This window comes from Leptidea sinapis, chromosome 14 (assembly GCF_905404315.1).
Source record: "Leptidea sinapis chromosome 14, ilLepSina1.1, whole genome shotgun sequence".
Lineage (NCBI taxonomy): Eukaryota > Metazoa > Arthropoda > Insecta > Lepidoptera > Pieridae > Leptidea > Leptidea sinapis.
Window position 1 is genome coordinate 9,491,228 of NC_066278.1, and position 288,358 is coordinate 9,779,585.

The 288,358-nt window shown below is 35.2% G+C and overlaps 6 protein-coding genes and 1 pseudogene across 9 annotated transcripts; 2 read left to right on the top strand and 5 right to left on the bottom strand.

Annotated features, from left to right (window-relative positions):
• Nucleotides 1-20,318: 20,318 nt before the first annotated feature.
• LOC126968028 (activating signal cointegrator 1 complex subunit 2 homolog) lies at nt 20,319-36,083 on the bottom strand. Its single transcript, XM_050812812.1, has 3 exons — nt 35,956-36,083; nt 22,965-23,226; nt 20,319-21,359 (listed from the first exon to the last, which is right to left on the bottom strand). Exons 1-3 carry the CDS (start codon nt 35,968-35,970, stop codon nt 20,773-20,775), a joined length of 864 nt encoding a protein of 287 aa, XP_050668769.1. The 5' UTR covers nt 35,971-36,083; the 3' UTR covers nt 20,319-20,772.
• Nucleotides 36,084-63,090: 27,007 nt separating this feature from the next.
• Nucleotides 63,091-77,915, bottom strand: LOC126968006 (protein mothers against dpp). Its single transcript, XM_050812783.1, has 3 exons — nt 77,634-77,915; nt 76,082-76,243; nt 63,091-72,689 (listed from the first exon to the last, which is right to left on the bottom strand). The coding sequence occupies exons 1-3, from the start codon at nt 77,748-77,750 to the stop codon at nt 71,691-71,693; spliced, it is 1,278 nt and encodes a 425-aa protein (XP_050668740.1). The 5' UTR covers nt 77,751-77,915; the 3' UTR covers nt 63,091-71,690.
• Nucleotides 77,916-78,209: 294 nt separating this feature from the next.
• Nucleotides 78,210-84,980, top strand: LOC126967983 (stress-induced-phosphoprotein 1). Its single transcript, XM_050812733.1, has 7 exons — nt 78,210-78,377; nt 78,448-78,906; nt 79,672-80,125; nt 81,954-82,154; nt 82,719-82,915; nt 83,405-83,530; nt 84,053-84,980. The coding sequence occupies exons 1-7, from the start codon at nt 78,369-78,371 to the stop codon at nt 84,230-84,232; spliced, it is 1,626 nt and encodes a 541-aa protein (XP_050668690.1). The 5' UTR covers nt 78,210-78,368; the 3' UTR covers nt 84,233-84,980.
• Nucleotides 84,981-87,200: 2,220 nt separating this feature from the next.
• On the bottom strand, nt 87,201-95,653 carry LOC126967850 (uncharacterized; annotated as a pseudogene).
• On the top strand, nt 93,480-139,512 carry LOC126967994 (protein croquemort-like). 3 transcript variants are annotated; one of them, XR_007730104.1, is made up of 12 exons: nt 93,480-93,822; nt 102,793-102,922; nt 103,655-103,834; nt 107,257-107,382; nt 114,124-114,336; nt 123,703-123,911; nt 124,879-124,987; nt 127,078-127,238; nt 129,317-129,421; nt 130,632-130,779; nt 131,712-138,203; nt 139,161-139,512. XR_007730104.1 is itself a non-coding variant. In XM_050812757.1 (11 exons), exons 2-11 carry the CDS (start codon nt 102,806-102,808, stop codon nt 131,832-131,834), a joined length of 1,491 nt encoding a protein of 496 aa, XP_050668714.1. In that variant the 5' UTR covers nt 93,480-93,822; nt 102,782-102,805; the 3' UTR covers nt 131,835-139,512. The 3 variants fall into 3 exon arrangements, 2 of the variants coding, with proteins under 2 accessions (XP_050668714.1, XP_050668713.1); XM_050812757.1 differs by having other exon boundaries at nt 102,782-102,922; nt 131,712-139,512; XM_050812756.1 differs by having other exon boundaries at nt 131,712-139,512.
• Nucleotides 139,513-141,200: 1,688 nt separating this feature from the next.
• Nucleotides 141,201-210,783, bottom strand: LOC126967993 (protein croquemort-like). Of its 2 annotated transcripts, XM_050812753.1 has the most exons (10): nt 210,596-210,783; nt 180,731-180,910; nt 167,254-167,379; nt 165,509-165,718; nt 162,651-162,859; nt 160,248-160,356; nt 158,940-159,100; nt 157,678-157,782; nt 148,306-148,453; nt 141,201-143,693 (listed from the first exon to the last, which is right to left on the bottom strand). In XM_050812753.1, the coding sequence occupies exons 1-10, from the start codon at nt 210,707-210,709 to the stop codon at nt 143,562-143,564; spliced, it is 1,494 nt and encodes a 497-aa protein (XP_050668710.1). In that variant the 5' UTR covers nt 210,710-210,783; the 3' UTR covers nt 141,201-143,561. The 2 variants fall into 2 exon arrangements, with proteins under 2 accessions (XP_050668710.1, XP_050668711.1); XM_050812754.1 differs by lacking the exons at nt 141,201-143,693; nt 148,306-148,453; nt 157,678-157,782; nt 158,940-159,100; nt 160,248-160,356 and having other exon boundaries at nt 162,702-162,869.
• Nucleotides 210,784-273,557: 62,774 nt separating this feature from the next.
• Nucleotides 273,558-276,277, bottom strand: LOC126967851 (uncharacterized). The gene is made up of 2 exons (XM_050812535.1): nt 276,257-276,277; nt 273,558-274,559 (listed from the first exon to the last, which is right to left on the bottom strand). Exons 1-2 carry the CDS (start codon nt 276,275-276,277, stop codon nt 273,876-273,878), a joined length of 705 nt encoding a protein of 234 aa, XP_050668492.1. The 3' UTR covers nt 273,558-273,875.
• Nucleotides 276,278-288,358: the final 12,081 nt, after the last annotated feature.

Below are 288,358 nucleotides of genomic sequence, written 5' to 3' on the forward strand. Positions count from 1 at the left end.
ATTATTTATTTTACAAGTAACAGAAACATGTACTGTGCGACCTTCTTTCATTCCAAATTTTTACGAGTCAAGGCCACTAGGAAATAGCCTGTAAGTATTCATTAATTTATAAATGTAATGTGTAAAATTATTATAAATTATACTTTTCGTCTGCGCGCGTTACTGAAACAGAGGTTAACAGTTCGCCGCAATTTTATTCCACGTGTTCACAGCTGTCACAATCTATCTAGACGTATATTTCTATTATCTTAGAGACAACCCTTTAAGAACCCAGTGGCATATTTTAAGTTTTAGCGCCATGAAGTTGGACTTGACAACCTTGGAGGTATCTTAGGTTTGCTGTAAGTCAGTATAAGGCTGTGTTTAAAGCTTTACAGAAACAATCATATATTATAAACTCACAGACAATTAGTTTAAATTGTCTGTAAGTATTCATTAATTTATAAATGTAATGTGTAAAATTATTATAAATTATACTTTTCGTCTGCGCGCGTTACTGAAACAGAGGTTAACAGTTCGCCGCAATTTTATTCCACGTGTTCACAGCTGTCACAATCTATCTAGACGTATATTTCTATTATCTTAGAGACAACCCTTTAAGAACCCAGTGGCATATTTTAAGTTTTAGCGCCATGAAGTTGGACTTGACAACCTTGGAGGTATCTTAGGTTTGCTGTAAGTCAGTATAAGGCTGTGTTTAAAGCTTTACAGAAACAATCATATATTATAAACTCACAGACAATTAGTTTAAATTGTCTGTAAGTATTCATTAATTTATAAATGTAATGTGTAAAATTATTATAAATTATACTTTTCGTCTGCGCGCGTTACTGAAACAGAGGTAAACAGTTCGCCGCAATTTTATTCCACGTGTTCACAGCTGTCACAATCTATCTAGACGTATATTTCTATTATCTTAGAGACAACCCTTTAAGAACCCAGTGGCATATTTTAAGTTTTAGCGCCATGAAGTTGGACTTGACAACCTTGGAGGTATCTTAGGTTTGCTGTAAGTCAGTATAAGGCTGTGTTTAAAGCTTTACAGAAACAATCATATATTATAAACTCACAGACAATTAGTTTAAATTGTCTGTAAGTATTCATTAATTTATAAATGTAATGTGTAAAATTATTATAAATTATACTTTTCGTCTGCGCGCGTTACTGAAACAGAGGTAAACAGTTCGCCGCAATTTTATTCCACGTGTTCACAGCTGTCACAATCTATCTAGACGTATATTTCTATTATCTTAGAGACAACCCTTTAAGAACCCAGTGGCATATTTTAAGTTTTAGCGCCATGAAGTTGGACTTGACAACCTTGGAGGTATCTTAGATTTGCTGTAAGTCAGTATAAGGCTGTGTTTAAAGCTTTACAGAAACAATCATATATTATAAACTCACAGACAATTAGTTTAAATTGTCTGTAGTGTAAACTATAATTTCAAAATATGTCAAAAATATTGTCGTCCGCATAGCCGTGCTTAACGTGACTACGTTAATATAATTTTAATATTACGCAAAGTGGTTAATCGGGTCTTGTGTTTGGGGTGAGACTTTAACAATTTAAAAAAAAATATATTTAGTTTGAAACATTGAGATCCTGCAAAGGTTTCAGTCAAAGATGCTAAGAATGATAGTTAACGCACCGCACAAACCACAGATTGCATCATGACCTTAACATGAAAACAGTTAAGCAAGAAATAACGGACAAAATGAAAGCCTATAATACAAGAATTTCGCACCATCCAAATGTACTTGCAAGGCACCTCCTGAGTGTTACCATAACAAGAAGGTTAAAAGGAAAAACCCACAGGATCTTGTACTGTAGCTTGATGAAGCGGACTTGTCAATGGACGAGTATCGCACAAGCCCGATATATATAAATTGTTGAATGTCTTCCTAGACAGATTGCAATATATTATATCAATGTCAAAGTCAAATAAACTTTATACGACTAGGCATAAACTAAGCGCTTTTGAATCTAGAGCTCGTGAGAATAAAAAACAAAACACCCACGCTTTTCAATCAAATAAAGTATTTCACAGTGGCTGTAATATACATAATTACTTTGTAAGCTGCTGCATCTAATATATGGTTAGTTAAAAGCATTTTAAATATCAAATATTTCATGAAAAATAATTAAGAATAAACTGTATAAATTATCGTATATTTCATACATCAACTAATGCTTGATAAATCTCTAATTATGATCATTAAAGTTAATCAAATGTCTGCAATTGTAACAGTGTTAGAAGCGTTAATTGTATTCTATGTTAACCTTACGTAAATATAATTATTCATATAACGTTCGCAATAATGTGTTACACTTGTCGATTGTTCAATATTGTTGATAGTGATCTCCGTATTACGTACGACACAGTGTCTACAGGGGGTAAGGTCAGGTGCATACAATTAATTTACATTTCACTCTTGTTAATAGAAAGTCAAACAAAGTAAATGTCTGTCAAAACAGTATACAAAGAAGCGTAATTGGAGTTAAAAGAGATAAAGTAAAATTGAAAGATATAAAAGTATGACTTAATTCAAAGACGCAAAATCAATACGCAGAACACTGAAATGACGATGGATAAGACACATGTTAAGAGAAAAACAAAAAGAAATTGACAAAAATAATAACAGTCTGGTCTCCAAGCGATGGCGACAAACTAAACGTTGGGAAGATGAAGTGAAAAGAGTCGCTGGGCCTAAATGGATACAAATAGCTTAGGACAGAGAGGGGTGGAAAACTTTAAACGAAGCCTTTATCGAAAGACAAGCTGTTTAATTTCACATATAATTTAGATTTAAGTTTTTATTTCATAGAAAGATGAAGCAAATAAATGGACGGCGTTGAATACTTACCATCAAATGACATTGTCTACATGGTCTTGAAAAAACACGTGATTTATTCGTGATTTGGGCAATTTTCTACGAGATAAAAAGTTTTCTTTTCAGGAGGCAATACAAAATGCTTTCACACAGATTGTCGAATCTTGATCACCACAGTTCTATCGCAAAGGCATAAATGACCTTCCAATTAGCAGCAGCAATGTATAGAATATAGATAATTATGGTACCACGATTAATTACTTATTATTTAGACTAAATAAATATGTTAAATTTCATTTTATCAGCACAAATCGGGAATTTTTATTATATTTATTTTCCAAGGATGACCTGTTTGAAATGTGGCAGGCTTCTTGCGTGACACCAGAACCACCCCACCATCTCCTCCCGTGGGTGTCGTAAAAGACGACTAAAGGATACAAAGAATGGGAGGGACAAAGGATGGGCAGCACCATACTTCCAAGAGAACGTCCCCATCTACTGGCATCTCTTATGGTAATACCCTCCTAAAATGTTGTTGTGGAGATCTTTCGGGGAGGCCTTTGTGCGGCAGTGTACATGTTCATCATAAGAGGCTCCTTTGCACAGGTTACCTTCTGCTACGTAGTGACGACAGCGGTGCTTATTCCTACCGTTAAGCAGTACTATGCAAATATTATCATGTTTCAGTTTCAAGGGCACTGTGGCTAGCGATATACTGGCTTGATGAGACTTAACATCTTATGTTTCAAAGTGACTCGTGAAACTGTGTCGCCGAGTGGAACTGCAATGTAACAGGCAGTACCACTCACCGTGAGATTAACGCATTAATCAACACACCTTCTCATATTTTTTTTGTGCCTGCTAATATAATCAACTAACACATGTTTGTAAATCTTATAATAAAATAATGCTTCACTTCAACAAACCCTGTTATCCTCTTAACATAATATGACATTTCATGTTTTATATTATGTATTTTATCTATATATATAAGGCATTAATTTTCTCAAAATTTATTCTATAGAATAGATATATATTAGAATAGATATTATTCTATATATAGATAATAGATAGAATATAATTTATATATATAGAAGTGACATTTTTTTATGACAATAAGGGACGAGACGAGTAGGACGGTTCAGCTGATGGTAATTGATACGCCCTGCCCATTACAATGCAGTGCCGCTCAGGATTATTTAAGGACCCTTAAATTCTGAGCGGCAACAATTACGCTCGTCACCTTGAGACATAAGATGTAAAGTCTCATTTGCCCAGTAATTACACTAGCTACGGCGCCGGCGCCAATGTGGAACCCATAATCTCGCTGGCATCTTGTGCAAAGGAGACTCCCACTGGCTAACTCTTTTTGATAAAATATACAATACTGTACTGTCATTGTAATTTTATTACTATAAAATAATCATAATCTAGTCATCTTTTAATAAAACATTTTTTAATAAAACATTTAAATTTATTGGGACTTTATTGTAACTACTAAGCCGATCGTAATATTACTTATACCAAAAGATAAAGAGTGTTTCGAAGGTATAGTTTAGTATATGATATGTAGGTGATTACTTATCTGGAACCTTTATTTTTAGACTTAGAAATATATATATATTCGCAGTACTATATATATAATATTAATAAAAATAATTCAGTCAATGACATTTCATTACATATGACAATTCATTCAATGAGCAGGGCGTATTTTAATTTATATAAAAACATTGCCGGTACTTGCTTGGGGTCTATGAAATGCATTTTAATGGTATTTACAAACTTATCATTAGATAAGTATCATATATGTAAGAAATAACGCACTCGGAATAGTTTTAATTCAGCATTGGGAATCAACCTAAGTGATTTTTGAAGAGGTCTTTGAATCGAGGACATGCTTGCTGTCTTCCGTGGCTTTTTTTTTATGGAATAGGAGGACAAATGAACGTACGGGTCACCTGGTGTTAAGTGATCACCGCCGCCCACACTCTCCTGCAACACCAGAGGAATCACAAGAGCGTTCCCGGCCTTTAAGGAAGGTGTACGCGCTTACGTGTACGGCTTATAATGCAAATTAAAAATAATTCCGCTATATTTATAAAATTAATCAATTAAGTTATAATTTGTAATCAATAACATTTTCGAGTAAATAAAACATGACGTTTTATAATAAATATATTCGATAATAGAATATATTCGATCAATAAGTGATTCGTTCAATAACTGATTTTGAATCCTATTTTGAATAAAAATATTTGAATTTGAATTAGATCGCGATTTTGCAGGTAGGAATTGTGATTATTATTTTGTAAAATAATAAAATTTCTCGAAACTATAATAATATTACTTTGTATTTTTTTATGGAATAGGAGGACAAACGAGCGTACGGGTCGCCTGGTGTTAAGTGATCACCGCCGCCCATATTCTCTTGCAGCACCAGAGGAATCACAAGAGCGTTGCCGGCCTTTAAGGAAGATGTACGCGCTTTTTTTGAAGGTACCCATGTCGTATCGTCCCGGAAATACCGCACAAGGAAGCTTATTCTACAGCTTCGTAGTACGAGGAAGAAAGCTCCTTGAAAACCGCTCTGTGGAGGACCGCCACACATCCAGATGGTGGGGATGATATCCTAACTTGTGGCGTGTCGTGCGAAGGTGGAATTTGTACAAATGTAAATGAACAAATTCACTAGGTATCTGTCAATTTGAAAGACTCTTTCGTTGAGCACTATCGATAAGTTGCGTTCGGTCTGTAATAATAAATTTAAAGAGTTTCCCTGGAAATAATATTTTCAACACAAACCTTGAAAATGCAATACAAATTAATCTCAACACACAGGCTGGTGTAAGCCTACGACCTCGGGTTTCAAACTAAAGGAGGCTTTACAATCGCAATAATATCGCGCGGTAACCTTTTGCAGTTTATGTCAAATATTTAATAGCTCTCATATTTTGTTCACTGTGTACTTATTGTTATCCATTAATCATAATATTTAAATCATTTTATTTTATTTTCAAATGCAATTACAATTTATTCCATATTTATAATTTTATTGAACTTTATTGCTGCATCATTTATATCAGCGCTTGGTATTAAAGCAACTTATCACGGGGAAATTGTTCCCATACCTAAAATATGGCGAGAGAAGAGATTACTAGTCGTCTATGCATTATGCTCGTCAACATGAATTGTGTGTGCTTATATTGCCCTATATTTTTGAATAACTCGAGCAATTCAAATTATCTTTTGGTATTTCTCTCGCATCACTGCATATATTAGCCCTGAAGCTGTAGCTTTTAATCCCCTTATTCATAAAGGTCCGCTAACTTAAAACAGCTGCTGTTATTTTTCATTCTGACTTAGATCAATAGAAGAAGACAGAGTGAGAATTAGCAATGCTTTAAGTTAGCAGACTATTATGAATAAGGGGGCCTGTGTTTAAAACAGTAGCAACAAGTTTCTGCCCTCTTTTTTACATTAATGCTGAACTTTTCCGAAGTGGTAGTAAATATTAAAAATTAAATATTTTTAGCTTGACATTCATAGGTATCATTTATTATGTGAGACAAAATGAACAATTAAGTTCCAAAGAAAAAGCAAGTAAATATATGTTATTCTGTGGTTTTCAAAAATGTAATATCGAATGATTTTTGTAAAGTTCTACGAGTTGGGGATGGTATTGGTACCAACGTTATCTTTAACTAGTTAATTTTTATTTCGTATTGTAATACAAGTTTGAAAACTGTGGCAATACGTGATGAGTGTGAAGGGTTCTTTAAGCCACAATCTGCAACCGCTCTGGGATGCAGATTTTGTTACTCGAAAACTCAATATTGTGGTATTGAGAGCGCGACTTGTTACAATTTATCTGGTAAATGATCCACTTGGATCAAATTACTTCGTCTAGATCAATATGTGGACGGCTTAATCTCCTAGCGTTAACACTAATATTTTACAGAACTGTATCTTGACTTATAAATAAAGAAAGTGTCGATTCATTTATGAAATGAGGATAATAATAATTTACCAGTGAGAGGCTCCTATGCACAGGATGCCGTTTAGATTATGGGTACTAAAACGGCGCCTTTTTAAGCATTATTGTGTTTCGGTCTGAAGGGCGCCGTAGATATTGAAATTACTGTATAAATGAGTCTTCACATTCAATGAAATCACCTTATGTCGCAGTTGTGGTGCCGCTCAGAATTTTTGGGTTTTTCAAGAATCTAGAGTGGCACTCCATTGTAATGGGCAAGGCGTATAAATTTCTATCAGCTGAAAGTCCTGCTCGTTTCATCCCTTATTTTAATAAAAAAAATATTACACGTTTGTATTGTAAACTTTCTAGGATCAAGTTTTAAAAGCAAACATCGCCCAACAAAATACTTGCTTACTCGACATAACCTCATAGGCATTTATCCTCCAACTCTGTAAGTACAAGTTCTGAATTTATGTGCAGCCTTACTATATGAAGAAACTGCTTCTCTGGCATTATTGATAGCTCGAAATGAAAGCTCATTTAATGCACGACATAAATTTCAATATAATTCACTTAACCTTGTGCTATCTCTTGAAGCAACATCATTGTTTATGGTCGTGACGTCTCGTTAGCACGTCGCACCCGGATGTGACATTTGAGCCGGGCGTAGGTTTGCTCGAATGAAAAACTTTTTAGCAGCTACGTCACTTCCTCAATTTAATTATTGAGACTTAAATGCATTTTTCTATTCAAATATTCCAAAATTAACGAAAATAAGGATATATATCATTGGGGGATATAAAATCAATATTACTTTATTCATCAAAGAAATCCTGATATTTTAGGGAAGGGAACGACCCACCCAATGAAATACATAAAGACTTATGTTGATGTAGTAACTGAGGATCTACAAACATCGTATTTATAGATAATGATTGAAAATATGTTATTTTTTGTTAAAATTTTCTGAATCTAAATCTGAATAAGAATATATGACATGCAATCGAGTAAATAGGGTAAACCACTCTTTAATCGATTAACAGTTATTGACATTTTAAAATTTTAATCTTTATACTAATTATTAACGTAGAGTCGGTTTTCTCCTTTGCTTATACTGCGAAGTCTATTGAACCCAATCGGAATGGTACTTATACCATAAGATGCAGCGTATTTTGGAGATGGTAAGTAAGTATTTGATATTAGGTATTACTGTAATACCTCACTTTAAGCGAGGGATACGTTCCGGAAAAAAATCGACTTCACCGAAATTCGCGTATATCGAGGTTTATTATTAAATTCAACATTTAATGAAAAAAATAACTAAATTTCCTAATTATTTTTTACGGAAAAATACATCTATTGTCTTTTGGGTAGCGTTTCTTTTACGGTCTCTTTTATTTTACAACACTATTTTTCATGTTTGACAAACGGTCAAGACACGGTCATCAGTATTGTCTATACTCTGCAATATGTCCAAACCTGCATAAATTTTTAAAAGAGCATTTTGTATTACCCCTGAAGTTAAAACTCTCTCTTCTACTTGTTCTTCCTTATCGTACATGGGATTATTCTGTACTTCAATCAGATCTTCATTGCTGAGGGGATCCTCGTGGGTTGCTGTGATTTGAAATTCGCGTTGTAGAACATATCCGAAACCTATATTTTTTGACTTAGAAGTACCTATATACTCGCAATACATATAATTATTCAACTAATGACGTTTCATTACATGGAGCACACTAAAAGTTTTGCACTTCTAGCTGATCGGAACTATTTGAATTTCGAAAGTTATATTTGCGTTGTTGTCGCGAAACGTTGCAACCTTCTTAGTAATAAAAACAAAACAATTGGCGGGAAATCATTCGTCATTTGTTTTTTATCACCCATCAAAGTTCTACATACGCAATGAAAATGGAAACGTTAGTACAATAATGATTGAATTATTTTTCTCAGCTACGGGTCCCATCTGCACAATTCCACTTGAAGATCAAAAGAGTGTTAATGCCGAGCGGTATTCTACCATTTGTTGACCCAGGGTGTTAAAAAAAGTTCGCGAAAGACGATCAAACCACACACTGCCAACAAAACAAAGTCATTTTTACCTTCCGTAAAAGTACAACTCGTCACCCATCCTGCACATAGCCCCGACCTTGCACCCTGTGATTTCTGTATTTCCCCCAAAATCAAAGATTTGATGAGAGGTTTCAATTTTACCAATTCCGAAGAGGCAGTGATAGCGTTTAATCAGCACGTAGAAAACATGCCTTCAGATCTGTGGTCCTCCTGTTTTAAAAAATGGTTTGATCGCATGCAAAAATGTTTAAAATGTACAGGAGAATATTTTGAAAAGCAATAAACACAAATTTTAGTGTGACCTACGTACAAATGACAACCCATATAGTGAGCGGGCGCGGGGTACTTTATTTATGTGGCAAAACAACGTTTTGTCGGTCAGCACTTGTATGGCAATATATGGAATCCCTTAGAGGCGAGGGTCTTAGTTTCTCAAAAGTAACTACATTTACTTGTTAAAAGATGCTGCAATTAGACCCACCAGGTGGATCGACGAAATAATTGCCTTTGAATGAGTCCTCTGGACCCGATCAACAAACGGCAAAATAGTGTGGAAGAAAAAGGGTGAGGTCTTCGCCCAGCAGTAGAATGGAATATAACTAGAAATTAAACAAGACAAACAGTTTTGTTTAATTAAAAGTAGCTTAACGCTTATATAAACAAATAAAAATATTAGGTTAAACATGGCAGATTAGTCAATTTTGAAACCGGTTCTAAATTTTCAGTCCAGTCCAAGACCTGCAATGAACTTAGAACAAATTAAACAATTGAAAATTACTTAAAAAAAAAACTTTTGACAATAATAAGTGTCATTTTCTTGACCTACATGATTTTTTTTATGAAAATAAGGGACGAAACGAGCAGGGCGTTCAGCTGATGGTAGTTGATACGCCCTGCCCATTACATTGCAGTGCAACTCAGGATTATTTTGAGAGGCACTACATTCTGCGCTGGGCACCTTGAGACATAAGATGTTCAGACTTATTTTCCCAGTAATTTATCTAGCTACGGCGCCCTTCAGACCGATACACAGTAATGTTTACACATTGCTGCTTCAAGGCAGAAATAGGTTCTGTTGTGGTACCCATAATCTAGCCGGCATGCGGTGCAAATAAGCCTCCCGCTGGTAAATATAATTAAGTGATAAATATAATGAAGTGATTTTCATTTGATTTGATTACTTTAAAATGATCACTTAATAAATCGTAGTTAATTATTAGCACAGACTGCTACAAAGTGAATGAACAAGTCACCGAATTCCTTAACAAAAATGTTATTAATATATGTACAATAATATGAAGTAAGTTGTAGCAAGAAATGCAGGGCGTGGTACCTAGACACAAACCGAACGTACTTGAAGCTTTTATGTTTAGTATTCCTATACTGGAGGTCTACCACTTACTTTTAATGACCTTAACTAAGAAATATGTCTAATTTCGTTTCATATGAGTTATTTTTTGTCATGGCATTAAATATGACTGGTTTCAACTGACATAAAAAAAAAACCTAAAGAAATCAATTTCGAGAAAATAAATGCCTTTTAATGGTTTCGTGATTTTCCCAAGGTTACTAGAGAGGTAGGTCATTGGTGACCTACAGATCATTAACAAGCTCGTTGTCTTTCACATTTTTCTCATATTTCGATGCCAAATTATCTTTATAGAATCTTAGTTTCATTAGCAAAGTTGAAGTTACACCCGCAGTCAACCGCTGCCTGGGATACATATCAGCTTAAACATAAGCATCGTTATCAAAACTGAAATATGCTGATTTTTCTTCATAATTAACCCAATCAGATTTAAGTTTTACCAAAATTTATGGACGACGTGGGACTCGAGCAAAACATACCAAGATTTACGATCGATGCGTCGCTCGGAGGGTTGGTTCAGTTGTACTAATTGGAAAGCACTCCTCATTATCAGTGAACAATAAGTGCTGTTATATAAACCAATCATAATGCCAGTTTGGCCTTATGTTATGTTATGGTAAATAGTAGTATGTTTAAGTTTTTTCTATTTTCTGGTGTAATATATTATTTGTAATGTAATTTTTGATTGTATGATTAGTTTTAGTTTGATTTGTTTGTTGTATGCTGTGTTTGTTATTCTTGTTTGTTTGTACCTGTAATGATAGTTGCTATGTGTGTGATAAATAAATAAATATAAAAATGTTATTCAACTTTTGGGTTGTACCAAACATACGAATATAAAAATTATACAACGCTTACAGAAAGGTGCTCCGAGGTTATTGTAAATGCCCCTTCGTATATAATAAACGACGACCTTCATCGTGACCTTAAGGTGGATTAAGCCGTAAAAAATATTCAAAAATATGAAAAAGCTCAGGAGCTAAGACTTCACTATCATGTGAAGACCGAGGAAATCCAGCTCCTTGACAACACAAACCTAGTGAGAAGAAACAACAGAACTAAACCTTTCGAGTTAGTGTAGTGAAAAGCTAGAGCAATATAGTGCAGAGAATAGTTAAACTAACATGTACTAAGTGTAAAGAACACAAGAACATAGTGCCTTCCCCTTAATAGAGACAATAAGAATGGTGTTAATGGACACTAATTTACTCTACTTAGAAAATTACAGTTTCAGTTGTAGTGCCGCTCAGAAATATTGGGGTTTTTCAAGAATCCTGAGCGGTACTTTATTGTATCAATCACCATCATCTGAACGTCCTGCTCATCTCGTCCCTAATTTTCATAAAAAAAAAAAAGAATAAGTTATTATTGCATATTTAAGGCTAGATTGTAATTAAAATGATTAAGCTTAGGTTATTATCAGTAAAAACATTCTAGTTAAGGCTTAAAGATGTGTACATGATAGAGATATTAATAATTTTATGGCCAGGAATGTACGACTCTTGTCTAATTAGGAATATCGTTCACTACACGTTAGTGATCTGCATAACATGATCCGTGCCTGTACTCGTTCTCCTTGCGATTATTCTTGACATTTTATTAGATCTTGTTTGTCAGCTCAGCGTCATGTGGAACCAGGAAACGATGTAAGCTTCGGGGCTTTCGTATTAGCCAGTAAATATTTTATTTTCATTTTATCATTTATTTGCTTTTTCCTTTCCAATCCTTGCCCGCATGCTGTGGCGTACGAATAATATTAATTTAATAGTAACAAGATGTCAAAGAAATATGAGAATGCACACAATGTCAGTAAATTGGTATCAAAATAATGGATATTGGTAGATATAATGCCAAATGAAAACAATAATTACATTAGGTAAATGATATTTAATAATGTCTATTGAGTGAAGCATCTGAAAAAAAATATTCTATAGAATAGTATGGTAATCTCATAAGGATCATTAGTTTTGTGATATTGGGTGGTAGATTGTAAAATATTCTCGGTGCCATTTCAAGAACTCTATTGTACATCGAAGCTATGTTGCTACCTTAGATAATTTATACGTCTAGATAGTCTCATTTAGATTTAAAAGTAATCTATCCTTGCTTCTCAAATTTTATATGGATTTCAGATGTTCTAACAAATGTATAAGTACAAGAAATGCTACACCATATTGGTAAAACCAGTATAAAAAAGCAAGTATCTAATATTATTTACGCTCTCGTGAATTTCTCCATTATTTATTAACAGTGTATGTAGATTATGATATTGAAGCACCTAGTTATGGGCGTTGTCTAAAAATATCCCTGGTAACTTCAGCTGTCCCTGTACATGAGGAATTCTCCCTGGCCCATATGACTAAGGGAAAGGCCAATCTTCTTGGTGTTCTTTGCTTCAAATTTAACTGTTAACAATCTTATGTCTCAAGCTAACGAGCGCAATTGTAGTGGCGCTCGGAATTTTTAGTTTTTACAAGAATCCTGAGCAGCACTGCATTGTAATAGGCAGGGCGTATCAAATACCATCTGCTGAAGGTCCTACGCGTCTCCTCCCTTATTTTCATTAAAAAGCCCTTTGCGAAATAAAAGCCCTGTGCCCTGTGCCAGGCCTGTCTCACTCCCCGTGTAGGTATCGAAATCGCAGATACGCACGGTGGCTACGCCAGCGTGACTATCCGGTTGTCTCACGAGCGAGCAGTAACGCACTTGCGAGCTTTGTTCGTGCACTTTGCCGATCCGACCGATGTTATAAAAATGGAGAAACTGTATATATTTATGTAGGTATATAGGAGTCCTTATTTCTTTAATTGATTTTGCGAAATGAGCCTTCTGTACTTGTACTGTTTACATATTCTTTGCCTTTGCTGAATTTGATGCTAACGCGGTTATTGCGAAACTCTTACCTGAAGAGCGTAGTCCAAGACATTGAGCCAGCTAACTAGAGGTCTATTGCTATAATACCCTGCTCTCAAAAATCATGCGAAGCTTTATAAACAGCAAAATCTTGCTAAATCTAGAGCGTCACCAGTTTATATATATCCTTGAGGTTTCATACTAATAATACTGACACTTTTACACAACTTAACTTGCCCTAAACTTGGCACGGGCCTCAGTACGGACTGTGGGTACAAGACAACGATATATTTAATACAATATACCTACTCAAACATTTTTATGAATATAGGGGACGAGACGAGCCGGACAATCAGCTGATGGTATTTGATACGCCCTGCCCATAAAAATGTAGTGCCGCTCAATATTATTGAAAAACCCGAAAATTCTGAGCGGTACTACTACTGCACTCGTCACCTTGAGACATAAGATGTTAAGTCTCATTTTCCCAGTAATTTCACTAGCTACGGCGCCCTTCAAACTGACTTCAGACTTACACATTACTGCTTTACGGCAGAAATGGGCGCCGTTGTGGTACCCAGTGCAAAGGAGCCTCCCACTGGTAATACATATAAATATCCAAGAGTTGGAAACAAACATCTGGCGGCCTTTCTATAAATATGAAAAAAGAAATAATAGAATAGAATAATTTTATTAAAATATAATATATATTGTACTTCACTACTGTAATAATCTCATTTTGCAATAACAAGGCTTTCACATACAGGAAATAAAAGTACAGAGGCGTGAAGCTTACATAACAGATATTTATAATTCGCAACCCTCACTCGTTGCACGCGTGACCCGCCGTTGCTTGTGTTCATTGAATAATTTAAATACAGCAACACATACCCATATCTTGTCAATGTGTGCATAAGCGAGTGGTTTCATCACTGACCTTTACTATATACCACTGGACTGGCTGCTATCAAAGTACTTTTGTGCCTGTTTAATTTTCGCCATTTTGGCGCTGTTCGCCATGTAGCGAGAGTCTGCGGTACTAAAACTAGTGATGACAACCTTAGCAAACGTCGATAGAAGGTGGCAAAATATTTAGAAAAAAATATTGTGTACTTTATAACGTTGATTCACGAAGTCTTAATAACACGGAAAACGAACGGAATTGATTCAAAATGTAAAAATACTTCAGAGTATTGTACGTTCCTGCGCAGCCATTTGTATTATACGTCAAAATAAGTTCTCTGGACGCTCGCGAGTGGCGCTACAGATAGGCACAAAAAAAAATCCGTCAAACATATGGAACAGCCTGTCCAGTGGAATTTATACAGGTCAGTGGGTTTCATATATAAATTACTATGGAGCTAATGCCAAGCGTAATTATTTACAACTTTCCAATCAAAATTGGTTACAGTAACATTAGATTCGCTTACCTTTTCTATCTTGTATCTCCGTTACAAATGTTCATCTCTCTCGCACACTTTGTTAGTCTGTCGCCTAGTATATTGTAAAAATCGAAATTCCGCCCCCCAAAGGATCATTAGAATTTTTGGATTGGAAACAGGGGCATCCTATTGTATTGAAGAAAATTTTAACAAAAAAACAACAATAGATATAATATGCACTAAAAAGTATAAAAATAATTATGTATTTTTATAAAATCTAATTTTTTTTTTTATGGAATAGGAAGACAAACGAGCGTACGGGTCACCTGGTGTTAAGTGATCACCGCCGCCCACATTCTCTTGCAACACCAGAGGAATCACAAGAGCGTTGCCGGCCTTTAAGGAAGGTGTACGTGCTTTTTTTGAAGGTACCCATGTCGTATCGTCCCGGAAACACCGCACAAGGAAGCTCATTCCACAGCTTTGTAGTACGAGGGAGAAAGCTTCTTGAAAACCGCACTGTGGAGGACCGCCACACATCCAGATGGTGGGGATGATATCCTAACTTGTGGCGTGTCGTGCGATGGTGAAATTCGGCGGCAGGAATCAGGTTAAACAGCTCTTTGGAACACTCCCCGTGATAAATGCGGTAGAAGACACACAATGAAGCGACGTCTCTACGCAACGCCAAGTGATCCAGCCGTTCACAGAGCACTGAGTCCCCGACAATTCGAGCTGCTCTACGTTGCACGCGGTCAAATGGATCGAGCAGATACTGGGGTGCACCAGACCAGAGATGACAGCAATACTCCATGTGTGGCCGGACCTGCGCTTTGTATAGCGCTAGAATGTGGGCCGGCTTGAAGTATTGCCGTGCTCTATTGATGACGCCCAGCTTCTTCGAAGCCAATTTGGCTTTGCCCTTCAGATGGCCACGGAATTGGTAATCGCTCGAGATTTCGAGACCCAGTATTCCGATACCAGGCGCGGCTTTAAGAGAAGTGTTCTCGAAGAGCGGTGATACGACAAATGGGGTTTTTTTAGTGGTAAACGCGCAAACTTGAGTCTTCTGGGGGTTAAATTGGACAAGGTTCAATTTACCCCATTCCGCGACCTTCTCGAGAGAGGACTCGATAGAAGACACAAGTTTCTCCCGGCACTGGTCGACGATTTGCCGAGAGAGACCTGCATGGCCCGTGTATACGGCATCACCAGTGCTGTCATCTGCATAGCAATGCATGTTGGAGGTGTCCAACATATCATTGATATGCAGAAGAAACAGCGTAGGAGATAGCACACAGCCTTGGGGCACTCCAGCATTCACGGGCTTTGGGTTCGAGAAATATCCGTCGACAACGACCTGTATGCTACGCCCAGTGAGGAAGCTGGAGGTCCACTTGCACAAGCTCTCGGGAAGCCCAAATGATGGAAGTTTTGAGAGGAGCGCCTTGTGCCATACACGATCAAAGGCCTTCGCTATATCCAGGCTAACTGCCAGGCCTTCCCCCTTGCTTTCAATAGCCGCCGCCCATCTATGTGTTAGGTATACCAGAAGATCACCTGCCGACCGTCCATGGCGCAAGCCGTACTGTCGGTCGTTGATCAACTGGTGATCCTCTAGGTATACTAAAAGCTGGTTAATTATGCTCTCCACGATTTTGGAGAGCAGGGAGGTGATAGCAATAGGCCTGTAGTTCGCCGGATCCGAACTGTCTCCTTTTTTTTGGATCGGATGGACAAGGGCTGATTTCCATGAGTCAGGGACTACGCCTTTGGAATAAGAGTGCCGGAATAAACGCGTTAGCACCGGCGTCAACTCAGGGGCACACGTTCTAAGCACGATTGGAGAAATGCCATCCGGCCCGCTCGACTTCCTGACGTCCAACGAAAACAGAGCTCGCCTAACAGTTTTCTGTCTGAACTGTACTTCAGCCATAGAGCTCTGACACCGCGGGATGATCGGCGGTGTTTTTCCGTTGTCGTCAAGAGTCGAGTTGGAGGCGAAAAGAGCGCACAGGAGCTCGGCTTTCTCTTTTGCCGTATGGGCCAGGGTGTCATTCCTCATGTGCAACGGTGGCATGGACGGCTGGTTGAAGTTACCAAGAACAGCTTTCGACAACGACCAGAACTTGCGTGTTCCGGTCGGGTAACTGGAAAGCTGCTCGCCGATTTTGACGACGTGCTTAGACTTCGCACGGGCGATTTGCCGCTTAAAAAATCTGGAGGCACGGTTATATTTACTCTTAAGAACTTTGCAGTTCGGATCCTTTGTGCCCAGCGCCGCAACCCAAGTTCGATACGCCTGTTTTTTGCAGTCAGATGCTGCTTTAACTGACGCATCGAACCAGGGCTGTGATCTGCCACCAATCGGTACTACAGAGCTTGGTATAAAAATATCCATGCCCTGCAGTATCACATCGCCTACTGCAATGGCGCAGGCACTAGGATCATCCGAAGGGAAACAAACCTTGCCCCAAGGGTGGGATGCAAAAAAGGAACGCATCCTATCCCAATCTGCTGACTTGTAGTGCCAAACGCGGCGGGTCGCTGGTGGTCTGCGACGTTGGCGTCGGATAGGCACCACACTCCTGACCAGGCAATGGTCGGACGTTCCGAGAGGGGCGTCGACAAAGACCTGGTAACCATCGGGATGTGTAGTCAGCAGAAGATCTAATAAGGACGGCATGTGGCTATCCACATCCGGGAGCCGCGTTGGTGACTCAACCAATTGGGACAGACCATACGCCAATGCAAAATTATGCACAGATCGCCCTGCGTAGTCTGTGGTACGTGATCCAAGCCATTCGGCATTATGCCCGTTGAAATCACCCAAGACCACGATTTCAGCGGAGGGGATCTGTGCAAGCACGACGTCAATTGCCGCTTGAACGCAGCCCATGAGATGATCGGTTTCTGCGTTACCACTATGGGACCTGTAGACACACGCATAGATACGGACGCGGTCGTCTAAATCTACGCGGAGCCAGAGAGTAGACAGGTCCCTGCCCTCAAAATTGCCGAGACGGCGACAGCAGATATCCTCCCTAACGTACACACATACCCCGGCATGAGGCAAAAAGTTGTGCTCAATTTTGTACCCGGGTAACGTTAAATATGACGTATCGCTAGGTCGAGATATCTGCGTCTCCGTAAGGAAACACAAGGCCGGCTGTGCCGTCTCAAGGTGGTGGTGGACGGCGATTAAATTGGAGTGAATTCTCCTGATATTGCAAAAGTCCACGTTGAGCGTGGAGCGGGGTGCCGTGGTGTTACTGCCTCGTTTGTCCTCGGTCATGCGCGGTTCTGTGCCCACCCCAGAATACGAAGGGCGGCCTGAGCGAGAGTGCTCGGGCCGCCCTTCGTATTCTGGGGTGAGGGATTCTCCGGCTCTGGTAGAGCCGGTACCCTCCTGGGGTAATAACTTTTTACGGACCGCTCTCATAATTTGTGGGGGGGGGGGGAAGGGATGGCCTCCGGTCCTCGACACTAACCTATTCGAAACATAGCGGCACTAGGCCGCTACTTCACGCCAGTATTCTATGCGAGTGTGGTAATTAACCCGGACGAGTCTGGCCCGATTGTGCTGACGTCATAAGACGGCAGCGTGACTCTCCCACTTCTAAAAAGCCCTTAGTCGCCTCTTACGACACCCATGGGCCTGGGACTCCCCTATTCTTTTTACGCCCCGGGGAAAGTACAGGGAATAGGGTTAATCTAGTTCTAGTTATGATTATTGTAATATTTGGAATCGATGTCCTTCCGCCGCGACTCGCTCTCGCCTCTCGCCTCTCGCCTCCTCACATCTCAAGCAAATCTCACCTATAACTATGTATGTAGTTACAAACCTATCTTGGATGACACCGACTCCAAAAATGACAATAATCGTAACTAGAATTAGATTAATTCATTAGATTATATAATAAGGTAGATTAGAATTCTGTATGTTACTATTTTTCTAACTACGATTGGACTTCACTGAAAAGTTTACCATTGCAGGGCGCGATCGATAAATTTTACTCCATATTGTACCCATATCAAAATTTGTACCTCATAAAATTGTTTCGTACACTTACAAAATATATCCTATGTGGTACACTAAGGCTCTCCTAAATGTAATAAAAGAAAAAGCAAAAAAAAAATCTTTATCATCTATGGAAAAACACAACAATCTGAACGACTATGCTTCCTTTTCTAAATTACGTGGGCATGTTATAAAAAAGTTATTATGCAGAGTATAAAAGGAACTCTGACGACAAAATAAAATGTACACCTAAATAATTCTGGACTTGTATTAAATCCAGAAGAAATAATCAATCTGCTTATCCTGGCGATATGCTTCATAAAAACGGACTAGTTGTCATCGGATCGGTGTCCTTCGGCCGCAACCTGTTCTCGCCTCTCGCCACCTCACGATTCAAGCACATCTCACCTATAACTATGTATGTAGTAACAAACCAATCTTGGATGAAACCGACTCCAAAAATTACAATAATCGTAACTAGAATAAGATTAATAATTTAGATTGTATAAAAATAGGCAATTATTTTTATACTTTTTAGTGCACATTATATCTATTGTTTTGGAATAGTGTTTTTGAAGGCGGTTGTTTTTTTGTTAATTTTTTTTATGATTTTTAGTGAATTTGCAATACAATACTAACAACTACTAACAATTTGTCTAAATATGTGTAAATATACAAAATTTTTCAATGCAGCAATGAACGTAAGTACTTTGCAATTTGATTACAGACAGTCTTCCGTTACTTTGTCATGGATTCCGTTATCAGAACCTAACCAAACACCCACCAAACTATCTTTGAAGTATATGCTTTCCAATAAAAAAAGAATCATCGAAATCGGTTGGCGCGATATTGAGTTATTCGTAAATTTATTATCCACTTTGCTATACGTATGTATAGCAAAATTTAAGACTTTTATGGTTTTCTCATGGATTCCACTGTCAGATCTAGACCAATTTACAATGGGACCATTCGGAAAGCACCAGCTTTCAAATAAAAAAGGATTATCAAAATCGGTTCACACAGTCGAAAACACCCTTCACACATATTCGAGGGAAGGAGGCGACCCGTCACACGACGCTGATTGTTCTGATCTGGTGGATGTTCCATCTGGAGTTCCACTAGGGTCAATTCTAGGAACTTTATTATATTTATCCTACTTATTAGATTGGGGACTTTTACCGGTTTGCTCATATTGAATACCCATACTGACGAAATAGAGAACATTCAATGAAAATTTGTATCGTTATTAGAAAATCGCCTTCGGTATTATGGTTCTAGTTATGGGGAATCCTATGCCTTAATAAATTAATGCAGTTAAAAGATCGGAGAATTTTACTCGATATGTTATTTCTACAAGACGACAAAATTGACTGCCCCGAACTAACATCTTTAACCATGCAACTTAGACTTTTTAATGTCCCAATTGCTCATTCTATCTTTGCTTAGAATAAGGTGGTTTGCCGTAAACTTGGTAGCTACAATAAAACATTTTTACCAACAGAATAATTCATTCATACCAAAAAATTCTTTCAAAAAGCAAGTAATTCAAAACATTTTGTAATTAAGTAGTTGATACACATTCACATATACAAGCATACACCTTCGCATTAGAGCGGAAAATGTTGTACCTTAAATAGTGTGAACCTAATTGCAGTCAGTCGTCGCGTCGCTTAGTAGTTTTGTAATAAGTTTACTTTTCGTGTTCTGTTGGTTAAATAAAAAAAAATAGACTCTGAATTTCGGCTTTGACTTTACTTCACATTGTATATTATGTTTTGTTAGGGAAGGGTTTTAATAAAATACTCGTAATATATTTGTATATCAAAAAACGAATTAATGTATTTATATTTTAATATCATAGATCAGTTACATATTATTTAGATCGAATTTGCTGTTTTGACAATTGACAACATTTGAAATTCACTGTAAAACTGTAGTTTAGCATAATTTAGGGAGTACTTCCACATTTATTTCATTTATAATAATAAAAGAAAACATAAATATAGCCATATTGATAAACAAAATAACTTAAAGCTTCTTATTCCGATAATTACAATAAGCTTTCGTCCTTTTTGACTAGTACTAATAATAAAAAAAGTATAAAAATTACTACCAACTGTAGCATAGTCTTAACACTTCATAATGGAAACAAAACAAATGCCATCACTCACTATGAAGTGAATAACTTTATTCTTACTTGAACTACTTGTATGTTAACCATTTGATTTGCTTTGGAACGTACTTACAAAAATAAATCTATAAATTAACCAGTGAAATTGATTGAATATGATCCGGTGCTGGGGTCAAAGTTTTGCGCGGGATGTCCAGAGAAGGGGTTGAAATTTTGGTTTTGGTAGTTCTGCTGTTGATAGCTTTGTTGTTGATAGTTTTGTTGAGGTTGTTGTGTGTACCCCTGGTACGAAAACTGTGGCTGTTGGTGATAAACTTGGCTCTGTGGGAACTGTTGAGGAGATTGGCTGAAACCGCTGTTTTGTTGTGAGAATAAGTTTGAACGAGGTGATTGGAATTGGTAGCTTGTTTGTGGTTGTGATTGGAAGTTTTGTGATTGGAATGATTGTAATTCTGGTTGTGAGTCGTAAACCTGTGGTTGTGTGTATGTTTGTTGGCGTTGTTGTTGGCGAGGCTGTACAGTTTGTTGGTATTGAGGTTCCTGTGGAACTGCTTTCTGGAATTGTCTGAAAGCTGGTCGGGGCTGAGCTCGGCTGTTGTATTTTGGGTCTTCGTATATCTTCGGGTCCTCTCTATACTGCCCGTCGTCTTGTTGACCATCTGCCAGCGCGTTGGAAGGCTGTTCGTTCAGGGTTGGTGGAGGGACCTGGATTCCTGAACCTGAAATTATAGATTACGTATTTTAGAAATATTAAAATAGAGACCGAATATCATAAGAGTAAGGAAAATTAAAATTTAATGGAAAAACATGTGTACGTTCTCTTATCCAGCGAGCAAACGAAGTTAGTTTAGCTCGCAATATATCTGGTACGAAGCTTCTTGCTTACGCTACGGAAAATTTTATTGAGTTCAGGAACAGGTTTCAACCAGAGTTTACATAAACATAAAAATCGTTATAAAAATTAAAAATTCAAAAAGAAGTAAGACTGTTCGTAAAATTGGAAATGTCTGCTAACGCTGGATTTATGTAAAGATAATAGGCATCACCCCAAGAGACAACAGTAATTCACCATCAAACAATTTTTGAATTTTTGCTTTTATCAAACTAAATCTGAAATAACTATTACATTACAATTACATACTATTACATTCATCCAATAACAGACATCCAATTACCTATTATTATTATAACCAAACCACGACACTGTAGTAGTTGAGTACATGGAGCTCTCGTTAGAACGATAACATAATTAGTATACATTACGCAGTTATTTCAATCTTAAGGTAATGACCCAGTTGTAACGCTTACAAAAGAAAATAGTTTCATTCAGTGTCGGCTGCTTTATATCAGAATAAAATTAATTAATAACATATGTGATGTGACATAGCCCAAATGATTGCGAAACTGAAGTGGCAGTGGGCAGGGCACACAGCTGGATGGACAGATGGTCGTTGTGGTAATTAAGTCCTCGAATGAATACCGGAAGGCGCAGTGTTGGTAGGCCCCCCACAAAAGGAACAATGATCTAGTCAAGATCGCCGGAATACGTCGTGGAAGTCTCTGGGGGTCTTCCGGCTGATGATGATGATGATATGCGTGCAGCCTTGCAATTGCTCATGGATGGAAAAAATACTTAAGGAAATAGCAACAACACCTAACGAGTTGCCAGAGCGTTATCAAAGTTTTTCGTAAGCATAAACAACTAAATTTCTGTAGTTTTACTACTTATTTTAGTAAATATAGTAATAAATGAAGAGCCTGTTTTTCCCTTCGGTTGTACTGCGATGTATCTAGGCAAAGGGCCTACCCCATTTGTGTCCCTTGAGGATATTGCGCCTCTTAAAGGTATGCCTGAAGGATGTGATTTATATACAAATATGAACACTGATTATGCAAGGGAACATTTTTACCACACGAAGGGGGTACAATAGATCTACAGATTTAAGTGCTTATTTCCCCAAAAGTAATAATAATAATATATTATTTTTTTATAAAAATAAGGGACGGGACGAGCAGGACGTTCAACTGATGATAATTGATACACCCTGCCCATTACAATGCAGTGCCGCTCAGGATTCTTTAAAAACCTAAAAATTCTGAGCGGCACTACAGTTGCACTCGTCACCTTGAGACGTAAAATGTTCAGGCTCATTTGCCCAGTAATTTCACTAGCTACGGCGCCCTTAAGACAGAAACACAGTAACATTTATACATTACTGCTTCACGGCAGAAGTAGGCGCCGCTGTGGTAACTATAATCTAGCCGGCATCCGGTGCAAAGGAGCCTCCCACACCAGTGGGATGGATTTACCAAATTAGTTATACCTTCAGGCTCAAATCCCCTCGCGCTGCTGGCTCCGTAGGATATCTCCCTGAGATTCCCGGTGTCGTCCACGTAGCCGTATTTCCCGGCCACGTCACCGTTCGGGTACTTGGTCTCTATTTTGAAAGAGCCGTCGGCGGCTTCATAGCCGTAGCTGTAGGAGCCGTCGTCGTTCTGTTTGTTGATCTGCTTGAGAATCGGAACTGGTGTGGTGGTCGGCTGCTGTGAGCTCACACAGACCCACACTGCAGCGATCACAACACTCTGAAATTAATGACAATGTGTTGAGTCCACGAAGTTATGTACGAAGTTGATCGTTATGGGATTTATTGATTTGAAATATTCTGAGCACAAACTTATATAACTAAATACAATCAAACATCAAAAATGCTATTTAAATAAGCCACAAAAAACTCTACTAAACTAGATGATATCTGTTATATATACCCTGGTAATTCTGTTCAAGGGAGAGTAATAATAATAACCTCAATTAGATCTTGCATAATTACTAATTAATTTGAAGGATTATATTTTAATTATGTCAGCCGACAACTGTCGTGGTGGAGACACATATTATTAATTTTAATATATTTTCAAACCAGGATTTCCAATCTCCTGTTGAACGTAAGGAACTCTAACTTCGATTTGAAAAGATATAACTATGACCTGAGAAGATCAGCCGCAAGAAACAGGATTGTCTTTGTTTTTGATATTAAATTGCACTACAATAAATTTATTCATTCCATAGTCTGGGAGCGATCGGTCCACTCCCAAGGTGTGGTATCATTAACATAGTTATTTATGATTTAGTTAACTTTATAACGTAAACGTTTCTGTATCATTCATTTGAATTTCATTATGTGTCTTAACGAAAAATCTTTCAAAGTAAAAGTAAAATAAACTTTGATTCAATTAGGCTTAAACTAAGCCCTTTTGAATCTGTAATTTGAATTACTGACTCTACTTTATGTTCAAAAAATGTAGAGCTCGTGAGAAGAACATACAATTAACTCAACGGCGACTCTTTTCAATCAAATAGAGTATTTTACAATGGCTGTAATACACAAACCAAATAAGTTTGTAAGATGCTGCATCCAATATATGAATTGTGTTTAAAAAATATAAATTATTTCATAAAAAGTAATAAGTAAAACTGTATTAATATAAATTGTCGTATATTGGATGCATCAACCTTTAGAGCTTGAACTCATTGTTTGTTTCATTTTTTCTTATTCTCTTATACTTATCTCGATAAATAAAGTCATTTGTGGATGATGATTTTATTTAATTTCGAAATGTTTATAAAACTGTTAGAATATATTTGTCTGTTTACATATGAGAACTAAGAAGAGCTGCACTAAATGGCACACAGTGTCCCAATTCGCAAGCGCAATACATTCATAGAGTTTCATGGAAAAGAAAACAAATGGGGTTGCAAATCGAGTGAATTTATTAATTCAGTTAGTTACACCAAAAACAAGATGTTACGAAAATATAAATTTATGTAGCATTTACATTTATGATACTTTTAAACTTATCATCAAGGTATTCTTCATCGTTCCCATAATATTAAATACTTCTACAACTATTATATATTAATACTGTTAACAAATTGTATGTTCTGTAATACAAATTACTTGATACATTAATATTCCATTTATCGCTACCACGTTCATTTATGAAGTAAAACTATACCAAGTCCAACACGCGTGCCTGTGGCATTCCGCCTCTGAATGGTAAGCTAGTTCTAAATTACAATAACTGATTGAAAAAATCCAATTTAAACTATGGAACGCGTCGGATTCGCTTCAAAGTCTACGGTCTTCAATATCACCGATGTCTTGAGATCATTTAGCAAATCGGAGGTTAAATAAAGACTTTAGTCTTTTATTTAGTATTAAATTGAAATTGTTACAGGTAAGGAATTACAGTCTTTGTTTCGGCGGGTAAATGAGGTAGCGTTGTTGTGTAAATACACGCCTAAAATCATTTCGTAAACATTCACATACATAATGTAAGGTAAATGCGAGCTACTTAAATAATACGCTCGAGGCATTTCCTCTGTAACATTCCTCTACCAGTTATTCTTCGACACTGGTTGTGACATTACAAGCGTTGAAGGTCAACTTCATACTTCGTACTTGGTGGACACTGCATTGCCACAGCATACAAATAAGTAGTTTATTATTGAAGCAACGGTTTCATGTTTAATAACACAGAATAAGTGAAAAATATGCCACGATTATATAAGCGGTTACGTTAGGTTATGAAATTAAATTTAATCATTTTAACAAGAATTCTTCTGAAGAAATTCTAAAACGAATTCTATGACGTTTACGTTTAATTGTAACATTGTCCTAAATAGAATTACTTAATGTCCGATGTTACTTACTCGTATGAAATTTAATCAACTATCTACAAATAGATATTATTCGTAAACATAATTTGCTAATGAGTTTTGAGGTTTAGTTTTAACCACGAGTTTAACAGAGCATATTGTCTTCTAGCTCGTGAAGTAGATTTTTTAAGCGTCAAAGATTATAAAATTTTTAATATTTTCATGTAATTTAGTATGTTCATACCGGACATAAAACCTTTGTTAGTTTTGTTCTCCTACATAGTATTCTTAGAATGAACATAATATTATATTATGAATCCTATAAGTATCCTTCCTACTACGAATAACTGCTACTAGTTCAGACTGTTTTGTCTAACCTGTGGTAACACTTTGTGCTCTTATAGCCATAATAAATTACTTTACATTAAAAGTAATCAATGTAAGGTTGCAAATATTGTATTTTACATGAATTATTTTTGGATAAAATATAGTACAAATACAACTATGCCATTCACTATGATATCTTATGAAATCGAAGGACAATACATAGTTTTTTATGTAATGAAACTGGCACAGAAAACTATGTTATTATTTATCCAAATAGGAACATATTGTTTATATACTCCGAAAATGGAAAGAAAAAATAACCTAGACATATAGTAAGAAAAATTTTAATGATATGTTTTAAAACACTGAAAATAAATCGACGCTTTTATAGACAAACGAGGGTAAACGTTACTTGATCAAAATGACGTACCCATGTCATACCTATTGGTCCATAAACACAGCGTGTATAAACAAAGTTGATGAGGATGGTATGTAAGGTTAACACAACCACTTTCAAGTAAGCTACAGCACATATTTCATTTTCTCTATTGAATACGAGGAAGAGATTTCAGATTAAATCCACATTCCAATTCATTAATTAAAGCACAACATTCCCGAAATGCTACTGAATATTAAAATGTATTACTTTATTATTTTATTAATATCTATTTTGACATAAATGAATGAATTATTTTTAATTAAAATTTATCTGGTATAAAAACAAGCCTAAAGTTCGTTTAAAGTATATTTAATTTATCGATAGCTACTCGCCCTTGCTTTGCTTCAGTAATTAATATATACATATAGTTCAACAACTTCTATAGAATTAAAAAACCAGAAACCTAAAAAGGAAACGGGGGGACAATACAGAAGATGGTCAGACGAACTTAGGACGATAGCAGGCAAGATAGTGGAAGAAGTTGGAAGAGGCCTTTGTCAACAGACAAACAGATAGTGATAGATAATTAGTTAAGGTTAGTATGTAAGTATATATGTAAATTCTACTATCTGAATAAAGGCTATATTATTATTATTAAATATAGAATTAATAAAAATTTGATCATCATCATCAGCCGGAACACGTCCGCTGCTGTACAACGGCCTCCCCCAAAGATTTCCACAGCGATGGATCCTGCGCTGCCCTCATCCAACGTATTCCAGCGATCTTGACCAGATCGTCGGTCCATCTTGTGAGGGTATACCAACACTGCGTCTTCCGGTACGTGGTCACCATTCGAGGACTTTACTGCCCCAACGGCGATCTGTCCGTCGAACTATGTGCCCTGCCCACTGCCACTTCAGTTTCACAATCATTTGGGCTATGTCGATGACTTTGGATCTCCTACGGATCTCCTGATTTCTGATTCGATCTAACAGGGAACCTCCGAACATAGCCCTCTCCATTGCCCTCTGAGCGACGAAAAGCTTTTTCATAAGGCCCATACTTAGCGACCAACTTCGTCTTCAGACACTGTGGTATTTGGGACAAGAAGATTTTGCGGAGTTTCCCGAACGCTGCCCGATCCGAGTTGGAATAATTTGATACGAGATGATAATAGAAAGATCAAATGACAAAGTATTCTTATTTTAATTAAAACAAAAGTAAATTAGATAATTAAGTCTGGATTGAAGCAATTGTGAAAATATGTACCTTCAACAGAAAGGTACATTTGCATAACCATGAACCTATATGTAGCAAAGTTTGGTGTTGCGTAATTAAAAGTTCCTCGCGACAGAAATGAAGTGTGATATTGAATAATCTATTTGTAACAATTAATCTATCCTAATTTAAGGTATAAAATTAGTAGTAATAAATGAAACGGAAATTGTATAGTGAATGTTGTGGCCTTGATCAGGCGGAGCGATAAATCTGTGGATAGTTCAGTTTGGAACTTGTAATTACGGAAATGACTCGGTAATATTAGTCATGTCGTCATTTAATTATTAATGATATTACACACGAGACAATTAAGTCAAGGTTTCATTTTATCATTTCATTTATCTTTATTGGTCGTCTAAATGTGTTTTTTGTAAACATGCTATAGGTAATTGGAGTCTTTTAATTTCAGATTTATTTACAGTCCACGACACTCACAATTTTTTTGTTTTTGTGTTTATTTGTTTATTTGTTTTACCAACATCGACATAAGTACTTGAAGAAGGCCAAAATCACAGACTCGAAAAAATCTTGGCGCCTCTTGCATTTCTCCATTCAATAAAATTACCAAAGCCTTTGATATATTTCTCTCCGGATTTTGCAGGTGATAGATTATCCAACACATTTCTTGCATCACTTCTAATACTTTCAGGAGTTATTTCTATTCTTTTTAAAAACAAGAAAATGAATTTTTAATTGGTTACAGAATTTTCGAAATGGGTAGTTCTGTAGATTCAGAGATTACCTAGTTGTGATATTACATATACATATGTTATGTGGTAAAGTATTACATATTATACACTTGACCTGTGGGGCCCAGAGGCTTGGAGAATGTACAAAGTACTATCTACGCGCCTCAAAAGTGCTAAACTGGAAATCCAAGCGCTGTCAACGGATCAGCCTATCCAACGCGGAAATGCTGCCAGTACACTTCCCCGTAACGAGAGTTTTAATTTAATGTCACCATAGAATTATAAATACATTTATCTACACCCATGCTTTAAATCCTCTATTAAAGATTCTGAAACAGTTAGCTTATTGCCAACATTAAAACACCCAATGTTCTAATAACCATTACATCATCCAAATGAGTGATGTAATGTTGTACTGAATTTCATAAAGACACTCCTATTTTTTTTAGATCCCTTCATGCGCAAAGAGATTCAACAGACAGCCACATTCTTATTGCTCGATGCGTGGTATCTGTATGAATTTCAAAAAAAGAACATTTTCGTTTACTCGCGTTCCACAATACCAGAACGTCGCGAGCCGAAAAAAAAGTAGGTTATTCAAAGCCCCGCCATTTTTCTTCGATATTTCATTGTTTTGTTTACAAAAAATGAGCGATTCATTTATTTTAATTATTGCACAAAACATACAAAATGTAAATTACTACTAAAATAAATAATTGATACATTAATACTTAGTTTATTTGTATATAATCATATGAATGATATAATATAATATAGTATATATATATGATATGAATGATATTAGGTTACTACTAGGACTGGTGTTTTAATGTTATCAGTAAGCTAACTGTTCCAGAACTTCTTTTAGAGGATTCATTTTCTGGGTGTAAAGTAAAGTAAAGTCTTGTATGCATCTGTTGATAAGGGGTATTAAAACACTCATGTGATACCACATTCGTGTTTTAATACCCCTTATTACTCAACAGTTGCATAAATAACTATTATATTATTTGTTTTGTTAAATAAATAATTAATTAGAAAACTTACCTCTTAAAGGTTTTTATAACATAATAGTTTCAATGATTTAATTTTGTTGCTACAGATGTTAAGTAAATATTGAATGACAGTAATTTATTAAAATATAACCAAAATATTAAGGAAATGACATGCAAATTGTATACAATAAGTCTTATTAATATCACAGTATGTATGTTGGGGTGTCTGTGACGTGGGCAGAGTTAAAAATACAATGTTGACATTTAAATCCCTTTGTCTGAGTAACCTTGAAAGAAGCGATAAGGATTACGAAGTTTGTTTGTCCTATAAACCGAAAGAAGGATTTTATTGCAATTTAGTATATTAAAAAATGATTAACATATTCCTGTTTTCATGTTTTTTGTTTTGAGCTGATGGAGATATTATAATCTATACTAGAATATTATAAAGTTTAGTTTGTGAGCTTGTGGGTAATCTTTAAATGTACTCATCCCATTTTGAAAATTCTGTAACCAATAAAAAGTTACATTATTTGTTAGTGTCAAAGGCTATATATTAGTCTGAAATGAAAAGACTTTTTCGTAGTAGTCGAATTTGAAAAGTACATACATACATACAATCACGCCTCTTTCCCGTAGGGGTAGGCAGAGACCACTTATTTCCACTTGCTACGATCCTTACATACTTGTTTCGCTTCGTCCACTTTCATTATTCCTTTCATACATGCTCTCCGGTTTAGGGTAGGTACTCTTGACCTGGTCTTTTTTTGAAATTTTGACATTTGAAAAGTAAGTCGGTGAAAACCCGGCAAACGAAAATGGTTCTTACTAGTATATTTATAGCTAGTATATATATATATAATGTAAATCCTATAAAAAGCGAAAATTCACCTTTCGTGACACGTATTTCTGTTAGTTTTGTCGCATCCCGTGTTTGATATCATTATACCACTTTATACTATACTATAAATGAGTAAAAAGAGTATTAGTTCAATTTAGTAGGATGTTTCATCTACCAAAAACAAAAAAAAAATGTTTACAAAAAATCATCCAACTTTAAAAAAAACTATTCTAATACAATAGATATAATATGCACTCAAAAGTAAAAAAAAATATTGCGTTTTTTTATAGATCAAATCAATCTAAATAATTAATCTAATTCTAGTGACAATTATTGTTATTATTGGGATCGGTTTCCTCCCCCCACGGCCTCGCCCTCGCCCTCATTTACAACTATTGTTATATATTTACCTTGGCTGACACCGACTCTAAAAATAACAATAATTGTAACTAGAATTAGATTTATTAATTCTCAGTCCAAGTCGAAAGTTCTGAGGTAACAAATATAAAAAAATAATACCGACGTATTGTGAACCTCTTCTTTTTTTAAAGTCAGTTAAAAAGTGAAAATAATCTCGATATAATTCAGACGTGAACAGAAAAGTACACAAATAAAACTGAAAGCAAAATTTCATGAACGATGCGGGACCCCAATATTTTCATATGAGGAAATTAACTTGAGTCGAGACCCGCATTGTTCATAAAATTTTGTTTTCAGTTTTATTTGTGTAATTAATCCCAGAAGTGAAGGTTATCACATTAAAACAACAAATTGTTGACAATAACGATGATCGAAATATTAGAGGTGCATATTATATTAAATGTCAAATACACGAACTATGATTTATGACGTGTGGGCAGACGGATGTTTTAGTCGTTAATATGTCGTGAGAAACAATTTTAATTGAAAATGTCAAATATTTTAACAAGAAACAGCAAAAAGTTGATTACGATTTTGTTAATAATAGTTTATTTAACTTTCGTGGCTATGTTACCTGTTTATAATTTGAATTTATTCTATACTAGCTGACCCGACAGACGTTGTTCTGTATGTAATAAATAAAATAATGTTTTTTTATAAATTTGTCAATAATATATCATAAAATCAAGAATTGCTTCGTAAAAATACACCCTGTTGTTGTAATAAAATTGTTTCACAGCATAACTGTCAAACCGTTGCGTCAATTAATTCGACGGGGTACGCATCAAAGGAAAAACAAATTTGTTGTTTTTATTTAATTCCGAGCATTTTCTTATTTATTCACCTTTTAAACCTTCCCTGTACTTCCACAAATAATTCAAGACCAAAATTAGCCAAATCGGTCCAGCCGTTCTCGAGTTTTAGCGAGACTAACGAACAGCAATTCATTTTTATATATATAGATTACATGAATTTATTCGATAATCACTATAGAGTCATGCCGTTCATTCTAGTTAATAATCTAGGATACGTACGAAGCCTTAAAGTCAAATCACCTTTAAAAATATGATTATAGTCACACCAGTCCCTGGAACTAGTTCATGATAATTGATACATTCATGTATGTGTGCGGTAGAATGTCTAGTACTGCGGTAGCACCTCGGGAACTTGATATGGTTGAATACCCGGAAGACCTTGTACATGGTGGTAAAAGTAAAAAGAAAAAAATCGTGTGCGCTCGGGACGCCCGTCAGGAGTGATAACTTAAATTAAACTAAGTTGAACAAATTAATATTGAAATTATTTAATTTGAGAAAATCTTAGGCTATTATTTGAATTTTATGTATATTAAGATGATAATGTAAGAAAATATTATATATTAATACAATATTTTATTGATTATAAAATATATTATATTACTTACATTATCAGTAGTAGCAGTATTTGTGTATGCACATTATTAGTATCATTATTTATACCTATAAAAGTAACAATTGGTTAAAGTTAACACCTCCCAGGCGAGCAACGCCCCTGTGATTCCTCTGGTTGTGCAAGAGAATGTGGGCGAATTGACACGTTCGCTCATTTTTCCCCGTTTTTCATAAAAAAAAGTGAGAGAGGAGAAGGGGAAGCCAGTCAGACTGGCACCGTAACGCGTTACGTTACGAAGCCGTGTTTTCCCTTCCATAAGATGTTATTGCTTTTAAAAATGACACTCATAAGTATCATTCCTTGACTTAGATGAATAAAATGATTTTGATTTGATTTGATCACAAGTGTGAATAGGGTTGCGGTCTGTATATGAAGCAGATGAAATTGAATGAATAAGACATCATGGACAGGGCGGAGTAAGAAAAAAAACAGAAGGAAAACGACCTTTGTGAACTTCGGAATAACGTTTTTAAAAGCGAAATAATGCATCTTCAACACAATATGACTAGATAGATAATAAATATTTTTTTATTGAATAGAAGAAACACACGATGCGGATCCCATAATAGTAAGTAATGACCACCGTCATTGGAGGGTGGTGATTACTTACGTGAACATTGAGGCCAAAGAAATGACACTTATTAATACCAAAAGTTATATTCTTACCACCACTCCCAAAAAGGTTGATTTTTAATGAGAAGAAGTGGCAATGAGTTTCTCATTTCTCACTTTCACTTCACTTTCTCACTCTTTTAAATCTACAATTACAGCTTCATCTCTTTACAAATTATTTTAATTACAATATATGTAACGTGATGTTAAAATACTTAAACATCAGATACTCAATGCCTTAGTGCAAGTAAAGTAAGCACGAGTAAGTCAAAAAATAAATGGAAACACAAGAGATATTGAGTCCAGTAGATGAATCAATCCACACACACTGTAGACAAATAAAGTTAGCGAGCATTTTGTTGACGATTATAAATATATGTATAAATTAGTCCGTAGCTATTATGTTATGTATAGACAGATATATAGGTAGCAGTCGTTTCGCAAGAAAAGAGCACAACATTTCTATTACATTCTTATTTAGATGTCTGTGGACTGTAGTCATGAACGACATATAAATTCATATCACGTTGTATTGGTAGAAGTTGCAATGATCGCAATTACATTATCATTCTCTAAACAAAAGTTTAGGCAACGCCCGTCCCATTTCGATCGTAATAGTGTTGCTTACGAATTTAAATTTTATTCAAGGTCGCGTTTGCGGAACTGACTAATGTAAATATACCACGCCGAATCTAGTGCAAACTGTAGCAAGGTGTGCTATTATAGCATAAATATTTTCAAATTTAAATCAAACGCTTTTTAAAGGATTCAAACAAGTGTAATTGTAACTGTGTTTTTGAGTTAGTTGCAAAAAAGTTACATTTCTATTTTTACATTACTTTTGCGTAAAAGTTACATTTTATTATTAATGATATATTCGCGAGCGTAAATCAAACAAAATACTATTTTATTTTATTTTATTTGGAAAACTTACAGTGTTACAATAACATAATTACTAAATAATAGTGTGAACATTTTACACCATTTAATAGTTTTCGCATATTGTTTCTAATAACACATAGCGTAATATAGGTACATCTTTAATCTTTTTTTTTTCTTATACAAGTATTATATATAATATGTTAATAATTACATAGGTATAGATAGATATTTTCATCCTATACCTAAAATTTTATAGTTTGAATCGTAATTTTATGAAGTATGATGGAGTCGGACGAGTAAAAAAAGGAGTAATAGTGTCAAGATATTTGCACATATACAGCTAAAATAGACACATGTTGACGCTTTCGCCTAGAATGATCACCTACAAAAGGTTTACTTATGGCTGGAGGTATAAATGTATACGAGTTAACATGCAGTAAAAATACAACCCAACTTCATACGCGTTGAACTCTTTTGTACTGGCTTTATGTTATATTCTCACTGACTATTATATTATATTCTTTTATATCTTACCGTGATATTTATTTGAAAAAATTACAATTACAATAATATATTAGTTATTTTATATCCCGTATTTATAGATTTGATATCACGATAGCCTTATTAAATGGTTATTCAATGTCAGTGAACTTTATATCGCTACAGAACTCAATATTTAACAATAATTTTATACTTTTTAAATACCTAATGGTTGTTTAAAACAACCGCATCACAAGTATTTTTAATAGGCTTGATTTATTCCTATGTAATGTGCTTACTTAATTATTTACATAGTTCTTAATTATTTTACTAAGGAAAATTTTGTATTGTCAGCGTTTGTTGAAAAATGTCCATTGTTCAAGTAAATCTAGTAGTAGTAATATTACGTGAAAATCATAAAAAAAATTCATTACACACTGAACTTTGAACTGAAAAAGTATAGTTATCAATAAAACGTAAAGAATATTGAGACTTGTTATATATTTTTATACAGTTTGTATTTACTTACTAACTCTTGTGTTTATACTTATTAATTACATTTACTTTTTTGAATTACTCGTGTAAGCCATTGAATATTTGATATTTCATTATTTTTGTTGCATCACTTTACATCACATAATATATTGTAATTGAAATGATCTGTAAGAAAATGTAGCTGTGTGTTGATTTAAAAGAGTAGTACTGAGTTTCTTGCCACTTCTTCTTATTAAAGCTCAACTTTTTCCGAAGTGGTAATAAATGTCAAAAGTAAACTTTTGGCATAATATATAATAGTCATTTAGACAACCTTGACCTACATGAATAAAGTGATTTTGATTTGATTTCATTTGATATGTTTGATATAGATAATATAAGCCTACCAACAAGAACTAATTTTAACGACAGCGTCAAAAATGATTCCTTCTGAATGTATTTTGGGAATGCACGCGAGATTTGAACAGATATGTGGCGAAGTTATGGTAAGCTATCATTGCAACAACCAAAATTAGTTCTATAATAATTTAGCCCAACTTTAGTAGAAAAAAAAGAAAAAACTTGCTGTCAAAGTAATACAGCGTGGGTTTAGAAGTGTTTGGAATGTCAATAACCAATAAATAGCATGAAATCAATCGCAACATTTCCTAGTACGCCTAGATTCAAGTGCGTTCATAATTAGGTCGGTTGCATAACGAGCCGCCTACCAAGAATTCCGCGCCTTACCCTGTTTATGTACCACCATTGCTAGATTGGTTCAATATATTGTATTATAATGATGCAATCTCTGTTATTTTTGAATAAGATTGTTAAAAGTTAAGTCTAGAATATCAGCGATACACCAAGGCAAAGACACCGAGGAGCCGAACTTATACTAATTTGATACATTCAGTTTAGTCATTGGCCACATAAAGTGAACGAAAGCTAGCGAGAGATCTTCCTTACTAATAGAGTACTAATGCTTTGGCATGCATATATACAAAAATTATATCAAATCGACCTTTAGTTTAAAAGATAAAAATCCAGCACTATGGTTAAGGTTATTATGGTAAGTGTTAGTCGAAGTGGTCATATCGTCTTTTATATGTGTGAAAAGTTTAATTTTAATTGGGCTGATGGTTCTCGAGTTTTATGTGAATATACATATATACTTATATTCTATTTTATATATATAGACTAGCTGACCCGACAGACGTTGTTCTGTACATAATAAATAAAACACTGTTTTTTTATGAATTTGTCAATAATATTTCATAATATCAGTAATTGTTTCGTAAAATATGCTCTCTGTTGTTATAATGAAATTTTTTTACAGCAGAACTGTCAAACCATGCGTCAATTAATTCTGCCTTGGAAAATATATGTACATAATAAATATTGGAAATAAAAATAATTTTGGGTCCCAAATCAAAATAAAAACTATACTTTCTCTCTTTTACTGGGATCAGGACACTGGATTTATATATACATGCGTACATGTACTTATGACGTTAAATATCTACGAAATCATCGCTAGATTTTTTTAAATAAGAGATTGAAATTAAATTAGAAAATTTTCTACTCCATAGGTATACGAGTATCATTTACTCTGATACAAATAATTATTTAATTAATTGTTCAACGTTTAATAACTACTTTCATTGTTGTAATCAACAATATATTTAAGAATAAATAATTATTAAATATCTATTCAACTATATCAGATCGGTAAAAATTAAATCTTCACAGCTTTTCAATCAAAAGCACCACTTTTTTAATTAAATTTAATTTGTAAACAACATAATAATTAAATGTAAAATCAACAAAATGAAACAACAACTAACCTTCAAAACAAACATGGTGGACTCTGCAATATAAACTCAACTGTCAGTTTTCCCGCCAAGCTCTGTGGTGTCCACTCACACACTCGCGGGTCGATCTGTGTAACTGGTATTTATAACGTCGTAACCGCAATGCCTGCCTCATATTGTTATGCCGCGGAGCCCTTGCTTTTGTAACTGACTGACTCGGTAATGTCACACCAAAACTAATATGACGTGACATTATTTTTTTTGTCAGTTTACGTTGGAATCTGTACATTTCACTGAAAATATTACGAGTTAGATTCTTTGATACCTTATGCTTTAGCCTTTGAGTGGATGAATTTTAAATAAAAATATTACTATCACGTGTGCAATAATTTGATATCGCAGCACCTTTTAATAAAAAAGTATTATATTAAGTGAAATAAGCAATTTTGTTATTCTATTATATCATAATTAATATTCCATCATAAAGGATGGGCTGTAAGTTTCTTATCAGTTCTTCTCCCCATGTCAAAGGACCTTTGCGAAGTGATGAAACTTCATTTGCAAGTGTTGTTCGAATATATCTTGTTATGATCACACTCTATGGTAAATAAATATATTTTTGCAAAATAAATTTGTGAGCACGATTATTGAACGATGCGGGACTCGAACCTTTCGCGGCGCGAGCGCTCTTCCACTGAGCCAACCGTTCGAGTGACGTAAAGTTCATAAATCTTGATGTCTTGTCTAACTCTCAGGTTGTGGCTTCATCTACAACATCTACTTTACAGTTGATAACCTGCTCAACCCCAATATTTGCATATTAGGAAATTGACTTGAGATGTCGTTCCTTGAAATCTAAACAATTTTGTTATTTTTTAAGTGGTATCTCTCACTTCTAAGATTAATAATTATATAAGTTAAATTTGTATACTAATATTTTTGGACGATGCGGTACTCGAATTATGCGACATGCGGACGGTTGGCTTAGTTGGTAGAGCGCTGGGACAGAAACCCGAGAGGCGCGTATTCAAAATCAAATTCAAATATTTTTATTCAAAATAGGATTTAAAATCACTTATTGAACGTCAAAAACTACCACCCATTCAAAAGAGACTGCCTCAGACCTGAGAAGAATGGGCGCAAGAAACTCAGCGGGCTTTTTAAATATAAAATATGGATTACAATGTGATATCGTACAATAAACATTTATAATTAAAGAGCCTGAGGGTGTTTGCTTTATTCCCAGTCCGTGGTGTCATTAAGAAAATCGTTTATGCTATAGTAACCTTTCCCACATAAACGTTTTTTAACAATTCAATTCAATTAAATTAAATTTCATAACACATTTGTTTTGTACATTTTCTGGGATCATATTGTAGAAGCATATACTTCGCCCAACAAAAAACTTACTAACTCGACCCAACCGAGTAGTAGGCATAACAAGTTTATGTTTGTTCCTCGTGTTAACATTATGAATGTCACAGTTTTTAGAAAATTCCTCAATGTGCTTATGAACATACAGAACATTATCAAAAATGTATTGAGAAGCAACAGTCAAATTGTTTATTTCTTTAAATTTTTCTCTCAATGATTCTTTAGGACCTAGGTTATAAATCGCGCGAATAGCCCTCTTCTGCAGCACAAAGATGGTATTAATATCGGCCGCACTGTCCCATAAAATAACTAAAGTAAACTAGTCGCGCCGTATCTATATCAGTTAACCGTCTAATTTTCTTAACCGCATATGCTGCAGTATCGTCCGCAACTGCATTTATCACGGTGCGGTGTTTTCGGGACAATACGACATGGGTACCTTCAAAAAAAGCACGTACACCTTCCTTAAAGGCCGGCAAAGATCTTGTGATTCCTCTAGTGTTGCAAGAGAATGTGGGCGGCGGTGATCACTTAACAACAGGTGACCCGTACGCTCGTTTGTCCTCCTTTCCATAAAAAAAAAGTGTCGTGTCGAATTTTGTTTAAGGTTGTTTCGTTATTTTTTTACTTTATGTCAAGCCCAAAATGTATATATTATCGTTTACGAAGTCAAGTGTAGTGTTTAATTATGCATATATAGTTAAAACAAAGAAAAGAGGAAGCTCTTCATACAGGTAAGTGCATGTGACGCGGTAAGGCATCGGGGAAGTGAATACTTATGGTATGTGTAGTATAGCCTTTGGTGTGTTTACAGACTGGTCTAGATGTCCTGCAAGGCTAAAAAACCGGTTTAATAGGAGCTCTGTAAGGAACGCGCTGTGTTGATTAATGTTTATTCATATAGGCTTAATGAACATAATAAGGGAATGATTTTCTGTTCTCTGATGATTCTTGTTCAATTTTTAAGAACTTTTATCAAATCAAAACAAAATCACTTTAAAAGGCCATAAAAAGGCATTTATTTTCTCAAAATTGATTCTTTTAGAATTCTTTTTGATGTCATTTCAAACAAATGGCGCTCTGAGAGAGAAGAAGCGGCGCAAGAAACTCTTTATGCATCAAGGTCAAAGTAATGGTTGTGAATGTCAAAAATTTTTTCTTTAAGTATACCAGCTAACACGACTTCGGAAAAAATTCAGATTTAATTAGGAAAAATGCCAAGAAACTCTTTGCCACTCTTTTTTCCACAGATTAATCGTTTTACAATGTATCTTAATTAAAATAAAGTGAATTTGGATTCAATTATCTCTTCATTGCACGTTGTTACATTGTTTGTTTCTGATTCTCCTGATTACTGCATCGCAGATCGGTGCAAAGATGAGTGTAATCTCTACTCAGTGGTATTAGTTGGACCTGCGCTCTATAAAACTCTAGGCTGTCACCCAATGTGAAGCACTGTCTAGCTCTACTGATCACCTTTTTGTAGTCGTTTCGAAGGCTGTATGACGAGAGGGAAAGTGACAAAGGTTTTTTCTTACAGTCGTTCCTTGGCCCATTGCCACTTCTGCCGCTGCCTTTCAGCCAAAGGTGGTCATGGATACGCTGTCTCACCAATAACCTATACAACACCCGATGGATTAATGTCTCAGGCTGTTGACAGTAGAATGAAGCGATTCCTGCACTGTCAGCCAAACTGACACGTTGACTTATTAGCCTAAATATACATGACATCCGAATCATGATCGGCATGATCACAGATCACTAAACAAGCACCTATTTACAATCGGTGTAACGGATAGTCTTAAGTGCAGGACTGTCTAGCCGAGGATTAAACGGTCACTCATGTAATCCTGGAATGTGCTGGGGTGGGCAACCGACGGGCAAAAACTTTAGTAAATACAAGGGCACTCCAGGAAGTCTGTGAACACCCCAGGGGTGTTCTGAACTTCTGGAAGGAGCTGGGCTGGTTGGAATGATTGGCCAACATATATATAAAATTGAAAACTGTGAAGCAAGAAATAGAGCCATTCAGTAGAGAATGCCAGAGTAGACTCAGCAGACACAGAAACGAACTTGCTACTCAACTTCAGAGTCCTGGGAGCTTTAAATTCTCAAGGCTGGAACTCCACAGGAGTCAGGGACTTGCAGCTAGATAAGTCGATAATGAGCGAGAGATTTATCAGATTTATCACGGACAGTGTATGGGAAAATTCTCTGAGCTGATACTTGTCTTAAACCTAATGACCATCCATATGGATGTATGGCAGTTCACCGTGTAGTATTGAACGTATATTTCTAGATTTCCGATACGCTTATTCATTCTACTAATCCCATAATCCTTCACCAGTAAACAGGATATCGGCTTTTTTAATCGAAGAGGAGGATAAACGAGCGTACTTGGTGTTAATTGATCACCGCCGCCCACACAGAGATATCACAGGAGTGCTGTCGGCCTTTACGGAAGGAAGAGGCTAGATGGATCAACCAGATCGCTTTTTCTAGACGAGCAGGAGTGTCTTTAGTGTGCATGATACATCCTACACTCGCGATACGTCAGTCACTTTATATTAGTGTGCGTGCGTTGCTTAAAATAGAGGTAAACAGCTCGCCGCTATTTTTTTGACGTATTCTGAGCTATCACAGTCTATCTAGACGTATAAAGTAAATGAGCAAGCATGACTGTGTATCGGTTTGATGGTGGGCGTAGCTAGTGACAATACTGGGTGAATAAGATTCAATTCATTTAAAGTGACAAAGTGAGTGAAATTTTGGGTTCAATCCTTAGCGGTTTGTAACGGACAGCGCGTATCACTTACTATGAAGCGAACGTCTTGCTTGTAATGTCACTTTTTCTCATAAAATAAGCATCTAAAACACGCTAAACTGTGTAATTACAAAAAAGCTAAATATGTGTTGAATACTTGTTTTAAAAAGTTCTATTACAAATCTGTGTCTTACTGTTGTTTAGCATTCAAAATTCTTTAGACATTCCTTATATTTAAACACGAGTCGAAGCTTGTCTAAGGTGTGTCTAACGGATAGATCATAATATTGTTATGGAATTGGATTTTGAATATATGATGACAGATAGTTGATAGCTGACAAAAATGGCGTCCTGTCCTTAACTTGTTCCTATACCACTTCAGCTTATGTTGTGGTTAACGATGTTTTAGATAAACACAAGCTAAACACTGTTTTGTATTAGAAAAATATGAACTCCATTTTAGATGTTGTTATTGTTAGGTCACTGTCTAACAAAACACGAGTTTAAGCCATGTTTAAATATTTTTTTTATGTAATAACGTAAAACTTTATATTTTGCAGAATTAGAGGAAGTGCTATTTAAGTTGTGTAAACGTTGTTGAAATAAAGGAAACCGCGTAACCTTTACATTCCACTAATCTTCATAGTAAGTAGTACTTGATTGACGATGTTTGCAGGAAATATAAAAATTAATTCATTTTAAATTATAAGTATTTTAAATAACGAGAGTGGTTATTTGGATTTGAATTATTACCGGATATGTCTGATACACTGATAGAAAATAAATCCTCCAGATTTTGTTGATTTTTTAAAAGCGGAACATGTCAGTGTTTCTTTGTTACATACATAATCACGCCTTTTTCCCGTAGGGGTAGGCAGAGACCACTTCTTTCCACTTGCTACGATCCTTACATACTTGTGTCCACTTTCATTATTCCTTTCATACATCCTCTTCGGTTTAGGGTACTCTTGACCTTGCCTTTTTCCAAGACGTCCCTGATTTGATCTTGAAACGTCCGCCTAGGTCGTCCCCTTCTAACACTTTCATTCACACTGGCCTTATACACTTTCTTCGTCAATCGTTCTTCATTCATTCTCTCGACATGTCCAAACCATCTCTTTGTTTCTTTGTTAAACTTATTATTACTTTTATGAGAAAATGTGACGAAACGTTTACCAGATTGTAAGTAAGACGCTCTGCATCTATATACTTTAGTACTTACATAGTTATACTATTGATTGAACATATAATTTGGAGAGTCATCGAAATTACGCTCGTCACATAGAGACACATGATGTTAAGTCTCATTTGCCCAGTAATTTCACTAGCTACGGCGCCCGTCTGACCGAAATGTGATAATGCACATTATGGCTTCACCGCAGAAAAAGGGACCTCTGGGGTACGTAATTTCGATAAAAATTGAATCGTGAACTACTTTAATGTCATTTTTCTGCTGCCATAATAAACAAGTCTTTTTTTGTTTTTATGAAAATAAGGGACCAGACGAGCAGGACGTACAGCAGATAGATATTGATACGCCCTGCCCTTTACAATGCAGTGCCGCTCAGGATTATGGAACAACACAAAAATTCCGAGCGGCACTACAACTGCGGTCATCTCCTTCTGACATAAGATGTCAAGAATGTTTACATATAACTGCTTCACGGCAGAAATATACCCAAAAATCGAGTCGACATCCTGTGCAAAGGAGCCTCCTACTAGTGTCGATATTCGCTTGAATATATTATATTTCCTCAGTAACTGTAATCATTTTATTAAACACAGTCCATAAATTGTCATACAATATTTTTCGTACAATTATAAACCATATAACTGTTTTTATTTTTTTAAAAGAATTATCAATAAAGTTGGTCATCAAATACGGGCTGCACTCCGGGAGTGCCGGCAGAAGTGAAAACTTGAACATTAAAGTTGTAGGCACATTTTTTAATATTTTGGAATGGTTAGGGAATAATTTCGGACGAATTGCTTTATTTATTAGTATAAAAGCACTAACAATTATGTGTTTAAATACAATATTCATTTATTGCACTTTCGCAAACAATAATGACAATTTATATTATACTCGAATGGTTGGCTCAGTTGGTTAGAGAACCGGCACGAACGCCGGAGGTCGTAGGTTCGAATCCCGCATCGTTCATAAAATTTTGTTTTTCAAATTTTATTTGTGTATTAATCTCAAAAGTGAGGGTTATCACTTTAAAAACATAACATATTGTTTAGATTTACAAGAGCGACATCTCAAGTCAATTTCCTAATATGCAAATATTGGGGTTGAGCAGGTTATCAACTGTAAAGTAGATCCTGTAGATCAATCCACAACCTGAGAGTTGAACAAAGCAAACAAGATTTTATAACGATATGTTACTGGAACGGTTGGCGCAGTTGGTTAGAGCACCGGCACGGAACGCCAGAGGTCGTGGGTTTGAGTCTCGCATCGTTCATAAAATTTTATACATAATATTAACATAATAAATACGCTGTAAATTTAACGGATAAAACAAAAGTAGAAAAAATAAAAGTTCCTGTTATTACTCAATTGAATAAATAATATTTGTCCCAACTATTTCTGAACTACCTTAAACGACTTTTTGGGAAAAATAAACATATTAAGTATTGGTGTTTATATCCGCCATTGCTATTTTGTTATATTATGTTGTAAATGTTATTTCCTTGGCTGAAAGATTGAGTTGAACAACGCCGTCTCAATTAAAAACCTAAATGTTTTTACGATAAACTCATCATAGATTGTATTCCTCCATCAAATGATATCTTTTAAAGAACCATTATAAACAGTTACTATTCTTTCAACTCTATCAATGACTGAATTATTTTGCAAAAGAGCAAATATTAACAGTAGTACGGAAGTCGTATTCGAAAATGCCAACTGTACCTGGTTACTGTCAAAAATAAAACAAATAAATATATAAAAAAAAACCACACTATTAGTGATCGTTGTACCTAATTAAAACTTAATAAATAATAAAGTCTATTTCTGTATTTGTGGATTGTGCAAATAATTGGGAATAATTTACGTTTTGCATTGAACAATATAACTTTATATCCCATACATTTCGATAAAAATTAATATATTCCGTGAATAGTTAACACTAAACCTTTAAAACACACCACATTTTAATGGACCGAAAAACCGGGTATAAATGCCCAAACCTTTAATCAACCACTTAAAAATACTAAATTGTTTATTTGGCTGGATTTGAATCAATTACGGGAAATAAAAAGGATTTTTATCTTGTGTATATTCGTAATGCATGAAAAGTAGTTTTAGTAAAATTGTAAAAAAAAATATTTGTGTAGAGTAATTGTGTACTTACATAGCCGAGTACTTCTAAAGAAAGCACTCACAAATCGATAGTTGATAACTCGTCACCGATCGTGTAAATCGAGACGTACATCTGAGTTCAATTTATTCTGTATCTATCATAAAGGATGTTCCGAAGGGTTGATTGTTCCGATTCCTACGGCTGATGTTAGTCCACAACTGCAAACACTGAATTTTACCTTCCCATTGAAGCCAATCGACAATCAAGTCATCTCCGATCGGCTTGCTTGGCGTAGAGTAGTAGAAGTGTGGACTCTCTACATCTTCTACCACACCTTACACGGGGCATGTTCATATACCAGTGGGAGGCTCCTTTGCACAGGATGCCGGCTAGATTATGGGTACCACAACGGCACCTATTTCTGCCGTGAAGCAGTAAATATCTGTTTCGGTCTGAAGGGCGAGTAGTAGGGATTCGCCGGTTCTGGCTCACAGTAGTGGGGATTCGCCGGTTCTGCCTCCCCGGTTCTGGCTCACTTGTTCGTGATGCCTACTAAAAAAAAAAAAAAAGTTTGGTGTCAAACTGGGGGTTTTGATGTATTTCCGAGCGATTGCGCTGATCCGTTTTTCGATATCTCTTATAGTTACAAAGTTAGCTTTTTAAGTTAAACAGATCCATACTCATTACTAATCATTGGTAATTAACCTAATTATTGGTGAGCGACTCAATGTCGATTCTTTGAAAGTGATAGGTGTAATTAGTAAATTACCTCTCACATTCGTTACAAGGATTAAAACGACAGTTTTGTGCTGTGTTTATTATTAAGTTAACAGATAATATAAATAAAGTATATAATAAAACATCGTTGCAGATTGTATCATTTTAAAAATATTTGATGAAATCATTCAAACTCTTCTTATTAAACTTAAAGTATAGATACATTAAACAGTACTCGCATCACATGCTGCGGTAAATAAATTCTTTACTCTTGTAGTATTGTGGATATACATTCTGCAATTGCTTTGTAAAAACCTCAGCTGGAATCCCTGACTTGGATGATCATATGAATTGAAGTATTTTCCAATACCCTGCTCACCAATGTGTATTGCAACCTAGTGAGAGCCTGGCTTATTTTCACTATCTACATTGTTGACAATATAACAGGGCGTTACAACGTATATCGACAATCGGTTTGCTGCGTAAACATTATTTTGAATACTGAGATCAATTTTCTTCAAATAATTCTGTATCTCGATTGTATTCATATTACCGTAGAATAATGTATTTAAAAGTTATTGGATTACAACTTACAATAAAACAAAACATCATTTTAAGTACATATTTAATTTCAATATTATAATGCAATATAGTAGTAAGTTTAACTAAAACTATTACACACCCTTACAAACGATCAAACATAAACATAACTGCGGTAATCTACTGAAATATTATGATTTTTACCAATTTTATTGTACAACTTGAGTTAAGTGATAAAGCTCTTTGTCATTTTCTTAATGTAACAAATTTTGAGATAAATAAAATACACTTTAGTTTCTGTGATTATTTCCTTTCGCGAATATATCAATAATTCGACCATCAGATTTCCTCATCGGGTCATTAATTATTTTTAGTATTAGTTTAAGATTTTTCTTTCGCCAAACATATTATAGAGATCAGGTAGTTATATCTTGAAACTAATTGACATGGTTGAGATTGTATAAAGGTTGCATTTCATCAAAGCATCAGGTGATTTAGATACAATTTGTGTCACTGACATCATTCAAAAATATTATAAAATTATTTACGAAAACTGATTTTCCACACCCACACACAGTGCACCCTCTACTACAAAAAGGTTTCATATAATATAATGAGACAATTTATTGTTAAACTACCATTTATTGATTATATTTAAATAGGACTATTTATAAGTAAAACAATATACAGTACCTACATCATAACTTACTCCACAAGTTATATATCTAAATAAAAGATGTATCTACTCACATTCTTTTAAAAAAAAAATTCAAACTTAAAACTTATATAACATTTATTTTATTTTATGATGACTCCAAGCTAAGGTATCAATATAATTTGCTTAGATATACAGTTTGGTATGACAAACTAGATTTATTTATTCGTTGAGTGAAAATATTATGCTTTATTGACTTAAGTCTATGCATTGAACAATATTCATTCTTATTTTTAAATAGGCATTATTCATTTTCATATACTTACTTAGTAACACTTATAAAATTTGGAGTTGCAATTTCCCGCAACATCTTCCGCATATATTTAGATCTAAGTCCTAGGAATTCATTAAATATGTTAACTTTGTTCCATCTTTAAAATAGCCTAACTTCTTATTATTGAGTTTTAGATAACAAAATATTTGTTCTGCATTGTCAGATGTTTCGAAACGCAAATGTAAATCATTTTTATAACTCTTTAAAAATTTATATATTAAAGTATAAGTATCAGTGTACAATAATTTTAATATATTTTGAAACTTATTTAACATATAGTTATAGTAAAAGTCATCGTATTAGAGTTTTAGAAATATCCAATATACCTGCAATATACCAAATAAATATGTTTATTGAGGAACAATTTAGTCTTTTGTAATTGAACTGCAACCAATTTTCATTTTAAAATAGATAAACTTTGGAATTCTATCTTGGCAATGAAATCATACAGTGCAATTTTACATTTACTCTTTTTTTCAATATTTTCCGTTGTTATTTATATATTTGAGGTATTCATTAATTTATAAAAATCTTTTCGAAATCAGATGTAGGTAGCTTGTTTATGCATGTTTGTATTTAAATCTATGTAATTTTGTAGCCATGCGCTTTGTTTGAATTTTAAAATAATATGATTTTTTTATAATGAGACGATTTATTGTTAAACTACCATTTATTGATTATATTTAAATATAAAAAATTATAAATAAAACAATATACAGTCCCTACATCATAACTTACTCCACAAGTTATATATCTAATCCATTCTTTTCAAAAAAATAATTTAACCTTAAAAGTTATATAATTTTTATCTTATTTTATGATGACTCCAAGCTAAGGTATCAATATAATTTGCTTAGATATACAGTTTGGTATGACAAACTAGATTTATTTATTCGTTGAGTGAAAATATTATGCTTTATTGAGTTAAATCTAAGCATTGAACAATATTCATTCTTATTTTCAAATAGGCATATCTTATAATTTTCCATTTTCATATACTTACTTAGTAACACTTTTATGAAATTTGAATGCGTATTTTCCCACAATATCTAATACATACGTTTAGATCTAAGTCCTAGGAATTCATTAATAAAAACTTTGTTTTCATCTTTATAATTATCGTACCGTACTTCTTTTTATTGACTTTTGGGTTGTAAATCAGGTTTTATATCTGTGTAAAATTTTATATATTAAACTATCAGTATCAGTGTATAATAATTTTAATTACTAGTGAAAGTCATCGCATTAGAGTTTTAGAAATTTTCAATAAGTATATAAAATCCCAACTAAATATGTTTATTGAAGAACAATTTAGTTTTTCGTAGTAGAACTGCAACCAAATTTTCATTTTAAAATAGATAAACTATGGAATTCTATCTTGGCAATTAAATCATACAGTGCAATTTTACATTTACTCTTTTTTCAATATTTTCCATTGTTCTTTATACATTGAGTTATTTATTAATTTATAAAAATCTTTTCGAAATCAGATGTAGGTAGCTTGTTAATGCATGTTTGTATTTAAATCTATGTAATATTTTAACCATGAGCTTTGTTTGAATTTTAAAATTCTATGAATATTTTGTTTTTTCTGTGTGTGTGTGTGTGTGTGTGAGACATTGCTTTAAATTTCTGAAGTAAATAACATATGTATTTTTATTACGAAGGTTTGGAACAAATTTTATGCTTTTTGTATCATCAATAATTACATTTTTTATTCTCGGGGCATAAGGATAGGTCAGAATGTAAATCATGCAGTTCAATTGAATATTCTTGGTCTACTTCCAAAATAAAACCAAATTCAAAATCATCCGGAACATCAAAATTTGTACGGACATCTACCCATTCAAAACCTTCTGTAGGAAGGAATGGAGATACAGCCCATCCATAACGGTTATTAGCATCAAAATAAGTTAAAAAGGACGTTTTTCTTTGTCCTGTTCTTATTTGCCAGAAATATTCACAAGTAAAGTCGTTACAAATTTAAGAGTAGGCACATGTTTCGTCTTGAGAGATATGCAAATATTTCAGTGGTTTCGTTTTATAATATTGTAACCTATACTTATTTGTTTAAATTCGCTTTTTCATAACGATTCCTACATTAAGATATACAATCTCAAATACCCGATCCAATAAAAGCTATTTGTTAAAAGCCCTAAAGTAATTCTAATTTAATTTTTGTGGATTTTAAGATAGCACCCCAACTTAACCCAGGTGTATAATAATGTGCTGGATCTAGACCATATTATGTCTGTAAACATAGAGCTCGGAAATTTTCAAATACATATTTTGTTTAAAGTGAAACATTGATTTTAAGATATAAATCTGAATTATCTAACTTATAATCTTCATCGGAAATATGTGTGTCGGTAAATGTATTGTAAAATCTATCACGATCATGGAGTGCTGAAAGTTTTAAGCAATCTTGTGGTGTTATAATATCATATCGATAAATTATTTTTTTCTAAGGCGTAAAAAAATATTATTATTTGGAAAATTTAGTCTTAAATTTTGAAATTGTTCTTCCTTCAAATATTTGACAAGTTTGTCTAAACTGAATGAAAAAAATTTAATCGAATCAACATGTCAGTTGAATTTTACGGTTATTTAATTTTATAGTTTTTGTGAATGCCTTGTATTTTTCTTACGTTTGTGGAATAATATCAATTACTTTTTCAATAAAATTTAATGCATGAACAACGGAAAAGATATTATTCAAATCATCTTACAAGTAACATCTGTAAAAATAACGTAATCCAATTATATATTACTTTAAAAAACGTCACAGTTAATGAATCAGCTTTTTGTAATAGAATAATTTCAATTAAATTAAGAGTAAGTAAATAGATTACTTATTGTAAGATGAAAGTCAGTATTTAAGAAATCAAAGGTAATTAAAAAAAAAATCATCTCATCCAGGTAGGTATACCAATCTAGATGAGATTAAAGATTAAAGGTATACCAAGCTAAAACTTATCTGAAAACCAAATCCTTGAAGTGATTCGTATGTTTGTAATTGGTAAGATTTACTTACTAATTTAATTGAAATTATTCTATTACAAAAAGCTGATTCATTAACTGTGACGTTTTTTAAAGTAATATATAATTGGATTACGTTATTTTTACAGATGTTACTTGTAAGATGATTTGAATAATATCTTTTCCGTTGTTCATGCATTAAATTTTATTGAAAAAGTAATTGATATTATTCCACAAACGTAAGAAAAATACAAGGCATTCACAAAAACTATAAAATTAAATAACCGTAAAATTCAACTGACATGTTGATTCGATTAAATTTTTTTCATTCAGTTTAGACAAACTTGTCAAATATTTGAAGGAAGAACAATTTCAAAATTTAAGACTAAATTTTCCAAATAATAATATTTTTTTACGCCTTAGAAAAAAATAATTTATCGATATGATATTATAACACCACAAGATTGCTTAAAACTTTCAGCACTCCATGATCGTGATAGATTTTACAATACATTTACCGACACACATATTTCCGATGAAGATTATAAGTTAGATAATTCAGATTTATATCTTAAAATCAATGTTTCACTTTAAACAAAATATGTATTTGAAAATTTCCGAGCTCTATGTTTACAGACATAATATGGTCTAGATCCAGCACATTATTATACACCTGGGTTAAGTTGGGGTGCTATCTTAAAATCCACAAAAATTAAATTAGAATTACTTTAGGGCTTTTAACAAATAGCTTTTATTGGATCGGGTATTTGAGATTGTATATCTTAATGTAGGAATCGTTATGAAAAAGCGAATTTAAACAAATAAGTATAGGTTACAATATTATAAAACGAAACCACTGAAATATTTGCATGTCTCTCAAGACGAAACATGTGCCTACTCTTAAATTTGTAACGACTTTACTTGTGAATATTTCTGGCAAATAAGAACAGGACAAAGAAAAACGTCGTTTATAACTTATTTTGATGCTAATAACCGTTATGGATGGGCTGTATCTCCATTCCTTCCTACAGAAGGTTTTGAATGGGTAGATGTCCGTACAAATTTTGATGTTCCGGATGATTTTGAATTTGGTTTTATTTTGGAAGTAGACCAAGAATATTCAATTGAACTGCATGATTTACATTCTGACCTATCCTTATGCCCCGAGAATAAAAAATGTAATTATTGATGATACAAAAAGCATAAAATTTGTTCCAAACCTTCGTAATAAAAATACATATGTTATTTACTTCAGAAATTTAAAGCAATGTCTCACACACACACACACACACACACACACACACACACACACACACACAGAAAAAACAAAATATTCATAGAATTTTAAAATTCAAACAAAGCTCATGGTTAAAATATTACATAGATTTAAATACAAACATGCATTAACAAGCTACCTACATCTGATTTCGAAAAGATTTTTATAAATTAATAAATAACTCAATGTATAAAGAACAATGGAAAATATTGAAAAAAGAGTAAATGTAAAATTGCACTGTATGATTTAATTGCCAAGATAGAATTCCATAGTTTATCTATTTTAAAATGAAAATTTGGTTGCAGTTCTATTACGAAAAACTAAATTGTTCTTCAATAAACATATTTAGTTGGGATTTTATATACTTATTGAAAATTTCTAAAACTCTAATGCGATGACTTTCACTAGTAATTAAAATTATTATACACTGATACTGATAGTTTAATATATAAAATTTTACACAGATATAAAACCTGATTTACAACCCAAAAGTCAATAAAAAGAAGTACGGTACGATAATTATAAAGATGAAAACAAAGTTTTTATTAATGAATTCCTAGGACTTAGATCTAAACGTATGTATTAGATGTTGTGGGAAAATACGCATTCAAATTTCATAAAAGTGTTACTAAGTAAGTATATGAAAATGGAAAATTATAAGATATGCCTATTTGAAAATAAGAATGAATATTGTTCAATGCTTAGATTTAACTCAATAAAGCATAATATTTTCACTCAACGAATAAATAAATCTAGTTTGTCATACCAAACTGTATATCTAAGCAAATTATATTGATACCTTAGCTTGGAGTCATCATAAAATAAGATAAAAATTATATAACTTTTAAGGTTAAATTATTTTTTTGAAAAGAATGGATTAGATATATAACTTGTGGAGTAAGTTATGATGTAGGGACTGTATATTGTTTTATTTATAATTTTTTATATTTAAATATAATCAATAAATGGTAGTTTAACAATAAATCGTCTCATTATAAAAAAATCATATTATTTTAAAATTCAAACAAAGCGCATGGCTACAAAATTACATAGATTTAAATACAAACATGCATAAACAAGCTACCTACATCTGATTTCGAAAAGATTTTTATAAATTAATGAATACCTCAAATATATAAATAACAACGGAAAATATTGAAAAAAAGAGTAAATGTAAAATTGCACTGTATGATTTCATTGCCAAGATAGAATTCCAAAGTTTATCTATTTTAAAATGAAAATTGGTTGCAGTTCAATTACAAAAGATTAAATTGTTCCTCAATAAACATATTTATTTGGTATATTGCAGGTATATTGGATATTTCTAAAACTCTAATACGATGACTTTTACTATAACTATATGTTAAATAAGTTTCAAAATATATTAAAATTATTGTACACTGATACTTATACTTTAATATATAAATTTTTAAAGAGTTATAAAAATGATTTACATTTGCGTTTCGAAACATCTGACAATGCAGAACAAATATTTTGTTATCTAAAACTCAATAATAAGAAGTTAGGCTATTTTAAAGATGGAACAAAGTTAACATATTTAATGAATTCCTAGGACTTAGATCTAAATATATGCGGAAGATGTTGCGGGAAATTGCAACTCCAAATTTTATAAGTGTTACTAAGTAAGTATATGAAAATGAATAATGCCTATTTAAAAATAAGAATGAATATTGTTCAATGCATAGACTTAAGTCAATAAAGCATAATATTTTCACTCAACGAATAAATAAATCTAGTTTGTCATACCAAACTGTATATCTAAGCAAATTATATTGATACCTTAGCTTGGAGTCATCATAAAATAAAATAAATGTTATATAAGTTTTAAGTTTGAATTTTTTTTTGAAAAGAATGTGAGTAGATACATCTTTTATTTAGATATATATCTTGTGGAGTAAGTTATGATGTAGGTACTGTATATTGTTTTACTTATAAATAGTCCTATTTAAATATAATCAATAAATGGTAGTTTAACAATAAATTGTCTCATTATATTATATGAAACCTCTTTGTAGCAGAGGGTGCACTGTGTGTGGGTGTGGAAAATCAGTTTTCGTAAATAATTTTATAATATTTTTGAATGATGTCAGTGACACAAATTGTATCTAAATCACCTGATGCTTTGATGAAATGCAACCTTTATACAATCTCAACCATGTCAATTAGTTTCAAGATATAACTACCTGATCTCTATAATATGTTTGGCGAAAGAAAAATCTTAAACTAATACTAAAAATAATTAATGACCCGATGAGGAAATCTGATGGTCGAATTATTGATATATTCGCGAAAGGAAATAATCCCAGAAACTAAAGTGTATTTTATTTATCTCAAAATTTGTTACATTAAGAAAATGACAAAGAGCTTTATCACTTAACTCAAGTTGTACAATAAAATTGGTAAAAATCATAATATTTCAGTAGATTACCGCAGTTATGTTTATGTTTGATCGTTTGTAAGGGTGTGTAATAGTTTTAGTTAAACTTACTACTATATTGCATTATAATATTGAAATTAAATATGTACTTAAAATGATGTTTTGTTTTATTGTAAGTTGTAATCCAATAACTTTTAAATACATTATTCTACGGTAATATGAATACAATCGAGATACAGAATTATTTGAAGAAAATTGATCTCAGTATTCAAAATAATGTTTACGCAGCAAACCGATTGTCGATATACGTTGTAACGCCCTGTTATATTGTCAACAATGTAGATAGTGAAAATAAGCCAGGCTCTCACTAGGTTGCAATACACATTGGTGAGCAGGGTATTGGACAATACTTCAATTCATATGATCATCCAAGTCAGGGATTCCAGCTGAGGTTTTTACAAAGCAATTGCAGAATGTATATCCACAATACTACAAGAGTAAAGAATTTATTTACCGCAGCATGTGATGCGAGTACTGTTTAATGTATCTATACTTTAAGTTTAATAAGAAGAGTTTGAATGATTTCATCAAATATTTTTAAAATGATACAATCTGCAACGATGTTTTATTATATACTTTATTTATATTATCTGTTTACTTAATAATAAACACAGCACAAAACTGTCGTTTTAATCGTTGTAACGAATGTGAGAGGTAATTTACTAATTACATCTATCACTTTCAAAGAATCGACATTGAGTCGCTCACCAATAATTAGGTTAATTACCAATGATTAGTAATGAGTATGGATCTGTTTAACTTAAAAAGCTAACTTTGTAACTATAAGAGATATCGAAAAACGGATCAGCGCAATCGCTCGGAAATACATCAAAACCCCCAGTTTGACACCAAACTTTTTGTTTTTTTTTTAATAGGCATCACGAACAAGTGAGCCAGAACCGGGGAGGCAGAACCGGCGAATCCCCACTACTGTGAGCCAGAACCGGCGAATCCCTACTACTAGGGCGCCGCTAGTGAAATTACTGGGCAAATGAGACAAGCGCAATTGTAGTGCCTCTCAGAATTTTTGGGCTTTTCATGAATCCTGACCGGCACTACATTGTAATCAATTACCATCAGCTGAACGTCCTGCTCATCTCGTCCCTTATTTTCATAAAAAAAAATAAACAAGATTTACACTTGCAGCCCAATTTCTCCACCGGATATCACTTCGAAATTTGAAAAATCACCCAAATCACGTAGGTACTGGATTTCCACAGTAGCAGTTTCGCAAGTATCTTTAGCATCTTACAGTCACTTTTTGGAATTATTCCCATAGTTATCTGACATTGCATGAGAGCTTGAGGTGCATCAAAAAAACCGCATGCAACCTCCTACCACCTCCACGATATAACGGGAGCTAAATGAGTAAGTAAAGTTTATGAATTATCCTAAATCGGTTTGAGATGCAGCATCGTAAATGTGGAGACATTTTAATAAGTAAATCAGAAATTCGTTCACTATCACCACTTCTCTCAAATCAAATCAAATCATCTTTATTTGCAAGATAAGGTAATAATAAGATGTTGTTGGCTTATAATTAACAGATGCTCTTATCCTAACCCATAAGGCATGCAAACTTATAGTGGAATACATAGTCTCGGTCAAATAGATCGGATTACTGGGAATTCTTTCTCTGCTTCATTGAACTGATAATAAATACCAATATAAATTATAAATTGCCAACTGCAGGTGTCCCGCAAGATAATTTGTACTATTCTATAAAAAAATAATTTAGAAGCATCATTAGCTTACAACATATACTAATGTAAGAGCAATCAATTTATTAAATTTCTGCAATCTTGATGGACTCGGTATTATTTGAAATTATGTGTGAAGATTGAAATCCATTTGCTATTGATTATGTATTAGAAGTGCACATTGTGCATTGTGCAGAATTCTTCGATTCAATGTATTTAGAATCACAGCGTGAACTCGTGGAGCGATTATTTTAATTATGGTGAGAAAACAATGTTCTGCTGAGAACTTTTATGCGTGGATCATTTACAGATTGATGTTTTTTTAATGAAAATAAGAAATGGGACGAGCTGGACGTTCAGCTGATGGTAATTGATACGCCCTGCCCATTACAATGAAGTGCCGCTCAGGATTCTTGTAAGACCCCTAAAATTTCTGAACGGCACTGTGAACTGCGCTCGTCACCTTGAGACATTAGATGTTAGTCTCATTTGCCCAGTAATTGCACTAGCTATGGCGCCCTACAGACCGAAACACAGTAATGCTTACACATAACTTTAAAAAATTATATACAATTTAAGAAAGAGTACTATATTTCTTTTAGTAGTTCGTATTTTACCAGCAAAGATGAAAATATGTATGTAACTAACTAATGCAAGTTCCTAAAATGTATCGTTCGTTATTTTCGGACATGCTATTACGTAAATAAGTAAATGATTTAATAACATTGCTTCCACGTAATAGAAGCAGTGCCACTATAATTGCATATCGACAAACGCATTTAGAATTATTTATTGCGATGTGTCATGGCCGCCATCGCTGTTTGACAGTTGGCGCGCGCTAAATCGATCGCTTTTCTCTTTTGAATTCGTAAACACTTGCGCAAAGGTCGTAACTTCTGCAGTCACGCAAAATAAATATCTACTCATACGACCTTTAATGCTGGAATGATATTTGTTAGAAGATTGAAATCAACGATCGTTCGTCCATTTTAAAATTGCTTTCAAGAATAGGAATATATTTATTTACCATAGGGAGTGCTAACAGCATAACATATTGCAACAACACTTGGTAAACGTGATGAAGTACCTATTTAAATTCAAATATTTTTATTTAAATTAGGATGTCATGTCACTTATTGAAAGTCAAAAACTACCACCCATTCCAAAAAGTATGCCTCAGACCTGAGAAGAACGGGCGCAACAAACTCAGCGGACTTCTTTTTATTCATAAAAATATGGTTCCAAAGTAATATCGTACAATTAAACTTATTATTTAATAGCCTGAGGGCGGTCGCTCCATTCCCAATCTGTGGTATCATTAAGAAAGTCATTCATGTTATAGTAACCTTTACCACACAAATGTATTTAACAATTCTTTTGAATTTCGTAATATATTTGTTTTGAACATTTTCTGGGATCTTGTTGTAAAAGCTTATACATCGCCCCACAAAAGGCTTAGTAACTCGGCTTAGCCGAGTAGTAGGCATCATAAGTTTAAGTTTATTCCTGGTGCTAACATTATGGTTATGACAGTTTCTAGCAAGTTCACTTATGTGCCTATGTACATACATAACATTATGTTTTTTTTTTAATTTGTTTAATTTTTACTCTCAATGATTCTTTAGAACCTAGGTTATACATAGCGCGAATAGCCCTCTTCTGCAGCACAATAATCCGTCCGGATAATATTCCTGCTATTATGCTCCAACAATGCAGCGCCATCATTAACCAAGTAACCTTAATAATGGATCTGTCTTTTGCAATGGGAAGACTCCCAACAGACTGGAAAGAAGCAGTGGTTACGCCTATTTTCAAAAAAGGCAATAAGTTAAATGCTGAAAACTACAGACCAATCAGCTTGACGTGCATATTGTGTAAAGCTATGGAGAAAATCATAGTTGACAGCTTAAGAGAATTCATAACAAGAGAAAATATAATTATTCGAGAACAACATGGTTTTACACAGAAGCGATCAACTGTCACTAACCTTCTCAGCTGTCTTAGACAGTGGATATTAAATTGGGACAAACGTCAACCAACTGATATTATCTATCTGGATTACGAGAAAGCGTTTGACAGAGTTCCAATTAATCGGCTACTTCATAAATTAGAACACCTTGGCATACGTGGTAAACTGCTAGTCTGGATTAGTGACTTCCTAAATGATCGAAAATTTCGCGTGAGGGTTGGGAATGAAATGTCAAGTAATCGTCCTGTTCGCAGCGGTGTACCACAAGGCTCTGTACTGGGACCAATATTATTCACATTATTCTTAACTGAATTGCAAAATGTTATAAGTCTCCCATTTTCATTATTCGCGGATGACACCAAGTTCTTTGGGAACCCTATACATCAACAAAATTTAAAAGCTATTGAACACTGGACAAAGGAATGGTTACTTTCACTGAATGTCAACAAAACCACTGTTCTACATATTGGAAAAAATAATCCCCGAGTATCATATTGGTTAGACAATAAGCAACTAAAAGCGGTTGATACACAAAAAGACCTAGGAGTGATCTTAAGCAATGATCTCAAATGGGAAGCACACATTGTGGCTACTGTGAAGAAAGCCAACTCAATCCTGTACCTAATCAGAAAAGCATTCTTCAACATCACCAAGAAAACATTTCTAAAAATCTATAAAACTTATATCAGACCATTACTGGAGTATTCATTTCAGGTCTGGAATCCATATTTTGTTAAGGATATAGAATTGTTGGAAAGGGTACAGAGGCGAGCCACTAAGTTGCCTAGGGAACTGAAAAATCTTACATATGAACAAAGACTTACACAGCTTGGACTTAGCACCCTCAAAAGCAGACGAGAAAGAGGCGATCTAATTGAAACATACAAAATACTAAATAATTATTAAAATGTCCCAAATTTTGAGAGCATGTTTCCAAGGAAGAGCAATCCTAGACTAAGGGGACATGATATGAAGCTAGAATATCAATTAGCATCATCAAATCCATTGAAACACTTTCTGACCAACAGAGTCGTTCATATATGGAATAGGTTGCCCAAGGATGTGGTTAAATCAAAATCTGTTAATCAGTTTAAGAATAGACTGGACAAACATTTGGATAGATAGGGCAAATGATATAGACGCATCAGCGAAAGCTGCTTAGTCTATTATAAATAATAATAATAATAATAACAAAGATTGTATTAATATCGGCAACTTTGCCACATAGTAATATACCATAGGACATAATAATGTAGAAATAACTAAAGTAAAATAGTTGTGCCAGTTAATTGTATGTCATGTATGTATCTATGTCAGTTAATTGCCTATCTTTTTAAACGCGTATGCTCCAGAACTAATTCTGTTCGCCTTAAATCCTTCAGTATATATTAAACATTGCAATTTGGAATCCTGTGTTAAGACAAGAAATATAGCAGATTCCACCGGTTTTATCACCAGTGCAACTGCGTCTACATTTTTGGCATTTGGTACGGTAAATTTTATATATTTCGTTTTCTTGTTATTTAACATTAGGGTATTAACTTATTAGAGCTAAACCAGTACACGATGTCAGATAGAATATCTTTACTTCGTCATACATAACTTGTTTTATTTATACTTCAGTGAAGTGTCGTCCGCAAACAATATACCTTATGTTTTTTTTCTATAAGATTAGGAAGATCATTTATATAGATAAGGAAGAGAAACGGTCCAAGAATAGATCCTTGTGGTACCCCATACTGATAGGATTCCTGAATTCAATTGTTTAGATATGAAATCACCAGTGGGAGGCTCCTTTGCACCGGATGCCGGGGATAGATTATGGGTACTACAACGGCGCCTATTTCTGCCGTGAAGCATTACTCTTTCGGTCTCAAAAGCGCCGTAGCTAGTGAAATTACTGGGCAAATGGGACTTGACATTTTATGTCTCAAGGTGACGAGCGCAGTTGTAGTGCCGCTCAGAATTTTTCAATAATCCGAAGCGGCACTGCATTGTAATGGGCAGGGCGTATCAATTACCATCAGCTGAACGTCCTGCTCGTCTTGTCCCTAATTTTCATAAAAAAATGAAATCAGAAGATCGAGCGCAGTCCTTTTATGCCATAGTGACATAGCAACCTGACCAGTGTGGAATGTCGAACACAATCAAAAGCCTATATTCATATGTATGTTTCGAGAAGTTCAAAACTCACTCTTACCAACAAAGGCCAATTTCTAATAGAGCAAATACTTACCTTACCAAAACATGTTACTACAAAAATTGTGTACTTTTGTCGCGATTTTTTATTATTGTATTATGGGGCATAAGTGAGTGCCAATTTATCTAAATGCTATAGGGGAAAGTGGGGAAAATACGAACACCTAAGGGAAAACTTAAATAAAACAGCGGATTTTTTTTATTTTTTTAAATTAAAAAGTTTACTTATCTGTCTAACTAATTTACTAATAATACATACTACTCTTTTAATCTTCTTATTTGAAGGTGTCTTTACTACATTTCAGCCATTTAATTTGGGTTCCCTTTTTTGGCATATTTTCCGTTTTCTTTTTAATTTCTTCTGCTTTCGCTCTTTTCCTGTTGTCCTTTTCCTCTAACGAATCTTTTATAGGTGTGCTTGTAAGAATAGTTGATTTTTTCGCCCTCATTATGTGTTTTGATATTTTTGGAGGAATAATAGGCAATTCAACGATTTCTAACAGGGAAACAGGACCTATAGCTTCCGAAGCTTGGACATCGTGGTCTTCATCACAGTGATTTTGAGATGCTGCGGTTACATCAACATGATTGTAAGCATCAGGAGGTGAATTGACAGAACCTCTGTTGGAAGCCCAGTCAATAATCTTCGACATGATGTACTTGAGCTTCGGCAGCTATTTCGCCATGATTTTGAGCGTAAGGAGTTTGTTGAACATCAATTCTTTGGTTATCTGAAGGCTGGGTATTCATACGAATGTTTTTTCTAGAATTTAATGCATTTTATGATATAATCGACTAGTTGCGTTTCCTGGTCGTCTGTAATTAAAGGTTTTCGTCCAGACCTTGGTTGTTTGAATACTTCTTTCTTTAGGTAGTCAAAAATAGTGATTTTTGGGACATTTTAGGTTTCTGCTGCTTCGCCGACGGTGAGTTTTTTTGGTTTTAACACAATTTACGTAAGCGTAACGTCTTTAGCCTTTTTGAGATCTTCTAAACTGTAGTTCAGTACGGTATTTCTTATGTAAGTACGAAACATACAGATGTTATTTATAATAATAATAATAAAAAAATAGAATCGAGAGCTAACAAACGGGAGTAGGGTAATGCCGAATGATCGAAAATGCCCGACATGGAGTGTTCTTCTTTACCCCGCGGGATGGAAAATAATAAAATGTCAAATCAAATAAGGTTATTTTTTAAGTCTCTTTTTTCAACTACGTCATTGTCATTTAGTTGATTAATATGTGATTATTCCATAATTAATATTGTTAGAAATAAAGAAACACCAATTTGAAGTAGCCAAAAAATTACATCTAAAACATACAAAATATTAACGGCCTATATAGCCGAGTGGTTAGCGACCCTACCTGCTAAGCTTGAGGTCCCGGGTTCGAATCCCGGGTGCAAACATTTATATTATGATGAATATGGATGTTTTATTCTGAGTCATGGATGTTTATATATGTTTAATTATATCGTATTAAATATAATGTTGTCTTGTAACCCATAGGCTATGCTAATTTGGGGCAGGATAATTTGTGTACAAGTTTGTCAATATTATTGATAAATGCATACCTTGATACGTACGTGCGTTCGCGTATCCCGTGTTGTTGACTGGCACTAGTAGTGGCGTGATCTTCGGTTAGTCAACAACTGCTGAGGATGCCTCGTCTAGAGGCGAAACATGTGTCTATAGATAATAAAGCAGTCATTTGGTCTGGGGTTGACTGATTATTCTATGGAGGACGCCTACTACCCGTAACTTTAGCCCGTGCGTGCATGCGGGCGGTTCTATATTAAGTAGACTAACAATCGTTATGTTGAAATTTATATAAGTAAGGTACTTAAATTGTGTAAAATTTATTTATTTAGTGTATGAGAATTTATACATCCAGTGGTTTTATTCATGACAATTTAATTTTTCACTTAAGTTGAAACGTTTTTATTAAACGATTGTAATAAAAATATTTGTAAATTGATGTAGCTGCAAAATACTGCTTTACAAAAGTGACAATGAATTTTTTGCCACTTCTTCTCATTAAAGTTCAACTTTTCTGAAGTGATGGTAAATCGTAACATTTTTTTTATTTGAAAAGGTTCCCTAATAGTTTCACATTGTTTTTGAAGCCTTTCTAAGCAGTATGTGAAGGTAGGACATTAAGCTCTTCTTTCATTCGTTAACTAAGGACCATGATCCATATTAGTAGAGTCCAGGGCAGGCAGTTACTGACTCATGTTATCTATTGTGATGTGAGCGTCCATCGATCTACTCAGCAACCATAAGGTCGGTTCACATCCACTTTCTTTAACAAGTTGGATGGGTGGTAAAATGAATATAAAAAACAAGAAACTGTTCTATACTTATTGTTTAAGGTGATTGGGGGTAAGATAAAAAAAATACAATAACGCCGAATATCAAGGAATTCTTTTAATGCTGGCAATATCGTTGTGGACACCATTTGTTCCTGCCCTGCCCTGCAACCTGTGTCAGTAGCTAAGTGAGAGCGCACGTGTGTTTTTTATGTTTCTGGACGGACACATTTCCCGCGTAAAATTGAGTTTTTTAATCTTACCCCGCTTGCTGTATCTCCTTACATAGGCAAGTAACAAACATTTTGTTTCGATATTTGTAATTAGATTTGAAATGTAATATGCTCTTTAATGTGATTATTAGTATATTTCACGTATTTTAAGATTTATGGTGCCTTTCAAACTTTCCACTGCAAAATTTAACAGGGTAAGATGATAATATAAAACTTTCCATCTTAGCCCGTTTACGAAACTCCTACAAGAAGTCAGAGGTTCTCAATCTGAAATACACGATATCCCTTTCAAAACATCGTATCAAAAACTTTTATCATGGAATCAGTACATAATTCTATACTCTCTTCTGTTAAAACGCTTGTTGGTTTCAAAAAAAGTCAGACGTTCTACTCGTATACTTAAGTGCAATACTTACACGATGACAAAATGTATAATACAAAGCTAATTTTTTAAGCAGATGAAAAAATTCTACGTTGAGGTGTCTAGAATTGTGTACCTACTGAATCCATGGTTAACGTTTTCATTTTGAAGTTCTTAAATTTATATGTTCTATTCTAATCATCGTAAAATCGGCGGACAGATGGCCGTTGGGGCAGTAAGGTCCTCCAATGGCGACCACGTACCGGAAGGCGTAGTGTTGGCGACATAACGTTGGTGTGAAGCTACCTAAAAAAGTATTCTCTAACTTATTTGCAGAAGTATGTAATAATACAAAATCTGAAAGTATAATCAACGGCTTTATAAAAACTGGAATATGTCCTTTCCTTCAGATATAATTTCAGTCGATAAGTATGATCCATGAGCTTACAAGCGCTGGATAGAAAAGCATAAAATGGAAAACGTATTACAGCCTCCACAACCTGTTCTTCAGGCAGATGATATCTCTATGTATGTATGGAAATGTGACGATAATTTTTTTAATAATGTTTTGTTGTGTTCTGTTTCGTGGTTTATTTTATAAAATAGAATACGAGTGCGCTACGTGGTCCTAAATAAAAACGTGTTTTATTTATCGACCCGACTAAGGCTTTACCAGTCATGAACATGATTATTAATTTTTTTTAATAACATGTTGAGAACCCCTGACTGCCAACCGTTTCAACGGGGTAAGATCGATATATTTTTTTTGATAAATTACTTTTTCTTGCAGTTAGATTGCGAATTTTGAATGTAACTGATTGTCAAACTATTTAGGTTATCAGAGCATTAGGTTTATTGATCACCACATATACATAATGACCTTCAAAACGATTTTAGTCACTATTTCAATCTTACCCCTTCGGCATTTCATCTTTCCCCTACATATTTTTTTTCTTAAGACCAACTTTATTAACGTTTTTTTCATAAAATAGTTTCAATAAGATTTCTGTCACCATTAAAGAAACAAGTTGACTATACTTTTTTACCCAAAACATCCTTTTATACATTTGACTTGAATCCCTTTGTTGCACAACAGTTTCAAATCAACACTGTTTATCTGATCAAAAATCATTTTCGACTTACTCCCAGTCACCTTACTAAGTTTGTACACCCATAAGATTTATTCTATGCGTATGGAAGTTTGAGGAAATCTCACGATATGGTATTTGACCGTACTCTGTTCAGAATAGATGTCTGTACACTACAGACCGTATCAAAAATTGGATGAATCTTACAAGATTATACATAGCAACTTGCAACGATGTTTCATTAGCAAATATTTGGATTAAAATCAATATTAAAGTTGATTTATTTACCGTCCGATCACGATACTCTAAATACAGTGACGTCACTGTTCAGCCTACATAAAATAAGTAGGTAATGAAGGAGCTGGAACATTAACGAGATTAGGAATACGTTATTGAGTGTTCAGTAAAAATATGATCTGTTTTTCCCAAGGTCATCACACACTATGTAATACATTTATAGTATAAATTTTATACCCACCGTACCATTTAAGAAATGATTTCATTGTTCTTGTAAATTGCCAAAAAATATATGTAATTGACACTGTGACCTAGCGTTTTCAAGGGAAAACTAATTTTAGTATAAAATCTTAAAATATACTATAGTCACTAACCCCCTTATTCATAATAGTCTGCTAACTTAAAGCAATGCTAATTCTCACTCTGTCTTCTTCTATTGACCTAAGTCAGAATGAGAAAAAACACTCCTTAGCGGCTGTTTAAAGTTAGCGGACCATTATGAATATGGGGGTAAACATATAATCCCAGGAAACCTACAGCCCAAAACTACAAGTTGTTAGCCGTGTTCGCGCTTTTTTAAATCATCATGTAGAATTAAGTTGAAAAATAAAACGAATGACGTATGAGGCAATGGAATTAGGGTTAACCTGAAATATAAGCAGTAAAAGATACTAAATAAAGAGAATTTTATGTATGTACTACACGGAGAGAAATATCGTAATAATTACATTAACAATGGCATCTTGACTTACTATATAGCACACGCCCTGTTACGACTGCGAATTTTACATATGGCAACACCGCATACATCGCATTTACACATACACCCATAACGCTAATTTATTACCAATTCCATATAAACTTTTGAGTTCAATGTGCAACAAGTGATAATTTTGTGAGTACAGTGATACTTGGTCTAGTTAAAAACATTGTCTCAAGACCACAATTGTATTATAAACAGTCAATACTTAAAGTAAAAGAGACATCAAAGACACAAGTCATTGAATATACTTCTCATTGATGTCGATTTATTCCTATTTTATGTCATTATCAGAAGGACAATAAAATAAATCAATTTAATCCATTTCCTTATTGACAATAATATATTTTAATAGCCGATTAACTTACTCCAAACTTCATACAGATCATTGGTGCTTCATTTTTATGAGAAATATAGGCAATGACAATTCAATATGGCAACACAATAGATGACGGGTTCATGGACTTATATAAACTGAATATCATCGAATAAAATCTGTATCCAAAATTTACGAACGATGCGTGACTCGAACCAGCGCCTTTCCGGTTCTGTGCGAGCGCTCTTAACAACTAAATCTTGTTATGTCTTGTTCAACTCTCTTTCTTTACAGTCGATAACCTGCTCAAGCTCAATAATTCCATATTAGGAAATTGACTTGAGATGTCACTCGTTTGCATGATTAGTCCTAGAAGCGGATATCACTTTAAAAAAATTTGTTTAGATTTGATTATCAACGGGTTTACTTCAGAAAATATAAAATTAAATCTCTTATTTATCTCGAAATTCCAGCCAAAACACATAATCAAGCGAGTTTAATACACTTGTATTTTAATTGAAATCCCCATCCCCATTGGTACCCCAAATACAAATGAAGAATGCTTGCGAAATACCTTGAAACTTTGTCACAAAGTCTATATTTATGTATATAAATACACTTTATTTTCAAATTTCATTTCAAAATACCAATTAGTTTATATTTTACACACATCTAAAGTTCACATAAATATTTATTTTCAGTGCGGGCACGCAGTCGTTGTATGACGTCACAGGTCAACACTCACTCCTTTATTTCCTTATTTTTAATGGTTGTGATTTTACATTTCGGCACCTAACATGACTTTCTTATAATTAAATTAAACATTTCAATTAATATTTGCGTAATCTCCTAACCCGTACCGGAGCGCGCAAAGTACTGCGCTAGTGTTGACCTGTGACGTCACACGTTGCGAGCAGCGGTCGGTCGAAACTCGCGCCATGCGCATATGTTTATAATTCGATATCTTGAAAAATAATTTAAGTATCGATATAATTTTTACACACATTTTTTATATTTTCTGTAGAGAATACGAAAAGCTAAAAATCAAACTAAGTGAACATTCCTCATTAGCTATAAAAACAAACACGAACATATTTATTCCTTATTTACAATTTCACTACATGTGTAACAATAGTCAGAACACAAACCCTGTTTATACAATTATGGTTGACTGTCCAGAATATTTTTTTTTAACATTACTCACATTCAAAATCAACCATTTGGTGGTACTTCATCATATTGTGTAAGTGGTATTTCTATTTTTACTAAAATATGTATACCGTGAACATTTTAAAATGATTCTTCAAAAACTAAGTCAGTCAAGTCAGCAATAAAGATTAAAAGACAATGCATTTATCTTATTCTCATTTATATAGTTTCTCTTATTGGTAAGTCGATCCCAAATGTTAAATGAATAAAAACAAAAAAAAACTTACTGTATTACAATATACACAATTATATAAAATACATTTTAATACATATAGTGGCTTATACATATTGTTACCATAGTAAATATGTGTTCTCTATGTATATCGTACATATTATATACTTTTTAGGTATCCTACCTAAAATATTGCCCTGGGAATTTGATTTCAAATAAAAACTATAAAATGGTCATCAAACAATCCGTCGATTGCATTTAATATTTTGAATATAACAGAAATTTAAATTTGTCTTAAAATGAGTGTATATTATTTATTACTACGAGATACAAAACGGAAAATATATAATGTTCATTCCATAGACTTAAAATATACTAGCATTAGACAAAGTGTACAAGTGAAAATAAGGGACGAGACGATCAAGACATTCAGCTGATGGTAACTGAAACGCCTTGCCCTCGAGTGCCGCTCAGAATTCTTGAAAAACAAAATTCTGAGCGGCACAATTGCGCTCGTCACCTTGAGACGTAAGATGTTAACACTCTTATTCATAATAGTCTGCTAACTTAAAGCATTGCTAATTCTCACTCTGTCTTCTTCTATTGACCTAAGTCAGAATGAGAAAAAACACTCCTTAGCGGCTGTTTAAAGTTAGTGGACCATTATGAATAAGGGGGTAAGTCTCATTTGCCCAGTAATTTTTAACGGCGCCCTTCAGACCGAAACACAGTAATGTTTACACATTACTGCTTCACGGCAGAAATAGCCGCCGTTGTGGTACCCATAATTTAGCCGGCATCCTGTGCAAAGGAGCCTCCCGCTGGTAAATTACTGGATATTATATCTCCGTTAGAGATACGGCAAGGTATCAAAGGAAAGCGAATCTATTGTTATTGTAACAGATTTTGACTGACAAGTCGTAATCAGTCAGCCGTGCTTGGAATATTAAACTACTAAACTAGCTAACACACACATTGACAAATCAAAATTGGTCACAAATTATAGGGCTGTCAGGTTGTCTAGTATATTTCTAAGTCTATGGTTCATTCGATTATAGACAAAAATATGGCATTTATTACGTCATAATTAGTTTAAATTTTCATTCAATTTATTTTTACAATTTATTCGTGTACATAACATTATTTTTCCAATTAAAATATTTTCACGTCGACAAACAAAATCGGTTAGTCATTAGAAGGAATATATAAGATACCAAAAAAATTTTTTGAGCCGACTTAAGTCAAGTGACAGTCGAGAGATTTTGACAGCCCGAGTATATAATATTAATTTAATAATGTCTGTTTTATCCTGCTAAGTATAAATGTAGTTATTTAATTGTTCTAAGTAGGCTTGCACATGGACGGTACACAACACAATATAGGCACATATAATACAATATAATTTGCTTATTTCTATATTAAACTATTTCTTACAAGGTATGCAGTTTTTTAAGTCAATTCATCAATGAATTTGTATAATATTTTATCTACACCCATGCTTTAAATCCTCTATTAAAGATACTGAAACAGTTAGCTTATTGCCAAATTAAAACACCCAATGGTAACCATTACATCATCCAAACGAGTGATGTTTTACTGAATTTCATAACAACACTCCTATTTTTTTTTCAATCCCTTCATGCTCAAAGAGTTTTAACAGACAGCCACATTTTTATTGCTCGATGCGTGGTATCTGTATGAACTTCAAAAAAAGAACATTTTCGTTTACGCGCGTTCCTCACTACCAGTACGTCGCGCGCCGTAAAAATAAAGTAGGTTATTCGAATGCCCGCCATTTTTCATCGATATTTTTATTGTTATGTTTACAAAAAATGAGCGATTCAATTTAAACGTTGCAAAAGAACATAATATCCAAGTGAATTTTAATTATTGCAATATAAAAAATGTAAATTACTACTAAAATAAATAATTCATTAATACTTAGTTTATTTGTACATAATCAGTAATGGATGATTACTACTAGGACTGGCTGTGTTAGCAGTAAGCTAACAGTTTCAGAATCTTTTAGAGGATTCATATTCTGGGTGTAGATAAAGTCTTGTATGCAACTGTTGATAATTAGGTATTAAAACACTCGTGTGATACTATTATCACCTATTATAAATCCACGTTCGTGTTTTAATACCCCAACAGTTGCATAAATAACTATAACAGTTGATGTCGTAAGGTAATCAGTGCCAACATTGAAAAAAAAAATTTTTACTCACTATATCTGAAATAAGTTTACATGCTGTTAGATTATAAACTATAATATCTCGTTAAGATTCATAAAACCCACCCTTTTACAATCTGTTATCTTCTTAATATGTGGTATAATAATAATACAAATGACGACGCCTAAAATAACGCTAAAAATCATTTTCTCAAACTTAATAAATCATTTAACTAAATAAAGCATAATTTGAGAATAATAATAAACAAAATACAAGAGTTTAAAATGTGTAGACTCATCTAAAACGTATAATCTATGGTCAAGGATTGTATTTTTAAAATTTTAATTAAATAACCCAAAGAGTGAATTTCTTTGCAGTAACATAAATTCGTATTGTAATTATTGTTATAAAAATTTGACATACCATTTGAGTCTTTGTAAGGAACTTAAGATGCCTTATACAATATTTTGAGATCAATGCGATTTTATTTGGCAGACCCGATTTGGTTGATATTTTAAAACCAATGCGTAATGATTCTAATTATTATCTATTCGCTTACATACCCTTCAGTTGTGTATTGTTGTCAAAAACAAACTTAATTACTTCGCAATAAATAGCAATTTTTAAGAGACGCTAAGGGCTTAACTAAAAAATATGGTATAAAATTATCTGAGAATAAACCAAGAATATGCAAATTGATCACAAATAGACATATTGCTTATGATTGGTTTATTCGGACGTATAACGTTTCCCGCGTTTATTTGCGAGGCTGCTTGACATTCGAAAAACTTCACAATTATCATTGTGTTGACAGTTTTGTCAGCGATATACTCAACACTTTGGATATTTTTGTTTTCTTCTCAGGTATAACTTTATACCACATTTATTAGTATTAAAAACACAATATAAACTCTAACGTGGCTAAAATTCAAGTCAATTACGTCTAATATTCCTCTAAGAACAATTTTTTTTTAAAGCGGTGCGGTACAATGGTGTCATTTAATGAATACATGGAAAGAGCTACTACTAAGAACTCTACTACTCACCTACGTGTTCTGAACTACTACAGCCCAGCGTAGGACAAATAGGCCTGAAGAAGGTATCGGTGCTATAGCCTCTGAGCTACAGATTACTTACAATCTGTTCCGATACTATAGTTTTTTAGAAATTTTGTAAAATTATGCAAGTCACCGTAACCAGAATCATTCCACACAGTTTTAGTTGTAGAAAATAAACAGCATGGGAAGCAGAATAATAAATTGGAATGGCGGCATCCAGCTAGCCAAGTGAACTTTTCGTAATACTTGGTATTGAAATATCTCATAAAAATTGATTTATTTAGGTGAATTATGAATTTTTATTTTTAACTTAACGTTTTTTAGTGATATTATAAAAAAGTGTTTCAATCATCATTGTCATCATCATAAATTAAAGTAGAACTTCTTATTAGCCTAAGTTTAGACTAGATTGTAACATAAGTGTGGCAACATTATAATTATTACAGTATTATGTTTCATAGAAGAAAGAAAACAAAACTTTTTATGATTACGGTTAAGTATTCGGCCTGTACGTTCATTCGATGACGTCACTGAACCTAGCTCCACGCTGTTTAACGACAGTTAATACGAGCGCTGCACTAAAAGTATCGGGAATGGAATATTTCCACTGTTCCTGTCATATTAAAATCTTTTTAATTGAAAACTCCTTGGTTTTAAAAATCGAATACCATTTATAGAGCAAAGCAATAAATACATTTTTAAATGGTAATGTTGTGTCACTTCCTTGATTCCCGAAATTTTCAGTGCTGCCCTCGTATAAATGTATAATGCACTATATTGTAGGCACTGGTATATTGAAGTCTTTCAACTATATCGTTAAGCGATTACAATTATTACAACGAAAGGTTTGGAAACTAGATACAGCAAAGTATAACATAGATTATTCTTGCAATATAGAAGCATTTCAATGAAAATATAAGTATAGTAGACTTAACACTATTGCAAGAATTGCTTTTATAAAATTAGATACTTTACATCTATATATTCACTTATAAAGTCATAATGTTCTTATAAAGGCTTAAGGGCTCCTTAAAACAAATGTTTAATAAAATTCTGTAGTAAAATATACGAAAAGCCGTGTTAATTAATATTTTCAAAAACTGCCTTCTTTTTGTATGGCAATCAAAATAAAATATATTTATGTACTTCAATTACGTATATCAAATACAAAAAACCGGTCAAATAATGAAACTCATATGAAAATTACAAAAACTCGGTAGCGGTACAGCGCGCATAGACACGATGTTTCTCGATCTATGTAACAATAATTGTAATAGTAGATTTTCTTATATTTTGGATTAGCTTGAGATAAGAGTTTATTGACTCAATGCTTGTTATAAAATATTTAAACCAAACCCACAGCCAATACAACCTAAACACAACACGCTACTGGGGGATATGCTTTAGTACAGAACATCCGGCTCCGGCATTTTACATTTCTCCAGTCCACTGCCAGGAGTCACATGTGAGTAACATGTCCGTGTTACCGTTACCATGCTGTATTGTTCAGTGAAATTATATGGAAAGTGTACTACAACGTCTTGTCTCACGAAAGATGGCATATCATTTCACAGATAAATAACTACCCAAAAATAGTTCAGATATATAACAACCTGCCCTCAGAAATAAGAAATGCCAAAACATAGACTTCGTTTAAAGCGAGCCTCCAAAGGATTATACTCAATAATTATGAAACATTTCAATAACATAAGTGGGTTGTTTTATGTATTATCTATTTGCCTAACATTGAAATGCATTCATTCATTCATGAGAATAAAGTTATTTAATTTTTTCATTAGCACGTGTAAGCTAGTGATGAGACATAATTTAAACATAAAAAAATATATATTGATATTTGAAATTCGTAGGTACAGCAGTCTATTATCCTACTATTGAAGGGGTTGTGTGGACCATATGTAAGTATGTATGTATGTTGACCCCTAATTCTATAGTTTGATTGTGAAAACCGTTCTACCATAATCGATTCGACTCAGTACCGACCCATTCTCCCATCACTAATGAGTTGTCAATGACATTGATGACTTTGACAAGTCTTTGAACAAACGAATGAAAACTAGCCGACCTCCCCCGCACCCCGTCACGTTTAGCTGATTTTGTTTACGTACTACAATTCATGAAAGCGATTTATTTTAGGTTGAATTGACTGTGACCTAACCTAACAATTCTAAACTGAGTCATGTATTGATTTAATGCACTTTACACACTACATTTGATAATCAATTGAGAAATTCTGATGGAATTCCGAGATCGGGATTCTACCGCATTACGCTCCGCCCAAGTTTTTTTTTGAAGTGTAACGACTTGAATCAATTTAACCCTGATATGGTCAAACAAAGCTATTGCTGAACATGGATTAGATGACTTTGTTCTGTCTAAAAGTAGCGACTATTAATGTCAGATGTGCGCAATGTGTGATCAAGTAAAATAATTTTCTTTCTTTCTTTCAATGCAAACAGATATGGCCACCAACAGAGGTGAGCGGGCGGAGGTTATTGATTGCTCATAAACCTACCAAAATCGGAAATTGTTCTAGATCTTTCATATACACCAAAATCGAAAGTGCCGAACGGCACACTACTCCCTTATCAAGTACTGACTCTAATTTTATACACGTAAAATAATACGCATTGACAGCCCGCTGCGCACGCGCCAATATCGCGCCGATCTATGGCATGGGGCACTTGCTGATTACGGAAGATTAATGAGACTTTCAAATTAAAGTGTAGATTAATAATAGACCTATATTCTTAATGTGGCATCAAACACCGTTCAGTCTTTATTAATATAAGGTTGATGTAAACTATCCATATGACAACACTGTGAAAGATTCATTCTTACATTTCCGATTATAAGTTACAATTAACACACTTCGTGCCCCAACTTTGATTTTTTTTTTAAATTTATTTACGGCTTTGGAGACAAGTCCTAGTCAATTGAACGTTGTGTACACAACTAATCTACAGACTATCATACCATGTTACCATATTACATCATGTGCGTTTGCGTTGTGTGCATTTTTACAAGCTGGCAACACTAGATAGTGAACCTCTTGGCAAAAAATTAAATAAATACAACCAGTGATCTGTTGTGTTACCCAATTATTATCAAAAGGCAAATTTCGATGCTCTTAATACAAATGACTCAAAATCCCGACACTTACCACCAAACACTTATTTACAATCATAATATCTTTATGTCATAGAAAATTACGAGTATAATTAATATAATTATCCTTAAAATATGTCTTTATATATTATAGATACAAATATACTAAAGCACGTCAAACGTTTTCAAAACACTTGGACACATTATTTGAGCTAATATTAAATTTAATTACGGCTTTTGTTAAGAGATGTCACTGTATACTAAAATATGCGATTAAACAAAGATGCAATGTGGATAAGAATTATAAAAAAAAAAGTTATTTTTAAACTTAACGAATCATGATTCTGTGTTCTATGGCACTATGTTTAAAAAACACTGTATTCGTAAAAATTAAATGCAGACAATAAAAATTATTGAGATTGAAAGGCGTTAACAGAAATTTTGGTATTATCAGTTAGGACACGGATGATATGGCATTGTGTGGAGATCCCATTTGTGTCAGAACCTTATCAAGCCACTGCAGCGGCCCGTGTAAGTGTATCTCGATCCAACACGGCGTCGACGTCACGTCTTGCCTGTGGTACTCCGCGCCCCAACCCTTGACAAAAGACATTCGAATCGTGCACATCTTCGTCAACTCATACACAGCCTCAAACCCATGGTTGACACTCTGAGAAAGCAGCTGTGCAAACTCCCTATTATTAAATATCTTCAGCGAACAACCTGGGGGTATTTTACACACTGTCGAAGGATGAAAGCCGTGGTGATGATTACAATTCCTACTCTGCACAAATATAGCTGCATCGGAGAGACATTCGGCGTACACCTCACCCCCCACATAATACAAATGCACTCCCTTCCCTATATGACGCCTAGTATTCTCTATCGTAGAGTTCCGGTTCACATTACTGAGTTGACCGAGACAAAATCGATCGCTATTATTTGATGGATCAGTAAAACCGTCCACTACCACTGAATGCGAGTTGCAGTGGAATACTTCACCGACCCTGCAGTTTAATTCGTAATACGCCACTGATGCCCAATATAAGGGCTCTTGATATGAAACCGGTGCCACTTCCCCGGGAGGCTCCGTGTCGTCAGACGGGGGAGAGTACGCAGGGGGAGGGGTGTCTGGCAGTTCTGAAGTTGCCGACGGGGGGAAACCGGACCCCGAATAAGAAACATTATGTGGCATAGAAGGTTCAGTAGTCCTTTGAAAGGGAAGCAAGGAATGTCCAGGGGCGAACTCTGAATGTCTCGGAACTAAAACGGGGGGTAACACGGGGCTCTCGACACGTTTATAATGATAAGGGTTTATGCAAACTTCTTTCTGCTTCGCGCTAAAGGGATATTGGCATATCTCGAGCGGCTTCAGCTCGTGGTGGCTTTGCAAGTCCGGCCAACGCCACACTCTGCAGTAGATCACGTGTGGGAGACCTTTCCGATGAGATACCTGAAATAGTTTAAATTACTATTATTATTTAGCAGTGACGAAGATAACGCCATAAGTCCAATCAAATTGTATTTAACTAAGCATATTGTTGTTTTGTTAATATAACTGAAACCGCATGACCTATTATTTCTATTTTAATGGCGGCGATTTTAATTACATTTGTTACGGCGGAAACAGAAGTACAAACCTTAACGAAATTTCAACTAAGTATAATTGGGGTTAGATAAGATAGAGCCCGCTGATATACAGATGGACGAACATTAGTCTCAGTTATAATAGGGTTCCGTTGGCTAATAAAAATTGGAAAAGTGGCGATGATCACCTAACAATGTCCAACAGTACCGTACGCTCGATTTGAAGACAACTTCCATAAAAAGGGACAGTCTGAACAGTTCCGTAATAAAGAAATAACAGGAGCAAACTTTTCAGTTAAATGATATAATCTACCTTATTTAAGAAGAGGTTAAACCATAGACTAAGAATAAACAAGCGTTTAGATGACCTGAGACCCGAGAATACGTGACCAATTTTGATTCGTCAATTTGTGTGGTAGTTAGCTAGTGGTATGGTATAGGGGCTCCTGTTTCCGCAATTAAACCACTAGCATGGGTCCATTTTGCGTGCAGTAATGGCCAGTTACTCCAACCAGCCCAGCTCCTTCCAGAAGTTCAGAACATTCCTGGGGTGTTCGCAGACTTCCTGGAGCGACCTCGTATTGGTTAAGGTTTTTTCCCGTTGGTTGGCCACCCCCGCACATTCCAGGATTACGTGAGCGACCGTTTCGTCTTCGGCCAGACAGCCTCTGCACTTAGGACTGTCCGTTACGCCGATTGTGAAAAGGTGTTTGTTTAGTGATGTGTGACCCGTTAGGGTGCCCTACTATAAGTCTACGTGTCAGCTTGGGCGACAGTGCAGGTATCGCCTCCTTCGACTGTCTACAGCTTGAGACATTCATCCATCGGGTGTTGTGTAGGTCGTTGGTGAGAGAGCGTATCCATCAGCGCATTTGGCTGAAGGGCAGTGGCAGAAGTGGCAATGGACCAGTCACTAGATTTGCCGATGCCCGCCTTGCAAGCTCATCCGCTGCATCATTAGTTAGCTAGTGATTTTATATTCAAAATTAAAGTTCTACTAGAGAAATCTTCGCTGTATCTTCGTTAGACTTATTCTTATCTGTCGAACTCTTTCTTTGTCTATACGCTAGTATATTCTAAGTCTATGAATTAAACGTAACAATGGCTGTGCCTTTTGACATCAATAGGTGGCGCTTCTGGTTTTGGTATCAGTATTATCATTGCTGCATGCTCTGGAGATGTGGTGCTGGAGGATAATAAGTCCAAAAATTTAGCTTAGTTAGTAGGCTTTTTTAATTTGTTGCAATATTGAAGAATATATTGAAATAAATTTTTATAGTTTTATATAAGTCCACCAAAATAAAATTTAGCTTCCATTTTTTTTATGGAAAAAGAGGACAAACGAGCGTACCCGGTGTTCAGTGACAAGATGAATGAACGTTTGATGAAGTTTGAGATGAAGAATTGAAGATGAACAGGTGCGTTTCCGGCCTTTAAGGAAGATGTACGCTCTTTTTTGAAGGGTGTATTTATTTATAAATTATTTATTGTTCCAACAGGGTGAGCACCAATACAATTCCTTAATAACTAACATAGATATAATTATTTAAGTGACACACCAATTATGGGTGCAAATCGAGATCAATTAACAAACGAACACAAACAAAGCATAACTTACGTTTTAGCAAGTTAATAACAATATAAATATAATCTCGGAAACAATGAACAAGGAAGCTCATTCCACAGCATTGTAGTAGTATGTGAAAGAAAGCTCCTTGAAAACCATAGGACCACCACAAATCCAGATGGTGGGGATGATATAATCCTGAGCGGCACTGCATTGTAATGAGCAGGGCGTATCAATTACTATGAGCTGAAAAGCCAGCACTTGCGCCCATCCAGATACAAAACCCTGATAAATTTGAACTGGAATTGCAAAATCGCTTCAAAGCCCTCGGTGACTGTGTGGGACGAGTTTAATTAACAGCTTTGTGGCAGCTGTTCGAACGGATGGGTCTAAGTTCTTCAAGGCCAGCCGTTCAAAAAGAACCGTAAAAATCTCAAACTCTACTCTCAAATTGATGGATGTAAGACGCCAAATGACCCTTCAGTCCCCGGACTATGCTTCCCAGTATAGCCAGCTAAATAGACAAATCTCCAAGTCATTGACTCGAGATATAAGCCGATAATACAGATAGTGTGAAGCCGGCCATGAGCGTAACAAAGTCTCCAAATTATTCGCATGAGATTTGTTAGAGCCAACTAACGAAGCTGAAGACCGGTGACGGCAGGGTCGCTTCGTCTAAAGGCGAAAAAAGGGAAGTCGAGAATTACTACGGGCAGTTAACACGACCGCACCTGTTACCAATAAGGCTGAAGACCCAAGAGCCGAATTTACCCGACAACTATAACGAAGATATTCCAAAGGTCAAGACGCCTGTGCGAGATTAGTATGGCCCTAAAACAGCTTAAAAACAACAAGATGATGGGTATACAGCCGAGCTTCTGAGAGCTGGTGGTACTCCTGTAGTTAAGATCCTCAGAAGCTATTCAATTCCGTCATGCTAGAGGGCAAAATGCCGCAAGCATGGCACAGAAGTATTCAAAAAAGGCGATAAAATGCTTTTGAAGAACTTTAGGCCCATATCATGAGTCATGTATGTAAGCTGTTTATAGGGTTATCACAAATCGTCTCATACGCAGGCTTCACGACTTCCAGCCTCCCGAACAAGCCGGATTCCGAAAAGGCTTTAGCACCATATACCACATACATATACTGCAGCAGGTTATACAGAAGACGGAGGAGTATAACCAGCCACTAAGCTTGGCGTTCGTGGACTATGAGAAAGCCTTTGATTCGATAGAGACCTGGGTGGTGTTAGTCCTTCTCCAGGATCAGATCTCAAAGCCTAACCAACTGCAGTGGCGACACAGACAAAGCAATGCCATTTCACCCAAGTTGTTCACAGCTGTGTTGGAAGATGTCTTTAAACTTCTTTTTTAATATTAAAGAGGTTCTCATCAAATTCAACTTGGATGGGCAGCTTTCGGTAAGCTCTGTATGACAGACGGACAGATGGCTGGTGGGGCAGAAAAGTCCTCAAATGGCGACCGCATACCGCAAGACTGTGTTGGTAGGCCCCAAGATGGGCTGAGTATTTGGTCAAGATTGCCGGAATATGTTGGATGAGGGTAGTGCAGGACCAATCGTCATGGAGATCTTTCAGGGTGGCCTTTGTCCAGCAGTGGATGTCTTCTGGCTGATTATGATGATGATGAAAACCCTCCTTATTATCATAAAAAAGAACTATAGCAAACCTGCAGCCTTCCATCCAATGAGCGTGGTATTGTAACACATTTTGATGGTGTGCCTGGACATGATAAGGCTCGTTCGAGCTCCTCAATGGCACCTTTACGTTTCTTTAATTTCTTTACAAGGCTATCCACTGCTTTCTCTGCCCACTTTTCTTCTTCATCACCCTGGAAGAAAGAAATAAGCATATTAATGATGTAATTCAGTGGTACATTATTTATTTCATGTACATATATTTAATGTGTATTTTTGACACATTGACACAAATTTCACTAGAAGATTGTAATGATATATTGATGAATAAATAATTAAATTTTTTTAACAATTAATGTGTGCTACAATACATGTGTGCTACTTTTTCACACATATTTTACAATATTTACGTAAAAGTTACCTTTTTTTATTATTATTCATACCAGATTATTTGTGATTTACAGGATCATATTTACAGGATTGTGAGTGTGGGTCAGAGAGTTGTTATCATTACTGTGAAATTTAGCGCTGAACAAAGATGATGTGTGTTATGGTGTGGAAGGCATGTCATTCCTTCACAAGTCCCTGTATCTTGACTCAAGCCAAAGGGTGCAGGTCAACAACAAGAGGTAACATATAAGAAGAAAAATCTCTTCCTCATAGTATAGTATGCATTTCGTCAATAAAGAATTTGGTAAATAAAATAAAGTAATAATAATGGCCCTAGTATAATAACCTGTGCTACAATATTATTTATTAATATATTTTAAAATATGATCTACTTTACAAAATGTAGCACTTTTAGTATATTTTCCTCTATTGAGTCTCACTTAGAGCATCTAAATTTTGTCACACACTGATCCAGTTTGCTTTGCATTAATTGGAAAGGATTGGAATTAGTGTGATTGGGCAGTTGCCCTGCAAATGTTATTAATGGTGGCTATAGTTGATTCTACTGCTATATAGGACCACTCAATAGAAAATTACCTCCTAAACATCAAATGGATATCCTAATTTTAATTAAATGCTCAATTTTTTAAGCCGAAGTGGCTTAATAAAGCAAGTGGTGGTCACCCATAATTGTGAGCTCACACTACACTTCAGTATTGATAAGCACAAAACCAAAGAGCAAAGGCATGTTTGTGATCCACACTAGATCCCAATTTCATAGACTGATGACACAATCAATAACAACCACTGGCATTCCACAACTGGTGGTGCTTAAAGTACTAAGTGTTACTTGCAATGTAAGATGTGATGCATGATTTATGACACCAACAGATATAGATGGAGTGATATAAAGCAAGTGGCAACAAGTGATAGCCATTATATAAAAGCTTTACGATATAAACCACTATGGATATGCTAGATTGCAACAGCTACTATTTGAGGTATATGAAATATTAGATATGAAATAAAAATTCATTTCAGTGCAAAGAAGATACAACTTTAAATTTTTTATATGTATTACAGTTTTATTACAATATGTATATTAACCAGGACAAAAGCTTTGAAGGACGTTATTTGAATCTACGTGATAAACACCGCGACTAACTTTCTAAGAGAAAACTAGGTCTACTATACCTGTTTCCAGCCAAGTAATTTCTTCACAGCCGGACTTGTAAATGAAAATAAACTATTCAAGCTCGACATAGGGCCACTGCTAGAAGATTCACCATCATCGGTCTCCATACTGGACATTGATGTAGACTTCGATGAGTCACCAGGAATTACAAGAACACCAAGTGCAAGCGTATACAATTCAAGAATATTTAAAGATTCATTGATTATTACAATTTTATTGGGTTTTACCCACAACGCTTGCCAATTTCACACAAAAATTACAAAATAGAAATTAGCGTGACATTCACTTGGCACTTATCTAAAGTACCTACTAAACTCAGAGAACACAAGATTTCACAGATTACGTACTAGTGTACGGTAGTGTAAGGTTAGTACCTTAAAAAAAAATTAAGAAAAAAAATTAATTAAATATATTACCTACAATAAATTATTTATATTCAATAAATTAGCAAAACATCAAGTATCTAAATAAATATTTCTTAATTTCTTGTATGCTAAAGTGCCAAAGTCCAAAGCCAAACAGAGTGAATAGTAGGAGTTACGAGAAAATTCTGGAATTTCGTATCATTTGACATTTCCAAATTCCTTTGTCATTCTTTTGTCAGTATATGTCCTAAGTGGAGGTAGATTTTGTTAATTTGTTAACGAGATTTCTAGACTTCTTTGAGCGTGACGAAAAATTAAGTTCACAAGGAAAGTATTGCACTCAATTACAACAATTATTACTGTAACATAATGGAACAGGTAAGGCTATTTCCCGATACAAAAATATCTATTCTTTGAAACGGCTTTATTATATTGAAATAATTTTTAGGTTAATCAGTTAAAAGAAAAGGGGAACGCTGCTCTATCCTCTGGAAATTATGATGAAGCTGTCAAATATTACACGCAAGGTATTAACTTAGACCCGAAAAACCACGTTTTATATAGTAATCGTTCGGCAGCATACGCTAATGCCGGTAACTATAGCGCTGCTTTGGAAGATGCAAACAAATGCGTGTCGTTGAACCCTAGTTGGAGCAAAGGATATTCAAGAAAGGGCAGCGCCTTAGCTTTCTTAAGAAACTACGATGAGGCCATAGCAGCATACACAAAGGGTCTGGAATTGGATCCTAGTAATCAACAACTGGCCAATGGGCTAGCAGAGGTGAAAAAGTCGAAAAAACTAAGTGAAGATGTAGACTTGAGGATGGAACAGTTATTTCAGAAATTACGAGCCAACCCAAAGACAAAGGAGTGGCTTAATGACCCTGAATATGTTAAAATGGTCAAAGTAAGTTTGTATTTCCGATTTTAGCCTTCCATTTGCATAATGAATTTTTGGTAATACTACATGTAGATAAGTTATTATTTTAAGTGTTACACTTTATCTCATCTTAATCGATAGGTATAATTGTCTAATTAATTAACTATATAATTTAGTAATAATGGCATATTTTTGATGTTGGAATATATATTCAATCCATTGAGGCAACAACCCATTGCTCATAGATAAGAGGGTCATAAAATTACACTTTTTTATGGAATAGGAGGACAAATGAATGTATGGGTCACCTGGTGTTAAGTGATCACCGCTGCACACATTATCTTGCAATACCAGAGGAATCACAGGAGTGTTGCCGGCCTTTAAGGAAGGTGTACACACCTTTTTTTTAAGGTACCCATGTTGCATCATCCCGGAAACACCACACATTGAAGCTCACTCCATAGCTTTGTGGTACATGGTAGAAAGCTCCTTGAAAACTGCACTGTGGAGGACCTCCACACAAAAGTCTCAGCTTTTTGTTTCAAAATTCCCTATGTAGTGGGTCATTAATTACTATGTCACTACCTACCATCAAGCGGAATTCCACACAGCTTACAGCTGATGTAAAAACAAATACTTAGTGTTTCTGTTTCTGCCTGAATTAGATTAGAGAAATTCATTAATATTTAAATTATGCATTGAAAAATACTGATGTTGCTAAAATTCATTTAAGTACATTGTAATATAATATTGTGTGCCATATTAAAACCACAACTATATCTTTTATAACAGAATTTAGCTGCAGGGACCGATCCTTATGATTCTTTACTGCAAGACATGAAAACTGATTCAAGGCTGGTCACCACTATGGGTGTCATGTTAGACTGTGAATTGCCTATGGATGTGGACCCACCAGCTGAACCCAAACCCACCACAACTCCAAAGAAAGAAGAACCGCCAACACCAAAATATGATGATTTACCTGAAAACCGTAGATTGGCTTTAGAGGAGAAGGATAAGGGAAACGAGTGTTATAAGAAGAAAGACTTTTCAAATGCAATTGTTCATTACAACAAAGCCATTGAACATGATTCAACAGATATCACATTCTACACAAACATTGCAGCAGTGTATTTTGAGCAAAAAGAATATGAGAAGTGCATCAAGGAGTGTGAAAAAGCTATTGAAATAGGAAGAGAGAATAGAGCTGATTACAAATTAATTGCAAAAGCATTCACTAGGATTGGTAAGTTTATCAATATTAGATTTATACACAAATAATATTTGAAAATCATAATTTTATGAACGATGCGGGATTCGATAGAATTTTTGGGTTTTTTGAGAATCCTGAGCGGCACCGCCTTGTAATGGGCATGGTGTATCAATTACCATCAGCTGAATGTCCTACTCGTCTCGTCCCTTATTATCATAAAAAAAAAAGTGAGGGTTATCACTTTAAAAACATAACAAATTAATATTAGATTTTTAAATGAGTATGTAGCAACTTTTTTACTAAGCACAGATATAGATTTTTCAGCAAAAAACCTGCCTACAACCTAGCCAGACATGACCATGTCAATTTCTCATACTACTACTATTGAGTGCTCTTACTCTTTAAATTTTCTTGATGGTATTTTTCTTTTTAAATACAAAAATGTTTAATTTTGTTACATCAAAATTCATTCAATTTAATTTAATTCAATCTATGTTAATTGTGGGCATCAATATTCATGTTAGAAGACTTTGCTCTTCCAGAGCATATTTCAGAGATAGTTGGTACATAATTGTGTTCAATTAGATTTTTTTTGCTTAAATTTGGAACTATGACTATGAGATTTTTATACTGTGGTTTTAATTTAAGAAATGTCTTAAATAGAATGGCTTAGAAATAAAAACATATACTTTTGATTTTATAACAATTGAAGTTGGGATACTCTCACAAACACACACTATGTGCACCTAGCTTTAAATATCTTAAAGTATATTATATTTGGTGTGATTTACTTTTGTGTGAAAGTGCCTTATTAAATTAAGGCATGTATTTAAATAATCCATATAATTTACTAATTTAAAAAAATCTATTTTGATGATTGATCTTTTCATTGCATCATAAAATAAATTAAATTGATCTATATATATTTTTTTATTATAGTACAAATATGTTACCTATAATATAGATTTTAATCATACTGTTTTAAAAAGAAAAATATATGTATTTGACTCTCTTTTTTAGTTATTGGACTTTTGGCTTCTGAAAGTAAAATATGAAAGTAAAAACTTGATGAATCATAAGTTTCTTATTTTGTTTTTGGGATCCACTAGTGAACAATGACTGATTTGTTTGTGGCACTCACCCGCCATTGCCGCAGCACGCTATGCTCGGCGCGTGTGTTGTGATTAACAGTCTAAATTTGTTTTTAGTACTTACCAGTGAACAAGCACTGATATGAGTTAGATAACAATTAGCTAATTACACTACTGTACAACTAAAAAATATTGTTTAATTAATCAGGTTTACTGTCATATTTAAACCAAAAGACCAATAAATAACAAACAGGATCAAATTCTATTCTTCTATTAATAATAATATTATTCTATAACAAATATTAATAGAGTATGTTTAAACATAACTATTATACCACTTTAAATGCAGTTCATTTAATAAATCATTGCAATTATATTCGGTAGATCAACTAATGTATAGGCCGACCGTTTATCTGAGTCCTCGCCTGCGCGGTACAGGGGCGCGGGGGTAAAAAAACGGTTGGCCTATAGACACAATGGGACAGGTGGTAGTTTTTCACTTTCAATAAGTGATATTATATCCTATTTTGAATAAACATATTTAAATTTGAATAATTGTTATACAGATATTTTTAAAACAGATCAAATAGTATTGTCCCTTTAATTAAATTCCACCAAAAAGTTGATCATATTTTATAAAATAATGGCACTTAATAATTAGTATACCCTACCCCTATATTAGTAGTGTATATATTATTGATAAATTTATAAAAAGTTTGTATCAACTGTTACTTTTATAATTTATGTGTGCCTATTGTGATTGGTTGCAGGTAATGCTTATAAAAAACTAGAACAATGGAAGTTAGCAAAGACATACTTTGAAAAGTCAATGTCTGAACACAGAACTCCTGAGATCAAAACGCTTCTGAGTGAGGTTGAGAAGAAGATTGTAGAGGAAGAGAAAAAGGCATATATAGATCCTGTTAAAGCTGAGCAGGAGAAGGAGCTAGGCAATGATTACTTTAAAAAAGGTTTGTTTTCTTTGCAATCAGACCTCTGATTGTAAACTGAGTTTGATAGAGAATTCAATCAGCAATCAATCATTTGGTCAATCAATCAATTAAAACATTTTCTCACATATTATGCTCTAGGCATTATTACTCTATATCTACAACATATGGTTACATAATGTGTATGCTTAGGCCATAGAGTCACCTATTATAATATAAATTGTTTGAGACAAATTATTGTTATAAAAATAGTGGATTTCATAGACAAGACAGAAATTTTCTGGTTACTGTGGGCTTATATCAAAAACTAGGTCGCATAAGGGCTATATTTCACTGGGACACCACGGTGGCACAACCAGACCTGCTACTAACAAAATATAAAAAGCTCTATAGATAGTTACTCACCTGGTGTCGGTTTGGATGCATAACTAATTTGGTGGCGCCACCAGCTGGTACTCTTCATGTCTTTGTTGTCTGTATGGTGTCTAGTCTGGTAGCTGTCAGACACCATGGTGGAGTAACTAGTGGCGAAATATAGCCCTTACTGTCAACTAGCACATTAAAAATAAATGATACATCTTACAGGTGATTACAGCACGGCAATGAAGCACTACACAGAAGCTATAAAACGTAATCCTGATGATCCCAAGCTATACTCTAATAGGGCTGCATGCTACACGAAGTTAGCTGCATTTGACTTAGGGCTCAAGGATTGTGAAGTTTGCTGTAAACTAGACCCCAAGTTCATTAAAGGCTGGATCCGAAAGGGGAAAATTCTTCAGGTACTGTTGCAGTGATCATTTCTTGTAAACAAGATTTATATGTTAGTGAGTTGATGACCACATGTGTCAGCTTAGAAATTTTTATGTGGCTACCTGACAATTTAATTGGGTTTTGTTTAAAATTTAACTAGGTAGGGTTCCATGAAAAAATGTGAATTATCATATTATCAAAAAACAGCCTAATGGTATTCTAACTATGGGACCCATTTTGGGGATTATCTGGAAAAAATTGACAGTCAAACATTTTGTGGTTTCTGGGAAACATTTATATCGAGAGGCGCGAGATTGAGTATAAACTAAGTTTGATATACAAATTTAATTTGTATAATTAATAGCAGAAGTGAGTGATATAGTGAGCTGACTCTTGGCAGAACTGTATGATGCAATAGCTATTTTCTGTGACCTTTTGATTGTGTGGATGTAATACTCTTTAACAATACATATAAATGACCACAGGATCAATACAGCACTATTGTTACATAATTTCAGGGCATGCAACAACATGCTAAGGCTCTGACAGCATATCAAAAGGCGCTAGAACTGGACCCCAGTAATGCTGAGGCAGTAGACGGATATCGTGCATGCTCCACTCAACTCAACTCAAATCCAGAGGAGGTAAATATAAAAAATTTATATTCAATCCCATTTGCCAATTAAAAATCAAATCTTAGGAAGAAATAGTACCTATTCATCATACTAATAATTAAAAATAATTATTGTTCTTTTCTTCCCATTGTGGCTTCTGTGGAAGGGGCACCATAATTCAGCCAATGTCACATTTAAAAGTAGACCACCAAGCTTGAAGTATGTATGCACACAGCATTGATTGGTGTTAACAAATTTACCAGAATTTATGCTAATGATTATCTTATTAAACCTAGAATAAGTATACATCCTGTTAGATTAGATAATATTACTTAAATAAAACAATAATTGTGTTAGTTATAGATTATTATTGTCAACAAAAGAAAGAAAATCTCATGAGACAATTTCTTGGCAGTATGGAGTTTCACTTTTTTTTATTATTCAGAAACTACTGTTGTTTTGATCTTCCTTTGTTTATGTATTCTAAATAAGAAGGTTCCTTCCTTTTTATAAGTCCTGCCAACTTACTATTCACAAAATACCTCTTATCAGGTCCGCAAACGTGCAATGGCAGATCCTGATGTACAGGCCATACTCCGTGATCCAGCAATGCGCTGTATTCTGGACCAGATGCAGCAGGACCCTCATGCACTGCAGGATCACCTCAAGAATCCAGAGATTGCGGCTAAGATTCAGAAGTTGCTGGAATCTGGTTTAATAGCCATACATTAGTTTAGTGATCATTGGGACTGATTTGTTTTTCCTTAGTGCCTGAGAGAAAACTGCAATGAGAAAAAAAATGGTATTACCAGTGCTACATTTTCTACGATTTTAATGCTATCTAGGTAATATATTTTTGAAGCCTAAGTCTTACTTATTTTTTTTTTAACAAGGTATATATCCATAATATTAGCTATATTAACATGAAATATGTTACCCATTTGTATTTGTGTATCTTGTTTATAAAATATTCAATCATCAATTAATTGGTATACTTTTGCCTGTTGGCTTCAACACCAAAAAAAATACATAGAAGAAAATATCATATCAATGAAATATTTACAATATTATTGCCAACAGGATGTTTTACTGACTGGAAAAACTAAAAAAAAGAACAAATAAACAAAGGTAGTAGAAATATTACCTACTCAAACTGTTATTTCTTTGTGTGTAGAGCCAAATAGTTTCAGTTTCTACTTAGTAATAAAATTATATGTTAGTTGAAGCGAATCAGTCCTGTTAGTTTCTAAATAAATATAAACTCCGATTATGTTCAGTTGAATTAATGAATGTTGTCGCCTACATTTATAGTAAAATATATAATAATATTAATCCATTCCAGATTAACTTCACAAGAATGCATTGGCATAATTAAAATGTATTGCATTATATATCTCAAGATATGTATTCAGTTTATATTGGCAAGTGTGAGTGCTGGTAACTGTTTTATAAGTTATTAAATAAATATTATTTTAGCCTCTCTGTGTTTTTTATTTAATTTTTTTTTTATTCTTTTAACTACGTTTTGGTTCCTCAACTAGGTAACTACCCTATCGTTCAAACTTGAGGCTCTAGTGAAATTAGTCTTTAGTGAACTGAAGTATAAATTAAAAAAAAATAGAATTACACCTGCATAAGGATTGTACACAAAACTACGATGCGAATTCGCAGCGCAGAAAATTACGACACGAATTGCTGCGATGCGATTTCGTGCGGCAAGGCGTCTTCCAGGGTGACCATTCCTTCGACGACCGTTAACCGTACTAAACGTATTATGAATTTAAAACTAGGTCGTGACATGGATCGTAAAAAGAAGTGTGCACTTTTATTATTGCTTAGGAGATACAGGAAAAAGAAACAAAGAAGATTTTGGGTTCATCCATTTATTACTATTATGAATCCCGATGGGAACTATTTTCTTCAAAAATATAAAGCTTTGAAAACCGACAAAAAATTTTTTGGAGTATTTTAGAATGAGCATAATATTTTCATTCGAAGAGCTTTTAAGTTTATTATCACCAATGATATTATATACAATAAAGAGGTAGATATCGCACTAGCGCGCGCTAAAAATGTTGCAGACAAATTCAGACAATTGTCGTAATTTCATTTAGTCGGCTAATAGCAGCGAGCTAAGCCGAACGTTTTCGTGGCGTGACAATAATAATCTAAAATGCCAACCTGTGTGTTAAGAAAATGTAAAACTATGTTTGCAAGATATATAAGAGTGAAGGTATTTCATACTATACGAAATTATATAAAAGAACGTCATAATTGTATTTTATCACGATTTTATTTCTTATTTACAAATAAATCTCGAATTATTAACGTGGTGGTTCGAGCAAGATAGAGAATATGATGTCAACTGCAGCGCGACAAAGAAAAATAGTATGTGTCATAAATTAATCAACCAGAAGTGAAATCATAGGCAGAATACATAGCGTTCGTAACCGCTTGATTGCGTAACTTGAGTTTTCTTGTAAGTAAGTGAGCGTCTTTCTTAAATAATATTATGATGATTATAATAAGTTATTCAAAGTCTTATAATAAAGGTGGTATAGAATGAGATTAGTAATAGCAGGCTATTTGATATTTTATTAGTAACTACTTAATCTTGGAATGTATGTAACGTACCAGGAGGTCTACTCGCAAAATCGACAACGACACATTTGGAACAATACGATAATACTCCGAATATACCGCAACTACCCTGTCTGCTGCGGGATGATCGAGGTAGTATATTTTAGGACAATTTAGGAAATGATGTAAAAAAGGCGTTGTTGCAGTGAATGTAATATGAAATTTAATATTTTTTAATAAACAAGTGCGTAGGTATAGCTGAACTATCAAACTACAAAAACAAGTCAAGTTTTAGGGTAGGTAGCGGACGTAGACAGTTAGTGCTATCTGCTTGCGTAGGAGTTTTTTCAGTAACACAGCCCTTTCGGTATATCCCTTGCTAACTGCAGAAGAATCAATGGATCATTTTGTGTTTCTCCCATTATCTTATTGTAATAAACCCTCAACAGAAATACATTCTTAAATAATATAATATACAAGAAATAATAATTGTAAACTTAAACTTTTTGGGAGCCGTCGTTAGTAAAATTGTAAAAATGGAACCCTTATTGTTGATACATTTCGGTTTTGTTTTGATATGTATATATGTTTTTTATTATTTTATGTACCAATAATTTATATCATCATTATGGCACTATATATTGTAATCATTTTTTTTTTTTTTTTTTAAATCAGTAACACCTAATTTACCTAATAGTTTTACTACTTTATAATTTTTATTGCATGAACTCACGAATTAATCTTATTTTCGTTCACGAATTAATTAATCGTAGGCATAAATCACGGTGTACGGTAAATAATCATATCTGGTGAATGATTCTGTGTTTGCAAATACGAAGCAATTAGCAAATTAGACTTATCTCTTTTTCACTTGCGATAATTGCATTTACTATCCCTCTTTGACGTATAATCGTAATGTAGTGTGCTATTGCAATGTTAAATTATTCATGTGTGCGTTGATTATTTACAAACACCGAATGTTGTCTAGGTAACCTATCTATACTTTTAAACATCATTGATTATCACCATATCTTCAGAAACAATCGTACAAGGGGAGAATTCCTGTTATGCCTCTGGAAATGATTGGCCTCACTATCCGGTAAGTAAAGTAAAACAATAATTGTTTACATTAGTTTTTATTGAGAAAAGAGTTTTTAAAATATTACAATCCATAAAATTTACAAAAAATCAAAGTCTTCTTCAGTTGAAAGTGTGCTTAATATGCTTGAGTTAGAAAAATCATTACTGGGTGAATCAATTTGATCTGGTATGTTAGATGACTGTGGACGTATCAGTGGCGTTTGTTGAGATGTCGAAAAATGTTGAGTTTGATAGCCACCCTGGTAGTTGCTATTCGGATAGTAGTAGCCATGAGGTTACAATATCATCTTCAAATTTATTATTAACCATCTTACTTTTTGGTGGCTGCCTTTGGTAACGTGTTTTAGATGTACCTTCTTGATTATCTTGCTCATTTTCTGACTCATTTATACTAGTAGTGGTCTCATTTTGCAATTTTTTCTTAAGAAATTGTAATTGAACAATTACAGTACAGATGGTATTCTTTTATATTTTTGGATCCAGACCCTGACCTACTTGCATCTTTGAGTTTATTTTCATATTTATTAAAGCTATCCTTAATCCCCCTCCATCTTTGTATTACTGAATTACCTGCAAAAAAATAGACAATATTTAATTTATTCATTTATTTATTAATCTTTATTATTCATCAAATACCAATTGTACAGAACAATAGGCGAACTTAACGCTAGAAGCGTTGTCTACCAATTAATTCTATTAAAATAATTTATGTATGTTTATGTCGTTTTAGGTTAGTATTCTTTACTTTTAAAGTTTGTTATATAAATTAATCCTTTTTTTTCTATTTATGTTATAGATTCCTAGCGACCGGAAATGAAATCAGAAATATACATTTAGATTATTATCGAGGAATAACTACAGTTGCTAAGATAATACGAGTAGTTCGTAATGCAATATGGAAATTGTGTTTAAATGCAAACATACCAAAAATAACACAACAGCTGTTTGAAGAAATAGCTGAAAAATCAACGTCGTATTCTGTCATTTTTAAAGTACACGTCTTGTCCACACGCTGTCCCTGAGCGAACTAAAATGGCGTCGAACTAATGTGACGCAACTTCGCAGGAATGCGCGATGCGAATCAATTCGCAAGTTCTTGCGATGCGTAGAGGGAGCTCGCAGATTTTTGCGATGCGACGTCGCATCGCAGTTTTGTGTACAAGCCCTATAGCTACATTCGACCTAAAAATCAAAGATGCTTATATCTATTATGGTGGGATATATTCTAAACAATTTATATTTTTAGTGATAACCTTCACTTCTAGGATTAAGTACACAAATGGAACTGAAAACAAAATTTTATGAACGATGTGGGGCTCGAACCCGCGACCTCTAGCGTTCCATGCCAGCGCTCTTTCCAACTGAGCCAACCGTTCGAGTGACATATAGTTTATAAAATCTTACATGCTTTGTTGAACTATCAGGTTGTGGGTCATCTACAGGATTTACTTTAAAAACTTAACAAATTGCTTAGATTTGCAAGAGCGACATCTCAAGTCAATTTCCTTAATGCAAATATTGGGGTTAAGCAGGTTATCAACTGTAAAGTAGATCCTGTAGATGAAGCCACAACCTGACCGCATACAACCAATAGCGGATCGAATCATCGACGATCAAGTCATCCCCGATAGGCTTGACTCTTTGGCGATACGTAGAGATGTGGGTTCTCTCTGCATCTTCTACCGCATTTATCACGGGGAGTGCTCAGAGGAGCTGTTTGGGTTGATTGCAGCGGCCGAATTCCATCACCGGACCTTACATCAACATGCAAAATACCTCCAGCATCACATTGACGTCTGGTATTCCACAATCGCGCATTTTTCAAGAAATTTCTTGCCATGTACAGTCACTTTGTGGCATCAATTACCTTGCTAAAGCTTGGAATGAGCTTCCTTGTACGGTATTTTCGGGATGATACGACATGGGTACCTTCACAAGAGCGCGTACTTCTTTTTTGAAGGCTGGCAACGCTTCTGTGATTTCTCTGGTGTTGCAAGATTGTCTTGGGTGGTGGTGATCACCTAACACCAGATAACCTGTATGCTCGTTTATCCTCTTCTTTCATAAAAAAAAACAGTTTTTAGTACCTAGATACCAATCTGCAGTAACTAAAACTCTAAAATAATTGTCGTGTAAGACCTGTCCCCCAAAGAACGTCATACACTATAATTTTTCATACGTTTCGACCTCTCTTCACTTTAGTTGGCAACTCGGAAGGATACATCCACTGAGTCTCGTTAGAGTAAATTATATAAGTATTCTTTGCACTAAGCAGACTGTCGTTTGATTGATTCCGCTTCCGCCACCCGTAAGTAAGTCCAATACAGCATTTGAGTCACTTCCTATATTTCTTCAACCATTTCACGACACGACGGCTTTTTTAATGTTCGTGGAGAATTTTATGAACTTAAAATCATAAAATTCTCCGAAAAGACGAAATAATTTAAAAAAATTATTTGTTCAACCAACAAATAATAATTTAAGCTTATTAAAGTAATGTTAAACCAGTTTTAAATATTTCTTTTTGAGTTACTAGGTCTGATTTTAGGAGTTCAATTTTAAGATAAGCTTATTTAAGGATTAAGGCCGTAGGTAGGTTTCGCTACCGTTTACTTTAGGTACAAGCACTCCTCTAATCTACTTAGTCACTGTTTAGGTGTACAGTCACTAGCAAATCTTAGGTATTCCTGGTCGGCCTTCCTTCAGCCTGCCAGTGGGAGAAAAGGTATCCTTTAAGCCGCCGTAGTTACTGTATAGACCATTATTAGAAATTAGCCGAGTTGGGCATGCACTGATGCTTGTAAAGCTGAATGATAACTATAGATAGTTAAGAGAGAATACTAGGCATTCGTAATTTTACTGGGAAGATGTGACAGTAATAGTGAGAAAGCAGATACGTATACAAAATAACTGCTGGCAAGCAAAATCTTATGTCTTCTATCGAGTCCTCTCTTAAGAAGGTCGCGAAATGGGATAAAATGAACTTTGTACAATTTAACCCCTAGAATTTATCACTAAACCAGCATTTGTAGCAACAGTGCTCTTCGGCAACACTTCCCGTAAAGGTTACTAGTACCTGAATACTGGCATTGCGTAGAGACGTCGTTTGTTATTGTCTTCTACCGCATTTATGGCGGGAACTGTTCCGAAGAGCACTGATCTGATTCCTGGCAGCAAATTCCATCTTCGCACAACACGGCACAAATTATGACATTATCTCCACCATCTGGACGCGTAGTGGTCCTTCACCTTGCGGTTTTCAAGAAAGTTTCTTCCACGTATAACCAAGCTGTGGAATGAACTTCCTTGTGCGGTATTTCCAGGACGATACGTAAGCTGTTTATTTAGCATATATGCGTAGAGCATCTTTTTTGGGCATTGTGTGGACTTGCCTCTTGCATGGACTTCTCCGATCTCAGTCCGACTTTACTTATTTTTGTCTTCTTAAACACCCTAGACATTGACAATTCTGAGACAAAAGGCACAGCAGTGTCACTCATTGTGAAGACTATTAACTGAGGTCTGAGGCCAATGACGTTCTATACATATGGACATATCATTCGCAGTCTGTTAACGGAACGGCAAAAGTGTACTTAAAGACAATTAAAGCACACTTTTCTCCCTAGTCGTGTGTCAACTGTGTGTCAATCAACAAGTCTAAGTGTGCTATAAAAAGTGCTTAAATAATACATTAACGGCTCTAAAAAATATGGTGTGACTTATCATCGGTAAGGTTATTTTATTTATATAAGATTGATATGCAAAAAAAGTAAATAATTTAATAAAAAGAATATTTTTTTCATTAAATATGGTACACTTATTGACAAGTCCCCAGACAAGACCCGCTTATCAGAATGGGACAGATGAAAGGACACAGTCAGAAATGAAAACAATAGAGTCGCTCTTTTTAACCGACTTCAAACAAGGAGGAGGTTCTCAATTCATCGGTATGTTTTTTTTATCTTTGCTACCTAAAAACTTTCGACTGGGTGAACTGATTTCGATTATTCTTTATTTATTTGACAGCTGGTGCTTCCCGTGTAGTTGTCTTAAATTTGGTATAAGTATGTGCTCAACAAATTTACAAATAACTCATTATCGCGCCAACCGATAATTCATAATTCTTAATTCTTCTTTCGATAATTATTTTTTTAATTGGAAAGGATTTTTTTTATGGAGTAGGAGGACAAACGAGCGTACGGGTCACCTGGTGTTAAGTGATCACCGCCACCCACATTCTCTTGCAACACCAGAGGAATCACAAGAAAGGTGTACGCACTTTTTTTGAAGGTACCCATGTCGTATCGTCCCGGAAACACCACACAAGGAAGCTCATTCCACAGCTTTGTAGTACGAGGAAGAAAGCTCCTTGAAAACCGCACTCCTTGAGGACCAACACACATCCAGATGGTGGGGATGATATCATAACTTGTGGCGGGTCGTGCGTTCGTGGAATTCGGCGGCAGGAATCACGATAAACAGCTCTTCGGACACTCCCGTGATAAATGCGGTAGAATACACACAATGAAGCGACGTCTCTACGCAACGCCAAGTGATCCAGCCGTTCACAGAGCACTAGGTCCCTGTCAATTCATTTGCACGCGGTCAACTGGTTCGAGCTGATACTGGGGTGCGCCAGACCAGAGATGACAGTTTGGTGATAGTTTGGTTAGGTTTTGCTTATGGGATCCATGACAAAGTAACGGAACTCTTAAATTATTAGGAGTAAATTAACTATACTTGCCCGAATCTATTCAACTACCGTAACGTCATTATGGTCAAGTAATTGTCGTAGTAAAATATGATGATCAATGGAACTCCTTAACAACTTAAAGTAAGGGTGCGATCTGTGGCAGGACTGTCTGTAATAAAATTACAATGCACTTACGTTCATTGCTGCATTGCAAAATTGAGTAGATCTACACAAATTTACGACAAGATATTAGTTAGTGTAGTTCAGATTCACAAAAAATTTAAAAAATAACAAAAAGAACACCGCGACGGGAGGACATAGCTTCAAAAATAACAATAATCGTTACTTTATTTAGATTCATTAATAAGATTTACGAATAGTGTTCTTGAAGTCGTTTGTTTTTTTGTTAATTTTATTTAAAGACCTGATGGACAATGGTTTGCAATATTGTATTTTGTGTAATGTGTACGGCTTTCAAGAATGTGAACACTTACATACTTGTGCTATTCACATGTTATCACGGAAGTATCGTTACCTAGTGATTAGTTTTTCCGTACACGACATAATGAAAGAGAATTGGCGCATGTTGGTAGCAAGAGAGAGATGTGAAGAAAATTACAAACCAAATAAGCATATTTGTATTTCATCACTCATCATCAGTATTTTTGGATTTAACGACATTTAAAATTTGACAAAAGCTGTCATACAAATATATGTTGATGTCCGCTTACACTACATATACCAAAAAGGTGCCCTGGAAAAGATATCTAAGTCTAAAAGACAAATTTAATTTAATTCAAGGAACTTAGCATTTGAATAGCCATAATAACTAATTATTTTACGTAAATAATAATATTTTATCTGAGTATTAGTTTCTCTCATTAAACGTTACCTTAACATATTCAATCCAAATGCCTTTGGAACGTAAAGAAGTAACAAATATAAACACAAGCCATTAAATAAACATAAAAACTTCTCCTTTATAATGTGACTGTGATTTTTGATTAAAAACGTAAAAAACATCAGACTGATAGATATTGATCGGAAAATACGGACAGACTGACGAACGTAAAACATATAGCAACCCTCTTACGTCTGGGATTAAAAAAATACCTAACTGCTACTCCACTGATGTCACTGTCCAAATTGGGTTCTAAATTCAAAATACACAGCTGAAACTGAAATAGTGTTTACATTATGCCTATTGACCAATAATATTTTAAAAAACTGGAGTTAATGCAGAAATGTATAGACATAGTAGTCGAAGGTTATAATGGTGTCATTTGTGGCATGTGCTTTATTTCGGCTTTGATTTGGTATGAGTTGCATTGTCTATATGTATAGAACGTTATTGCTTGATGCCCTTTGTACTATTGTGTTATTTTATTAGCATTTCAAGCTTTTTATGCATCAATAGTGAATAGACATGTAAACCATCTTTAACCTATGTCATAGTGCCACAGATCACTTTTACTCTAACGAGCATAGTGCACAGAAGTTTGAAAGTATTTGACTTTGACGTTGACGTCAGTTTTCTATTTTGACAGATACAAGGTAAACAAACAAATCAAGTAGTAAAAGATAAGTAGGTCGTCAGAGTAATATTCAAATAAATTATATTCCTTCGGTATCGCACAGTGTTAGTCAATTCTTATTAGTAATAATTAAAAATAAGGGAATAAGCCTGATTACTTTTTACTTATTTAGTAATTTAAATTTAGTAGTATTTAATGAATCAAGTGAAGTGAAATTTGTATTTTTAAATATTCGGTGGCGTATTTTATAATTTATAAAACATTTTAAGCTGACTAATCACTGAAGACCAGTACAAATTATATTTTTGTTTTGAATGGACCTATAGAAAATTTCATGTTTCGGATAATCATACCTAGTGGATTAAAATTTATTTGACAGATTGTGGTTTCCAATACAGTATCCAGAGCTTAACGTGAGTACTTTATTTTGTTCAAAATACTTTTATAACATTAGATCATATTATGTACAAACGGTTTTTATGTATCAACAAGGTACATTGAATGCATAGTTTTAGATTAAGTGTTCTGTTGATAGATCATGTTTTTTTACAGAATAGGAGGGTAAATGAGTGTGCAGGTTATTTAACTGATGTTAGGTGATCACAGCTACTTAAGCTCTATTGCAACACTAAGAGTCAGTGGCCTTGCATGGTAGAAGACTTGTAAATAGCAAGTGTGTGTAAATATTAAATGGAAGGAAATTCCTAGAAAACCAAACTAAATTGAAATATATGTGTTACAACAGCGAAAGGTGAACACACTCTCACCTCATTTTAATAATATAACTTGTAACAGTGACTAAAATTGCTTTTTATCCTTAGGTTCGATTAAACACCAGATAAATCATGGACATTGAATAAACAAGTAATACACTGAATTATAAGTAAACCAAGTGTGAGCTAATTTAAAAAAAAATAGCTCTATCATATCTATTCATAACTTTTATTTATTCCAAGAAAGGTAGCCATAACAAATTGTCATAACCAAAATCTGTTTCACTGTCACATATTTTTTTTTCTATGTACTTGAAAATTGTTCGGTTGTACATAACTTCAAACACAAATAAAAAAAAACACCAATCTCCGCAAGGTGTGAGTGGTGTAAATTGAAACGGGGAAAAACCAATATAAAATATTAAACTTACTAAGGAAATAATAACCCCTAAATTCGGGATACAAATTTCTAATGCACACCCATGCCTTTAAAGCTGCTTGCCTATTTTGACAATGTGCAAGGCTATCTTCCCCACCAAATCCCCACTTAAAGTTGTAAGCATTTTCTATTTTAAACTTTATTTTATCTAAACTACAGAAGTCTATTTAAATGGCAATGCAAAAGATGTCAAAGATTTGGCCATACTAAAACATGTGCTTCCAACCTCATTGCTGCATTAAATGTGGTGAAGACCATGCTACATCACAATGCAAAAAAGAAAAAGAGATCCCCGCAACATTTGCTAAATGTCCTGGTTCACACCCTGTTAGTTATAAAGGTTGTGCTAAATACAAACAATACCAAACTGAAATGATAAGTAAACTTCTATTCTATTCTTCCAACTGTGGCTTCTGTGGAAGATATACCACATTTTTGCCAGAATCACGTTAGATTAGACTAACAAGCTTTGAGTATGTGTCTTCTAAGTTTAACGGTAATAATCGGTGTTCAGATTACATAAAGTTTAATTTTCTAATAATATCTGAAACAAATAATATACATGCTTGTCAGGCTACTATTAGAATCTGCACATGGAACACTTGTCTGAAAGAAGACAAGAACTAATAACATACCTAAACTCTAACCACATAGATATAATGCTGATTTCCGAAACAAGATACACTAATAGAAATGACTTACATATTCCAAACTATCAAGTTTATCTAACAAATCATCCATCAGGAAGAACCCATGGGGGAACTGCATTAATTCTCAAACTCAAAAATAATTTTAAGCATTATGAAGTAGAAAAACATGTAAAGGACTTCCTCCACGCTACAACCGTTGTAATAAACACAGAAAACGGCCCATTAACGATATCTGCTGTATACTGTCCTCCAAGACACAACATAAAACATGCGGACTACACGGCTTATTTTAGAACTCTTGGTGCGAGATTCCTGACGGGAGGTGATTGGAACGCTAAGCACACAATTTGGGGAGCGCGTGTAATAAATCCGAGGGGCAGGCAACTATATCGCTCAATGATGGACAATGCCTTACAATTCCATGCGCCACCTCACCCGACATAGTGGCCAACCGACACGTAGAAAATACCGGATATATTGGACTTATTCTTCGCAAAGGGCATAAGTGAAAACTACATCCTCACAGAGAACGATGCCGATCTATCATCTGACCATTCCTCCGTCATATTAACAGTTAGCGACCGCATAATTCTCAGAAAACTCCCCCTAACTTTATCAAATAAAAACACCGATTGGGAAAAGTACAGGGAACACGCGGATAACACAACGAATCTGGAAATACCCTTGAAATCCTTAGGGGATATAGAGAATGCTGTGGAAAGTATTAAGTAGTAGTAGTAACACTATCCAGCAAGCAGCTTGGAATGTAACACCGATGAGAAAGATGACAAAGCACTGTGATAAACAATACCCCATGGTAATTAGAGAAAAAATAAAAACAAGAAGGCATCTAAGAAAAAAATGGCAAATCTCACGGGATCCGGCAGATAAACTCAACTTTAATCGTTGCTGAAGGCAATTGACCCGGTATGATAAAAGAAAGCGACAACGAGACTTTCCAGCAGTATTTAGAAGGCCTTTCGCCAGACTGCAAAACAGATAACTCATTGTGGAAAGCCACTCGAAAATTTAAAAGACCGCCCCTGCAAACAAAATCTCTGAAAAATAACGTCCGTAAATGGGCTAGGAGCGACCAAGAGAAAGCAGATCTATTTGCTGACCACCTAGCCAGAGTTTTTCAGCCAAATCCCAGAACTGAAAATTCAATACTGCACGAGGACATTCAGGCATTCTTGGACTCCTGTTACTGTAACTGTCGCCACCCATCAAAAGTGTCTCGCCGGGGGAAATTAGATATTTCATAAATTGTCTAAAGCCAAACAAATCGCCTGGATATGACTTAATAACTTGTAGACTCTTGAAAGAGCTGCCCCGCAGACCTATTGTGTTGATTCCATATATATTCAACGCGATATTGCGAACAGGGTACTACCCCGGCCAATGGAAAATCGCCCAAATTATTATGATAGCTGCCAATTCTGTCGAAGCTATTCGAAAAATTGCTACTGGTGAGGCTAAAAACCAACCCACAAATAATCCCTAATCACCAGTTTGGATTCCGAGAGCACCATGCCACAATCGAACAAGCTCATAGAACTGTAAATACCATCTTTCGAGCATTGGAAAATAAATGTTATTGCACAGCGGCGTTTCTGGATATCATTCAGGCGTTCGACAAGGTTTGGCACGGTGGACTCCTGTTTAAGCTCAAAAAATACCTGCCTCACAATTTATTTGCATTATTGAAATCCTACCTAACAGGCAGATGCTTTGAAGTAAAAGTCCATGATGCTGTTTCTGCACTGTGCAAGATACAATCCAGAATACAATAAGGATCAGTGCTTGGGCCGACACAGCTATATTAGCAACGCATAGCAACGAAGTCATTGCCAGTCATCATCTACAAGAAAGTCTTGATCTCATGTCAAAATGGTACCAAAAATGGAGAATCAAAGCCAATGCAGAAAAGTCAATACAGGTTACATTCACGTTTAGAAGGTCAACTGTCCGCCTGTAACCCTAAACGGCAAGATCGTCCCACAGACACGAGAAGCGAAATACCTGGGCCTACACTTAGACCGCAGATTGACTTGGCGGAAGCATATTTGGACCAAGAGAATGCAGTTTGACTCTTAAATCAGACAGATGAACTGGCTCCTGGGCAAACAGTCAAGACTTTCCAAGTCCAGCAAACTCTGTGTTTATAAAAGTATACTCAAACCGGTCTTGACGTATTGAGTGCAGCTCTGGGGCACAGCGGCTGAAACAAACAGAAATATAATGGAGCGTTTTCAATCCAAAGTTATCAGAATGATATATAAGATACCTTGGTATATCAGCAATAGACATATGTACCTAGATCGAGGATTCCACTGACACTAAAAGAAGAAATAAAAAATCATCTACAAAGATATTTCGAAAGGATTTCGAATCATCCCAACATATTGGCCTCGGCCCTGATCAACAGCGACTGTGTTCAGTTCACCCGACTAAGGAGACATAGTGTGACTAGCTTGATAACACGTTTTGAATAGAACAACCAACAATTGAGGCACGTGGCCAATGGGTCACTCTCAAGAAAAAAATAAAATCCCAGCGCAAGCAGACAAAAGTGTTGCTCAATGTTGGAAATTACCAACAGATCGCGACAAGTGCCATAAAGAGAGAAGAGAAAAAAAACTTTATCTAGCGCCTAGACCTAGGTAAGTTATGCCTGTTGTTTGCAGTCAGCTGCTGCTTTGACAGATAGATTCGATCAGGACTGTGATCATCTAGCGATTGGTTCTTCAGAGCTTGGTATAAAAATGTTTTTTTTTCCTGTATCATATCCACGTTCAGTAGTACCACATGGTTACTGCACCATAAACAAGTACTGGGATCATCGAAAAGGAAACAAACTCTGCTCCAAATATGGAATACATAGTATCCTAATCTACAGACTTTTCCTACCATACGGCGGGTTGCTAGTATTCTTCGACGCTAGCGTTTCAAGGGTATTAAACAAGGCAATGACCAGACATCGCCTGGAGCAAGATCCAGAAAGAGTGGCATGTGGCTCGCCACTGCGAGCCGCATGGGTTACTCAATGCAAAATAATGGCTCTACTAGTGGTAGGCTCCTTTCTTTTCCTTCCTCGAGCCACAGGATGCCGGCTAGTTTATGGGTACTACAACAGCACATATTTCTGACGTGAACCAATAATGTATAAGAATTACTGTGTTTCGGTCCGAAGGGCGCCATAGCTAATGAAATTGCTGGGCAAACGAGACTTAACATCTTATGTCTGGTGGCGAGCGTAATGGTGGTGCCGCTCAGAATTTTTGGGTTTTTCAAGAATCTTAAGCGGCACTGCATTTTAATGGCAGGGCATATCAATTACCGATGATGGACCGATTGCTCTGGGTGGAAAGCCCTGCAATAACCAAACCAATTGACATTATGGCCGTTAAAGTCATCCAAGACGATTTAACTGGCGCAAGAATAAGGCCCATGAGACGATAAGTTCCTGCGTTACCACAATTATTTAATCGATCTTTGCCATTACATATTCGACTGACATTGTGATTCGTTCGGAAGGACACATTAATATTGTTTTTCCTAAATATTTTAGCTATTTTATCCGATATTGGACCAATATATGTCAAACTACCCACATATTTGGTATTTGATTGTGGTGGGACGGAATAAAGTTCTGAATTAATTAAATGTTTTTGTTTATTTTTAATCAATTTGTTCAATAACTGTTTTGTATAGCCGTTGGACCTTCGGTGGATGATCTTTAAGTTACATATATTTAAGTAGGTATGGAGACCTGTGATGTTACAAAGGTTTAAGGCCGGTGGCTATGGCGTTTATGGCCTTGGTCGTCCTCGCGATAAGCTGGACTGTGTATCTATTCTCACACAGCTGATTAGCAATTTAATGAATGTAATTACTGATTATTTTTCAATCGGAATATAGATTATATAAATCACAGATTAAAATATTGAGCTCTGTTTTAAGTATTTCATATGTAAGTAGATATATTCAAGATTTTATGATTACAAACAGGTAATTACTTAAGTAGGTTATATGTAATCAACTTACTGCTATAAGTACTGCATACTGTACTCATTCAAAATTTGTTACTTAACCATACCACAGATTTAAAATCCTACTAATCCTACTAATATTATAAACGCGAAATCTTTTAAGAATGTTCGCTACTCTTTCACGCACTAATGAATGGATTTTGGTGAAACTTTACAGTAATATAGTTTACACAGATCAGATTTATAAACATATAGTGTGAATTGTCCAAAATATTACGATAAATGTTAAATAAGTAGGAAAAAATTATGCCTTCTGCGAGCTATTCTGGCGTGCGCTGCAAGAACCGTTATTACGTGGTCGCCATTCGAAGACTTTTCTGCCCCAACAGCCATCTGTCTGTCGAACTGTGTGCCCTGCCCACTGCCACTTCAGTTTCGCAATCATTTGGGCTATGTCGGTAACTGTGGTTCTCTTACGGATCTCCTCATTTCTGATTCGATCTCGCAGGGAAACTCCGAGCATAGCCTTCTCCATTGCCCTCTGAGCGACCATTATCTTTCTCATAAGGCCCTTAGTAACACGTACCTATATAATATATATATATATAAAAGAAATGTTTATGTTAAATAGTCCTACAAAAAAGCCCGAGACAGCATATATCTATATTTTATGTGTAAGCCATAATCGCCAAATTTGTTGAGTTATGCTCCTCCCAGACGTGTAAAGCCACGCGCCATGCGTTGCCAAGTGGAATACTTACCAGCTACGTCACTAGCGTTAGGTTACCTACGGTTGTTGCTTGAATCCTCTCCCCGTGAACGCTAGTGTTTCCCAGGGCAGTTTCTTATCTTTGATACTATTTATGTATTATTACGTACGCATATCTATGTGAACGCATAGAACGTGTATTGTTGTCCTGGTGATAGAAATGGAAATGTCGTATATGTCGGCCATACAGTGTTCGCTTTAAAAAAAGCGTTAGAATACTAACGCTTGAATAAGCCACGAGACGAGTTCCTACTCGCACATTTTCGCACTTTCAGGACGCCCTGCCCATAACAATGCAGTGCTGCTCAGGATTCTTGAAAAACCTCAAAAATTCTGAGCGGCACTATAGTTGCGCTCGTCACCTTGAGACATAAGGTGTTATGTCTATTTGCCCAGTAATTTCCCTAGCTACCTACGGCTCCCTTCAGACCGAAACACAATAATGCTTCACGGCAGAAATAGGCGCCGTTGTGGTACCACCATAATATAGCCGGCATCGTGTGCAAAGGAGCCTCCCACTGTTAAAATTAGAAGCTTGTGTTGAGAAAATTAATCCTGGTCAGATTAATTTCCTCACCGCTTTATCACCATTCATAATCAATTTTATTCACCCACCCTTTGTGCCAAATTCGCGATCATCTGCAAAGCTAAAACAAAATTATCTTCAATACATCTTTATCAATTTACGAATACTTTGTGCGTCCTCAAGCACCAGCAAATTATACAATTAATTTTCATTTCTGTTTTCAAGTCACCATGTAGCGATAAAACAGGGACTTATGATACTATATCTCACTATATTATTAGTATTTAATTTATAGCAACCGTGTGATTGATTGTGGTATAAATTAACATCAGTTCACGTTATTCGGATTTAAATCAATTCACATTATTATATTGTGGAATGAAAATTTTTGTTCAATGTCATAAGTCATGAGGATTTGTTGTGTAGAGATAAATAAACAAAGTTAATAAATTAAATCCAATAAATACTAACTGATAAGTAATTATTATTGATATGATTTTGATAATAGTTATCACGGGAAAGGATTGCCCGAACCTATATAGCTACACCAAATATGCACGAGACTCGCTGTGGTTTTTTATGCATTTTTATAAATCAATGTTTGTGATTTAAATTATTGTGAGTATTCCCTATTTTTGTTTCATTGTAAAAGTGAATTATTTTACATGTTTTTTATTGAATAAAAAGTTAAATATTTGCATGCTAGGAATAGTGCTAGCAAAACATATAAGCTCATTATTGGAATATTTTAACACCATTGTGTACTATGTTTTTTTGCAAATAAATATATTATTAGCTTCACCTGTATATATGTTTGTTTGTAACCGACTGATTTGGGCACGATTTTGAGCTATTTTAAGTGGCCAAATTTCGTTCCAACTTCGTAGATTTGCCGAGGACCGATGACAATACATTAATTTGATAAAATTATTCCATTTTTCAATTTGCAAAAATAAACAAAATAAGATTTTTGTTAATTTATATAATTTCATCAATTCCTGCCTTATCGACGGTGATAAGGCAGGAATTGATGTTAATTTTAATATTTCAAAATAAATTTTCTATATTTTAGTTCGGTATTCTAGAAATAACGTGTTTTTTTTTAACTACTATTTATTGATCAAAAAAAACCTGATCAAAGAAATGAAAAGAAACTTTATTAATTTAGATTCTCTCTGTACACTTATGAAATTTAATTTTGATGCCATAGATTCATGAGACTACTAGAGGAGGCCTTGTTCTGAGAAGAACCGGCAAGAAACTTACCAAGTTTTATCATCCCTTTACAGTTTTCACAACATCCTAGCTGGGACCAATACATTTCATGTTGACAATATTACACCAGGTAGTAACATTTCTTTGCATTTTATATGAAGCTGGTTGCTATGAAGTTTTGGGACTTCTCATAGAAGACTTATTGAAAACTTGATATTTACTTTTGCTAGTCCTACATTTCAGGTTATTTTACATACATACAACCATAAAATCACGTCTCTTTCCCGTAGGGGTAGGCAGAGACCACTTCTTTCCACTTGCTACGATCCTTACATACTTTTTTCTCTTCGTCCACTTTCATTATTCCTTTCATACATGCTCTCCGGTTTAGGGTACTCTTGACCTGGCCTTTTTCAAGACGTCCCTGACTTGATCTTGAAACGTCCGCCTAGGTCTACCCCTTCCAACACTTTCATTCACCTGGCCTTATACACTTTCTTCGTCAATCGTTCTTCATTCATTCTCTCGACATGTTCAAACCATCTCAGCATATTATTTCAGCAGGTTATATCAGCCTTAAGGATTCTGAATAGACCGAATCAGGTTGAAATCTGAAGGTTCATGGTCATATGACGGATGCATTACCACCCCCCAGCCAAACTATTTTAAATTTTGCTGAGTGGCTAAATATATATGCACTAGCGATATCGTGATAAAAGAATATTCCCTTTCTATTGTTTTATTCCGGCCCCATTCTCTCAACTGCTTGCTTTTTTCTCATCAGTTGTTGTCAGTAGAAAACCGAATTTGTGGTTCTACCAGGCGGTTACCTACCTAAATGCTTCCAATCCATTCCAATCTCTATGCACAGGATGCCGGCTAGATTTTGGCGCGTTTCACAACGGCGGCTATTTCTGCCGTCAAGCAGTAATGTGTAAACATTACTGTGTTTACCGGCTAGTATTTACGTTTTTTTGTTCCAAAAAGTTTGAACCTCAGTATATCACTATTCATTGAACGCTACTTGTCCTGTAGATAATAAGTTAAATAATTCTACCCTGATATTAGTGTATTTGCAGTTAATTATCCAACATGGTGTCGTCTGCCATGAAGAGTGGTTTGCTGATGGGCTTCGGCTCCGTCGGCGTGGTGGTGGGAGCGGTCATGCTGGTCTATTGGCCCTCCATCTTCTTCGCTCAGCTAAGAAGAGTAAGTAAACAGTATTTACCTCGTTTCTGGAGAGGTCTCAAATATTAAAAGACCCTAGGGGTACCAAATTTTACCAGTAAAGCGCTCCTTTGTACAGGATGCCGGCTAGATAATCGGTGCCACAAGAGCGCCTATTTCTGCTGTAAAGCAGTAATGTGTATAAGAATTATTGTGTTTCGGTCGGAAGGGCGCCGTAGTTAGTGAAATTACTGGACAGTCGAGACATAACATCATATGTCTGAATTTTTCGGTTTTTCAAAAATCCTGAGCGGCACTAAATTGTAAGCAGGGCATATCAGTTACCATTAGCTGAACGTCTTGCTTGTTTCGTTCCTTATTGTTATAAAAAAAAACAGTAAAACAAAAATGTCTAACCTTTAGTACCAGTTAATACTATAAACGACGAAATTGAAATATATTTCCTTGCGGAAAAGCGCACATACCTAATTGTCACATCGTGACGATTCTAGTGATGCTCTTTTGTCCTGCTATTAAAATAAATAATTAATTTTTTATGCACGCATTTTTGGGAGACAATCTACGGCCTACATTCTCCTGGAAAGACTAAAGGAAATACACGAGTGTTACTGACCTTTTGGGATGTTATACGCGCTATTTTTGCAGGTACTCATGTCATATTAGCTTGGAAAAACTTCGCAAGGAAATTAATTCCATACATCCATCGATAGCCTCTCAAATGAGCATACAATAAATAACACTATGCATTCCCAGATGATGATTCTTACGGAGACATCTACTTCATTCGGAATCTGGCGTGAGATCCCGATACCGATGTACCTGGAATGTTACATGTTCAACATTACCAACGTGGAAGAGATCCTCGCGGGGAAGGCGGCCAAGATCTCGGTGCAGGAGGTTGGACCCTACGTCTACAGGGAGACCCACACTAAGGTAACCGACACTTTAATAACCTAGATCCCAACGTGATACCTATATAATAACTACCACCAATTTCAAAATGTTGTGGATAATATTTATAATTCGAGGTACCGAGTTTTCAATATAATATTTTTTTGGCATCAAACAGTCGTGTAGAAAAAATGTTTTTAATCTAATACTTAATAGGTAAGGATCTGTGCCCACAAATTATAATATATTTCACAATTAATGTAATTATTCAGTAAGTATTAGTAAATTTAGAATAACACCACCAAAAAACACATTAATTGTTTTTTGCAAACATATCGTAATTAATGATTTTTCAAAGGTTCTTATATTTAAGCACATTTATTATTTGAAGCAAAATTAGATTTAACTTTTGACGGCGAATAAATTATTAGTTCTACGAACATATTTAGGTTTTTGTTCAGGGGAATGAATTACAAAGTTTATAATTCCATACAGAAATATGAAGCCGAACTGTTGCCGCCTGAAATGACGGGGTAACATTTTATGTCGTCTAATTGAATCAGCATAAGATATACTATCAGAGCCGGTTCTGTACTCGAGAGACATTAAAACACTTTTTGAATTCTCTCAATTCGATTGACGTCACATGTATAATAAAGGTTCCAGAGGACAGAACCGAAGATTAGCAACGAACGAACCAAACTAGAATAAAAAAATGTAGGTGATGCTCTTTTTAAATGGCTTACACCACAAAAGGAAACCCACGGACTTAGCACACGCTTGAGTCTAGACATATGAGATTGTATACGTGACTCATGAGATTGTATTCAAATTTAATTGGGTTTCTTTTTTGTGTGGAACTGGTTATAAAACACTTATGTTTGTTTATATAAAGTTGGTTTAGGGAGCAGTACCTAACTATTGCTGTGATATCACGTTGAAGAGATATACCTACAATCTGATTAATTATTAATAATTTTGTAAAATTTTGCGTCATCTGCATAAACGAGAACGTTGCAGTTACTAATGTAGCTAGTAAGATATATATATAGCAGCATAAGATACATAATAGCTTTAAGGGTAAATGTATACACTTCTATAATAAAGTCCCAGCCACTGTTCAGGCATTATCTATAAATAAATTTAAATGTTTTATAAAAAAATAGCTCTGTCGTAAATCCTATTACTCCACTGCTGAATATCTAAATGATCGGACAGCCTGGGACTAGATTGTGATTATTTTATAGCGATAGAAATGATTGTACAATATTTTATTATTTTTTGAAAAGAGCGCAAAAAAAGAATGCTGGGAGAGTTTCTTGCGCCGCTTCTTCTCTCTCAGAGCGCCATTTGTTTCCGAAGCGGTAGTAGTATCTAGTAGTTATTAGAAATGACATCAAAAAGAATTCTAAAGGAAACAATTTTGAGAAAATAAATGCCTTTTATGCTTTTAGTAATGTCGTTAATGTATATGGTAAATAATAATGGTCCTAAATGGGATCCTTGTGGGGCCCCAGAAGGTACTGATAAAAAGTATGATATTTGACCCCTGGTGGAAACTGCCTGAAAACGTTTATTTATGTAGGACTTGACCCAACGGAATAGGTCGCCTCGCACTCCGGCAGTCCAAAGCTTCTCGAAAAGCCGTAAAATATGTAAGGGTCTTAGATAATGTATACGTCTAGATGACTGTGAACACCTCGAAAAAATTTGCGGCGAACTGTTAGCCTACATTTTCAGCAACGCACATAGCAAAAATAAATACCAAGGAGAAAATAGTTCAGAGCGTTTGAATAAGAAATTTACCACTATTGTTTCCTGTAAAATTTGATAAGTATTCTATCCACCGATAAGGATGCTTAAAGGAAAATTTTAAATTCCAACAAGAGTAGGTAAGGTTGTGAAAACATTTGGACAATTATGGATTTCAGTAAAATAATGCCTAATTCAATAAATGTTCACTCTGATTCCGTGTTGATTCTAGATGCCCCGACTTACGCTTGGCGCGTTTCATATCTATGTCTAACTCCGGTTGCGTTCGAAATATCAACGAGAGATAAAAACGGAAACGATCTGTGTCCCACATAACCACTTGATTAGTTGAATTAATTTACTATAAATAATTGTTGATAGAACTTCAACCACACTCAGCTCTAAAACCGCTCACCTAACTCCTTTGCACAGGATACAGGCTAGATTATGGGTGCCACAACGGCGCTTATTTCTGCCGTGAAGCAGTAATGTTGCGTTTCGGTCTGAAGGGCGCCGTAGCTAGTAAAATTACTGGGCAAATGAGACTTAACATCTTGTCTCAATGTGACGAGGGCAATTATAGTGCCGCTCAGAATTTTTGAGTTTTTCAAGAATCCTGAGCAGCACTGCATTGTAATGGGCAGGGCGTACCAATACTATCAGCTGAACGTCCTGCATGTCTCATCCCTAATTTTCATTAAAAAAATTCTGAACTGTATTCTTGCCCTATTGCTTCCGATCTCATTTTCTCCCTCGTTAAATCTTATGAATTTATGTGGCTGTTCCATTCTTTCGCCGGTTGAATCATATACATTTACCTGTTTATGTCTCTATCGTCTCGCTTTTTCGTTTCATAGAGTTTTAAATCATAACGACTCTAAAGAAGTTTCACTTCAATAATATTTATATATTATCAACTTGATATGTTGGAATTTATAGTTGATAGCAATCGAAATCTGGGCTGCGTCATAAAAAGTTAAGTCGCAGATATTACTATATTAGTAGTATGTACTTACTGAGAATACGATAAGAAGACGCACCTACTAGGAAGTTTTAATAATATTGTGTGTTGATACCATTTGTATTATTTGCTCTATCAGGGGCTGAGGATAATTTTATGATCTACAATTTTTGTCCGAGGTACTTTTATGATAAAACTTACCGTTTTGCTGAAAATCGCGAAACACTCATTTTTTTGACCTTTGACCTTGAATAAAAAAAAATCCATACACGGGAATGATGGGGAACTTTTAAACATTGTTTATAATTATGTTTTGAACAATTTCACTGATTTTCAGCTTTGTCTAAATTGACCGGACTAATGCCTCAGATCGACGTGATATTGTCGCGCGCGCGTTCTGTCAATGCATATTATTTTACGTGTATTTATAGATTGCTTATATTTAGGATGATTTGATTGAATATATCTGAAAGCTATCGAAACAAAGTATAAGAACATGCAAAATAAACCATCTTATAAACAAAATAAGGGTCACAACTTGGTGAGGGAATAGTGTGCCGTACAGCACTTTCGATTTTGGCGTATCTGAAAAATCTAGTACCCTGGGACACTTGCCGATTTCGAAAAGTTTATATTGCACTTGTAGAACAATATTTACATAAAAATAAATGCCTAAAGGAAAAACATTAGTTTCAACACTAACTGCCGAAAAACTTAATTTATACAGTCAATTTTTTTTTTATAATAACAGGTGGACATAGAGTGGAATGACAACAGCACTGTGACGTTTTACAACGAGCGATATTGGTACTACGAGCCCGAGATGTCAAACGGCAGTCTGTCAGACTTGATCACCAGTGTCAACCCCATCGTGGTGGTAAGTGCTACCGTTATATTCCAGGGACAACAGAGTAAGGCATCATTATCTTTCTCCTGAACAGCGATGATTTTTCATCATCACAACTAAATTAAATACAGGAACTGGATCCTCGGTTCCCTTATTGACACATCGATCGCAGTAAATGTACAATATGTATGGTGCGAACTTCCAAAACCACACCCTTGTTGGCGATTGTCACCGTGCAATATTATGAAATAGATTCGAGTATTAAAAAAAAACCTATGTGAGTTGCTTCTGCCCTGTTTTTCAAAGACTGAAGCATTAATTCGCCTTCTAAATATTTTGTTGATTCTGACTTGAAGTAAATGATTGTTAAAACAAATTCTGTATAAAATATTTGAATTTGGAATGGAGGCAGTGGCGTGACGTGCCTTGGCTGGGCCCGTATAAAAATTTGTTTACCCTTATGAAGGGTAAAGATTTCTCATAAAATAAAATAAATGTTTGCTTAAAATAAAAGAAATATTTATTTATCATAATAAATCTTAAACTAAACTAAAATAATAATTACTTTTACTAATATAGCCTCAAATTGTAATTGTACTTACCTTAGAACATAACTGCTTCTTTTGTCCCGAGGTAGGCGTAAACAGCTGCACAGTTCATAATAATAGCTACGATACAACTATTTTTACTATTATGTTCAATAAAAATCTTAAATTTATTTTATTATTTTTCTTACATCTAATGTACACTATATTTAGTATACGTGTGATGTGTTATTTAACTCCTATTTATTTCGATTTAAACATGTTGAAATTTAAATGAAATGAAATTAATGTTTTGTAATGAAGCAAAATGTTTCAACTTATTATCTTTAACAAGAAATACCACCTATTAACTTTAATCGCCGGCTCATCGTCGATGTCATAGTGGATGCATGTGCCTACTTAGTTAAAAATTTTCTTACTTACTTAATATAAATTTAAAACGGTTTTAACTTTGAAAATTATTCATATATTGGATGCAGCAACTACAGCAGTACCTTGCAAACTAATTATGTAGTATGTATTACAGCTATTGTTAAATATTCTGTTGATTGAAATTCAAATTCAAATATTTTTATTCAAAATAGGATGTGACATCACTTATTGAAAGTCAAAAAAACTACCACCCATTCCAAAATGAATGCCTCGGGCCTGAGAAGAACGGGCGCAACAAACTCAGCGGGCTTTTTTTTTTTCATCAAAAAATATGTTTACAGAGTAACTTTGTACAATTAAACTTATTATTTAATAGATGGTGATATATAATATGTCTGATATTTAATAGTCGCAAACAGTACTAACTTATGTTTTTTCTCTATATGATTGGGAAGGTCATTTATATAGATAAGGAAGAGGAGCGGTCAGAGAATAGACCCTTGTGGTACCTCCATACTAAGAGGAGTCCCAGGAGATCTCCTGCCATTCAAGTCAACCTTCTGAATTCTATTGTTTAAGTATGAAATCAGAAGATCAAGTGCAGTTCCTTTTATGCCATAGTGACATAGCTTCAAAAGAGTGGTCATTGAGTTCTCAAGCTCCACTTTATATATATATATAAATAAATAATAATAAAACATTTATTTGGAACAATTTAACAAAGATAATACAAACAAGTAAAAACGATGATTGCTGCAAAAGTATAAACTGCAGCGCAACGCCCTTCCCCGAATACAATAAGGAATGATGTTCCATGCACAAAGATCATATAAATAGTAAACAGAGTACGGTAATTAATAAAAGACATTAAAAAATAGTACAGGACATGTGATTTGAAATATATACATCATTATTATTATATTATGTGTTTAGTTTTGGGTGAAGTGTGTGGGTGAGTGTTAGAGATACGTATATAGTAAGTGAAGTTTGTTACATTTGTGCTGTGTGTGGTTTTCTTAGGTGTGTGAGGGAGTGATGAATATTTTACGCATCCAAAAGTTTCTCTGTATCTTCATAATCAAATGTTTTTAACCAGGAGTCAAGTTTCGCTTTATATTTCCTCTTGGTCAGTGGGTAGATGTTTAAGCTTTTGTTGATTTTGTTATAAATTTTAGAGCTTATGTGTTTGTAATGGCGACTTGCAGCTATGGTTCTACGTAAATCAATGGTACATACCCTATTTGAGCGGCGTGTGGTACAGCATTTAGGGTCAAAGGTAATTTCAGATTGCTTGCGAAGAGCAGTTTGAAATATAAAAAGCTGTCTAACTGAGAGGACCTGGCAAAGGATATACAGATCGGTTGTCGGATATCGGATTGGTTTCCTTGCTAGCACTTTCAGGACTGCTCTCTGCGCACGCTCGACCCTTAGCATGGCTGTTTTACCGGCACCACCCCATACCGTAAGGCAATACCCCAGAACAGACTGGGCAAGCGCAAAGTACACAGTTATTAAACAGCTGAAATCAACTGCGGCTCTGAGCCTTTTAAATATATATATTAGTTTTCTTACACGAGCTACAGTTAAATCAATATGTTGCTTCCATTTCAGATTGCTATCAAGAGTTACTCCAAGATATTTAATAGTAGCAGTGTTTTCTATTTGTTGACAACCACAGTTTCCGTGTCGGTTTGGACAGGTATGCGCACGAATTTCAATCGGTGTAGAAGGCTGACTAGATTTTGTATTACAAAAAGTGATAAATTTAGTTTTATTGACGTTTAGAGTAAGAAGATTTTTGGATAGCCACCTCATAACTGTGGTCAAGGCATACTCAGAGTTGAGGCAAGTATCAGTCCAGTCCTTGCCATGAACAATTAGAGCTGTGTCATCGGCATAAGCTATAATTTTGCAGTTGGGTAAGGATAACTGACACAGCTCATTCGTGTATATAAGAAAAAGTGGGGGACCCAAGACACTGCCCTGGGGGACACCAAAAGTGAGAGTCTCCTGGTTACTCTGGTAACTTTCAAGCTTTGTTATGTGTTTACGACATGTAAGATAACTCCGGAAGAGACTGTGGGCCGTTCCACGAATACCAAGGTGTTCTAGCTTTGAGAGAAGAATGGGAATGGAAACAGTGTCGAAGGCTTTGGATGGGTGTTTTGTATTTATGTTCCTAGTGGTTAATAACCGTATTAGAAAGTTCCAGTACAGCATCTTCGGTGGATTTTCCACTTCTAAATCCATACTGATTATTAGAAAGAAGCTGAAATTTATTTAGGTATTTGGTGAGTCTATGGTTTATCACTTTTTCGAATATCTTTGAGGGGTACTGAACACTGAAATGGGTCTGTAATTAGAGACTTTGTCCTTGTTTCCCGACTTATAGATAGGGTGGATAACTGCAGTTTTGAAAACATCAGGAAAAATTCCTATTGAAAAAGACAGGCTAAAGATGAAAACGAGAATAGGAATAAGAGTGTGCCGAGTCGCCTTCACTATTGCGGGGGATATACTGTCAAATCTAACTGCACAATTTTCTTTAAGGTTAAGGATGATGTTTTCCAGCTCAGCACTATCCACGCTGTGAAGAGCCATTGATTGAGGTGCGGATGTCGTGGGTGTGCCCAGTATCTCAAATTCAGAACGATTCTCGGAGATATATTTATAAAGAACAGACTGTTTGATATTAGCCGCCAAAAGTCCACCCACATTCGCAAAGTAAGTGTTGATATTATTTACAGCCTGCGACGGTTCAGCACTAGAGTTTAGAAGGTCAGAGGCCGTATCTCTGCTTTTGCTTAAGCTTGCTACCCGTTTGATGAGTTTCCATGTAGCTTTTGGACTGTTTTTAGCCTGTTCGAATTCGGAACTTTCATATTGACGCTTCACTTTTTTTAAGAGATTGTTACAGAAGGTTCGATAGCGACAGAAGATTAGTTTGCGTGTCTCTTCTTCAGGGTTTTTTATAAAGTTCCGGTGCAACTTATCCCTGTGACGTATGCACCTCAGCAGGCCAGGAGTAATCCATGGCTTAATGATGCGCTTTCTACTGGGAATTTGAGAAATATGTGAGTGCGATTTGATGACTGAGGACATGATGGAAACAAGAGATTCGGCAGCCTCATTCGGGTTATGACACTGAAAGATTGAGGAAAAATCTGTGCTGTCAATTTGCTGAATATATATATTCAGTAATGAAATGTTAATAGTGCCGATTCAAAAGCACTTAGACTTCTACATGAATAAAGTTGATTCGACTCTGACCTTGAAATTTTTAAATTCAATCTAGAGTTGCATATCCGATATAGATAAAATGCGCATATCATATCAATGCACACTAATTAACCTCTTATGTAATACTACAAATATACCAATCATGTAACCAAGTAACGTTGTCAACCCAACTTCCGTGCGAATAATTTCAAATTGATAATCCGATAAGTAATGACTTTGTTTTTATAGTTATGTATTCAAGTAGCCATTACAAATTTCATATATAGTAGTAAGTAGTTTGCCGGCAGCATTTTTCGTAGAACAATAATACTACTTAATAATAAACTAAATGATACAGTATTAAACCTAATGGTACAGTATTAAACTTATATATTAACATTTGTGAGGCAATTGTAAAATAATAGGTACTTACATCAAAATATTTTTTTTAATGAAAATAAGGGACGAGACCAGCAGGACGTTCAACTGATGGTAATTGATACGGTCTTAGCCTAAGAATATTGAAAAACCCAAAAATTCTGAGCGGCACTACAACTGCGCTCGTCAACTTGAGACATAAGATGTCAAGTCTCATTTGCCCAGTAATTTCACAAGCTTGCTTCAGACCGAAACACAGTAATGCTTACATATTACTGCTTCACGGCAGAAAAAGGCGCTGTTATGGTGGTACCCATAATCTGACCAGCATCCTGTGCAAAGGAGCTTCCCACCGGTAAATGATAATGTACCTGATTAAAACGATTTTAAGGGCACAGTGACAGATGATGTTTTGTAAGAATTAGCTTAAGATGATTTTCCGTGGGAATATCTTTTAACAAATCCTGTGGCATGTCATTTATAACCGTGGGCACTAACCAGCGCCTTTCATTTTTTCCATAATAGTTTACAATTTTCGGGATAACTAACTGAATAGGCATGTTTAATCAGGTCTTTAATTTCTAATGGAACAAGGAAAACAAGTTTTTATTTTATTTAACGCAAGTAAACACATGTGAATAAAATACTCTTTAAATGATTAAACACTCTTAATTGGAAACTGATCTATTACATTGTTTCGAATTAAATTCAAATTGTTATTTAACGGAGGACATACGCCCTCTCGAACATTATGATGCTTGGAGATCTATTTTGTCCTTCGTTTCTATACCATTTTTCTACCGCAATCGCTTCTAGCATCTACAGCATAGACTCTTAGAAATTCTCATAGGATTTCATGTTCTCCTAGATACTGGCTCCGTTAAGAGTGGAGCGCATTTCAATCACTCAGGAAGTGGCAACTTGTTTCATCGTTTTCGCGACGGCATCCAAAATTGGGATTGCCAGTAATTCCGATCGTGTCTGATGTTTGTTTGTGTTTTTTGTTTTCCAGTATTGATTTTGATTGTTTTTGCACCTCAGCCCTTCACCTGATGATTCTAACTGATTTTTTTCGTTGCAGCTTGATATCTACCAGAATGATTCCATTGGAGTTATTATGCTCTTAGCTAGTGAGTCAGCTATTTCATTGTCTTTGACGCCGCTGTGTTTTAATACCCATCCTACGGCAAATCTATTGGATCGATTGGATTACGATTTGTAGTAGCTGATATGTTGGTATATATGGCCAATTATGCCAAGTTGTCCGACAGAAATCGTCTAGAGGATAATGTTTCTTTAAAAGACAGCATCTGTTGTTATCTAGTATTGTGCGTGGGTGGTTTTCACTGTTCATAAAGAAGACCAATTGTTCGTTTGCACCCTCTCATATCAAGATAAAGCAGACAGTCAAAGGTCAGGACATCAGTCCAACAAAACAATAATTTGAGTCTAATTTAATCAAAACAATAATTATTTTACGACAGTAAGGCACGAGACGAACAGGACGTTCAGCTGATGGTTTGATTGATACAGCCTGCCCATTACACTGCAGTGCCGCTCAGGAAATTTGAAAAACTCAAAAATTTTGAGCTTTACTACAAATTGCGCTCGTCACCATAAGACAAAATGTTATGTCTCTTTATCTATTCGTTTGCCCAGTAATTTCACTAGCTACGACCCCTTTCAGACCGAAACACAATAATGCTCACACATTACTGCTTCACGGCAAAAAGGGCCATCTTCATTAATAAAAGACTGGATTAAATCAAAGTCAAGATCATTTTACAGCTCTCCTGTTCTTGGAAAGTGTTTTGACAGCAAAACTTTTGCCCAGCCCTCATATGTCCCCCTGCAGAAATACTTGACCTACAACAATTTGGTTAAAAGAGCTGGCATAGATATTTTTCGGGCAGAGCCCCATGTTTCAAAAAAGAAGTCAATAAAATTATGAATGTACTGCAAGTTGGTTAATCATTGTTCCTAGTTATTATTTTTTTCCTTATGTTTTTCTTGTATATTAAGTAAGAACCTAATTATTATTTTTATATCAGCTTTTTGCTTGTGGCTTTATTTTTTTGATATTTTTCAAAATTGTCTTTAGCCTTAAGTAACACGAAGTAAAAAGTTTGAGTTAATCTAAGAATGTATATTATACCTATTAATCATATCGAGTTAGCCCGTAAGTGGAGTGTACAATATTATAGTTGTATGCACATTGGCTTAAATAAAATAAAAATAAAAACCTGATCTCCAACAGACGATAGGGCACTTCATGCGACACAACCACCCGATCCTCAACATCCCTGTGGACGCGTTCCTCAAGATGTTCCACGAGCACATGTTCGTTACGGCCAACGTGTCCAAGTGGATGTTCGACGGTATCGACGACCCCGTGCTCACCGTCATCAAGACCAGGTTCCCCAAGCTGCCCATCGACATACCCTACGACAAGTTCGGCTGGTTCTATGATGTAAGTTTAATGACATATTCATTAGTAATAATAAGTAACAATGGTGGAGAACTTAAAAATGCAACTATCCAATAACTATTATGACTTTTATAATGCTGATCTATTTTGCGATAGCCTCATAGCTCAAGAAACATTCAGGGGACTAAATACAGTCATTCGATCCCCCAGATCACAGAAACCAAGATAAATCCGAGGCATATATTGTTGGATAAATGGTAGTTTTTCACTAAGTGATATAAAATCCAAAATGGAGTGAAATTTTGAATATGATCGAGCTGTTTTGGAGGAGTAGAATTATAAATGCGTGAGCACTGAAATTTTCAGTATATTTATACAGATTTAATACCATTACTTTGTAAATGCAAATTTTCAACTCGATACGTTTGACTTTTTAAACATCCGTGATTCGATATTAACTTAGGAGCTACATATTTAATGAAGTGAGTAATAAAATAAATAATAAAAATTGCAAAGCAAACGATAAAAAAAAGATGAATATTAAAATCAATAAGCACTACGGCGCAATCAATAGAGCGTACTTAGCTTTGCTCAGAAATTACTTAAGTAAAACTTAGCTGAGTATTAGCTTAGCGTTATCTTCGATTACTATTTTATAGTCAATAAAATATGCTGAGCTCAAGACAAGACAGTCCAATGCAAATACCAAGTTCTCATTTTATCACAATCATCCACGACGACCCATATAGCCTAATGGTTAGTGACCCTGACTACTGAGCTAGAGGTCCCGGGTTCGAAACCCGGTAGATGCAATCATTTGATGAATAATGAAATCATTTATATACGGATGTTTTGTTTGCCAGTCATGGCTGTTTATATGTATTTATGTGTGTATTAGTAAGAATATTGTATTAAATATATCGTTGTCTTGTACCCACAGTACAGGCTATGTTGCTAGTTTGGGGCAAGATAATTTGTGTAAAAGTGTGTCAATATTATTATTACTATTATCTAAGTTTTACGTAAGTAGAGTCTGAGCAAAGTCTATGTTCGTTCTATAGAATCAGACTTAGTAGTTACAATTGCTATTAATAATGTTGATGCAAATGAGAATCAATTGTTGAAACATAACGCTGATGCGTCAACGAGGGCAAACCACAGTTATTATTGTTTATCTAAATGACATGTGGTGATTGAATCAACGGCTCAAAGGTTACAGTGTAGATGACATACCTTTATTAATTTTAGTGTGTGTGTATTGATGGATTTACTCAATCTCTAACTCTAGTTTTTACTTATATACAGCTGACCCGACAGACGCTGTTCTGTCAATAGTAAAAAAATATGGCGGACGGACTGGAGTCTTAGGCTGAGATCTATAGAGCGTACGTAGAATTTGCTCAGACTTTACTTACGTGAAACTAAGTTTAAGCTTAGCGTAAAATACCCTCTTACCGTTGTTGTATATCCAAGAAAATTACCTCCTATGTTTTTTTTTTTTTTTTTTTTATGGAATAGGAGGACAAACGAGCGTACGGGTCACCTGTTGTTAAATGATCACCGCCGCCCATACTCTCTTGCAACACCAGAGGAATCACAGGAGCGTTGCCGGCCTTTAAGGAAAGTGTACGCGCTTTTTTTGAAGGTACCCATGTCGTATCGTCCCGGAAACACCGCACAAGGAAGTTCATTCCACAGCTTTGTAGTACGTGGAAGAAAGCTCCTTGTAAACCGCACTGTGGAGGACCGCCACACATCCAGACGGTGAGGATGATATCCTAACTTGTGGCGTGTCGTGCGAAGGTGGAATTCGGCGGCAGGAATTAGGTAAAACAGCTCTTCGGAACACTCCCCGTGATAAATGCGGTAGAAGACACACAATGAAGCGACGTCTCTACGCAACGCCAAGTGATCCAGCCGTTCACAGAGTACTGGGTCCCCGACAATTCGAGCTGCTCTGCGTTGCTCGCGGTCAAATGGATCGAGCTGATACTGGGGTGCGCCAGACCAGAGATGACAGCAATACTCCATGTGTGGCCGGACCTGCGCTTTGTACAGCGCTAGAATGTGGGCTGGCTTGAAGTATTGCCGTGCTCTATTAATGACGCTGTTGAACATCTTGCCAAATTTCATATGACTCCACTCCATATTCGTCGAAAACGACAAGTTTTGTTGACCCTCCACAAAGCACTACATTCCAACTTACGGCCGTTCCCAATATAATATCTACAGATAGAGATAATTAACTACCTTCTACTGTCAGTAATTAGCTGTCAATAATCTGAAGCTGTCCCAATATACCAGATAAGTCATTCTTATCGCCTTATATTGGGACGCGTTAATTGCAATTTCCATACAAAATTCTATCGCTGGTAAGCTATACGTCGTTCCATTGCCAGACAGCGTGTACGGATAAGGTGAGTTACCGTCGATAAGTTTATTGAGACAGAAAAGTCAACGATTGTTACGATTTTTTATCTCAAGTAAGAGATAGACTGAATATTGGGAACGGCCGTTAGACTCTCCCGCTTTGCTATCTCAGATAAACATAAATACTAGACTAATGGGCCGAAGATCAAAACTTTTTACTCCAGACATTTGTTCAAATAACACCTCGTATTATAAACCCAATCATAAGAATGTGTTGGTCATATAATGAAATAGCCAAATTACACATAGATGTTTTCGATTCCAGATTTTCGTTATTTTTTACTAAACTAAGTGAAATAATTAATTAGATTAGACATTTTGTACTTGATTTGATTTTTAAAGCTGTGCGTCCCTATAGGATTACAATAAGATTTAAATGTAATTTAACTAAAACTTTAGGTTATGAATGATTGTAATCTGTTAGGATTTCCTAAATAAATAAATTTACTTAAGTCTGAGCAAAGTCTGAGTGAGTTTGTAGATCTCAGTCTTAGTATTCATTGGCATCAATAAAACTCTATTTAGTTTATGGATGATTATGAAGAGAACTGATAAGTATAATCTGCATTGTTCTCTTGTCTGTCTAAACTGCCTCTGTGTGATACATACGTTTACAATAACGTATCTCTAGTAACGGATACATTGCTGTCACCGTTTAATGACAAGATCTTATGTATTCACAGTTATGTCCAATATAGTTATAGTCCAATGCTTTATGTCGATAGATATAAACTTGTTATGCCTACTACTCGGTTGGGTCGAGTTAGTAAGTCTTTTGTTGGGCGATGTATATGCTTCTACAATATGATCCCAGAAAATGTACAAAACAAATGTGTTACGAAATTTAAAAGAATTGTTAAAAAACGTTTGTGTGGGAAAGGTTATTATAGCATAAACGATTTTCTTAATGACACCACGGACTGGGATTAAAGCGAACACCCTCAGGCTCTTTAATTATTAATGTTTATTGTACGATATTACATTGTAATCCATATTTTATATAAAAAAAAAAGCCCGCTGAGTTTCTTGCGCCCATTCTTCTCAGGTCTGAGGCGGTCTCTTTTGAATGGGTGGCAGATTTTGACGTTCAATAAGTGATTATAAATCCTATTTTGAATTAAAATATTTGATAGATTTGAATAGGTTATTGAAATGTAAGTAAGCGTAAAAGGATAGATTTGTATTCGTTGTCGTCTTCTCTGTCTGAATCGTTTCTGTGTGATATAAAGCGAGTCGTTTAAATATAAAACTTATGGATGCTAATACTGATAACGACAAGTGACAGTGTTAGAGTGACTAAAGTAAATATTGTGATAAGTAAATGTGAACTCGACTTTAGTATGACTCGTGAGTCATAACGAGGCCACGGCAAACCGCATCCAAAACAATATTTTAATTCAACTGGATTTGTAGTTTGTTTACGTGCGATTGATGATTTATGTAGCACGTACGGATCTCTGCAAATTTCATAACATGCTGATTATTTTTACAACTAGCTGCCCCGACAGACGTTGTTCTGTAGATACTGTTTTATAGGAAACTGTCAATAATATATCATAACATCAAGAATTATTTCGTAAAAATGATCCCTGTTGTTATAATGAAATTGTTTCACAGCAGAACTGTCAAACCGTGCGTCAATAAATACTCTCACAGAAAATATGTCCATACAAAACAAATACTGAAAATAAAAATAATTATGGGTCCCAAATCTAAATAAAAACTATCCTATCTCTCAAGTTGGAAAAAAAAAAAAAAATATATATATATTAAGATTTATATAATACTAGTCGAAAGTAGAAATAGTCACTTTGGATATATATTTTTTTATTTTTTGGGATACTTCCTGCTCTTCCGCTGCTGGCAGCGCTCTTCTATGATACAGAACATATCTCTTGTCATTGTGGACAGTCTCTTTAATAGTATTTCCTTAATCCGAACTTTAATCTCCTATTTCAAAATTATCCCCAAGTAGTCCAAAGTTTCATGGTGTCATCTTCCATTATGACGAACTTCCATACAAACTTCCATCCCCTATCTCAACCCCTCTATTTATTTTTTCGCAATAAAAGAAGATCTAGTCTATCTCTGTACTAAATTTCATCAAAATCGGTTCAGTGGTTTAGCCGTGAAAGCTGTTACGCTTTCACGGCTAAACCACTTACACTAAACAAACTTACATTCACATTTATAATATTAAGTATGGATTTAAATTTGGTTCTGTGTTTCTAGAGGTTTCTCTTAATAAGTGATATTAAGAATTTGAATGGGAGTATTATCCGTATTTCAAAAAGTTCAAAAGAAATGGATTATATTATAAATTTGTGGGCAATTTAGCGATTATTATAGAAATTGTTTTAATCATAATGTTAACATCAGAAACCATCATTAACTACTTGGCTAAGTCGAGTTTTTAAGACTTTTTTTGGGCAATGTTTATGCTTTTACAACATGATCCCAGAAAAAGTACAAAATTCGTTATGAAATTTAAAAGAATCATTAAAAAAGGTTCATGTGGTAAACGTTACTAGAACATAATTTACTTACTTAATGATACCACAGATTGGGGAATGGAGCGACCACCCTTAGGCTATTTTATAATACATTTACTGTACGAAATTATATTGTGACAAATTTTATTTAAAAAAAAAATAAGCCCTCTGAAGTTCTTGCCCCTTTAGTTCTTCTTGAATCTGTGACAAATGGGTGGGTTGGTGGGTGACAAATGTAGGGGATAGTTTTTGACATTTAATAAGTGATTTTAAATCCTATTTACAAAAAAAATGTTTGAATTTGAATGTGAATTCCGTATCGCCAATCTATGATTGCCATTAAATATGCAGACTGGCTAGGCGGGTCCAGCCGAAGGGCGACCGCCTGCAGTTTTTATTATATCCATAAATGTCGCTTGTAGGACCAGCATCTTAATACCAAAATACTTTTAAGAATGTTCACTTTGTTTATCATCGACAAGTACCTACGACTTAAAACAGGTCTACACAGGTTGAGACTGGTTTCAAACTGGAAACTGCACAAATATAATTAACATTTTTCACTGAAACGGCTTGATCCTTTATTAATTTTATTTCGAAGAGGCAAACTGGCAAGTATAAAACTACTGTCCATCAGAAAGTAAAGTAATAAAATATCAGCATACTGTGCCATGCGATGCGACTTATTTAATGAATTTGTTATGTTTTAAAGTGATAACCTTCACTTCTGGGATTAATTATAAAATGATTTATGAATGATGCGGGAATCGAACCCACGACGTCTCGTGGTTTGTGCGAGCGATCTTCCAATTAAACATTGTTCAACTTTAAAAATAGCATTGTTTACATCGTCAATAGTAATTGCACGTCGATGAACTTTAAATAACACTGACATATCATCCACAAACAACTCTTTATCATGTGTGTTCTTAATAGATAGGGTAAATCTTGTTTAACTTTCAGGTTGTGGCTCCATCTACAGGATATACTTTACAGATTATAACCACGGATTTGTAAAAAAAGAAGGTCTCCGCGCTGTGATATTAGCAAGTGAAGCACCTTTATGCTAGTGTGTGTGCGGTTAAGGGGTCTACCAGTGAACAAAATTTTCTCCCTTAGATAATCATATATCCACAAATACTTTTACATTATTGTTTTTACACTTTTTTACAACGCACAACGGCATTTTTAAAATATTTTATTGCGACGCAAACTGATCTGTTACAGACGATGGCAAATCTCATAATGGCGGCCGATCGGCTTGTAGTAGTGTGTGCGTGGGGCTATGTATTTACACGTTTACCGGCTTGTTTTGGTGCCTCACTGTTATGTAAGATGACGCGGAGTCCTAACTTTTTTACTCGTCCGTGATTATAATCAACTGAAATAATTGCATATTAGGTAATTGACTAAGATGTCGCTGTTTCAAATCTTAACAATTTGTTATTTTCAAAGTGATATCCCTCACTTCGGGGAACCCGAGAGGTCGCGGGTTCGAGTACCGCATCGTTCATAAATTTTGGTTACAAATTCAGTTTATATTATATAATTAATCCGTACAAGCATTAAATAAATGGTATTTACTGTGTGGGTTTTAGCCTTCTCGATATATTTTTATGCGACTCTTAGAGTTTTCTGTCGAAGACTTGATATTGTTTAGGTTGTTTTTGATTTTTCTTAATACCCCAGCCGGCGTATTATTTTTGTGCGAGCCAATACAGTTGAGTGAGCATTATTCAACAAGCGAAAGTTGTTGATAATGTTCTATCGTAACCGCTGACGTAACAACCAGCGACGCGGATGCTTCACGCATACCATTATGTACTAATTATTATATTTGCTAAAATGCGCATAACCTGCAGAATACATTTTTTCAATGACGTAGGTAATGTAATTTTAATAGAAGTAATATATATCAATTTGTTGAAGTATTAGATATAAATTAAATAAATTCTGTTGACTGTGTGGCGATTGCGTCCACATTAATTTAGGTTGGCCACTCGGGATTGTTTGGAGTGCCAACCGATCACACAAGAGAGAGGGAGATAGAGATAGACGCCGGATGATCAACTACGAAGGATGCTAGTACAAACTTACAAAACTTTTACCCGCGAGAGTACTAGGCATTAAGTTGACACTATCATCATCATCATCATTCGAACCCACGACCTCCGGCGTTCCGTGCCGGTGCTCTAAACCACTGAGCTAACCGTTCGATTACCGCCTCGTTATAAAACCCTGTTGTGGCTTCATATACAGAATCTACTTTACAGTTGATAACCTGGTCAACCCCAATATTTGCATATTAGGAAATTGACTTGAGATGTCGCTCTTGTATATCTAAACAATTTGTTACGTCTTTAAAGTGATTACCCTCACTTCTAGGATTAATACAGAAATAAAATTTGAAAACAAAATTTTCTATATATATATATATATATATATTTATATTTACTTCTTCTGTGTGGTGATTTACAGAAGTGCAACATACGATAAACAGTACTGCCAATAAACTGTGTAAAGATCGAGTCGCTGATTTTATTTACAAGCTCATTGCATGATTTTAGTGTAATCTTTAACTTAAATGCAAACCTTTAATGTGTCTGGCCACAAATCTATGGATTTTTAGCAACTGTTTCCATGGGAAATTTAGTCACTGGTTGTTGTACAGATCTATTAAGCCATTAGTTGTTTGCGCGTCATTTAGAACAGGTCATGTCTTGTAAAACTTACTTCAGGTCTTATCATCCAGAAATTGACTTCCAGCCAAGCTTGCCGCGCCTATTTCTGCCGTGAAGCAGTAATGTGTAAGCATTACTGTGTTGATGATAAATGAGACTTAACATCTTATGTCTCAATTTGACGAGCGCAATTGTAGTCCCGGTCAGAATTTTTGGGGTTTTACAAGCACTGTGTTGTGATGGGCAGGGCCTATTAATTACCGTCAGCTGAACGTCCTGCTCGTCTCGTCCCTTATTTCATAAAAAAAACACTAATTACTTTAAGACCTTTCTAGCATTGTGATGCGCAAAATTTTCGTTCGCTTGCAGTGTCAAAGTAAATTTATTTCTCAAGCTCAGACCAATTAGACTAAGTACCTAAATAATTATAATAATCACTGGAGTATGCAAATTTGTGTCTTAATATTACAAATTTCATGAGCAGGCACTCATATTAAAATTAATAATTCGTATCGTCTGTACAGTAATCATAAGTTATATATAAAGGTGCAGTTTGCAGGGTAATTATGGTTTTTCTGTGATCATGTTCCAAGGTCGTATGTAGGGTTTGCAGGGTCATTTTTACAACATGGCTGGTAAGACCCTAATTACAATCGAGGCGGTCAATCAAGTCAATTAATTAATAAATTCATATCTACGTGCTCCCCAGTAACAGCTCCTTCCATTTGACCGCATACGAAAAGCAGCTCGAATCATCGATTTGAATAGTCATCTCCGATCGGCTTGATTCTTTGGCGTTGCGTAGAGATTTGTGTTCTCGCTGCATCTTCTACGGATTATCACGGGGACTGCTCAGAAGAGTTGTTCGGGTTAATGCCAGCAGCTGAATTCTGCCATCAGACATTACGTTAAAATGCGGAATATCACCCGTATCATATTGACGTCTGGCATTCTACAACCTCGCCTTTTGCGAGGAATTTCTTGATTCGCACAGCGACTTTGTGCAATCAATTACTGACTACAGTTTTCCCGAACCGATACGCATAGAGCATATTCCCAATTCAAATACCGGATACGCATCTGACATTAAGCCCTAGTTTTGCGGATGTCCATGAGCGGTTGCCTCACCACTATTAAATAATAATTAATTGATTTTTTCAGCGCAATGATTATTCATTTATATGAATAATTTAATGAAGCCTTTATTGCAATTTAATTTATGCTATAACTAAATAATATGCAGATATTGAAAACATATTTGTGCTGCAGAAGAGAGCAATTCGAGCAGTCTATAAAATGCGTTCAAGGGATTCATTGAGAGAAAAGTTTGGTGAAATAAATATTATGACAGTACATTGCCAGTACATATACGAGAACCTCTTATACGCTCATAAAAATATTAGACAATTTAAAAAGAATAGTGATGTACACAGTGTCAATACTCGAAACAAACATAAACTCGCAATTCCATCTACTAGGCTCCGTAAAATTGCTAAAGCTTTTAAAGTGGATTGTGTTATATCTTATAATAAACTCCCGAATGAAATTAAAATTTTACCTATTAAAAAATTTAAATTTAAATTAACATCTAAGGCCTATTATAATGTGAAAGATTATTTGAATGATAAAGATAGTTGGAATTAATGTTCTAAATTTTGTTAATGAATATTGTTATACTCATTTGAATGCTATTGTAACTTTTGTACTTCATCCTGACTTGCACTAAATAACTTATAAAGTTTTACAGTGAATAAAGATTTTTTGACATTGACTTTGACTAACTTATACTAAATGTCTTTTTTCAGCGCAATGGCTCAAAGGAGTTCGACGGCCGGTTTTTAATGAACACAGGCGCGAGCGAATTCTCGAATCTCGGCAACGTCGAGAAATGGAAGTACTCGAATAGGACGCTGTACCGGGATGAGTGCGGAGAGGTCCGGGGCTCCACCGGGGAGTTGTGGGCGCCGGAGCTAGGGCAACAGGAGATCACTATCTTCGCACCGGATATATGCACGTATGTATTCAAGTAGTGGGAGGCTCCTTTGCACAGAAAGCCGGCTAGATTATGGGTACCACAACGGCGCCTTTTTCTGCCGTGAAGCAGTAATGTGGAAGCATTATTGGTAGTTTTCCGCGCATTATCCGCCATAATGCTCAATGTTGAGTGTTCCAACTACAGCAACGCTTCGCACAATCAAGCACTCTCAAAAGTACTGCTTTGGGTTGATGCGTGCAATCGACCAACCTTACCAACTCAGTGGCAGAAAATTAACAAGTGTTTTTTCATTAAGTTGGCATTGATCGAAATTTTATTTATACCTAGTCTTGCCATAAATACTGAAACAAAGAAAAAAAACTATTGCAAATAACATTTATTACTTTTACAGTATGTTAGTTTAATACATAAATATAAAACAATTTAAAATACAAAAAGCTTATTCGAAGTGATCTCCATTGGCTGCAATACAGTCCTTTAAACGTTGAGGCCAGTTATCAATAGAAGCACGCACTCCTTCCATGGGAAAATTCGTCACTGCCAATCGTACGGATTGTTTTAGGGACTCCAAATTATCATGGCGTTTAGAGCAAGCCGTACTCTTTAAAACTAACCGTAAATCATAATCCAGCGGATTAAGATCGGCACTAGATTTTACGGTCATTAATATCTGTAAAGCACCGCATAGCATGTTATGTAACTCTTAATTCAATTATATTAATTGAATTTGTAACCATAATTTATGAACGATGTTGGATTCGAACCCGCGCCCTCTCGAGATCCGTCCGAGCGCTCTTCCAACTGAGCCAACCGTTCGAGTGATGTATGGATCGTTAATATTGGTATGTCTTGTTCAACTCTCAGGCTCCGTCTACAGGATCTACTTTACAGTTGATAACCTGCTCAACCTCAATAATTGCATATTAGGAAATAGACTTAAGATGTCGCACTTTCAAATCTCAATAAATTATCTTAAAAATTACAGATATATGACTCTCGCGAAGAACAGCTCTGTGAGGATAGATGGCATAGACGGGGTGATGTACGTCGCTAACAGGTCCGTCTTCGATAACGGATACAACTACCCTAAAATGGTATAAATTATATTATTATTGTTTATAATTATTTATATTTTTCGATTGTTGCAACATGTCGGGACATTCATAAATCTTCGAATGATAGAAGCGCATACACGACCCCACAGCCCGATAATGATTGTCCAATTTTGATTTTCGAATGAAAAAATGATGAGAGTGAAATTTTAAGATGCGCGCGCATCACTATAACACAAAAGTAATTGGTTGAAGTTGGTTCCTGAAATTTTCTGACGTTTGCGACATTCGTTTTCTTTTTGGTTTCTTCGTCTATTATTAGGATAGGCAAAGGTTTCTAGCCCTTACAGCCGTATTCGTTATTTAATAATTAATTGTCAAAGACATTGTTGCAAGATTTTTACAATATTGTTCATCAAACGTAGAATAGCACGAGGAATAAATAATTTTAAGGATTAAGGAAGCCAAAGAAGACTCACTTTTGAGTCTCGTGCCAGATTTTGGCGAGACAACACGTCCTGAGGATGCCTCGAGTAGAGGCGAAACACGTGTCGAATTGTTTAAAGACAAATATTGGCGGAATTAACACTAAAGAAAACTCAAATCGTTTATATAATTATGGATTTCCGCAAAGTAACGCCTACTTCAATAAATTTTTAAAAGAAGTATAACTTCTTGCGTGCATACATAAGTACACACACTTTTATTTTCTGGATCGAGGAGGAACGATCGTACCGGTCACCGCCGCTTTGCTTTCGATAGCCACTGCCCATCCGTGTGTTAGTCATTTATTTACTTAATAACTTAATACAGGATAAAGTAAAAAAAGCCATTTACAGATTCCTACGAGTAGCTAGTTAATATAAATCATGAACAATGTGAGGAATTACTGTAGAAGGGGTTGGTAATTTAAACGCACTTAGTAAAATTGAAATATCTGTAATTTACACATTCGACTAATAATTATCTGTTGATGGAGAGTTGTTTCACCTGATTCCTGCCGTCGAATTCCACCTTCGACACACGCCACAAGTTAGGATATCATCCCCACCATCTGAATGTGTGGCGGTCTTCCACAGTGCGGTTTTCAAGGAGCTTTTTTCACTGCAAAGCTGTGGAAGGAACTTCTGCTGTGGTTTTGCAAGAGAATGTGGGCGGCAGTGATCACTTAACACCAGGTGACCATAAAAAAAATTATAATAATAACTGACTTAATACAATTTGGGCCGCGTGACCCCTTAGAATTCACAATAAGTAATGCCTACTCGAACTGAGCGCTCTGGCTTATATAGGGCACGACCGTCCACCGTGATGATGCTACCAACTGTTAGTTGGTACTGTTGTAGTGCCAACTACAATATTCATTCACTGTAGTTGGCACTACAACATTCACATTCGAGTTGACATGACTTATTGTAAATTCTAAGGGGTAACGCTGTCCAATTTATAATTAGTGGAAACTGTAAAATACAGATATTTCAATTTTAAGTGCGTTTAAATTACCAACCCTTTCTACTGAATGTGTCCGATTTCAGTCTAGTAGAGACGAAATTATGAATCTTATGGGTTTGAACAGATTTGATACGGGCATCTTTTCAAATATACTTGCCCGTCCTGTATCTAAGGATGTCATAAGCTGGTTTGAATCCATTAGTGTTATTTGTTGAAGACTGTATAACTTGCTTTTCCTTTTATTAACTTAATTTTAAGTTTGTTAAGTTTAGAATTTTGTTTAAGTGTTGATGTACTCAGATTATAATGGAGCTGAAGAATTGATAATAACATAAATGACTTTCTAAATGATACATTGGGAATGGAAGGACCGCCCTCAGACTATTAAATAATATGTTTAATTGTACAATATTACTTTGTAAACATATTTTTTGATAGAAAAAAGTCCGCTTGAGTTTGTTGCGCCCAATCTTATCAAGTCTAAGGCATTCGTTTTGGAATGGTTTTTTGTCTTTCAATAAGTGATGTCACATCCTATTTTGAATAAAAATATTTGTGTTTGAATATTATCGAAAATTTCTTTTTACATATCTTCAATTTTAGCTCATGTACATACATATAAAAGTCCCTAAATAAAAAACCCTTCTACATAAATGTGACGGTGCGGTGATGTGGTACAGGCGTGCTACTGCGACGAGGTGCGAGATCGTGACTGCGTGCCGCCGGGCGCACTCAACGTGTCTGCGTGTCGCCTGGGCGCTCCCGCCTTCGTGTCGCGACCACACTTCCTGTACATGGACCCCCACTACCCCGGCAAGATAGACGGACTGCGACCCACAGAGTAACTATCATTATTACATTACATTACTACAAACATTGTATATAGTCCAGTCACTTTAGCTTAAATTAGGTAAGAATCTCGGAATTCCAGATACCCAGCTGTAAGTCTGTAAATACTTGTATATTGACACCCTAAAAGTTGTCTCAAAACCTACATATGGTAGGGTGTACGCAACTATTTAATTTCAAGGTCAAAGGTCACAAAAATAGCTTTTTTGTAAATATCTCATTTCCTATGGGTTTTTTGCTGTTTGTGTTTATTATCAATATTGTAGAATATAAAATTCTCTACAAATTTTGTTTAAAAATTTTTTTATACGGTTAACCGTTTTCGAGAAAGAGGGCGGAGAGCGCGCGGTCACAGCATCACTTCAGGTCAACCGGTGCCTCCGGTCGAAAACGCGCCATACATAGTTGATGAACTATCGATAAATCAATGATTAGAAATATTTGTCAATTTTTATAATGGCGTTCCGTGCCAGTGCTTCTACCAACTGAGCTAACCGTTCGAGTGACGTATCGTCATAAAATCTTGTATGCTTCGTTCAACTCTCAGGTTGTGGCTTAATCTACAGGATCTACTTTACAGTTGATAACCTGCTCAACCCCAATATTTGTTTATTAGGAAATTGACTTGAGATATCGCTCTTCTAAATCTAAACAATTTGTTATGTTTTTAAAGTGATACCCCTCACTTCTAGAATTAATACACAAACAAAATTTTATGAACGATGCGGGACTCTAACCCACGACCTCTGGTGTTCCGTGCTAGTGCTCTCCCAACTGAACTAACCGTTCGAGTGACGTACTGTCATAAGTATTTAATGAGACTGTGTTATAATACTTGCTCGTGTATAAACGGCTCGAGTCGACTAAGTGCGTGTAAATCAGTCAGAGAAAATTTGAATAATCATTACATAATGGCGTGCCCAGGGTTATATCAGTGTATTTTACCAGTGGGAGTTTCCTTTGCACAGGATGCCGGCTAGATTATGGGTACCAGCAACGTACAACACAACGGCACCTATTTCTGCTGTACAGCAGTAATGTGTAAACATTATTGTGTTTCGTCTGAAGGGCGCCGTAGCTAGTTAAATTACTGAGCAAATGAGACTTAACATCTTATGCTTAAGGTGACGAGCTCAATTATAATGCCGCTCAGAAACCTTAGGTGTTTCAAGAATCCTGAGCGGCACTGCATTGTTATGGGCAGAGCGTATCAATTACCATCAGCTGAACATCCTGCTTGTCTCGTCCTTTTTTTTCATAAATTATAAAAAAATAATAGGGCAAGCCAAGCCAACTATGGAAGTTGTTTAATAATAAAAAAATGTAGCATTAATCTTAATATATATAAATTACGTTTCACGTTGTTTGTCCGCGATGAACTCCTTAACTAATGAACGGATTGTAATGGGGATTAATTACTTCATGGAGTGCAGTTTTGTCCAACTTGAGACAGGATAGTTTTTATTTCGATTTGGAACTCATACTTATTTTTATTTTCAACCTTTTTTTTTATGGACATATTTTCTATGAGAGAATTTAGTGACGCACAGTTTGACAGTTCCGCTGTGAAACAATTTCATTATTACAACAGGGAACATTTTTTACGAAATAATTCTTGATGTTTTGATTATTGGCAAACTGGACTCCTAAACTAATGAACGGATTTTAATGGGATTACTTTATGGAGTGTAGTTTAGTCCAACTTGAGAGATAGGATAGTTTTTATTTCTATTACCCGATTATATATATACCCTATATTAGGGACCCATAATTATTTTTATTTCCAATAATTGTTTTGTATGGACATATTTTCTTCGAGAGAATTTAGTGTGAAACAATTTCATTTTAACAAGAGGGAGCATTTTTTACGAAATATTGCTTGATGTTTTGAAATATTATCGGCAAATTCCTATATAAACAGTGTTTTTTTTATTATTTACAGAACAACGTCTGTCGGGACAGCTAGTGTATATATATAGACTTTATTGTGACAAAGTTTCAAGCGATTTAACATACCCATTAAAATTCTGCATTAGCATTTTAAGTCATTTCATTTTCGTGTTATTTCAGAGATATGAACTTCAGGCTATCTCTGGAGATGTATACCGGCATGCCGCTCAACGTGGCTGCTCAGTTGCAGATCAACCTGCTGGTCAGGCACGTGCCGGCTATGACGTGAGTACACCCTTGGGATGCATCAATAAATAACGTAACACGAATTTTATGATTTTTTGACCCCTCAAACCCCCCCTCAAGACCCCTTTTTCAAAAAACCACATTCTAGAACAGGAAGTGATACAATCTACACTTCGGCTTCTGTCTTTATAATAAAATAAATTAAATGAAAATATATGAAATGGCTTGAATGTAGCGAAGTCTTTAATATATTAACCCTCTTATTCATAATGGTCCGCTAACTTTAAACAGCCGCTAAGGAGTGTTTTTTCTCATTCTGACTTAGGTCAATAGAAGATGACAGAGTGAGAATTAACAATGCTTTAAAAGGCATTTATTTTCACAAAATTGATTCCTTTAGAATTCTTTTTGATGTCATTTCTAATAACTACTAGATACTACTACCGCTTCGGAAACAAATGGCGCTCTGAGAGAGAAGAAGCGGCGCCAGAAACACTCCCAGCATTCTTTTTTGCGCTCTTTTCAATTAAAATATACAATATTGTTCAGTCATTTCTATCGATATAAAATAATCACAATCTAGTCCCAGGCTGTCCGATCATTTAGATATTCAGCAGTGGATTTACGACAGAGCCACTTTTGTTATAAAACATTTAAATTTATTTATAGATAACGCCTGAACAGTGGCTGGAACTTTATTATAGAAGTGTATACGTTTACCCTTAAAGCTATTATGTATCTTATGAAGCCTACTAGAATTTGTTACAAGCAATTCTTCGGGACGGGATTCGAACTCAGTACCTCTATCTTAGTAGCAGAGTCACTAACCCCTGGCTATATTGGTAAAGTAAAGTAAAAACGTATGAATGAAAAAAAAGTATGAATTTATTCAAGACTATACAAAAAATTCTATACATAGTAAAATTAACTAATTAAAAATAGGATGTCATGAAAAGGACATCCACTCAGCATTTTTGGAATTGAAATATGGATCACCATAATTCCAACACTGATTTTTCACATACCAAGTCGACCTGATGACAGAAGACCTATAGTCTTAAAAGTGACCGTCTAAAAAGAGAAGAAACTAAAAAGATTGAATTGTAACGGGAGTCTTAAAAGTTTTTTTTTTATTATATTAAATAGGATTTTTTTTTATAATTGAAGCTTTTTGTGATTATTATTATTTTTATGCCTCCGAACACTTTTGTTTCTCTAATAATAATGATTATTTTTGATCATGTTCCAGTTTGAACAACCGGCTGCCGGATGGTGATACGCTTGTGCCGATGTTCTGGTTCCGGCAGGAGGTGCGGGTCACTGACCGGTACGCACGACTGGCTCGGTTCGCGCTCGGCTTGCGGAGTGGCATGCCCTACGGTTTCTACGTGCTCACGGTGAGTCCCAACCCTAATGACATCGATAGTTTCAGTTCTTTTTAAATGAAAATAAGGGACGAGACGAGCAGGACGTTCATCTGATGGTTAATGATACTTCAGTGCCGCTCAGGATTCTTGAAAACCCCGAAAATTCTGAGCGGCACTACAATTGCGCTCGTTACCTTGAGACATAAGATGTTTAGCCTCATTTTCCCAGTAATTTCACTAGCTACGACGACGTTCGCACCGAAACACAATAATGTTTACACATTACTGTTTCACGGCATAAATAGGCGTCGTTGAGGTACTCATAATCTAGCCGGCATCCTGTGCAAAGGAAGAATGAAACACTAGAAAAATAAAGCCCTTTTTAAGTACAGATACCGCGCGAGTTGAATGCAGTCGGGGCCTGAGGTAAAGACCGGGATCTCCCCCCGCTGTTCGCACACTTCGCCTCGAGTGCCCAGAGTGTAGTGCTGTTCCGTCTATATCAATTATCGTACGCTTACGGTGCTATCGCTATAATACTGAAACTTCTTTATCGACGTTTGAGAGAAATTTTGTAGCAATTTCGTCACGATTTTTAGTTACGCGCCATGTTGTTATTAAAGTTCACGTAGATCAAGACGTAAAGAATGCATGTCTATAATAATTTTTTATCTATAATTTAATACCGAAAACTTCTGTGAAGTAAATAGTAGAAAAATGATATATTATAAAGAAGTTTTACTTCTAAACTGTGCAGAATTTTTGGGTTTTTCAGAATCTTGAGCGGCACTGCATTGTAATGGGTAGGGCGTATCAATTATTATTTCTCTCGTCCCTTATTTTCATAAAAAAAAATTGTTCTCATTGAATCCTAGTGCACTGTCTGGTATTTTATTATTAAATTTGATCTCTACAGATTTATTATAATATTATTAAATTGAAGCTGCTTCTGGTTGTTTCAGGCGATAGGTGTTGTATTAATAATGGCATCCATTTGGATACTGATGAAGAAGCTCCTGAGGTCACCCGAAACCTCGCCCATACTTCAAAACTCATCGCAGGAGAATATTTCCGATGAGAGATAGTAAGGATTATCTGCAAACATTTCATATTAAGCTAAAGCCGACTTTATCCCGACGTTGCATATAACGCAACATAATATACTATTTGATTTATGGTTTTGTTAATATATATACTATAAAAATCGGTAACAGTGAATGTCTAATATTACTGTATGTAATATTTGACTTAAAGTTACTATTTAATAATGTCACATCGACTATAAATACCGTAACGGTAAGAGACCCCGCAAACTGCAGACTTTTGATCGGCCGATAGTTTGGTTGGATTCTTAATCAGTATGAAGATGTATGCGAGTGCGCACATTATAACGATTCGGTATTGGCCGACAATAGAGTTTGATGGGCTACACGATTGCCTTCAAACTGAACCGTCAGCAAACTATCGGCCGACTGTTAAATAAGTGCAGCGCTCTTCTAGGCGCGCACACCATCGATTGTTTAGTCAGCCAGACTCATCAATAGCCGATTTAAAACTAATAGCGAATCGTCCCTAAAACTGTCGGCCGATAGTTGTCTAGTGTGCGCACTCATCACAGAGCCAACTGTTTAGTCGGGCCAGTGTGCGCACTTAACAGCCGAACTCAACCAAACTATCGGCCGATCGAAAGTCTGCATTTTGCGGTGTCTCTAAGAGTTTAAAATACAACCCGGTTACATTATCTCTGGACGTGACGCCGATGACGTCACATCGTCGCTTAAGTACGGTGTGCAAAACAAGCATCACTTGGATATTATTATTAATAAATAAACAACTTCATTTTGCAGTGTTATAGATTGATCTAAAGGTGTTGTGTTGTGATGCTGATTATTATTATAATAATGTTGAAATATCAATTCAAGGATATGGGTTAGATGCAAAAAGTATTTATTTTTCTGCCAGAACTATTGTAGCGACACATAACAACTGACAACGAAAGTCAAAACGTAACAATAACAAAATATCTAGACATTAAGTAATGTTAATGAAACTGCAAACCGTACTAACGAAACAGGACGAGCGCGAGGGGGTGAAAGGCTAACGGGAGGGGGCTTCACGAAGTCCAGAGATAGTGTGGCCGTGTATTAACTGTATTGTAACTTAAAGTTACCATTTAATAAGGACATATTCATGAAGGTATATAAATACTCTTGTGTACTACTAAGTATGAAGTACCAATAAGTATAACACTTATATAAAGAGGTATTAACAGTTAAAATACACACAAATGTGTAATGCTTTTTAATCTTGGACAAATTAACCACTGGACGCGTAACGAGAGCCGTGTTCATCCTTCTTGCAACTTACTGAGCCTAATAGCCTCAGTAAGCAATATGGCGTTGTCAGTATGACGCGAGATCTCGAAGTGACACATTATAACAAAAATGGGCAAAATGCGTTCTTTTCGCGTGTTTTAACAATTTCCACCTAATATGGTACCTATTTTTTGGTATTATAAGTAATTTAATTAATTTGATGGGATTATATTATGTATCACTCACTGACCTTGTATAAATACCATTGGACAGGCTTTTCCATATGTTTGACAGCAAATTTTGCCACAAAGCGCCACTCGCGAGCGTCCAGAGAACTAATTTTGACGTATTAAAACAAATGGCTGGTAAGGAACGAAAAATACTCTGAAGTATTCTTGCAATTCGAATTAATTTCGTTCGTTTTCCGTGTTATTTATTCTTCAAGAATCAACGTTATAAAGTATACATTTTTTTTTGTAAGTAAATAGTTTCCCAGCATCTATCGATGTTGCTGAGGTTGTCATCACTAGTTTTAGTACCGCAGACTCTCGCTACATGGCCAACAGCGCCAAAATGTCGAATATCAAACATCCACAAAAGCACTTTGACAGCCGCCAGTCCAGTGGCATATACATATGTTAGAGGTCAGTGGTATCACTGATTCATTCACTTGTCATTTTTATTTCTTGTATAGCTTGAAGCAATATTGTTATAATCAGAAAAGTACCTTCAACCCGCGAAAATCTGTAGATCGTGATTTCATATGTTCTTCTTCGGTTTATGTCCAGTTGTTAATGAGTCTAAGTTTTTTATCTGTCCATGATATTTTGATTATTAAATGTGATATTATATCTATACTAGTTTATAAGGAATTGTTATTGTTATGTTATCTATTTATATTATCTATTTGCCATTATAGTCAAATATTGAAATCACTAGGAAAATAAATTGTAAATAAGTGACTATTTGTACGGGTACGTATAAATAATATGTATTCGTACATACTACATGTATTCATTTTTTTTTAAATTACGACACGTTATGTCGAATCGGCCCTTATTCACTAGTAGGTAGTAAATTAACACTATAATTTTATGTTTAATCACAACGCATGAGCCGAGCGTAGCGTGCCGCGGCAGGGGCCGGCTAGTGCCAGAACCGAATCGGCCCTTGTTCACTATTAAGTCTCAAAGACAAATTTAAATATTGATAAATTGTTTGTACCCGTACTAATAAACTCAGCCGAAATTAAACAAGAAAAAATAGTATTTTTCAACTGTTAATATTGTATAATTCAAATTGTTTGCATCGATATGTTATGCTACGAAGGTCCACTTGTTTTTGTAAAATACCTATTATTATAAATAGCATGCGACTATATTATACTTCAGTGACTAGGTATCTGTTTAATAAGTAGATATCGGACATCCATTTTATCTTATATTATAGTAAATGAAAAAGTGACTAGACAATATTTTTATTAAATAAATATATTAAATTATTATATAGTTAAATTTATTGATCATGTATATATAAAATGATTGTGTGTTTATATTTTACATACGTTTTGTATTTATTATGTGTTCAACGAAAAGCTAGATAAAATTTATACGTATTAATAATAATAATATTGACACACTTTTTACACAAATTATCTTGCCCCAAGTTAAGCATATATAGCCTGTTTTATGGGTTACAAGACAACGATATATTCAATACAATATACTTACTTAAACATACATAAATACATTTAAACATCCATGACTCGGAAACAAACATCCATATTCATCATATAAATGCTTGCACCTACCGGGATTCGAACCCGGAACCTCTAACTTAGTAGGTAGGATCGCTAACCATTCGGCTATACAGGTCGTCAAATTAAGTATTATAATGTACTTAGATTCCAAGTATATTAAATTTATAAAACCGTTAGATTAACATACACACACATATATACACACACACAGCACACAAAGTTAGATACATAATAATAGTAATATTGACAAACTTTTTACACAAATTATCTTGCCCCAAATTAAGCATATATAGCCTGTGTTATGGGTTGCAAGACATTGATATATTTAATACAATAAACTTACTTAAACATACATAAATACATTTAAACATCCATACATATAAATCAACTTTTATTATGTTATTAATAATAATAATAATAATAAAAATAATAATGACGCACTTTTTATGCCCCAAGTTAAGCATCTATAGCCTGTGTTATTGTGAGTAGTTTTTTTTTCTCTTAGTTTATAATATTTATGTTAAGGTAAACTTGTTTATAATTACATCATATTATGTTTTTGCTATGGAAGAGCGGGGCCTCCAACTACAGGCAACTCATGCATAAAAGGAGACCACAACACTAATATTGTATGTTTTTGTATTTTGTTGTAATAAAAATAAAAAAAACATAACCTATTCGGGCCCATACTATATTGGCACCCATCACAATATTTAGGGTACACTTAAGGATGAAAATCATGTGCTTTGAATAACTTGAAAAAAATTACTGGGCGAATGAGACTTAACATCTTATATCTCAAAGTGACGAGCGCAATTGCAATGCCGCTCAATTGGCAAGGCGTATCACTTCCGTCAGTTGAACGTGTTCCAGTAACTTCAGTACTAGTTCAGGAGAAAGATTTTTTTACATCATAAAACACAACATCGCACCATATTTCTTTCGATTCTAATTAAAATTGTCATTGATGTTGAATAAATAGTGGATATATCACACGTTTCACAACAATAATAGCTGATTTTTATAGACACAAATAAAAGTAAACAAAATATCTGTGCAGCGCTGTCAAGTTTGTTTAGCACACCGGGTGTGCTGACCTTGAAAAAACCGGCACGCATGGCGAAACAAAAAATCTAATCACTCTATCTCATTTCTTTACATAAGACTCGCATAAGTTTTTCTTTTTCTCGTTTGAGTGAGACGGAAGCTATCAATTAGTCTAGTTACTACACTTGGGTCTATGGCCGCGAAATGAAACATCTCCTCTCCTATCCGCTTTGATGGAATCCGGGCCTTAGGATGCTGGTGTCCTATGTAACTTATAAAATACTAGCATATAGATCTCTTGACAGACTGACAATGGGTGACCGATTTTGATTTGTCGGTGTGTGCGTTAGCTAGTTAGCGTATTCCAAGCGTGACAGCTTACGACTTGTCAATTAAAATCGGTTATAGTTTTGTTTACAATGGTGCTTTTTTTAGCCGTGAAACAGTGAAATTACAAATGAGACTTAAAATCTTATGTCTCAAGGTGACGAGCGCAATTGTAGTGCCATTGAGATTTTTTGGGTTTTTCAAGAATCCTGAGCGGCACTGCATTCTAATCGGCTACTACCATCAGCTGAACGTCCTGCTCGTCTCGTCCTTTTTTTACTTTTTGTGCTTTTCTTTTTTGCTGTATCTCCGTTAGAGCTCTTCTCTCCCGCGCGGTGTGTTTGTCTATAAGCTAGTATTTTGTAACTTTATGGTGCTATGTATGTGATATTCGTAGAGATAAAGTGGCAAAAACTGAGTATTGTATTTTGTAAGTGATAGATATTTCGATAACAATTTCACAGAATCAAATTTAAATAAAATACTTTTTAAAAGAACACATACGAGTTCTGTCTTTAATTTTACGTTTGTGCGTACACTTTAATATGTAGATACATTATTTCTTGTTATTTGGGGTTTTCTTTGAGTTTTTCTGACATGCTTCTTCATGCTCCCTTAAATGTCATTGCTTGTGGCGGCGACTTGGAACGGGTCGTTCCCTTCCCTAAAATTTGGTCGAGAAAGGCGATGGCTGGTCCATGCATCATACTGTTGTGACCGGGAGCTACTTGTGGTGGCCTGACATCAGGAACTCTATTCATGTTGTTAATTGTTTATTTACTTTATTAGGGCCAATGAACAGTAATACAATAACATTTAACTGTATCTAATACATATAAACCTTAATTATTAATTGTGAAACCAACTATATTAGCCACAGATAAATTATATGAGAGATATACAGGTCCATCTATATAAACAAAAAATATAATATTTAAGTGCTTAGAAACTAAACGAGAAAACGAAATTAAAGGAGAAAAGAAAAATATCGAAGCATAGTGCAGATTATATAGACTATATAGACTGTGTTAATAAATATTATTGTTTATAACATAAGCATCAGTTTATCGCTTTCATTTACTATTTACTATATTAAATTAAATTAACTTAAAGTTGAATAATTAATTTAAACTTTTAAATCCATAAATGTTCCATGACTTATTCAGTGATTTACGGCCATTCTCAATATTTAGTCTATCTCCGGTTGTGGCCTTTTGGAGATAAAAAAAACGTAACTATCGTTGACTTCTGTCCCAATAAACTTATCGACGGTAATTCATCTTATCCGTACACCCTGTCTGTCAATAGGAGGCCGTATAGCTTACCAGAGATAGAAGTTTTTATAGAAAATACAACAGTGAACTGGCGATAAGAATGACTTATCGGGTATATTCGGACAGCTTCAGGTTAATGACAGCTAATTACCTACTGACAGTAGAATGTAGTAATTCATCTCTATCTGTAGATAGTATATTGGGAACGGCCGTTACAGACCAATATTTTTTTTCTACTAACTTAAATCTTCAATACATTAGCTTTTTTAATTATAAGAGTAGACCTGTGCCTTTAAAACATGAAATAGTACTTTAAGGTGAAGAGTAAGCAGAAAACACGCAAACATGGTGTTTTCAGACAAGTTTTGTGGTGAAAATATAGCATTTCGAGCTATGAACATTACTTAATCCTGTTACACATATCCTTAAGTCTTGTTTGTAGGTTGCTAATGCTTGCTGTTGGTTATAGTTAACACTCCCGAGCCTTTTTGAACTACCACTTTTCTTTGCAGTTAAACAAGTTTTTTGGCATAGCAGGACGCATTTTTTAGTACTACTCTCAGAAAAGTTATTCTTATAGCTTGTACTTTTTTGTGTAGGTACATTTATTCAGATTAGTAGTGAATAACGAGGATTGTAAACAAATAAACTGTTTTCCACGCAAGAACTTTGAAAATATTGGCTTTGTTACATAGATGGCAAGCCGGCAGCCGTGAACTCATATCGCTCAAGGTCGCTAGCATTTAGTGTCGCCTTTATATCTAAAGCCGGGTCCGCTGCGTGTGCCGTGTTTTCGTGTTTGTCAACACAATAACATGTTTAATAAACCGATAAGGGGCGTGTTTAACTGTTTTGTTAAATAAAACATTTTAACATGTTTACCGCGACAAATTGATAACATCACCCGCGTTCGCCTGCGCCCTGCGGGGAGGGAAATTAACGCATATTATGTTAGCGGTCACTGAAAGAAGACCTGTTATTCGTAGATAGCGATAATTCTATTTGGTTTGCTTGTGGAATAAAGAAAATACTTTTATTTTTTATACAACTGATAACAGAAAAAGCGGTATTTTAGAATATTACATTGGTAGATCATAAAAATAAATACAAGCTGTATACACTGTCGGAAATAGCAAACATTTTCCGAATAGCAAAAGAGGAAGACAATTAAAAGTTATTTTCTTAAAATTAAATTAAATTATACTCCTTATTTTTGAAATGAAACAAAAACAGGTGCAGCGGACGGACTGTTTTGCTGACTTGATTTTTTAAGGCGAAGAGTAAGCAGAAAAGACGCAAACATGGTGTTTTTAGACAAGTTTTGTGGTGAAAATATAGCATTTGGGGCTATGAACATTACTTACTGCTGTTACACATAACCTTAAGTCTTATTTGTAGGTTGCTAATGCTTGCTGTTGATTATAGTTAACACTGCCGAGCCTTTTTGAACTACCACTTTTCTTTGAAGTTAAACAAGTTTTTTGGCATGGCGTGACGCATATTTTTGGTACTTCTCTCAGAAAAGTTATTCTTATAGCTTGTACTTTTTTGTGTAGGTTAATTTATGCAGATTAGTAGTGAATAACGAGGATTGTAAGCATATAAACTGTTTTCCACGCAAGAATTTTGAAAATATTGGCTTTGTTACATAGATGGCGGGCCGGCAGCCGTGAACTCATATCGCTCAAGGTCGCTGGCATTTAGTGTCGCCTTAACATGTTTTATTATAAGTTTTTATAAAACAGCGGATTTGGCTTTATAAAAGCAACTTTTTGTGACGTTTTGTCTTTACTTAAAATGTAAGTTGAGTTGAGTTAATGATGCTGATAAATGTCATAGGTGACCATTTAGGTGACGTTTGTAACTCTTTATTTAATAATTAATTTCTTTTGTAGATTTAATAATAAGATAGCAAAAATGTTAATGTTATTGTTATTGTTGAAACGAGACGGTTTTATAAATAACAGTTAGCAGTTAAATTGATTGAATGATATTCATATATAATAAAGTTGTTTTGAAATAAATGTATATTTTTATTGTATCAGTTCTTTTATTTCACATATGAATAGAAGTTTAACAAAAAAAAAAATTATTGAAGTAGGCATTACTTTGCGGAAATACATCATTATACAAATGATTTAAGTTTTTTTTAGTGTTAATTCCGCCAATATTTGTATTTAAACAATTCGACACGTGTTTCGCCTCTACACGCCCAAATTCTGGCACGAGACAACACGTCCAGTCAACCAAATAACTATCTTGGTTGATGGGCTTATAAAACTGCTAATTGAGTTAGAAACATTCCAAATTACTGACTCACGATAAATAAATCAAATATAACATAATAACAAAATATATAATTTATCAGTGCATTATTAAATACTGCATTGGACAAGAATGTTCGAGAATTATTGTCATGTTTATTATTAATTGCATATATATATTATTATAATTTATTGTAAAGTAATATAGAGCGAATCTTAATGTGAATTTGAGAAAGTTTTTCACTGCTACCCTTACAAAGTTAACATAAGTTAACAGCGGCGTGAGACACGCTAGATGCGTGTTTAGCGTTAATCCACGCGCGTTGTTAATGGGACAGGTGGCCATCTTAGAGACGTGTACTGATGTCAGGCATAGTCAAAGAAACAACTGATCAAGAGAATTGTTTAAAAAATATTTTTGAATGTTAATAGTTTTCGCTTATTTATAGGAACTATAAAAGCTCAATATTTGCAAGTTAACTGACTTAGAATAGATTTAATGATTATCACCCTGCAACGAGCTAAAAACAAAAAATGTTAATTCGGTCAAACCTAGGCATGATTTATGCATTTTTAGTTGAAGAATACAAATTGATATTTTTAAATGAAGATTTTAAACCAATCCATTATTTAAAGTTAAATTACAACTGTAGCTCTAAATAAGCAGGGTTCATGATAATTTATTTTTTGGAAACCGATTAGTAGGTATGTCTTAAATCTAAGTATAGTTGTCATGTACTTCCTATTGGACATATGATTCGACAGGTATATCAGGTGATAAAGGAAGACACTTAAAAATTATAGATAATTTTCTGTTCTAAGATAAAGAACGTAATATAACATATAACAATTGCTAAGCCATTTCTCTGATAAAAACATTTTATGCTGTACTTGTATACTCTGGAGAAATTAGATAACGTCTAAAAGAATATTCTGTGACCCTTTATAAAGCATTTAAATGCCTGGACTGTACATATCTTATCCGAAATCTCAATTTTAATGCTATAATTAGTAAATCAATTGATCTAGTTACGTTAAACTTACCTAATAGAAATCTGAAAACAGGAAATTATAATGAAAAATCTTAACGAGCTGTATTGTGAATGAGCGTGCCACAAGGTCCAATTCTAGGACATATCTTGTTCCTTCTTTACATCAACGATTTGCCATTTGTAGCCTCGAAAGATTGTGAGATGACACGTTTCGTCAATTTGACAGACAATCTAAGAAATTAATTATATAGGTAATAATCGTATCCGAGGAAAAACATATCTTAAAGGGGTTTATTTTAAACTTAGGGTTAATGTTAAATTACTTGTCAATTAACGCCAGTAGAACAAAATGCATTCAATTCCCCCCATTAAATGTACAAAAAGTATTAAGAAAATAAATATTTTAATTACAAAAAGCCTTCTTTTTATATTGTATCTAGTAAACTACATTATTTTGAAATAATAAACTGAAGCTGAAATAAAATTTTAATACGTACACAGATTTTAATTTTCTTATATCTAAGAACACATTAGTATTTACAACATAATGTACTTAAAAATAAACATTTGCAACAGTAACACGATATATGTATAAAAACATAATAAATATAAAAATCAAATTTAAAACAAAACCAATTTTAAGCAACATGGAATGACTCAACTACAGCTGTTCTCCCTATTTGATGAACTCCTGAACACATTTGGAGGTAGATGAAGATATATTTGGACATACCTACCTTAGGCACCTCAACAATGCTGCTGCATATTCTGTCTTACAAGGACTTAAAACGAATGCACCATAAAAAGCAAAAAGATAATTTCTTATGAAAACATGCGATATGATAAGCTTATTTTCTTTAAAATAAATCTGTGTTAGAAAACATTTATTTGATCTCAAATTTAATTGAAATTAAGTCAGATATTATAGTGATTAAAAAAGCGCATACACCTTCCTTAAAGGCCGGCAACGCTCCTGTGATTCCTCTGGTCCTGCAAGAGAATGTAGGCGGCGGTGATCACTTAACACCAGATGACATGAAAATTATCCTACTATTATTATAAAGAGGTAAAGTTTGTGACGTTGCAATCTACTGGAATGAGTTTGGAAATTCTGTTTACCATTAGAAATCCACACCATTTATGAGTGTCATAGGATAGTTAGATAGTACGGACATGACCTTCAGAAATAAAAAATGCGACCAAGAAGAAGATTGAGAAGTCATTGTTAGGTAGGTATCTTTTATGACCCCCGCCTTCCTACTAAATATGAATAGGAGTTCTAACAGTACTCAGGTTACTACAAAAAATATTCGATTGATGATATTATATTATTATTTCCTTCAACATTCATTTTAATATTCTACGCTTATTCTAGTAACAAGATTCAGTTGTCGAAGGGAGATTGTTATGTGGCGTAAGAGCGTAAGAAAGTGGCGACCAACGGCTTTTCGATGAGAGAGTCATGCTGCCGATTTATGAGGACAGCAGGAACGGGCCAGGTTCGACCGAATTAGTTGCACAGAAAATCGGCGTGCATAAAGGGCCTCCCCAACAATCCATCCTCGAATTGTCGGGTTCCAGTGCTCTGTAAACGTCTAGATCATTTGGCGTTGAGTAAAGACTTCGCTTCATTGGCATTTTTTACCGTTTTTTTATAGAGAGCGTTTCGAAGAGCTGTTTGACCTGATTCCTTCTGTTATAACACCTTCGCACTACTTAACAAAAAAGTTATATCATCCTCAATATCTGGATGTGTGGCGTTCCTCTACATGTGTGGATTTCTCTGACATAGGACTCTCTCTCTCTCGTTGATCCAGTGCTGATCAATAAAGTGACCCTATTGATATGACGGAGCCATTTTCTGTCGTGAAGCGGTAATGTGTAAGCATTACTGTGTTTCTGTCTGAAGGGCGCTTTAGATCTCTATCTAAGGCGCCCTATATAATTTCTCTAAATTACTGGACAAACGAGACTTAACATCTTATGTCTCAAGGTGACGAGCGCAATTGTGGTGCCGCTCAGGATGGGTGGGGGTGGGTGGGTTTTGTCAAGAATCCTGAGCGGCACTTCATTGTAATCGGCAGGGCGTATCAATTACCATCAGCTGAACCTACTGCTCGTCTCGTCCCTGAATTTCATAAAAAAACACCCAAACACTCGGTTGTCCTCCTCTAACATAAAAAAAGTTATTTCCACTGGATATAGTTGACATTCGCATGTGTCTTTATTGAATATAATTTGTCTTTTGTGTTTTTTGAACTTAACCTACTTACTACTTCGTTATTGATGACAACTTTATCTACAGATATGGTGCCCAAATTAATTCTTAATGCCGATTCAGATATAAATACTCTTATTACATTATTAACCCTAACTGTGTTATTAATAAACGCGGAATAAAGATATTCCAATTTTGAAACTTTGACTTCAACTTACATTTGTCACTACAGAATTACATGACGGAGAAGTGATTTTATACATGGAGTAACTTTACATTTCGTTTTTTAATAAGACAGTGTGAGTTGGATAATAATTATTTACTCTAAATGCCTCCTAAAAATTCTGTTATTGTAATCGTCTAATAGTGGGTTCTAATTAGTATGCAATGAACAATGGCCAAGAGGCTGTGGAGGTTCCGCAGACAGTAGATAAAAGTAAGTACCAGTAGAAAATGCAGGAGTTGTCTTTGACATTAGTCAATTAACCTACTATACATCCCATAATAGGTTATTCGTCTGGATTTACGTCGTGATTTTGGCCTATATTTTAACGTGGCTTATGAAACATACATAGTCTTTATAATCTAGAATCAGTATCTCTCTAGTGAAGGTTCGTTATCTTGGATCTTTCTTCAGAAACGTCTGCGTAACAGCGGGATCGAAGTCTCTAGGTTTTGACTTCGATATCTGACATCGGCTACGTTTCCGACTCCACAAGCCGACTGCCAGCAAAGTGCTTCCAATCACCTGTAATAAATATGAATTATATTTTATGTACAATTGCAATATCTAAGTTCAGAAGATGTTTTATATATATATTTTATGTTATAGATAAACCAGAGTTTGTTTAGCAACAGTAACAATGGTTGCTTAGTTACTTAGCGTGGGCAGATAGTAGGTAACTTTGCTGATATAGTTACGGCCGTTTTCGATAACATATCTATCCTTAGTTTAACTTAGTAGAGGTAGACAAATCTATCCTTTTACGCTTACTTACATTTCAAAAACCTATTGACAGATAGCATTGCACTATAACTATGGATAGATAAGATCTTGTCACTAAACGGTGACAGAAATGTATCCGTAACTATTTTAACTTCATATACGTTATTAAAACGGCCGTAAATAGATAGACGGGCGGTACGATCAATTTATCAGCTAGGTTCAAGATTTTTTAAGGATATATATTTATGCGGATGAAATGCATGATCGTCAGAATTTAAATTTGTTTGAAAAGAGAAGTGACAGTCACACCTTCAACACAAGATACAAATATAAATTGCGTAGGCTCTGTTTATTATCGTCTACAAAAAAAACATTAATTTTTTGCGGGAATGAGTGTCCGCATTTATAATAAAATACCAATATGTAATCAATAATATTTTAATTAAAACGGCTTATTACACTGTAAATGATTATCTGAATGCCCAAAGCGCGTTTTTACGAAACACAAAGACCAATACATACTAAGTAATTTAATTTAGATTTTTTTTTCCAATTTTTGACAAGTACAAGTATAATATGTAAATACCCAAGTGCTGAATAAATATCATTGTTTCATTTATTTCATTGATTTCATAACATTTTCGATAAGAAATCCGTTCATAGTGAGCGTCTTCATCGTGAAATGAGTTACACACACATACTCACGAATTGTTCCCGTCGGGGTAGGCAAAATGCCACTTGCTTCTATCTTTACAAACCTCACGCGCTTCCTCTACATTCATTACTCCTTACATACATACTCGTCGATTGTGGGTTTTTCGGACTTATCCTTTTCCCAAAACGTCCCCAATTTGGTCGACGATTGTTCTACGAGGTCTACCGCGACCGACTTGCCCACACACACGTGCCATACATATTTGATAAGTCATTCTTTCTTCACTCATTCGCCGCACATGTCCAAACCATTTCAGCATTCCTTTCTCAGTCCTTGCCGCAACATCTTCTTTGCGACCAGAGCGCGCTCGTATTACCGCATTCGGAATTATATCAATCAGTCTCACCCCACACATACTACGCAGTGATAGCATCCCAACTTAACGCGGCGGTTAACGACAATTAGCGTGGCGACAAGCACAGTCTGGCCGTTCATAAGAGCATGCAGCGCTCCATTCACACAGTTTCCCGCAGTTACTCTTCCTTTTAATATCGCCTTCATATTTTTCGTCTCTTATAAACATGCTACCCAAATGTAGGAATTCTGTAACTTGTTTTGCCCTTTCATTTTCAATCGTTATATTACATTCAGTCAAACTTTCTTCCTTCTCTAATACCACCACTTGCGTCTTTCTTCTTTCAAACCTCAAATAGCTCTCGTTCAAGTAGTCCATCATTTGTTGCAACTCATTCGCCGATGATGCAAAAATGACTTGATCATCGTCGTACAAGAGGCACCTAACAAACAACCCATATTTAGCCCACATTGCATTTCTCACATAATTAATGCAGTACCCCTTGAATAAGTTGAACAACTAAGGCGAGGCTACACAACCTTGTCTGATACCTTTGGAAATATCAAACCAGCCCGTATAGGCACCATTAATCCAAACACAGGTTCGAGAATCCCTGTACAGAGATTTCAGAGCCTTTATCGGAAATTTGTCCAACCCATAGAAAACCTTCCATAATTCCTTTCTATTCACCCTATTATAAGGCTTTTCCGAGTCTATGAACGCGCAATAACTTTCTGGTTTTTTGTCAGAAATTCCTTCCCATTCCCTCCCGAAATCCCGCTTGCACATCCCATACCCTATAACTAGTCACATTCATTACTCTTTCAATCAATAATCCCGCGATAATTTTGACATTCCTGCTGCGAACAGCATAATATATGATAATTACCGTTACAACTAGAACAATCATTATCATCGTCCAAATACTCAGAAGGCCTACCTCAGCGTGTCATTGGCTAAATTGTAGTGACCCTTCCGCAAAAGCCACAAAAAAGAAAGAATTTAATAGAATAAATTTATTATGTTTGTCTATCTTGATAGCTATACATTTCGGGCTAAAATCTAGTATTCAAATCTAATGGATTTGAAGATAAAATCTAATATTCAAATCTAATAGATTTGAAGATAAAATCTAATATTCAAATCTAATAGATTTGAAGATAAAATCTAATATTCAAATCTAATAGATTTGAAGATAAGCCCGGAATGTTTAGCTTAGACCTTAGATCATTTGAATATGTCTACCGAGACTGTGACTGTAGTGAAAACCACGAACGAGTAAAAAAAGAAGGACTCCGTGTCACCTAACATAACAGTGAAGCACTAAAACAAGCCGGTAAACGTGTAAATACATAGCAACCACGCAAACACTTACACTAATACAAGCTGATCGGCCGCCATTATGAGATTTGCCATCGTCTATGTCAGATCAGTTTGCGTCGCTATAAAATATTTTAAAAATGCCGTCGTGCGTTGTGAAAAAGTGTAAAAACAATACTATAAAAGTATTTGTGGCCATATATGATTATTTGGAGGGAGAAAAAATTGTGTAACTGATATCCCCCGTAACCGCACACACTCTAGCATAAAGGTGCTTCACTTGTAAATATCACGGCGCGGAGTCCTTCTTTTTTTACTCGTCCGTGGTGAAAACATCGAAAATAGTTGAGGTTGTCATGTAACCTCTATTTAGAGCAATGCACGCACACTAACAAAAAGTGACACGCAAATCTCAGTGTAAGACGTAGCTTGTCACGCACACTTAAGTAATGAACCTGGCCTGTTTTCATCGGTTGTCTAGCAGCAAGAGAAGAATCTAATCATTTATTATTAACACAAAGCATAATATACACTTAATACTTAAATTTAAGTACAAACATAAACCCATTCGGGTTTTAACGTGTACCGCAATCATCGCTAGAAGAGCGAAATAAAAATACTAAATACCACAAAACAAATAGGAAGTATTATAATGTAGTGCTTGCGGTCTATATGTTTATTTTTCTTGTCTCATGTTGTTTGTTTCGAACATATTTGTAAATCAAAGAAAAAATCCTGTTACAATCTGACCGATACCGGATCTGACATTTATTTAATCTAACATCATTTGAAATATTTGTTTCTTTACAACCTTTTTACATACATCGTCTTTGATGACTTGTTTTTTGCACGCAGCTGTCCTTAATTATATCTATAGATATGCTACCGGTAATGTGTATAATCCGGCATTCTATACAATATCTAGTTAGTACATTGTAATTAATGTAAAAGATGAGAAAATAATTTAACTGATTTTTAAATGGCTTATCGAGGATATTCTCCGAGAAAAATTAATCAAGTTAATCGATAATCTGTTTGGCCTAAGAAACAATGTTCCAGATAATATAGAGAAAATGTTAGAACTTTAACTTTAAATCTTTAAATGAGACAATTCGGTTGTGTTCCCTCTGATAGAGGGACTGAAGAAAATAACCAGGAAGAGTATAGTCTCAGCCATCAAACTTAATTGGCACAGTTTTTACAATTTAAAAAGTAATTAAAAATAGGTTCAAAATGAAAATCGAAAAAAGCGATTCCTGCACTATCCCCCAAACTGACACGTCGACTTATTAGCCTAAATAGACATGACATCCGAATCATGGTGGGCACCCTAAGAGCGCTTTCGCGCTACGTCCGATCCGAATACGATCCGAACCCGTGAAAATACGGTCCGGCGTAGCCGTATACTACTTCTAACGGTTGACAGAAGCCGGATCTAGTGCATAAACTACCATAGAAAAAGTTCTACGACTACTTTGGACCGTGTCTTCACGGATATAAATCGGATTCCAACGAAGTGCCAAAGCGCTCTAACGGGTCACACATCACTAAACAAGCACCTATTTACTTACAGTCCTAAGTGCAGGGACTGTCTAGCCGAGGCTGAAACGGTCACTCATGTAATCCTGGAATGTGCTGGGGTGGCGACACAACGGGGAAAAACTTTAGTTAATACAAGGTCGCTCGAGGAAGTTTACCCACCAGAACTCTGCACTTTTTCTTCTGAACTTCTGGAAGAAGCTGGACTGGTTGGAATGACTGGCCAACACTGCATGCAAGAATGGACCAAACTTAGTGGTTTAATTGCGGAAATAGGAACGTCTTTACCAATAGCCAATACCAATAGGGTAAAAATTTCATTTAAATCGAGAGTGAAGTGAATACACTTTATATGAAGGTTACAAGGCCCATATATTCTCATTTGATAATAAAATAAATATAATCTAATTTTAAACTGCTCTTCTATTCTCAAAGATTTACTGCCGCATGGTTGCCGATAGCCATATTATAAACGCTAGAAATTCTATTAAATTATTGATCTTTATACAATATTTTTTAAATTACTAATTTTCTTAAATACTTACAATAGAAGCGTAGAAAGCATAGGGAATGTCGAACTTGGCACTCAGCGCGGACTTGGCGAAGTTTACATACTCTTCATTCACCAGAACTTCCTCCCTAAACCAGAACATCGGTACCAGGGTGTCAGGATCAGGCAGCTGGTTGTTTAATCTAAAAATACAGTATTTTATTAGACAATTTCCAATAACCTATATATTATATAAATAATAATAACAATAATAGATTCTTAATTTCGACCACCCAAGTAGTCTAGTCAACCAAGTAGTATTTTCAACCCTCTGGGAAAATTATAAATATTAGTCTTACATTTACGGAGTCGGAAATATTTTTAGGAAATTTCTTCTCTTTTTGAATCTTTTTTAAAATTTGATAAATCTTTATTAGTTTATGAGATATTTGCACAAAACTAAACCCCCTTTTTTTAGTTAATTGTTAAGATGTTTGTAACTTTGCAAGCGGAACTTAATTTTTTTTTAACCATCTAGATCCCATTCTGAATTGAATGACACCTCAATCATAATTTTCAAAGACTGCTGAAAAAAGTTGACCAAAAAGACACTTGGCGTTGACTAGACTAAAGGATCATAATGTGTTAGTAACAAAGTAACTTAAAACCTAGTGTTTGTACAAGATATCTTAAAATCTAAATTTTCCTAGGACAGGACCGACTTGTCAGCACATGTATCATACAGCAGTGGTCCAGGTACTGACAATTGAACTTGTGAGAATACCATTGGGGCTAGCCCGGACCCTACGCAACAGGGATGTACACCGCTTACGCATAGTCGCGTAAGAACAATCCCCGACGCGCTGCAGTATCGTGGCAGCCCCAATAACATTCTGAACGTACTGCTATACTGAACTCGCAGGCTATTGTTCTGCGAATAGTTGACCCATAAACTGCTCGTGTAAAATGAGGCGCAGTAAGCTTTGAAGAGTGTAATCTTAACTGGCACAGTACAGCGAGCAAATTTGCGGATGATCATAGTCCCCCCCCCCCCCCCCCCTAACAGGCAACGCCCTGCGCTCCCTCTCGATAACTGCATCATACTTTAGGTCAAAGGTAACCTTACCTAAGGTAACATGCCCTAGGTATTTATATTGATCCACTCTCTTCAGTGGCGTCCCAGACAATTTGATTGTCCGAATAAGGGATGGGAGTGGTTTCATCGTCGCCTGAAAGACCATGCACTCGCTCTTTTTTATGTAATAGATCAGACCATGACTGCGGGCATAGTTTTCACATATATCCTCAAGCCACTGCACCATGTCATCTGCGTAACTGATGTTATTTAAACAGATTCCGCCAATATGACAACCGACACGTGTCCTGCTGAGATCGCTTATCAGTCCATTGATGTAAAGGTTAAAGAGTTTAGGCGAAGTTAGACCACCCTGCCTCACGCCATATTCAAACCTATACGGTCTAGAAAAGCCTTCCGACCATCGCACGACATTGATCCGGTTCCGATAACAAAATGTGAAGGTTTTTATGAGCTCGTCAGGCATAAAGCACAGCGTTGGAAATTTTATTCCTCAGCAATCGCAATATCCAGACCCCTTTAATATATCGTTGGAAATGTCTTGATGAGATAAGCGGAAAAAAGTTGAGTTTAGGCTTATAAAAAGCTATGCAGTTTTCCTCTATGAGAAATGTTTGAACTAGGGCTTCCAAGACCTCGGAATACCGAAATCCCGCAAAACCGAGATTGGAAGCCATAAAAATAATGAAATAATTGACGTTCATCAGTTAATTTGTTTTAGCTTTTCGAATTTTAAAGTGTTTCTAATAATGTGCGAAATAAAAGTTCCGGAAGAAATTACATATAATTTGGCAGCTCTTTAGTAGTGCTGGTAGAAAACATGTTAAGATATTCCTCCTTATTTGCTCTAGGTTTAATCTAAATTTTGATGCGAAATATTTAAGCTATCCAAGTGGTTGATATCAAAACTTACAAAAAGATAAGAAGATCGCATACAATATGGAATAGTTCCGCATTTCCTACTTATCTACTGATATATTTTGATTCATATTTTTAGCTATCTCTTGATGATATGCTGTTCTGCCATGTAATACACACCCATATTGATTTTTTTTTGCTTGGGATAGTCGACTTAGAATATGCGTAGTGTTATGCAATTATTTTTAGCATGGCTTCAACTGTAACAATTAAATATTTTGTAAAATTCTAGTATTCTGTAAAAATAAAAATTTAATAAATAAAAATTTTTGGAGGACAATTACCGAACGGGTCAAAGCAAAGCACTTGGAGCGCGGACTTCTTCGCTAGTGTTTCGTGCGAGACGCGTGTAGGATGCCGACATAGCATTTACGAACAAACCTCGATCAATATTTTAACATAGTTCATTAGCTTAGGCAACATCATTCGAAATTTATGTACTAGAAGCCAGTTTATTTGTTAAGAAAAAGACTTCCTACTAGACTTCGAGTATTCAAAATTAGAACCATTTTGTACCAAAAAAACTGTCATGTCTAACAAAAGAAATAAGAGAGGATACAGTGTAAAATAGAATTAAATTAAATTATTAACGCTATTAAAAATATTGTTACACTAATCTTATTTCTAATAGTAACTATAATTTTTTGTGATTATTTTTTTACAATATCTCTTAACTTTTTTTTTATTATTGTAATTGTATATTTTAGGGTCTTTAAGGTATGATTTTACGCTGGCCAACTTGAATGTATCAGTTATTGATTTATGTAAGTTTATAATAACAATAATTATAAACGGTAACCACTGGAATATTTGCATGTCTGTCAAGACGAAACATGTGCCTAGTCTTAAATTTATAATAACTTTAGCTGTCAATGTTTCTTGCAAATAAAGACTTTGACTTTGAACAAATCCATATGACAGGCGTATACTTCTGTTACTTTTAAATAAATTGGTCAAGAAAATATATGACCTTAGATAATTTATCCGTCTAGCCTCTAGATAGAGTCCTCTTACTGTTAGACAACCGATAAAACAGGCCAGGAATATAAGTTTGGTGTGCGTGATTACCTACCTCTTACACTCGCGATTTGTATGTCACTTTGTGTTAGAGTGCGTGCATTGCTCAAAAAAGAGCTTAACTTTCAATCTCAATTTTTTCTACCTCTTCACAGCTGTCACAGTCTATCGAAATGATCGAAGATATAAACTAGCAATTGGACTTCTGTTCGAAGGCTAAATAGGCAGATTGTCCGAGCCATAGATTTGTATCAACATAATATATTATTAAAACTCTAAACATATTTATTATTTCGAAAAACAGAAACCTTTCAAATATATAATAGATTGTACTTAAAATATAAAATCAATATCGCATTTCGATTAGAAAAAAAACATTAGGAAATCAATAAATCATCATCAATTTACCGGCATTCCATTGCGTTTGTATTTCGATAAAGGACAATAAGGAAACTATACGATATTTTGATAAGGTGACCGTCACTCAGAGTACAAGTAGATGTATATTGTTAACTGTATCTGCCAGATAATTTACTGATAAGATATTGGGAGGCACATGTGTTGTCGAGGGCTTAAGCATTACCTTAAACTTGAAATTGAAATGTAACTGGCTCAGGAGATCTTAAGTGCTTGCCTTCGGGTTCTTAATGGAATCACTGGTCCAACCGTTCACAGAGCACTGGTCTTTCTTTCGTCTTATTTCTATATCATATATCATCATCATCATTTCAACCGGAAGACGTCTCTCTCGACGATCTCCACGAAGGTCCTGCATTTCCTCATCTGGCTATCATCATATTATATCCCTTACATCATTAAATACGAATCCAAAACTGTCCTGTACATTTCTTTTAAATGACAATGTATTCAAAAAATGTTTAAATTGATATGAAGAAACGTTAAATCTTATCTTTGGAAGAAAGCTATAATACTTCAGATTATTTAGATTTAAAAGGCTATATATGCTTAAAGATGAACTTAGTTTTTCCTAATAATAATAGAAAACCAACCTTATGAAGAAGATTCAAGGAAAAAAGAAGATTAGCAGAATAAACAGTTATATCTCTTCAAACATTATTGTTAAAACAATTGACTTGACATCATAGATTTGTTTTTCACAAAATGGCCTGCTAAAGTAACTATTATATCGTTAATGTTAACGTTTGATGATTCCCCATCTATTTTTTTCCCTCATATCAAATCAATCAGATCAAAATCACTTTATACACGTAGGTCTCGAAAAAGACACTTATGAATGTCAAAAGTTTACTTTTCTTAAAACAATTACCGTAACTTTGTTGGCAAGAAAGTTATTGCCATTTTTTAAATCAACATTTATACATTAATCGCTTTACAAATAATTTCAATTACAATATAGGTAAAGTGATGCAGCAAAAATACTCAAACGTCAAATAGTCAATACCTCATACGAGTAAGTCAAAAAATAAAATTAAAAATAATACAAAACAAATGTTATTGAGTACAGAAGTAGCGTAAATAAATAAGGGTATTTTGTAAGCATTTTATTATTACACGATTTTCTAAAGTTGGTTCTGAGTTGTAATAAAGAAGGAACTTAGTAACATATTATATTACGTGTAGGATACTATGATATTAAAGGTAAGTCGTTATTGTTCGAGATGTGGACGTATCGTAGAATGCTCCGAATAAGTTGGACGGCTAAAGTGTCTAACGCAGAGGTCCTTGTCCTAATGCAGTAAGTGAGAACCATCAAATAGCACATGGAAGACTTAAGCTCGATGGCCTCAATACAGCTTCCCAAGGAGTAGGTCTCAAAATGAACATGGATAAGACGAAGATCATGTCAAATGTCCATGTTGCACCTACTCCCGTAACAATTGGGAACTGTACTCTCGAAATTGTTGGCGAGTACGTCTACCTTGGACAAACGATCCAGTTAGACAAGTCCAAATTCGCGAAAGAGGTCACTCGTCGTGACAGTTAGTGTGTGTTGCCACTGATGCCTTACGGTACGTAGACTTGGTCGCTAACCATGGGCTTTACGAGGAAGCTCATCGTCGCTCAGAGGGCAATGGAGAGGGCTATGCTCAGAGTTTTCCTGCGAATCGGTTGAATCAGAAATGAGGAGATCCGCAGGAGAACCAAAGTTACCGACATAGCCCCAATGAATACGAAACTGAAGTGGCAGTGGGCAGGGCACATACCTCGACGGACAGATGACTGGATGGGCAGAAAATTCCTCGAATGGCGACCACGTACCGGAAAACGCAGTGTTTTTAAGCCTCCTAAAAGATGGACCACCTATCTGGTCAAGATCACTGGAATACGTCGGACGAGAGCAGCGCAGGACCTTTGTCCAGCAGTGGACGTCTTCCGGCTGATGTTGATTATCAAAGAGCGTAAGATCTCGTACCTCGGTCATATACTCCGCAACGATAGGTACCGCCTGCTACAACTTTGATGGGGGAAATTGCTGGGAAAAGAGGAAGAAGAAACAAGTATATTCTCAGAAACATAAGGGAGTGGGCTGGCATCAAGATATTCCAAGTACTATTCCAACATTGACAAGGAGAAGTTTAAAAAACTGACTGCTGTCCTCCAGTAATGGAGACGCACTTGAAGAAGAAGAAAGGTTAGTCTTTGGTCCAATTAAAGTTTATTTATTTTTTTGTTAAGTATAAATGCTTATTTTTGGGTTGCAGTTCACCTGTTATATCAGATTTGAAGAGAAAATTTATTGAACAAGGCGTTATTGTGATTTTTCAATCAATTCGACACATGTTTCGCCTCTACACGAGGCATCCTCAGGAGATGTTGACTCGCTAAATTCTGGCACGAGACTCTCGTGATTTCTAGATTTGAAGTGATCTGGTGATGAAGCCGAAAGGTATGCAAAAATCTCAGTAGGACTATGTATCTCAGCCTTGTTTGGGATCCAACTAAAATGTACAAAATAAAATCTCTTCACAAATACTGACCTTAACATGTTACTTCGTTGAAATAAGGTAACAACAAAAAATAAAAAATAAACTTATTCTTTATAACCTGTTGAAGTTGGTGATAAAGAATATCTAAGACCAATAATTTATCTACAGTTGGCATGACATTATAAAATTTTGTGAAGTGTGTGTGGACTTAAATCAATTTCTACAAATAAATCACTACATATTTTAACAAAGTCCTCCGCCGCGTCTGTCTGTCTGTTCGCGATAAACACAAAAACTGCATCGATTTTCATGTTATTTTCACCAATAGATAGCGTGGTTCTCAAACGATATCCATATTGTTGAAATCATAATTTTGGACAGCGGCCATCTTGGATTTCAAAGATCCCATAGGTTTTCGTATACATTTTTGTAATCAGTATTGATATTTGTTAGATGTATCGGAAAAAAATAAGCCGTCTGGAAGCTTTCAACGAAAACGGTGTCTAAACTCTTCGAGATATAACAAAATAATGTATGGTGGAATTGTCTATCTTATATAGGTCTACAGAAAAGTCGCGATGGTATATGTTTTTCTGTTAAGGATAACATAGTATATATATTTTAATATTTTAAAAAGATTGAGATTGTAGTGTTAAAACAAATTAAATTAAAACAGAGCGTATTTGTAGTGCCGCTCAGAAGTTTTTTCAAGGGGTTTTTCAAGAATCCGCAGCGGCACTGCATTGTATCAATTACCATCAGCTGAACGTCCTGCTCGTCTCGTCCAGTATTTTTATTAAAAAAATAAATAAAGTGGGCGTAATCGAGCCAGTCTCGACCAATGTGTGACGTTGACATCCTACATGTTCTGTTAAATTTTGCTAATAATTGAAACTACAATGCCGGTTTGGGTTGTAAAACTTTGTAAAATTAATTTATAGTTTTACTACTACAAGAAATAAGAAAGACACCGGGATCACAAATCATCAGTTAGTATTTTCTACGCCACTGAATTGTAATGGGTACATTACAATGCAGTGCCGCTCAGGATTCTTGAAAAGCCCAATAATTCTGTGCGGCACTACAATAATTGTGCTCGTCACCTTTTGACATAAGATGTTAAGTCTCATTTGCCCTCTAATTTCACTAGCTACGGCGCCCTTCAGACCGAAACACAGTAATGTTTACACATTACTGCTTCACGGCAGAAATACGCGCCGTTGTACCCATAATCTCAGTGGCATCCTGTGCAGAGGAGCCTCCCACTGGTAAAACTTGGGCGTAGTATTAATTGCCGCACTTTGCGACTACGCCTGCGGTATCTAATTGGAGCGCAGCGGAGACCAATCCTTAATCTAAGGACTAAAGTATATTAAACATTATTAAATTTATAGTCAAAAAAAATTCAATACAATTGGTAATGACCTTGTTGGAGATTTGTGATTTTGAACACACGAGGATCACATAGATATACTTATATAAGTTCTCTGATAGCCTAAAGACCTAAACTATATTTTAAAATATTATAAAACATTTAAACTTGATAACCTCTCAATATCAAATGATAGTGGCGCTATTATTATCACATAATTGCTAAGTGCGGTCTTTTTGATGTTTTTTTTTTCTAAAGGTAGGTAGATTAACAAGTAAAGATGTATGTTTAATGTTTTATAAACATATAATGGGGCGTGAGTGATTGTTGATTATAGCTATCAATGAAGTGTCATTAAATTTGGCTTTGAAGCTCACCGATGTATCCATATTACATAATAACAAGAGAAATAGTAAAAAATTCAATAAATTATAATGACCTCATTTAACAATATCACTAATGTCATCGTGACCAGTACAGCTCACCGCATGGCAATAAAAATTTGTAATAACATACAGAATTATATTAAAAATAAAGAGAGGGCTTCTATATTTAAAAGATGCCTTAAAATCTTTTTCGTAGGATAATGCTATTTAACTATTTATAATATATTATAGAAGTACTTGTATTCTTTGTGAAACCTAATACTTCCTAATGTATTATTTGAATATATAAGTGTTTCAGTGCCCTAGGAAGACGTCAATATTGTCTACTTTTATATTGTACCACTATTTAGTATTAATGTGGCTTGCAATTAAATTTTTTTTAAGGCTTTTAATAAAGTACACAGCGTACATAAGTATTCTGTAAGCACAGACTGTAAGCTGCTTAAATTACATCTAGTCATTCTTATTCATCACGTTATTATCAGTGTTACTAGGATCGTCAAATAAATCGTGATAGGTATGACAGAATACTGGAAGAAAGGTCTCTATGCAGAGATAAGATATCAGGATTGGAGCATTCACAGTGAACTAAATATTATGTGTAACTGTTTTTTGGTACTAAAGGAGCACAAAATCTAAGCTTGTGCGTACTTTACACTTAATGCAAAGGGATATTTTCACTCCAAGCTTTGTAGAACCTAAGTGTAGGCCGTGTAACAATATGTGACAGAACACAGCCTTGCTTTAAAGTTAAAGTAGCAGCTGGCTGCAAATAACAGCCTTATCGAACCTTGGTGTGTTGGACACAAAAGATTCGAACTGCAGAGTTCTCTACAGGAAATACAATCGTGCCTCTAGATATTGTAAGCGGAAAAACGCCCGAACAAAATGCATGCACGTCGTCAAAATTTGCATTCAGCTTCCACGTTACAAGTTGGTTACTTCAGTCAGCCATCCCAAAGCGGCCGTGTATGGACAGTGACACCCTGCTATGTTACAACCGCTGTGTAACTCTGGGTAATTGACGGCACTTCCAAGAGATTTTTCAGTTCTTAAAGAGTTGATACTCTCACGGAGTGATGTCTCGCCACTCTCATATTCTGTTTCAAGAACTTGGGGAATGGGTGTTGCTTAACAATATACATATAGTGGCACTAATTCAACGTATCTTTATGCTGATTTTTTACTTTTAAGAGAAGTGAATTTTCTAGAGTAAATTATATAAAAAACCTTGAAATATATTTGGGAAAAGCCTCTGCGATATCAAAGCCTACTCTTACTATTACTAAATTTATTTTCTACCAGTCTCTTTGCGTTACTGTCTATTGCCTCCGGCTAAATCTTTGATCATGTGGTCAAAATCAAGGTATGTCTGGAGCTATTTTTTCAAAAAGATATTGATTTTAAAATTGACAAGCAAGACCCTAATTCAGCTAGAGGTCTAGGATTACGCTTTAAATGCGGCAGTCTTGAAATAAGCGCACTAGCACTGGTCAACTTTGGGACAAACCCTCGAAAGATGGCGGAAGAAATGCCAATCAAATCCTCGACTTATGAGCGGCCAAATTAAACAAAAAGTACAGTTTATGTTTGAAGTACCTATGAATTCTCATGAATTCTGAGAAAAGCACCGATGAACCTCAAATCGTTTTTTCCAGCGAAAACAATATATGTGTACATTTAAATTCCCATAACAAACTTATTTAAAAGAATTATGTAAAACACTTACGACATGCCCGGTATACGCCTAACAAGAGCATTTGCTTGAAGTTGTGCAGAAATCGACAGTGGCATTCCTGTGTTCATTTCTATCGCCATTTTAAAATTGTGGTTCCTGTGAAAGACATTCATTTATTCCTTATAATTAATTCGACTTAATTTTTAGTACACATATCATTCGCAGCCTTTTAAATAAAACAAAACAAATTTTATAACTATACTAGCTGACCCAGTATACGTTGTATTGCAAAAAAAAATTAAAATTTTTAGGGTATAAAAAATAGATGTTGGCCGATTCTCAGAGCTACTACGTCCACACAAAATTTCATACAAATCTACAGCCATTTCGGAGGAGTTCGGTAACAAACACCGCAACACGAGAATTATTGTATATTATATTTACAATAATATGATAACATCAATTTAAAATTCAACACTTCAGTGTCGAGGCACAGATCCAGTCCAGGCAGAAAATTTGGTTAACATTCTAGTTAATCATCCTCTTCATTATCATCGTCATATGATAATGTTATAATCTAAGATGATCTGTTAGCTGACTGATAAAATACAATAACATAAAAACTCCGCGAAGGGACGTCCAATCAATAGCTGAGAAGATCACCTAAGAAAAATTTGGAGAAGGTTAACTAGAAGAGAGTTTATCACAGGAAAACCAGATCCAAATTTATAATGTCAAACAAAAAAGTAAATCATATTGTATTAAGTCAAACATTATTGAAATTGGTCAGTGAATGATTTATTATTATTTTAAATCTGTCTTTGACTATGCTTATAACCTTCCAGCAAGTGCAAGCAATAAATTGGAAAAGATTCATTGCAATCGGATGATCGGTATGGCAACGAAGTACCTAAATACGAACACATAAAAGTTTTTGTTATTTATGAATATAGTAAAACAAAAAAAAACATCGCTTGAAAGTTTATTTTCCTTAGTGAACTAATGAAATCGGGTAACAAGTATTACCAAACTCCATTGATTAGTAGTGTCTATCATGTTTTGGAAGGTATTGCCATCATTTCTTTTCGAAAGATGCCGCTGCCAATCCTCCGTTCGTTGTATCCCTTAGCCACCTCTTGCGATATCCACGGGAGGAGATGGGTTGGTGCTATTCTGGTGCGACACCACACGTGAAAGCGTGAGGGCAGCGCAGGACCGATCGTTGTGGAGATTTTTGGGGGGCCTTTGTCCAGCATTGGACGTCTTCCGGATGATGATGATGTTTAGTAAAGTAACTGATAAAACACACTCACTCAGTAGGGTTAAGACCTCGTATCTTGTTGGGGTAGTAGGGCTCCAGGCCAAGGAAGTGTGGTCTGGTGACGAAGGCTGGCGCTCCGAACCTGCACGCTGATACATTGAAGGCGCCGGCGGGAGGGCAGTTGTTGTCACGAGGTTCATCGCAGTAGCATGCCTAAGTGATGAAAAAAAAAGGATAGTATGATCGTAATTAACTCTTAGTATTTCTCTCAAATATTTACTGTATGTAACAAGATACCTACACATAGCGCGTGAGTTGAATGCAGTCGGGGTCTGTGATAAAGAGTGGGAGCATCTCCCCCCGCTGCCCGCACGTCTTGCCTCGTATGCCTACAGTGTAGTGCTGTGCCGTAGTCTTCGCGTACCGTGTTATCTCATTAATACTAAAGCTGCGATCCCGTGTATTTTTATTTTATTTCAATAATGACTGTTCCGAGTCTATCAGGTTCCATTAAATATAAATGAGTTTTACATCACCTACATGCACGATACATGGCGAAAAGTGTTTTGGGCATGTGTTGAAGAAAGGCAGAACAAACATTAGAGATTTTATTATCAGGTTAAAATGATGATAAAATAAATAAAATATTTTTTTCATCATTTTAACCTAATGTTAGATGGTAAATATAATATCCGAGGATAGGGTCGAGAAATGAAACTATGAGTGATTTTGTCAATGGTGTTCCCGACTCTTGATATCTCAGAGAGCAATATTTATGTCTCATCGTCATCATTATCATCATCAGCCTGAAGACGTCGACTGCTAGACAAATGCTTCCCCCAAAGATTTCCATGACGATGGGTCCTGCGATGCCGTCATCCACCGTATTCCGGCGATCTTGAACAGATCGGCGGTCCATCTTGTGGGGGTATAATGGGGGTAATACCAACATTACGTCTTCCAGTACGTGGTCGCCATTCGAGGACTTTACTGCCATCTGTCCGTCAAACTATGTGCCCTGCCCACTGCCACTTCTGTTTCGCAATAATTTATGTCTACCTTCATATTAGTTATCAAGTAACCTACTACTAGAGTAAACTTGAAGCATGGTTTTTTATCAAAACACTCATGATTATGGTAATAAATTATAATTAGGTCACAGCACTATGGCAATCCTGAACTCTGCATTCAACTCGCGCGTAATCTGTATTTTAGGAACGAAAAACGAAGAACGAAGAAAATACTACGCGTGTAATAATCAAATAATGTTTTTATAATACGTTTGTCGGTTCATATATGTAGTAAGCTCAAGCTAAAACTTTTTTTTAAATAAAAAATATCTATATTCTATCTCACTCACCATCTCAGGGTACTTATGTCCATTGTCAAACAGAGAATCATTCGCTATAAACTGCTTCCCTTCGAGCCCCATATGTGATACAGTTCCGTTTGCTGTTAGCGTCATATGCCTACAAATATAAGTATATTTACGGTCATAGAACCACAATTCAAAATTCAATAAATGATTACATTTCTGTAACTAAGAAAAGTGATGTTATTTTTATTTAATATGTCGTACTTCTTATCGCTTTTTGTCTGCGTAGAGTAAAACTACTATTATTATTTAATAAGACTTGACAACTTTGATAAATATATTCAAGTATTGTATGCAACTTTGTATCTGAACACACAGTTTTATAGTAGTACCCAAGTCATATCATCCTGGAAACGCACAAGGAAGTCCATTCCATAGTTTTGGTTGAGTGAAAAAAAAGTTCTTTAAAAATCAAGCATGAAGCACCTTCAGTATTATTGGCATAATAATGCATTTGGGGGAATCCTACTTATTATTGGTATACATAAATGTATGGTATATAAAAATAGTATAGGAGATAGGACACAACCTTGGAGAACATCAGAGTTTACGAGCTCTGGGTATGAGGAACAATCAAGAACAACTTGTTTGCTGCAGCCAGTGAGGAAGCTAGTGAACCATTAATAAAAACTTGAGTTACTATTTTTTATGAAAAAGGAGGGAAAACGAGCGTACCGGGCACCTGGTGTTAAATGATCACCGCCGCCCACATTCTCTTGCAACACCAGAGGAATCACAGAAGGAAGGTGTACGCGCTTTTTTTAAAGGTACCCATGTCGTATCGTCCCGATAACACCGCCTAAGGAAGCTCATTCCACAGCTCCTTGAAAACCGCACTGTGGAAGACTCCCACACATCCAGATGGTCGGGATGATATCCTTTTTTTAAGTGTTGTACGGAACAACGGAACACTCCCCGTGATAAATGCGGTAGAAGACACACAAGGAAGCGACGTCTCTACGCAACGCCAAGTGATCCAGCCGTTCACAGAGCACTGGGTCCCGACAATTCGAGCTGCTCTGCGTAGCACGCAGGATCGAGCTGATACTGGGTGCGCCGTACCAGAGATGACAGCAATACTCCATGTACTACTTAAGCTCAAAGTTGAAAGTTGCGAGAGAAGCGCCTTGTTCCATATTTAATCAAACGCTGTCGCTATATCCAGACAAGCTTATTCCCTAAATTTCGATGCTATAGTTTCATACGAAATAGTTCTCACTTACAGCGTGGTATCGTGAAACTAAACCTAAACAACTGTTAACATTGTGTGTTAAAACGATTCCGTTCCGCTTTCTTTCTCAATCAGTTCTACCAATCTACATATTATCACGATCTTATGACGATATGGTATTTCGTGTTATATACATCTTTATTATACAATGTGTCCAAAGCGACTTACTTTGCCGATTTTATGTTTAGACTTCAATAGTCCCTTATTTGACCCAATCGTGGTCTCTTTCTTGCTCCATATAAAAATATTTCCGTATCCGCTCATACACAACGCAACAAAGGAGTTAAATTGTGAATTATCGCTTAGTTGTGCTTGCGTCCGCAAGTAAGGGGTCTATTTGATCAACAATAACTCTTTAACTATTAGACCGAGAGCAGTTATTTGTGTAACAATTTGTCATGCAACTCAAATATTATTATCAAATTAGCTAAAATGTGCTAAAACACTAAAGTTATATTACTACATGCCGGGAGACATTGTATATAATCCTTTATCAATAATGTTACAAGTCGGTGAATAAATATCAGTTAGTCAGCAGTTAGGTTTATCATCACTATCCTATTCTTAGGATCAACCAAGCGACTAACAACCTACTAAATTAGATTGATTTATATAACACTAGTCAGAAAAAAAAACATATAAACCTAAGCGCTTTTGAATCGTCACTATTTCTTAAATTACTGAATATATCTTCGGAAAAAGTAGAGCTCGTGAGAAGAAATTCAACGGCCACTCATTTCTATCGATAGAGTATTTTACAATGGCTTTAATATACAGAAAATAAAGTTGTAAGGTTTTGCATCCAATATATGAATCATTGTATTCCTTTCAATGTATTAATTTTTAAAAAAAGGTTTCGCCCGTTTTTAATAAATAAATATTATAAAAATAAAAAAAACCTTTCCTTTTCCTACGTTGCTACACCCTTGAAGCTTGAGTTATCCCTCCACAGTGGTGGTCATGTAATAAATGACAGGCTCATGAGATACTCCATTATTATCATACTATATAGTATATATATATATATAGTTCTTGTCGCTGTCTGTTACGACATCATAAGACTTTTTTACGAATTATTTAATACTATTATCACTGCTCACTGTCATATAAAGATTATCCATGATAAAATATCAATTTCCAATGAGAAAGGTTCTTACGTGCATATATCAGGCGCAAATATGTGCAACTCTTCCAAACCCCGCTGAGGGGCCCATAGCTCCCCCGTGGATCCTTTAAGCTCTCCACACTTATCTCTGTACAATGTTCTGTTTGTGTGTTGCCATTTCTGCAACTCTCCTAGTTTGAAGAAGTCGTTCTCACCGGTATTTGAGACGAAAACTCCATCAAAATCTGTTGAGCCGTTTCGCTGGAACAAACTATACACTTAATTGGCTAAACTTCTTACTTACTTAACTTTTCGTTAATGTGTATTAATAAAAACAATTAATTAATTATTTTTAATGATTAAAAAACGAGTGGACTGCTTTAATGTTTGTTCTTTTAATAGAAAATGTGTGTCTTCTGAGAGTTGTTTCGTTTTACCTTTCTTTAAAGTTGCAGAGAACTATCAATACAGTAGTTGTTGTTAGAATATAAGATACTTAGATTAAGGATTGGTCTCCGCTGCTCTACAACTAGATACCGCACTACCTAAGAACAATAGCTGTTTTATTGCGGCAACTATTAGATGCTTATGTGTGTGCGTTGCATCTTAACACTCAATGGCATCTTTCAAATTTTGTAACATACGCTTCGTGTTATTTTATATTGAAACTAGCTGTCCCAGCAAACGTTGTATTGCCGATATTAAAATCGCGATACAAAAGTAACTGTTGATCGTAGATGGGTGAAAATTTGAAGTTGTATGTAATTTTTAATGCTGACTCATAATCAAACAAATTAAAAAATAAATAAAATAAAACTTCGTGTGGACCATCCTTAACATTTAGGGAGATGAAAAATAGATGTTGTCCGATTCTAAGACCTATCCAATATGCACTCAAAATTTCATGAGAATCGGTCAAGCCATTTCGGAGGAGTTCAAAGTTTAACACCATGACACACGAATTTTATATATTAAAGATAATATAATACAAAATAATTACTGATGATATGTGATCCCAGCGTGTTTCTTATTTCTTGTACTATTATTTTTACTAAGTTTTACTACGCAACCCGGCAGTTTAATTGCAATTTTTAACAAAGTTTAATAGAACATTTGGCACGTAAGTCACACATTGTTCGGGACTTTAGTTGACGCACTTTCCGACTTCACCTGCGGTATCTAGTTGGAGCGCAGCGGAGACTCATCCTTAATCTAAGGTATAACATTTTAATTGTCATAGCATGCGCAGTAAATAGATCCGTATTAGATAAAAAGAAAAAATTAGGTATATAAATGCAAATAAAATTATATTATAGGATTTGCATTACTAACGTGAATTCACCCGTTCTATCTCAACAATCTGAAAACAGCTCTTTTGAATTTTGGGAATTTTGTCAACAAATACATCCACCGTCTCATAAATATCTCCGCTGTCGGACCGGTGGGACTCCCCGATGCTGGATCGTTGGATACGGCTGCATGCAGTCGAATAGTAATTTACCGTCATCATCGGGAGGTCCACCCGGACCAGCCTGTTATTTTATTTTATTAATTTTCTAAATATGTGATTGAATAAGTAATTACTAACACTATTTTGTAAGTTTGCAAATTGTACTAACAAATATGGATGTAATCTCATGAGTGAATCCGAAATAAATTATTATTATTATTATTATAAATAGCATTGTATGATTAACTAGCCACTATTTGACTAGCTTTTAAAATGGCAATAGAAATATTATAGTCACAAATGAACGTGGGGCCCTATTTAATATTTATGTTTAGTCTGGTCGAACAACATCTACCGTGCGGATGCAGTACCTAGTACTCTTTGAAAAATAATAACAATCACACTTCTTAAACTCATAAAACTTGGAGTTTCTAATAAGGAACTATTAAATATATAGATACCTAGTCTTGCCATAAATACTAAAACAAGGAAAAAAAAATTTTTTCTATTGCAAATAACATTAATTACTTTAACAGAGGAGGTCTCATTTTACCTATTAATAGCCCGGTACACAAACATTTTACTAATACCAAGCGTATAGAGTTTAACAAAATTGCATTTGGCTCCATACCTACTTTGTGTAATGCAATCACAGCGATTCGGTTCCCTTTATCACCCCACTCAATTTTAATATCGCAAAACAATGTATTGGCGCCAAAATGAGAAAACTCAATGAACAATCATATAAAGATGACAGATTCCAAATTCAAATTTAACATTTTGTTTATTTTTAATTGTAACAGTATTTATGGCCAGATTAAGTATATATATTTTCGGCAGATAACAATAATATTATTATAACTTTGCTGTTATTGTGACTATTTAGTCAAGAAATGATCGTATGAAATTATTTTGTACTAATTCGTGATGAAGAGCGCTATCACAATAAGACGTGTCATATACCTATGTGAATTAATCAATGTAAACTACTTTATATAATATATAGTTATTATAACTACATACTTACACGATTGAGGACATATTTAAGTGTAACTCTTGTATGTAAGAAAGAAAGAAAAATCATTTATTAATTAAGGTCAAAATTACACTTATGAATGTTACCATTAATGAGAAGAAATGGCAATAAACTTATTGGCACACTTTTTAATCACTGTTGACAGTTTCAGCATTTTACATTATATTTTATACAATGTATATAAAGTGACGCAAAGACATTACTCAAACGTTTTATCTAACTGGTGTATATTAAAAAAAAAAGAATAGGTTAATCAATAAAATCAATCAATAAAAAACTCTCTAAAGATTAATAACATCAACAATAAAACATTGAAACTTGTAACATATTGATGTACAATTGCATTTGTTTAACTTAAAGGATCCATTTTTCAAATTCAATTGAAGCAGGGTCGCAGATCGCATACATAAAAAGTCGTACTCACTGTGTAAAGCCATCCGAATTTATCGAATGGAATGTTGTAAGGAAGGTTCGGAATCTGGCTCGCAAAGTTCAGCACGGGATCCTCGATGCCATCGAATAGCCAGGACGTCGCGTTGGCTGTCAGGAATATGTTCTTGTGTGACATTCGCATCACCATGTCCACGAACATTCGTAACATTAACCGGTCATGGCGCAGTGCGTATGCTATTGTCTGTATGCGAGAAAAGCGAAAAAAAAAAAAAATAATTATGTTTTATTTAAATGAGCAATATAGTGATTTTTGTAGTTTTTGTTTGTTTATAACTAAATTCCCCATACAATAAAGATTTTATTCTAAAATAATTATCCAGAAATATTCGGTTATCGTGCTAGCTGCTCGAAACACGAAATTAGTTACATTCACATTTTTTTTTTACCATAAAAATACAGTGATTTAAAAAATCCCGCTTCAGTGTTTTAGTACACATAACTAGTTGAAAAAAAAAAATATTTTTTCACATTTATAGGACCTAATTTATGTTTAAATTTTAAAGTTTTAAAAAATATAGAAATTTTTGTTTAATGCCTTATAGGGCCCTCTTAACTTGTTAAGTAATTAGGACTTTAGGTCTCGCCTAACATTTTTCTTCATATTGGACTGTCATTTGCAGCCTTTTCAAGTCTTAGTCTTACAAATCAAGTAGCAAGTTTAAAATCCAAAAATTAGATTGACGATAAAAATATAATGATCTTATTACAGTGCAACATTTAATAAAATCGTGTTCATCACAAATACATGGTATTTAAAAAAACGGGCAGTACAAAAACACTTTTAGATAGTATTAACCATAGACTTAGAATATATTAGCGTATAGACTATCTGACGGCCGAATACCAGTTACGTTTGTCAGTGTGTACGTTAGCTAATGGTATAATATTCAAAATACTTAGAGCCAATGCAAGGCGTCACTGTCCGACTTGTCAGTAAAATCCGGTTACAATAAATATATTTTGCTGTACTTCTTGCATTTTTAATTGCATTCAAGTAACAGCCGTTCAGCTTCTTAAAATATTATCTTCCTAAATTGATAGGTGAGTTCAATCCAACTTTTTAGTTCTTCACTATCGAAAGTCGATCGTGGAACCCGCTTTCAAATTGTGAACACCCATTAATATTCATGATAGTAAGGGACGTTTTTGTGATGTTAATTGATAAAACATGCCCATTACAATGCAGTGCCCCTCAGGATTCTTGAACAAGCCAAAAACTCTGAGCGGCACTACAATTGCGCTTGTCACCTTGAGACATAAGATGTCCTTCAGATCGAATCACAATAATGTTTACACATTACTGATTCACGGCAGAAATAGGCTCCGTTTTGGTACTCATATTCTAGTCGGGATCCTGTGCAAAAGGCCCACTGGTAAACCATTTATTTCGTCAAGCTTACGTCTCGAGTCTCTCGTGAACCTTTGGGAGTCCACCCGGTCCATTTTAGGAACTAATGGTTTATACTTTAGTATATTGTAAATCAATGGTACAAATTATATTTTTTGTTTTGTGATACGTTCATGCTGGAAGTATATGCACTACATGTATAAGTATACCGACGCGCTTTCTCACAGAGAAGGAACCCTGTCAGATTTCCCATGTGACGTCAGAAAGTAAGCAAACGCTACTTTTCTTTCGCTTTTTCGTGTCCGTTCAACACGTGTTCCCTTAAAAGTACTTAAATAAAGATAATAAATATTTATTTGATAAATTACCACAACAATGGGGTTAATGGTTGTCACCATATCTGAGAGGCTGCCGTTGGTCCTCTCTGGTTGATAGTACCACCAGCGCTGGTTCCGGAATGTTACGGTTCCGTTGCTGTTCCACGTTATGTTCACCTGGAGAGAGACGACATGTTAGTTACGTCGCTTTTGCAAACTGGCAACATTAAAAAATAGGAGATTAAGAAATTGCCATTTTGGCGTACTAGCTGCCAATCGCATTTTCGCAACAATTTTAATCCAAATTAAAATAAAACCTATATGGTGCGAGATTTCTATGGAGAGAGTGAAGCTAGGAAATTCTAAGCAATACCCTAAAGTAATTAGGAGAGTGATGGTAATGGTATCCACAATATCTTCCTTAGAGACAGCCATGACTCGTCCAACGATCTTCAACATTATTGCTCCAGGATAGGACATAGACATAACCATAATGTTAAGAATCAAACATAAACTTTACTATAAAAGTGTATAACATTTGCCCTTAAAGCTATAATATATCTTATGAAGCCTACTAGTTACAAACAATCCCATATTTCTTGTATTATAATAATGAGAATCACTATTTAGAACAAAAATGTGAAGATTTTTGTGAACGTATATGGAGGAGCGGAAAAGGCTGCTAACTTTTTTGGAACGCCAGGGCTGATTGAAATAAGATAATAATAATGGAACTAACGGGCTAACGGCCTTACAAATATACTTGGTATAAAGTTATACCGGAGAATAAATCAATATTATGCAAAATGTTGACTATATCGTTGACAACACTGTCAATACAATGATAATTCTGAATTTGTCTATCAAGTAACCTCGCAAATAAACGCATTAAACGTTTGGTATAGGTACGTCCTAATAAACCAACCTGCAAAACGTCTATTTGTAAACATTTTTCATATTCTTGGTTTATTCTCACGTATAACTTATTACCAAGTTTATTTGTAAGGCCTAAGTCTATAAAAAGCCCAGCAATACTAGACTTAACTAAACGGCTGGTAAAGCAAAATAAATGATCCGACATTAAAGTCTATGAATAAAATTATTCTCTCCAGTTCAGAAACTAACGAATCTAGTTTGCAATGCAAAAAACCTCTTGTAATATTTGAGCCACACCCAATAATAAATGAGTGCGCTTGACTTGTTCTGCTGTGCGCTTATAGACAATCATAACTATGAAAAGGCATCGCTTTGAACGTATTAAGTCATAAATATTACCTATTCTCAACTCAGTGACATTTAAAGCAGGAGAATATTTTCAAGACATTCTAAATATATCTAATATCGAAATATATACATACATTCCTTACCAGAAAAAAGAGCTAAGCGTAAAACACTTTACAAACAACATTTATGCAGTCTCTAAAATAAAACTAAGCTTTACAATAAAATAATTTACAAAGTTTTAAAAATACTGTTATTATTAAAAAAGAGTTACAATGGAGTATTTGTTAACATTCAATACAGTATTTTAAAAAATGAAATTAATAACTTCTTAAATCAGATAATTTTATCTTAATTACAAATATTATGACTGATTAAGCAGATGAATAAATAAAATATTGAATGAACAACCGCGTACTCTTTATGTCTCAATAAAGTTATTTCAACCAGAAAGCACCGTTATTCATGCAATTAAAATTATTCACAAATCGACATTTAAGTGTTCGCAGTAGCAAGGCGATTGCCGCTATAAAAGATGCATTTTAAATGTCTACGAGCCCAGAGTCGACTCTGCCCGTACTCTATAAATAATTTTAATGATGCCTCAGTAGGAACTGATGTAAAAACTTCTACCTACACGCTTCACCTGTGCCTATGATACACAGTCATTATATCTAATTATTCTATGAGTGAACCCGTTGCCCACATTGGATATTTATTGATTTATTTCCGGAAAAAGATTTAGATGAAAGCCATGAGATTGTATTGTTTGCAGATGATACTTCGCTTATTTTTAAAGCTAAGCGACGTGCAGGTATTGATGATGACGTGAATAATGCATTCTCAAAGATAGTACGTTGGTTTGAGACGAATAATTTTCACTTAAACGGTAAAAAACAATTTTTTACGGTTCATTAGACCAAACACAGCGGAGGTACAAACTAATGTACTTATAAACGACCAGAGATTAGAACATTAAGGTCATCTTGGGTACCACGGTAGATAAAAAGCTCCAGTGGAGTCCACCCATCTAGCAGATAGAGTCAGCTTTGCTGCATACGCCGTTGGAAAGATTAGAGAGTTGCTACGACTTGATTAGTGTACTTCAGTTATTTTCACAGCATCATGAAGTTCGGTTTTTTACTGTGGGGCTACAACTTACTACACTTACAAGCTGCTGATATTGATATAGTTTTGTATGACACAGGATTTTACCAACATCAGATACAAAAGTACAGCCAAAACTAAATACGTAAAGAATTTATCCCAACCCATTATGTATAAATTTGTGCAGTCAACCTACTTTCACCAAATATTCGTTTTCAATAACTGTAACAGTCTTGTATCACTGCATCATTAAAAATCCAGTTGTTTACTTTTTATATTATCTTACACTTCTTTCTTTTCTGAATTACAATATTGTTAAAATTTAATATTAGTAAAACAGTATTTCTTATTGGATTCTTCTACACAGAAATAACTAAAACACATAAAATATATTCAGAATTGAAAGAAAGATTATAACGACATTAATTATTCAAATATATTTGCTCACGTGCGTGATTTGAATACGAAATACCAGTTTCAATATAATTAAGCCTTGCGTTTCGTCGGATTTCAATCTGTTAAAAGTTATTCTGCCACCATTCTACCTGGCAAACACTAGTGAAGAGCGCTGTCACTTCCATCTCTATCTTTCTGCGCTATTTGCACACAAATCGATATGATATAATCTATATATATATAAATGAATTGCTGTTCCTTAATCTCGCTAAAGATCGAGAACGGCTGGACCGATTGACCGATTTGGCTAATTTTGGTCTTGAATTATTTTTGGAAGTCCAGAGAAGGTTTCAAAGGTGAATAAATATGAAAATGCTCGGAATTAAATAAAAACAATGATTTTGATTTTTCTTTGATGTGTCCCCCGTCGTTCAGAAATAAATTAGAATAGTAGTTTAAAATTAATAACCAATTAGAATTTTAATTAAAAAAAGATTCCTTTTGTTTGTTTTAAGTTTATTTTATACAAAAGTTTAGGTATTTTATTTATCCATTGAGGCAGTACGAAGTCTGCCGGGTCAGCTTGCTTTTCTATATATATAAAAATGAATTACTGTTCGTTAGTCTCGCTAAAACTCGAGAACGGCTGGACTGATTTGACTAATTTTGGCCTTGAATTATTTGTGGAAGTCCAGGGAAGGTTCAAAAGGTGAATAAATATGAAAGTGTTCGGAATTAAATAAAAACAACAATTTTGTTTTCCTTTGATGTGCCCCCGTCGTCCTATATTTGTTTTGTATGGACATATTTTCTATGGGAGAATTTATTGACGCACGGTTTGACAGTTCTGCTGTAAAACCATTTCATTACAACAACAGGGAGCATATTTTACGATATAATTCTTGATGTTATGATATATAATTGACAAATTCACAAAAAACATTATTTTATTTATTACTATCAAATCTTTCCTCTTTATAATATTAGTATAGATATACAGTATACTTACTAAAACATACATAAATACATATAAACATACATAAATACATTTAAACATCCATGACTCGGAAACAAACATCCATATTCATCATATAAATGTTTGCACCTACCGGGATTCGAACCCGGGACCTCTAGCTTAGTAGGTAGGATCGCTGACCACACGGCTATACAGGTCGACATGATTGATGTACTATTTGGTTTTATCTTAAGGTACGCTTTGACGAGCCTTCCAACGGTCCAAATGGCGGGGCTTCATTCCAATATCTGATCATGAATGTTGAAAACGTATGCTTTTTTTACAACAGCGTCCAGGGCGTGGATTTCCAAATGTTTCAAAATCCAGGACGCCACTCCATTTGGAAGTATCAACGTGGCGTGTTTGGAGTGACCATCAATGCGAAAAACGTGCACCACGCCATTTTGACGCACTCTAAACGCATTGTAAATGTGCAAAACTATTTCATTCAGCGTTGCGCCGCCGCAGGATAACGACGTATTGGAAGCGAAGTGTACCAACGTGTAACAAAACATGGATAATGTCAGGCCGCGGTTTGTCCTGTCTCTTATCGATATATATATCGATTACATTGTCCCTAGTTATGGCAGGTCACAAATGAGGATTAATTTATTTAAGACCAAAGATGAAAACACCAATATTGACACAGTCACAAAAAAAATATGGGGTTGCACTCCGGGAGTGCCGGCAGAACTGAAAACTTGAACAAAGAAATACTAGTATAACTATCGCCTTAGGGAGAGTCTAGTGACAAAGCTTAAAACCAAATAATTGAACTGTAAAAATATTTTACAATGGATTCAATCACAATGATTCAACCACTGGTCCAATAGAAATAGCCGAACTATAGTTAGTTAGAAATATAAATCTTTCATCCATTAAAATTTCATCCATGATTTTCGATCAGGCCACGTTTGACGCGAGTTTAATATTTTATATCCATCCCAAGAATAGTGCTCAACGCCGCTATAGAAGTTTTCACTTCAATAAAATACAGATAATGGTACAAGCAAGGGTGATAATCTTGTTGAATCTGGCTCCAAGAATATTATGCGATGGATTGATCGTCGATGAATCCTTTTTAATTGCGTCCATTTGGGTGTATAGTCAGTGCCTTTTTATGAACCTATACTGTCAATTAATGTCACAGATCCAGCGAAATACGTTGCAGATTTCCTGTGCCAACACACTGGAAACAAACATCGCAATGTGATCAACAATCATAGAATCAACGGACATACTCACACACACAAACAACGAAAGCTGTTGGAGTCTTAGTTTGCCGGACTTTTGCGATATAGTACAGCATATTGATGAGCTGGTTATACAAGTGCCTCTTTCAGATGAAAGTTTCCTAGATTGTTTAATGAACGTTAGTCTTGTTATATTATGAATTATAGTCTTGTTTTGTTGATGATTTTAAGATTTCCCTTTCATAATACTTATCAATTAAATGATATTCATAATCAGTCATGTTTGTCATGACTAAGCAATAGTCATGTTCAGAGGATAGGTGAGAGACGATGGCGTACATTAATAAAAAGATCGTGAATGAAAGTATTAGGATATGTTGCCTTGGCAAACAAAACAATACGATTGTAGATGTACTAAGAGTGTGAATTATGTGAAGTAAGTTTATAGACAGTATAATTTACAACCAGATAAAGTATGTACATAAAAGAGATTACTGCTGGGTTTCACCACCTAACTTAGCAATAACAAACATATTAAAGTACCAGTTATGCAAAAAAAGAGCACGGCAATACTTCAAGCCGTGCGGCACATTCTAGCGCTATTCAAGGCGCAGGTCCGGCCACATATGGAGTATTACTGTTATCTGTGGTCTGGCAAATCAGCTCGATCCATTTGCCCAGGTGCAACGCAGAGCAGCTCGAATTGTCGCGAACCCATTGCTTTGTGAGCGGCTGGATTTTGAACGGATGGAACTTGGCGTTGCGTATAGACAAACTTCATTGTGTATCCTTAAATTTGACTTAAAACTTAACTATAATAGCTAATATGAAATGATTTACTCTAAATTAAACCAAAAGAACATACGATGGATAGCAAATTGCTTAATGGTATGTTTAGAGTATTAAATTAGTTGACAAATAAAAACGAATTGCATTAGATTCCAACTACTAATGTGCAACAAACAGAGGTTAAGATAATGCTTGATTAGAAACATCTGGAATTTGTTTATTTGAATGTTTTATCACAATTACCATAGGTAATAAGCAACAGTGGGCCCCACATATTAATAATTTAGCAAATAAATTGAGTTCTGCAGCTTTTGCCGTTACAAAGAAAAGACTTTAGTTGCAATATGTTATGTTCTTGTCACTCCCTATGATAAATTAATATACTTTTACTTCTATTTCTATCACAAGATGTGAAAGTTTGTTAAATCGTTTACCGTGTCGTATCGTGTCACCAGTAATAAGAATTATTGTGAAACCCAAAACATTGTTATTGTTCAACAAAATGAGTTAAATATTCGCATGACAACAGTATAAAACAAGTGAATGTTTTGTTTCTCTATTAAAGCCAACATTCCAAGTATTGGACGCTTCCGGATAAAATATGCCTCAGGCTTGTTAATGATCTATATTCTGCTATAGTAACTGGTAAGAGCTATCAATACTCGTTACTGCAAGGTGCCGTAGGGCTTCTCTTTTTCTATTTGCGAACTATACCATAACATCCTGTTTAAAGTCAAAATTGCACAATATTTCTTCACAAGCAGTTGTACTATCGAAGTCGTGGTTCAATTTGCAATATTGTGCAATCTCTTAACTAGTTGTGTGTATTCACTGCAGTTAATCCGTCTCAGTCGACTGGTCATGCAAGCGCCGGTTTCACCGATCAACTAGTGATTAAATGTAGAAATTAGCTTATTAATATCTTTTATACCGCGGCAAGGGCCAATTACTAGGTACGGCATCAGATCTATTTACATATACTTCAAAAATTCGTAGAACCGGATTGACTAGCAATGTACATGCAACGCTATTCCTGGGGTAAAACATTATTGAATATTGTATGTTTTATATCATAAGCTTCCACTAAGAGAAGATTTATATAAACTTTAACTTAAATGGCAATATGGGAGGGGAATTTCTAAAACGCTTTATTATTTTATCTAAGATAAATGAAACATTAAATTATGTTAAATTTTAACTACCTACTTGTTATAAATAACATTAAAAATTAATAAATATTCAATAATTTTTACGAAGACACTAAAATTAGTTTAATTATTATTGATTATATTTCATTGTTTTACAAGTCGATTCAAATTCAAAGTCAAATAAACGTTATTCTTATTCAATTATGCTATTCAAAAGAACTATCATATATATAACTTTAACTAAGCACTTTTGAATCTTCACTATAAATTTTTCTTTTATATTACTGAATTTACCATATTATGTTCGGAAAAATCTACTTTTCCCACGTGAGAAGAACATACATGAAACTCAACGTCCACAGTTTTCAATAGCGTATTTTGCAATGGCTGTAAAATATATAACAGATTAGTTCCGGCTCAAAAAAATTAAAAAAAATCCGACGGAAGCTCAAAAGACCGATTATTTGTGACGCAGATTGCACACAAGTTTGTGAAACTGTCAAATGTAGGTAGATGTATAAAATAAACTAAATTGTTGACATGTTCGATTAATACACTGTACCTTCACCCGTTCGTGAGTAAAAAGTTATTTTAATTTAATTCAATCTGTTAAAATTATTGGCATGTTGCAAGTATGTTGCTTGAAAAAATTCTGTAACGGCTGCAATTTATAAACATTCAACCGGAATTAATCGTATTTTTGCAGACACAACTGTAGTAAGATTATCTTTATTTAAATATAGTTAAGGCTTATTTGTTAAACAGCTGATGCCAAATTACTAGCATTGACAACCTTATTATATCTGTCAACCCAATAGTTATGACAGAATAAAAATGGTCAACATAATATTTACATTTAAAATGTGGTATTAAATACTTTTTATACATTAAACTGATTGGTGAAAGTGGATTCCTATTTTTACAAATCACAATTTGTCACGATTAAATCCAATAATAAAGACTTATCGAAATAATATTATTAAGTACTACATCTTGGGTACCATTTCTAAGAATAATTCTTCTTTGATTCGTTTTGATAACGTCATTCGATTCTGAATTCGAATGCACGAAATTAAAAAAAAAATTAGCACCCTGTTGAACCGCTATAAATTGTTTCGTTTATGATTGATGCAGTTTGACCTTTAATAAAGTAATTCGAAGAGACCCGACCGTATAATAAGTAAGTTTAACATTTCCCTCAAATTCGATTGAATCCATATAATGATTAACACATTAAGGGTTAAGGTCCTGTTTCCATCAAGTTAACGTAATTTTTTTTTGTGAGTCGCTCATAGCAAACCAGCCATAGAGTAAGAATAGATAAGTGTATATATCGCAGGCAGTTTGTATGATTCCGCTGCTTACAAACGGCGTAGTCAAAATGTAAATGGTCTTGTCACTTTATAAAATGGTACAACATTAGATAGACAATTTAAAAGCCGTTTTTAAAATTGTAGTTTTCAATAAACGCTAAAGTGTCCATGAATTCTGGTTTTCGAAGGACTCAAGCGGAATACTATTTAAAAAAATGATAGCCCTGAGAGTCCAATCAGTCCGTGTAATGCCTCTAACAGAATAGTGTGACATACTATTAAATAATTCATAGAGCCTGACAAAATAATATACATTTATGTCTTTTGTCTTTGTCTAGCAAATATTTTTTTTTATATTATGTCTTCAACGTGTGATGTAAATTTAAAACTTCAAAGAACTTATTCCTCTATTAATTGTACCTACCATTGTTTTTTTTAAAGCTATGATTTAAAGCAACAGTTGTTTAAAGTAGTTTTGGTATGTTAAAAATTACAAAATGCATGTTTATTTTGCATGCATGTTTAGTTTGGCAGGTAATACTTAGTAGTCAAATAAACAAAAATGAGTGATATAACATATTGAAATGGATCATGGATTAAATATTGTTTAGTTAAATAACTAACAGAAGTAGTCGGTAGGAAATCTCATTCTATTCAGAGTGAAACGTGAAAATGAATAAATATTCAAGTATCTCTTATGATTTACCTCGTCACGTGCGTTGTGATTTCCAGTCAAAATTTGGTTTTTGGGGCCTACTTGTGAACAAAGGCCGACTCTTATTTTAAGACTTCATCGTATCTGATTACTGAAATAATGTCTGCTTTGTCCACCCTGTTTTTTTTGATGGTCACCCTACAATTACACTAAAATCTAAAATATAAAGTTTTAAAACGAACGACGCCATTTGTTGCCAAATTATGCGATTTGCCAGCGACATATAGATACATGTAGATGTATATGTATTTATATGTCACTATGGGACGGATTAGATATTTTATAGAGGGTATTAATATAAGATTAAGGATAGCGCAGCGCACTAGAACTGAATACCGCACTACTTAAGAATAAGATTTATTATTACTGCAACTATTAGATGTTTGTGAGCGTGCCATCTTGATACTCAATGGCATTTTTCAAAATTTGTAACATACATGTCGTGTTATTAAACATTGAAATTAAAAAAATACAAAACACTTCCTGATGATATGTGATGCCAGTGTCTTTCATATTTCTCGTAGTATTATTTTTACAATGTTTTACTTCACAACCCGGCATTTAAGTTTCAATAATTAGCAAAATTTAACTGAACATGTGGAACGTCAACGTCACACATCGTTCGAGACTGGGTCGAGTACGCCCACTTGGATGTAGTTTGAGTTGCCGCACTTTGCGACTACGGCTGCGGTGTCTAGCGCTGCGGAGACCAATCCTTTATTTAATGTATTTATTAATCTTGTTATTAGTGACAGACACGAATGCATGTATTTATGAACAGCTGTATTAGTTGTCTGTCCGTAAAGTTCAAATAACAAGTCGGACGGCAGTGCTAAAACAATTAATGTATGCTAATACTATTGTGCAATGCAAATATAATCAAATATTTCTTTTTATCAACGATATTTACATATTGTCTTGTAATAAAATTAATGTATATAGTTTTTTAGTATGACATAAGCAGTCGACATTTAGCGATGCTATCAAACCTCAGAATCTACTTATTTTCAATTAAATCCGTTTTTGAGTAGACAGATATGAGAGGAAAGCCGACAAGAGAATCTGATATGTTAATTGGAATTGATTTATTTTTCATGCTTTTACACTTGAAGTATTTTTTATTTGGGTTGCCATATGGCTACCCAAAAAAAGCTCTTTGAGGTTCCGTAAGCGAAGGATACTCTGGTTAACCTTCGGTTACGGTCCCTATTACTAACATCTTGTGTCCTTCCTTCTATCTGTCAACGAATTTTATCTCATTAACCATAATATTAGAAGTCATAATAGCAAAAGAAAGTTCAAGCCGGCAATTGTAGAAAAATATATAAATTGTATAAAAAGTACTTAGTGCTATAAGTATCTTGTACAAATAGTACGAATTTATTCGTAGGCATAAAAGGCATTTAATTTCTCAAAATTGATTCCATTAGAATTCTTTTCAATGATACTAGATACTACTACCGCTTCGGAAATAAATGGCGCTCTGAGAGAGAAGAAGCGGTGCAAGAAACTCTCTCTTTTTAATGAAATATACCATATTATTATTATTATTCTTGTGTCCAACACATACTTGACCAATACACAGAAAACCACTCCCTACATCGTGCGCAAGATAAGATGCAAAGTAATTTAAATCCAAATTTAAAAATAGCTTTATTTCGTAAAATTTTATTAAAAAGGTTTAAAATCAGTCATTCATGTTTTTTATGACAGTAAGGGAGGAGACGGTATGGTAATTGAAACGCCCTGCCCATTACAATGTAGTGCCGCTCAGGAAGGCTCTTGAAGAACCCAATAATAATAAAATTGTAAGGTGTTGAAATACAGATTAATCTAGTGGATTATGTTGTGCTGGAGGCAAAGTAAAATTGCAACAATGGGTCCCACCACCAAATCCTTTACGCTCTTTAGTTTCTGGGATTGGAAATGATTCTAAGCACTTCTTGGCCGAAATTCAGAGATACATAACAGCTGTATCCAGTTGACATCGTGTTTGTAGTGTTTCTTACCAAACTCCTCCGAAACGGCTGAACCGATTTGTATGAATTTTGTGTGCATAATGGATATGTCTGAAAATCGGCCAACAGCTATTTTTCATACCCCTAAATGATAAGGGTGACCCCTAAATATATTTTTTGCCAATTTGTTTCATTTTTATTTTTTTATGATTCAGCATTGAAAAATACATACATTTTTTTTTAATTTTCGCCCTTTACAACTATTTTTGTATCGCCATTTTATATTATTCTGTTCCATCCACAAATCCGCTATAGGGATGCAAGATGGCAATCGAATACAATAATTGTAGTACGATAATATATTTGGTAGGTCTGAGAATCGGTTGCATCTATATTTTATACCCCATAAGTTTTTTTAAATTACTTTATATGGCAATACTACGTTTGCTGGGTTAGCTGGTAATAATATATAATCAAACTAAATGCAAACTCCTAAAAAAGCAGTTCGCAAAATATAGTAACGTCATCCACGTAAACAAAAATATTCATAAAAATGTACACAAAATGAAAACTACTGAGCCAAACTATGTCAACCAAATAGCGAACATTCCACATCAAACTAAAGAAGAATTACGGAAATCGGATCATAAATCTCAGCGTAATAAAAAATATACCAATCGAATTGAGAATCTCCGCCTTTTCGTGATCGGTTAAAAATGCTGGGTTGGGTAGTATAAGACTTTGAAAAAATAATATGTACTAACTACTAATAAGAAAAACACTGAGATCATATATCGTCATTAAAAATTGTGTATTTTATTAATTACAATGTAAAATAACACGTAGCATATGTTACAAAATTTGAAAGATGCCAATGAGTGTCAAGCACGCGTCCGACTCAAGCGCCGCCAAGTTGTTTACGCGACCAAACGGATACCAGATGAGTAACTCTCTATAGAACTGTATATATTCTGTTGGTAGCGGTGAATGGTTGAGCCGCCAAAATGAGAATTTTACATCTCTTCTATGTCTGATGTTCCATAAACGCGTTTTACAACTTTTGCTACGCGGACCCAGCTCATGAAGTCATCTGCGGTTAGCTGTACTTCCAATACAACTCAGGGACGTTAAATTTAGGATCATACCTTAAAGACCGGCAACTCATTTCTTGACCCCTGGTATGACGGATGTCTTATGTCCTTGGTCGGCTGGCTTATTTAATTTAAGCCATAACGGTAAGACCGCGTTCAAAGCATTTACATTAATTATGTATAACTATGCAATGCAACTTAACTTCGCAAATGCTTAATATGTTAAAATACCTGTCTGAAAACAGCACATACTGTGTACATATACAGCTTCCTTTACTGTTTGACATATATTATGCAAATGGCAACATTGACTTATGTCCAATATAGTATAGTTGTAATATAAAATATATTATAATATATGTATTATTTATACAATACTAACACATGTTTATATATATTAATAAATACTATATGTTCACCAACATTCGAATCTATTTTTTGATGATATTTAAAAATATTTATTCATAGTCTTAATTCTTATAGATTGTCAAGTATTATTAATTGCTCCAAAATTGTCTGCCGAGTGAACTGAGTTGGAATACAAATGAAAATGTAATATTTCAACAAACGAGAATGTCGTTAATTGAACAATCATTTCTCTCATTGCATTGCTATCTATTATCTGATGTACCTTCATTCTTCACAAAGAAAATTAGACATAAATTACTTACAAAACAACATGCCCTGGAGAGAAGTATCTTGAGGCTAAGAAAGGTACATAAAATCCGCAACAAATCCATTAGTAAAAAAAAATCAATCTTACAGAAGCCTTTGAAAATGCACTAACAATGAAATGCTAATGGGCAGGAGATGATTGTGGCTAGGGTCCCAGAGAAAAGATGAACTTTAAAAGCCACAAGATGGCGTTGTCCCTCAGGTAACAGAAACCGAGGTAGACCCAAAATGAGGAGGAATAATGACCTTCTCTCAGTGGCAGGTAAAGACTGGCTGGAGAAACCAAAACATAGCGAGTTTTGAAAGAAGATGGAGGAAGAATATACGCAGATGGGATCAAGATTATAATATAAGGAATAACAGTAGTTTAAGGTTTAATTTTATAAATTACTAACATAGTAAAAATCTGGAATCTATAGTCTTGAATAAACATGTTTATTTTATTTATTTTTATTTTATTTTATTTTACATTTTTCGGAAAACTTACAGCTAGGTTGAAAAATATAAGTTACATCCATAATTACAGAAGGACAATTAAAAGTTTTCACAGATAGAAATCGATATATGATGTAAGAGTTAAGTGGACAACAAATACGAAAATTGTATAAAATGATAAAGAAACAAAAAAAAAATTAACAAAATAACTCAAATTTACAATTACACCTGATTGAAAAAGTTCTCGGTAAGGAGCTGTTTTACCTGCCTAATTGGAGTGGTGAACAAATCCAGGTCTAATAGCTTAGACAAGTCGTTGAAAGACCGGCCAGCCCGCAGTAGATAACTATTTTGTCTATAATTCGTTCTAGCTCCGGGAACATGCAGGCAGCATGGTCTCCGGAGTGAAGCAAACGGAACCTGAAGACCAATGCGCGATTAATATTACCTTATTATTACCAATTATTATTACCTTTTTTCTGATCTCCTGAAAGACGTACGGTCCCATCTCCTGCACGTGGATGGAGACATTCTTGCCCGCCAGGATGTCGTCCACGTTGGTGATGTTGAACAGGAAGCACTCCAGGTACATGGGGATTGGAATGTCCTTCCAGATGCTGAACGATGTTGAAGAGTTTGTCAGAGTCATCATCTGGAAGAGAATACGCCATTAATAATCTATTAATTAGAAATAGTGTGCGGTAATTTATCTTTTTGTAGAAAAACTTCTTTATCCACGTATGAGAGAAATTTTATATCAATGTCATCACGATTTTCGGTTATGCGCCATATTGTTTTTCTATCAAAAAGCTATTTTCAGTAAAGCTACTTAAAGAATCATATATTAGTTTGAAAGTGATAAAAAAGGCTTATTTGCATGTCTATAAAATAGCTATAATTTAACACGGAATTTGACACACCGATATACAGTCTTAAGAAATTATCAATAAAAGCATTGGATAACATTCCTATAAAATAGAGCGTAACTGCATAGATTCCTAGGCAGATATTATAGGTTTGTCGATATTTTAAATATTATATAATATTACTGGGAATTTAATTAATTGAACCTATTATAAGTTTTATTTTAAGATTAAATTGCATTGTATAAAAATACAAACAATATTTTAGATGTAGATATTATGTAAAAAATTTAAGTCGCTTAAACAATGCATACCGCATAATACAAGACTAAAAAGCTACGATTGCTAGTTGTGAGGTAAGACTGGTGTTGAGAAATGTGTTTGCAAAAGAAACACAAATGTATGTAAAGAAACTACTTCGCCAATAATTAACCGTTAGATAATTGTGCTACACAAAACATAGCCAATACAAAGTGTTGAATTGTATTCGCATTAATAAAAATAAAATTTCAATGATAGCAATGAAAGAAATATAAGATATAAGATGAATTTTCAATTAGCAATCTTACAAACCCACTGTGTTTGTTCTTGGATGACCACATAAATAAGATTTAATTATGTTTTTTCAACAAATTGATATTATTGATGAGAACTGGCAATTTATTATCTATCTTAATTGGATCCACGGATACAACTATATAGCTAAAATGAATAAGTGGGTATCTGTGAGATAAAATATGAATTAATTCATATGGAGTCATAATTAATAAGAAATTATTAATTTGCTTAAGATAACTTTATGAAAGAATGCTTAGACACATTCCCAACTAATGGTAAAGAAAATAAAATGATAAGGTATATAATATGTATGTTATAGATTCCGGATTTAACAATTGGACATTAAATCTCAGGGGCACTGAAAAAACATCTACCGAAAAGTGAGCAACATATTACAAGTCAGTCTACACTTGTTTTCCTAATGTTTAAATAAAAGGCATGAAAGGCATTTATTTTCTCAAAATTGATTCCTTTAGAATTCTTTTTGATGTCATTTCTAATAACTACTACCGCTTCGGAAACAAATGGCGCTCTGAGAGAGAAGAAGCGGCGCAAGAAACTCTCCCAGCATTCTGTTCTTGCGCTCTTTTCAATAAAAATATACACTGGCCTTCAAAAGTAAGTATCACACTTTTAAAATTGGGATAACGTTTTAAGTTCACAAGATATACTTTCGAAATAAAAAGGACTCCAAAGAGAATTTAATTTTGTACATAAAACTTTATAGTCGGTAACCTTCTTTTAAGAATTGGCTGAAAAAAAACTTCAAAAACAAAACCATTCCTTTTTCAAAGTGGACGTTTCCGAATTACAATTTTACCATTCGCATTTTTCTTTCTGTTTAAATTTTTTTCAAGATCGATCGAGGGTCTTGTTTTAAAAATTTATGCTTTTTTAGCACATAACATTTATTTATCATGCCTCTTTCGGTTGAAGAATGTGCTAGGATCATGGCTTTTCTGGATCTACGCATCAGTATGCGTCGCACTGCAAGAATGGTGGGTGTGACGGTACGAACGGTCCAAAAGGTAAAGCGAAGGTACGAAGCGACTGAACACCATCTGAGGAGAACTTGTAATGGCAGACCCAGGTGTACCAGTGCCCGAGAAGATCGTTATATTATTTCCACTGTGTTAAGAAATCGCCACCAAAATGCAGTTGAAGTCCAGCAACAGCTACTTCAGACCCAGAGGGACTACATTAGTGACAGTACAGTGAGAAGATTTGCTGAAGCAAATTTGAAATCCCGAAGACCAGCGAGTGGCCCAAAACTCGAGAGACAGCATCGAGTAGCGAGACTGCGATACGCCCGTGAACACATGCAGTGGGATGAAGAAGAATGGTCAAGAATTTTGTTTGCAGATGAGTCTCGATTCTCCCTTTACACTTCTGTACATGTACATGTATGGGCTGTACATGATGGTATGTACGTGTACATGTATGGGCTGGCATATCTTCAGAAGGTTGCACAGAGCTAGTAGCCATAGAAAATGGCACCCTCACTGGGCAAATGAGTATGCAGGGCCGTATTTAGCAAATATGGGTGATGGATCGATGCTGATGCATGATAATGCCCGGCCACACACGGCTCATATCGTACAGGAGTATATTCAGGAGGTCGGTATCAGCGTAATGGCTTGGCCATCAAGAAGTCCTTATCTCAACCCGATTGAACACGCCTGGGATGAGCTTGGGAGGCTAGTCAGAAATCGCAGACCACCACCTACTACCCTCAGGGCACTAAAGCAGGCCCTGGTAGAAGAATGGGAGAATATTCCCCAACATCGGCTCCGAAAGCTAGTGTTCAGTATGCCAAACCGGCTCGAAGCTGTAATTAGAGCTCGAGGAGGCAATACCAGTTATTAAAAATTAAATAACATGTAATACATTTTAGTTGAATTTTTTTACACTAAACTAAAAATGTCTCTTTTGATTGTTTTATCTTTTTTAACTTAAAAATGTTACTAAGGTATAATTTTAGTTTCTAAGAATTAAAGCCTATAAAATTTGCAACAAAACGTTTTTAATCTTAAATCTCAACCTTCTATAGTTAAGAAAAAAAATTAATTTGAAAAGTGTGATACTTACTTTTGCAGGCCAGTGTACAATATTGTACAGTCATTTCAATCGCTATAAAGAAATCATAATCTAGTCCCAGGCTGTCCGATCATTTATATAATCAGCAGTGGAGTAATAGGATTTACGACAGAGCCATTTTTTTATAAAACATTTAAATTTATTTATAGATAATGCCTGAACAGTGGCTGGGACTTTATTATAGAAGTGTATACATTTACCCTTAAAGCTTTCTTATGAAGCCTACTAGAATTAGTTACAAGCAATACCTTATTTGTAGTGTTATAATAATGAAAATCACTATTAAGAGCAAAAAAGTGATGATTTTTGTGAACGTATATTAAATTTTCATAAATTTACTGACAATGAACAGTCATAATATTTATTTCTTTAAATTTTTCTTTGAGAGACTAAGAGAGATATGAGAAAATTAATAGATTTCATAATTTAGAAGACCAGAAAAAAGAAATGCTTGCAAATATTGATTTTTAATTCACCGTGTCAAATATGATGGAAAAACTATCAAATGATGGTGCAGTTTCTGTCTCAGTAAGCCTCAGGCCGAGGGAACAAATTAAAGACATGAATTTTTACGGCGTTGTTGATATGTTGAATGTAGAGATGCAAAGACGTGATATATTTAAAAAAAATACGGGTTGCACTCCGGCAGTTGAGCATTTTGAATATTTTGCATTGGTTAGGGAATAATTAAGTACGAATTACTTTATTTATCAGAATAAAAGTACTAGCATTTATGTGGTAAATAACAATATTCATTTACAGAAAAAATGACAATGCATTTTTTATTTTTTTTTATTTAAAAGTTTATCTTTCAGAAAAATCAACTTTCCTCCATAATTTCAGAACACCAACGAACAACAACAACAGTGTTGACCACACTTGTATTATAATCTTAAGATGTGCATTGTGCATAAACCTCTAAACTGCATATGAGGTCCTGGTACAAGTTGCTAGGATAACACCATGTGTTCAACTACTATGAAAGACATTACCACAGAGTACGAATGGATACTTACGTAGATAACTATCACCGCTATCTAAATTATGTTCTCCGTGTGTCTGTGTAGTAATATTTCGTGCGAATGACGATACTCGCGTCATATATAAGAGAATCTCTTCTTCAATCATGATTGCCTGGTACCAAAACACAGTATAAAATTGTATCATATATTCGTATCGAATATTCGACCAGTACTCGTGTCATGACGCGAGTTTAACAGTTTATACCTATCCTAAGAAAAGTGCTCAAAATTTAACAGACGTTCTCATTTCTGACTAAAAAATCAGGTTCCGATAATATTATGACCCCCAATCAAACATCTGCATACAAGACACATATCTAAACATTAAAGAGATATCAGATGATTCATTTTTGGTACGTTATATGAACGGTGTGTCATAGAACTTATCGTAGTACATATAACTTGGGTGTGGTAAAAACTATAACACTGCGTTGTACAAGTGACAGATTAGGAAACGATGACATTTTATTACACGATAGCGATAATATACTTGGAATATATTAGCGTATAAACGACATGACAGTTAGATAATACGTGACCAATTATTTCGTCAATGTGTGCGTTAGCCAGTGATATTTTTTTGTTATGGAATAGGAGGACAAACGAGCGTACGGGTCACCTGTTGTTAAGTGATCACCGCCGCCCACAATCTCTTGCAACACCAGAGGAATCACAGAAGCGTTGCCGGCCCTTAAGGAAGGTGTACGCGCTTTTTTTGAAGGTACCCATTGATTTAATATTATTCTTGTACTCGCCCCCTTGGGTTGTTTGGTTCTAGACAAAGCTATCCCACCCAAAGTCACGCGTGGCGAGTGTAAGTACCTGCTGTTACATTTGGTTTGGCACTGACTTCAAAACTATCAATAGGTAGCGCATACAAATAATCGTATTTTATTAATATTAAAGGTATAAGATTTGCATAAGAGGTGTATTAAATTAAATCTCTATTAAGTTATTTTATTCATTTGGGTTTTTGAAGTCGGTTTTTTTTCAACGTAGTCTTTTTTTAATTTTTTTGCTTTTTAGTGTCATTAATCAGGTAAACTATAAGATTTCGTTGCTTTTTATTGTCACGTATTATATAGTAATTTTTAAGTAGCTATGGGTAGGCCTATGAAAGGTTCCGCGGACCTTAAACAATATAGATCCCCTATTTCACGTTCTTGTGAGACACTGAAATATCGTGCAGAACGTTAGACAGCTATGAATGACAGGTAACCTAAGACCCACTTATCAGCAATCATCGGGTTAATAATAATATATAATCAAACTAAATGAACACTCCAAAAAAGCAGTACATAAACAATAATAACATCATCCACATAAACCACGTAAAAATGTTCATAAAATGAAAACTACGTAACTAAAGTATGTCAAACTTTTATGGGACCAAATGGCAAACATTATGCACCAAACTAAATAAGAATCACGAATATCAAATCATAAATCTCAGCGTAATCGGTGTACATGCATAAAAAATACCGATCGAATTGAGAACCTCCTCCTTTTTCATGTCGGTAAAAAATACTGAGGAGCTAATGCGAAGCGTGGCTGACTGTTTGCCCTGTCAATCAAAATCGGTCACAGTAACAATAGATTCGCTTTCTTTTCCTATCTTGCTGTATCTCCGTTACAGATGTTCTTCTTTCTCGGACAGTTTGATTGTACGCTCGTATATGCTTCCAAAATCGACAGTGGGACACTAGATTTTTCAGATACACCAAAACCGAAAGTGCCATACGGCACACTACTCCCTCGCCAAGTTCTGGCCCTTATTTTGTTTATAAGATGGTATATTTTGCATGGTCTTATAGCTTGTTTCAATAGCTTTCAGATATTCAATAAAATCATCCTAATTATAAGCAATCTAATGCTACACATAAAATAATACACATTGACATCGCGCCGATCTAAACCGTACCGCGCGCGGATCACAGAGCGCCAATTTGCTTAAGATATTGTTAGTATATTGCTATAATAGGAATTTGGAGAGTTTTGTATCAGGAGTATGTTGTATTTTGTTGCATCACTTTGCATATATCTGATGAATTGATGAATTGAAACGATTTGATAAATTAAATTGAAAATAAAAACTGGTTAAACCATTCTGTTTTGAAAAGAACAACCTTAGAGTTTCTTGTTCGTTCTTCTCTAAGGAACGAGCCTCCAAACGAGCAAGTAATGCAATTTACCTACGAAATAAAAATTTGTTTGTTTGATTGAAATAAGAGTTAGTGACAATAATTGATAGGAAACTGTTTGACAGTTTGGTAATGAAGAGAGAATTCATTAAAATAGATTAAGAGCACAAAATATGTGTAAGACAAATTGTGGAAGGAAATGTTGATAAGGTTTTACCATGTATGTAAGTATGAAAGATTTGGTTCTAGTGGAACAAGCTAGGCAAATTACCAGTGGGTGGCTCCTTTGCATAGGATGCGGGCTATATTAGTGGTACCACAACGGCGCCTTATTCTGCCATGAAGCAGTAATGTGTATGCATTATTGTGTTTAGGTCTGAAGGGCGCCGCAGCTAGTGAAATTACTGGGCAAATGAGACCTAACATCTTGTCTCAAGGTAACGAGCGCAATTTTAGTGCTGCTGAGAATTTTTGGGTTTTTCAAGAATGTTGAGCGGCGCTGCATTGTAATGGCAGGACGTACAAGTTAATCAATTACCATCAGCTAAACGACCGGCTCGTCCCTTATAATCCCTCATAAAAAAAATCATCATAAAAAACCGAGGACAAACAGAACCTGGAAACACCGGTGATCGCAAATTCATTCAGATATTTTAATTTAATTAATATGGAATGTCCATATAGATAAAACATAACACTATCTTAAAATGTCAGTATAACAATGTCAGGTTTTGTCTCCGCCGATAATTGGATTACCAACCAAACTGCCATAAATATTTTTGCATTGCGTAACATATTTTAAAACATTGTAATTAAATTTTAACGTTACCTGATCATTTTACGTTGTTTTTATATTTATATGATGTTCGTTTAGTGCTTACATGTCAGTTGGTTTTATTTTATTTGTTAATTTCATTTATGAATTAATTAACACATAAGTTTTCTCACACTGGTTATGACCAGTTCGATTTGGGAATGCCAACTTAACATTTGGTCAATCAGGATGCCGAGATATTTGGTACAATTCACCTTTTCTATGGAGGGACAATTACAATTCAAATCGTGTGGGTTGGAGCATGAATGGATTCTGATATAGAAGTCTTGAACGGGCTGGTATCTGTCATGTGGAGAGAAACATATATAGTTTGATTTGGATATATTGAGTGTCAATAGATTTTGGTTTAGCCAATTCGAGACTCTTTCAAGGCCCATCTCAGGCTTCCTCTGTGCGGCTTCCCACGAGATACCAGAGAAAACAATGGCAGTGCCGTCAGCATAAGTGAATATACTCGCCCCGTCGATCTGAAGGTTACATAGCTCGTTAATATAGATTAAAAAGAGTGTCGGGCCAAGGACACTACCCTGCGGCACGCCAAATTTCACATTTTCCATTGTGCTGTGGTATAGGTCAACCTTAACTTCCTGTATTCGGTCATTTAGGTAGCTGTCTAGGAGAGAGAGGGCTTTGTCACGAATTCCCAGGCCCTCCAATATTTCCTCCTCTTCTCCTCTTCCTTCCTCCAATATTCTAGGCTATTTGCGCCAGTAAAAAATTTTAATCCTCCTCCGCGGAAACTTCGCTGTTAACAAATTCAGGGGTTTGAAAAATGCCACTTACCTCCCGGAATCTACGATAATAGCGAACAGTATCCGTACAGATGTGGTGAATTTCTTTAATTCTGATGTCCTAGACTGTTAGAGTTTTACCGCGACTTCGTCACATCTCTGTGTTGAAATATTGCATCGAATATTCGGATTTCAGTAAATTTAAAACCAAAACCAATACAAATAAGTAAAAAGTGAAATATCAATACCTAGCTGGGATAATTGGCCTCGAATTAGTACAGACATGACAGCCGGACAGACAGGTAGACACATGAGTGATTCTATAATGATTCCGTTACAATTATATAATAATTCTGCGTGGCGGTCACTTTGGAATTGAAAAAGTATTCCAAATTAGTTTACTACTCCCCGGAGAATCTTGGGAACGATATCTACACTGTTGAAAACTTAGGTTTAGTCTGCATTTTAGATTTTAAATTAACGCAAATTTGTGTTATGTAACCCCGGAGAATCTTGGAAACTATATCCATATCGTTGAAATCATTATTTCGCGCGATGGTCATCAAAGTCATATTTCGCGCGACGGTCATCAAAATTATATTTTTGCGGGATGGTCCCAAATACGTTCTCTGGAAACCTTGGAAACGATATTGTAACACTGATAATTATAATGTTATAAAAGATAGCGCGGTGGACATCTTGGATTTCATCAATAATCCAAAATTTGTTTTACAACATTCCGAGAACCTTGGAAATGTTTCTCTTTCCTGGACTCACTTTGTTTGGCCGTCATTCGTTGTATGTGGGAATTCTTAAAAATATTGAGATAAAAGTATATTTTGTCCTTTTCTGTATCACTGACAGGATATACAGACGCTCCCCTATGCGCTGGACAGACCAGATCAAAGCCTTAACCAATACTCCCCTCAACACATGTGCCAGAGAAGCAATAGCCAGGGATAACTGGCGTAGAATCGTTCGTCGTTCGACGTGACCACGACTGCTCTGTCAAGAGTAATCCGACGAAGAAGAAGACAGGATATGTTAAAACATCAGGATGATTGGGCACATATTAAGAAAAACAACATTATTTACGAGTAACAAAAATTAGTCCATACTCAGATGCCTGACATGACAAGTATGCACAGACAATTTGAATGAACATTTCTTAATTACGATAAATGCCATCTAGCGTTTCAAGTACATTAAACAAACAGGTCAAATAATAAAATATATATTTCTGTTTACTTAGTCTGGCCATAAATACACAATTAAAAATAAACAAAATATTACATTTGAATTTGGAATCTGTCATTTTTATATGATTGTTCATTGAGTTTTCTCATTTTGGCGCCAATACATTGTTTTGCGATATTAAAATGGAGTGGTGATAAAGAGAACCGAATCGCTGTGATTGCATTACACAAAGTGGGTATGGAGCCAAATGCAATTTTAAAACTCTCCATACGCTTGATATTAGTAAAATGTTTGTATATCGGGCTATTAATTATAGGTGCAATGAGACCTAATCTGCTTGTGACAGCAAAAGATCTGGCCGTCCACGTAGTGTTCGTACAAAAAAGGTGGTCGCAGCAGTAAGGGAGAGAATTAGAAGAAATCCTGTCCGAAAAGCAAAAGATTTTATCTAAGGAGATGAAGATAACACGTAGAAGTATGTCGCGTATTTTAAAAGATGACTAAGGATTTTCTAGTCAACTTACCAGTGGAAGGCTCTATTGCACAGGTTGCTGGCTAGAGTATGGCTATCACAAAGGAGCCTTTTTCTGCCGTGAAGCAGTAATGTGTTAACATTAATGTGTTTCGGTCTGAAGGGCGCCGTAGCTAGAGAAATTACTGGGCAAATGAGACTTAACATCTTACGTCTAAAGGTGACGAGCGCGATTGTAGTGCCACTCAAAATTTTTGAGTTTTTCAAGAATCCTGAGTGGACACCGCATTGTAATGGGCAGGGCGTATCAATTACCATCAGTTGAACATCCTGCTCGACACTTACTTTTCCTTATACTAATATTTCCCACTGTCTAGTCAAATGGATTGATTGTTTGATCACAGATAATTTTCGTGGGACCACTAATATTATAATCGTCATTAGAGAATACCAATTTGTTAAGCTCAGCGCTAAATCTGTCGGTCTTACCGAATGCGTCTACTGATGTGTTGATATAGTTATCAAGCATAAATCATCGAAATAATAATTCTACAGGAATGTTATCATGATTCACGCGATTATTATCAGTGTTGTTCATAAGCCCTTAAATATTTTCAGAGCTGACAAACCCAGCACTATCACATTCTAATAAAAACATATTGATAAGATATCGGATAGAAAACTATGAAAAATACAATATCGCGCTCAAATAGTGTAACGGTTTTACTGCGGTCGTAAAAACATTATTATTTTTTAAATTGAACTAAGACATAGTTAGGATTTCTGGGATTCGTTTTCAATATCTGTTTAATATTATTGCGATGTGTTTGTAAACAATGCACAATCAGAAGTTGATAACCTGTGGCTAACTTATATTTAAATAATTAATATTATCTCACAAATATTTATTTTAAGATGTCCCTCACCCTTTACTTATTCAATTAATTAATGTTTAAATAATAATTATCGATGATATTTTTACAGACATAATGTCAACATTGAAACACAAGTATATTATGAGGTATAAATATAAAATATGTATACAATCGAGAAAGCAATATGTAGTCAAAGTAGATGAAATGACAGTTATTGGGAATTGAAGTTTTAAATGGATTTAATGACTTCGAGGCTTCGTCATGCTCTCTTAAGGCAAATAATATAATAATAGCTTAAGGCCTGAATTGACTCTGAACACCGAAAATTACCTCTGGTTTTCACTGTTTTTTTCTCTTAAATAATATTAATATCAGTTCTAAAAAAAATATAATACGTAGAATATTTTGGTAAATATTTTATGGTCATTTCTTTCTAAAACTTAACTTAAAATTTATGTATTTTAGAATTTTTTTAGGTGGGGCATGTCCTAAAAAAGGATGGCAAACACTGATTACCTAAGGATCCAGTCATCGAAAACCCTGCTTTTGTTGTAAAATTTATATTTTACAACTAAACTAACTAACTTAACTTTTATAAGTATATTTTCTTTAAATGCTTAAAATGTTCGCACAGTATCATTGTTTATTTATAGTGTTTCTGAATTGGTTCATCCATTTTACTCAAATTTTTTTTGATGTCTTTTTTTATTTTAAATTTTTTTGTTTAATTAAGTTGCATCGCACGCATTTGTAATATGATGAAGCTTAATATTGATTTAAAAGAGTGTGTTCTGCCACTTCTTCTCATTAAAGATCAACCTTTTCCGAAATGGTGTAAATGGTAAAATTAATAACGTTCATAATTTTTTGCTCCAAATGAATAAGAATAATTTGGATATTTAATTTTCAACATTCCCCTGTCCTTTTCATGAAGCCTAAGATAAGCCTAGGCCTGAATTACACGATCAGGTCGAAGATATACTGAAAAGTGTAGGTAAGTATACCAAGTATGTAGGTACTGAGAACGATGACTTAACCCGAGTGAAAGAAACCAGAGAAGTAAGTATTGACTTACTTCTTAGAAGATGGACATGCATTAGCTGTTGTATTGACAACAGCTAATGCATGTCCATCTTTCTTACCTTCTGGGATAGGCGTGATCTAATGTGAAAATTACTGAAAGCACACGATAATCGCACTTACGCTTATAACTATTACGAAATAGAATAGAATAAAAATATAATTATGTGCTATAGTGAGTGACAATTATATAACATAATGCAACAACACTTGGTAAACGTCATGAAGATACATCAGTTCGTAAAGGGGCTTTAACATGAGGAGAAGAAAAGAAGAATATTGAAGAATTTTCTCAGTTTGAGTCTTAATTTCAAAACTCGTAGTTGGAAATAATTTTAGTGAGTTTAAAATTGCGTTTAAAGTTTTACCTTGTATGTTAACATTGAGCGTAAATAAGTATTAAGTGTGTTCATTATTGATGTCAAATTATGATTAATTACAGAGTTGTTCTCAAATTACGGACACTTATTATTAGTGGACAATTTTACCAATTGAATCTCGTTAAGCTACTGCAACCGAAGGCGGTCAAGTTCAGAGAAGAAATAATAAAACAATATTGAGACAGTTATGAATATGAATTAAAACCTCAATGACAACAAAACACCATTTACAATTAATGTTAACGACGAGAAGTGGATAGCTTTCATTTTATTTTAATATATATATTATATACTACCGTAACTTTCCTCCTAAAAGTAAAGCATTATCGAGAAAAAATACATCCATTTTGCAGAAAGAGTTTAGATAGTCGATGTAAATGGCAAACGGTCTTCGGGTAAACCTGAAGAAATAGGTATCCCGCAGGGTTCTATTATCGGTCCCTTCTTGTTTCTTAACATATATATTAACGATTTACCGGTTGTGGTAGATGATATATATTATATATATAATTATATATATATGTGTTAACGGCCACACCCGATCTCCTAAAATCGGGTTGCAAGACAACGGTATATTGAATACAATATACTTAAACGTACATAAATACATACAAACATCCATGACTCGGAAACAAACATCCATATTCATCATATAAATGCTTGCACCTACCGAGATTCGAACCCGGGACCTCTAGAAAATAGAAATGATTGTTCAAATTCTGAAACACGCCAACAACAACAGCAACGTTCTAACAAACCAGTTGAGCCTAGGCTGAACTAGTTGAGTTGAATGAATGAAATGAATGAAAACTATGAATAAGTTTACTTCAGGAAAAATTGGTGTGGCCTAAGAAAAACTAGTTTGTCCTTAAATCGGGTCTGGCCAGAACCATATTATATATGCCGCAGAGAAATGATAATAACAGAGATTAAGGCAATTCCCTGAGTGATTTGATTAAATCACGCAGTATGTTTAAAGAACAACACGATTTTATCATTTCTCTATACAAATCTAGTGATGTGATTAAATGCTAGGGTTAGTTCCGTGAAATGACTATGAGTGACGTGACTAGAAGAACGTAGGATGTAAATGCGAGAGAAGCGCGCATCATACTTGAGTCATACGTCGACACTGGTGCCCAAACTTTTCATGGGAATAGGGGAGTGGGCGATGGGAAAGAGGATGTCTCCCTCCACCTTCCGATCCAAACCCCCTCCACCTGCGACACAATACTAAATTCTTACCAAATTATGTCTAAGTCTTACCAAATAAACCCTATAAAGACCAAAGAAAATACTTTTTGTCATTTCACGGAACCAAGTCTGGCATTTGGTCAAATCACTAGATTTGTTTCGAGAAATGATAAAACCGTGTTGTTATTTTAACATCCGCGGAGATTTGACCAAGTCACTGTTTTTATCATATCCCTGTGACATATATCCTTATCACAAACATAGATTGTTTGTTGTTTGTGAGTTTTGATATTTGCACCCACAAGGGGATTATGAAGAAGGTTATATCTTCTTTATAGTAAGAGTCTTATTTGTAATAAACTTTAATTTATTAAGTAGCTCGGGGCGGTCTATCATGCCGTTTGCTAATTTAACCAAATAACATAGGCTTGATGCCATGCGCCTATTGCTCAATGGTAAAAGATGTAAATTCTCGCTAATTAATATTTATGATTTTCTTCAGTAACTATTTAAAAATATATATTATATACATTAGCGAATAACTAATTGACACACTTCTACACAAATTAACTACTTGTCATTTATTATATTGTTGTAAATATAAATATAATTTAAAAAGGTATGTACTACACAAATAAAATTTGTAAGCAAAATTTTATGAACGATGCGGGTCTCGAACCCGCCACCTCTCGAACCCGCCACCTCTCGCGTTCCGCGTGGGTGTTCTTACCAACTGAGCCAACAGTTCGAGTGACTTATCGTTGATAAGATCTTGATATGTCTTGTTTCAACTCTCAGGTTGTGGCTTCATCTACAGGATCTACTTTACAGTTGATATCCTGCTCATCTCCAATGTTTACATATTAGGACTTGAGATGTCGCTGTTGCTAATCTAAGCAATTTGTTGTTTGTTATCAAATTTTATTTGTGTAATTAATCCAAGAACTGCGCGTTATCACTTTAAAACATAACGAATTGTTAAGGTATGTACTACTCTGTTAAGAAAGTACGGGTAAAAGATTAATTAAACAGAAAATGTTAGTTATTCATAAAAAAAAAAATCCGCTTTACTTTAACGCGATACGTTTTTGACTAGATGTATTTGGGTTTTTGGGAATTATAAAACTAAAAGGTTTCGTTCTTTTTGTTAATTTATGCGTAATATTAATTAATATTTTTTATTACGATCTAGATTATTAAATGAGATATGGCATAAGAAACACCTTCATTGAATAATTTTTCGTATTTACGAAAATTATAAACAATTTTATCTATGGTGTATGTACCAATATTTTTTTCTAATTGATAGCATAGATACCAGATGCTCGAACAAGTAAGTAATTAGCAACTTAATTTGATAAAGTTTTATAGCAATTACAAGGTAAGTAATAAATAGAAATACAAAAACAGTAATATATTGTTGGCGTGTTTCAGAATTTGAACAATCATTTCTATTTTCTAGAGGTCCCGGGTTCGAGTCCCGGTAGGTGCAAGCATTTATATGATGAATATGGATGTTTGTTTCCGAGTCATGGATGTTTGTATGTATTTATGTATGTTTATTTGTATGTTTATATGTATTTATGTATGTTTAAGTAAGTATATTGTATTAAATTTATCGTTGTCTATCAACCCATAACACAGGCTATATGCCTAATTTGTGGCAAGATAATTTGTGTAAAAAGTGTGTCAATATTATTATTATTATTATTTTGCATCAATTTTAGGACAAATTACACATTACATCAAAAATAATTACACTAATAATTACCGACTAAACCAACCTTCGTCACAGATTCACGGTACAATACTTTAATATAAATAATTATATTTTTGTTATATTATCACCTTTTTAATATTTATACTATTTAACGAATACGTTGAAAATGAAATGAAATGAAAATGACAGGCATTTAATTGTTTAAATGTTTTTTCTTTTTTAAATTCTGTTTTAGTGTTCAATGGGCACTCCGAAAGTTACCCAGGCAAATGCTGAAAGCTGCAGCCAGTAGGTATATTAAGAATATATTAATTATCTATTCAAACAAAACAAATCTTATAAATATATTTACAATACTACGACTACATAAAATTAAAACTATCATTACGTGGAAGCGTACCAAAAATACTGGCAGCATTACCGCGTTGGATAGCAAGACTGATCCGTTGACCGAAATAGCTGCCAGCGCTTGGGTTTCCAGTAGCCTTATTGAGGCGCGAAGATAGTATTTTGAACATTCTCCACGCCTCTGGGCCCCACGGGCCAAGTGTCTCGACACCAAACGGCACAAAGATGTATGACTCACTGAGACCAACATATTTGCGACGCTTGCTGTCTTCGCTTCTTGCAGTCGAAGCAGCAGCCCCAGCACCAACTGACGTAACTTGGACATGAGAAGGAGCCAGAGTGTCGACGCAAGTAGCGTCCCACACCAGCGCCCTTCCCCGTGCCCAAGCCACCAGCGTCATTCCATCAGGACGCTTGCCATCGCAGCGGGTAATACCATTTGGCTCTAAAACAGCTGGTATATTAAGAGCGGCAAATGCCCTGCGGATGACTTCATTAATGCTGGCGTGACTGATACGGCCTGCCGATTTTAGGCAGGTTAACCCGTGGCGTCCAAGAGCATCTACCTGAACGCCACATATATTAATTATATTAATTGTAATTTTATGTATGTGTTATGCAATAAATTCTTCTTATTCTTAATATTGAAGGTTATCGGTACTACTTACGTAACATAACAATGATATTATTAAGATTATTCGGGTGCATTGACTTGCCCGGCTGGCATTGAATTATTGACATGACCCAGGTCCGTTATGCGAAAGGCAAACGTATTATGGCAAGGTTATGATGTTCTGAAGAAATATAAACTGTATAATTACATATTGAAGCCATCAAGTTGTAGAGGTGGAATCCATTGCCTGTGTAAGGATGCTTCTATAATTAAGTCTATCTCAGAGTTTGGCGTCACCTCTGTTACAGGTCAACTTCTCCTCGCGCCTCTTCCTCATTACTGAGGGTCGTGACTCCCCCGCTGTATCAGTTTCTCTCGTACGATTTCCCTCCATCTGCTGCGATCCTTAGCTTCATGATGGGTATTGTGGAAGTTGATGTTCATAGAAGATCGTATTTGGTCTGACCATCTCGTGGGACTGCGTCTTCTGGGACGTTTGCCATCTACCATGTCACCAACAGCTGTTCAAGATTGTGGCCCTCTTGAATCTTGACAGGTCAAATGGCTGCAGCAAATTATCACATGATATATATATTATGTGATATATACATATTGACAGATCATCCACTCCAGATGCAACCTTAATGCTGACCAGGATTCTCAGACGTTTCCTCACGTCTGAGAATCTATCGACCCCAAAGAAAGAGAGAGATGGTGCAGCAAATTTGAATTGGACGGTGCACTGCGTGGATGACTTTCTATCCGGTATATTGCCTTCCAATTTTCCATGGATGTACAGACGTTATATGGAATGGTGGCCCCGCCTTACACGTATTCAATTTGTTGTTAAGACGATAGGACATGTTTAGTTTGGATGTGAAAGAACTTGAGTACCGCACTGTATATGGGCATCCTCTATTCAAAAGGGTGAGGATGGCATTTGTGTAAGACGTTTGGTTTTATGGTGAATTCAGCGAGAGAATCAGGTAAAATGACTCTTTGGTAGATCCACTAGAAAGCGTGAACAGCTTTAATGAGAACAATGTGGGCAAATATGTCATCCATAGTCCATACTAATATTATAAATGTGCATGTAAGTTTGTTTGTTACGCTTTCACGCTTAAACCAATGAACCGATTTTGATGAAATTCAGTACAAATACAGAATAGAGCTTGGGAAAGGACATAGGCTACCCTTTATTGCGAAAAATAGGCTTGGAGAGGTTGAAATACGGGATAGAAGTTTGTATGGAAGTTGGTCACTATCGAAAATAAAACTATGAAATTTGTATTTAGGCACTTGATAAGATTGATAAGATGCGGGACTCGAACCCACGACACGACCGGACTCTAACCAACTGAACCAAAAGTTCGAGTAACATCTCGTTATAAAATCCTGTTTGCTTTATTTGTTTATTAGTCCCAGAAGTGAGGGTTATCACTTTGAAAACATCACAAATTGTTCAAAATAGAGCGCTTAAACGTTACAGGAGTACTTTAAAAAAAAATTGTTTACTATAGGAAACTATATAGCTCACAAATATCAAACTCTTTATGTCTTAGCAAAGGATGAAAAAACAAAATAAAATCACTTATAAGAATGTATTTAGATGAGCAATTTATAGCTAACCGCAGCAGTTTGTATGTGTATTATATGCAAAGTATTCTAAAAAATAAGTATCTAAGAGATGGGAGGATGACGTTAAGAAAATAGCGGGTTCAACATGGACTCGCACTGCAAAAATGAGAAAAGACTGGAGAGTTTTAGAGGAGGCCTTTGTCAGAAGACAAGTTGTAACCGAACTACCGTTTGCCGATAATCAATAGATATTAAAATTGTTAGTATATTAGTTAAACTCTAGTTAAAAGTCAAAATGTGTTTTTAGATAGTAGTCACAAGTAAATTAATTTTAGGCACACGAAACTACTCTGTGTAAAACTTGTAAACAACAATAAAGGCTTTTTATTTTATTATTTTATTTAATTATTAATCTAACAAATAAATGCTGCCCAAAGTAAACTAGTACTACATAAGTATGTCAATGATGAAAGAAAACACAGACACGGACCAAAAATCTATGGAAGATCTAGAACTGTCTACTTATGGCAAGGTTAGTGAAGCCGTATTTATAAATCGAATGATGCCCTAAATTGTAATTGGATTAAATTTTAATTGGTCTCTGCTTTGCAAGTTGTCAAAGTCCTTTAAGGTTAGAACTGGCCCAAGTTTTGTTTTTATGGAAATAAGGGACGAGAAGAGCAGGACGTTCAGCTGATGGTAATTGATATGCCAGCCCGCTCAGGATTGTTGAAAAACCTAAAAATTCTTAGTGGTGCTAGAGTTGCGCTCGTTACCTTGAAGACAGATGATGTTAAGTCTCATTTGCCCAGTAATTTCACTAGCTACGGCGCCCTTCAGACCGAAACACAGTTATGTTCACACATTACTGTTTCACGGTAGAAATAGGCGCCAGCATAATCTAGCCGGCTTCCTGTGCAAGGAGCCTCCCACTGGTTTGCACCGATATTATAAAGCTAATATTTCATATTTTGTTTGTATATTTTTCTACTGTATTATAGCGCTTTAAGGGTCAACCTTGATCTGATCACAAATCTTGTTGATGATGGGTATATTAAAGCTGTTATTTTAAAATGGATTAATAACATCGAAAAAGAAAAATAATTAAAAATACACACTTAGAATAGACAACATAGACAGTCTAAATAAAACTGAAAACAAAATTTTATGAACGATGCGAACGACTCGAACGCGGGACCTCTCGCGTTCCGTGCTAGCACTCTTACCAATTGAGCCAACCGTTCGAGTGACTTATCGTTTATAAAATCATGTACGCCTTGTTCAACTCTCAGGTTGTGGCTTCATCTACAGGATCTACTTTACAGTTGATAACCTGCTCAACCCCAAAATTTGTATATTAGGAAATTGAATTGAGATGTCACTTTTGTAAAGCATTGATTATTCATTTAATTCAGTTTTATTTGTGTAATTAATGCCAGAAGTGGTCTGTTTATTATGACACATATTCTTTTAAAAAAAATACTGGTAGTTAATTTCTTCAAAACGCAAGGTATATCTCGAAAACTGTAGCAGTAGACTTAACTGCATCTAAGTGTATGTCTGGTGCAAAATCTACACAACCATATCTGTTTTTGCCGCATACTAGCTTTATGTGTATTGTGGTGATTTGGTATGCTAACATGATTGAATGCTTAGCCAGGAAAATAGTGTTGCTAGGTTTTTTTTATGGAAGAGGATGACAAAAGAGATCCTGTTGGTGGAGATGATATACTAATTTGTGGCGGGTCATGTGAAGGTGGAATTCAAGGGCAGGAATCAGTTCCAACAGTTCTTCGGAACACTCCACGTGATAAATGCGGTAGACGACACACACCATGTACCGACGTCTTTACGTAACGCCCGATGAGACGTTCACACAGAACTGAATCCACTACAATTCGAGCAGCTCTGTGGTGCACGTATTCATATAGTTCGAACTGATACTGGAGTGCGCCAGACTGGAAATGAGAGCAGTATTCCATATGGCCGGCTTCGAAACCAATTTGGCTTTGCCATCTAGATGGCCGCAGAATTGGCAATCTCTGGTGATTTCGAACCAGCATTCAGATACAAGGTGAGGCTAGGGGATGTGTTACGAAAAATGGGAAATTTAGTTGTAAACGCGCAAACTTGAGGTGCTATTCACGTAATGTCAAAATTGTTGACGTTAAGTTCCAATCCTATCCATGTTTAGCTCTAGATTCTTATTCTCCTATCATTTTCCTAGAACATTAACTGAACTATAATTGGATCGGAGCCGCGCGTCAAAGACATTAATCCACCAAATGTTAAATACTTATTTCTACTACTTTCAAGAGGGTTATCTATGCTGTATTGTATGTTGCTTCAGTTGTCAACTCAACCTAACGTAGAATTTTATTTACGGTTATGATTCGTTTTTTTGGTGAATGCTAATGTATTTATTTTAAATCAGAGGGGGGCAAATGGGCTAGAGGCTCACGTGATAGGTAGTGTTGAGGCATTCGCCCATGGATATCTGCAGCACCAGCGGTCGAGAGATGCGTTTCCAGCCTGTAAGGTAGGAGTATGCTGAAAGGTCCCTAATCCGGTAATAAATTCCAAAAAAATCTTGCATAACGCGCAGTTTAAGAATGCCAGACGTCAACATGCCGAGGGTGGAATTTCGGAATTCCACGTAATGTCCGGTTACGGATTCGGCTGCTGGTATCATGTTGAACAACTCCTCTGAGGGGTAGAATATGCAGATGAAATAAGTCGATCGGGTATGATTTGATTATTGATAATTAGGGCCGGTCTTCGTTGTATGCTATCAAACGGAAGAAGCTGGTGCTAACTAGGGAGTGCCCGCCCAGAGGCGAGAACTATTCTCCACGTGAGACTGAATTTACGCCTTATATAGTTCTACTCGGTCGCTAGTTGTAAGGTACTGTCTCGCTGTACTGAGTAGCCAACTGTAAAGCCAACCAAGATTTTTAGAAGCCATTTTGGCCTTCTTTTCCAAGTGACTACGGAACTGGACGACGCTCGATATATACGCCGAGTACACCAATACAGTCTGTGGCCGTTAGAGCCGCAATATGATCGGTTTCTGATGCATTACGATCTAGATCGAATTCTCGAAATATTCTCGGTATTTACTGGCCCGACAAAATTTTCAACAATCATCTTTAGCAACTCTGTCATGAAGTTGTTACCCAATCGAACAACAGATAAAACGGTGCAAATGAAGCTGGAAAGGCCACACACTCCGGAGGGAACCAAACCATATACCGAGGCAAGGTCTAGAGTGGAACCCTCAAGGAAAATGCAAACTTGGCCGTTCAAAGCAAACCTGGCGGCGGACTGTCATTGACGAAGCGAAAGACATCGGAAAGACCTGGAGTGAAATTAAGAGAGATGTTCAGGACCAATCGCGATGGAGATGTACTGTGGTTGCCCTCTGTCCCTACAGGAATTTAAGTCATAGTAAGTCGACGATCTAGATCATATTGATGGCAATAAAAATATGTGGCTTGCGTTAGTTGTGGTTTTGATGTAGCGCGTTTAAATCTTGTTTATAAAACAATATTGTAAGCGGTAACTATTATGATCCAAAATGTCTGTTATTGTGTCAAATGTCAAGCTCATATTTCTTAAATGAGGAATGTTTAACCCTCTCTATGTCCGTTGTCTCTTCATACGAAGAATCTTGTCTTTCGAATGGGGAATCCACACCATCTTAAATTTCATACACCACCACCTAGAGATTGAGCAACTAGCCTTGATTCTTAACGAAGTCTCATTCAACTGGGTGACAATAAAAGATAATTCTCGCCTCACGCTGGGATATGTGTTTGCTAGGCCCTTCTTGGGACATCCGAGTATTGCTAGCTTGGGAATGTAGTGCTCATATGCCCACGTTGTAGAACGCCATTGACCAGGCGCGAACAACAACTACAAGTCTACAAATAAATAGGGTGCATTCCTTCCAACACCACTCCGAAACTGTAAGAAAGGTCGCTTTTTAACCTTTAAGAGATGAAGGCCTAGCAGCTAAAAATAGTTCCTTGTATTTCCTTTCATTAGTATGTACAAAAGCAAGCAAAAACTATGGTGCAATAATTGTAATCTTAACACTATTATCACAGCTCTTCGATAACATTCTCCTTAATACCTCACCGATACCGGAATATAGAGTCCCGAAATTTCGAGTGATTGCTTATTCCACCGTCCTCTGGAAGCTAAAGGCAAGGCTTTAAACAAAGTGGAGGTAATCAATAGAGCAAGACAACTGCACTAGTGGGAGACTTCTTCGCACAGGGTTTTGGCTAGTTGGGAACCACATCGGTGCCTTTTCCTGCAATCTTTCATGAAGCAGTAATGTGCAAGCTTTTCGCTTCGTCGTTAACGTATTTCGGATTAAAGAGCACCGCAGATAGTGAAATTACTGGACTAAAGAGAGAAGAGAAGATTTTAGGTGTCAATGAGACGAGTTCAGTTGAATGCTACACAAAATTTTGGCTTCAGTTAAGCGGTACTGGATTGTTATGCACCTTCAACAAGTTGAATGTCCTACTCATAAAAAAATCCTTTAAGCCGGCCCACATTCTAGCTTGCTGTTAGGCATAGATTCTGCCACTAATGGACTATTGTTCTCATTTCTAATCCACTGCACCTTAGTATCAGCTCAAACCACGTGACCACGTGCAATGCTGAGTTGCTCATATCTTCGTAGATACTCTGTAAATGGCTTGACCGCTTTTTGCATAGACCTCTTCACTTTATTTGTTTTTTGGGTGTCACTACATCCATCATGGGAGTGTTCCAAAAAGCTTTGTGATCTGATCTCAGCCACCAAATTCTACCTTCGTTCTATACACCACATGCTCATTATCAACATTATCCTCACCAACTGGATGTGGACATTCAACCACAGTGCAGTTTTCAAGAAACTGTTTTTCACGTACAAATAAACTATACAGTGAATCTCTTTGCGCTGTATTTTTAGGACAATTCACTCACACTCACTTCAGACGTCAACTGCTGGCCAAAGGCCTACCCAAAGTTCTCCACTAGCCTTCGATGCCCTCAACCAACGACTTGCGGCCTTGACTATCAGTTCATCTTATAACTCTGGCTTACCAACACTACTTCTCCCAGTATGAATTCTTCCATTCGAGGACTTAACTGCCCCAACTACCACTTCAGTTTCGCAATCATTCGGGCTATGTCAGAGACTTTTTCGGTTTTTTTCAAAAAGCGTTCTGCGATTCCTCTAGTGTGACAAGAGAGTATGGGCAGAGCTGATATTGGAATGGCAAATCCAATGAAAATATTATTATTTCGCATAAATTAGCTAAACAACGTTTACTTAAATATCATTAAATTATTTTTATACATTGGGATACATAGAAACTCCTCCAGCTCGAACATTTGGTCGTTTGTATTGAATCATACACTTAGATTAAGACTCCAACTAGATACCGCAGGTGTAGTCACAAAGAGCGACAACTAATACTACACCCAAGTAGGCGTACTCGAGCTAGTATCGAATAATGGGTAACGTTGACGAGCCATATGTTTTGTCAAACTTTGCTAATAAATTAAACTAAAATGCCGGGTCGCATAGTAAAACTTTGTAAAAATAATAAAGAAATAAGAAAGACACTGGGATCACATATTATCATCAGTAAGTATTTTATATTTTATTAATTTCTTATAAGATAACACGAAGCGTATGTTACAAAATTTGAAAGATGCCATTAAGTGTCAAGATGCCACGCACACAAGCATCTAATAGTTGACGTAATAAAAAAGCTATTGTTCTTAGGTAGTGCGGTCTCTAGTTGGAGTTTAGCGGAGACCAATCCTTGATCTAAGATTCTAAATTGAAATTTGGAATTTTAATAGATTCATCACCAATATTCACTCAACAATAAGACTTGAGACTTTTTAAATTATCTATTAATACGGCTTTACTCACGTTTTGTCGGTGTCGGTACCGACTTGTTTCGGACGTGAGTAAATCCGTTTAAATAGATAATTTAATAATGACTCACGAATGTCTTAATAATTTAATTGAGACTTTTTGTACAATAGAATCAATCAAGTCACTGAAGTGAGCCCGCAGCCTTAGACAGTTCAAATTAATCATTGTCAAGCCTTTCCTTTGAAAGATAAAAAAGGAAAAAAAAACAAAAAATAGTTTTTAAGCCGTTTTAACCGATTGTAAATACAGTTTAGATTAATATTTTGTTTATGCTCGCATTGCTGATCGCGCAACTTCTTCTGTTTTTATTATATTTTCACTTTTTTTTATTAGGTACCAAGATGAAATATAATCTCAAACAACTAATTTGTATAATATTTTTCCATCTTTCACTACCTACTTTTTTTTATGGAATAGGAGGACAATGGAGCGTACGGGTCACCTATTGTTAAGTGATCACCGCCGTCCACAATCTCTTGCAACACCAGAGGAATCACAGGAGCGTTGCCAGCCTTTAAGGAAGGAGTACGCGCTTTTTTTGAAAGTACCCATGTCGTATCGTCCCGGGAACACCGCACAAGGAAGTTCATTCCACAGCTTTGTAGTACGTGGAAGAAAGCTCCTTGAAAACCGCACTGTGGAGGACCGCCACACATCCAGATGGTGGGGATGATATCCTAACTTGTGTCGTGTCGTGCCAAGGTGGAATTCGGCGGCGGGAATCAGGTTGAACAGCTCTTCAGAACACTCCCCGTGATAAATGCGGTAGAAGACACACAATGAAGCGACGTCTCTACGCAACGCCAAGTGATCCAGCCGTTCACAGAGCACTTCTGAATAATATAGATTACTAACATAAATAATTCCCAATATAATACACTAGTGAAAAAATATAATTAAGTATCAGAAAAAATAACAATTTCAGTTGTTATAACACAACATTTAAAATGCTATTTTTTTTAACTTTTCGAAAGATATAAAAATTAATTAATATTTCAATATTAATAATTTTTTCTTTCATTTAGCTTCTTATAATCTCATATTACTTGAGATTTTTTTAATGGCAATAAAACCACTACCACAGCTTTTTGCTTAAGTGCTTTGAGAGAGAAGAAACGGTACAAGAAAGTCTCCCACAATTCTGGTTTTGCGCTCTTTTAATAAATATTATTACCTACCTATAAATTGCATAACTAATTAAAGTAATCTGAATAAAAATCTATAGTCCGTTTGATTTTTTTACACAAAATAAGATTCATATAGGAACATGTTTTTTTTTAATCTATATATTTATAAATATGTTAATGTTACAAAACACTATGTTATTTTATTTTCTATTTGTCAATTGCACTATTACCATAATTACCACATGGTAAAAAATAAACTAAATAAGTAAAGTGTTTATTGTTTTATTCATTGCATTCACCGATTTGGGTTAAGCGTTGTCTGTCTGTCAATCACAGCACCGCGAATAACGGTAACGCGAAATAATGATATGGCACGATGGATTGGACTTTAATGATAATTGATACACTTTATATCTCATTAAATTGAAAGGTTTTAACAAACTGAATTTATACATTCATATATTCACACAGTTGTACCAGTGGGAGGCTTCTTTGCACCGGATACCGGCTAGATTGTGGGTACCACAACGGCGCCTATTTCTGCCGTGAAGCAGTGATGTAAGCATTACTGTGTTTCGGTCTGAAGGGCACCGTAGCTAGTGGAATTACTGGGCAAATGAACCTTGACATCTTATGTCTCAAGGTGACGAGCGCAATTGTAGTTCCGCTCAGAATTTTTGGGTTTTCAATAATCTTGAGCAGCACTACATTTTAATGGAGAGGGCATATCAATTACCATCAGCTGAATGTCCTGCTCGTCTCGCCCCTTATTTTCATAAAAAAATACATTTGGAGGTGAGGCGGACTTGCGATCAGCTAAAAATTATGTGTCGAATTTTACAAGGAGACGTTGAAGCCCCAGATCTTCATTAGCAATTATAGTGTCGTATACGTTTCCCTAAATGCTAATAATCGTTGCCCACAAAAAATATCTCGCTTCATCGCACTGTTGCCCGAGCCATGGTACCTATACCGCGTCCATTGGTATCTTTCAACGCGCTCTTGGACAAGAATGCTCAATGGGACCCATTCAATGATGGATGGACTTCCCCAGTTTCTGAACTACTAAGTTACGCGGAGAGCATTGAAATTGTTTAATTCATTCAATTATTATTTAACATTCCATTTTTTGTTTGTAATTTTTCGTTTTTTCGTGTTTCATCTAATTAGTGTAAGTGGGCCGTGCTAATTGAACAATAAATAAATAAAATAAATACATAAGGATTACACGCTGTATATGAATACAGCAAATATTCCGTAACTATTACAAATATCAAAGATCGTGATTAGTTAGATAACACCAATAACTTTTTACTAGAACTAGAAGTATCCAAAATTTTGGTATAAAACACTCCCATACATTTAGCATGGATTTAGTAGAAAGATTTTGGTATCCTTATTTTAAAAGGTTATTTTAACTTTTTACTGATATTAAAGGAAACTGATTATTAACATAATAAAGTGATAGAACTACGTTTTAATTAAATATTATTTCAGAAACACAAAATTTTGTATTCGAAGTGACGTTCTTATTGTATTATTACTTTGACCTTTCTACTAATTTCATACTAAATAAAATATATGGGAGTATTTAATATCATATTATACATTTAATAAAATAAAAGAATGTAATATCAAAATTTTGGATACACCTCGTTTTATTAAATCGTTTACCTCATTTAACCTTAACGTACTGTCAACATCAGTTTAAAGTTTTTTGATATCTGTAACTGTAACGGAATTATCACCTGGAGCCCTATTACTAAAATCGAAATACGATGTTTCGGTTCACGGATCGTACATTTTCCCAACTACGAAAGTGTTTCGGATCCGAAGATCGAAACGAAGTTCGCGATTTGATATTTTTCTTTCGTTTACGTTATTCCCTAATTCACTTGAAATTTACTTTTTCGTTGTTTAACAATATTATGATCATAACTACAACTTCACTTTTTGTGGTTATTTTAAGGTTCCGAAACGAAATCTATTCGCACTGTTCGGATCCGAAGTACTTTGGTAATAGGATTTAATTTGAAGTTCATCGTTCTTTCGTTTCGGACCGAAACTTCGGATTTCGATTTTGGTAATAGACCTCCTGGTCGCACTTAACAATTACATTCTGTATTAATATATGATATTCTTATTGTACAAATGTAGCAGGATTCCAATTTATTATGGTGATCGGCTAACAGTTACTGTGGTCGGTATGCAGTAGCATCAGCTGCTAAAAAATACATAACATGCAAATTTTCATAACGATAAAACCCATACAAACATCCATTCTTATAAAAATGGATAATGTCTCATTAATACATCTTGCTCTCAAGTAGTAATTTTTATTGCTATTTAGGCACCGTATGTTCTCTATATTTATCGATAAGATGTAATTTTATTTGAAGAACCGAATTTAAAAACTAAGAATAAAACAATTTTGGTCCATATCTAAAACTTATACATTTAACATAATGTAATATTAATACGAAATATACCGGTTAATACCACCGACTTAAAATTAATGTAGAGATATATTTTAAAGTGATCTTCCCTATTTTTAATATGTTACACTCGTTACAAAAACATTACCTACTATTAAAGTAATTCGAAATTATTATGAATCTTATATATTATATAAATTACGTGACACGTTGTTTGTCCGCGATGAACTCCTAAAAATATCCTAATGAACGGATTTTAATGGGGATTACTTTATGGAGGGCAGCTTAGTCTAACTTGAGATATAGGATAGTTTTAATTTCGATTTGAGACCCATAATTATTTTTATTTTCAATATTTATTTTGTATGGACATATTTTCTCTATGGGAATTTAGTGACGCACGGTTTGACAGTTTCGCTGTAAAACAATTTCATTATAACAGCAGGGATCATTTTTTATGAAATAATTCTTGATGTTTTGAAATATAAAACAGTATATTTTTTTTATCATCTACAGAACAACGTCTGTCGGGTCAGCTAGTTTATAATATAAAACCAGTGTCCTGATGTTTGTTTCCAGTGAACACCTAAACTAATGAACGGATTTTCATGAGGATTACTTTATGGAGTCCAGTTAAGTCCAACTTGAGAGATAGGATAGTTTTTATTTCGATTTAGGACCCACAATATTTGTTTTGTATGGACATATTTTCTATGACAGAATTTATTCACGCAAGGTTTGACAGTTCTGCCGTAAAACAAGTTAATTTAAACAAAAGAGAGCATATTTTACGAAATAGTGCTTGATGTTATGAAATATTTTTGAAAAATTCATAAAAAAAAACAGTATTTTATTTATTATGTACAGAACGTCGCTCACCCGAGCTAGTAAATTTTTATTAGAGTTCGTCTCATAACCATTCCAATAGGCACAAGGCTAGATACATGGTTCTTTTAAATCGCCAATATTCCGGCTTTATCACTTATCGATAGCCTTATCGTACAAATTTCATTAGAACTTCAAATTTGGTGTATCTACTTCTACTAATATTATAAAGAGGAAAGTTTGCATTCAATAGGCTCCGAAACTACTGAACCAATTTTAGAAATTATTTCATTGTTGGGAAGCTACATCCCCGGGTGACATAGATTATATTATATTTTCAAAAAAAAAAAAATAGGGATCCTTACTAAAACTCCAATTATGTAACCCAAGGTATCAAAAATTACCTAAAATATTCTTTACATCATGTGCGCTGTTCAAACTATTAATGATAGAATAAAATAATGTACCTGCTACGACTTTGCAGAATCATCATTGTGGTGACAAAATAAGTCATAATAGTTGTTCTTTTTTAACTTCCGGCTTGAAAATTATAAATCGATAAGTTATTTATAAGTTATTTTACCCCGTTTTTTGAAAATCGAGTTTTCATCAGATCTCGACGTTTTGAGGTCCTAGGAAGCTTCCCTGAGGTGTCCGTACATCTGTATGTATGTGTATGTGTGTGTGTGTGTGTGTGTATGTGTGTGTGTGTGTAAACCTCTTATAACCTTTGAACGGCTGGACCGATTTCATTGCGGTTGGCGCCATTCGAAAGGGCTTGACCAAACTTAGATTTTGAATAATTCGGACCAGTAGATTTTAAGAAATCGCAAAAAAAGTACGAAAAAAAATTTCTGTGTTTTTTTGGAAAGGTATTTAAATGGCTTTACCGCTCGACTGAAATCTTGCGTGAAAATCGGTTTATTTTTTCAAAAGCGGTTTAAAATTTTATAAAATAGTATTTTAGCTCAAAAACACAGAACAGCTAACTCTTTGAGCTTGAAGAGCTCAAAATCGTCATATGTACAATTTGTAAGCGTTTACGATATCTCTGGAACCATAAGGCGTAGAGACGTGAAATTTGGTACGAGTATTCCTTTGGCCCAGTAGTAGTAATTTTTTTATTATGTACAGAACAACGTCTGTCGGGCCAACTAGTAGATAATATACTGAAGGTACGGTTAGTTCGTAGACAATCGACTATAATTTTTCTCCGCAAGTAAAAAGATTCAAATCATTTTATTTAGAACTAAGCTCTGATGTTACAAACGAATTCTTCCCTCTTCCATAAGTCGGTAAAAAATAAAAAATATTCTGCTTTAAACGTAATAAGCTTAATCTGAGTAAGAATGAATGAATAAAAATACTTTACTGCACTAAAAATAATACAATTTGTACATAGTTGCTATTAGTACAATTAGGCGACCTTATTTCTAATCAGCGATCTCTTCCAGGTAACCTAAAGGCTTAGGAGGTTTGATTTATAACTTCACATAAAGCACAAATTATGTTCACGATGCGAGACTCGAACCCGCGACCTCTCCGCGGAGAAATCATAAATTTTGTTTTCAAACTAATGTGTGTAATTAATCCCAGAAGTGAGGGTTATCACTTTAAAAAAATAAAATTAACTTAACTTAGCATTAAATTAACATCATATAGGATATATATACACACATAAATATATATGTACGTTTATACTTTTAAATATAAGCACACATGAGGAGACAAAAATAGGATTAAAAAACAAAAAAAAATAATAAGATTAAGTATATAATATTTAAATATAGTGGTCTTTGTGTTTAATAGTTTTTATTGGGTTTACCTTAGTATCTACTTTATAACATCTTAATGAAGTAGGTATGTCGAAATTATTTATCAGAACTTAAATAGAAATTACTTAAAATAGCTCAATTTTTTCTTTACAAAAAGCTACTCTCGTTGCATCGCCAGCAGTTTATCACTGTTGTTACAATTCCTTCAGTTTCAAAAAACATTTTTGTTTCACAATAACTTAGTTCAGTTTTCAGGTTTCAGAAAAAGTATTTATCTCAAAAAGAATTACAAATTCACTTACTGGGATAATTCTTTTCTAGAAAAAAAACATAAATTAATAATGAAACATAAATAAAAAATAAAAAATGCACATCTACCGTCTAAGTACAATAACTTTGCTAAAACATATTTATTGAAATAATGTAGCGGTTTTTTTTTTAACCAAAAATTCTATTAATTTTCATTTGAGGACCTAAGGCATTTAATTATTACCAAAATTGAATTTTTAAAATACACTTACTTTTTTAATTTGCGATAAAAACAGCGTCGGCCAAATGCAGTACGAAATGGCACCGAAGAGAATCAAACAGATACCAAACGCAATCAACCACAGGTTCTTCTGGCTAACCACCATTTTCGGCACTTCACTGCACGGGGATTTTCACGGGCACACGAAACAGATTCGACGCGTATCACACAAGCGAGGCCGCCCGCGATTGCATTGATATGAAGTATTCCGCTGTTAATACAACGCTGATAAACTTTTACAGTGCGTTTCAGCTTGACATACATGAGGCGTTTTCTGAGCGTTTTTTTTTATAAAATTAAGGAACGAGACGAGCTGGACGTTCAGCTTGGTAATTGAAACGCCCTACCCATTACATTGCAGTGCCGCTCAGGATTATTGAAAAATCCAAAAATTCTGAGCGGCACTACAACTGCGCTCGTCACCTTGAGGCATAAGTCGTTGCTGTTGGTAATTGATACGCCCTGCCCATTACAATGCAGTGCCGCTCAGGATTCTTGAAATCTTCAAAAATTCTGAACATTCTACAATTGCGCTCGTCACCTTGAGACAAGATGTCAAGTCTCATTTGCCCAGTAATTTCACTAGCGACGGCGCCCTTCAGACCGAATCACAGTAATGCTTACACATTACTGCTTCCACTAGTAAATATATTTATATATTATTTTTGTTACTTATACATATTTATTTATTGTTTAGATATTTTCAAACAAACCGCTTCATCTTTTAAACGAAAGTAAAGAAATGTTCACCACCTAGAAATGCCTCTTAGTTTTAATATTGTATTGCAAGATGTGTTTGTTTCCTTTTGTTTTATTTTATTTTTACGATCATATTGATATATTTAAAAGTTCATATTGTATTTTAATTGTATTACTTTTCAGTTGTTTAAGTTTTTGTGTTTATTTTTTGTTATATTTTTTAGTAATGTAAGTTTAAAAAAAATATATTGTATTTTTGATTTATTTATTATATTTTGATTGATTTTCTTTTCAATATGCATAATATATAATTTTTATAATTATATTTAATAGTGTGCTTTATAATAAGCACTTTTATTGTATGCAACGTTGGATTCCTATTTAAAAAATAGCAAAAAAAAAACCGACTCAAAAAACACTATTCCAGAATAATAGATTTAATATGCACTAAAAAGTATGAAAATTATTGTGTATTTTTATACAATCTAATTAATTAATCTAATTCTAGTAACGATTATTATTGCAATGCAACGGTACCACACGGGAAGCACCAGCTTTTAAATAAAAAAAGAATTATCAAAATCCGTTCACCCAGTCCAACGTTTTGAGGTAACAAACAAAAGAATAATAATAAACCAATTGAGAACCTCCTCCTTTTTTGAAGTCGGTTAAATAAATAGATATATATTGTTTTATGTAGCATCAAAAGCGTCATATTATGCCAACATGTGTGATAGATAAATCAAATTAAAAAAATGTTTCGTTATAATATAAAAGTGTGTGTGTGTCCATATGTAACATGTCTTTCAAAAATATTATATCTCGTGCTATTTTTTGTTGGTAATATATAAATAGATTTATTAAATTTACTAAAAACATAAAGTTAAAGTCCAAATCAAATAAACTATAATCAATTAGGCTTAAACTAAGCGCTTATGAATCTTAATGTTATATAATCGTACAAATATTTCTTTTTTTTACCAATTTAATAATAAATTTTTCCGAATTTACCAAATGTTCGTAAAAAATTGAGCTCGTGAGAAGAACACACAAAAAACTCAACGGCCACTCCTTACAATCATATAGAGTATTTTACAATGACGGTAATATACAAAACAAATTAGTTTTCATTTCTCATAGTCGGAAAGTAATGTTGTCTGGATCTGATTATTGGGTGGAAAATGCTGCTTCCCTCCAGAGAGAGGGAAAAACTCATACAAATTACTTCCCTCCTAAGGGCCGGAGTGAACTTCAAAAATGGAACTGCTTTCAGCTGTGAAGATATTTATGTAAAAAACTACAAATTAAAAAAAATGCTGCGGCCATGTGACTTTCTAAACAGCCAGTGTGAACTTAGCACAAACTTCTTTGAGCGGAATAAGCCGCAACAATTACGCGGTGAGTTCCATATTTAAAATTTAAAAAGTTGACATAAATTGTCCTAATTTGACAATTAATTTTAAATAGGTGCTACTAAGTAATATTATGATATATTATCAATAAATAGTCTAGATAAACAACTAGTTTTATTTTCCTCATATTCGAAATGAAAAGTAAAGTGTTTAACACGGGTAAAATAATCAATTCCTACTCGGACTATAGCCGCCCTTGCTGCGCTCGGGCGTCTAAATACCTCGGGAATTGATTCTTTCGACCCTTGGTTAACGATCTACTATTGTAAGATGCTGCATCCCAATATATGAATCGTGTTTCAATAATATGAAATATTTCATAAAAAGTAATAAATAATTTAATATAAATATAAATTATTGTATATTTGATGCATCTTCCTTTAGAGCTTGAATGCATTGCTTGTGTAAGGATGCTTCGTGAACATGATGGTCGTGATTACTGTCCCAATTAGTAATTACATTCAACAAATACAATGATTTATTATTTATAACAGGTCGACCTGGCACCACAAGCAGCACCCGTTCACGAGTTGATGCATGGACCAGCCATCGTTCCCTTCGCGCATATTTGAGGGAAGGAAACGACCCGGCACACGACGTCGCCGCAAGCAATGAGCATGATGAACCATGTTATAGCATACCTACCTACAAAATTAATGCTCACAAAATAACTTCAAAAATGATTCTATATAATGCAATTACATTCGATTCTATATAAACCAATAGAATATATTATATTCATGTGAAATTCATAAGATTATACAATCTGAATGAACAATTATTATTAGGTGGACCGGACCAAACATAAGCAATAAAAATATTTTTGTACCGAATAATTAAAATAAATAATACTTATATAAATACTAGCTGACCCGGCAAACGTTGTTTTGCCATATAAAGTATAATTCACGCGATAGTTTTATAAGTAATAAAATATTGCCTATATTATAGCCTGCACATCATTTTGTTCTATTGTCAATAGTTTTTGCAGCGCACGCAAAAATAGGTTTTCGATTTTACACCTTGTGTTACAAAATAGTAATTTTATTACGGATCCCTAATTTTGAAAAAAAAAAATATAGCCTATAGCCTTCCTCGATAAATGGACTACCCAACACTGAAAGAATCATTCAAATCGGACCAGTAGTACCAGAGATTAGCGCGTTCAAACAAACAAACAAACACTGCAGCTTTATAATATTAGTATAGATCATTAAATTATTTTTATACAATTACAATTAAATTGTTTAATTTTTATTTTCCAACTCATACATATTGAAATTTATTTAATTCTCGTACTTTGGTTGTGAGCTGCATGAGGCTTACGGAAGCTGAAGAATACAAATACAAAAAGAACCCCTAAATCAAAAATACACATGTTTTTCTAAAATACATTCCTTTCCATTATTTTTTGATGTTAATTACCGCTGCTTCGGATACAAATGGTGTATTCTTGTTTGTGCACTAAAAAAAAAATACCATTTATACAATAATAAAACGGTTGCTGAAGAACTGAGAAAATTTGAGGATCACAAGAGCAATTTGAATCAATTTTGTTTGACTGATGTTTTTTGAAGGAATTTTCGCGACATTAACAGTGCTAAGATAACAGTAAATGCACCATAGTCTTCTCTCTTATTTATTTATTTATTGCACCAACAAAGTATACACTAATACATGTAAAATAATAATGACAGAAAAAATAAACTACGTTTAAAAAAACCGACTTCAAAAACTGAAAAGTATCAAATAAATAAAAATTGAATTTAATACACCTTTACCTTTAATATTTATAAAATACTATCATTTATATGTGCTACCTATTGATAGGTTTTAAATCAGTGCTAAGCCCTAAACAAAATAAAACTTAATATATTATCAGCTTACTTACTGTAATTATTTAGGTTGTCTGGCTTTTACGTGATTGAAGTGAATTTACGTGAAATTACGTAAATCGTATCATAAAGCTCGGAGAAATCGGTGTACATACATAAAAAAATACCGATCAAATCAAATCAAAATCAGTTTATTCACGTATAAAATTCAATAAAAAAAAATCTTATTGAATCTACCGCTACTTCCTAAAGGGTTGACCTAATGAGAAGAAGTAGCAAGAAACTCATGGCCACTCTTTTATATCAAGATTTACATTTAAGTACATCGATTTACAAATAACTTCAAATTACAATATAATATGTAAAATGTAAAATGATGCAACAAACACACTCAAACGTCAAATAGTCAATTTCTTACACGAGTAAGTCAAAAAAGTAAATGTAAATTAGTACAAAAGTTATTGAGTACAGTAGCTGCATCATCCACATACACCATAAATAAATAAAGGTATTCTGTGAGCATTTTATAAGCATTTTATAAATAAATAAATATGTTGATATCCATACATATATATATACACACAATAACTTTTAAGAATCTGTAACCGAGTCTCCGGCAACAGGATCATCCTGCCACCACAAGCAGCGCCCGTTCACGAGCATGACGCATGAGCCAGCCATCGACTCCCTCAACCATATTTTAGGGAAGGGGACGACCCGTCCCATGTCGCCGCCACAAGCAGTGACATTTAAGCGAGCATGACGAAACCTGTTACGAGAACTCAGCAAACAACAATAAAATAATCCTAATCTACATATCATGCAATACTCACCAAATACCTCTACGATCGAATTAATAACCTCCTCCTTTTTGAAGTCGGTTAAAAATACAAGCTGAGTGCTACTTCAATTATAGGCGCAAATAACATTCTTTTAAGAAGCAAATTAGAACATTAAGATGAAAAAATTGTTGATTTGATTGTCACACATTAAAATTTGATTCACAATCAAATTGAATTATACACAATATAATTATTATTTCATAGTTTTTAATTACTTCAGGTTGAACAAAACATTTACCAACAATAGATTTGATTACCAATGGGAGGCTCCTTTGCACAGGTTTTTTTCTTCAATGCCGGCTAGATTATGGACCACAACGGCGCCTATTTCTTACGTGAAGCAGAAATGTGTAGACATTACCGTGTTTCGGCCTGAAGGGCGCAAATGAGACTTAACATCTTACGTCTCAAGGTGACGAGCGCAATTGTAGTGCCGTTCAAAATTTTTGGGATTTTCAAGAATCCTGAGCGGCACTGCATTGTAATTGGCAGGGCGTATCAATTACCATCATGTGAACGTCCTGCTCGTCTCGTCAATTATTTTCATAAAATAAAAGATAATATAGAATAGAATAAATAAAAATTGATTTAAATACATTAAAATTACAATTCAAATGAACTCAAAAAGATTTACGATGTAATGAAAGGATCTACAATGAACTATTTTTAACTGCCAGGCCTTCATTCTTTAAAGGTTAAAAAGCGATATTTCCTGCGGTTTTCGTAAATGCATCGATAATTAATAACCAATATTAATTTTAGATTTTTATCGAAGGTAATCTTATAGCGGTATAAAACACGACACTGCAAGCTATTGATTAATAGTTTTTAAAACAACGATATGCGATAATGCAGTCTTTGACTGCATTATCGCAGCTCCAGCTGAATAAAACTTAAAAATTGACTATTGAATTGAATTACCAGTTGGAGGCTCCTTTGCACGGATGCCGGCTTGATTATGGCTACCAAAACGGTGCCTATTTCTGCCGTGAAGCAGTAATGTGTAAGCATTATTGTGTTCCGCCTTGAAGGGCGCCGCGCCGTAGCTATTGAAATTACTGGGCAAATGGGACTTAACATCGTATGTCTCAAGGTGACGAGCGCAATTGTAGTGCTGCTCAGAATTTTTGGGTTTCACAAGAATCCTTAACGGTTCTGCATTGAAATAGCAAGGCGTATCAATTATCATCAGATGAACGTCCTGCTCGTCTCGTCCCTTATATTAAAAAAAAATACAAGTCGTTGGTCTTGCAAACTTAGATTCCAACCACAGAACAGGTAAAAGAGATATGTATCTCTAAACTGTTCTGTGATTCCAACAAATAAAAATGGAAGTGAATTCCATAATGTTTGTAAATCTAGATATCGTTAGTTCGAAGAATTGTATTGTTGAAAATTTATGTAAATATAAAGTTATTTTGTTAATCATTGTTAACATATACAAGAATGCATAATCCTGGAGCGACTAATGGTACAGCTATCAGGCCCTCAAAAAATACCCAAAAAATATCCTAATTGATGCCCACATTATGAATTTAAAAAGAATACGTTTTTTATTAAGTTTAAAATTACTTCTCCCTGTCATGTAATTCTGTAGTGACAAAGGTAAGATAAAGACAAAACATACAAATAAAATTGGCATTAAATTATAACTGAGCATGAACCAAGAATATGTAAAATATTTTCAAATAGACATTTTGCCTATGATTGATTTATTTGGACGTAATCACGTTTCCCGCGTTTATTTACAAGGCTTAGGAAAACTTCACAATTATCATTATGTTGACAATGTTGTCAGCGATAAAGTCAAAATTTTCCATATTCTTGGATTGTTCGAGGCCGAAAAAGCTATTAATTTCGAATAACTTTTCTTTCTGTTTAATAATAACACAGTATAAGCTACGAAAGTTTACCGCTTGCAATAAATGAAAAGGTTATGAAAATTTATGAGCAAGTTAGTACTTGCTTAAATCTTCACAAATCCTTGGCAGTGCAGGCAGTAATGACTTGACTTAAGGTCCCTAAGCCTTAGTTAAAGAGTCTTAGGTCACCCACAGAGCTCTGCCTTTACGCACTTTGAATGATACCACAGCATGAGAATGGAGGGACCGCCCCCAGGCTATTTAATGAACTTTGGTGCAACGCAACACAATTCTTATTCAAAACCCCTAAATTGGTAGGTCATTTCAGTGAGTAAATAATTTAATGTACTTATATTACTTCGCTGATTTTTTTAATATCAACCTGTGGCTCAACTTAGATTTCAATACTTATTTTTGTAAATACCAGATGCATTAGGCTACACCTTTTAGCTAGCCTGAATCGAAACAAAAAATGTCGCCGTGCCGTACTACGTTCATAGTTCATTATAGTTATTGTTATGTTATTAAAGTAACGATCCGGGACTCGAACCCAAGACCTCCGGCGTCCTGTCATCATTTATAAAATTTTGTTTTTCAAATTTTATTTGTATAGTAACATTTTTGCTAATAACATATATCTATAAAAACGGAAGGTGTTTTAAAGTATAACATTAGGTTATAATGAAATATAGAGCAAAACATTAAAGTTATTTACATTTAAAATTCAATTTATTAACAAGAATAAAAAAGAACCAGTCTTAGCTTAAACATATTCATCCTTGATCTAGAAATAATTTACAAAGTAGTAATGTATGACGTACTATATCAAGACCCTTTCACATTACACTTTATGATATTTTCCATCAGTGAAATCATACTCGAAGTATATTTAAGTTCCTTTGGGAAATATAGCTCGATTTGGTCACGCAACGGTGAGTGATGAAGTTAGCTCAAGTTTTTTCCCATCTTTACCGAGTTGAGCGGTTCTAATAAGTGCGTAGAATTCAAAATTTAGGTCTCTTTGGCGGAAAACGAAGGGGAGGGGGTGCTCGCAGATCTACAGAATACGTGCACTGCAATATTAATTTACAAATTTGCATACATACAGTATCTACATAAAATTCAATGACTGTCCCATGCAAGTTTTAATTTTATACATATAAGAGTAGACAAACTAGCAGATTAAAAGAGAAAAGCAGCCACCAACACCCTCAATATCAGAGTTCAAGCAGTTGCGGTCTTTGATATGGGAGTAACTCTAAGTTTGGAGGTTACTAAGCCGTATTGCTGGCAAACGAATTTGCGAAATATCTAGAGTAAAAAAAAGTTTTATTACTTCATTCTTCTTATTTTAATCATATTTCTACCACTATATTGAAGGCGTTGTTTAACTAATGCCATGTATTCATATCCGCACAGGATTTTTCACAGGAACTTTATATGTGATCTTTTCAGTACAGGGAGGCATTTTAGCACCAATAATCTTCTGTTTTCTGAGTGGCAAATTTACTGGTCACGACGCGACCAGCCCAATGCCACTTTGGCCTTGCTATGCATCTGACGGCATCTGACGGCTTCTGCAGTTTCAGCTGTGTACCTATGTATTTTGCAAAAGACAGTTCACTTACAAACAGACGGACAGATGGACTGGTGGACGGACAAACAGACAGTGGTATCTTAGTAACGAAGATTCCTGTTGGTTCCTATTACTTCAGTTCTTCTCAATCGGTCACTCCTGTCAGAGCGGTTGTGGATGCCAAGATGACGCAACATTAGTCGCTGTTGGTCTCCACACTTATGGGTCGCACTGCCTCCCTCGCAATGCTTTTCCACTTTTGACGGTTTGTAGCATTGCGGGGGCACTCCACCACAGGTGCCTGGGTCATTGTTTTGATAAGATCCGTCCTCTCGCTCTTTTCCCCTCATTTCCACTATCAACCAATACTCATTTCCGTCCTCAATTACTCGAGTACGGAACTCTGAAATCGTGCGCATCATATTGTAAGATACCAACAAATCCTTTATTTAAATATTCGATACTGGTTTTTTGATTATTATAAAAACAAAAGCTAAACAACATCCTAGTGTTCTCGTAGCTCTAAATAGAACGGGTTTTATAAATAGATGCACATTATCTATTACTCTCCACATTTCGAATGTCCTTCTATAAAAATATTTATATCATGATTTTATTCATTGCTATGCTATTAATTTGTCTCGTGTCTCAGAATAAGTTTGGTTGGTTATTATTATTATAATATTCACGTTTAAATGATATTTTAGTACTAGGCGAAACACCACGGGGAGTGTTGCCAAATAGCAGTGATACCACAAACGGAGTCATATTCTTACCCTGTCGAGAATTCCGATCAAGATTGTAGTGTCAAGATCACCGGCTCCATCAAAGTTTTGCTCTCTTATTTGCGAACTAATGATCGGATATACAATGAACTATTTTTAACTAAGGCTTCCTACACTTTTGGAAACTATTTGGATTAAAGGAATGCATCCCATCCCTATCTGTAGACTTTTTTATAAGGGTCGACAAACAGTGTTCACAATTATAGGTACTTATAATATAGTACTAATACAAGTTAAAAGTAAGTATTTTACCAGCACCGTTAACCACGTGGTACATTACATTGTCATAGAATGTTGAATAATGGTGATGCATAATATAGGTATATAATAGTTAAAGAAAGTTAATAACAAAATTCTAATATAAAATTATTAAGTAGTTTAATATTAATATTTATAGTGTCTTCATGCAGATATTAACAACTTTTTAAATGATCACGAAAAGCAGAGATATCAAAATGATTAAATATGTTATTATAAGTAGTAGCCAACCGATGAATGGGTGATTGTGTTTCAACATTACTATGATAGAATTTGGTAGCAAACAGCGGGATGATATATGACTATGCGTGTTCGGTGGAACCCAGTTGTGCAACATAGTCTTAAGAGCTTTGCAGTCATACCTGTTATGACATAATATACCATATAGCATCATGATGAACTTTTTATGGCCCTTAGCAAATGTATTCATATGACATTCACAAGAAATTTAAATATATTAACTACGAGTTTTCAACTAGGTGGCTACATTCTTAACTCAGAAAAAACCGTCAGAGACCTTGGTATGTATCTAGATACAAAACTTACTCTTGATGTGCATATAGAAAATGTACTTAACGAATGCTAGGTTTCAGAACAAGAAATACTAAACCCTTTAAGCGGAAAGACACATTTACCTGCCCCTTTAATAGTCTAGTTAGATCTCATCTAGAATATGTGTCACCATTCTGGAATCCGTTTTATGCAATCTACATTCAAAAATTAGAAATTATTCAAAAAAAAATTTTAAGAACCCTTAATTACCGTATGCGTATACCCCGCTGCTCGTACAATGAACTGTTAGTTAAACATAATACCCTATCCCTGAGTAACCGTAGACGGTTAATTGACGCAGTGACGCTGTATAAAATTTGTAATGGCGAGATAAAGTCATCCCAATTGTTATCTAAGATTAATTTCCGTGTACCATCTATAGCCACTAGATCACAAAACTTATTTCACCTCTCTAAAACTAGGACCAATATTGGTAAACGTGCGCCACTTCACAGAATATGTACACTACATAATCTCACGTTGAATAACATTGATATGTTTTCGTGCTCCCTTTTTACCTATAAAACTAATCTTAAAAAAATATTCAGTTCTAATCAAACTTAAATCTTATTATTTCTGTTTTCCACATTCTAGTTTTACAAAGTTTAAGTCATGGGATACTCATCCCAACTTACCTGTCCGGAAGTTGGGGTATAGTATACGGGTATGCGACCCCGGCTCCCCTTGCTATTAGTGTCCTTATCCTTGCCCTCCTGGGCGGTAATATCCTACATTTCCTATTTCCCACTTTAACTTACCAATCTTCCTTTCACACCACCTATCTTTCCCTTTCCCTATTCCTACCCTCTCCGCCAATCCAACGTCTGCCGCGCGGATGGATGCATGGCTAGGGGCAAGCCTAGTCGTTAGCGTGCCACACTGCCCTGGGACCGGGCGACCCAGAATCAGGCTAGCCTTACCCTGGCATGCGGGGCTCTGCTGGGGTGGACAAACCTTTCCCTTGATATTCGTGGGAACGCAATGGAGACTAATAAAAATAGGTTATTTCACCAAAATGGCGGCGATGTGGTTCGCCACCCATCACGTCTCGATTCTCGCGGGGGCGAAAAGCGGCCCATGGAGACCCGCTTTGCTACGTTGAATGTAAGAGGAGGAGCGGATGATAAGGTAGATGAAGTATGTCAGATGATGGATGAACGATCCATAGATATTCTGTGCTTGAATGAAACGAAGAGGAAAGGATGTGATACCACGGTTCATGGTCCCTACACGGCATACTGGTCCGGAGTCCCCCAAACCAGTCGAGGCTGTCAGGGAGTTGGTGTGATTCTTTCCGCTCGAATAGTAGAATGTGTGATAGAGCATGAATGTGTTAGCCCAAGACTCCTCTGGATTAGGTTAAAAGTCGGACTCACTCGCTTGTTTATCCTTGGGGTCTATGCACCGACGGATCTGTGCGGAGGTGGGTCATTAAAAGCCAAAAAAGAGAGAGAGGAATTTTGGGACAGTATGAGAGAGGTCTTGAATAAATGCGGAGAAAATGAACGGATCGTGATGTTAGGGGATTTTAATGGGTGGGTTGGAGTAAAGCGTGATGGGTATGAAGGAGTTCTGGGTACGTTTGGGGACGAGAGAGTGAATGAAAATGGGAAAAGCCTGCTTGAAGTATGCTTGGAATGGAATCTTTGCGTGGCCAACACAATGTTTAACCACAAAAAGATCCATTTGTATACAAGAGATGAGGGTGAGTCTAGAAGTATGATTGATTTTGTAATTGTAGATGAAAGACTGAGAAAGAAAGTACTAGATGCTCGGGCATACCGCGGTGTAGGCCTCGACACAGACCACTTCCTGGTCATAGCCCGAATGCGCGGCCTTTTTAAACGTTGGCGACACCGACGAGCTGAGTCTACGAGTGTTTTGGACAGAGTAAAAGTGGAAAATCTACAAGAAAAAGAAAGGAAAGACGAGTATGTAGAGAAACTGAAAGAAAGTTTTAAAGGCATAGAAGAGATAGGTGTGATTGAAGATTTGTGGGAGACATTTAAGAAAGGGGTCGTGAATGTTGCTGTTGAGGTATGCGGGATAGCTAAAAGAAGGAATGGAAGAAATAACTATAATTTGTGGATGGTTAAAGAGGTACAAATGGCGGTGCAAGAAAAGAAGAAAGCTTGGTTGGATTGGTTAGCAACAAAAGCTAACCAAAAAGTACAAAAGGCAACGGATGACGAGATAAAGGAAGCAAGAACGAAGTATACAAGATTGAAATCAGCAGCGAAAGCAGTTGTGTCTAGAAAGAAAGAAGAACGAAAGGATGATTTTGATAGGAGGCTCACTGAAGATTTCCAGTCAAACATTAAGTTCTTCTGGAAATCCATCAAAACAGCCAGAGGAAAAACGTCTACCTCGGAGCTCAGTATAATCAGGAGTCAAGATGGGAACATTATAAGAGGAGAAGAATGTGTGCTAAAGAGATGGAAAGAGTATTTTGAAAGTTTGTTTGAAAGAGAGGAAGTGCATGAACAACATCCGGCAGCTTCTATTGAAACTAATATAAATGTTGATGAAAGTGAGATAAGCATGGATGAAATAGTGAAAGCATTGAAAAGTATGAGATTAGGTAAAGCTGCAGGGTATGACAGGATTACCGTGAGATGCTGAGGGCTGGTCAGGGCATAGTGGCTAGCCAGCTGTACCGCCTCTTCAATTTGTGCTGGCGAAATGGGCAAGTACCAGGAGACTGGTGCAAAGCTGTAATCGTGCCATTGTATAAGGGAAATGGGTCACGACAAGACTGCAGAAATTACCGCGGTACAAGCCTTCTCAGCGTCGTCGGTAAATTGTATGCAAAAGTGTTGATTGAAAGAGTTGTGAATGAAACAGACGAAAAAGTATGGGATGCACAAGCGGGATTTAGAAAGGGAATGGGATGTACGGTTCAGGTCTTTTCCTTGCGGTGCATAGCCGAAAAGTTTTTGGCTAAAAACAAAAAGGTCTATTGCGCGTTCGTGGATCTAGAAAAGGCCTATGATAGAGTGGCGAGGAATGAATTGTGGTCAGCATTGTCCACGAGCGGTGTGAGCAGTGTCCTCATACGAGCATTGCAATCTCTTTATAGAGATTCTGGTGCTTGTGCTTACACAAGCACGTGTATGCCCCGTTTATCCTTAGATAAACGGGGCATACACTGAATGGTTTAATATCGAAAAAGGTGTTAGACAGGGATGTGTAGCGTCACCGTGGCTGTTTAATCTGTTCGTGAACAATTGCTTGACAGGTTTAAAAGAAAATGACAGTGGTTTGAGAATGAATGAGTTGTCTCATGTACGGAAGTGAAAGTTGGGTATGGCAGAAGAAACATGAAAGCAGAATAAATGCAGTTGAGATGAGAGCGTTGAGAAGTATGATAGGAGTTACACTGAGTGACAGGATAAGAAATAGTGAGATAAGAAAACGTTGTGGTCTGAAAGAAGATGCTGTGACAAAAATTGAGAAAGGTATGCTGAGATGGTTTGGACATGTCGAGAGAATGAATGAAGAACGATTGACGAAGAAAGTGTAAAAGGCCAGTGCGAATGAAAGTGTTGGAAGGGGTAGACCTAGGCGGACGTTTCAAGATCAAATCAGGGACGTCTTGAAAAAAGGCCAGGTCAAGAGTACCCTAAACCGGAGAGCATGTATGAAAGGAATAATGAAAGTGGACGAAGCGAAAGAAGTATGTAAGGATCGTAGCAAGTGGAAAGAAGTGGTCTCTGCCTACCCCTACGGGAAAGAGGCGTGAATTTATGTATGTATGTATGTAGTTTTACAATTATATAGCTTACTTGTACCAAGTTTTACTTACCTTTGCTACGATTAACTTGTATTGTAAATTGTACGTGCACGCTTGCACCTAAGCAGATGTCGCTTTTATCTTTAACATCTATGTTCTCAGTGAGACGTTCCAAGGGAATAATTTTAATTATTTTATTAGTTATAGTTTGTATATGTATTTAATATTTTGTTTTTGTCTCCAATAAAGTAAATAAATAAATGATCTCAAATTGAAGGAGTTTATTTTGGAGTGTAAGCAAGTTGTATTATTCAAAATACAGTCATATGACGCATTTATAGTGCACTCTACATAAGAACTTTTTCTGAACTGACTCCATTGCGTCTATGTATTTCATATAAAATGGAATCCTACACAAAGGAAATGCTGGGTGACGTTATTACAGGAGCAAAACAAATAACCGTGCATTTTATATGCCTTTTCTATGTCATATCTAGAACGACACCTAGGTCTCTAATTATTAGTGTCTACGCTGGTTAGTCGAGAACCAGGTAACGTGAAAGAGAATAAAATTATGTTCCTCGTTTTTGTGAAGGTGATCGATTTACATTTAAAGTCAATTTATTGTCACAGCAGTAATAAGAGAATCGATCTAGGTCCCCCTGAAATTTATTGTGGTCATAATACCCATCGATAGTCTGATAAATCTACAAGTCATCAGCGTAGAGCAAGAATATAAAAAAAAAAGAAGCACTTATGAATATCATTGACAAACATTATAAATAATAACGGACTTAAAATTGAGCCCTGAGGCACACCTGAGCTAACTGAAACAAACTCCGATAAATGACCATTAATAATAACTTTTTGTGTTCTATTATAAATATACGATTTAAACCAACGCAACAGGTTTTCACGATTGCTATTGGAGGCTAGTTTATCTAGGAGGATTCTATGGTCCACGCTGTCAAATGCCTTATAAAAGTCGGTGTAGATATTATCTGTTTGTTTATTGGCATCTAATCCTTCGAAAAGGTAGCTAGTATAAATTACTAAGTTAGTGTTTGCCGAACTTCTCTTAACAAAACCGTGTTGTTCTTCAATTAATTCATTGTGTATATAGGGATATATAGCATTGTGAACCAATCATAAGCTGCAGTGACACTGCTTGTAGTGATGCTCACAGGTATAGGACATGGGTGTCTTATAGGCACTATATTTCTAACCAGGGATTGATCAGACCTCTCGATAGGGGTCTTATTAACAGAGATACACCGGCGTTGGGTATAAAATTATGCTTAAATTTGTACCGCGGGGTATCTGAGTGTTCGCATTCTCAGGATGGTGGTGAACGGTATAGGATGGACAGCCATTGTGAGAACGCTCGAAGAGGGTACAACCCATTCAAAGTCTCTTTTGGGAGGAACATTGTGTTGGAGGAAATGGGTGATTATCACCGGTTCTCAACGCTAATACAAAACAAAGCTGCTGCTACTTCACGTCTTCCATACTAGTGGGTGCAACTAATCCAGTCAAATCTAGACTCATATTTGACCTATTTCATATATTTAAGCAAAATTCAAAGATCTATCAATACATTCGGCAGACACATTATGTCACATTATAAACAGAATCATCAAGTATCAAATAAATTAATTAATTAAAAAATTGCAAAAAAATTTTTGAGGTATGTAAGATATATATTGACCGATTGTCAGACCTACCCGATATTTACACAAAATATCATACAAATCGCTTCATCCGTTTCGGAGGAGTTTGGTAACAAACACCGTGATACGATAATTTTATATATTATTAGATCTTTGTGACAAACCGACAGGTTTGTAATTTGCGTAACCAAGTCCAAAGAGGAAAAGAGATATAAAGATCGGAAAATGTATCGCAAGTATTGAGTGAAGGAAACCAACAGACACTCGGCACGTGTTGCTTTTAATTACTCAATAAATTTAATGATGAGGTTTTGAAATGTATCGTTGCTTATCGCTCTTGATTATACACAGGGAAACCGGTTGGCAGATAAAATCGCTACACGACTAGAGCTAGATTGTAAACAAAATGTAAAAATTTAGGATTTCATTATTTTTTATTTATTTATTTTGATTAAAACGGTTACAACACCAATTACTTTAACCAATTACATTGCTATTGCTAGATACTATCACAAAGGAGCAGCAACTGCACCAACACAAGTCTGTTAGGAAGTAGATCACAATCAGGGCGGGCTTTTACGGGGCGATTAAATAATTTCATGACTCGTGGCACGGGCGCCTCAGTAGACAGTGCGTGCGGCACGCGGCTACCGCCAGAAGACGGTGATTTCTGCTACGACTAGATATTATAGAAGCTATGTCGGAAATTTTTAACCCCCGAAGAGGTATTATTATTAGGTATTACTATTCTTGACTTGTTATCGTTGTTTTGTTTGTATTTAAAAATTGAGATAATTGTGAAAATACATTAATTGTATTCAGAATCCTGTCTGTTTGCTGGCTATTTCTGAGATAAGCACATACTTCAAGCGATCTTGGCGCGTTGCGCTATGTGTGCGTGTGTTTGTATATATATTATGTGGATAATTGCTTTTTTTATGAAAATACGGGACGAGACGAGCAGGACGTTCAGCTGATATTATTGATACGCCCTGCCCATTACAAGGCAGTGCCGCTCAGGATTCTTGAAAAGCCCAAAAATTCTGAGCGGCACTACAATTGCGCTCGTCACCTTGAGACATAAGATGTTAAGTCTCATTTGCCCAGTGAAATCTTCACACCGAAACACTGTAATGCTTACACATTACTGCTTCACGGCAGAAATAGGCGCCGTAGTGGTAACCTTAATCTAGCCGGCATCCTGTGCAAAAAGTCTTGATGACGACTGCCGCGTCACTGTCACACAGATCAAAGCTAAATAATATTTACAAGCACAATCACACGTAGGCCTCGCGCCACGATGACTTGAAGTAGATACTTCACACACACAGTTTACGTCACAATACACAGTTACAGATGTAACTGATGTATTGTGGCAAACTCCATTCTTACAAATACACTTGGTATAAAAATATATCTGAGAATATACCAAGAATAATATGGAAAATGTTTACAAATACATAGACATTTTGCTCATGATTGGGTTTATTCGGACGTACATTGACTCCCGCGTTTATTTGCAAGGCTGCTTGAAATTCGGAAAACTACAGAATTATCATTGTATTGCCAGTGTTTTCAGCGATATATTCAATTCAATGACCTTCGTTTATTATGCGATATGAATTTATACCAAGTCTATTTGCAAGGCCGCTAGTTTTTGTTAAAATAAGCTACGTAGCAAAGTCGCCGGTTTACGCTTGTAACTATTAAAGTAATTTAAGGTATTCGTGGACAGTTGAAGCTTTACTGGGAAGATCTGAGAGTTTGCCACTAGTATACGTTCCGAGACTGTTTTATAGTTAAATACCAAGTTAATGAGCTTCATATGACCGGTCCCTCCTTATGTTACTGCGGTCCGGAGGCTCGCGGTAATCGTGCCCTTCAATAACGGAAGTCAGTAATATTACTGCGAGAACTTGTCTGGTTGTTGAAGTATTATATTCAACTTACAAATCGATTCATATTATCATACTATAGACCCCGGTCTTGTGGTTTTGCAGCACAAGTTTGTTGCATGTGTACAATGACGCATATTAAAAGTCATTGAAGTCAAAATAGTGGGTGGCGCAATATGAAATGTTCACTCTCACCACAGAGCCTGCGGTTCAATCCTCGCCCGCCGAGTACCGATGTGTTTTCGGTTTTTGAATTTAAATGTATCTTTAATCGATGATATATTAGGTCGGCAACGCTTATGTGATTCTTGTTCTCCTTTTCCATGATAAAAAACGTGTGGTTAATGCTGATTGGGTGTGATATGATACGAGACAATGCTTTCATCTTCTTCTGAACCACTTTTAACAATTCTCAAGAAATGCTCTTGCCGGCGCCGTATTTGACACCAATTTAAATAACTCCATGTTTTTTCGAAGGACAAATGTAACAAATAGTTACACAGTGAAATTATTCTATAAAAGTTCCATTGTTTGTATATGAGATATGGAACAGTAAATATGGAAAATAAATTGAAGGGTGTGGATCTGTAAATGTAAAAATCTGTGGCAATTTATATCATCATAATCAAATTATTTACATAAATAATGTTTCTTATTGACCAAATACTTGTAGAACGGAATCAACAGCGTAATGTTTGGTTATGGCTTAGGCTCTGGGTTGGTCTGGAAATTTAAAAGTTAAACGCTTTTAAAAATACTATTCTTGACTTGTTATCGTTGTTTTATTTTTATTTACTACTTGAAGGATTCCATTCGTATTACTTTGTAGCCAAAATGTACTTTCTTTTCTCTCTTATTTTGTTTTACCATCTGTCTTCTCAACATTCAGATTTTTTTTGTGTTAGTAAATCGATCTTGCATAGTCCACTTTCACACGTCTGTTTACTAAGTAAATCTTGTGGAATAATTCTTTTTAGTCTCCGAGGCAAAGTTGGGTCTCTCATTACATTTTTCTTTGTTTATATTTTTGTTCTGCCTTTAATTTATTGTCTGAGTCTATCATGGCTCTATGGTATGGGAATATCTATATGCATCAGCTATATTTGGCAGCATTTTTGGTTGGAATCGTAGAAGGTTTTCAATACTTAAATTAGCAGTTTTTGTTCCCCATAATTTTTGGTTGGAATTCGGAACAGGGTTAATTACAATTTGTTTTCTAGTGACAGCTGAGAATGTTTTCTGACCAACCAGTCCATTTTACTTACTTGTTATCCCATCGCAAGGTGTTTGGTAAAATATGTTTTCTCTGTGGCCGTCACATATCAAAATCCACAAATATTCTACTTCGTCTGCTTGCGGAATTCTTACGGAATTAAAATTGTGTTTCCCCAATATTAGATAAGTACCTTAGAATTATTGTGTGAGGTACCTACTTACTATTTTAGTTGAAATTGTACCATAATATACTTACATATCCGTTCCACTTTTAATCGTTATGATTAGTGAAAAATTAAGGATAGCAGCATGTGTTGTACGTACGTGTAATGAGTTGAGATAATGACTATTGCTTGGACCTGTATTAAGGTTTCCTATAAGGTCACTGGTTTTTAGAGCATTGTTATTAAAAATTTTTTCTTCGAAGTACTCATCGAAGAAGACTTTAATTTGATAAATCATATTTTAAGGTTCATATAAAAGTCAATGCTGTTTACCGTTGAGGAGATCCTTTGTGAGGAGTTAACCCTGAAGACATCAGCCATTTCATGGAAAGAAATAATACAAACGTTTAAAAAAAATTTGTTGTGTTTTAAAGTGATAACCCTCACTTCTGGGATTAATTACACAAATAAAATTTGAAAACAAAAGTTTTAATATAAAAACTTGTGAAATTTTGATAAAATTACTTGAGCTAGAGTTTTTAAGTTTATATCGTTTACTAATTTATTGATTCCAGGTGGCTGCTATAAATAAATTGAAACGACATTTCGTTTAATACTCATCGCTGTGAAATGAATTTTAATTTAATAAAGCCATGTTGTGTTCATGTTATGCAATAATTCAATGTCCTAGACATTACAGCGGGTTCGAAGAAGACTTGTTATGATAATTTGTACTGAATATCTAAACTATAAAAGGCTAAGGACCTGTCCACAACGAAAAGGCAGACGACCACGTGTTCTAATGTACTCTCTGTCTCTTTTTATGTTTTTATTAATTCGCTCAGATATGCAGCAGATACGTAAGAACGTATAAAATGCAAACCTTAATATAGAATCTGTTCTAATGTTATTTGAGATACATTTATATTTTGCAGTAAGAGGCTTTATGGGTTTCGATCATGCAGGATAAAGAGTAATTACGAAAACAAATATGATAAAGTAATAATGATCCCTAATAACATAACAGAGCAGTATTCGAAAATGTTTTCAATGTTTTAATTATTTATTCGTTAAAAGGCTACAATAACAAATAAAACTTGAAGCTACCATTGACTGGGAATGGAACAACCGTTTTAAGGCTATTCAAATAATAAATTGTATTAAACGAAATTTTATTTAAACATAAAGAAACCCACAGAGGTTCCCATGCCCGTTCTGCTCAAATCTGATAAAAGGAATAATATACAGTAAATAGGCTTTAGTAAAGCAATTCGAAATAAGAACTCTTCCGGATTCTTATATCCGCAGGCGCTCGGTTTCCTGTGTAATGATTTGGGATAAATAGATTGTAAAAAAAATGTCCTATAAATTTTTGAATTATGCTAATCCATTGTTCCAATTCTAATATGTTTAGCTTTTAAGTAATTTTTAAAACGTCAATACTACCATCAAGAATAAAACAATATTCAAGAATCAGCCATAGCAAACTAACGTGCAACTTAATATTTTTTTTTTTGATTTTTTGATATTTCTCATCAACCTGCCTTTTGAATAAAACATTATACAAAATTAAAATTTGAAATGTCCTCGCCAAACTAAGGTTTGATGACGAGATGGCGATTTTATTTAAAAAGAATACTTTCTATAATGCACACTCAAGAGTATAAAATATCATTTAATTAAAAAAAATATGTTATTAACACTAACCATATTACACATGTTCAGCAAACCTTTTTTAAGGATTTCGATTATCTATCCATCTATCCCAAAGTACGCGCGAAAAGTTTATGATATTATTCATCAAAAATCAGAAATTTGCCGCGCCGCCGCACCTGCGCTACAATCGCATGTTTTGTGTCGTAAGGCGCTTATAGTTAGTTAAGTCAATATTATTGAAGCGTGAACTTCTATGGACGTGTTGCGAGTAATTTTTTTACGAAATGGGAGGGAAACTCCTCCTACAAAGAGTGTTAGACCAATTACGTTACAAAATAATTGAACACGATGTAATTGTTACTAGTAGCTATTATATCAAAATATAATTAGTTACTAGTACCCATATCACAACGCTGCAATTGCTATGAAACAGTTAATGGACTTTTTATGCATTTATTGGAAATGAAACAAGTGTTGGTACTTTGTTAGCAAGGCTATTATTACATTTCAAATATTATAAGTGAATACATTTTTCAACTTTTGGTTAAAATTACAAGACTTATTCAAGAATCGATAACAATTTAATAGCAGAATCAAAATCCTACTGTTTGTGAGTGTGTGTGTGTGTGTGTTTATTTGTTTATTACTTTTTCACGCTCAAACAGTTGCACCGATTTTAATATAATTTGCTAACTGATTCATTTTTAACAAAAAGGCTACTCATTTTATCCCGATAAAACGAAGTCCGGTGTGATAAGCAAGAAATCCTACTAATATTCAATGAGAAAAAAGTTTTAATTAGATTTAGTTATGTTTATTTATAATATATTTTATAAGTTACTTATTATGTCTGTATAGAAAAGAAGAACAGAGAGCTGTCTAACTGATTTGATAAGAGAACCTGATGATATTGTCACCTTGGAGTCTCAAGTCGCCCAAACGGAGCCTCTGTTAGTAGAGAAAAGGTGAATTATCTAAAAACAAACCGTGAAAGAAGTGGAAGTGGGCTTCTTTTCTTGGACGCATCAGAGAGCCCTTATAAACATTACCTACTGAGCTGCCCAAAGAGACATTGGTTGCGCTAGCCGTTGCAAACACCGGAATAGACGTAGTATTGCTGAGTGGTGGTAGACCGGCACATTCAGTATTGAAACTCCCGCTTAATAAATACGGATGTATACCTACATATTTATATACACAGTTTACCTACTTTTGTTTAATAATAATTTTTTTTTACTTTTGAATACTGCACATTTTTTTGGAAAATGATGTGACACCTTTAATAAGTTGTACATCAAATTCAGATATTTTTATTCAAAATCACTTATTGAACGTCAAAAACCACCCATTCAAAATAGACTGCCTCAGACCTGAGAAGAACAGTCGCAAGAAACTCAGCGTGTTTTTTTTTTATAAAAATGTGGATTACAATGTAATAAAACATTTATAATTAAATAGCCTGAGGGTGTTCGCTTCATTCCCAGTCTGTGGTATATAAACTTTCACACACAAACATTTATAACAATTCTTTTAAATTTTGTAACACATTTGTTTTGTGCATTTTCTGGGATTATATTGTAATCGACCAATAAAACACTTACTCGACTTACGGCCGATCCCAATATTCAGACTATCGCCGGTTGTGGCCTACTTGAGATAAAAATCGTAACTATCGTTGACTTTTCTGTCCCAATAAACTAATCGACGGTAACTCACCTTATTCGTACACGCTGTCAGTCAATGGGACGACGTATAGCTTACCAGCGATAGAAGTTTATATGGAAATTTCAATTCACGCGTCCCAATATAAGGCGATAAGAATGACTTATCGGGTATATTGGGACAGCTTCAGTTTATTGACAGCTAATTACTGAGCTAATTATCTGTAGATAGTATAGTGGGAACGGCCGCTAGCCGAGTAGTAGGCTAGAAATAAACACTGTTTTGTTGATATATTGTTGTTAGCTTGTGTTTAACTAAAACGTCATCAAGCATATAACATAAACTGAAGTGTACAGAATTAATAATAGGAACGGAACGCAATTTATGTCAACTGTCATCTATCTGTCATCCTCAATCTTCCTTGAATAATATGTATCCGTTTAGTTTTTTCTGTTCCGTGGCTTAACACACCTTAGACAAGATTCAACTCATGTTTGAATATAAACAATGTCTAAAGATGTTTGAAGGCTAAACAACAGAACGACACAGATTTGTAAAGAACTTTTTCTAAGGAAGTGTTCAACACATGTTAATTTTCTTGTAATAACACAATTTATCTTTCCTCTATCTCACCGATAAAATAATTTAGTAGTACCTTTAAGTAATTTTAAACTTAACTTAGTAACTTATTAATAACACAGCAACTGTTTGTTTTGTGACGATACGTCACTCGAACGGTTAGATCAGAGTTGGCAGAGCACTGGCACGGAACGCCAGAGGTCGTGGGTTCGAGTCCCGTCGTAATTTTGTTTTCAAATTTCACTTCAACTGTTTGTTTTATATTAAAACAAATATTTTATGATATTTGATGATACATAAAATTTTAATATTAATCTTTTTTTTCTTACGGACAGTTTAAATTCTTATTAAAGGTTAAGCTTTTAGTAACTCAGGTTGTTTCAGTTAAAATTTAATCCATCGTTTTTTCGCATCACATACAAGTTACTCGATATACTTAGGTACATTGAGGTAATAATATTATGTTCTACGCTCTTAACTTCATTTTGTATACACGAGTTATGGTAATAACTGTTTTAATAACTCTCAAAATACAAGTAAACGTCAAGGAGTATCCTTTCACTACTAAATGCAACATAATATTGTTATAACACGCTCGGTTTTATTATATTTTGTTATTTTAACTGGTGACGACATAGGTATTATTATAGTTGACAACTGGCAGGGCAGGGCACATAGCTCGATGGACAGATGGCCGTTGGTGCAGCAAAGTCCTCGAATGGCGACCACGTACCGTAAGACGTAGTGTTGGTAGGCCTGCCACAAGATGGACCGACTATGTTGGATGAGGGCGACGCAGGATCGATCGTCGTAGATATTAGGGGAAGGACTTTGTCCAGCAGTGAACTTCTTCTGGCTGATGATGATTATTATACAAATCATTACTTCTTCTGCTTTGGTTTTCATCATATACAGCCAAATGTTGCTCTAGGTAACGTTGACGGCATTCGTGAAAGTTTCATCAAAGTGTGTCGATTACTTTCAAAGATTAGCGAGTACAAAAAGAAACAGACAGACAATTATTTAATTTGTACTTTTGTATTCAGCTACACTTGAACTTTATCAACACGATTTTTGGAAAAATATCTAATGTACGTCTACTCTACAGTTTTGTAGTAAATGTAGAACCCGCTTACGATTTCTCGCATAATAAGCCATTTTACGCCAGTCCCTGCAACTTACGACATGTTTTCATATATTTTTAACGCTCAAAACGATTCATTATCCTGTTTAATACGCCAACAACAGAAGAACAAGAACCCCTGATACTGCACGGTTTTCCTCTACGAAATTCAATGAATTGAAGATCTTATTGAGAATAACACAAAAGGAGTCCTATGTGAGAATGATAAAAACGAAGAGGGGTCAAATCCGATTTTGTCAATCGTCCAGGCATTATCAGCTGTTAGTAATTTAAGATGCCTTGCAGCTTCTTTAAATCAAAGCAAAAACGCACTGCAAAAGATACATTATGTTAAAAATCTTGTATTTGCTGATGCATCAAAATCTTGCCGTCAAACCAAAATAAGTGATTAAGTAGTTTAAATAACGTAATTAAAATTACACTATATATTTAATTTATATATAAATATATAATTTAATAGGCTGGGTCCCAGTCAAATCGTCTTAAAAGCGGGTTTTACTGTAGATAAACTGTAAGAATGTGATATTAAAGTGATTTTTCCACTGTTTTCAACTTCGCCCTACAATTTGTTGCAATGTCCACTCCTTTTTATCTCACTGCAAAAAGTACTAAGTACTTATAATAAGTAATAGTTAATAATATAAAAGTATTAAGATAAGATAAATGCATGAGCCTAAGGAGTGTTTTGTATCAGTTCGGAATACCATCTCTAAGTTTCTAGTACCTACATAGTCTATATAACCTGAGAGGTTTCGCGCTGTTTATAACTTACATCCTAGATTGTCATTTGGAAATTTTGAAGTAATTAACACATTAACTGTATTTCCTCTCATCACATTCTTCATAACGTAATGTATATCCCTACAAAGAGCACATCAACGAAATCCTAGAATGTCTTTGAGAAATATTTAGTAATTAATGTAATATTAACCATATTTTCTCTCAGTAGGTATATTGTTCATAACGTAATGTATGTTGTACCCACGAAGGGCACATCAGCGAATTTTCTGGAAATATAGATTATCTTGATTTTAGTATCAGTAATAATATTACAAAAATCTATACACGAGTACAATTATGATAGGCCAAGATGATATTATGAAGGACTACCATGACAATGAAAATGGCGATGAAATACCAAGTATCATGAGAAAGGAAGTAGAAAGTGCGCTGAATTCACTAGACATAAACAAAGTACCAGGACCGGATAATATTAGCTCAAGAAGCTTAAAGGTGGGAAAACATGTTATATTGGATGTCGTAACAGAACTCTTCAATAAAATTCTTGAAGAAGAGAAGATACCAACCCAGTGGACAACAACAGAAATCTCACTGATACATAAAGAAGGTAGTTTCAATAACATCAATAACTACAGGCACATAAGTATGATTACCACCTATACAAAACCTTCTCAAAGATTTTAACAAAACGAATAAACACCTATCTAGACAGTCAACAGCCACAAGAACAAGCTGGATTTCGAAGCTCATACTCGACAAGTGATCACCTGCAATGTATCCAACAAATAATAGAAAAAGCTAAGGAGTACCAACAAACTATCTGCATAGCATTCATAGACTTTAATAAGGCCTTTGACTCTGTAGAGCACGGTGGAGTATGGAATGCGTTGAAGGCGGATGGAGTGCCAAATAAATACATTAGGATTATTCAAAATATTTATCAGAACAGCACGGCACTGATTAAGCTGGAAACTAAAGAGACAAAAAAAAGACACCTCTTTGGACTTTTAATATATCACATATTAAAAATCCAAAGAGGTGTCAAACAGGGTGATCCAATGTCCCCTAAACTATTCAACTCAGTTCTACAGCAAATATTTTTTTTGACTCAAAGATAAATGGGAAAACTTAGGAATTAATATAAGTGGACAAAACCTTACCAATCTAAGATTTGATGACATAGTTATTTTCTCAAAAACACCTAAAGACTTACAGACAATGTTAGAAGATCTAAACGAAGAAAGCAAGAAAGTTGGACTCATAATGAACATGGAAAAAACCAAAGTAGTGAAAAACGTGGAAGAACATATGAATTTAAAGATAGATGAATAGATAGATAGATAGATAAATTAGAAGAAGTAAATATATACACATACCTCGGTCAAACAGTAACATTTATGGGCAAGACATAGAGATGGAAAAGAGGATACAACTAGGATGGAATAAATTTTGGGCACTGAAACATATACTAAAAAACAAAGACGTTCCTTTCAGCTTAAAATCAAAAACATTTAATAGCTGTATCGCTCCCTCGCTAACATATGGCTGCCAAACCTGGGCGCTCAATAAACACCAAGCGAAGAGACTAAAAGTGACGCAAAGAAATATGGAAAGAAACTTATTATGTATTAGACTAAAAGACAAAATAACAAATAGTGAAATACGAAAAAAAGTAAACTTAAAGACATAATACGAATCGCAAAAACTGCAAAATGGAATTGGGCAGACCATATATAAAGGGCCAGTAACGAAAGATGGACCAGTATAGCAACAAACTGGTACTCATTAGACGCCAAAAGAAGAAGAGTTAGACCTGGTACTAGATGGAGAGACGACCTAGTAAATTACGAAGGAGTGATGTGGTCACGCACAACATACAATAAGGACCAATGGAATAACAAGGGGGAGGCCTTTGCCCAGCAGTGGGTTGATATATAAAAATAATGTAAATAAATTAGTAATAGTTTTAATATTGTAATAGGCTTTAATAAATAATAAATAAATTAGAAATAAAAAAATATTAGAAAATGTTTTTTGCAAATATTTGAAAAACATGAACTGAGGAACCAATATCAAGAACGGTTGCAAGGAACTTCTTTTTTTTTGTTTAAAATATTGCAATAATAAACTTGTTATATAAAACGTACTTACTACTCGGTCAAGTCAACTAAGTTAGAATTGTGTTGAGCGATTTGCTTTTACAACGCAATCCCAGAAAATGTACAATACGGACGTGCTCCGAATCATTTAAAAAAAAACAGTTAAAAACGTTTATGAGGTAAAGTTATAAAAGCAATTAGTAGATAGAAAACGGGGTTGACGATATATGGCATATTTAGATGTATGGATGGGATCTTAATATTGTATGCAACCAAGGTCTTAGAATCAGTTCTGTTCAAAATCACCGCTAATTTTCCATTTAATAAATAGTATTTGTATAACTGATAACAAACAAGGATCTTTTAGGTGGAAACTGAGGGGGGAGGGCGGCGTGACTGCATAATTGAAGACAGAAATCAAAGAATCCAGAAACTGTTAGAAGTCATTTAATAATAATAATAATAAAATATTTTTGCATCTTAATTAATACTTCACTAATTATTGATAATATTAACGACTTTTGATTGTAGATAACTCACCAATAAATAACACAATAACTTGTGCCTATCTGGAACTTGACTGATTGAGTGATTAGTGATAACTTCAACGTCGTAGGTGGGCCAGTGACTCAACTGATGTTAAGATGTGGGATTGAATTCCACTAACTGATCTGCTTTGTTAAGTATATTATTATGATTGACTATTATTTTTTTTATTCGGAAATTAAATTGAGCTGGGTTACTGGCTGGATACATAATTCACGGAGCGTACGAATTTGAGTTTCAACTGAGCTGCAAACTAAGACAAATTTGTAGCCAGCACTATACCCACTACTATAAATATGTCATTGGGATCGTTGAATGTTGAATTGGGGACGTTTTGAGAAAAGGAAAGGTCCGAAGCACTCGCAACCGACGAGCATGTATGAAAAGAGTAATGAATGTAGAGGAAGCGCGTAAGGTTTGTAAGGATAGAAGCAAGTGGCATTCTATTGTCTACAAGGCGTCAGTGTATGCATGTATGAATGTTTAGAATTAGTGGTAAATTGTGTGAGAATTTTTGCAACTCAAGAGTTACAGGAGTGCCCATGTTTTCTTTGATTAACGCGAGTGTTACATATTTAAATAAAACGTTTTTTAAAGGATTAAAACGCATGTAATTGTAACTTGGGACAGTCCCCCTGAAAACGAGATCTGGAAAGGTTTTGAAACTTCGTGCTTAGAGATAAAGTGTACATAAATGTAATTTCGGATTGTTACATCCTGACTGATTGGGGGTTATAGTAACCAAGATATTGTCCGCAGATGAACGCTATTCCGTGCGCTCAGTATCATAAAGTAATATAGCATTTTTTTATGAAAATAAGGGACGAGACGAGCAGGAAGTTCAGCTAATGGTAATTGATACACCTTACCCATTACAATGCAGTGCCGCTCAGGATTCTTGAAAAACCCAAAAACTTTGAGCGGCACTACAATTGCGCTCATCACCTGGAGACATAAGATGTTAAGTCTCATTTGCCCAGTAATTTCACTAGCTACGGCGCTCTTCAGACCGCAACACAGTAATGTTTACACATTACTGCTTCACGGCGGGAATAGTTGCCGTTGTGGTACCCAAAATGTAGCCGGTATCCTGTGCAAAGGAGCCTCCCACTGGTATATATAAAAAATATCACAAGATCCGAAAGGAGGGCGAGGGGACTTACGAAGTGATTGGCGGCAGAGTAGTCAGGGTTAGCAATTGTGAGTTATTAAAATAATTCTGTTTCAATCTGTCAATAAATCAATTATTTTCACAAGGTTAGGTCAATTGTAAAATTTATTTTTAAGTCTCACTGTTTTCTGTTTACTTGTTGTATTACCTAAAGATAATTTATTGACAAGGTTTTTAATAACAAGTCAAAGTCAAATAAACTTTATTCAATTACGCTCAAACTAAGCGCATTTGAAACGTTACTACAAATATTTCCTTTAAATTACTGAATTTACCATAAGTTCGTAAAAAGTTGAGCTCGTGAGAAGAACAAACAAGAAACTCAACGGCCAATCATTTCAATCAAATAGAGTATTTTACAAAGAGGCATTAGAATTCAGAGAACTTCAAGTGTGTCTTACTTATTTGATGTTCACGAAAAACGAAAAAAAAGATCGATGAAGCCGATAACCCTCTACGCGTGAATCAACAATATGAGGGAAGATGTTCTACTTATTGAAGACCGCGCGTACCAAGTACTTTGCTAAATAAGATTCTTGCGATATATTTTTAACCTTTTACAGCTAAGAAACGCGATAAATGATGTTAATCAGTTTTGTAGACTTATTCTGTCTTCTACTGAAACTTTATAGTAAAAATGAAATAATGTATTACTACTAACGCAAATTACTACTTGAAAATTTTGTGCAATTATTATTTCTCAATATTTCCTACTGGATCATTCCCTTAAAACCTTTTGACAATTATAATGATAATAAAAAGTGACCACAAGCCCAATTTGTTGCTGTTCGGTCTCCAGAAATCAGTTTATTATCACATGTATTATCATTATTATAATCTATACCAGAAATTAATGTTTTAAGCCATTTCTGTATTATCGGCTGCCAGTAAAAATTACTTTTATCTGACACGTTAAATTGTCAAACTTTACTGTTAACGTCATTGGTTTAGATATAAAATTTCGTTAATCATTTCGTTACAGACACACAACTGTATCGAAATAGCAAGATACGTTAATCTTTTAAATGTGCATAATATATATAATTTCACATGCATTCTTAATACTACTCTGGACATATTTGACTTAAGTTCCTGTATCCCCTAGCTGGGGTTGAGGGCACACAGTACATATCCATCGCGATTGGTCCTGTGCATCTCTCTTAATTTCACATCAGGTCTTTCCGCTGTCTTTTGCTTCGTCAATGAGTCCACCGGCAGGTTTGCTTTGGACGGCCATGTTTGCGTTTTCCTTGAGGGCTTGCCTCTGTATATGGTTGGGATCCCTCCGGAGTGTATGGCCTATCCAGCTCTATTCTATATCTGTTGATCGATTGGGACTTCATGACAGCGTGCCAAAGATGATCGTCGGAAATTTTGTCGGGCCAATACCGAGGATATTTCGAAGGCATCGGTTCACGTAAACCTGAAGTTGATGGGAGATGGACTTGGTGACCTTCCACGTCTCACACCCATACAGCAATACGGTCTTCACGATGGGCCGGAATATTTTGAGCTTAACTCTCCGTGTCAGTTTCTGTGATTGCCGTACGGATTGGATCGTGCCGTGCGAAGGTTGCTCGTTATTTCTGCCGTCTGGACATAGACTTCCCAAAAATGTTTATTAGTAGGGAAGACCATTCCTTAATTATAGGTTATCAAATAATATTTACTAAGGCGATTTTTTTGCACTACACAGTATGCGCATTTATTAAAGGAGTTCTATAAGGGGCTCTCAGAACATATTGTTTATGAATACAATATTTTATAAAAACATTAGCTCAAAAAGTAACTTTTACAAGTATGCTGAGCAAGCGAACATTTATTATTTTCTTAATAATTACGTATTAGTAATATCAATAAATAATGCAATTTAAATTATTTGAACTTTAAATAAATTATTTTGATTTGGCTGAATGCACAGACCATTGCCCTGCCATGTCCTTTTAAAAAGGGAACCTACTATCCACGAAATTCATTTCTGATTATTGTTAGATTGAATCGCTTTCTGGCGTCCGGACATAGCCACCCCAAAAATGTTTATTCGATTATAAACAGAATGAGATGTCTACGAGCCTGGACATTTGTTCTGTTACAAAAAAATTAAAATAGATTTTATGACGTAATGTAATCTTAATAAAACTTCTATGGATTCAAAAATAATTATAATGATATTGCGGCCCCTTAAAGCATAAATGATTATGTGGCCTCTTCCGAACTCGATAAAAAATTTAACATTCATATCATCTTTGTATTGAGAACATTCAGCAGTGCAGTAAAAAAGATATTGACGTTATCGTGTTAGTAATTCATGTCTATGGAGCGTCTCGACTACGTAACGGTAAATTAATTACTTTGACGTCAATTACATCAGTCATTCATTGACTGATATATGCACTGACCTCTATTATATACCACTGTTCAGGCATTATCTATAAATAAATTTAAATGTTTTATAAAAAAATGGCTCTGTCGTAAATCCTATTACTCCACTGCTGAATATCTAAATGATCGGACAGCCTGGGACTAGATTGTGATTATTTTATAGCGACTGTACAATATTGTATATTTTTATTGAAAAGAGCGCAAAAAAAAGAAAGCTGGGAGAGTTTCTTGCGCCGCTTCTTCTCTCTCAGAGCGCCATTTGTTTCCGAAGCGGTAGTAGTATCTAGTAGTATAAGAAATGACATCAAAAAGAATTCTAAAGGAATCAATTTTGAGGAAATAAATGCCTTTTATGCCTTTACCACTGGACTGGCGGCTGTCAAAGTGCTTTTGTGCTTGTTTTATATTCGCAATTTTCCTCGCTCCATGGCTCCTGTTGGCCATTGGCCAGAGTCTGCGGTAGGTACTTTAACTAGTCATGACAACCTCAGTAAACAACGATGTATAGATTTACAAACAAAAAATGTGTACTTTATTACGTTGGTTCTTGAAGTATAAATAACACGGAAAACGGAAGAAATTAATTCAAAATACAATGCAGTCATTTGTAATATATATATATACTTTAATTTTGAAGTAGTAGTAGTTCTCTGGACGCTCGAGAGTGGCGCTTCAAATAGGCACAAAAATTTTGCTGTCAAACATATGGAACAGCCTGTCCAGTGGTATTTATACAGGTCAATGGACTTTAAAATTAGCGCACTAATTTTCTTCGATTTCTCATTTGTTGCCTATTGTTCGAACCCGAAGACCAGGAACGCTGGAGTTCGCTAAGGCTATGAGATATATCTTACGCTGTTTCTTCTTCATTTAAACGATAATATGTTAGACGTCTTCAACATACATTAATATGCAGACGACAATACTCGTGATACCATATACATGGGTCATGCACGTCTCGCTAAGGAAATCGTCGACCAGTGCCGGGAGAAACTTGTGACTTCTGTCGAGTCCTCTCTTCTGAATGTCGTGGCATAGGGTAAAATACACCTTGTCCAATTTAAGCCCCCCAAGAGTCCAGTTGGCGCGTTTACCACTAATAAACCAAATTTGTCGTATCCCCGCTCTTCCACAACACTTCCGTTAAAGCCTCGCCTAGGATCAGAATACTCGGTCTCGAAATCTTGAGCGAATGCCAATTTCGCGGTCATCTTGAAGGCAAAGTCAAATTGACTTGAAAGCAGCTGGGCGTCATAAATAGAGCACAGCAATACTTCAAGTCTACGGTCTACAAAGCGCAGGTCCAGCCCCATAATATGGAGAACTGTTGTCATCTCTGATCTGGCGCACCCCAGCTTGAACTATTTGACCCCGTGCTACGCAGAGCTGCTCTAATTGTCGGAGATCCGGTGCTCTGAGAACGGGTAGATCACTTGGCGTTGCGTAAATTAGTCGCTTCCTTGTGTCTTCTACCGCATTAATGAGAGGGAGTGTTCTGAAGAGCTTTTTGACCTGATTCCTGCCACCGAATTCCACTTTCGCATGGACGCTATATATCTGGACATAGATGCCTCTAAAAAAGATTAGTCGCTTCATTGTGTCTTCTACCGCATTAATGAGAGGGAGTGTTCTGAAGAGCTTTTTGATCTGATTCCTGCCACTGAATTCCACTTTCTCATGGACGCTATATATCTGGACATAGATGCCTCTAAAAAAAGATTAGTCGCTTCAATGTGTCTTCTACCGCATTAATGAGAGGGAGTGTTCTGAAGAGTTTTTTGACCTGATTCCTGCCACCGAATTCCACTTTCGCATGGACGCTATATATCTGGACATAGATGCCTTAAAAAAAAGATTAGTCGCTTCATTGTGTCTTCTACCGCATTAATGAGAGGGAGTGTTCTGAAGAGCTTTTTGACCTGATTCCTGCCCCCGAATTCCACTTTCGCATGGACGCTATATATCTGGACATAGATGCCTGTAAAAAAAGCGCTACACCTTTTTTAGAGGCCGACAACGTTCCTGTGGTTCCTATGGAGTTGCAAGAGAAATTTAAGGGCGCGAGGCGTGATCATTTAACATCAGGAGACCTGTAAAAAATGACTGTTTAAATGGCATGTTTTAATAACGATTGATTTCAGAAGTGTAATTGCTGGATCCGGCAAATACCAGGATCCAGTGGGTCTAAGATAGTTCAGATCCGTCAATACCTGGAATGAAATTATCTTGCGGGATTCTCTACAATCTACATGATATGCAGTTCCTACTGTATTCACCCGTGGTCTGGTGTGCTCCAATATTTGACCACGTAAAACACAAAACTACTTAAAATCTATTTATATAATAATATCTATTATTAAATGATCTAACATTTTAAGTTTATGCAAAAGACACTCTGCACAAATTCCAAGGAATCACATTAAATAAAGAAACCATAAAATTTGCAAGACTGCTAAATGCACGGACCATTGCCCTGCCATGTCCTTTTAAAAAGGAACCTACTCCCACGCACCATTACCAACTGATTATTGTTTGATTGAAAGTTGTAGAAAAATTACTGGTGGGAGGCTTTTTTGCACAGGATGCCGGCTAAGTACCACAACAGCGTCTATTTCTGCCGTGAAGCAGTAATGTGTAAGCATTATTGTGCATCGGTCTGAAGGGCGCCGTAGCTAGTGAATTTACTGGGCAAAATATGAGACTTACCATCTTATGACTTAATAGTCCAGTCAATTTAGACATTCGAAGTTACATAAAGTCCCAACAATCTGAAAATCAGTGAAATTGTTCAAAACATAATTATAAACAATGTTCAAAAGTTCGCCGTAATTCCCGTGTATGGATTTTTTTTATTCAAGGTCAAAGTTCAAAAAAATGAATTTTTCGCGTTTTTCAGAAAAACGGTAAGTTTTATCATAAAAGTACCTATTACAAAAATTGTAGATCATAAAATTATCTATAAAAAATGTATGGATACTTTTTTTCTTAGGAGCCACCGTTTCTGAGATATAACCATTTAATAAGTTATAAAAGTTGTTATCGTCATAATATGCACACGTTTCCACGCGACCAGGTAGTGTACTAAGCGCGTTTTTTTTTAACTTTTTGAATCGTTATATCTCAGAAACGGTAGCTCGTAAGAAAAAAAGTATTGATACATTTTTGTAGATAATTTTATGATCTACAATTTTTGTATGAGGTACTCTTATGATAAAACTTACCGTTTTGCTGAAAATCGCGAAAAACTATTTTTTTTTACCTTTGACCTTGAATAAAATTTTTTACATACACGGGAATGATGGGGAACTTTTAAACATTGTTTATAATTATGTTTTGAACAATTTCACTAATTTTCAGCTTGTTGGGACTTTATGTAACTTCACTCTCATTTTTTGGTCTAAATTGACCGGACTATAAGATGACTATCGCAATTGTAGTGCCGCTCAGAATGTTTCGGTTTAAAGAATTCTGAGCGGCACTGCATTGTAATGGGCAGGGCGTATAAATTACCATCAGCTGAACGTCTTGCTCGTCTCGCCCCTTATTGTCATTAAAAAATGAGTTCTAATAGTGTTTGAGATGATTTTTTTTTTGCAACTTTATTAAAAATATCCTTGAATGCACTTGTGGACTATCGTTTTCTACTCGTCGCTTTTGTTAATTCGCATCTTCGGGTCTACAAACTGAGAATGGTGAAGAAATCACATAAATAAAACCAGTTCAATGCAGATCAGGCAAGAAAACTTACAACCCCTACTAATATAAATATGAATGTAAGTTTGTTTGTTATGCCTTCACGCCTATACCACAGAGCCGATTTTGATAAAAATTTAGTACAGAGAAAGACTAGAGCTTGAAAAAGGACATAGGCTAACTTTTAATCCAAAAAAAAATAAATGGAGGGGTTGAAATTGGGGATCGCAGTTTGATTGAAATTCGTCATTATCGAAGATAAAACTTTGTATTTAGGCACTTGATAAGAAATAATTTAAAAATATTTGTTTGGGCATTTGAAACTTTGACCTACATAGGGATGAAATAGGAGATCAAAGTTCACAGGGAAATACTATTAAAGAGACTGTTTACAATGGCAAGGGATATGTGCTGTATAATATGAAGAGCGCTGCCAGCAGCGGAAAGAGCAGTTTTTATGTGTATTATTTGAAAAGTATCCTAAAAGTTAAAGAAATTGCCCAAAGTAACACAAATAAAACTGAAAACAAAGGTCCCGCATCGTTCATAAAATTTTGTTTTCAGTTTTAATTGTGTAAAAACATAACGTATAAATAAAAATAATTCTCGCAACTCAGTTCTTGTACCGTAAAAAGTTGTGAGATCTATGTAATATCAAGTTAATTTATTTCCTTCCGTCCTTCTGTCATAAGTTACTACGTAATTAGCTAACCAAACCACATCTTATAGTGACCATATCAATATTAAAAATTGTTTATATTTTAAATAAATAGATTGACTTGGTCATCGTACTAAACAATTCAATTTATTATTATTATATATAATAATAAACTGCACACACACACACGCAAACATGCTCACACACATACATACTCACACACACACACACACTAAAAAAGTCAAGCAGTGCCTTACTCATTTGTTTATAAAATATACCTATTATTACCTACTAACCACACACATTTGCTTTCACACCCACAAACACACACACAGACATTCTGTTTGTATAATGTTTTTCTTTTGTTTCACTTAATAGAAGGTCACATCCACTATTATGTTCGTACCATTTTTGTTACTGAAATAATTATTTTTCTTTTTTTTTTCAATAATATTGACACACTTTTACAATATGTTGCCCCAAACGTTTATAGGCATAGGCTGTACTATTGTGGCAAGACAATGACTACAGGGCTCGGAAACAAACATTCATATTCATCATATAAATTTTTGCACCTACCGGGATTCGAACCCGGGCCCTCTAGCTCAGTAAGTAGGGTCGTTAACCACTTGGCTATATAGGTCGTCATTAATTACTTGAGAGTTACATTGTATTTTTGCAAAAAAAAGATCCATTGCGACATGCGAGGGCCAAGTTGATCTATTTATTTAATACATAAAGGATATTTAATATTTCCCTTTAATAATTGAATAAGGAACTTTTCCTAGGATGCCGTTTTCTTCTTTTTTCTGTTCGTCCTTCCCATATAGTTGCCTCTGAGGTCCATTTTATGTTTCAACACTTTGCTATATGTCCAGCCCACTTCCACTTCTGTTTCAGAGCGCAATGTAAGACATCTACAACCTTCCTACTGTTACCACCGTTACTGGGAGGCTCCTTTGCACAGGATGCCGGCTAGATTATGGGTACCACAACGGCGCCTATTTCTGCCGTGAAGCAGTAATATGTAAGCATTACTGTGTTTCGGTCTGAAGGGCGCCGTAGCTAGTGAAATTACTGGCCAAATGAGACTTAACATCTTGTCTCAAGGTGACGAGCGCAGTTGTAGTGCCGCTCAGAATTTTTGGGGGTTTCAAGAATCCTGAGCGGCACTGCATTATAATGGGCAGGGCGTATCAATTACCATCAGCTGAACGTTCTGCTCGTCTTTTCCCTTATTTTCATAAAAAAAAAACATTTTTTTATTACAGTAAGAGACATGATATGTAGGACGTTCAGTTGATGGTATTTGTTACGGCCTGCTCATTACAATGCAGTCAGGATTAGGATTCTTGAAAATCCAAATAATTCTAAGGGGCACTACAACTGCGCGTCACTTTGAGATAAGATGTCTCATTTGCCTAGTAATTTCATTAGCTATAGCGCCCTTCATCCGAAATACAGTAATGCTCACACATTTCTGCTTCACGGCAGAAATAGGGTCCGTTATGGTACCCATAATCTAGCCGGCATTGGGTGCAAAGGAGCCTCTCACTGGTAAAACCTCCTACCTCATAAGATAAAAGCGTCCTCCAAGAATTGACGTAAGAGAACTCCCTGTGTTTCTCACTTACCTTAAGGAATGGTAGGGTGATATTCTTATGCTCTGTTTTACCATAAAAATATCCTTCAATTATGAAATTTGCCCTTTAAGTAAAAATAACTATTATTCACATCAATAGAAAACATCAGGTTAACATAATATAACATAGAGCCGATGTTGATTGCTAAAACATTGCTGTCAAAATAATGCAAGGCGTTATATTTTATCTTTATTTCATTTCTGTACTATAATTATGGGTTGGGTAAGTAAATATCTTTCAATAAACAAAGAAACGAACATGAAATAGAAAGGCGAATCTCAAATGCTTGGAAGAAGTTTTGGAGCTTAAAATAAGTTATGAAAAGTGACATGTCGATTAAAATTAAACAAAAAGTTATGGATACCTGTATATTACCATCATTAACCTACGCAAGTCAAACTTGGAAGTTCACTAATAGTATTAAATCAAAAATTTGGTCATGTCAAAGAGGAATGGAGCGAAGCATCCTGAAAATTAAAAGAATCCATAAAATATCTCACAAAATTATAAGAATTAAGACAAATGTTATTAATGCTGTAATGCTCACTGTAGAAAACTTAAGTGGCGATGGGCTGGTCATGTAGCTAGACTTGCAGACAATAGATGGAGTCACAAGATATCACGTTGGAAAGGGCCACATGGCACTAGAAGTAGAGGTCGACCATCAACCCGGTGGTCTGATGATATCATACAAGTGGCCGGTGAACAGTGGATGGAGACTGCAAGGAACAGGGATAGTTGGAAATCTCTAGAGGAGGCCTTCACCTTTTAGAACGAGGGGTTCTTACTATAAAAAAATATTTTTAAATTAAAAGTTACACACATAAGTTAATTTTGTATATAATATGTTAATATTTAAGGAATATGTAGAAATTATTTAATTTAGTAAGAAATATAAGGCTTTTTTATTTTTATTTATTACTATAATTATTATTATAGAAATCTGTCAGATCTGTCAGTTCAAGTCATGTCTCTGCCATAAATACTGTTACTATTAAAAATAAACAAAATATTACATTTGAATTTGGAATCTGTCATTTTTATATGATTGATCATACAGTTTTCTCATTTTGGCGCTAACTCATACAATATTTTGCGATATTAAAATCTAGTGATAAGGATATTTTTAATTAATTCAAACAAAATAGTGCTCATAACTATATTATTGAAAATACTATGATTACAATATTATAATCCTTGTATTTTGTTAAATAAAAGTATTAAATCAAATACCTAAATGATTTAAACATTTAATTCTAAGAATATTAGAGATATTTTAAAAGAAGAAAGCTTCTTTTAAAATATCTCTAATATTCTTAGTTCAAAGGAACTAAGGATGTTTCGATTAACCTCCACTTAGAAAAAGGTTAAACTTCAATGAGAAGAAGTGGTAAGAAACTCATTGCCGCTCTTTGAATTTGCCACTATTTGAAAAGACTCGCCAGAATTTGCCGAAACACGTGTCGAATTGATGAAAAACAAATCTTAGGGGAATCAACACTCAAGAACACTAATAATATTTTGATAATTATTTTGGATCCGTCATTGTTGAGATCTTAGATTAAGGATTGGTCTCCGCTGCGCTGCAACTAGATACCACACTACCTAAGAACAATAGCTTTTTTATTACGGCAACTATTAAATGCTTGTGTGAAGGGCATAACGAGACTCAATGGCATCTTTAAAATTCTGTAACATACAATTCGTGTTATTTAACATTGAAATTAATAAAATACAAAATACTTAGTGATAATATGGGATTCCAGTGTCTTTCTTATTTCTTGTAGTATAATTTTTACAAAGATTTACTACACAACCCTGCATTTTAGTTTAAATTATAAGCGAAGTTTAACAGAACATTTGGCACTTCAACATCCCATATTGTTCGAGACTGGCTCGAGTACGCCCACTTATTTTTTTTTTTTTTGAGAGGAGGAAATACTGTTACGTATTTACGCCCCGGAACGGGGCGTAATATGTCGGACTCGAGTGTCCGCGTAAGCGGACGCCCCATACCGACTAAAACCTCCTCTGTGCTGTTAGCAGCCCTGGCTTTCACAGCGAAGTAGGACGTGGGCCGTGGAGGCCGCAAAGACTACGCAACAACAGTCGCGGGGCGTCTCCTAAGGAGACTCGAACCTCAGACCGGCTGTGTGCTTGTGGGAAAGTACGCCCACATGGGCGTAGTATTAATTGCCGCACTACGCCTGCGGTATCTAGTTGGAGCGCAGCGGAGACCAATCCTTAATCTAAGGTTGAGATCAGAGATTTTTTCGTTTCATATAATTGCAATGATAAAATTAAGATTATCTGATTACCTACCTTGTTTTGTTTTGTGTGTTTGTAATTTATGTATCGGATGTCGAATTTAAAGTACAGGTAATTATTTAATTTTGTGTTTGTTTTTGTGCCCAACCAACTGCAACAGCTTAATGCACTTTGCACTATAATTACAAATTAAAGAAAACCTTCCTACATTTTAAGCAAAATATTTTAATATGAATCGAGCGGATATCCGCGTTTTGTTTACAATGCCACAGGTGTTAATTGCGGGTTTCGGATAAATAATGAAATTTCTAAAATAAAACATTTATAAATTTGTTCTACGCCGTAAGAAACAGTAATGATGTATTTAAATGTAGCTGTTTGGATTTTCCTTTCCGTTCCGGGAAACTCTGATCGCGCGGTATGCCTCAGATCGGTGTGATATTGGCGCTCACGCAGTGTTATTTCAATGCGTATTATTACGTGTAGCAATAGATTGCTAATAATTAGGATGATTTGAGTGAATGTACATGAAAGCTATTGAAACAAGGTATAATACAATGCAAAATAAACAATCTTATAAACAAAATTAGGGTCACAACTTGGTGAGGGAATAGTGTGCCGTACGGCACTTTCGGTTTTGGTGTATATGAAAAATGTAGCGCCCTCGGGCACTGCCCATTTCGGAAGGTTAAACAAATACCTCATTGTTATTTATGGAATGTTTAAGTTTAAAAGGCATATGAGCTAAGTAAGGCTATATGAATGTTATATAAGCAAATAAGTGAATTTTGTAGAAACTGACATAACTATAATGTTAACACCAGGAACAAACATAAACTTATTTATGCCTACTACTCGGCTCAGTCGTGTTAGTTAGTATTTTATGGGGCGATGTATATGCTTTTACAACATATATAAATGTTCAAAATTGTTAAAAAAAAACGTTTGTGTGGTAAAGGTTACACTATATCATAAAGGACTTTCCGAATTGAAATTTTATTTAAAAATTAAATTAATCGAATTGAATATAATATTATGTTATAATTTTTATTAACTATCTTTCAGTTTACAAGTAATTTATATCTACCTGGAAGTAGTATATACGGATATACCGTACCCCTGAGGTTCATTCTGCCGAAAAGTAGCTGTAGTCTTGGTGTCCAACCACTGTTAATAATTGTATGTATTGTATGAAGTGTGAGACTGTACGGGGCAATTTTCGTTAGCCCCAGCACTGTAAAAACACATTACGTATTGCAGAATGTTGTATTTTCGTCTTCTTGCACCCAAAATCAACTACATATGTTATTATTACTACAACATAACATATTATTTATCAGTGGGAGGCTCCTTTGCACAGGATGCCGGCTAGATTATGGGTACCACAACGGCGCCTATTTCTGCCGTGAAGCAGTAATGTGCAAACATTACTGTGTTTCGGATTGAAGGGCACCGTAGCTAGTAAAATTACTGGGCAAATGAGTTCCGAGCGTAATTGGAGTGCCGCTCAGATTTTTTAGGCTTTTCAAGAATCCTGAGCGGCACTGCATTGTAATGGGCAGGTCGTATCAATTACCATCAGCTTAACGTCCTGCTCGTCTCGTCCCTTATTTTCATAAAAAAACAAAAAGCAATCAAAACTCCTTTAGGTCGATAGTCACCTTCATTTGACTTCGCTGCGTTAAATATGGGTAGAAGAGCTGGTTCATTGACAAGACGAAGATCATGTCTAATGTCCATGTTGCAACTTCTCCCGTAACAGTTGGAAACTAAACTCTCAAAATTATTGACAAGTACGTTTACCTTGCATAAATAATCCAGTTGGAAAGGTTTTATTTAGCGAAAGAAGTTACTCGTTGAATCTAACTCGAATGGGCAGCGTTCGGGAAACAGGAAAAAAGAGATACAGAGGAATAAGGAAAAGGTACAAACAAAACTACTACTAACCAGATTATGTGTTTTTTGTCTGTGATAAAACAAAATAAAAAAGACATAGATATCAATGATTGAAGAAGGATTTTAATGGCCTCCTCCCGCCGCGGCCCTGCTCTCCCCTTTCGCCTCCTCACGCCGCGCGCGCGACTCAAGCACATCTCACCTTTAACTATGTATGTAGTTACAAACCTACCTTAGCTGACACCGACTCCAAAATAGCAATAATCGTAACAGGAATTAGATTAATTAATTAGATTGTCTAAGGATACGCAATAATTTTTTTCCTTTTTATTGCATATTAAATATATTGTTTTGGAATAGTGTTTTTGTTTTTCTTGCGCCGCTTCTTCTCTCTCAGAGCGCCATTTGTTTCCGAAACAATAGTAGTATCTAGTATTTATTAGAAATGACATCAAAAAATAATTCTAAGGGAATCAAATTTGAGAAAATAATTGTCTTTTATGTCTTTTGATTGCTTTTTGTTATTGTTTTTTTATTATGAGTGGTGTACACTAACTAATAATTTGTCTAAATATGTCTAGATTCACTAAATATTGCAATCCAGTAATGAACGTAAGCACAATTTTCAATTTGACTACAGACAGTTAGATTTTTTAATTTTGAAGAATTTTGTCACAGAACACACCCTTACTGTAAGTCGTCAAGGAGTTCAATTAATCATCATAATATTCGACTATGACAATTACTTGACCACAACGATGTTACGGTAGGTGACTCAAATAACCGGATAGCATAAAAATGGTTAAGCCTAGTATCGTTTAATTGCTCCTAAGAATTGAAGAGTTCCGTTAATTTGTCATGGATAGAACCTAACCAAACTCTCACCAAACTATTTTTGAAGTATATCCTTTACAATAAAAAAAGAATCATCAAATCGGTTGGCACCATATTGAGTTATTCGCGCACACAATTAAAGCAAATTTAAGACGCGATTTGATTTTGTACAAGTATTCATACAGGGAAGAAATAAAATCTTATTATTATTATCAGAGGGTCTGTGCACTCATACCTTTTAAATTCGTATCCGTGATTCTTCAAAGCGGAATATAAAAACGTACATTCAGATTTTAAATATAAAGTATCTGAGTAAAATTACAAATCAAACATCACTCCCCTAAATCACGCCAAAGCCGCCCATTTTTTTCTGGGTCCTTTAACGACCACCTCTAGGTCTCTCACCCACCCCCACACACCCACCAGGGGGCGTTATCACCCACTTTGAGAAAGACTGATTTAATGTATAGTGTATAAATATGTCATTCTAAAAGGTACACAAAAAGTTAAGATCGCATCAGCTGAAATTTTTATAAAACCATTGAACATTGGGCCGAGCAACATAGAAGAAAGTAGAGTTAATAAACTAAAACGTATGAAATTGTGACCAAAATCCAATTTTACTAACAGACTTCTCGTAAAGCACTAACAAACACTTCCTAGTGACCTTGTCGAGTACGAGTTACGAATCCTACGCTGTGTTGCTATATACTACTACGTATGAGCTTAAAATATAAACAGGCGGAAAGGTCACTTGGCTTTAACCGTTTTCGTTACACCGAATTGTGTTACACAATATATTCTCATACTTGTGTAATCATTGCAATTTGTCTGGCACATCGAGACATAATCTTAGTATACCAACGTAATAGACAAAAACTCTCCTCATAACGGCGAGACTAAATTTAAAATGTTCATGTGTGCTATTTTTACAGATGTGTTAGTGAGTGTGTAGTATTTTGCTTTTCGTCAATCCCTATGACAAATATTACATATTTTCTTAAATAATTATAATCTTAAGAAGATAGAGTAAATATAAAATGTAATATTTAGTATTTTAGTGCATATGTTCTACGAAAATAAACATCACGAAAGTAGTATTGGAGAATCAGTATTTACCTGTGAAATGTTTCTTTGATTGGATTGTTGTTATATGAAACACTACACATATAATACTGAACAGGACACTGGTATATTTTTTATTAGTATCATTTAAAACAAATAACAATAACGATAAAAAGACTAAAATTAAAACGCGGTCCAGTTTGACAGGAGACTAATGGACACTGAATTGTTTCAAAACAGTTTCATGGTCTTCATCTATTCCGTCTCTTTCTCACGCCTAGGTTTTTATATAAGGATAGTTACCTCACTTTCACATAGAGTAGATCGCAAAAACGTTTGATTGTGTGTAGAGATTTCAATACAGCTTGGCGCTATAATGGCGCCATTAAATGAGCACACGGGTAAAGCTATCTAACATAAAAATAGTTTTAAATTTTCAAACAAACAAATTATATTAAGATTAAAATTTTAATTACACCTGCCGCCGAATTCCACCTTCGCACGACACGCCACAAGTTAGGATATCATCCCCACAATCTGGATGTGTGGCGGTCCTCCACAGTGCGTTTTTCAAGGAGCTTTCTTCCTCGTACTACGAAGCTGTGGAATGAGCTTCCTTGTGCGGTGTTTCCGGGACGATACGACATGGGTACCTTCAAAAAAAGCGCGTACAACTTCCTTAAAGGCCGGCAACGCTCTTGTGATTCCTCTGGTGCTGCAAGAGAATGTGGGCGGCGGTGATCACTAAACACCAGGTGACCCGTACGCTCGTTTGTCCTCCTATTCCATAAAAAAAAACTTACTTGGTCGCATAAGACCCATAAGACGGCACGAAGTAGGTGTCAGTGCCAAAGCTAGCGTACGACACGGACTAGTAAAAAAAGAAGGACTCCGCGCCGTGATATTAACAAGTGAAGCACATTTATGCTAGTGTGTGTGCGGTTACGGAGTATACCAGTTACACAATTATTTCTCCCTTAAATAATCATATATCCACTAATACTTTTATTAGTTAGTTTTTACTCTTTTACACAACGCACGACGGCATTTTTAAAATATTTTATTGCGTCGCAAACTGATCTGTCACAGACGATGGCAAATCTCATAATGGCGGTCGATCGGCTTGTATTAGTGTAAGTGTATGCGTGGGGCTATGTATTTACACGTTTACCGGCTTGTTTTGGTGCCTCACTGTTATGTAAGGTGACACGAAGTCCTTTTTTTTACTCGTACGTGGCGTACGGCTACATGATTTTATGGAAAATATATCATTGGGTGAATTATAATAATATATAATATTGATAAACTTTTACACAAATAACCTTGCCCCAAATTAGGCATATAGCCTGTGTTATGGGTTGCAAGACAACGATGTATTTAATACAATATACTTAAACATACATAAATACACATAAACATCCATTCGGAAAAAAACATCCATATTCATCATATAAATGCTTGCAACTACCGGATTCGAACCCGGGACCTCTAACTTAGTAGGTAGGATTGCTGGCTACTTACTTGGCTATACTATAATTATGCATATGATTTTTGAATATCTTTTTGATTACGGTTAAGTAGAAAATTCTTCTACTTAACTTGAGAGAATTCTGGAAAATACTGCATTTGCGATTAAATTTCTAAGTTTGTTTAAATCACTCAATATTTTAAACTTATGTATGAAGCCTACTACATATTTTGAGAGCATATCAACCTCTCTAGATAACATATTCAGTGATCTAGTTCGAAACTCTAAAAGTGTTGTAAAATAAATATATTTTAGTTGAATTGATTTAACATAGTGCTAGCCACATCCAGTCTTTATTAATCCGTATAAACAATGGTGTTATTATGTTATGTTTTTTGTAACTTCATTTTGTTGTAAATGTTCATTTTGTTTTTTGCATGCTGAGTCATAATAATTTAACTATTGTTATATTGCATCTACGTGTAAGATTCTCATCTAAGTGATGTTTAACCGACTTCAAAAAAGGAGGAGTTTCTCAATTCGTCGTGCCACAGGACATAATACTGTGGAAATAACTGAAGTAAACTAGTCACGTCGTATCTATATCAGTTAATTGTCTAATCTTTTTAACCGCGTATGCTGCAGAACGAGATTTGTCCTTCAACGGCCCCATTGTAATTTGGATAACATTTACTGACTTGGTATTACATGGATCTAAAAACGGCTGGGGCTTAGAATCCATTAGTACGATTTTGATAAAACAAAATTACTATTACACAAAAAAAAATCAGGAATCCAACGGTGGTATTCATTTTGCGAGGAAACGTCTACTTTACGTGATATGAATTTTTAAAGTTTTAAAAATTGCATTGATGATAACCTCTTTATGAAGTTTGACTTTGACAGTTAGTGATTGCAATGAGAAATATTCTATGATTCTGTTAATATAAAATAATAATAATTAGGTACTATTCTAAATTTATAGTGCTTAGGTAAATGTAATTATTAATATTAAATGGAAAAAAATATATTGTTTTGTTAAAGACGTCTGATTTTTCACGACTATGTTTTTGCCGCCAAAAGCCGCCATTTTGAATGCTTTGTAGCTTGTTTGATGTATCAATCCGACATTTCGTTCCTGTTTTCGTTACGTGAATGTTCTGTTTTTGTGCTCTCTTGTGGACACATAAAGTTGAGCATATAAAATCTTTTGCCAGAAACTAATGCTACGTTACGCTAAGATAGAACATGAATACATTTGAGCTCGGCCGCAGGCCGGGCAACTACCAGTATTTATAGTTATATTTCAGAAAACAGAATCTAGATCTTAAAACCAAATCCTTTTCCAGTAACTAAAGGTAGGTTAGGTTAAGTTAGAACATAAATACATATGAGCCCGGCCGCAACACCCATTATTTATATTAATATTTCAGAAAACAGAATCTAGAAGACTCAAAGTAATATACCGAGTTTAAGTAATTAATAAAACTAACGAAATTGTGTCGTTTAAATATTATTTATTAATTTTTGAACATTTAGAGGTTATGATAATATAAAAAAATTCTAAATCTGAAACTAAAAGTTTCCTCACCCTGGGAGTGCTGGAGAGGGTCTCCTATACCTAATTCTATTCTAAATTTGTAGTGCCTATGTATGCTAGAAGTGCCTTAAAACTTTTGATGATCGGTCAGTCAGTCTGTCAGTGAATGACAAACTTGAGAAACTTTGACAAATTATAATTATTTATAAACTACTGGTTCAAATTGACTGAAATTTGAAATAAACTGTATAAAAGGCATTTATTTTCTCAAAATTGATACCTTTAGAATTCTTTTTGACATCATTTCTAATATACTAGATACTACTACCACTTCGGAAACAAATGGCGCTCTGAGAGAGAAGAAGCGGCGCAAGAAACTCTCCCAGCATTCCTTTTTTGCGCTCTTTTTAATGAAATACACCATATTGTACACCTGTTCTTGCTATAGCTATAAAACAATCATAATCTAGTCGCAGGCCGTCCGATCACTTAGATATTCAGCTGTAGAGTAGAAAGATTAACGACCAAGCAATTTTTTATTAAAGCATTTAAATTTATATATAGATAATGCCTGAACAGTGGCTGGTACTTTATTATAAAAGTGTATACATTTACTCCTAAAGCTAGTATATTTCTTATGACGCATACTAGAATTAGTTACAAGCAATCCCTTGTTTCTAGAGTTATAATAATGAAAATCACTTTTAGGTGACAATTTTTGTGAACGTATAATAAATTTTCATAAATATACTGACAATGAACAGTAATAGTATTTATACAATTCATACTTCTAATTTTATCCACAACGAAGTTATGGGGGGTCTAAATGGCCTGAACTGCTTCTGAAAAGGATGGTACGGCCGTGCCATTATTGTTCGACTTGACGGGGGCACTGACGTGCCCGAGATTAGTTGCCCCGAATGCTTACAAGTTCTGTTAGATTACTTACAAAATTGAAATTACATGCAACTCTTAGGCCCTCTTTCACCACCTTCAAGTAAACTATCAAGTAAGCTAATCACTGAGTAAAGTCAATAGTAACATGTGAATATCGCGACCTTTAAGTTACACTAATCTTAAGATTAACTGTCCGTAACTAACTTGCCGCATCTTCTGCCAATTAGCACGGTTACTTGACAGTTGCATGAAACATATTATGTCCTACTATTACAATTGTTGTTTGTGCATCTTTCAACGAGTTTCGGAGGTAGCGTAAGAAAAAATTATTAGATATGGATTTATTCGATTAGATTGGTCATCAATTGGATGAGTTAGATTATTCTTCCATGGAACAAATACAAAGTAAGCATATTTCTGTATTAATAATACCAAAATATCTCTCTCGTGTAAAGTAAAGTTTGCACCTCTCTCTCTCTTTCAATTTTATCCATAATAATGATATTCTCAAAGGAACCACTAAATAACAAAAAACTGTATTAAACTATTTCCAGACGCTTTCTAGTGTCAACGGTAAATGGGCGGCAAACAGTGTGTGTACGACCGTTCCCAATATTCAGTCTATCTCATATTTGAGATATAAATCGTAACTGTGGTTGACTTTTCTGTCCCAATAAACTAATCGACGGTAACTCACCTTATCCGTACACGCTGTCTGTCAATGGGACGACGTATAGCTTACCAGCGATATAAAGTTTATATGTAAATTGCAATTCACGCGTCCCAATATAAGGCGATAAGAATGACTTATCGGGTATATTGGAACAGCTTCAGATTATTGACAGCTAATTACTGACTGTAAAAAGTAGTAATTTATCTCTATCTGTATATAGTATTTTGGGAACGGCCGTTAACCAATCAGTAGTTACTCAGGACACAATTTTCGTTTGTGAAATTGGCAAAAGATACTCATAACATGTATCTTCCATCTAACGAAAAATTCGATTTTGACACCTAACGGGGTGGCAATGCTCCTGTTATTCATCTTGTACTCTTGATCTGTTACCATGAGGTGACATGTAATCTCGTTTGTCCACCTCTTTCATATAAAATGTGGGAGGCTCCTTTCCACAGGATGCCTGCCAGGTAATGGGTACCACAACGACGCCTATTTCTGCCGTGAAGCAGTAATGTGTATGCATTATTGTGTTTCGGTCTGAAGGGCACCGTAGCTAGTGAAATTACTAAGCAAATGAGACTTGTGTCTCAAGGTGACGAGCGCAGTTGTAGTGCCACTCAGAGTTTTTAGGTATTTCAAGAATCCTGAGCGGCACTACAATGTAATGGTTTGGGCATATCAATTACCATCAGCTGAATGTCCTGCTCATCTCGTCCCTTATTTTCATAAAAAGACCTGCTCACTTCAGTAACGCATTGATCCAATATGATTACTTATCAACCAACACACGAATTACCACAATTGTCTTCAACCTCAGTCCTATCACAAAACTCAATGGCAACGGGCGCTCGAATTCTCGGCTTATAAAACGATAACTGTGTTTGTGTGTGCTAATTACTTTTTATCGAGGATAGTAAAAGGTAAGGACATCACTGATAACTTCAAAAATATATCAGAATTAGAATGCAGGTGTACCGTTAGTAATTATCCAATAAGTCCCAGCTGATAAGTTCCGTGTTATTTAGCTATCCATGAGGCAGACGAACAGAAGAACCGATAAGTTCACAAGATAGTAACCGGAGATCCAGTGCTCTGTAAACGGTTGGATCACTTGGCACTGCGTAGAGACATCGCTTCATTGTGTGTCCTCTACGCATTTATCACGGGGAGTGTTTCGAAGAGTTGATTAACCTAATTCCTGTCGCCGAATTCCACCTTCGCACGACACGCCACAAGTTAGGATTTCATCCCCACCATATGGATGTGTGGCGGTTCACCACAGTGCGGTTTTCGAGGAGCTTTCTTCCACGTACTACAAAGCTGTGGAATGAACTTCCTTGTGCGGTGTGTCCGGGACGATACGACGTGCGTACTTTCATAAAACGCGCGTACACCTTCCTTAAAGGCCGGCAACGCTTCTGTGATTCCTCTGGTGTTGCAAGAGAATGTGGGCGGCGGTGATCACTTAACACCAAGTGACCCGTACGCTCGTTTGTCCTTTTTTTTCCATAAAAAAAACCAAAAAGTTTTGAGTGCAGTCAACTCGACTTATAGTAAACTTATAGTTTACCTGTTTATTAAACTAGCTGAGCCGGCTTGTTTGATATGTCAAGTAAGTTAAAAATCATTCAAATACTTTTGAATATTCAAATATTTTAGATATCTGTTTCAAAACATTTAATCATCTAACACTACCGGACAACCGGAGTAGTTTTCAATATTTTTTTAAATTAATATAATCCGCGGCACAAAAATACAAATTCAAATTTAAATCATTTGATCTAAATCGGACTTAAAAATAACTAATTGTAAGTCACACAACTATAGACCGCACGTCTTTATACAGTAGAAAGTTTACGGATGCACATACATTTTTACTAAATTATTAATAATTTCATGTATTTTACGGCCGTTTTCAATAATCTATCTATCCTTAGTTTAACTTACTAGAGGTAAACAAATCTATCCTTTTACGATTACTTACATTTCAATAACCTATTGACATAAAGCATTGAACTATATTATATTATATTATATTGGACATAACTATGGATAGATAAAATCTTGTTACTAAACGGTGATAGCAACGTATCCGTATCTAGTGATACGTTATTGAAAACGGCTGTTAATCTTACAAGTAAACGACCCAATTAATACCTAGGACTTTTTGTTATTGAAGTCATTCTCGTCACTCCAGTTTTCAATAACAATTAATTTAAATAAATCATTGAACTTGTTGAGACATATTTCCGATAAGCTTTAAGAATGTTGATTAAATAATCGTATGCAATTCGATAAATAAATTGGCCATTTTGTATAGCTTATATTTATTGACAAATGGCATTAGTACCTAGTCTTGCCATAAATACTCATTGATACAAAGCAAAAATATTATATTGAAAATAACATTTATTACTTTTACAATATGTTAGTTTAATCTTATATGTAAAATTCTCATGTCGCGGTGTTTGTAGTTAAACTCCTTCGAAGCGGCTTGACCGATTCTTATGAAATTTTGAGTGCATATTGGGTAGGTCTGAGAATCCGACAACATCTATTTTTCATCCCCCTAAATGTTAAGGATGGTCCACGCCAAATTTTTATTTTATTGGATTTTTTTTTAATTTACATACATATTTACATACAAATTCAAATTTCCACCCATCTACGATCAACAGTTACTTTTGTATCGCGATTTCAATATCGGCAATCTGCAATCAAATTTTGCTGGGTCAGCTAGTCTATATATATAAAAGAGAATGTATGTACCCATATAACTCCTAAACTATTCGACCGATCTCAATGAAATATTTTGTAATAGATTCGTTGAAGCTCAAGGAACGTTAACATATATATTTTATATGGCAAAACAACGTAAGCCAGGACCTCCAAGTGGATCTCCATTGGCTGCAATACAGATTAAACGTTGAGACCAGTTATCAATAGAAGCACGCATTCTTTCCTTGGGAAAATTCTTCACTGCCAATCGTACGGATTGTTTTAGGGACTCCAAATTATCATGGCGTTTAGAGCAAGCCGTACTCTCTAAAACTGACCATACACTTGTGCCGATGTTTTGATCCTTTTTCACAAAAGTATGGCTCAGTCACTCCTTCATAGGAAATACCCCACCAAACCATCACTGAAGTCGGATAGTGCCCACGTTGCACTCTGTCGACTAATTAGGAAGCTTCCTTAAAGCTTTGAGCATAAATACGGTCATTTTTTTTGTTAAAATATTTCGCAATTGTAAAAAAATTCTCATCCGTAAGCAACATTTTTCTGTGACCTCCCTTTGCGTACCGCTTCAGTAGTTGTTTCGATTTTACCACCCTATACTTTTATAAATTATCAGTTAAGAAATGACCTGTACGTCTCTTATAGGCTGCAAGTCCTCAGTCATCTTTTAAAATCTTTCATGTTTCTAGGTGCTATCTTCATCTCCCGAGATAAAATCTTTTGCTTTCGTACAGGATTTCTTCTAATTCTTTCCCTTACTGGTTTGACCACCTTTTTTGTACGAACACTACTTGGACGGCCAGATCTTTTTCTGTCACAAACAGAAGAGATCTCATTGTACCTATTAAAAGCCCATACAAACATTTAACTAATACCAAGCGTATAAAGAGTTTTAAAAATTGCATTTGACATACCTGATTCGATTCTCTTTATCACCCTGCTCCATTTTAATATCGTAAAATATTGTACGACGTATTGGCGCCAAAATGAGAAAACTCAATGAACAATCATATTAAAATGACAGATTTCAAATTCAAATGGAATATTTTATTTACTGATACATTATATAAGTATACTTCTATAGGCGCATTATGAAAAAATTATGAGAGTGAAATATTAAGGTGCGCGCGCATCACTTATAACACAAATGTAACAGATTACAGTTGGTTATTAAAATTAAAAATATGTCTCTTAAACATTGACAATTAACAATTATTGACATTTGACACATTTCTAACAAATTACATTGATTGTTTGTTTTATGGAAGTTTTAAATATTCGTTTATTGTATTTTGGTTTTCAAATTTTAATATTTGTTCCTTGTCAATTTTTTATATATAAATGATAATCAGCAAGATATTGTCGCATAGCAACGCCTTGACGTATATGAAGAGAGTAACGTTCCGGACGTTTTTTCCCGGTTAGGGTATCCCTCCGCATCGTCCCATAAGGAACTTCGTTCCAAAAGAATATTAAATCATATTTAAATAGGTTTTTAACTGCAAAATTACATTGACATAAAAGCAAAACATTATGACGTTTGTACCTTATTGATGATAAACTTCTTTGACTCTTCCGTTGCGCGCGCACAACGACATCTAAAAAAAAAAGTTTTCAGAAATTTTCTGACGTTTGCGACATTAATTATTTTTTTGGTTTCTTCGTCCATTATTAGGACAGGCAAAGGGTTCAAGCCAATACAGTCGTATTCGTTAATATTCAATAACTTATTTCACGATTTTTATAATATTGTTCTTTCTACAAGCGTAGAATAGCACGACGAATAATTAATTTTAAGGATTTGTTTTGTTACGCCAAAGAAGTATAACTTCTTGCGTGCATGCAAGTGTTCACACACTTTTTTTTTAATTGTAACAGTACATATTTATAGCCAGACTAAGTATTTTATTGGATTATGCTATCAAGATATGACTGTACCATATTTTTATAAATTGGCTGATGTTGATATTATGCTGATAATGGAAGTGATACTAATTTTTTACACATTTATTAAGTAATAGTGGAAATTCTAGTGATTTAGATCTTTGTGACGTTGTTAATCAATATTGAATATTGTTAAATGGCTTCTTTCCACCACTCAAATTGAATTAATATTAATCCATTATATTATTATTTTACCAGTTGTACTCTCCTTTGCACAGAAGCAGTAATGTGTAAGCATTATTGTGTTATTAAAGGGCGCCGTAGCTAGTGAAATTACTGGGCAAATGAGACTTAACAGCGCGGTTGTAGTGCCGCTCAGAATTTTTGGGGTTTTTCAAGAATCCTGAGCGGCACTGCATTGTAATGGGCAGGGCGTATCAATAACTATCAGTTGAACGTTCTGCTCGTCTCGTCCATTACTTTCATAAAAACAAAATATATATTAATAATATTAATAATAAACCACAACGACTTACCGTAGTGAAGTGGTTGTGATAGTGCCTACATTATATGGATATGGTAGTGTCCATATCTATCAAACAATGAATCTTTTTCACTGCACCACATGTGGTGATCGGTACCCTTAGTTATTTTACGGCCGTTTTCAATAATCTATCTATCCTTAGTTTAACTTACTAGAGGTAAACAAATCTATCCTTTTACGCTTACTTACATTTCAATAACCTATTGACATAAAGCATTGAACTATAACTATATTGGACATAACTATGGATAGATAAAATCTTGTCACTAAACGGTGATAGCAACGTATCCGTATCTAGTGATACGTTATTGAAAACGGCTGTTAATCTTACAAGGTAAGTAAACGACCCAATTAATACCTAGGACTTTTTGTTATTGAAGTCATTCTCGTCACTCCAGTTTTCAATAACAATTAATTTAAATAAATCATTGAACTTGTTGAGACATATTTCCGATAAGCTTTAAGAATGTTGATTAAATAATCGTATGCAATTCGATAAATAAATTGGCCATTTTATATAGCTTATATTTATTGACAAATGGCATTAGTACCTAGTCTTGCCATAAATACTCATTGATACAAAGCAAAAATATTATATTGAAAATAACATTTATTACTTTTACAATATGTTAGTTTAATCTTATATGTAAAATTCTCATGTCGCGGTGTTTGTAGTTAAACTCCTTCGAAGCGGCTTGACCGATTCTTATGAAATTTTGAGTGCATATTGGGTAGGTCTGAGAATCCGACAACATCTATTTTTCATCCCACTAAATGTTAAGGGTGGTCCACGCCAAATTTTTATTTTAGTGGACATTTTTTTTTAAATTTACATACATATTTACATACAACTTCAAATTTCCACCCATCTACGATCAACAGTTACTTTTGTATCGCGATTTCAATATCGGCAATCTGCAATCAAATTTTGCTGGGTCAGCTAGTCTATATATATAAAAGAGAATGTATGTACCCTTATAACTCCTAAACTATTCGACCGATCTCAATGAAATCTTTTGTAATAGATTCGTTGAAGCTCAAGGAACGTTCACATATATATTTAAATGGCAAAACAACGTTAGGCAGGACCTCCAAGTGGATCTCCATTGGCTGCAATACAGATTAAACGTTGAGACCAGTTATCAATAGAAGCACGCATTCTTTCCTTGGGAAAATTCTTCACTGCCAATCGTACGGATTGTTTTAGGGACTCCAAATTATCATGGCGTTTAGAGCAAGCCGTACTCTCTAAAACTGACCATACATCATAATCCACCGGATTAAGATCAGGACTACACAACGGCCAGTCTTCAGCTCTGATGAAGTCCTAAAAGTTCGTTTCGAGTCTTCACTCCCTTCTCAAGAATGGTATCTTTGTACACTTGTGCCGATGTTTTGATACCTTTTTCACAAAAGTATGGCTCAGTCAATCTTCATAGCTAATACCCCACCAAACCATCACTGAAGTCGGATAGTGCCCACGTTGCACTCTGTCGACTAATTAGGAAGCTTCCTTAGAGCTTTGAGCATAAATACGGTCATTTTGTTTGTTAAAATGTTTCGCAATTGTAAAAAAATTCTCATCCGTAAGCAACATTTTTCTGTGACCTCCCTTTGCGTACCGCTTCAGTAGTTGTTTCGATTTTACCACCCTATACTTTTATAAATTATCAGTTAAGAAATGACCTGTACGTCTCTTATAGGCTGCAAGTCCTCAGTCATCTTTTAAAATCTTTCATGTTTCTAGGTGCTATCTTCATCTCCCGAGATAAAATCTTTTGCTTTCGTACAGTATTTCTTCTAATTCTTTCCCTTACTGGTTTGACCACCTTTCTTGTACGAACACTACTTGGACGGCCAGATCTTTTTCTGTCACAAACAGAAGAGATCTCATTGTACCTATTAAAAGCCCATACAAACATTTTACTAATACCAAGCGTATAAAGAGTTTTAAATGTTGCATTTGACATACCTGATTCGGTTCTCTTTATCACCCTGCTCCATTTTAATATCGTAAAATATTGTACGACGTATTGGCGCCAAAATGAGAAAACTCAATGAACAATCATATTAAAATGACAGATTTCAAATTCAAATGGAATATTTTATTTACTGATACATTATATAAGTATACTTCTATAGGCGCATTATGAAAAAATTATGAGAGTGAAATATTAAGGTGCGCGCGCATCACTATAACACAAATGTAACAGATTACAGTTGGTTATTAAAATATGTCTCTTAAACATTGACAATTAACAATTATTGACATTTGACACATTTCTAACAAATTACATTGATTGTTTGTTTTATGGAAGTTTTAAATATTCGTTTAATGTATTTCGGTTTTCAAATGTCAATATTTGTTCCTTGTCGCATAGCAACGCTTTGACGTATATGAAGAGAGTAACGTTCCGGACGTTTTTTTCCCGGTTAGGGTATCCCTCCGCATCGTCCCATAAGGAACTTCGTTCCAAAAGAATATTAAATCATATTTAAATAGGTTTTTAACTGCAAAATTACATTGACATAAAAGAAAAACATTATGACGTTTGTACCTTATTGATGATAAACTTCTTTGACTCTTCCGTTGCGCGCGCACAACGACATCTAAAAAAAAAATTTCAGAAATTTTCTGACGTTTGCGACATTTATTATGTTTTTGGTTTCTCCGTCCATTGTTAGGACAGGCAAAGGGTTCAAGCCAATACAGTCATATTCGTTAATATTCAATAACTTATTTCACGATTTTTATAATATTGTTCTTTCTACAAGCGTAGAATAGCACGACGAATAAATAATTTTAAGGATTTGTTTTGTTACGCCAAAGAAGTATAACTTCTTGCGTGCATACATTACTTATGTACACATACTTTTTTTTAAATGGTAACAGTACATATTTATAGCAAGACTAAGTATTTTATTGGATTATGCTATCAAGATATGACTGTACCTTATTTTTATAAATTGGCTGATGTTGATATTATGCTGATAATGGAAGTGATACTAATTTTTTACGCATTTATTAAGTAATAGTGGAAATTCTAGTGATTTAGATCTTTTTGACGTTGTTAATCAATATTGAATTTTGTTAAATGGCTTCTTTCCACCACTAAAATTTAATTAATATTAATCCATTATATTATTATTTTACCAGTGGTACTCTCCTTTGCACAGAAGCAGTAATGTGTAAGCATTATTGTGTTATTAAAGGGCGCCGTAGCTAGTGAAATTACTGGGCAAATGAGACTTAACAGCGCGGTTGTAGTGCCGCTCAGAATTTTTGGGGCTTTTCAAGAACCCTGAGCGGCACTGCATTGTAATGGGCAGTGCGTATCAATAACTATCAGTTGAACGTTCTGCTCGTCTCGTCCCTTACTTTCATAAAAACAAAATATATAATATTAATAATAAACCATAATGACTTACCGTAGTAAAGTGGTTGTGATAGTGACTACATTATATGGATGTAGTGTCCATATCTATCAAACAATGAATCTTTTTCACTGCACCACATGTGGTGATCGGTACCGTTAGTAATTATCCAATAAGTCCCAGCTGATAAGTTCCGTATTATTAAGAAAAACCTTGTTCACAAGAGAGTAACCAGAGATCCAGTGCTCTGTGAACAGCTGGATCACTTGGCGCTGCGTAGAGACATCGCTTCATTGTGTGTCCTCTACGCATTTATCACGGGGAGTGTTCCGAAGAGTTGTTCCACCTGATTCCTGCCGCCGAATTCCACCTTAGCACGACAGGCCACAAGTTTGGATTTCATCCCCACCATCTGGATGTGTGGCGGTCCACCACAGTACGGTTTTCTAGGAGCTTACTTTCATCTTTGTAGTAAGCTGTGGAATGAACTTCCTTGTGCGGTGTTTCCGGGTCGATACGACATGGGTACCTTCAAAAAAAGTGCGTACACCTTCCTTAAAGGCCGAACACGCTCCTGTGATTCCTCTGGTGTTGCACGAGAATGTGGGCGGCGGTGATCACTTAACACCAGGTGACTCGTACGCTCGTTTGTCCTTCTTTTTCCATAAAAAAATCACTTAGTTTTGAGTGCAGTCAAACTTATAGTTTACCTGTTTATTAAACTAGCTGAGCCGTCTTGTTTGATATGTGAAGTAAGTTAAAAATCATTCAAATATTTTTGAATATACAAATATTTTAGATATTTGTATCATCTAACCCTACCGGACAACCGGAGTAGTTTTCAATATTTTTTTAAATTAATATAATCCGCGGCACAAAAATACAAATTCAAATTTAAATCACTTGATCTAAATCGCACTTAAAAATAACTAATTGTAAGTCACACAACTATAGACCGCACGTCTTTATACAGTAGAAAGTTTATGGATGCACATACATTTTTACTAAATTATTAATAATTTCATGTATTTTACGGCCGTTTTCAATAATCTATCTATCCTTAGTTTAACTTACTAGAGGTAAACAAATCTATCCTTTTACGCTTACTTACATTTCAATAACCTATTGACATAAAGTATTGAACTATAACTATATTGGACATAACTATGGATAGATAAAATCTTGTTTCTAAACGGTGATAGCAACGTATCCGTATCTAGTGATACGTTATTGAAAACGGCTGTTAATCTTACAAGGTAAGTAAACGACCCAATTAATACCTAGGACTTTTTGTTATTGAAGTCATTCTCGTCACTCCAGTTTTCAATAACAATTAATTTAAATAAATCATTGAACTTGTTGAGACATATTTCCGATAAGCTTTAAGAATGTTGATTAAATAATCGTATGCAATTCGATAAATAAATTGGCCATTTTGTATAGCTTATATTTATTGACAAATGGCATTAGTACCTAGTCATGCCATAAATACTCATTGAAACAAAGAAAAAAAATTATATTGCAAATAACATTTATTACTTTTACAATATGTTAGTTTAATCTAATATGTAAAATTCTCATGTCGCGGTGTTTGTAGTTAAACTCCTTCGAAGCGGCTTGACCGATTCTTATGAAATTTTGAGTGCATATTGGGTAGGTCTGAGAATCCGACAACATCTATTTTTCATCCCACTAAATGTTAAGGGTGGTCCACGCCAAATTTTTATTTTATTGGACATTTTTTTTTAAATTTACATACATATTTACATACAACTTCAAATTTCCACCCATCTACGATCAACAGTTACTTTTGTATCGCGATTTTAATATCGGCAATCTGCAATCATATTTTGCTGGGTCAGCTAGTCTATATATATAAAAGAGAATGTATGTACCCTTATAACTCCTAAACTATTCGACCGATCTCAATGAAATCTTTTGTAATAGATTCGTTGAAGCTCAAGGAACGTTAACATATATATTTTATATGGCAAAACAACGTTAGGCAGGACCTCCAAGTGGATCTCCATTGGCTGCAATACAGATTAAACGTTGAGACCAGTTATCAATAGAAACACGCATTCTTTCCTTGGGAAAATTCTTCACTGCCAATCGTACGGATTGTTTTAGGGACTCCAAATTATCATGGCGTTTAGAGCAAGCCGTACTCTCTAAAACTGACCATACACTTGTGCCGATGTTTTGATCCTTTTTCACAAAAGTATGGCTCAGTCACTCCTTCATAGGAAATACCCCACCAAACCATCACTGAAGTCGGATAGTGCCCACGTTGCACTCTGTCGACTAATTAGGAAGCTTCCTTAAAGCTTTGAGCATAAATACGGTCATTTTTTTTGTTAAAATATTTCGCAATTGTAAAAAAATTCTCATCCGTAAGCAACATTTTTCTGTGACCTCCCTTTGCGTACCGCTTCAGTAGTTGTTTCGATTTTACCACCCTATACTTTTATAAATTATCAGTTAAGAAATGACCTGTACGTCTCTTATAGGCTGCAAGTCCTCAGTCATCTTTTAAAATCTTTCATGTTTCTAGGTGCTATCTTCATCTCCCGAGATAAAATCTTTTGCTTTCGTACAGGATTTCTTCTAATTCTTTCCCTTACTGGTTTGACCACCTTTTTTGTACGAACACTACTTGGACGGCCAGATCTTTTTCTGTCACAAACAGAAGAGATCTCATTGTACCTATTAAAAGCCCATACAAACATTTAACTAATACCAAGCGTATAAAGAGTTTTAAAAATTGCATTTGACATACCTGATTCGATTCTCTTTATCACCCTGCTCCATTTTAATATCGTAAAATATTGTACGACGTATTGGCGCCAAAATGAGAAAACTCAATGAACAATCATATTAAAATGACAGATTTCAAATTCAAATGGAATATTTTATTTACTGATACATTATATAAGTATACTTCTATAGGCGCATTATGAAAAAATTATGAGAGTGAAATATTAAGGTGCGCGCGCATCACTTATAACACAAATGTAACAGATTACAGTTGGTTATTAAAATTAAAAATATGTCTCTTAAACATTGACAATTAACAATTATTGACATTTGACACATTTCTAACAAATTACATTGATTGTTTGTTTTATGGAAGTTTAAAATATTCGTTTATTGTATTTTGGTTTTCAAATGTCAATATTTGTTCCTTGTCAATTTTTTATATATAAATAATAATCAGCAAGATATTGTCGCATAGCAACGCCTTGACGTATATGAAGAGAGTAACGTTCCGGACGTTTTTTCCCGGTTAGGGTATCCCTCCGCATCGTCCCATAAGGAACTTCGTTCCAAAAGAATATTAAATTATATTTAAATAGGTTTTTAACTGCAAAATTACATTGACATAAAAGCAAAACATTATGACGTTTGTACCTTATTGATGATAAACTTCTTTGACTCTTCCGTTGCGCGCGCACAACGACATCTAAAAAAAAAAGTTTTCAGAAATTTTCTGACGTTTGCGACATTAATTAATTTTTTTGGTTTCTTCGTCCATTATTAGGACAGGCAAAGGGTTCAAGCCAATACAGTCGTATTCGTTAATATTCAATAACTTATTTCACGATTTTTATAATATTGTTCTTTCTACAAGCGTAGAATAGCACGACGAATAATTAATTTTAAGGATTTGTTTTGTTACGCCAAAGAAGTATAACTTCTTGCGTGCATGCAAGTGTTCACACACTTTTTTTTTAATTGTAACAGTACATATTTATAGCCAGACTAAGTATTTTATTGGATTATGCTATCAAGATATGACTGTACCATATTTTTATAAATTGGCTGATGTTGATATTATGCTGATAATGGAAGTGATACTAATTTTTTACACATTTATTAAGTAATAGTGGAAATTCTAGTGATTTAGATCTTTGTGACGTTGTTAATCAATATTGAATATTGTTAAATGGCTTCTTTCCACCACTAAAATTGAATTAATATTAATCCATTATATTATTATTTTACCAGTTGTACTCTCCTTTGCACAGAAGCAGTAATGTGTAAGCATTATTGTGTTATTAAAGGGCGCCGTAGCTAGTGAAATTACTGGGCAAATGAGACTTAACAGCGCGGTTGTAGTGCCGCTCAGAATTTTTGGGGTTTTACAAGAATCCTGAGCGGCACTGCATTGTAATGGGCAGGGCGTATCAATAACTATCAGTTGAACGTTCTGCTCGTCTCGTCCATTACTTTCATAAAAACAAAATATATATTAATAATATTAATAATAAACCATAATGACTTACCGTAGTGAAGTGGTTGTGATAGTGCCTACATTATATGGATGTAGTGTCCATATCTATCAAACAATGAATCTTTTTCACTGCACCACATGTGGTGATCGGTACCGTTAGTTATTTTACGGCCGTTTTCAATAATCTATCTATCCTTAGTTTAACTTACTAGAGGTAAACAAATTTATCCTTTTACGCTTACTTACATTTCAATAACCTATTGACATAAAGCATTGAACTATAACTATATTGGACATAACTATGGATAGATATAATCTTGTCACTAAACGGTGATAGCAACGTATCCGTATCTAGTGATACGTTATTGAAAACGGCTGTTAATCTTACAAGGTAAGTAAACGACCCAATTAATACCTAGGACTTTTTGTTATTGAAGTCATTCTCGTCACTCCAGTTTTCAATAACAATTAATTTAAATAAATCATTGAACTTGTTGAGACATATTTCCGATAAGCTTTAAGAATGTTGATTAAATAATCGTATGCAATTCGATAAATAAATTGGCCATTTTGTATAGCTTATATTTATTGACAAATGGCATTAGTACCTAGTCTTGCCATAAATACTCATTGATACAAAGCAAAAATATTATATTGAAAATAACATTTATTACTTTTACAATATGTTAGTTTAATCTTATATGTAAAATTCTCATGTCGCGGTGTTTGTAGTTAAACTCCTTCGAAGCGGCTTGACCGATTCTTATGAAATTTTGAGTGCATATTGGGTAGGTCTGAGAATCCGACAACATCTATTTTTCATCCCACTAAATGTTAAGGGTGGTCCACGCCAAATTTTTATTTTAGTGGACATTTTTTTTTAAATTTACATACATATTTACATACAACTTCAAATTTCCACCCATCTACGATCAACAGTTACTTTTGTATCGCGATTTCAATATCGGCAATCTGCAATCAAATTTTTCTGGGTCAGCTAGTCTATATATATAAAAGAGAATGTATGTACCCTTATAACTCTTAAACTATTCGACCGATCTCAATGAAATCTTTTGTAATAGATTCGTTGAAGCTCAAGGAACGTTCACATATATATTTAAATGGCAAAACAACGTTAGGCAGGACCTCCAAGTGGATCTCCATTGGCTGCAATACAGATTAAACGTTGAGACCAGTTATCAATAGAAGCACGCATTCTTTCCTTGGGAAAATTCTTCACTGCCAATCGTACGGATTGTTTTAGGGACTCCAAATTATCATGGCGTTTAGAGCAAGCCGTACTATCTAAAACTGACCATACATCATAATCCACCGGATTAAGATCAGGACTACACAACGGCCAGTCTTCAGCTCTGATGAAGTCCTAAAAGTTCGTTTCGAGTCTTCACTCCCTTCTCAAGAATGGTATCTTTGTACACTTGTGCCGATGTTTTGATACCTTTTTCACAAAAGTATGGCTCAGTCAATCTTCATAGCTAATACCCCACCAAACCATCACTGAAGTCGGATAGTGCCCACGTTGCACTCTGTCGACTAATTAGGAAGCTTCCTTAGAGCTTTGAGCATAAATACGGTCATTTTGTTTGTTAAAATGTTTCGCAATTGTAAAAAAAATCTCATCCGTAAGCAACATTTTTCTGTGACCTCCCTTTGCGTACCGCTTCAGAAGTTGTTTCGATTTTACCACCCTATACTTTTATAAATTATCAGTTAAGAAATGACCTGTACGTCTCTTATAGGCTGCAAGTCCTCAGTCATCTTTTAAAATCTTTCATGTTTCTAGGTGCTATCTTCATCTCCCGAGATAAAATCTTTTGCTTTCGTACAGTATTTCTTCTAATTCTTGCCCTTACTGGTTTGACCACCTTTTTTGTACGAACACTACTTGGACGGCCAGATCTTTTTCTGTCACAAACAGAAGAGATCTCATTGTACCTATTAAAAGCCCATACAAACATTTTACTATTACCAAGCGTATAAAGAGTTTTAAAAATTGCATTTGACATACCTGATTCGGTTCTCTTTATCACCCTGCTCCATTTTATTATCGTAAAATATTGTACGACGTATTGGCGCCAAAATGAGAAAACTCAATTAACAATCATATTAAAATGACAGATTTCAAATTCAAATATTCGAATATTTTATTTACTGATACATTATATAAGTATACTTCTAAAGGCGCATTATGAAAAAATTATAAGAGTTAAATATTAAGGTGCGCGCGCATCACTATAACACAAATGTAACAGATTACAGTTGGTTATTAAAATATGTCTCTTAAACATTGACAATTAACAATTATTGACATTTGACACATTTCTAACAAATTACATTGATTGTTTGTTTTATGGAAGTTTTAAATATTCGTTTATTGTATTTTGGTTTTCAAATGTCAATATTTGTTCCTTGTCAATTTTTTATATATAAATAATAATCAGCAAGATATTGTCGCATAGCAACGCCTTGACGTATATGAAGAGAGTAACGTTCCGGACGTTTTTTCCCGGTTAGGGTCCGTTCACACAGACCGGCTCGGAGAGCATCGGCCTGCTTTTTTCTTTTCACACAGACCGGGTCGTATACGCTTGGAATTGGCCGGAGCGGAGCCGCCAACTATTTCACATCGACCGGCTGGAAGAGATCTGAAAGCGGGTGCGGTTGGATGTGCTCGGAGCCGGTCGGATGCGCTCGGAGTCGGGTGGATACACTACAAAGGCAGTGCCAGTATTCCGCGCAGTCTAAGTTTTGTTTTCGGTGTGTTAACGTGTGCTTTTCGAAACATGGATTTAGATAGCTCCGACGAAGAAATATATTTGTTAGCAAGATTACTTGAAATAGAACATAGGAAACGTAAGCGCAAGCGGAAACAAATATGGGTAAAACATATTTGGAAAAACAGACTAATCCATGGGGAGTTTCACACCATTTTCGAGGAATTGAAGAGAGATAGCCTAAAATTTTATGAGTATTATCGTATGGAATATTGGCAATTTTTGAAATTGACAGATTTGTTAAGAGCATATAACAAAAAAGACTACAAATTATCGTTGCACCATTACAGCCGAAGAAAGGTTAACGGTAACTTTAAGGTAAATAAAAAACAATTATTTATACTAATCATGTTATTTAGATCACAAAATCACAGCCCTCCATTTATTAAGCATTGTTTACGTTAATGAAATGTAAATTACTTATACTAATCATGTTAAATAACACAAACATCTAAATAGATCACAAAATCACAGCCCTCCATTTATTAAGCATTATTTACGTTAATGAAATGTAATTAAATAGTACAGATTTGTGTGTGTTTAATTATTATTATTATAATTATTATTGTTTTTGATTGTTTATTATTTTGTATTTTGTGTGCTGGTATTGTACCCGTAAGTAGTCTGATCTGGATAGTTTTGAGGGATATAGGTTTCGTTTGACACTAGGTAAGTAGATTGATTAGTCGATGGCGGTGAATTTATAGACAAAGAATAATTCAAATCTGTACTATTTTCATACAGACTTAATTCAGCTTCATTAACAATGTTAAACACGCGCCTTTTAATTCGTGCTTGGACTTCTTTTGGGAATGTTTCCACTGTATCTGACATAGACAAAAAAAAATTACGTAATGCCTTGTCACGGGGTGTAGTATTTCTTTTTTCTTCAAGATACTCTTCGAAAACCGTAGCAACATCTTTGCTTAAGCGTGGTCTCTTTTTCGAGCCAGAAGTACTTGCAAGCGATTCAACTTCAGAATGGTCAGAACGTTTAGATGATGTCGATGGTGGTGGTATTGGTGTGCCAGGCTCTGAATCATCCGATGATAATGTTACATTAGATATTTGGTTTCGATTGCGAAAAAATGGTATTATAAAAGAAAGTTCTTTTTCAAATTTTATCAATTTGGACGTAGTTGCACCATCGCCACTCTTGCCTTTTCGGTTATAATAGGCTTTTCTGAAGTTATCTCGCAGTTTCTTCCAACGATCCTGGCACTGCGTCACTGGAAAGAACAGAAATGAAAAATTTATAACATAACTCTTTTTTATTTTATAGTTCGTTTTGGTACGGCAGTCTTATATTTCTATTTTGTGTGTTTGTTTTATTTTTACAGATCCCTCATCACTGGTTGCAGTTTCAAAAACTTGTCATTTAATTTTCGAATGGGAATTTCTACAGTTCATTCAATTATTCATGAGACAATCAGAGTAATTTGTGATGTTTTGATGCCCATAGTAATGCAGATGCCAGATGAAGAAATGTGGGAAAAGGTTTCACGTGATTTCTTTAATATTTGGAATTTTCCTAACTGTTTGGGCGCTATAGACGGAAAGCATGTCAATATACAGGCACCAGATAATAGTGGAAGCTTATACTATAATTATAAAAACTTTTTCAGTACAGTGTTACTAGCTGTGGTCGACGCGAAATACAGTTTTTTAATTGTTGATGTCGGATCATATGGTAAAAATAGCGACGGCGGAATTTTACAGAATTCAAAATTTTGGAAAAAACTCAACACCAATAAGTTAAAGCTGCCCCCAAATAAACCTCTACCTAGTACCACTGAAAGCTTACCACATGTTTTTATAGGAGACGAGGCATTTCCTTTGAGCAATAATATATTGCGGCCGTATCCAAGAGAACAAGCAAGAACAGAATTATCAAAGAAAGTATTTAATCTGCGTTTAAGCAGGGCAAGAAAAGTCGTAGAATGTGCATTTGGAATGCTAACTCAAAGATTTGAAATTTATCAAAAACGAATGAAAATTCAGCCGAAGTACTGTGATTTAATTATATTAGCAACTACATGTTTACATAATTTTTTAATAGAAAATCGGACGCCAGGACAAGAGAATGAATTTCACAGCAATATAAATTTATTAACAGCAATAACAGACAATAATAATGAAAACAGTTCTAATAGCGACGCAGTTCTAACCACAAGGAATAAATTTAAGGATTATTTTTCATCAAGTGGTGCTTTAGATTGGCAAGATCAAGTGGCTACGCGAGTTTCTTAAGTTATATTTAATAAAAATTGTCTACTACATAAGTATATTCTAACGATCAGATACTCAAACGAGTTTTTAAAGTAAGGGCGCATTTAAACTCATGTTATTCCTATTTTGACTTTGAATCTAACACGTCGCAGCACGAGTTTAAGAAGCCCTTGCTTTAAAATTCGTTTGAGTATCTGGGGGTAGGTGTAAAACAATGAAAACCTTACTTACCACTTATTCCGAGACATTTGCTAATTTCCTCCCATGCATTGTCTTTCATTATCCGATCGCTATATGATGGCTTGGTTATGTCAAATAAACACTCATATTTTGACACGAGTATTATTAATTTTTCATCATTCATCTTTTCGTACAAGTACGCACAACTATTACGTTCAAATGTTGCTATCAAAATGGCGGTCGGCGCGGCCGCAGCGGGCACGCAATCGGAGCCGATCGGCTACGCGATAGAGAAAGAGCACGCAATCGGAGCCGACAGGCTGCGCAAGCGAGAAAGAGCACGCAATCAGAGCCGATCGGCTGCGCGAGCGAGAAAGAGCACGCAAGCGGAGCCGGTCGGCTCCTTTTATTACTTCACACGAAGCGCGTTCAGGCATTTTTAATGACAAAAAAGGTGCAAATGCAAAAATAAACTTTACTACAATCACTCAAAACACTGTTTCCAACGTGATAAAAATCTGCTCTCCTCTCCGAGCCGGTCTGTGTGAACGGACCCTTAGGGTATCCCTCCGCATCGTCCCATAAGGAACTTCGTTCCCCAAAGAATATTAAATCATATTTAAATAGGTTTTTACCTGCAAAATTACATTGACATAAAAGCAAAACATTATGACGTTTGTACCTTATTGATGACAAACTTCTTTGACTCTTCCGTTGCCCGCGCACAACGACATTAATTATTTTTTTGGTTTCTTCGTCCATTATTAGGACAGGCAAAGGGTTCAAGCCAATACAGTCATATTCGTTGATATTCAATAATTTATTTCACGATTTTTATAATATTGTTCTTTCTACAAGCGTAGAATAGCACGACGAATAAATAATTTTAATAATTTGTTTTGTTACGCCAAAGAAGTATAACTTCTTGCGTGCATGCAAGTGTTCACACACTTTTTTTTTAATTGTAACAGTACATACTTATAGCCAGACTAAGTATTTTATTGGATTATGCTATCAAGATATGACTGTACCATATTTTTATAAATTGGCTGATGTTGATATTATGCTGATAATGGAAGTGATACTAACTTTTTACACATTTATTAAGTAATAGTGGAAATTCTAGTGATTTAGATCTTTGTGACGTGGTTAATCAATATTGAATATTGTTAAATGGCTTCTTTCCACCACTAAAATTGAATTAATATTAATCCATTATATTATTATTTTACCAGTGGTACTCTCCTTTGCACAGAAACAGTAATGTGTAAGCATTATTCAAATTCAAATTCAAATATTTTTATTCAAAATAGGATTTATAATCACTTATTGAACGTCAAAATCTACCACCCATTCAAAAGAGACCGCCTCAGACCTGAGAAGAATGGGCGCAAGAAACTCAGCGGGCTTTTTTTTTTATATAAAATATGGATTACAATGTAATATCGTACAATAAACATTTATAATTAAAGAGCCTGAGGGTGTTCGCTTTAATCCCAGTCCGTGGTGTCATTAAGAAAATCGTTTATGCTATAATAACCTTTCCCACACAAACGTTTTTTAACAATTATTTTAAATTTCGTAACACATTTGTTTTGTACATTTTCTGGGATCATATTGTAGAAGTGTAGCACGTATTCTACTCCTACGACTTCTCGATGACTACCCCTGGCTGAGCTAGGGATGCTATGATATTTGTTTGAAGCGAAGTAAGAATGAAAGATTGAGTCAAAGATGAAAGGTTGAATTTACTACTAATTAAAAGAAATACTTTACAAAATGTAGAATGAAATGAGCGTCTATACAAAGCAAAAATAAAGCAAGCGGAAAGCTGTGAGCGCGAGGTAAATAAATGTGCAGAATGCGTGGCGCGGGCGATCGCCTCTGGTATTTATGCGACGCGCGGGGCGCGGGCGCGGGAGGCCTAGCGGTGGCGGCGGGCGCAGGGCCCGCGGTGTGCGGCGGGAGCGCGGGCGCGGGGACGCGCACGCGATGCAGCCGGTTCGCAGCTCGCACCACCCGTGACGTAGGCTGTCGTCATAGATCGTACGATGTGGCGTGATGTCGTGTGGTCCAAGAACATAAGCGGCGGTGCGGAAGTAAGTAGCGGATTTGGCCGCTACAAGTACTCCCCCACTGAGACCGTGACTACGGGTGATAGTAGTCGGGAAACTTGACTCTTCGTCCACTTCTTGTAGTTCTGATGTGTTCTTCTTCCGTAGTTTCCTTTTGTGTAGGTACAGTCTGTGTTTGTGTGTCTTTTCCTGATAAGTTGTCATCTGCGATATATGCTGGTTTGAGACGGTCGATCGTTACTGTTGACGTCTTACCCTGGACTTCTATGTCAAATGACTTGGAGCCCCGACGTAGTACCTTGTAGGGTCCGGTGTACGGGGCTTGTAGCGGCCGTTTTACAGGACCCTGGCGCAGGAACACGTGAGTGGAGTGCTGTAGGTCTTTGGGCACGTAGAATGTACGTTGTCCGTGCCATGACGTAGATGTTGGTGACAGCTTAGTGATGTGCTGTTTCAGTCTGCTGGCGAAGTCGGTAACGTCGATGTGGTCGTCCCGTATGGGCTGAAGGAACTGTCCAGGTAAGCGGAGTGGCTCGCCGTAGACTAATTCCGCGGTAGACGCCTGCAGGTCATCTTTGCACGCGCTGCGTATGCCCAGCAGCACGAGAGGTAATGCCTCCGTCCATTGAGCACTGGTGTGGCAGGTTATAGCGGCCTTGAGCTGACGGTGTAGCCTCTCTACGAGGCCATTTGCTGCGGGATGATAAGCTGTTGTGGTGCGGTGGTCGGCGCCTACCAGCGCGGCGACCCTCTTGAACAGCTGGCTGTCAAACTGGCGGCCGCGGTCGGTTATGATGCTCTCGGGGCAACCGAACCGCGCAATCCACCCAGTTACGAAGGCGGCAGCGCAGGATTCTGCAGTGATGTCCTGCAAGGGCATGGCCTCCGGCCATCGAGTGAAGCGGTCGATCATGGTGAGGCAGTACCTGTGACCAACAGAAGAAGGTAAGGGACCTATTATGTCCATATGGACCTGACGGAAGCGAGCTGAAGGCATTGTGAACTTTGCTAATGGAGCTGATGTGTGGCGAGATATTTTACTGCGCTGACATTGTTGACACTCTTTGGCCCATTGTCGACAGTCCTTCTTAATACCCGGCCAAACGAAGCGTTGTGCTACCAATTGCGCTGTGGCTTTTGCTCCGGGATGACTTAGACTATGTAACGTGTTGAATACCTGACGTCGGAAAGCTGAAGTAACAAAAGGTCTGGTGTATTGAGTAGAAGTGTCGCAGAATACCTGAATATCAGAGTTCTCTAGCATGACCTTTTCTAATTTTAGGCCTGACCCACTTACGAGTAAGTTTTGAAGTTCAGCATCAGAATCCTGGGCACGGGCGAGGGACTGGTAATCTAGGGGCGTTGTCATCTCTTCAACCCGAGACATGCTGTCAGCTACTGTGTTGTCCCTCCCAGGGATATACCTGATATCAGTGCTGAATTGACTGATGAAGTCCAAGTACCGGAACTGACGAGGTGAGCAGCTGTCACGTTGAGTGCTGAATGCAAACGTAATGGGCTTGTGGTCAGTGTAGATGGTGAATGTCCTCGCTTCAACCATGTATCTGAAATAACGAATCGCTTCATAAATCGCCAATAATTCCCTGTCGTAAGGGCTGTACTTTTTTTGGGAAGGGCTGAGTTTTCTGGAGAAAAAAGCGAGGGGTTGCCAGGTGTTTCCCTTACTTTGCTGCAGTACGGCTCCAATAGCGTGGTCCGAAGCGTCAGTCTGTATCGCCAGCTCTGCTGTGGTATCTGGATGTGCTAGGAGTGTGGCATGGGAAAGACTAGACTTACATCTTTTAAATGCTTCTAGCAGCTCTAGAGTCATGTTGACTGGGTGTGATCCTTTGGTTTTCGGTCCAGCTAGTAAGGCATTAAGCGGTGCTTGTATTGCTGCTGCTCCAGGAATGAATCTTCGGTAGAAGTTGATGACTCCTAGGAATCGCCTCAACTCCTTTACCGTCTTGGGTGGCGGGTAGTCTTGAACTGCCTGGACCTTCTCCTCCAAAGGTTTAACGCCTGCTGCGGACACTGTGAAGCCAAGAAAAGTTACTTCATCCTTACCAAATACACATTTCGCTGTGTTTATCAGTATGCCGTAATCTGTCAAACGTTGAAATAGCTGGCGAAGGTGTTGCTGGTGCTGTAATGGAGATTCAGAGAAGATTAGGATGTCATCAATGTACCCAAAACAGAAGTCTAGGTCTCTAAGTGCTTCATCCATAAAACGTTGGAAAGATTGTGCAGCATTACGAAGTCCGAATGTCATGTAAGGGAATTCAAATAATCCGAAAGGCGTGGTAATGGCAGTCTTAGGAATATCGTCAGCATGGACTGGGATCTGATTATATGCTTTAACGAGGTCCACCGTAGAAAAGACTTTTTTGCCTGCCAGCTGGTGCGCAAAGTCCTGGATGTGCCGCACAGGGTATCGGTCTGGAATAGTGCGAGCGTTCAATGCTCTGTAATCCCCACAAGGTCTCCAGCCGTCGTTTTTCTTACGTGCTAGGTGCAGTGCTGAGGACCAGGGGCTCTCTGATCTCCGAGCTGTACCATTTTGTACCATCTCTTCCAACTCCTTTTTGGCAATGGTGAGTCTCTCCGGATCTAACCGACGAGGGCGGCAAAATACTGGTGGGCCAGGCGTCGTCCTAATATGGTGAACCGTGTTGTGTTTTGGTTCACTTGGCTTACCAGCTGGGCGTGTAATGTTCGGAAACTCTCGTACAATGTCGTTATACAACGAGTCCCCTGGCGATGTTGTACGTACTGATGAGATGTCCTCCTTGTGGTGCTGGCGTGGTACGGCGACGGACAGTGACGTTACCCCATCGACCAGGCGGTGATTGCGGCAGTCGACGAGCAGGTTATAAAAGCTAAGGAAGTCGACGCCAATGATTGGTTTGGAGACGTCTGCCACCACGAAGCGCCAACTGAATACGCGGCGCAACCCTAGGTTGAGTTGTAAGTGAACGTACCCAAATGTTGATATCACCGTACCGTTTGCTGCAAAGAGCTCGTACTGCGTCTTCGTGCGATGTTCTTGAATGCGAGAACGTGGATAAACGCATAAGTCAGACCCTGTGTCGATAAGGTATTGTACTTTTGTGTTAAGGTCGGTGATAAAAAGGCGGCCTGATGATGTAGGGCAGACGTGTTCGGCCACTAGTGGCTGCCCTTGGCATTTCCCGAACGAAATGTGCAGGGCTTGACACACTTCTTTGCGTTCGAGCAAAATTGGAAATGATACCAGCATTGTGTATCGTCTTCTGGTTGCTGTCGGTATCGGGAATTAGAGCGGGATCGTGACGTGCGGTATTCGTTCCTAAAGTCATTGGAGCGGGATCGAGACTGCCGTTGCTGGCTCTGCATTAGTGACTCCACCTGCCGTGTCAGTTCTGTTACTTTGTTACACATAATTTCAAAAGCAGTACCTGGCTGTTCAGTTGCTGATCTGGCTACCTGAGCGACTGCGGGCGGTGCTATGTCATAAACGTGGTCCGCCAGATCTGCCACGGTTTCGAGGGCGCTGTCCTTCTGTAATGCGACAATTGTTTGTAAATTATTTGGCAATCGACTCGATCAAATAGTTCGTATAAGCTCTTCTGGTATTGTCTTCCCTGCTAAGCTTTGTAAATGACGCAAAAATTGAGATGGCTTTCTATCACCAAGGTCTTCATGCATCAACAACTGTTTAATTTTACGTTCTCTAGACGTTGTGAGGCGCTTGATAAGTTCCGACTTTAATTTCTCGTATTTGTCTGTAGCCGGCGGGGAAATAATGATATCTTTGACTTCTGCTGCGTACTGATGGTCTAATTGGCTAATGACATAATAAAACTTGGTGGAGTCACTTGTAACATTAGACAAAATGAACTGACCTTCAATTTGGGCAAACCATACAGCCGGTTCCTCGGGCCAAAAGGGTGGTATCCGTACGCCCACTCGAAATACGTCACTGTTATTTCCGCCGTCACTTGTACTTGGACCACCGCCTAATCCCTTTTGTTGTTGTTCTGCGCCAGTCATCGTGTCACTTGTCGGATGGGTCACCACTGTAGCACGTATTCTACTCCTACGACTTCTCGATGACTACCCCTGGCTGAGCTAGGGATGCTATGATATTTGTTTGAAGCGAAGTAAGAATGAAAGATTGAGTCAAAGATGAAAGGTTGAATTTACTACTAATTAAAAGAAATACTTTACAAAATGTAGAATGAAATGAGCGTCTATACAAAGCAAAAATAAAGCAAGCGGAAAGCTGTGAGCGCGAGGTAAATAAATGTGCAGAATGCGTGGCGCGGGCGATCGCCTCTGGTATTTATGCGACGCGCGGGGCGCGGGCGCGGGAGGCCTAGCGGTGGCGGCGGGCGCAGGGCCCGCGGTGTGCGGCGGGAGCGCGGGCGCGGGGACGCGCACGCGATGCAGCCGGTTCGCAGCTCGCACCACCCGTGACGTAGGCTGTCGTCATAGATCGTACGATGTGGCGTGATGTCGTGTGGTCCAAGAACATAAGCGGCGGTGCGGAAGTAAGTAGCGGATTTGGCCGCTACAGAAGCATATCGTATATCGCCCAACAAAAGACTTACTACCTCGACCCAACCGAGTAGTAGGCATAACAAGTTTATGTTTGTTCCTCGTGTTAACATTATGAATGTCACAGTTTCTAGAAAATTCCTCCCTCCCATAATGACTTACCGTAGTAAAGTGGTTGTGATAGTGACTACATTATATGGATGTAGTTTCCATATCTGTCAAACAATGAATCTTTTTCACTGCACCACATGTGGTGACCATATAGAGCAGTGCACTCTTCGATTAAGGATTGGTCTCCGCTGCGTTCCAACTAGATACCGCACTACGTAAGAACAATAGCTTTTTTATTACGGCAACTATTAGATGCTTGTGCGTGGCATCTTGACACTCAATGGCATCTTTCAAATTTTGGAACATATGCTTCGTGTTATTTTATATTGAAATTAATTAAATACAAAATACTCACTGATGACATGTGAACCCAGTGTCTTTCTTATTTCTTGTAGTAGACTTGCTCGAGTACGCCCTCTTGGGCGTAGTATTAGTTACGCACTTTGCGACTACGCCTGCGGTATCTAGTTGGAACACAGCGGAGACCAATCCTGAATCTAAGAGTGTACTATTTATTTATAAAATCGACAATAGGATTATTACGACTAAAACTTAACATGATAGTCGCGGTCAATTCGCCGAACACTAATGTATATTATGTTTTCAGAACGTGTTATGTTACTGAGTTAATCTTTATTTATTTTCACAAATAAAATTTCTAAACAAAATTTTATGAACGATGCGGGACTCGAACTACACTCACTTCCGTGCGAGTGCTCTCCCAACTGAGCTAACCGTTCGTGTGATGTATCGTCATAAAATCTTGTATGCTTTGTTCAACTCTCAGGTTGTGGCTTCATCTACAGGATATACTTTACAGTTGATAACCTGCTCAACCCCAATATTTGCATATTAGGAAATTGACTTGAGATGTCGCTCTTGCGATCTAAACCTAAACAATTTCAAAGATTCACGCACCGTTCATAAAATTTTGATTTCAAATTATATTTGTATATTAATCCCAGAAGTGAGGGTTATCACTTTAAAAACATAACAAATTGTTTATTTATTTTTTTATAAATCATGAGAATACCGTGCTTGCTTAGTAAGGAAGGGAACATAACTTTTGTCTCATATTAATTTACATTTACTTTTTTTGACTTACTCGTGTTGGCATTGAGTATTTCACGTTTAAGTATTTTTGTTGCGTCGCTGTGTGTGGCCAAAATACCCAAAGATCTTTTGATACACTGACCTGTTGGTATAATTACCACTGGACAGGCTGTTCCACATGTTTGACAGCAAATTTTTTGTGCCTATTTGAAGCGCCACTCGCGAGCGTCCAGAGAACTAGTTTTGATATATAATACAAATGGCTGCGAAGGAATGTCCAATACTCTAAAGTATTTTGAATTTCGAGTTAATTTCGGTCGTTTTCCATGTTATTTATGTTTGATGAATCGACCTAATAAAGTATGCAATTTTTTTTGTAAATAGTTTTTTTGTCGATATTTGTTTAGCTGAGGTTGTCATTACTGGTTTTAGTACCGCAGACTCTCGCTACATGGTCAACAGCGCCAAAATGGCGAATATCATACAGGCACAAAAGCACTTTGACAGCCGTCAGTCCAGTGGTAAATAGTAGAGGTTAGTGTTTTGATAGCAGTTTGTGGACAATCTAGTGTCAACGCGTCACAATAGTTAGAGACCTAAAATTTGGACATAGTGTGTATTATTGTTGTATTATTGCCTGATTATTAAATTTTCCTTCTTCTGGTTCTGTATCTCCCTAAAGATAAGAAATGTTGGCGATCATTTCTTTATACTTTTCTCTATCTACAGCCCTTCTTTTCAGCTCTCTGATTTTCCATCCAGGATTGAATATTGTCGTAACATGTAATTTTTGCCTTCAACGATCCTTTTATTGAATTAGGCGTTACTTTGCGGAAATCCATAATTATACAAATGATTTAAGTTTTCTTTCGTGTTAATACCGCCAATATTTGTTTGTAATAACTTGTACTTGAGTCTCGTGCCAGATTTTGGCGAGACAACACGTCCTGAGGAAGAAACACGTGTCGAATTGTTTTAAAAACAAATATTGGCGGAATTAACACTAAAGAAAACATAAATCATTTGTATTCAATGATCCTCCTGATTATATCATATTTCTTGTGTCTGTAGATGTGGCCATAGTAGCTTCCCTTCTCTTTACAGTTTTGACAACTTTAGTCGTAAAATCATTCTTCTAAGCATTTTTTCTTTCGTTACCTTGTCTGTCCATGAAATTTTGAGCATGCATCTATACAACCAAACCTCAAAACCATTTATTGAACAAACCTGAGAAGAACGGGCGCAAGTAACTCAGCGGGCTTTTTCTAGTAAAACATGGCTTACAATGTAATATCGTACTATAAACATTTATAATTAAAGAGCCTGAGGGAGTCCCATGCATTCCCAGTCTGCGATATCATTAAGGAAATCATTTATGTTAAAAAAATACCTGTGACATCATTAGATACTTATGCACCTTGCACTTTGAATCACGTATTTAAACCAAGCACTCTTAAATATAATTTAAAAGCATGTAATCATTATAAATTACGTTAGATTTAAGAATTAAGATTATTTGCGTATCTGCAAGTGTTGCATGCATTCACGGTCACAAGCCGTGTTGTTTATTTAAAAATCGTAAATTGTAATTTAGTGTTCGCTATTCAATCGTTGAGATAAGATATTGAATGTATTTCAAATTATTATAATCTTATCACTAAAATTATCGTACGTTAGATAGATTATTACCAATCATAAAATCTGCACAGTCAATGCAATAGAGGTATGAGATATTCTGGGCCATTCCATTAAAGCAAATAGCTTTCCTGAGATTTGCTTTGGACCATAACTCTATATATGTATGAATTTTAGTTATCTGTGTTGGAAAAAATTCTTTTGTTATATTGTGTTTTTAACCGATTTCAAAAAAAGAGGAGGCTCTCAATTCGTGTATTTTTTTAAGTTTGCTACTTTGGAGTCGGTGTTAGTCACGGTAGGTTTTTAACTATATACATAGTTGTAGGAAGGTTGTAGGTGAGATGCGCTTGTGTCGCACGCGCAAAGTGACAAGGCAAGTGGCGAGGGTCACAAAATAACAATAATTATACTTAATTGGATTGTATAAAAAAACATAATTCTTAATATATTGTTTTGGCATAGTTTTTATGGAGTCGGTTATTTTTTATTTATTAAATATTTTTTTATGAATTTCAAACAAGCAAAGTATATTGTGATCAAATTATGATTGCAGCGTTCAACGGTCAAAAAGTCAGAGTCATCCGACAGAATGTATTAGTACTCCGATTTTTTTAGATTACCTCGCGCGTTGGAACAGTGTCTTCAGCCTAGCGAAACTCTGTAAGAAAATAGCGATTTACTCGATTATATGAAACGTGTGCTAATTGATAGATTGACATAAGTTTGAAATAGTAGTAATTACAGTACTGTGATTGGCCACGAAGTACTTATATATAATCCGGCTATAGTGTGAAAGCGAACAGTTGCTTAAAACGTAGTGGATTTCGGCTTTCTCCGTTTTTTACAAGATTATAGCCGTCATCTGTATATCTATCAATGACTACGCGTTTCATACAATCGAGAGAATCGCTTTTTTCTTACAGAGTTTCGCTAGGCTGAGCTTGACAGACGTTCATCAGTAACTGTCCCATAAAAAACGAATAACTGTGAGTCATTCGCTCACCGCGGGTTCTGCACATGTGAAACAGCAAAATGTATATTTAATGTAAAGTTATGACGTATTATTAAGTGTTATTAGCATTAGTTGTTAACCTTTTTGGTTTTTAGATGATGATTGATAAATAAAAAAAATATAAGAAAAACTGTGTATTGTGTGAAAATTTGAGTAGGCCATTGTTGACATAATAAAGAATTCAATTTTGAAGTTATGCTTCTTTAGGCACGTTATAAAAAAATGATGAGAATGAAATTTTAAGATGCGCGCGCATTACTGTAACACAAAAATAGGTAAAGGGTGAAGTTGGTTCCTTAAATTTTCTGACGTTTGCGACATTCGTAATTTTTATTTTGTTTCTTCTTCCATTATTAAGACAGGCAATGGGTTCAAGCCCATACAGCCGTATTCGTTATCTAATATTCCTTTGTCAAAGCCACCTTTGCAAAATTTTTACAATATTGTTCTTTCTATAAACGTAGAATAGCAGAGCGATAAATAATTTTAAGGATTTTTACTTTGTTATGCCAAAGACGTATAACTTCTTGCGTGCATACATAAGTACACACACACTTATTTATTTTAAGAGAGTCCTAATGTCGTTTTATCGGGACCGTGACATCGCATTTGATAATTAAGAATAAATTTAAATATAGAAGCCATAATAAAATGTTTAAAAATATATAAATAGAGCCAAAAACATTATTAATGATAAATACATACAAAATAGTAACAATAAAACAAAGGTCACTTGGGATATCATCCAAAATGATAATAGTTCTATTATTGAAATGAATAACATTGATTTCATTGAATGTCATAAGCTAATATGTGGAATCAGAGGTTTAACACATCCTACATATAAAATTCTCGTGTCCCGGTGTTTGTGTGAGGAGTTTGGTTCGTTACCAAACTCCTCCGAAACGGCTAAACCAATATGTTGGAAACTTTGTGTGTATATCGATCAGGTAGGTGTGAAAATCGGCCAACATCTATTTTTCATACCCCTACTATGATAAGGGTCACCACATCCACCCCTAAATATATTTTTTGACAATTTTTTTTTTATTTTATTATGATTCAGTATTAAAAAATCCACACGCGATTTTAATATTAGTGTATGTTACAAAATTTGAAAGATGCCATTGAGTGTGAAGATGCCTCGCAGACAAGCATCTAATAGTTGCCGTAATAAAAAAAAACTATTGTTCTTGGGTAGTGCGGTATCTAGCTGGAGCGCAGCAGTGACCAATCTTTAATCTAAGTAAGAGGGATTACTTGCTCACAAATCAGGACCTAATAACACAATAGAAAAAAAACCGTGGTTCTTAGAAATATTCTACAGAGAAATTTTGCTAAAACAACATTAATTATACATTTCAATAGAAGTAGTAATTCTTTTGACAATCCGGATTTTATAAGTATTTATTTTGAACTAAATATTATTCGACATTAGAAGAAAATTGAAACATTCTTATTGTCACTGTTGATACAGATTTGAGCTGGAAACTTCAAGTGAATAACATAAAAAATATAATATAAACTTAAAATTAACTGTTTCTGGTATGCAATTTATAATTTAACGAAAGTTAGTTCGAGACGAAAGGCTTTAAAAGCCTGTCACGCGTACGTTGATACATGTATAGTGTATGTATAGACAAAAAATAATATTGTACAGAAAAAGCGTTCAATCTAAGTCCAACGTTTCATGTAAGCCCTTTGTCAAGTCACTGAAATTGTTGACCCGGCCTACATTTACGAGATCGTATCTTACATCTGAATGATCCGCAGTACTAGAAAATTTTGGAAAGCTGATCATAGAGTAATTGCTAGAATCGTTGCACATAGCACATACACGCACATGGTATAATATTATAGTAAACGCGATTGCGTGGCAACAAAAAATATGTTTATTATTCGGTTAACATTCTACATAAACATGGTCAATTAATAGAAGTACAGTCTACGTTCATTCGACAAATTATCTTAAGTGAATGTTCTAATTAGTCAAACGTCAGAGATGATCGAAGACAAACAAACTATTTCTAATTATAATAATAATGTTTGGCATGAACAGATGATAGATTGTTGGATATATGAGTCCAACATTTCAATTTGTTGGACTCATTCAATTGGAAATTGAACTGGGATTGGGCTGGCCATGTCGCCCGCAAGCATGGGTCGTGGTGCAAGGCAGTGATAGAATGGAGAACGTGGGGTGAGAAACACCCGAGAGGAAGACTGCA

Excerpts from the sequence above, each read along its gene's own strand:
- LOC126968028 (XM_050812812.1), bottom strand. Across the intron at positions 21,360-22,964 it reads GAGGGGATTTGAGCCTGAAG|GTTCAGGAATCCAGGTCCCT; the intron begins GTATAACTAATT and ends CTATAATTTCAG.
- LOC126968006 (XM_050812783.1), bottom strand. The coding sequence starts at position 77,750 with ATGTCCAGTATGGAGACCGATGATGGTGAATCTTCTAGCAGTGGCCCT. Across the intron at positions 76,244-77,633 it reads AATTACTTGGCTGGAAACAG|GGTGATGAAGAAGAAAAGTG; the intron begins GTATAGTAGACC and ends TCTTTCTTCCAG. Across the intron at positions 72,690-76,081 it reads CATTGGATGGAAGGCTGCAG|GTATCTCATCGGAAAGGTCT; the intron begins GTTTGCTATAGT and ends AAACTATTTCAG.
- LOC126967983 (XM_050812733.1), top strand. Across the intron at positions 78,907-79,671 it reads AATATGTTAAAATGGTCAAA|AATTTAGCTGCAGGGACCGA; the intron begins GTAAGTTTGTAT and ends CTTTTATAACAG. Across the intron at positions 83,531-84,052 it reads TCAACTCAAATCCAGAGGAG|GTCCGCAAACGTGCAATGGC; the intron begins GTAAATATAAAA and ends ACCTCTTATCAG.
- LOC126967994 (XM_050812757.1), top strand. The coding sequence starts at position 102,806 with ATGGTGTCGTCTGCCATGAAGAGTGGTTTGCTGATGGGCTTCGGCTCC. Across the intron at positions 107,383-114,123 it reads GTGTCAACCCCATCGTGGTG|ACGATAGGGCACTTCATGCG; the intron begins GTAAGTGCTACC and ends GATCTCCAACAG. Across the intron at positions 114,337-123,702 it reads AGTTCGGCTGGTTCTATGAT|CGCAATGGCTCAAAGGAGTT; the intron begins GTAAGTTTAATG and ends GTCTTTTTTCAG.
- LOC126967993 (XM_050812753.1), bottom strand. The coding sequence starts at position 210,709 with ATGGTGGTTAGCCAGAAGAACCTGTGGTTGATTGCGTTTGGTATCTGT. Across the intron at positions 160,357-162,650 it reads TTTGCGCCTGATATATGCAC|GCATATGACGCTAACAGCAA; the intron begins GTAAGAACCTTT and ends TTATATTTGTAG. Across the intron at positions 148,454-157,677 it reads AGGCGTATACCGGGCATGTC|ATTAAACAACCAGCTGCCTG; the intron begins GTAAGTGTTTTA and ends CTGTATTTTTAG.
- LOC126967851 (XM_050812535.1), bottom strand. The coding sequence starts at position 276,277 with ATGCGGAGGGATACCCTAAGG. Across the intron at positions 274,560-276,256 it reads TGCGGAGGGATACCCTAAGG|AGTTATGTTATAAATTTTTC; the intron begins GTCCGTTCACAC and ends AAAATAAAAAAG.